The 288,358-nt window shown below is 43.7% G+C and overlaps 5 protein-coding genes and 1 pseudogene across 11 annotated transcripts in view; 3 read left to right on the forward strand and 3 right to left on the reverse strand.

Moving 5' to 3' along the window:
* Positions 1-48,911: 48,911 nt before the first annotated feature.
* LOC130845005 (nascent polypeptide-associated complex subunit alpha-like) lies at positions 48,912-49,653 on the reverse strand (annotated as a pseudogene).
* A 14,665-nt stretch (positions 49,654-64,318) lies between these two features.
* On the forward strand, positions 64,319-129,840 carry TRPM1 (transient receptor potential cation channel subfamily M member 1). Its single transcript, XM_057721487.1, has 25 exons — positions 64,319-64,452; positions 67,613-67,826; positions 68,453-68,577; positions 69,632-69,803; positions 73,703-73,859; positions 74,312-74,435; positions 75,584-75,656; positions 76,327-76,427; positions 79,114-79,287; positions 80,602-80,736; positions 81,482-81,532; positions 84,051-84,191; positions 85,074-85,103; positions 88,199-88,491; positions 91,521-91,749; positions 103,498-103,620; positions 103,833-103,964; positions 106,035-106,163; positions 108,506-108,757; positions 109,818-109,992; positions 111,591-111,611; positions 112,378-112,522; positions 113,708-113,910; positions 114,528-114,660; positions 128,580-129,840. The coding sequence occupies exons 1-25, from the start codon at positions 64,450-64,452 to the stop codon at positions 129,838-129,840; spliced, it is 4,596 nt and encodes a 1,531-aa protein (XP_057577470.1). The 5' UTR covers positions 64,319-64,449.
* Positions 129,841-140,566: 10,726 nt separating this feature from the next.
* Positions 140,567-182,970, forward strand: MTMR10 (myotubularin related protein 10). 3 transcript variants are annotated; one of them, XM_057720336.1, is made up of 16 exons: positions 140,567-140,940; positions 141,478-141,538; positions 151,876-152,012; positions 153,579-153,651; positions 154,131-154,273; positions 160,902-160,992; positions 167,093-167,258; positions 169,207-169,294; positions 169,376-169,464; positions 171,818-171,948; positions 173,143-173,212; positions 174,271-174,341; positions 178,028-178,197; positions 179,339-179,509; positions 181,110-181,292; positions 182,294-182,970. In XM_057720336.1, exons 1-16 carry the CDS (start codon positions 140,881-140,883, stop codon positions 182,888-182,890), a joined length of 2,301 nt encoding a protein of 766 aa, XP_057576319.1. In that variant the 5' UTR covers positions 140,567-140,880; the 3' UTR covers positions 182,891-182,970. The 3 variants fall into 3 exon arrangements, with proteins under 3 accessions (XP_057576319.1, XP_057576320.1, XP_057576322.1); XM_057720337.1 differs by lacking the exon at positions 140,567-140,940 and adding an exon at positions 141,199-141,276; XM_057720339.1 differs by lacking the exon at positions 140,567-140,940 and adding an exon at positions 144,493-144,578 and having other exon boundaries at positions 141,483-141,538.
* Positions 182,971-186,651: 3,681 nt separating this feature from the next.
* On the reverse strand, positions 186,652-216,855 carry FAN1 (FANCD2 and FANCI associated nuclease 1). 4 transcript variants are annotated; one of them, XM_057720332.1, is made up of 14 exons: positions 216,567-216,854; positions 214,880-216,287; positions 212,324-212,464; positions 209,959-210,160; positions 206,651-206,884; positions 201,689-201,820; positions 199,931-200,039; positions 198,743-198,862; positions 195,494-195,658; positions 194,855-195,026; positions 191,243-191,346; positions 190,574-190,768; positions 189,841-189,969; positions 186,652-186,882 (listed from the first exon to the last, which is right to left on the reverse strand). In XM_057720332.1, the coding sequence occupies exons 2-14, from the start codon at positions 216,132-216,134 to the stop codon at positions 186,745-186,747; spliced, it is 3,096 nt and encodes a 1,031-aa protein (XP_057576315.1). In that variant the 5' UTR covers positions 216,135-216,287; positions 216,567-216,854; the 3' UTR covers positions 186,652-186,744. The 4 variants fall into 4 exon arrangements, with proteins under 4 accessions (XP_057576315.1, XP_057576316.1, XP_057576317.1 ...); XM_057720333.1 differs by having other exon boundaries at positions 194,879-195,026; positions 216,567-216,852; XM_057720334.1 differs by lacking the exons at positions 186,652-186,882; positions 189,841-189,969; positions 190,574-190,768; positions 191,243-191,346 and adding an exon at positions 191,380-194,328 and having other exon boundaries at positions 194,879-195,026; positions 216,567-216,855.
* Positions 216,856-230,257: 13,402 nt separating this feature from the next.
* On the reverse strand, positions 230,258-246,353 carry MPHOSPH10 (M-phase phosphoprotein 10). Its single transcript, XM_057724642.1, has 11 exons — positions 246,213-246,353; positions 243,333-244,017; positions 242,658-242,809; positions 241,982-242,153; positions 239,757-239,898; positions 238,841-238,908; positions 238,034-238,171; positions 234,937-235,047; positions 232,134-232,241; positions 230,880-231,110; positions 230,258-230,496 (listed from the first exon to the last, which is right to left on the reverse strand). The coding sequence occupies exons 1-11, from the start codon at positions 246,299-246,301 to the stop codon at positions 230,347-230,349; spliced, it is 2,046 nt and encodes a 681-aa protein (XP_057580625.1). The 5' UTR covers positions 246,302-246,353; the 3' UTR covers positions 230,258-230,346.
* A 363-nt stretch (positions 246,354-246,716) lies between these two features.
* The window catches only part of MCEE (methylmalonyl-CoA epimerase), a 57,419-nt gene continuing 15,777 nt past the window's right edge, over positions 246,717-288,358 (forward strand). The window contains exons 1-3 of one of the 2 annotated variants that reach the window (XM_057725061.1): positions 246,717-246,863; positions 254,642-254,979; positions 273,651-274,080. In XM_057725061.1, the coding sequence (XP_057581044.1) occupies positions 246,824-246,863; positions 254,642-254,979; positions 273,651-273,803 (531 nt within the window). In that variant the 5' untranslated portion in view covers positions 246,717-246,823 and the 3' untranslated portion in view covers positions 273,804-274,080. Of the gene's footprint in view, positions 246,864-254,641; positions 254,980-273,650; positions 274,081-288,358 lie in introns of those variants that run through there. The other variant, XM_057725060.1, reaches the window with a different exon arrangement.

Raw genomic sequence — 288,358 nt, forward strand, 5'->3', positions numbered from 1 at the left:
TTTACCAATTAGCATGACATCTCCCTGTGCTCCCAGGAGATATTTGTCATCAAGTTATGGGAAGTTTCTTGTGTTCTTAGTTTGCTAAGAGTTTTTGTTTGTTTTTTTAAAAACAAAAATAAGGAATGCTTAAAATAAGGAATGATTATTAAAAGTTGTCAAATGTGTTTTTTTGGCCCTATTGTGATGGACCATATGGTTTTGGCAACTATTGAGATGATCATATGGCATTTCTTTGTTAATCTGTCAATATGCTTAATTATACAAATAGACTTTGTATTATTGAGCCATCTTTGTATTCCTGAGAATAAGGGGTACCCATGCTGGTCAGGCGGTGGTATTGGTGTGTGTGTGTTTTGGGGTTTTTTTAATAAATTTATTTATTTATTTATTGGATTTATTATTTTTTTATTGGCTGTGTTGGGTCTTTGTTGCTGCACACGGGCTTTCTCTAGTTGCTGAGGGCGTGGGCTACTCTTCATTGTGGTGCGTGGGCTTCTCTTGTTGCACAGCATGGGCTCTAGGCGCGTGGGCTTCAGTAGTTGCAGCACACGGCCTCAATAGTTGTGGCTCTCGGGCTCTAGAGCACAGGCTCAATAGTTGTGGCGCATGGGCTTAGTTGCTCTGCGGCATGTGGGATCTTCCTGGGGCAGGGCTCGAACCTGTGTCCCCTGCATTGGCAGGCAGATTCTTAAACACTGCGCCACCTAGGAAGTCCCAGTGGTATTGTTTTAGAAAGAACTCCACTAGATTTATTTGCTACCATATTCTTTACAAGTTTTCCAACTATTATCATGAGTGCACTAGCCTAATTTGGCCTCTCCTGGTCTGAATTTGGGGTTAGGATTATGCTGGCTTCATAGAACAAACTGGGAAAATTTTCCGTAGTTTTTCTATCCTCTGAAACTCGAAGAAATAATAAAAGTAGAACACAGTGAGCCAGACAGATCTGGGGCAGGCCCCACAGAGGCCCAGGAGGGAGGCATATGTTAGCCAAGGACATCACACACCCATGCAGTGACCAACGTCTTTCTGCCAAGGACAAGGGTGTGCTCGCTCTGATGACCAAGGGGCATGGCAGGTGGAGAAAAGACCAAAGCTGGGGATAGACACTGTCTCGCCTTAGAGGCAGGTGAGGATTTGGGTCAGTCCTAAGCCCTGAGGGGTTTTAAGCAGAAGCATTACATGACCAGATCTGCATTTTTAAAAGATTACCTTTTTGAGTAGAGGTATAGATAGAAGTGGGGGCAGGAGTGATCTGAGAAACCCAGTAGGGCATTAGCACAGCTGTTCATGGGAGTTTGGACCTGGTGCCAGGGTGAAAGGGAGTGAATAGATATGTGAATTGTCCAAGAGACAGAATATGGGGCCTCAGGGCATGACAGCATCCCAAGCGTCTGGCTTTGGGCTGATGGGGTACCATCACTGAGACAGGAGCCCTGGAGGATGTCCAGGTCTGAGACCCCAGAGCCATGGGGCGATGCTGAGCTGAGCTGCACATCTTGGAGCTATGCAGATGCGGAGTCAGCTCAGGAGCCAGTACAAGGTGCAGAGGCCAGAAGGGTGGTTGGGGTTCAGGATGCCCTTTGGGAATCAAACGGCAATGGAGCTGAGGGCCTGGATGAGCTTACCTGGGGTGGGAGTGAGGAGAGAAGAGGGCTTGGCACAGAGCCTGGAGGAATGTAACAATTTGGGTGCAAGAGGCCAGACTATCCAGGGCCTTGAGGATTTGCCTGGGGATGAGGAAGACCTCTCAGGCAGGGTGGGGAGGCAGCACCCAGTGCTTCTGCAAGACCAGGAAAAATTAGAACTAAAAACGCTATTTGGTTTAGCAACATGATGTACTGGATTCTCTCTCCAAATCCATTTTGTACACAGCCTTCTCTGCCTCACCTGGGGGAACTCCATCCCTCCAATGGCTGTGGCCCAAAACCTGCAGTCCCCTGACTTCCCCCACCCCACCATCACCCCCACGTCCAGCCCTTCACACATCCTCTTGGCTCTGCCGTGACTGTCTCTCCAGGGTCAGACCACAACCCACCATGCAGCTGCCACACCCCTGCCCCAGGCTGCCCTCTGGATGGCTGGGGTCCCCGCTTCTGCCCTGGCCCCTCCAGCTAGACCACCAGGGACCACAGTGGTCTCTTTCAACTGCAAATCAGAGCACATAGTTGAAAAAACCCTAGATCCTTAGGACAGCTTCCAGGGCCTGTGCAATCCCCACCGCACGTCTGACCACCCTTCCAGCCACCTGCGCCCTCTGGCTCTTCCTCCAACTTGCCAGAAACACCTGCACATCAAGGCTAACACCCTGGCTGCTGCACTGGCCTGGAGCCTCCTCCCAAATTCCTGCACAGCTTAGTCCATCACCTCCCCTAGGCCTTGGTCCACCTGGAGGGTGGGGGGTGTCGGGGAGACGCCAGAGGTGGGCCTCGGCAAGCTCATAAGCCCAAGAGGAAGAGGCCGTGTCTCCAAGGTCAAGTGGCCTCCTGCGGTGAGGGGAGTGTGTGTGTGTGTGTGTGTGTGTGTGTGTGTGTGTGTGTCCCCTGGGAGTCTAACTGCATGCTGGTCCTGCTCCTTTCTCCCCCACACCACCCTGTCCCCTTACTCCTACATCCCCCCATGTCTCTCTTCTACCCTCTGGTATTTAGGGTGGTCCTGCTCCAGGCTTCCTTTTCAAGGGGAAGCTGAGAGAGGGTTTGGGATGAGTGAGTCTCAGATTTCAGCAGCGATTGCCACAGTTCACAATTCAATAGACACTGAGGAGGTTAGCAGGAAAAGAAAAAAATAATGCCGTTGCAGAGTCCTGCCCAGACAGCTGTACGGGGCTCTAGCAGCTTATCTGTTATTGTATTGAGGGAGAGCCTGTCTGTCCTTAAAAAGTTCACCTATGACCTTGGGGATATGTCGCTCTCTTCTCTGAATCTCAGTCTTTGGGTGCAAGAGGCCAGACCCTCCATGTCTGCAGGCAGCAGTGATGCCCACACCCACCCACGCCCACGGAGCGGAGAGCAGGGTGGGTGCCTATAATGCTGTGCTTCTGGCCAGCTCAGCACAGACCCAGGAGCACAGCTGCACTGAGCAGCCCTTAGAGAGCACCCACCGTGAGCCCACGCAAAGCCCGGCTCCCAGGCCGACGACCCTGCCTCCCTTAAGGCACTGAACCTTCTGTAGGGGGCCAGGCAGGCACCCCTGAAATAGCAATGACAGAGCTGCACTCACAGAGCACCTGAGTGCCAGCCCAGAACAGACAGGCAATTGACATAGGATGTACCTAAAAGGCCACGTGGCCAGGTGAACAGGGGAGAAAGCGCATGCCCAGGGCTCGGAGGAAGGCGCCGTGACCTGGGCGGCCGGGCCTTGGTGCACATCTTGCTTCCAGATTCGGGACCCTGGGCGCCGCCCTCAGGGGCTCAGCCTGCAGCTGCGGGCTGCCTGGCCCGCTTTGCCCTTTTCTGCTCTGCACCCCCACATCCCTCCCGTGTGACCCCCCCCTTTGCAGCCACCACTTTCTCAAAGTGGATTTACTTTCAGTCGCCATTTGCTAAATCTGCCCCCTCTAAACCTTGAGGGGATGGAGGGATTAAGCCTGATTACAGATGTTATAGAAGGGCCTGCCCGGGAGCACCCGGGTGGGAGTTGGGCAGGAGGGTGGCTGGAATCGGCACCCGCTCCTCCTGGGCGGACCCAGCTGTCCCGAGAGGCCCCAGGCTCTGGACCCCCTTGCCCGGCCCTGCAGGGCCACCTCGGAGGCTGTCGCTCCACGCATCCAGGGACGCGGGAGGCAGGCCCATGGGCTCCTTGAGGAAGATGAGCAGCTCCTTCAAGAGGGGTTCACTCAAGAGCTCCACGTCGGGGTCACAGAAGGTGAGTGCGCTGGCGGGCGGCCTGTGGGCAGGGGCACCGAAGGACGGGAGATGCTGGTCCCCCGCTGCACCACCGCAGAGCGCCTGCAGCGGGTGGGGTTGGGCATCCGCGTCTAGAGCCCCCACATCAGGACCACTTCTCGGGCGGGGGCCTCACACTTCCTGCCCCCGTACCCGACGCCCATCCCCCCCGGGCCGCCCCCACCTCGCTCGTGCCCACCACGGCACGGGGAGGCGCTGGGGGTGTGAGCCGGGCAGACAGCATGGAGTCTCACGCCGCGATGCTGCACCCTTAGCTCTTGGGGTCACGTCTCCAAGTTCACCTTTGTACCTGACCACATGTTTGGGGGACAATCGTGTGGACTTGGGGAATGCTCAGTGACGATCAGAGACACCTCAAAGGCCCCAGGGAGGACCAGGTTGCTCCCAGCACTCAGAGTAGACTGAGGGGAAGGCGCTGCGATGCCTCCGCTTCTGGGCCCTGCACAGGGCTTTGCAAAGAGATGTGCTGATATGAACCCTACAGGTGCTTTTCCCAGGTGACCCAACTGGGGGCACTGGGCCCCCAGGGTTGCCGTCAATGACCTTCTGAATGCAGGGGGCCTGAACAGGCCACCACTTCACCCTGCTGCCCTGACCACCACTCAGAGGGGTGGTGAGATCCAGCCAGGAGCCCAGCCTGGGCCACTCAGGAGGCCTCTGGACACCCCTTTGTCCCCTAGGCTCGGGGGGTGGGGGGGATCTCTGCTTCTCCCAGGGGTGCCGGCTGAGGGCAGAAGGTGGGGGAGGCAGCGGAGATGCTCTCAGTACACAAGCAGGGGCACACCCTGTGTGGGCAGAGAGGACACACCTCTCCCACGAGCCCTCACTAACACCACGTGCAGACAGTGCTCCGGGACCTGGGACCTGAGCTGTAAAAGGTCATTCACCTGGGCTGGACGCAGAGGGGTCACGGCACAGCTCCCCAGGCTTCAGGGTCCCAGCTGCAAACTGGGTGGGCAGGTGTGGGCAAGTCTCTCACATCTTGTGAGCCTGAAAATGCAAACGGAACAAATTAAAGGCTTTCTTTTTTAAATAAAGAGTTAAATTGTTTCAGAAATAGGAAAGGCCCATCCTTTGGGGGCCCCGTGGGGAACTATCTGCTTTTGTGCGTGCATGAGTCAGCGTCCTTTTCAGAGACAGCACACACCCATGTCTTGTGCGAATCAACATCCGCAAATCCGCTGCAGCACTTGGCAGGAACAAGAGACTCAGGTGCAGCCCGGGGCCACGGGACCCCCTCCTCCGCAAACCAAGCTGTCCACACTGTTCTTGCTGATAAAGTCTGAAAAGGAACAGGCTTCTGCTGTTCTTGAACGTGATGTCTCCTGTTGACCTGTGCCAGGCATCCTGCCTGATGCTGGAGATGGGATGGGAGCTGGGGAGCCCCCACGTTGTAACAAGCGGGGTCTGGGAGCAGGGAATTTGACAAGGGGGACGTGGGGGGAAGCACTTAAATTTTGCTCAGGATTGAAAAACAACACCTCATTTATACACACACACTCACAACCTTTGTTGCAGGACGACACGCTGTCAATGACAAGTCTAAGAACAAAGATCCCCACCCCACCCCCTCACTTCTGAGGACACCGTGCCAAAATTCTAGAAAAGCTGCCCGCAGTGAAACATCTTAATGGCATCGTTGCCCTCTTTATAACATCCCTCAAGCTGAGAAGTAACGTTGCTGATAGAAAGATGAATGACATTACCTGTGGCTTTTAAGGAAGCCAGTCTTTAAGGAGGTGCAGGGAAACATCCACAGAATCACACAGGCAGAAAGGCGACTGTGTTCTTTCTGTTCTCTCGCATACTTGGCCCTACTTTGACATCATTAGCTCAGTGCCAGTTCCCTATTTCCTAACCAAAAGCTGCATCCCTCTGCCCAGTGTTCACTGAAACACACCAGCTGTCCACGTGGGAAAAAAACCAATGCAAGGTACAGCATGTACAAGCCTCCCTGGGGTCACCTTGTCCAGATTTCTCATTGTTGAAAAAGGGTCTGGCCCTTAGTCCTCGTCTGGTCGGCTCTTCCCGCCTCTGAGGCTCTTCCTTTGGTCTTAGACAGACAGGGACGGTCAGCATGCAGTCCTGGGGCCATGAGCAAACACCAGTGGACTTTGGGGCCCCTGGAGCTCCATCCTCAGCTGCCTGGCAGAATGGCCCTTCTTCCAGGAAGAGCCCCGAGTATTCGTGCAGAAGGTAGAAAACATGCCTGTGATTCCTTGTCTGTACTTTCATCCCTGTCTACATTTTATTTAATTAAAAGATGCAGATGATGTTTAGAGTCCACAGCCAAGGTCCTAAACACAATTAAATAATAGTACAGCCCAGCAATTATATCCTAGAGTCGACCTCGAAAAATTCTAGCACATGTACTCAAGGAAATGTACACAAGTGCTCATGTCAGCATTGCGTGCTGCAGAAAATCAGAAAGAATCAATCTGTCTAGGAGGGTAAGGATCAGTTTCTGTTTATTCAAACAATGGAATACTCCATAACACTTGAGATGAATAAGCGAGCCACTTGTCTCAACATGGATGCAATGGATTAAAAAAGCAAACCCTGAAAGTGCACTCTTTATAGAAATTCTAGAACATAGGAAAATTCCACATAAATACATACATTTCTTCAGGGTGGAGGTGGTTAGCTGTATCTGTAACATGCTCTCTCTCTCTCTCTCTTCTTCCTTCCCTCCCTCCTTTTAAAGTGGAAAAAAAACTATGAAGCACATATGGAAAGTCAAAGCATCTGTATCAGGACTGTGGGTCCCCACTTATCTATTCTATTAGTCATGTCTCTGATTTTGAAATCAATGGCATGGTTTCATGATTTTTAAAAAATGTTCTAGTGCTTTTAAAGGCAGCCAGGGGGAAAGTAAGGGTAAACCCAAGTGTCCTGACCTGGGGCTGCCCCAGCTGCCCCCACAGAGGATGAATTCTGAGTAAGAACAAAGCACATTACAAAGTCAGGCTGAGAAGGAACTCCTGTAAACTTGCGCTGAGTTGTCTGAGCCTCCTTTTCCTGGGCAGTGTGCTTTGCTGGCCCCGAGCTGCAGGCTGGGGTCACGGCCATCAGTCTCAACTCCTGCAGCTCTGCCACCCCTCCCCTCGGAGCAGCGGTGGCAGCAGGTATGTGTCCAGCTCAGGGACAGGGCTCTTACCTCAATAACGTTTGGCGCTAGGACCAGATCCAGTTCCCCACGGGGTCATGCCACCCCCACTTCTCAGAGGGCGTTGCTGGAACCTAGGGTGTCATGTACACCTGCATAGCCTGCATTTGGAACCTACTTGAACGCAGAATTCCACGTGTAAACCCAAAACAATCCCCACCCTGAAGCCGGAGGGGACCCTGGCTCCCCTCTCCTTGGTAAAGGCCCTGAAGGCACCAGACCATCCCACCCTCACCAGTCTCACGTGGAAAAAAATCTGAAATCTGACAGTGGTGAATGGCCAGTTGTGGTCATGGTAAATTTTCAGTCTGTTATAGACTGATACTTTCACAGAATGCAATAAAAGTGAATTAATAAAAAATGAAAATTTAAAAAGACATACAAAATTCAAGCCTTAAGGTTTTAAAAAATTATTAAATTTAACAGACATGCATTGATTCCTTCAAATTCCTGCACGGACGCTGCCCTCGCTTTCTGCCCTAACGGTCTGCAGCCCCGTGCTGGGAGCACACTTTGAGTACAAGGGCCCAGGAGACCACATGTTCCATTTAATCCCCGCCCCCATCCCAGGGAGCAAAGACTCTGGTCCCCTTTGAGGCTGAGGAAGATTTTTAGCACAGGAACCAAGCCAGAGGAGCCCCAATCCAGGCCCCATCTTTCCCCAGGCACTGTGGTACCTGACCCGCCAGCCTCTGAGCTGGGCAGAGGGGCTTCCAGGCCCAGGAACGGGCCCCAGACCCCATGCCCACACCTGAGCAGAGTTTGTCTCCCACAGCAGCCACTGTGGGAGAAGGGGCACAGGACCTGGGTGATGGGGCCGAGAGCACTTGGGTTGAGGTGGGGGTGCCACAGGGGGCCCCAGCCTGCGGACAAGCCAGCCAGCTGGCAGATGCTCCCTTCACCCAGGTGATGACAGTTGTTCCCCAGGACAGCGTGTCTAACCTGTCTCTGGGGCCTATCAGGTTGCTCTACCTGCCGGCACTTCCCAGCTTCTCGATCACTTGGATTCCCTGCTGTTCTGTAGCCCCCACCCTTAGCCCAGGGGCAGAACGGTCACATGCCTAGTTCTTCCAGTCTGAGGGGCAGAGGCCCAGACCAAGCCTGGGAGGTGGAGGAGGTCAGGGAATGGGCTTGGGTCACTTGCTCAAAGGACACTGCCCCCTGCAGTACCAGAGAAGGAGGGCAAGGGGAGAAATTGCCAGGGAGACAAGGAGACGTGAGGTTAGAGGTGGTGGGCTGGGCTGTGGAGTCTGTATTTGAGGAAGCTGGAGGGGAGGAGGACGGGAGAGGGAGCGGGTCTGAAGCTGCCTGGTAGCACCCAGGGCCACGGGGCTGACGCTGTGTCCAAGCCAACCTGAGAGGCACCCCTGGGCTGGCCAGGGGCAGAGACCCCGTTAGAGCCCCCCATGACTGCTGCATCGTCCATCCAGCCTGCAGCTCTTACTTTGGGCAAATACTCAGGGGAAGCTGAGTGACGCTGGGTAGTACCGCCCCCCACCCCCCGCCCAGGAGAAAGGGGATGCCAGGGGGAGAGACCCTTGGAAGGCGGCCCTGTGAATTCCGGGGAGGATTCTGGGTGGGAGGGTCGGGAAACATATGGTTTCTTTGTTCAGACAGCCTGAGCGTGAAGGAGAGGGATCACCGTCTTGAGTAAAAATCTCTGATGAGTTGGGAGTGGCTATAAGTAACCGAGATGTCCTCTTGCTTCAGGACCCCTAAGGGGACTCTCTAAAACCTAACACCAAGTACACCCTGGAGACAGCAGCCACATGGCCTGCTGACACCCAAACTAGAGGGACCACAGAGTCCCCTGTTAGAGATTCACAGCGCACATCAGCATATTAAAGGTGCTGATAAGTCCTGCAAGAAAGAAACTTCCATTTATCTCATAAAACCCTACAGGAAAAAAAAAAAAAAAACTACAGAATCCCTTTTCATGCCACCATTTCTGGAGCCCAGGCCTGGAACACCATGCTCGACTACAAGAAAGGCAATTGTGGGCTCCTGGGGACAACATAGAGCATCCCCCTCACCCCCGATTCCTGCACAGACTTTGCCCACACAGGCCCCAGGCTGCAGACGTCACAGAATGCTGAAATGCTTGTAAAAGAAAGAAGGGAAAGACAAAGATTTTGCCACGAAAAGTCACTATCAAAACATCGAAGTTCACCAGCAGAATATTTTCAAGTTGTAGTTGGCACACTTGGCAGCATGTCAGAAGGAAAGAGGATTTGAAAGGTGCACACAACCAGCCACAGCAGCTGTTGTACCCTAAGGGTTCCTTGCGGCTCCCAATTCAGTCTCAAAGCCTTGAAAGACAGCATCCGGTTCTTAGGCACGCCCCAGTTACACAAAGTGAATTAATGCCCAATGCCTTGCAAAAACTCAGTTTCTTAAAAACAGCCAGAGACACTCCCTCCTTAATCTGAGCTGGAATGCTGTTTTCTCTGGGATTTACATGATGTCAGTGGGGGATACAGCCAGATGTGGCTCCTCAGAGACCAAGGTAACTCTTGTGGCTGTGGGCACTTCTCAAAGCCACCTTCTCTTACCCTCACCCCACACCCCAAAGCCAGCAGGGTCTCCGGTCTCTCTCTGTCCATTCCTATGTTTCCCAATGTCATCCAGAGCATTTACGAAAGCCACAGTGGCACCCCAGGGCAGCCAGCAACCTGGAAGCTCCTGTGTCCTCCGGTGGGGGCCAGAGCCTGGGGGGAGGTTCTCTCCCAGCTCCTCTCTGGCTCCTCCTTTCTTAGTCCTTCACCCTAGGGTTTGCTTCCTGCCTGGTCTCCTCAACCCTCACCCAGGTCCTGACACCTGCCCCCTCCACCCACAGGTCCCTCCCAGGCCGAATGGTGATACTGCCAGTTAGGCTGATCCGGTGTTTTCCCAGCATCCTGACATGTGCCGTTTTCCTGTAAAGGGTCCAGCCACATCTCAGTCCTCAGGGTGTGCATGTGCGGGTTGTGGGGGCTTGTTCTATTTCTAGGTGTGGGGTACAGGGCATCTGCGTGCTGCCCAGGGCCACAGGAGATCCCTGGTGTTCACCCCAGATACCCTGCTCCTAGCGAGTCCCGGAGATGATCAGGCCACCCAGCCGTTTTATAGCTGATAGAACTGAGACCACCCTGGGCGCTGTCTGTGTGCTGGTAAACCAGACCGCTGCCCCCCTGCTCCTCACAGGCCTCTGGGGGGGGACTAAATACAATTGCTCCCAGAGGCGGCACGATTAGCTTCCTGAAACAGCATCAAGGCAACCAGAGCTCTCCTTCTCTGGCCTGAATGCCGGGCTTCTGAAACTTGCACAAGGACAACACCCACCGGCTGCTCTTTCATGTTTTTGTTCTCCCATGGGCCGGCAGGGGAGTTTCTATGATAGCCTAGTTTTCCCCATTCCCAGTACAGAGCCACTCCTGCACAGCAAGAGGCCCACAGGCACCTGACAGCTCCTCTTGGCTGACTCATTTGTTCCTGGGGACTTCAATTTCCATGATGGGGAAGGAGCCTTCTCCCCCACACCACATGGGGTGCAGCTAAGACAGAGCAGACACCCCAAGGTCCACAGCTGGAGGGTTTGCCAGGGACCTCATTGCTCACCCAGGGGCTTATTAGCATAGTTTCACTCTTTCATCTGCATTTCAAAAGGTCCGGAGGCCAGGGTCCCGCTGTCCTTATGCCTATGGTTCTGACCCATTTCATTTGAGGATCTTTGAATGGGAAAGTCATCTTGTGGCTTTGTCCCTTTGTTAGACCCCTGGGCTTAGCCTGGCCTGCCCTCCTTCCCTTCAAAGACATTTGGGCAGCTCTTGGGGAAGGCTGGGGATGCAGTGGCAGCCCTGGTGACCTCCAACCCTCCCCTTGCTCCGTGGCCCGTGTTGCATTTCCTCCCATTGCACACAGCAGATCAGAAGCCACAAACCAAGCCCTCCACCAGGTCCACCATCCCTAGAAGACAGCTCGGCTGCCCGCCCCCCCTCCCCGGGGCCTCCATCCCTCTCCCCTGGTCCTTTTCACAATTCCCTCCCCAGAAGCTTTTCAGCTGCTAAGAAAAGTCATGGTTTTTTCCACATCTGTCCATCTATGTCCTGGGACACATTTCCTCTTGCAAATGCAGATAAATGTCTGGAGAAGGCTCAAGTGACCCTGAGAGGTATCACACGGTTTAACTGGACCTCGCTGGCATCCTTGATCTTCAGCTCTGGGGCAACACCAGCACCCAATCTGAGAGCAGCCTGGAGTACTAGAAAAGAGCTGGGGAGCAGAGGAGGCCCCAGTCCAAATCCCAGTTCTGCTGTTTGGTCACAGGGAAGCCACTCAACCCCTCTGGGCTTCAGTTTCCTCATCAGTAAGATGAGTTGGTTTTGCATGTACCTTTCCTGGAAAATTTCTTACTTTCTACATGTTTTATGCCATAAAAAAACAAACAAAACAACAACAAAATCCTTGTGACAGGTCACAGTTTTAATTTTTAAAACACTGCCTGAAAGACAAACAAAATCCCATGATGATCAGCTAGGAAGCTGTTGGTGGAAATGGGACATGGTTCTTTGTTATTTTTCTCTGCAAACCCACCATGGTGTTTTAGTAAAGCCAGGTGCCCACCATCATTCCCCAGCAAGCACATCTTAGCCCTGCTGCGTGCTGCAGGGGGGCCTCTTAGAGCTCGGGAGCCAGCGATGGCAAATCAGAAAACAACATCACCGTCAGGGGCAGACATCCAGTAGGGTCAACCTAGCCATGTGCACCGCTAAGGAGAATAACAGAGCAGCAGGAGGGGCCCAAACCTCAGAGCAGGGGCTGCAATTCTACACTGGTCCCAGGGAGGGAGACATTGAGCAAAGGCCTGAAGGAGGGGAGGGAGGGAGCCATCCAGACACCTGTAGGAAGAGCATTGATGCAGAGGGAACAGCCAGTGCAAAGGCCCTGGAGCAGAAGGGTGTCTGGTGAGTTGGAGGAGAGTGGAGAGGGACAGAAGCAGAGTGGGGGGAAGGGTGGGGAGCAGCAGGGACCAGAGAAGGCACTGGAGGCCCTCAGATCTGGAGGTCATCACACAGAACTTTACTGCAGTTGGCTCTGGCCTGTTAAGAAGGGTTTGGATTCCGTGGTAAAAGGGAGATTGTTCAGGGTGACTGAGATTTGGGATTTGGGACGGGGGTGGTGGCGGGGGGAGGTTGAGCTAATTGTCTCTGGGTTAGACTGCATTTCGCTTTCCACAGCCTTGGAAGAAATGCTGGCTTGAACAGTGCAGTCCTTCAGATGCTTTGTAATTTTACATGGTGCCATGATATGTATTTCACCGTGGAAGACAGTCCCTGTGTTCATATGGCAAGCATCACAGGGGCTGGCAGGTGGGGGAAAACACACAGGGAAACAAAGCCAATGTCTCAGTCATGGAGGCCTCCTGCTCCCCCGGAGACCCCAGAGTCCGTGCCTTCCTGGCCCCCTGCTGCCCATCTCCCCTCTTCCCACATCCAGAGGAACTAACACAAGCCCCTGTCCGCCTCCCACCCTCCCTGAGATAAACCCTATAAGCCACACTTTATGATTCTCACATGCTCAGACTGCAAAGTGTACACACGTGGAACAGTTTGCAGGTGGAATCATCTTTACTCAAACAGATTACATAATTCTCATCACTGCAACTTTATCACTCCATTTACTCTTTCAGGGAGCATCCTTATACGCCAGCAGATTTAGAACTAACGCTACCTGGCATTTCTGGGTACTTCATCCATATGTGTGTACCTGTAATGGGGTCTTTCTTTTTCCTCCCCTCCTCATCCCTGCACACGTAGCTAAGCGTGTAGAACATGGCATCACTCTGTGCTCCAATGAGCAGGCAATAGAGTCTGTACACAGAACGTGTACACATATCTCGGGGTTTTGTCAGCGTTTGCTTCTAAAGACGGGATCAAAATTAACACGTTTCTCTGTATTTTGCGACAGAGATGCTTTAAGATTCTTGAAACCTGCCCAATCCCTTCATTTGAGGAAACTGAGGTCCAGAAAGGGGTGAGCAGCTGGACGTGGCTGGGCGTCCCCTGCCCCACCCCGGCCCCCTCATCGCTCCACCCACACGGCTCTCCACCGCTCCGCCCACTCTCCGCTGGTCCTGCCGCCTGAGGGCCTTGCACCCGCTGCTCCCGCCTCTGGGCTGCCCTCCCCAGATGGCGTGCTCATTCACCTCCTCAGGCTACCCCATCTGTAGCAGCCACCCCCGCCCCCCTTAATTTTCCCTCTTTACACGAGGGATCCGATGTTTGTTCACGCTCAGTCCGACTAGAGTAACCGCCCCAGAGAGCAGGGTTCCGTCCACCTTGGTGTCCCAGCTCCGCAAAACTGCAGCCCGAGTGAGTGAGGAGGTTTCCCTGGGCCTGGAGGGCCCTGCGGCTGAGCCCTCCGTGGGGTCAGCCTTTACATTGCACTCCTTGGCGTTCTTTCCCTTCGTTTCCTTTGTGCAGCCAGATTCCCACCATCCGCCTCTCCAGTCCCTCTGTGGTCAGAGAGACTCTCTGGTACCAAAAAAACAGCAAAATACATCTCCCACTTGAATCCCTTGGCCCACTGTGAAGAACTGGAGGTGTCTGAAGTAAAGATGCTGGAGGTCTCCCCTGGGAGGCGATTCTGTAGCCAGCCACGCCTCCTTCCCTAGGGTCTCCTGTCCCCTCAGGCCCTCAGAAGAAAATATGCTTTTTAATACTGGTAGTCGTGGTTAATAGCAAAGCGAGCCTCTGGCTGGAGATGTGTGGGGGAGGGACACTCATTTTGCTGGGTGGCCGGTGGTCATTCTAATACAGAATTAGGGCTCGTTGGGTAGTAACTAAAAGAAATTGACTGTGGGATGGCAGTTTACCGACTGGGACCGGGCAGGTGCCAGATGCCTCGGAATCTTTGTGTCAGCGAGCTGAGCGCGCAGTGTTGTGGCGCGTGGCCTAGGCTGGGCCGAGAAGCCACCGCTGCATCCTCTGCTGGTCCTGCGGATGCGCTAAAGTGCGGCTTTCTGCTCCCGGACCCCTCGGATATGCCTGTGGCCTCCGCAGAACCTGGCGCGCTTTCCCTGGCTTGACTCTGCTTTCCCCGGCGGGTTCCTGGAGTGACTCCGCCCGACCGTGGGAAAGCCTGGGCGTGCGACCTCCTGGGGAGATGGAGGCCCCTCGCTGGGAGGTTGGAGGTAAAGGAGCCGCTCTGGGGCCTCGGAGACCGTGGGAGAAAGGGTGTGTGCGCGGGAGGCCAGGCAGCCGTGGGGGTCGTGGACCCGCCTGCAGCCTCCTTGGACTGCAGGCTCCCCAGCAATCCCGAGACAGGGGGCGAGGGCGCCGTTCAAGGGTAATCCGCGTAATGGTTCAGAAGTGGGATGGCAGCTGGCAGGGCTAATGCTCCTTAATATCTGCTTTCATGTGATTAATGGCTGTGGATAAATCCTTGAACTTGGGAAAGTGGGCCCGACGGTTAAGCCTGGCGGAGAGCATCGCTTTGGGTTATGCTGAGAGCGGGGAGTATTTCAGTGATTTGCATTTTAATGCAACTGTTCGAGGACAGCGGCCAAGCCGTCATTTGAGAAATACTAAAAGCCAAATAATAAAAGAGGTAGGGACCAATTCATGGAGAGGGCATAAAGAAGGACAGGAGGGAGCCTGGTATTGGGGCATGAAAACAGCTGGGGGGCCCCAAGTGCCCTCTCACTGCTCTTTCTGGGGGCTCATGTGTCTCTCGTCCCACCTGGACCACTCCAGGCTGCACCAGTGATAACACCATGAGTATTCTGCCACTATATCATCTACACATCTTTTTTCTGCATGTGGTCCCATTCGCTTCTCACCAGAACCCTGCAAACAGCAGGATCAGTGCAGACAAGTCAGATACCAGGTGGGGCATTAGGCAGGTCCTGGAGCCCCCAGATGCACCAGGCATTAATCCTCCAGGTGCCGGGTCATGGAGCTGTGCCCAGGGTTTCAGGGGAGGCACTAGGGCACCTGGGAAGCTCTGGGCAATGGCTCCTTCCTGACCTATATGGAGGCATCCTGATATTTTCCCACCTGGAAGTGCATCCCTGCTGAAGACCAGCCCTGCCTGTGACATGGAGGAGGCGGGTGCTTGGTTTCCAAGTCACAGGTGAGAAAATGGAAGCTCACAGGGCTCTGGAACCTGCAAGTGTCCCCACCAGAGCCAGGCACTGGTTGAATTTGACATCTTCTTTCCTCTCTGCCAAGGCGGCCTTCTGGAACCAAGGGTCATTGCCCCAAGGCGATTCTCACTCATTCTCCAATGTTCCGTGACCTCTGGGCCAGGAGAGGCTCCACACACAGGTGTCAGATGTCCCTGCTCACCTGTCCTTGGGAGGAGCCGCTGTTTCTCTCCCAAGAACAGGGGGCTGCACGGAGATACCTGTCTCTGCCCAGGGGCACCCAGTGGCTGTCCTCCCTCTGTCCTCATCCTTCCTGGTCCTTGGTGGGGGGCAGGGGCATTCCTGCTGCACCTGTTCACTCCCCACAGGCAGCTGATTTCTGTGCCAATATCTAGGGCCACCTCCAAAGTGACAACAGACAGCTGACAAACACCCAGGCTCTCCTGAGCATGCGTAAGTCAGAATTGTTCTATTTTGGGGGGGGGAGAATTTTTTTAAAATTTTGATTGGAGTGTAGTTGATTTACAATGTCGTGTTAGTTTCAGGTGTACAGCAAAATGAATCAGTTATACATATACCCACTCTTTTTTTTTAGATTCATTTCCCATATAGGCCACTCCAGAGCACTGAGTAGAGTTCCCTGTGCTGTACAGTAGGTTCTTGTTAGTTACCTATATATGAACATATATGTCAGCCCCAGTCTCCCAGTTTATCCCTCCTCCCCTTATCTCCTGTAGGATTGTTCTTTGTACCCATGTCTTTTACCCTATAAGTCCCTCCATTCCCGTTTATAAGACCCTGCTAATCAGTGGTATGAGGTTGAGCCACTGACCAATTGCCATTTGTATGGGTCAAAAACAGTCAACCAGCAGCAATTTCCTGTTGTTTCAGGGAGTTGGCAAATTAGAGCCAGCTAGAGCTCTGACTACAGAGATCAGATGGGCTCTGGAGGCAGCCAGGTGGGGGCAGCAGAGAGCTGAGCCGGCCCAGCCCAGGTCCACGGGCACAGCTGGGGCCAGAACCCCCACCAGAGAATGGGCAGTCAGGGGCCTGCCAGATGACCCAAAGTGAGAGGGCCACACTGCCCGGAAGCCCCTGGCTGGACAGAGCTGGAGGGTGAGCACAAGGGTGACACTGTTGCTGGGGTCTTGCACCAGCAGCTCTTGGGATGGGACCTCTTGCCCAGTCTAGGCCAGCTCACCTGCAAAGGCCCCATCCCCACCCCACCCCCACGCCCCGACCCCAGTCCACAGTGGAGAGATGACCCGGCCAAGAGCAGCCGCACATGAGGCTGGGGAAACTGACCCACACACAGTTCCCGGGGTCTGAGACCCTGATCCCAGGTTGGGCTTGTGTATCTCCTACAGGGTTCCTCTCTGCTCCTGCTGGCACCCAGGGAGGCTCCACACGAGTGACATGGGGGTCTCTGGACTGGACGCAGACTCCTTTGATTTGAAGCCAGAGGGACTTCCATCAGGATTGGTTACAAGATTTGCTGCGTCCCCAGTGCAAAAGAAAAACACTTGCTCTTTGTTCAAAAATGATTAGAATTTCAAGACATCAAGAGCAGCACATAGACCAAGGGCAGAGCCCTTCTGTGGGCAGGACCCCCCGTGAGTCATGGGTTGGGGTCCATGAAGCCAGCTCTGGTTTCATCTTGAGCCTGCATCCTGTCTGGAGTGGGGTTTGAGGAAGGGGCGGCTGCCTTCTGCACATCCATCTCTGCCCATCAGAGATGCCAGTGGCTCCAAGGCTCTATTAGCGGGGAACCCCTGGCCTGGGAAGAGAGTGTGGTCCACACTGCCCTCCCCACCCCCCAATTGTGAGCAGGAAGGGAGGCTTGGCACTTGACATAAGAATAGCGCCAAAGTCTTGAGGCTCAGAGGCAGCATGGGCAGCTTCCAGGTGAAATGGGGAGTGTGCCCAGGCACGCACACACCTGTGTGACCCGGCCTGCTGACAGCAACCGGCATCCTTTACAGTTCATGGCTTCTGAGGACTAGGGCTCAGACAAGACAATTAGAAACAAAGATAAAACAAGGCAGTTCTGGAAGAGAAGGAGGAGAAGGGCAGAGGAAGAGAGGAGCCAGACTCTACGGCAGCTGGCTGGGGCAGCCCAGGACCACGAGATGGGGATGCTGTTAGCTGTTTCCTTCCCACCGTTCCATATTGATTCATGTTGCTGTGGATTGTTGAATATTGTGAATGTCACTCCTGGGCGGCAGCAGGCTTGGTCCCTCCCAAGGTGGGATGGTCACTATTCCTAATGAGCCCATTCTGGAGCTCGTGGGGAAGAGGGAAGACCTCCTTCCTATCTGCTCTGGTTGAGAGATCTTGGGTCACGGTCCACAGTCAAAGGCCTGGCTGATGAGATGCAGTTTCCGTCCTGGCTCTGCCGTGAACCAGCTGTGTGATGTACCCTGTCACTGGTCCCTGGGCTCCTCATCTGTAAGACAAAGGAAAGAGTGCCGCCTTCCTTCCTCACCAGGTATGGACCCGCTGGCTATGGGAGCTCCAACCTCCAGCCCCCAGGCATTACTTTCTTTCTAACACTTAGACCAAATTGATTCAGTTCATATCCTGGGAGGCCAGTGTCTGCCCCAAGATGTCTGAAGATCCTTGGTCCTTCCATTCCATGGTCACTGATGGCTCCTGTAAATTCTTTGATGCCCACCCCCGCCCCTCCCCCGCCGTCAGAGCCTCCGAAGCTTCTGCAGCTCTCATGACCACTACCCTATCCCAAGTGTGGAACTGCACCCTTTGTGACCCACCCCCCAAACAACCCCTTAGCCAAGGCACTTATATGAGGCCAAGGTGTAGTGAGGATTTGGGAGCAACTGTGAGATCAAAATGGGATGTTAGCATTGCTGTCTCCCTGTGCTGAGCTGCCCCAGCTGGCTGCCGTGGAGCTCTGGTCCCTCTCCCATCTTCCCCTGCCCTCCCAGTTCACCTCACTTCTCCTGTGGAACTGTATTGTTTGTCTTTGCTCCGAATTCTCCTGTATGAACTCTGCTCCTCGAGATCCTGCCTCCCACAGAAAATGAGCCATTTCAATGTTTTTCTGCTAAACTAAAGGCCACCTGTCCCTGGGGACTGAGAGGCCTTTGGCAGCTCTGAGTTGCATCCAGAGGGCAGCTGCCTATAGACGGCCCAGAGTGGCAGAGACAGGGGATTCTGTGAGATATGCTTTGAAATGGTCCCCCTCTACTCTGTGGGTCAGTAATCACCCAGAAACCCAGCAGGGATTCCCAGGAGTGGGAAACTCAAGGATTCAAGCCTCGCACCCTCACATACCTGCTCCATGGGCAAATTGCTTCACACCTCAATTTCCCCAACTGAGAAATGGCGATACAGCACCCTTTCCACTAACTTCTGTGATTGTAGGATCATAAGGCTGATGCATTTGTAAAGTGCTTTGGAAATCAAATAATTTTTCCTTTGCTTAACACTTGATTAAAAATCTTCCATCAACTCATCCTGCTCACACTGCCAACATTAGCTCCCTCCTTTCAGCTCCTGGCCCCCACCTCCAAGTGTCTGAACTCACAGTAAGGGACCTTAGGTATTCCTAACCCTGCTGAGGTTGGGAGGGTTCTGAAAGGAAGATGAGTGGGGAGGGGAATAAGTGAACATCTACTGAAACCCTGGGTCCTGTGTGCACATGCATTGATCACAGGAGGTAAGAGAGAACAACACACCCCTACGTCCATTTTGCAACAGGCTCCTGCAATTATTACATGAAGTCTTCTATGACTGTCTCTTCAATCAGTTTTTAAAATTGTGTTGTTCAAATCTGTACCACTCAGCCTTTGGTTGTTTTATTACCGGTTTCTAAGAAAAATGTGTTTAAATCTCTCACTATGATTTTCTCTGGTGATTCTGCCAATTTTTGCTTTGTGTATTTTGAAGCTATGTTACTGGTTGCATACACACTTTAGAATTCTTATAACTCTCCTATGAACTGAATCTTTTCTTGTTATATTTTCTCTTTATCTTAACCATTCTTTTTAACTTGAAGTCTGTTTTGCCTGAGATTAGTTATGTCTTTTTCTAGCCTTTTGGTTTCAAGCTTGCTATATCCTTATATTTTAGGTGAGTATCCTGCAAATACAAAATGATAGGTTTTTTTTTAATATAAAGCATGAAAAGTTTGATCTTTCCTCTAGAGTATTTGTTCCATGTATATATAATATAAATTCTGACATGGTTATTTAATTCTAACATCTTACTGTGCGCTTTCTGTTTCTGTTTCTTATCTGTTCTATGTCCCCTTTTCTCTCCCTTTCTGTCTTCTTTTTAAAAAAAGTAATTAATTTATTTATTGGCTGTGCTGGGTCTTTGTTGTTGCACATGGGCTTTGTCTAGTTGTGGTGAGCGGGGGCTACTCTTTGCTGCAGTTTGTGGGTTCTCATTGAGGTAGCTTCTCTTGTTATGGAGCGTGGGCTCTAGGCACGTGGGCTTCAGTCGTTGCGGTACACGTGTTCAGTAGTTGTGGCACATAGGCTTAGTTGCTCCAAGACATGTGGGATCTTCCTGGTCCAGGGATCAAATCTACGTTCCCTGCATTGGCAGGCAGATTCTTTTTTTTTTTTTTCATTTTAAAGAATTCATTTACTTCACAAAATCAATTAAATCCAACAGGTTGCTTTTGTCTTTCCCATTTTGTGCTAGGCACAGATAAATAACATCATCCCACAACAGAATGAGCCTAGTGTTTGAATGGGTTCTTTGAATTAGGAACTTAATAAACGCCTAATCCTTACTTTGAGATGTACTATATGTAGTCGTCTAAATAACTAAATTAAGCCTAGGGACATACAAAGTAAATTGCAACTTAAGTAGAAGTAAGATCCCAAAGGGGTTCTGACATTTGCATCTAGGAACTGGTTTCTCACCAAGGGTTGGTCTTGTGATCCTGTTGATCAGGAAGCAGATGAGGCAGGCAGATTCTTAACCACTGCGCCACCAGGGAAGTCCCACTGCATTCTTTTAAACTGATTGATTACTTTCATTATTATGTTTTTCCTCTTATTGTATTAAAAATTACACTCTTTTCTACATTTTTATTGTCTGCCTGAGATTACAGCAGGCATTCTTGACTTAACAAAATGTAGTGTTAATTAGTTCTTTTACTTCTTTCTAGTCAATACCAATACTTTAGGATTCTAATTCCATTTAATGCCCTCAACTTACATGCTATTGTTGTCATATCTTTTTCTTAATTACTAGAATTTATTATTTAGAGTAGTTTTAGGTTTACAGAAAATTGAGCGTATAGTACAGGGTATGTCCGTATACTTCCTCTGTCCCTCTTCACAATTTTCCCAATTACTATTATCTTGCATTGTATGTATACATTTGTTACAATTGATGAACCAATATTGAGACACTATTATTAACCAAAGTGCACAGATTACATTAGAGTTCACTCTGTGTTGTACATCCTTTGAGTTTTGACAAATACATGATGTCATATATCCACCATTACAATATCTTAACAGAATGGTTTTTCTGCCCTAAAAATCCTCTGTGCTCCACCTTTACATCTCTCTCATGCCCCCAAACCTCTGATGTCCACGGATCTTTTTAATGTCTCCATAGTTTTGCCTTTTCCAGAATGCCATATATTTGGAATCATACAGAGTATAGACTTTTCAGACTGACTTCTTTCACTTGGCAATATGCATTTAAGTTTCCTGCATGTCTTTTTGTGGATCAATAGCTCATTTATTTTTAGCGTTGAATAATATTCCATTGTCTGAATGGGCCACAGTGTGTTTATTCATTTGCCTATTGAAGGATATCTTGCTTGCTTCAAGTTTTAGCAGTTATGAGTAAATCTGCTATAAAAATTTATGTGCAGGTTTTGGTGTGGATATAAGTTTTGAATTCCTTTGGGTAAATATCTAGAAGCTTGATTGCCGGATCACGTGATAAGACTGTTTAGCTTTGTAAGAAACTACCAAACTGTCTTCCAAAGTGTCATTCTAATCAACAATAAATAAAAGCTTCTGTTGTTCAGCATCTTTACTAGCATTTGATATGGTCAGGGTTTTTTTTTTGGATTTCAACCATTCTTTTTTTTTTTATTATGATAGATTTATTTTATTATTTAGGTGGTTATTTTTGGCTACATTGGGTCTCCGTTGCTGCTCACAGGCTTTCTCTGGTTGTGGTGAGCGGGGGCTACTCTTCATTGTGGTGCACGGCCTTCTCATTGCAGTGGCTTCTCTTGTGGAGCACTGGCTCTAGGTACGCAGGCTTCAGTAATTGTGGCTGGAGGGCGCTAGGGCGCAGGCTCAGTAGTTGTGGTGCACAGGCTTAGCTGCTCCGAAGCATGTGGAATTTTCCCGGACCAGGGATTGAACCCGTGTCCCCTGCATTGGCAGGCGGCTTCATAACCACTAGGGAAGTCCCTTCAACCAGTCTAATAGGTGTGTAGTGGTATCTCACTGGTGTTTCAATTTGCAATTCCTGCTATCCCTGATAGCAAAAGATGTTGAGCATCTGTTCATATGTTTATTTGCTATGTGTTTATCTTCTTTGATGAGGTCTCCAGATCTTTTGTTCATTTTTAAATTGGGTTGTTTTCTTATTGTCGAATTTTAAGAATTTTATGTACATTTGGGATATAAACGCTTTATCAGATATGTCTTTTGCAAATATTTTCTCCCAGTCTCTGTTTGTTTTTTCATTCTCTTAACAGTTTGTAGTTTTCCTCATATTGGTCTTGTACCTATTTTGTTAGATTTATTACTAAGTACTTCATTTTTGGGGTGCTAACATAAATGGTATTGTGTTTTTAACTTCAAACTCCGATTGTTCATTGCTGGATATAGGAAAGCAGTGGACTTTTATCTATTAATCTTGTATTTTTCAGCCTTACTGTTACTGCTTATTAATTCCAGATTTTTTTGTTTTGTTTTGTTTTGTTTTGGGGGGAGGTCAACACTTTGGGATTTTCTATGTAGACCATCATGTCACATGTGAGCAAAGACAGTTTTATTTCTTTCTTTCCAATCTGTACACAGTTTATTTCGTTTTATTGTCTATTGTATTAGCCATGATTTCCAACATAAGGTGGAAAATGAGTTGTGAGAGGGGGCACCCTGGTCTTGTTCCTGGTTTTAGCAGGGACGCTTCTAATTTCTCACCATTAGGTATGATGCTAAATGTAGAGAAAATTTCCTCTATTCCTAGTTTGTTAAGAGTTTTTATGATTTACAGATATTGGATTTTGTCAAATGTATTTTCTGCGTCTATTGATACGATCATGTGATTTTTCCTTCTTAGCTTGTTGATGAGATGGGTGACATTACTTAATTTTTGAATGCTGAACATAAATCAAGGTATCCTTGAATACCTGGAATAAATCCCACTTGGTCATGATATATAACTCTTTTTATACATTTTTGGATTCAATGTGCTGATATTTTGTTGAGGAATTTTTGCATCGATTTTCATGAGAGAAATACCTCTGTAATTTTCTTGTAATGTCTTTATCTAGTTTGGGGATGAGGATAATGCTGGCCTTGTAGAATAAGTTAGTGTTCCCCTTTGCTTCTATTTTCTGGAAGAGGTTGTAGAGAATTGATACAGTTTCTTCCTTAAATGTATTGTATAATTCCCTAGTGAACTCTTCTAGTTTCCTGGTGCTTTCTCTATTGGTAGCTTATTAACTGCTGACCTGGTTTTTTAGTAGATATGAATCTATTCATGTTATCTATTTCTCCTTTGTGAGTTTTGATAGATGGTGTCATTCAATGAATTGGTTCTTTTCATCTAGGTTATCAAATTTGTGTATAGAAAGTTCATAATATTCCTTTATTACCCTTTGAATGTCCATGAGGTCAGTAGTGATAGCGTCTCTTTGATAATGATATTAATAACCATATCTTCTCTCTTTTTTCTTGGTTAGCCTGGCTAGAGGTTTATCAATATTATTCATCTTTTCAAAAAGCCAGCTTTTAGTTTCATTTATTTTCTCTATTGATTCTCTGGTTTTCATTGATTTCTGCTCACATTTTTATTATTTGTTTTCTTGTTCTTGTGTTAGATTTAATTTGTTCTTTCTCTAGTTTCCCAAGATGGAAGCTTAGACTATTTTATTTTATTTTATTTTTATTAATTTATTTTATTTTTTGGCTGCATTGGGTCTTCATTGTTGCATATGGGCTTCCTCTAGTTGTGGTGAGCAGGGGTTAGTCTTCGTTGTGGAGTATGGGCTCTAGGCAAGCGGGCTTCAATAGTTGCGGCACGCAGACTCAGTAGTTGTGGCACATGGGCTTAGTTGCTCCATGACATGTGGGATCTTCCCAGACCAGGGCTCAAACCCATATCCCCTGCATTGGCAGGCAGATTCTTAACCACTGTTCCACCAGGGAAGTCCCTAGGCTATTAATTTTAGATATTACTTCTTTTTAATAAATGCATCAATGCTATATATTTCCACTTAAGCACTGCTTTTGCTGCATCCCACAAATTTTGGTTAGATATATTTACATTTTTATTTAGCTCAAAATATTTTTAAATTTCTTTTGAGATTTCTTCTTTGACCCATGTGTTATTTAGAAGTGTGCTGTTGAATCTGAGTGTTTGGGGATTTTCCAGCTATGTTTCTATTATTGATCTCTAGTTTAATTCCACTGTGGTCTGAGAACATATTTTGTCTGATTTCTATTTCTTTAAATCTGTTGAGGTGTGTTTTATGTCCCCAGGTGTGGTCTATCTTGGTGAATGTTCCATGTGCGTTTGAGAAGAATGTCTGATCTGCTGTTGTTGAGGGAAGTGTTCTGTAAATGACAATTAGGTCCAGCTTATTGATGGTGCTGTTCAGCTCAGCTATATCCTTATTGATTTTCTGCCTGTTGGATCTGTAAATTATTTACAGAGGTCTGCTGAAGTGGATTAGTCTATTTTATCTTGCAGTTCTATCCATTTTGCCTCACATATTTTGACTCTCTGTTGTCAGGTGCTTAGTTATTAGGAATTGTTATGTCTTCCCTGGAGAATTTTCCCCTTTACACTATGTAATGACCTTTTTATCTCTGATAAATTTCCTTTTCCTGAAGTCAGCTTTGTCTGGAATTAATATAGTCACCCCAGCTTCCTTCTGATCAGTGCTAGCTAGTCTTTCCTTATATTTTTGCTTTTTAACTTTTGATATTTAAGGTGTGTTTCTTGTAGACATAATATAGCTGTGTCTTGTTTTTATTGTATATTCTGACATCTCTGTCTTTTGGTGTGTTTAGACCAACCACATTTAAAGTGATTATTGATATAGTCAGATTAATATCTGCCATATTAGTAACTCTTTTCTATTCATTGTATTTGTCCTTTGTTATTTTTTTAAAACTTTCCCTCTTTTTTTTCCTTCTCTGGTTTTAATTGATCATTTTATATGATTCAATTTTCTCTCTTCTCATCAATTATACTTCTTTACAAAATTTTTAAGCATTTGCCCTAAAGTTTGCAATATACATTTACAATTAAGCCCACTTTAATAACACCGTGTCCCTTCATGGGTAGTAAGTAATATCTTATAACAGAGTATTCCCACTTCCTCTCTCCCATTCCCTATAACATTCAGTCATGCATTTCATTTACCAATAAGCTATAATCATCCAATGCATTGTTACTATTATTTTAAAATAATTATCTATTAGATCAATTGATAATAAAAATAAAAAGGTTTATTTTACTTTCATGTACACCTTCTCTAACTTTCTTCCTTTCTTTATATAGATCTGAGCTTCCAACCCATATCTTTTTCTTCTCTTGAGGAATTTCTTTTGGCATTTTTCTACTGGTGACAAATTCCCTCAATTTTTTTGTCTGAGAGAGTATTTATTTCTCTACTTTTTTTTTTTAAGAGAACTTTATATATTATTTTTTGGTTGTGTTGGGTCTTCGTTGCTGCACATGGGCTTTCTCTAGTTGTGGTGAGCAGGGGCTACTCTTCGTTGCAGTGCGCAGGCTTCTCACTGTAGTGGCTTCTCTTGTTGCAGAGCCCGGGCTCTAGGCGCAAGGGCTTTGGTAGGTGTGGCATGTGGGCTCAATAGTTAAGGCTTGCAGGCTCTAGAGTGCAGGCTCAGTAGTTGTGGAGCACAGGCTTAGTTGCTTAGAGGCACATGGGATCTTCCTGAACCAGATATCGAACACTTGTCCCCTGCATTGGCAGGTGGATTCTTAACCACAGTGCTACCAGAAGTCCCTATTTCTCTACTTCTATAGGATAATCTCTCTGGATACAGAATTCTAGGTTATCGGGGTTGGTTTTTTCTTTTCCAGCACTTTATTTCACTCCATACTCCTCTTGCTTACATGGTTTCTGACATGATTCTGATTTAATTTTTATCTTTGTTCCTCTATAGATGAGGTATTTTTTAATTCTCTTGCTGCTCTCAAGATTTTCTCTTTGGTTTTCTGCTGTTTGAATGATATGGCTAGGTATTGATCTTTTGGTACTTATCATGCTTGGTGTTCTCCAAGCTTCCTGGATCTGTGGTTTGAGGTCTGTCATTAGTTTTAGAAAACGCTCAGCCATTATTACCTCAAATATTTCTTCTGCTCCTTTCTTTCTTCTCCTTCTGGTATTCCATTTCATATCTGTTATTCCTTTTGTAGTTTTTCTAAAGTTCTTAGATAGTATATTCTTTATTTTCATTTTTTGCTCTTTGCATTTCAGTTTTGGAAGTTTCTATTGCTATCTTCAAACTCACTGATTCTTTTCTCAGCCACGTTCAGTCTCCAGGTGAGCCCATCAAAGGCATTGTTCCTTGCTGTTACAGTGTTTTTTTTATTTGATTTGATTTCCTTCTGATTCTTTTTTAGAGTTTCCATCTCTCGGCTTACATTACCCCTCTATTTTGCGTGTTGTCCTTTTTTCCCATTAGAGCCCTTAGTATATAATCATAATTATTTTAAATTCCCAGTCTGATGATTCTGAAATCTCTGCTGTCTCTGAGTCTGGCTCTGTTGTTTTTTTGTCTCTTCAGACTGTTTTCCCTTGTCTTTTCGCATGCTGTGTAATTGTTTGCTGAAAGCCAGACGTTATATTGGATAATAAGAACTGAGGTGGATATGACTTTAGTTTGAGGGTTTATATTTATCTGGCTGGGAGTTCCACTGTGTTTACTGTTGACTATAGTTGTAGGTGTCTGAGGCTTTACTTTCCTCTGGTGTATTTCTTTTTTTGGTCTCCCTGTCGTCTTTGAGTTCCCTTGAAACTCCCTAAAGTCTGAGTCTTGCAGGTCACTCTGCTCTAACCCTGTTATTATATAGGAACCATGTTGTGGTGGTGGTAAGGTGGGGGTGGGGTGGGTAGAGAAGCATTCTATCATCCTAAGATCAGGTCTCAGTCTTTTAGCGAGCCTGTGCCCCAGGGCTCTGACCTTCACAGGTGCTTCTCAGCTTTCTTCTCCCAAGACAGGAAGACAGAGGGGGCTGGCATTGGGTATTTCCCTTTCCCCACATTGGTTAGGTTCTGATAAAGTAGTTCCCCTTGAGGGCAGTTGGGGAACAGAAGGCCCTGGGCATGTTTCAAAATAGATACACATTTCCTCTCCCCGCTGCCAGAAGCATAAGGGGATTTTTCTCCGATCTTCACCATGAGAACCTAGTGGAGCTTCTGGAGGTAATACTCACAAAATTGGGGGGGGCCTCCTAAGACTGGGCCCTCTGGAGTTTTTAACCCTCAAGCTGGTCCAGTCAGCTTCCAGCAATTTGTCAATTACAGTTTAAGTTTTCCTAGTCATTCCTGGGTGGTGGAGGGGGCAAGCTGGGGGACTTGGCGGGGTGGGGGGGGGTGGCGTCTGAAGTTGCATGTGTCGAATAAACTTGAACCAGGTCATCTCTGAGAGTGCACTTTGGATCAGTGACCCGACCTGCATGGATTTCATATTGGATGAACCTATGGGTAAATAATTTCCCCCAGCCAGCCATCCAAACTCAGCCTCAGAGCTTTCACCCTCAGAGATGAGATTATTTAGCTAAATTCATCTCAGGTCATATTCGTGCCTTTAGAAGGCTGTGATTCTCTGTACTTTCCTCTCTCTCCAGTTTTCTGTGTGTCAGTTCCTATGACTTCAATTCTCTTATGGATTTAAGAAGGTTTTTCTTGTTGTAAGAATGGGAGTGATGATTTTCAACATCTTTACATGTCCAAGCAGAGAACAGAAGTAATTTTCAAGCATTTAAATTCTGTATCTATTTTAAATCCTACAAGATACTATTACTATCATTTTATATAGTTGTGTGTGTACATGTAAGTGTACACACACATTTACTCTTTTCATTGTTCTTTATTCCTTTCTGCTCCATACTTCCATCTGGGATATTTTTAGTTCTATCTGAAGAAAGCCCTTTGTTATTCTTTAAATATGTGCCTGTTATCAATAAGCCCTCCATTATTCTTTGCCTTAAAGTGAGTCTATTTTCCTTTTGTTGCTGAAGGATATTTTTTACTAAGCACAAAATTCTAGGTTGGCAATTGTTTCCTCTCAGCACTCTGAATACATCATTTCATTATCCTCTGACTTTCATTATTTTTGTGGAAAAATCAGCTGACATTTTAGTAGCTATCTGCTCTGTTGAAGCTAATCTGATTTTCTTCTTGGCAAACTCTTTAAAAATTTTTTTTAATTGAAGTATAGTTGATTTACAATGTTGTGTAAGTAGTTCCCTGTGCTATACAGTAGGACCTTGTTGTTTATCTATTTTATACAAAATGGTTTTTATCTGCTAATCCCAAACTCCTGATTTATCCCTCCTCTACCTCCTTTTCCACTTGGTAACCATAAATTTGTTTTCTATGTCTGTAAGTCTATTTTGTAAATAAGTTCATTTGTATCATATTTTAGATTCCACATATAAGTGATATCATATGATATTTGTCTTTCTCTGCCTGACTTCCTTCACTTAGTATGATGACTTCTATGTCCATCCATGTTGCTGCAAATGGCATTATTTCATTCTTTTTTATGGCTGAGTAATATTCAACCACATCTTCTTTATCCATTCATCTGTTGATGGACATTTAGGTTGCTTCCATGTCTTGGCTATTGTAAATACTGCTGCAACTAACATTGGGGTGCATGTGTCTTTTCAGATTAGAGTTTTCTATGGATATATGTCCAGGGGTGGGATTGCTGGATCCTATGGTAGTTCTATTTTTAGTTTTTTGAGGAACCGCCACACTGTTTTCCCTAGTGGCTGCACCAATTTACATTCCCACCAACAGTGTAGGAGGGTTCCCTTTTCTTCACACCCTCTCCAGCATTTACTGATGATGACTTTTTGATGATGGCCATTCTGACCAGTATGAGGTGATAACCTCATTGTAGTTTTGACTTGCATTTCTCTAACAATTAGCAATGGCAAGCATCTTTTTGTGAGCGTTTTTGCCATAGTATGGCTATTACTTTAAAAAACAAACAAGAAAACCCCATAAAACAACAAATTATTATTGGTGTAGATGTGGAGAAATTAAAATTCTTGTGCATTGCTGGTGGGAAAATAAAACAGTGCAGCTTCTGTAGAAAACAGTACGGCAGAGCCTCAAAAAATTGAACAGAATCACCATTTGATCCATCAATTCTACTTGTGGGTATATACACAAAAGAGTAGAAAGCAGGGACACAAACAGATATTTGTACACCAGTGTTCACAGCAGCATTATTTACAGTAAAACAAAAGGGGAAAACAACCCAAATGTTCATCAACAAATGAATGGACTCACAAAAATGCAGTCTATATAAACAATGGACTATTATTCAGCCTTAAAAAGGAAGGAAATTCTGACACATGCTACAATACTGATGTGCCTTGAGAATATTATGATGTGTGAAATAAGCCAGATACAAAAAGAAAAATATTGTATGATTCCACCTAAATGAGGTACCCAGAGCAATCAAAGTCATAGAGACAGAAGGAAATTGCCAGGGGTTGTGGGGGAGGGGAGAATGAATACAGTGTTTCAGATGGAGAGGATGAAAAAATTCTGGGCATGGATTTTGGTGATGGTTATGCAACAAGTGAATGTACTTAATGCCACAGAACTGTATACTCTAAAATGGTTAAAGGGATTTCCCTGGTGGCACAGTGGTTAAGAATCCACCTGCCAATGCAGGGGACACGGGTTCAAGCCCTGTTCCAGGAAGACCCCACATGCCACAGAGCAACTAAGCTCGTGCACCACAACTACTGAAGCCCGAGCGGCTAGAGCCGGTTCTCCACAGAGAAGCCACCGCAATGAGGAGCCCGAGCACTGCAGGGAAGAGTAGCCCCTGCTCGCCACAACTAGAGAAAGCCTGCGTGCGGCAACAAAGACCCAACGCAACCAAAAATAAATAAGTAAATAAATAAATAAATTTTTTAAAATATAAATAAACTTCTTTTAAAAAATAAAAAATAAAATGGTTAAAATTACAAATTTTATGTTGTATATAGTTTACCACAATAAAAAACTTTAAGTTAATTAATTTAGAGTGTTTTACAGGCACATAAAAAATGTTGGCTGTTATTAGCTACAGGAGGAGCAGGTGACAGCTCATCAAACAGGAGCCTCAGGGCTATTTAGACACATCATGGAGAAGCCACCTGTGTCTCCTCTGTTTCCAGGTGAGAGTCTAGCCCATCCCCCACAGTTTCCCAAAACACTAGGTCAGGCAGCTCCCCACTTCCCCATGCCACACGATGACCTGACACTAGGAGCCTGGTTTCCAGTGTGGCACAGCAGACCCCTCAGAAATATTTCCATTTCTGAACCGATACTCGTATTTACCTGCACATACACAAAAATCTTTAGATGTTAACAAAATAAACCAAAGCAGGTGCTGTCAACTTTGGAGGTGTGGAAGCTGTGGGAGCTGCCAGGGGCAAGAGGGAGACTCCACCGTAAACCTGCTTAGGCTTTTAAAATATTTGCACCATATGGACATGTGAACTATTGAAAAATTTAATTACGAATAAAAATGGTTTTTTGTGCGTTCTTTAAAAACAACAAAAGACCTTAATTTGATACCATTGAATCTGCAGCTGGGGCTGGTGTCCTCATTCGGCCTGAGTGTCTTAGGGTCACAGGTGAAGGGGTGAATGGGAAACACCCCAAACGTCCCACGGCTCCCAGGAGGTGCAGAGATGGGGACCGGGAGGCAGGCGAGGGTGGCCAAGAAGGCCAGGTGGCCCCCAGTGGAGCAGAGGCAATGGCACGAGGCAGGGGCCTTGGAGGAGCTTTGGCAGCAAGGCAGTCAGGTGTGGACAGAGACCCCAAAAGCAGAGCCAGAGCAGAGCCTGGCACAGGGCGCCCAAAGAGTGGTTGCAGCAGTGCATGGGGCACAGTGAAATAGGAAGCTCAGAGCCCAGCCACGGTGCAGAGCAGGCAGCCCTTGCCCGGGCCCAGCAGGGCATTTAAAACTCAGGGGAACACCTACCAGGCCTATGGGGACTCCTGGGCTATGACGATGCGCCGGGCTGGGGGGTGGGGTGGTCATGTCTAACAGGGATGGAAGGTTCTAGTGAGCCAAGGACAGTACGGTCCCCAGGCTGGACCATTCAGGAAGGAGTGTGTCCTTCTGGAGATGCTGCCCTGGCATGGAGCCTGGCACAGAAAGTGGGGCCCATGCCTCACAACATGCTGGATAAAACATCAAAGGCCAGGAAAGAGAAGGAGGGAAGAAGGGCAGTCTGTAGACCCCTGCAGGGAAAGGGCAGAGAGCAGGACCACAGAGCTGGGTTTGCATAGAATGCTGAGCACAACCAGTGGCCCTGCAGAGAGCCCTCCAGTGGCCACAGGACGGTCACCAGAGCACCCTCTGTCTCTGGCTCTCTCCAGGTCCTGTCTGGCGGGGGGAGGGGGTGGTCAAGAGGCAGATGCTCTCCCTGGAGTCTGAGAGGGCAGGGGGTCCCCTCCTCTTCCCACTGATTTAGCTGGGACACTTCTGTCAGGTACCATTCCCCAACTGGAGGTGGGTGACAGTGTGTCACAGTGGGCATGATTCGGACAGAACCCACATCGGGAGATGATCCCACCTCAACAAAGCCAAGGGAGGTGTCAATAGGGATCATCAACATCCCACCTCCAGACCTTCAAATAGACCTCAGGGAGGCAGTTTGCTTCAATACAGAACAGACTTCAGCCCCTCAGATGGTTAAGCTCCTGGTACCTGAGGGTGGGGCTTCCCAAATTCTTTCTTGTGACACTTTGGATCTAAGACACCTTCGGTGGAACTTCAGAAGAAAAGGGGGGATCAGGGTCAAATGAGTTTGGGAAATGCTGGGTTACCTAAAAGTAAAGAGGTTTCTTCGTTGTAGGACTTCTCAGAGGCTTTCACATCCTAACATGTGAATCTCTAAGAGGAAAATACAATACGCAGAGTGGTCCCAATTAGTTCATGTGGGATCATTTTTTGAGACTGTCCAAGCTCTGAGGCGCCCAGTTTAGAAGTTTAGAGAATGTCGTTCCTGAGAAGACTTGATTCTCTAAAAGGAGCAGCATCTCTGAGTTAGGAGCCCCTCAAAGCAGACGTTCCTCTTCATCCCAGGGACTTAAAAAAAAGTCTAATTGGTACCGTGGGAGGAGGGAACTGGGCGTCAGGGGAAGGAGAAGCCTCAGCTCACAAAGTTTCCCGGCACCAGGGGAAATTTGGGACTCCCTGCTAACAATCTCTTTCGCCAGCGTGTTTGTCGTTTGCTCGCTTTCTGAATCAACTGGGAAAGAAATGATGGCCTAAAAAAGGTAGAATGATTCAGCCCTGAGAAAGAAGGAAATCCTGCACAGCCACCTTTTTTTGACAACTCCGATGGACCTTGAGGGCATTATGCTAAGTGAAATAAGTCAGACAAGAAAGACAAATACTGTATGATATCACTTATATGTGGACTCTTTAAAAGTTAAGCTCTTTTAGACCCTCAGAGAAACAGAGTGATGATTATTACTAGGGGCTGGGTGGAGGGCGGGGAATGGGGAGAAGCTGGCCGAAGGGTACAGAGTTAACAAATTAACAAATTTGAGTATCTAATGTACAGCATGGTGATTATAGTGATAATGTTGTGTCATATGCCTGCATGTTAGGAAGAGAGTAAATCTTAAATGTTCTCACCACAAAAAAAAAAGAAATGGTGAAGGGATGGAGATGCTAGCTAATACTACGGTGGTAATCATTTTGCAGTTTATAAATGTATCGGATCAACACTCGTATACCTTAAATTTACACAATGTTATGTGTCAATTATATCTCAGTTAAGCTGGAAAAAAATAAATGTAATATGAGATCTTGGAACAAGAAAAGGACATTAGATAGAAATCTGAATAAAGCATAATCTTTGGTTAGTGATAATATGTCAATGTTGGCATATATACCAGAGTACATATGCTACCATAGTAGTGTATACCACATATATATATTTATATCATGGTATAAATGGACCATAATAATATGTTAATGTTATTAGAAGAGTACAGGGGAGATGGAAACTCTCTATACTGTCTTCTCAATTTTTCTGTAAATCTAAAACTGTTTTTAAAAATAAAGTCTATTAAAATTTTTTTTTAAAGTAGAATACCAGAATCTTTTCTGCTGTTTCTAGAACTGGCCCTTACCTGCCGTAAGCTCTACGCTCTCACACTGGCCACCTTCCTCCAGAGCAGTCCTGCCTGGGCCTTTTTTTCAGAGACTTTTCAGGAGATTTTTATCAAAAGATTAAAAATCAAAGACTTGCCACTAATTAAAACAAGATTCAAGCGACGAGTACTTGATTCCCAGAACATTTTGTTTAAAGCTTTACTGAGGTTTAGAGGATGTGCTTAAATTTTTGTTCTGGTGCAATTTTTTTTTTTTTTTTTTGCTTCATTGGTTATTGCAGCCAAATCGGGTAAAATCCAAATTTTAGTAGCTGTGAAGCATTACTAGAAGGGATGAGGCTGGTAGAAGATGATCTTGAAGACCATTAGGAAATCTCCCTTTCCAACAAGGCATGAGGCGTGAAACAGAAATAACTTATATGCCAGGTGACAAAAGGGAGCCCCGTGTGTAGGATGTGTTCGTGTTCTGCGGCATCTTTCAGGGCCCCTCTGTGAGAAGGCACAGCTGGCTTCCTGAAGCTCAAGGTCCTCCTTTTATCTCCCAGTGATTCTGTGCTGATGCAATCAGCTGCTGTAAAGTCAGATGGAGGCAAAATAACTTCTTGCGTGCTTCCTGCCCAAACCTCTCCTCAGAAACACAGGCATCTCAAAGGAAGACAAGGTCGCACTGACTTCCAGATCACTGGACCCACATTTTAGGAGATTCGCCATCGCTCCAGAGTGAAGGTTGAAGAAGCATTAGCCACGGCGTTTGGGGTTTGGAATAAGTGCCTTCCTCGATCCCACCAGAGGGCAGAAGATTACATTCAGACATGTAGCGATTCCAACACTGTGATGCGGCGGGGCTTCTTACACGTGGTTGGTGGCCTTGCAGATGAACCAGATGTCAGGAATTTGGTGAGAAGGAAAATCAGCTCAGAAAGTGCTCTCTCCTCGGCACTTCCAGAAGCTCCAGCCGTGACCAGGCCAGCCCGCAGCAGCCCAAGGCACGCACCCTCCTTTGCCCAGACTGGCCACCCCGGTTCCTGACCTTCACGCCATTGTGAGACTCCTACAAAGCTTTGAGACGGTTGGTCATTTCCACCACAAAATCACCGGCTTTCTTTTCACTGTAGAGATTATTCTGAAAACTAAAACATAGTCAATGTTTGGCAGATTTTTTTTTTTTTTTACCCATATGCTTGTGATCCCAGGACACATTATCTGCCAACATTGCAACATAACCCACTGAGAAACCAAAAATAAATAAATAAAAGAGAAGAGGAGGGGAAAAGAAAAAATGAAAACAAAGCTCCCATGATCAGACAGGAAGCCGTTGTCCAGTTGGGGTCTTCCCATTTGTCCCGCCACAGGAGGCTTCTCCGGGCCTGTGTCCTCCGCTGGAGAGTGGCCGGAACTCCAGCTCCCACCAGCTTGAAATCACATGGAGAGGAGTAGGGTGACGTGACAAAGGCTGCTGCCAATATTCAATTATCGACCAGCTGGGCATCCTTTGGAGAGTGACCGACACTTTTTGGCCAGGTTGAGGAAGACTCTCGGCCTTTCAGACAGAGAGAGGGGCGCTTCCCAGGACTGCGTCCCAAATGTTTGAGAATCTTCTTTCTACCTCGTCCATTTGTCAGTCGGTGGAGGATTTCCAGGGCAATGTAGGCAGCGTTTATGGTGATCAAAGGCATTGATGGACCTGTGAGTCTCTGCCTGGTCTAGCTATCCATTTATTTATTTTTATGATTATCCTTAATCACAACACCAAAGCTTTTCAGTTCCACTCTAGCCTTCCTCATGCATTGAGGTATTGTTCAATGAAATGTGAGTTTAATTTACAAAGCAAATATATTTGTTTAATATATCTACCACTTTAGCTTTATTTCAGAGATTCTGCCAATGGAGTCACTCATAGGGCAACACTATCTGGTTTGAAAATGTATGTAAAAAAATTCAGAAATATGAACAGTGGATGCTCACCCCTGCGGCCAATCCCGGGAGGAGTATAGTTTGTCTTGCAGATGTAAGTCCTACCTCAAATGATACTTTGAGAAGAAAGGTATTTGGAACAGGACCTCCAGGTCAGGATTCACAAACCTCTTGCCTGGCCAGTGCTGGCCCTAGCCCTCAGCACTCTCCAGGGCTCTCCCACCCTGCCCTCATGTCCCAGCCTGATCTGCCCTTTCCCCGCCCATCACCTGCCCCAGCCTGGGACCCATGCTCCAGTCCACGAAGTCTGCTGACCTGCCTGCACACCTCCTGTATCCCACTTCCAGCTTTTTGCCTCAAGCGCCTCCTTTCAAATCTGCCACCTGGACTTGCACCCAAACTACATGCCCAGTTGAAGCAACCCCTCTGCCTTCTTTTAACAAGCCCCCTCTCTCTTCATACGTTCCTGTCACTTGGCAAGTGTGATTAGAAAGAATCCCATGGCCTGCCTTGTATTCCAATGTGTTGGTGTTGGCACCATCTCCCCCATATTAGCCCGCAAACCTTGGGAGTCATCTCTAAGCCATCCCCACATCTCTGCACAGCATAGAAGAGGTGATGTCAGTGGTAAACTGAGTTGAGTGGACAGAGAAGAGCAAGGAAGCAAGAGGCTGAGGCTAGTAAGTAAATTTAAAAGACATATATATCAAACTGGGGGGAAATATTTGCCACTTTATCACAGTCACGAGTTTGCCATCTTTAATATATATGAACAAGGCTTAAACATAAAGAAAAGAACCCTATAAAAATGATCAGGGGACGTGGAAAGTTCACAGAAACAGAATGCAGGTGGCCCTTAAACATGGAAAGATGCCCAAACTTAGTAACACTAAGATAAATGCACATTTAAAAGACACTGACCTATAGACATCTAATAGAACACCCCACCCAACAGCAAGAGAATACATATACTTCTCAAGATTACGTGGAACATTCACCAGGATAGACTATATGCTAAGCCTATGTAAGTTTAAAAGGATTGAAATCATACAAACTATGTTCTCAACCACAGTGGAATTAAATTAGAAATCATTGACAGAAAGAAATGTGAGAGGGCTTCCTTGGTGGCGCAGTGGTTAAGAATCTGCCTGCCAATGCAGAGGACACGGGTTCAAGTCCTGGGCCGGGAAGATCCCACATGCCTTGGAGCAACTAAGCCTGTGTGCCACAACTACTGAGCCTATACTCTAGAGCCTATGAGCCAGAACTATTGAGCCCACATGCCACAAACTACTGAAGGCTGTGCGCCTAGAGCTTGTGCTCCGCAACAAGAGAAGCTACTGCAATGAGAAGCCCGTGCACCACAATGAAGAGTAGCTCCCGCCCGTCACAACTAGAGAAAGCCTGCACTCAGCAACAAAGACCCAATGCAGGCAATCAATCAATCAATCAGTTAATTAATTTTAAAAAATACATTAAAAAAAGAAAGAAATATGAGAAATTCACAAACATGTGGACATTAAACCATACACTCCTAAATAACCAGTGGACTAAAGAATTCACATGAAAAATTAGAAACTACTTTAAGATGAACAAAAGTGAGAACACAACATGCTAAAACTTATGGGATGCAACTAAAGCAGTGCTCAGAGGGAAACTGATAGCTGTGGACACCTATATTAATAATGAAAAACCTCAAATCAATAATCCAACCTTCAGCTTTGGAAAACTAGAAAAAGAAGAGCAAACTAAACCTGAATCAAGCAGAAGAAAGGAAATAAGACCAGAGTAGAAAGAAATAAAATAAACAGAAAAAACAATAGAAGATATCAGTGAAACCAAAAGTTGGTTTTTTGAAAAGATCAACAAAATTGATAAATCAGCTGGACTAATCAAGAAAAAAAGAGAAGACAAGTTAATAAAATCAAGAATGAAAGACAGGATAACACTACTGATCTTCTAAAAATAAAAATGATTTTAAGGGAATACTATGAATAACTACATGCCAACAAATAAAAAATCCAGATGTAATGAACAAATTCCCGAAAAGACACAAATTATTGGAACAGGCTCAAGAAGAGATAAAAAAAATCTGAATAGATCTATAAAAAGTAAAGAGACTGAACTATTAATTTTAAAATTTCCCACAAAGAAAACCCCAGGCTCAGATGGTTTCACTTGTAAATTCCAACAAACTTGTAAAGAAGAATTATTATCAATCTTTCACCAACTCTTACAGAAAGTAGAAGAGGGAGAACATTTCCCAAGTCATTCTCTGCAGTCAGCATTATCCTGATACAAAAACCAGAAAAGAGCATCACAAGAAAAAAATACTATAGACCAAAACTATATCAAGATACCATTTCTTAATAAAATTGGCAAAAACCCCCAAATTTTAACAACACATTCTGTAGACAAGTCTGCAGGGAAACAGAACTCTCCTAACATGCTGGTGGAAGTGCAAGATGTTACAAACTCTATGGATGGGAATTTTGCAATATTAGCAAAATTATGTGTCCATTTACCTTGTAATCTCACTTCTAGGAAACTAGCCTAGATATGACTGGCAAAATGCAAAAGGACATGTGGCAAGTCTTTTCATTGCTGTGTGGTTTCTAAAGACCAAAACTTACTCAAGTGTCCATCTGGTTGAATCGACTTTCATGCATTCACTCAAGGATTTGGGCTACACAGCTACAAAAAAGCAATGAGATACGGCTAAGCAATCCCCAAGAAATACAAAAAGCAAGGTGGGAAAAAGTGTGTAAAGTCCTCTACCATTTCTGCGAAAAAGATACATGTATCTATATAAATACAGAATTAATATTATATACTAATACTCAAAAGCAGAAAGGTTAAAATAAAAAAGATGTTTTAAAGTTTACTCTGGGGAGATGCTAAAGTTACTGGCGGGGGGAGATAGAAATAGTAGCTTGTTTGCAGTTTTGACTTGGCAATAATGTAAATGTTTTATATAATTATAAAACAAAATTAAATTGAAAAGCCAGTTTCTAAAAATCCAAGGTAAAATTCCACAACTGAGCCCAACTGTGTATTGTATTTTCAGAGCAACCACACAGGGCAGAATCTTTTTAAGTAATTTAAAAACCCTAACGGGATATACCTCAGACCAAAAAGAACAACAAAACAATGTTTTAAACTGTTTTCAGTAATTGTATGGTTCATAGTAATATTGGTATTGTTGCTCTGAAACTATACCTCGGATAAAGCCAAAGAGAAATTGTGTTAATGTGATTAGGATAAGCATAAATTAAAACAAACAGAAATATAAAATCAAAGACATTAAGTAAAATCACTGTGTTTCTAAATTTGAATTGGAAATTATCAGTGTGATCATGATGCATTTTCTTTTATATATTACATAGATTAATATAAATTATATATTAAAATGTATACAAATTATATATTATGTAAATTATTTATATTGCATAAATTATATTTTATATTATATAAATTATATTTATATAATATAAATTATGTTATATAAATTATGTGTTTATATTATATAAATTATATTTTATATTATATAAATTATGTGTTTATATTATATAAATTATATTTTATATTATATAAATTATGTGTTTATATTATATAAATTATATAATTTATATACACATAAACTTCATAGTTCTGCCCACTGAAAAGACCTAGAAACAATTCAATTCAGAAGCAGATACTGGTTTCTAAACACCACTTCCCACTAAAAAGAACCAGCACTCCTTGGAGGAATAGCTAAGTCCAGGTCTAGGGGAAGAAATGTCCAAAATGAGCTGGATAGCAAGGAACTTCTCAGATGTTCCTGGTGTAAGGCAGAAGGATTCCAGAGCCCATGTGAAACTGGGACAATTCACAACAGTAAGGAAAAGTAAGGGAAATTACTGCTGTGAATTGAAACACATCAAGTGTGTTTCAATCCATGAATTCACACTGACACTCCAGAAAAAGAAACATATTAGTCACCTTGGGAGGGTGCCAGGGAACCAGCTCATTACTGTGGAGATGAAAGCCTTTTCCCTGCCTTTCCTGTGTGAGCCTTGCTAACCAATGTGGCCAGCGAAGCATCTCACAGATGAATTCCAGCTAATAAACGAAGCAGGGATGGTGGAATGAGAAGGTCACCATCTTGCAAATCCTAGTCGTGTCCAGGCTGTAGGCCATTGCCAGCAAGGTCCACTGACCCCAAAGAAGGGAGAAAAGCGACATTATGTGGAAGGACAGACACCACCCGTGAGTCTTGCCAAGAAGTCCTCCCTGGATCTGAACAGGCTTCGAGATCTTACTGTTGGTCGGGACATGCAGGGCACAGAGGAGCAGGAGAAAAGCATCATGGGCTTGTCTCCAAGTCTCCTTGGAGGGAACCCAAACCAAGACCCTATAGACACAGTGGTGCTGCCTCTACCCGGGGCACCCCTGCTGGGTTCTCGGGGGTCCACACTATGGGGGCGCAGGGTCACCGTCTCCACTCCTCTCACCAACTGGGACCCTGTGACTGCAGGCAAGCTGCTCACTCCCTCGGAGCCTCTGCGTCCTCATTCCTCACACAGAAGTACACCCACCTCCCAGGCTGGGTAACTACTGAGTGGATTAATTCACAGACGGCAGACCCGGCACCACTGAACTACCTGCCCAGTGCATCTTCCCCGTTGCTGGTCTTGGTGCCGTTGTCGTTAGCTCAGACATGTAATAACCCTCACACACTAACAGCCCATCCACAACTCTTGGACGTGGTTCCTAAGCATCGGGTCATTGCAGGTGCCGTGCACGCAGGAGGGCTCCAAGATTGGGGATTCTGCCCAGGACCCCCTGTTCCCTGCAGCCCTAGCTCAGTGCTGGCCAACAAGAATATAATATAAGCCACAAGCCACGAGCCCCGGAGGTCCTTTCAAACCTTCTCATAGTCACTTTTTAAAAACGTATATAGAAGCAGGTGAAAAAAATGAATAATACCTTTTGTTCAGGAAAAATATATACCAGATTGTAAATTTTTTAACAGAGAAAAAAAATCACATATATTTTATTTGTATTTATTTTTTTAACTTTTTTAAAAGAACTTTTATTGAGATACAGTTAACATACAATATACTGCATATATTTAGAGTGTACAATTTGGTATCCCAGTCTCCTATTTCATTCCCCCCCAAGCCTCCCTGCTTTCCCCTATATTTTATTAACAGAACCTGTTAGTATATTATAGTCCTTTCTGGTCCTTTTTTCCCTAATTATATTTTTACAGTTGGGATCAAACTGTACATAAAATTTATTCCTACTTTCCTCCTAGGATTAATCATATTGAAAATTAATATATTGAAATAAATATATTAAAATACTAATAATACTTTAAAAAATAATACATTTTTTTCAATCCCAAACATCCAAAATATCATTTTAACATGCAATCAGGAAAAACTATTATTACCAGACTTGGCCATCTGGTGTTTTTTACACTTAGAGCACATCTCAGTGTGTACCGGCTGCATTTCAAGTGCTCGGTCACCAGGCAGATGGGGCTCAGGCCATCAGGTTGCACCTGGCAGTCCCAGGGTGCTGGCCACACTGTGCTGGCCCCAGGAAAGTGGGATGTTGGCTTGCAGAGGTCCGGGGATCCCATTCTCTCTGTGTTATCTGACACTGAGAAGGAGCCTATGTGACAAGTGACAGTTGTGTTTACTGGCTGGAGAGGCACTTACTCACTGGCTGGCATGGGCTGGTTCTTGGCACTGACCACCTGGCTTCATGCTTTACAGCCATGGTGGGGCCCGCCCTGTGTTGCCCCCCCGGCCACTCCCAGTCTGATTCCTGATGCTCCAGGAACACCCTGCACCCAGAATTCTGCCTTGGCCCATGCCATCAGACCTACAGCCATTTATAGCATCCCCTCTGCCCCTAAGGGACTCCTGCTAAAAGCCATGAGTCTATTGGGCCTGTAGAACCATCACCAGTTTACAAAGCAAACAGCCCTGCTGCTGGGCTAGAGCTGCTGCTAGGCCACTTCGCACCCAGGCTGTGTCCACGTACAAAACACGGCGGAAGTCACACTTCAGCCCCCGCAACCCCCGTGCACCCACTCTACTGGGACAAGGTTGTCAACCTTTGGTGGGCACACACCTGAGAGAAGCTGGTGAAAGCAAAGGATGGACCTCCTCTGCAGAAAATGCTCCCCCCACCCCAACCGCCGCCCAATCCTGCATCCACCTCCAGAGTCTGGGGGCTTCCTGAGCTCCTGGGCACCCCCTAGGTATGGGTACAACCTCCTGCGGCTTGCCATGGGGCTGGTCCCAGGTTCAGGTTGCAGCCCCAGGGCTCTATGGGGTGAACACGGCAGCTTGGGTCAGTCAGGCCCCAGCCCACCTCACAGGCTCTCTGGGCAAGCAGCCACTAGACTCACAGGAGCCTCAGTCTTCTCATCTGTAAAATGGAAACTGCCTTAAAGATCCTTGGGTTCAGCTTGTCTGCATCTCTATCCGTTCCTCTGTGATAAGAGAGGCAGCCCAGGCCGAGGGGACCGGCAGGTGAGGGGAGAGGGCAAGTTCTCTGCGTGGAGGGTCGCGTAGGAGAGAATTTCAAGATTGGTGTTTCTTCTTTTCTTGCCAGACTCAGAAAGCTTACTGAACACTGGCCTAACCATGTGTATGGTGACAGCAAACCCCAAAAGCTCTCATCAGGGCGGTTTTGGGGTGACTGCGGATATAGGTCCCTTGGGCTGCTGGTGGAGCGGGGACCACGGGGCTTAGGGGCACCTAGACAAGGATGACAGTCACGTGGGACTCACGCTGCCCTTGCGCTGGAGTTCACCTCGACCTCTGGCCCAGCCTCAGATGATCTGAAAAGGATTAGGGATGATTAGTGCCATGTGCTGCCTTCCCCCAGCTCCCCGGGGCCCGGGCACCGCCCGCATGACGAGGGACTTCTGAAAGAACCATTATGTCCAATTGTCTCAATTATGCAAACCATGCTGACGTTCCTAGCCAGGGAGGGCTGGATGGGGGGAGGGTCACATCAAAGGGAACGTTCTCGCTCCCTCCCCTCTCCCCCCAGATCCCAAGCCTGCTTTTGTGGGATCTCCCATTGAGCAACCTGGCAGTTCGGCCACAGTTTCCTTTGCAGGCCTGGGAGCGAGGTCACGAGACCATGGCCTCATTGGAATCATGAGGGCTCAGCACAGGGGCTCACATGCTCCTCACGTGGACGTCCCCTCTTAAAGGGTGGGTCCTCCTCAGCCAGCCTCCTGCCTGGCCACAGGAGGAGGCCGGGGGAGGCCGGCTGCACCCTCTTCGCCCCGCCGCTGCGGCAGGTAAGCTCAGATGTGGGTAAGCTCAGGTGCGGGGCTCTGCTTCTTGGGGCCTCCAGCTCCTCTTGTGCTGAGGCTGCCTGGACAAGGTCATGTGGGAATGGCCAATGAATCCATGCTCCCTGAGGGGACAAGCTCTGTATAGCTGAGGCCCAGCCTGCTAGCCTCTCAGTCCCTAGCATCTTACCTCCACCCCTGGCTTCCTGGGGAATGTGCGTCTTCCCAAGAGCCTCCAAGAACGCTGAAGTTCCTGGCAGGGTTGTCCCTGTAAGCCTTTATCAGCTGATATTTTAGCTGTGAGTTAAAACCTCAGGGGAAAGGTTGGTTGGCTGTGAAGGGAGGTGGAGGTTCCTTCTTACTGCCAGGAGGAGTGGGAGCTGGTTTCTGGGAGGCAGTTCAGCAGCAGGTGCCCAAGTCCAACAATTGCACAATGAGGGATCCATGCTAAGGACACAATCCTGAAGGATTAATGTAAATAGAAGCCAACGTTACCAAGTGTCATTCACTACAGTCAGACACGGGCAACAACCCAAATGCCCCCAACAGAGGACTGGGCACGTAAATCATGGTCTATCCACAGGCCGAAATGTAACGGAGTCACTTTTTAAATGACAGAGAAGAATGCATAACGACAATACAGGATGATCATATTTTCCATCAAACACACACACACACACACACACATCTAATCTATTCACAGGAAAAAGCTGAGGAGTACATTGAAATGCTAGCCGTTATTTTAGGTGAAGGCCATGTGTGTGATGTTTATTCATTCCTTTGTACATTTCTTCTTTTACTTTAGCAATATTCTATAACCAGTACATTTTCCTTCTGTTACCCGAAATTATATCTTTTTTTAAACCTCAGCAAATATTAGCAGAAATAGTGGGGATGTGGGGGAGGATGAAAATATTCGCGGAATTGTTCCTGGTTCACCAGGGATAGGAGGCGGGAATAAAACAGGGGAGGGGGTGGGGAGAAAAAAAGACGAGACAGGTTTGCTCTGTCTGAATTAAGCATTTAGGGAGGAATTAAGAAGGGAGTTGGGCCTCTCTGGGAGCGGACCTGGATAGTATGGGTTTGATTTGGGGGAAGGGTTGTCTTTGGGAGTGTTCACCAAATTACATTTCGCAAACTATCGAGCAGCAGTTTTAACTCGTGGCATTTGCAGTGATATTTGTAGCATACAGTGGTTGTTCTCTGCCGTGTATTTTAGGCCCCAGAAAATGTAATTGGAAACATCAACGAATGTTGAGGGTGTTTGCTGTCATTGTTGATGTTTTATTGGTTATTTTCCAGGAGAAGTCTGGGATTTTGTTTGCTTTGGCTCTTTGCAGCCTCATTTATTTGCTTCGCAAAGTTGATAAGCACAAGACAGAGAATGACGCTCAGGCATCTTAAGTGGTTAGTCTTCATTCTGAACTCAGTGAAAACAAAACAGACTTTCTATTAACTTACAATCCTAACTTGGAGCATTAGGTATTTTTAGAAAATTCTCTTTTGCTTCGTTTGAAAATGTTTTCAAGATGTCCTATAATTCTGCATGAGTGTGTGTGTGTGTGTCTGTGTGTGTGTGTGTGTGTCTGTGTGTGTGTGTAAGTTTTGGACCTGGGAAAATAAAAGCCCTCTTCCAGGGAACTAATGGGACCTAGTCCCTGACCTAGAGATGAATGGGGTTCAATATCTTAACACCTCCATTAAAAAGACAGTTGCCAGGGATATGTTGATACACAGAGGGATCTTACCTGCCTCTCTTTTTCTAGCTTTAATATTAGACTCAGCAATCACTGAATTTGACAGCATCCACTGGGAGCAGCCAGGGTCCAGGAAACGGCTGACGCATTGCCCCAGACGCCCATCACACACAGGAGCGAGCATCCCAGGCTCCCATAGAAAGCTCCTACTAGAATTTATCCATTTTCCAGAAATTGTGTCTTCCATTACTATCCAAGGAGTGGGAAAGAATGCATTTATGATACTAGGGATGCTTTAGGGAAACTAGCTGATGTCAGCATACAGAACCCCTGGCCGCAGCTGCTGGGGCCTTCTTGTTGCTGGGTGCGGGCTTTCTCTAGTTGTGGTGAAGGAGCGGGGGCTGCCCTTCTCTGCGATGTGCAGTCTTCTCATTGTGGTGACTTCTCTTGTTGTGAAGCACAGGCTCTAGGCGTGTGGGCTTCAGCAGTTGTGGCACATGGGCTTAGTTGCTCCTCGGCATCTGGGATCTTCTCAGACCAGGTATTGAACCCATGTCCCCTGCATAGGCAAGCAGACTCTCAACCACTGCGCCACCAGGGAAGTCCCTGTTGTTCTTTTTTCAAGATTATTTTGGCTTTTGGAGCCCCTTGCAATTCCTTATGAATTTGAGGATCAGTTTTTCCATTTCTGAAAAAAAAGGCTAATGAAAGGATTGTTGATTGCGGTTTATTATAACACAACTGATTTTTGTGTGTTGGTCTTGGACCCTGCAATTTTGCTGAATTTGTTTATTAGCTCTAGTAGCTTTTATGTGCCCTCTTCGGGAGCTTTGCTATTTTTTATTTTGGACTTCATCTATATTCCTACACAATACATTGTTTTGTTTCATCTGATTTTGAACTTTGTATACATAGAATGTGTGTGGCTTTGGTGACCTGTTTCTTTTGCTTTGTGTTGTTTTGGGAGTCATATGGTAGTTGTAGTTTGTCCATTTTCATTGTCATATAATATTCCCTTGCGTGACTATATGGTGATATACTTGTTGATCCCATTGCAGCTGAGCATCTGGGTTGCTGTCCCTTGGGGGGTCTCAATATGGTGCTGCTATAAACACGTGTGTGTCCCGGTGCACGTGTGCATGCGCGTATTTCAGGCAAACCTCCGTGCAGAACAGCTGGACCGTGAACCATGAACCTCCTCCACTTCCCTACTCGACGGTGAGCTATTTTCTATTCTCCTTTAAAGGAGGACCTCAAAAGCAGCTTCCCATTTTGGAGAAAATATTTTGAATCTGCCAGAGGAGATAGATGTGTGATGAGGGACAGAGCCATGCAAGGGGGTCAGGTCAGCCACCTGCCTTGAGACTGGCTGAGCTGGTGGCTCCACCTCATCACCGTGTCTCCTCTCTGATGCCCCCTCACCTCCCAGAGCCCCTCCCAAAGCCCTAACTCCTCCCCTGCCTGTTTCCTCATCTGTAAAACCTCAGGGAGGGAGCCTGTGGTCTCTGCATGGCCCCCGCCCCCACTGCATCTCAGTTCTGAGAGGCTATCACTCTGACTATCATAGCAGAGAAAGGGCGTCTGGTGGTCCCCTCTGTCCTTGCTGTCCCCTCTTCCAAGAGCACTTTGCCCATCACTCCTGCCCCCAGCCAAGTTCTCCCCATGCCCCCCTCTGCCTGCTGCATGCTGCAAGGCCACTCCCTGTCTTCCAGAAAGAAGTCCTTGCTCCCTCCCTGCCCCATCCCAGCGCACCGCACACACCTTCACGATGCACACTGCAAACGTGCCCACCTGAGCGCCACCCCCACCCTGGGGGGTGTGGGGGGCTGGGTCAACACAGCGCATCTGGAGCCTGCAGAGCCCACAACATCAGGGGCTCCACAAGCGGCTAGTGTGAAGTCCCTGAGTGCTGGCCTCCTCCCCCGACTCCCACGAGGCCCGAGCAGCGAAGGCCCCCTGGACCTTTGAAGAACCCTTTTCTCTGACATAACTCTCCCAAGTTCTAAATGCCGGGTGGGGTGCGGCACACTCGCTGTTAATCCCCAAGCAGCCCAGACACTGGCCGTGAGTCACTACGGGCCACACAGGTCAAGACCATGCAGGACGACACAGCAGTTGAACCTAATTTAGGTCCTGGGCCATGCCCCCCTCCTCCATGCCCAGCCTCCCACCCAGCCCCCCTTCAGGGGCATCCACCATTGCCCACTCCTGGGGTCCTTCCTCCCATCTGCCCCAGCCCGGCTCGCAGTCCCGTGGGGCTGACTCTTGCAAACCAGCCAGTCTGCTGCATGGAAGGTGATCACGGGCTGATGCATGCACACTGGTCCCCACAACCCCAGGAGACCCTCTTGGCAGGGACAGTGCTGTCACCACACTGAGGACAGAGTGGAAGGACACTGGAGAAGGAAAGCCCGGGAGAAACACAAACCAAATTTATGTCCAACATCATTAGGGCCGATGACTCGGCCGTGGGTTCTGGAGGGAAGGTTCTGTCTCATTGCAGTGTCCCCAGTCCTGGGACAGCTGGCCAGGTCCCGGCTGGACCCTCGGTCCTGCCATCCTGGCCTCCTGCTTCCTCTGCCGTGGACCAGGGAATTAGGAACAGTGTGTTCTCACACCTGCGCCCCTCATTGACAGATGTTGGGCCTTCACAGGTTTGCTGAGATCTCAGCCTTGTTTTCTTCATTCAGTTAATGCTGACTTAAGAAACTGGAAAATTGTTTACTGAATACCAACCTCTACTCCTCCCAGCCACCCCACCTTACAGACAAGGTAATCAAGGCTCAGGGAAGTTAAATAACTTGGCCAAGGTCATAAAGATAAGACACAGTAACTCAGTAATATCCAAGTCCAAGGTCCTTTTCTTTCCACCCCACTGTATATTGTATTCAGGCTTTAAGGGCCACCTTCAAAGCCTCAACCCAAAGAAAGGGCTTTAATAGTAAAATGTTCAGGCATGAGTCCAGGCCAGTTGAGAAGATTCTTTCCAGGACAGTTCACTGTGGAGAACACCCAAGAAGCAATGGAATACCATTGCTCCAAAAGACACCTGAAAACATTGCCCTCCTTTTCTGTTTCGGTTTGGATTTTTCTCTCAGTTCACTAGTGCCACTTGCTCGGGGTGAACTATCAACCGCCTGCCTTCTACCCAGAGGGCAGCATGCCCTAGACTAGGGGGCTCATAAGGCACAGAAAGTTATTCCTCGTAGTTCTGGAGGCTGGAAGTCTGAGATCAAGGTGCCAGCAGAATTGGTGTGTGGTGAAAGCCAGCTTCCTGCTTCACAGACAGGCTTCTTCTCCCTGGGTCCTCACACGGCAGAAGGGGTGAGGGAGCTCTCTGTGGTCTCTTTGATAAGGGCACCAATCCCATTCATGAGGACTCCACCCTCATGACCCAACTGCATTGCAAAGACCCCACGCCCTAATTAATACTCTCACGGTGGGGTTAGGACTTCAACATATGAATTTGGGAGGGACACAAGCTTTCAGTGGATGGCAGCTGTCGCTCTACAAGTGCAGAAAAAGAACATGACCTTTTTGTAGCTGTGAATGAAGATATGTCTCAGTCAAGACGTGGCCCATGACTTTGATATTTGCAATAGCAGCTTAAAACCTACATAAATTTGAGATGATGGAGCAGCAACCAGAAGGTTGTTACTGGAAGGTTAAAATGCTTCAGAAACCCCAAGGGTGTGATCAGGAGCTGCCCCCCACTAACCCCCCACCCCCACCCCCAGCCAAGCAAGCTGAGGTCTGGAGATCCTTGCCTCAGAGATGCTGCGAGTTGGTTGGCTAGGTACCCCAGCCACAATCTAGTTTTATTTGTTAAAATATTTATTTTTTCACTTTTTTTTTTTTTTTTTTTTTTTGGCTGTGTTGGGTCTTAGTGGTGGCACGTGGGATCTTTCCTTGAAGTGTGCATGCTCTTCGTTGTGATGTGCGGGCTTCTCTCTAGTTATGGCATGAGGATTTTCTCTAGTTGTAGCATGTGGGTTCCAGGGCTCATGGGCTCTGTGGTTGTGGCACATGGGCTACAGAGCACGTGGGCTCTGTAGTTTGCGGCACGTAAGCTCTCTACTTGGGGTGTGCAAGCTTAGTAGTTGTGGCACGCAGGCTTAGTTGCCCCGTGGCCTGTGGGATCCTAGTTCCCTGACCAGGGATCGAACCCGAGTCCCCTGCATTGTAGGACAGATTCTTTACCACTGGGCCACTAGGGAAATCCCTTATTTTATGTTTAAAATCAGTTATATTTTTCCTCAGAAAATTAAAAACAGTATAGACAATGAATAAATTAAAGAAAAAAAATTCTGCAGCCTCTATCACAAACACAACATTGACAAGCTTATGAATTTCCTTCCTTTTTTCCTAGCCTTATTCAGTATTACCTTTAAAAAGAGAAATGTCTTCTTTTTTGTTCAGATTCTTTTCCTTTATAGGTTATTATAAGATACTGACTTTAGTTCCCTGTGCTATACAATAGGTCCTTGTGGTTTACCTATTATATGTAGTAGTGCATATCCACTAATCCCAAACTCCTAATTTAAAAAAAAAAAAAAAGAGGGACTTCCCTGGTGGCCCAGTGGTTAAGACTCCGAGCTTCCACTGCAGGGGGCGCAGGTTTGATCCCTGGTCGGGGAACTAAGATCCTGCATACCATACAGTGAGGCCAAACAAAACAAAATAAAACCAATAAAAATAAAAATTAAATAAATTAAGAGTGTACGAGAGAGAGAGATGCCAAACAGTGGCAACAACCCAGCGGGCCATCAGCTGATAAATTTATGGAATGGAATATTACTGAGGCATGAAAAGGAATGAAGTACTGACATGTGCCACAGCATGTATAAACCTTGAAAACATGACGCTCAGTGAAAGAAGCCAGACATAAAAGACCATGTAGTATATGATTCCATTTATGTAAAATGTGCAAAATAGGCAAATCCATAGAGGGAAAAAGCAGATTCGCCATTGCTGGAGACCACGTGAGGGTGGGGTGGGAAAAGGGAAGTGACCACTTTGGGTGCAGGTCGTTTTTTAGAGATGATGGAAATGCTCTGGCGGTAGATGCTGGTGGTGGTTGCAAGATGTTGCAGACATAGTGAAAACCACTGACACTTTAAAAGGTGAATTTTAGTATATGTGGATTATATCTCAATTTTTTTTTCATCCAAGAAGCCATAACTTTATTAATGATAGAAACAGTACAAATTTCAAACCCAGCTGCAATTAATTACTCTTTTGAAACACCAAAAAAAGGGTCCTCTTTTCAGATGGTTACATTGCTAATTCCATAATAGCATTTATAATATCATTACTGTTGCTCTTCAGGGCTCGGACTGCCTTTGCTCTCGACACATTTGCTTGTGACATGACCAATTCTATGTCCTTAACTTCCACACCTGTTTCATCAACCTCTTCCTCTTCACTCTCCTCTTGTACAGCTAGAGTCTGTGTTTTCTCGAATGTTTGAGACAGCTTCACCTTGAACTTTGAATTTCTCAGCAGCTGCTAACTGTGCTTGCTGAGATAAATCCTCAATCTTGGCTTCCCCAAAAACTAGGTAGGTATCTGAAGCCGGGCTCTTATATACATCTGGTTTTGTGATGACAAAAAGGATATTCTTAGATTTCCGGATAGTGACTCTAGTAACCCCTGTAACCTGTCGAAGACCCAGTTTGGACACAGCCTTCCATGCTTTCTTTTCACTCCGGCTCTGTTTTGCTTTACTGACTGGTTCTTCATCAATTTCAGCTGCTGCTGCCAGCTGGGCTTGTTGTGTAGTTGCCTGCGTAGAATCCTGCTCCTCGAGCTCTGGTACTGATTCATCACTATCGGATTCTGTTCCAGACCCTGTCTCAGCCTGGGGCTGTGGCAACTCCTGCTCTGTAGCAGGGACGGTTTCTGTGGCTTCACCGGGCATTTTGTGCGGGGAACACGGAACCAAGATGGCGGCAGAAAGAGCTATCTCAATTTTTTAAAAGAAAGAAAGTAAAAAGAAGAAGGTCGTTTCCTTTGGCCTGAAGATGCAGCTCTATTTCCGGGACTCCAGGCTGGAGGACTGTGTAATGGTGTCTCAGGGAGGGGGGTCCCTGGGAGAGAAGGAGATGGCCCAGGGCAGGGGTCCCAGGGGACGGTGGCCCCGGGGGCTGTGATGGCCCCCAACATTCCCTGTGGGCCAGCCTGTCACCTCCTGGGGACGGGAACGATCAAGAACGGGAACTTAGGTGTCAACGCTCTTCCGAGCGCTAGTCCGTCATTGGAGTCTGTTATCGTCTTCCTTGTACAGACATGAGAACTGAGGCCCTGCCAGGGGAGGGGCAGCCGCTCAGGGGGGCCGTTACCCTGGGGCCCCTGCCTGTTTCCTTTGCTGTGGGGCAGTGACGGGGTGGGGGCGGGGGGGCTGTTTGACCCAAGAGTCTCCCTGAAGGGCCATAGCGGGGAGTCTCAGTCAAACCACCTAGAAACAGCCTGGCGGACCCCGGGCCAGAACCTCCTACAGTGGTGGGGCTGAGCCGATAGAGGATGCGGCGGGAAGGGAGGATGGGGGGGAGGATGGGCGGTTTGTGCCAGCCCTTTGGAGAGTTCCCAGGCACGCAGCTGCTACCCGGCTGGGGCCTGCAGGGGCCCCCGGTGGCCCGGGCAAGGGCAGGGCGGGCTGTGCGGCGACAGCCAGCCCCCTGGAGCTGTGCAAGACATCAGCCAGAGTCCCCACATCCCCAGGGAGGTCCAGAGCAGCCAGAAGTCAAGGTTTTCACATAAGACTCTTCCTGTCGGTTAATAATAGCAGCTAATTCTTCTCTTGATACAAGGGTCAAACCAAGTCCACGTGTGGGCCCCAGTGCGGCTGTGGGATGAGAGCCTGAGGCGTCTGCTCTAAAGAGACACATGAGACCAGCGGTTTCTTTCAGCTAAATTGGTCCACAAGTCAGTCATTTCACTGTGGTGTTTGCTGTTCATTTTGGCCCTCGAAACAGGGTCACTGAGTAAACAGAGACTCACCCAGCAGTAAAACAGCTCTTAGGTTCCGAAGCCACTTCCTGAGGCCGAGGCCAGGCTGCCCTGTTGCCCTGGCCCCACCCTGCCCTCCCGCCTCCCCTGGCACCCTTCCCAGCCCTGCCTTCTCCAGGGTGTCCCCCTGCAGCCTGCCCTGCCTTCTGCACCCTCCCCAGAGGCTCCTCCCCGTCCACATGGGCCTGTTCCAGAAAGTCCTGGTATCCCCCCTGAGGAATGCTTCCTGGGGAACCTCTCTGAGGGAGTGAGGCTGGCTGTCTGCACTTCCTCAGGCCCTCGCTCTAAATCCACACAAAAGCCCAGAGGCTAATCCAGTCATGAGCATCTGGCGACCACCCCCCCAGATCGTACAGAGTTTACCTCGGTCATGTTTGTAGAAAGTATTTCTTTTTTTCTTTTCTTTAAAGAAACAAACAAAAATGAGCTGGCAGGGTCGGTTCCCACGCCCATCCACCCCCCCCACCCCCGACCTTCCTCCCACAACCTGGCTGGCCCATTGAGAACACACGGTGCTTGGCAAGAGGGGCCCCCAACGTCCCCGAGACACTGTGTCTGTCCTCCACCTTCCCGGCCTTGGGTCCCCAGCTCCCTCCCCCACTCCTGGGGGCTCAGTGCCACCACCTTTCTCTCTTCTTCCTGCAGCCTCTCCATCAGCAAGTGATCCCAGTGACTCTCATTATCTAGAATTATCTAGATATCAACTGTGTGCTGAGTCCCATTCATGCAACACGACACCTCTGCCCTCCCTGTAGGTCCAGTGGAGCCTAAGGCATCCACGGCAGGGGGCTGGGCTCTCCTCCCCAAGCCTGGGCTGGAGTGGCCCCACCTCCATAAATCGCACCACCAGCCACCCACCCCGCCAGCCAGAAACCCAGGGCCTTGATTGGGCTCCCCGCCTCCCTCCATCCTCATCAGCATCAGGTCGGTTCCCAGCCCCGCCAGCCCCACCAGATATCTCCCATCCGCCCCCCTGCTCCCAGGCTAGTCCAGGCCTCCAACCTCTCAGGCCTGGACCACACTCCAGTCTTCCCACTGGTGCCCTGCCTCCCTTTGCCTGTCTCTAATCCGGTCTCACAAGCTGATGTCACTCCCTGCTTACCAGTCACTGTGGCCTAAAGGCCCTGCAAAGTGAGCTCCCCCTACCTCCCAGTCACCAGTTATTCCACATTCCCACCCCAAGCCCCTCGGCCACACCCCTCTCCCAGCTCTTCCTGAGCAGGCCCTTTGCACACACTCTTCCCTCACCCTAGAATCCTCTTCTGGCGGAAATGTGGAACATGTTTGGCAAAGGCTTCCCAATCTAACAAGGCCCCTGGACCCACGTGCACACCCTGTACTCTTTCATACCCTCTTCTCCCGTCCTTTACCACCCTTCACCAAATCTTCTGTGCTCTGGTTTATTTGCTGCCTTGTGTGTTGGCCGTGAGTTGTTACCTGATGGCAGTGGAAGCCTCTCTCACCCCCACCCCAGCCCAGAGCCCTGCATGCGGCTGCACGCTGGCTGTACAGTGGGCTCTCACAAAGCACCTGGAACGTGATGCTACGGCAGCCTGGTTTGTGCCTGTTTTCCCTTACCCAGAGAAGCCCCCGTCCAAACACTCCTTTCGTTCTGGGTCCTCTCCTGCGCCTCCAAAGCCCAGCCCCCTCCTACTCAGGTGAGAATGGCACAAGGCACCTGCCCTCCCCCTCCTTCCTTCGCCTTCCGGCTCCTTGGTCCCACCCCTCCCCCTCTGTTCTCCAGACTCCTCTTCGCCCCACTGCTTTCCACCTGCTGCTCCACCCGCCCCACTGCTCCAGCCCCAAATGTCTTCCAGTCACCTCTCCAAGTCCTGCCCATCCTTTGAGACTTAACTCCAGCCCCTTCCTCCCTGCACTTATCCACCCCCCACCCCGGAAATCCCAGCCCCTGGTGGTTTCTGAACCACCCGTTGAAGCCTTGCTGACACACCACGTCTATTTCTGCTGTGCATCTTACGATCCTGTGATAGAAATGCAGTCGTCCCCTCTTATCCATGCTTTTGCTTCCTATGGTTTCAGTTCCCCATGGTCAACCGTGGTCTGAAAATATTAAATGGAAAATTCTAGAAATAAACAATTCATAAGTCTTAAATTGCTGCGATGTTCTGAGTAGCGGGATGAAATCTCACGCCGTCCTGATCCATCCCATCCAAGATCTCCAACCGTGGACGTGGTCTGCTGCTGACATCCAGCCACGGTCACTGCCACGGCTGCAGGAGCCAGGGTCACCAAGAGCAGGTGATTCTCCTCCTGACGTGTGGTCAGAAAGCCCATAGCAGCCTAACGCTACGTCACAATGTCTGTGTCGTTCACCTCACTGCATCTCATCACATAGGCAATTTATCATCTCACATCACCACCAGAAGGGTAAGTACAGCACAGGAAGATATTTTGAGAGAGAGAGACCATTCACATAATTTTTATTACAATAGATTGTTATAATTGTTCTGTTTTATTATTAGTTATTGTTATTAATCTCTTACTGTGCCTAATTTGTAAATTAAACTTTATCATAGGTATGTATGCATAGGAAAAAACATAGAACATACAGAATTCGGTTCTATCTGGGTTTCAGGTATCTACAGGGGGGTTTTAGAAGGCATGAGGATTTCTATTTAAATGTAATATTTCACAAATATTGTACAAGTGTTATCCCAGCTGAAGCTCAGAACTGTGCAAGGCAGCGCCCCTTTCAGAGCCGGGAAAGTCACAGCTCAGAGCGGTGGGCAGCGCCCCCGCAGCCCCTCACTCAGCCTCTGCACTCTCCCTGCTGGGATCCCAATCCCCAGGGTGGCTGTTCCTGTTACCTTGCCCCAAGGCATTTCAAATAATCATTTCTGATGGACAACAATATTTCAAAAGAATGGGCGAGACCTAGCCTGATAGGGCGGGGGGACCTGGCAGATTTATGAATAAAACCTCAGAGGCTCTGCTTTCCTTTCATCTCACAAGGAGTCCACGCCCCTTGTTAATGCCTTGGGATGACTCAGCCCTGGGAGTGTGTCCTCAGGAGGGGAGAGAGGACTGTTTACTGAGGGCCTTCCTCCCACGGCTTCTCACCTGCATCCGCCTCTGAGGCTGTGCTCACCCCACGGGAACTGAGGCTTTCCCGGGTGACCTGGGTGACCTCCCTTCTGCTCTGTGTGCACTGCTGGCCCTCGGGGGTCCAGAGACAGGCCGCGGCCTGCAGCTCTGGCCATGCTCCACCTGGGCTATTGAATCACTCCTTTAGTCACCACGGGACACGGAGCACCTCCCATCCGCCTGCAGAGGACTGAGCAAGGGTGTAGTTTCTGTGGCTTTCGTTGGAGGAGGGGGGCCAGAGGACACAGGGAGCGGTTGTAGGAACAGGACTCGGGCTGAGGGATTCGGAGTCAGTGAGCCTCCTCAAAGGGGGTGTTTGAGCAGAGGCTGGACACTGTGAGGCATGATTACAGGCAAAGAGTGAGTGGCTCTTGGACCTTTTGTTCATCCTTGGAAGATTCTAGAACATTTCTGGAGACTAAGCAGTAACTTGGAATTTTGAACTGAGGATATTCTTCTTAACCAAACTTTAAAAAAATCAAGAGTTAATACTAAAGCAAAGCCTTTCTTTCCCCCAGGGAAAGAATGTTAGTCACATGCTAGCTTCTTCAATAGAAAAAAATGGATTTTTGATGACGCGAAGGGATGTGGGTTGAGCCTGGAGCTGTGTGCACGCCAGTTGCGGCCCCCGCCCAGCGTCACGAGCAGGGCCGGTGCTGGGTGCCCTGAAAAGCCCCCTCCAGAGTTGGGGGGCAGATGCAAGGCCAATTTTCCCGGAGGGGCCACAGATGCCCCGCACTTGTGTGAAGGGAGACTGAGGGCCCTCAGGGGTGGAGGCGTTTCCACGGTGCCTGTGACAGAACAGACGTGAATAAATCACAGCTGTGGTACTGCTTTCCAAGCTCCTAACCCACCTCAGCGTATGAAATCCTGCAGGGCAGATGATGGCTCCCCACGCCCACTTTTCTTTCCATCTTTATTGGAGTATAATTGCTTTACAAGAGTGTGTTACTTTCTGCTGTACAACAAAGTGAATCAGCTGTATTTATACATGTATCCGCATATCCCCTCCCTCCCACCCCTCTAAGTCATCACCGAGCATCGAGCATCTCTCCCTGTGCTCTGCAGCAGCTTCCCACTGGCTATCTATTTTCCATGTGGTAGTGTGTATCTGTCAGTGCTACTCTCTCACTTTGTCCCAGCTTCTCCTTCCCGCACTGTGTCCTCAAGTCTGTTCTCTACATCGGTGTCTCTGTTCCTGCCCTGCCACTAGTTTTCATTGGTACCATTTTTCTAGATTCCATATATATGTCTGAGCCTAGTTGTTCAAGGGGCTGGACATTGGTTTTCTGATTTCCTACACCATGTTGTTAAGAGTTTCCTGCGAAGGGCCCACTTCTTGGTTTCTTATGCAGGGGTAGGGTTGGGGGGGATTGGCAGCAACTGGTCTATGGGCCCAGTGGAGGGGGTGGGGCCTAGAGAGGGATCAGAGGGTGGGACCCAGAAAGGGGTGGAGTGGGGCCAAGGGGGCGGGGCCATGGGGTGGGGTGAGAGAATGAAGGGCGTTCCAAGGTCAGGTCTCTAGCCTCTGCAAGATTCCCCAGTCTTTCCTTGTGTTTCAGGGCCTTGAAACTTTTGAAGAGTAAAAGTCAAGTTATTTTTCAGGATGCCCCTCAATGTGGATTGGCTCAGGTTTCCTCTGATTAGATTCAGATTGTGCATTTTTGGCATTTTTTGCTCTTGTCAGTGCCCTTCATGTGGAGGCTCATGGTGAATATATTTCATTGCTGGTGACGCCCACTTTGTGTTCGGTGGTGTTCAGATTTCTCCACTGTCAGGTTACTCATTTCCCCTTTGTAATTAATGACTATGTATGGGAGATACTTTGAGCTTATGTAAGTGTTCTGTTACTCTTCAAACTTTTACCCACTACTTGTAGCTTTCATCAAAGATTCTTGATGGTGGCCAAATGGTGATTTTTCTAATTCCATCATTCCTTCTGCATTTGTTAGATGACTAATAAATGGAAGAAACAGGTTTCCCATCTCCCCTATGTATTTATTTATGTATGGATTTATACTGGTGTGGATGTGTGGGTCCTTATTTCAGCCAAAGTGTTAGCATTCTTCACTGTGATTATTTAGTTTCGTGCTCAAATCATCCCCGATAAAGCCAATGAGAGCCCCTTCAAAGAGGCTTCTGTGTTCTTCTGACAAGTTCCCATGTCAAAATTAAACATTTCCTTACTTTCTGGCATGAGATGTTCCAAGCTCATCTTGTACTCATCTCTGCCCCAGATCTGGATTCAGTCATTTGTCCGAGAAGCCCTGGCTTCTTTTAGTGGAGAATGCTATTTAGAAACAAATACGTGAGCACTAAGTATACTCACTGCTATCACAGTGTTTTTAGGCCCTTTCAGTGGACAGAACCAGGAAGTAAATATGCATACGTGTAGATGTGTGGTAAGCCTATAACTGCAGTGATCCTAGCCTCCTGAGAGCTGTGCCTTGTGTGACTGTTGTTGGTTCCAGCCTATTGACAGGGCAGCTCCCAGCTGGGAATGCCCGGGGCACTCGCCCAGGCCTGTATCACTTGCAGGGAGCCCCACAGACGTTTCCCCCACTGGGACTAATGCTGTGGCTGGACCAGCCCTTGTGGTTCTTGTTATGATTGCAAGACATACTTCAGCAGAAACCAAGGGAACTTTGAGAAACAAGATTTATTACTCATAGGCCCTGGAGGGTCTATGTCACACCCGAGGGAGGGCCACATAGCAAGGTCATGGGGAGAGAGGGTGGGCCTGGATCTCCCTTTATTAGGGTCTAAGGGTGGGGTGTCTAGAGTCGTCACCGGCTAATTTAAAGCTTGAGGTCGGGAATCAGGGGGCAGGAAGGGAGGGTCATCAATGGCTTTCAGGGGTGGGGCTGGCCCAGCTCCTTATCTGGTTGTTTTGCTAGTAACTGTGTCTTACAGCCTGTTCATTCGAGATGGGTGTCTTTTGAAATGAATGTGTAAGCCATTGGAAGCTTAACACCAGGCACCGACACTACAGTAACCCTGTCCCCTGAATGTGGGCTGGACCAAGTGACTCCTTTCTAATGAATAGGATATAGCAAAAGTGGGACTTCCCTGGTGGTTCAGTGGTTAGGATTTTGTGCTTCTGCTGCAGGGGGCGCGGGTTCCATCCTTGGTTGGGAAACTGAGATCCTGCAAGCTGCATGGTGAGGCCAAAAGAAGAAGAAAAAAAAAAAAGACTTGGCATTGAGAGGAAACGTTAAGTTGAAAGGCATATACATAAACACATTATCTTTAAAAAAAAATGGGAAAAAAAAGAATACAGCAAAAGTGATGAGGTGTTACTTCAGATGTTAGGTTATAAAGAGACGCTGGCTTCTGTCTTCTGTGTGTCTTGGGCTCCTCGCTCTGACGGGGCACCTGCCAGGCTGTGAACCGCCCTAGGAGAGCTCACACGGAAGGAACTGAGGGAGGAGCTGGGCCAACAGCCCTCGAGAGCAGGTGGTTCTCACCGACAGGAACCACAGGAGGGGGCTTGGAGATGGATGCGCCCCAGTTGCCCTCCTCCAAATGAGACCACAGCCCCCACCCATTGCTTGATTGAATCCTTGTGAGAGATGAGTCAGGAGCACCCGGCTAAGCCCCATCCAATCCCTGGTCCACGGTGACATAATAAATGTTTGTTGGTGGTGGGTTTTTTTTTTTTAAACAGTTCTAGGGTTTTAATGGTTAAACTTAAGCTGAATGAATAATTCTTTTTTAATTCAATTTCTTATTTTAAATTGAAGTATAGTTGATTTACAATGTTGTGATAGTTTCAGGTGTACGGCAAAGTGATTCAGTTATACGTATACATATATCTATTCTTTTTCAGATTCTTTTCTCGTGTAGGTTATTACAAAGTAGAGTTCCCTGTGCTATACAGTAGGTCCTTGTTGATTATCTATTTTATATATAATAAATGTTTGTTGTTTTAAGCCACTAAATTTTGGGGCAGTTTTTTATGTTAGACATAGCATAGACAACTAATACACTCTGTCACATGTACTTGGTGTGTGTGTGTGAAGGGAGGGAGGACCCCATACATACCTACATCCATTCTCGTAACTATCTATCTCCGCTTATTAAAAATCCTAGGTTAATGGTGATAATTTCAATTTCAGGCCAACGCTACAAGGATTCATTCTAACATTACCCTCTTCCCATGTGTGTAATTCCCTTCTCCAATAGGGAGAAACACAGCTCCATGACCCACAAGATATTAACTTTCAGTCCTAGAAAACACAGAAAGTTGTCTCAGAATAGCACACACACCACGTGCATAACACACAAACACACACTACACACACATCCAACACACATGTACACATATCACACCACACACGAACACATCACAGAGGTGTAACACATCACACATCACGCGTCAAGAACATACAGGGAATGATACTGGCTCCCCAGTAAGAGGGGTGGGTTTCTCCAGCCTCTCTCTGCTCCAGGAAACCATCCCTGCTGCCTGCCCCCCTCAGCACATGCTGTGTCCACCCCTAACCCTACACTTTCAGGAGATGGACCAAGCTTGCCCTGAAGTGTTTCTCTGAGAAGTCCACATGGCACCCAGCACCTCACACAAGAGACATCTTCAGCAAACAGTTACAGATGAATTGGAGTTCAGCAAATGAAAAATGACACCAGTTTATGATGAGAGCTGCAGGACGGCGGAGCATTTTTTTCTTTAAAAAATTGTTTTATTTTACTTTTTTCATTTCAGGCAAACTTTTTCCATTTTGAAATAGATGGTACATTTACATCATTCAAATTTTTAAAGGGGAAAACTTAGGTCCACACTGAAAACTGCACACAGATGTTTATGGCATCTTTATTCATAATTGCCAAAACTTAGACGTAACCAGCTTCAGAGAGTGCATGAGTAAATAAACTGTGACACATCCAGACAATGGAATATTATCCAACACTTAAAAAAAATGTTACTGCCCGTAGAAAGGCATGGAGGAAGCTTCAATGCATAAAAGCAGGTGAAAGAAGCCAATCTGAAAAGGTTTCATACTGGATTATTCTAATTATATGACATTCTGGAAAAAGTGAAACTAGTGGTTGCCAGGGGTTAGGAGGGAGGGAGGGATGAACAGCTAGAACACAGAGGCATTTTAGGGCAGTGAGAATACTTTGTACGACATTATAAAGGTGGATACAAGTCATTATAATTTGTCAAACCCACAGAATGTACAATGCAGAGTGAAGTAATGTATGCTATGGACTTCGGGTGATGAAAATGTGTCAGTGTAGGTTTGACCTTGGTAAAAAATGCACCACCCCGGTGGAAAATGTTTATAAGGAGAGAGGGGCAGGGAGCATGTGGGAATTCATTATAAACCTAAAACTGCTCTAAAAAAGTTAGGTATTCTTTTCTTTGTTTTTTTAACTGAAGTATAGTTGATTTACAATGTCATGTTAGTTTCAGATGTACAGCAAAGTGATTCTGTTATCCATATATATATGTGTGTGTGTATTTCCGGGGTGGGGTAGGGTGGGGTGGGATGGGACTGTACCACACAGCTTTCGGAATTTTAGTTCCCTGACCAGGGGTTGAACCTGGGCCCAGGGAGTGAAAGCACCGAGTCCTAACCACTGGACTAACCAGGGAATTCCCATATATTCTTTTTCAGATTCTTTTCCTTTATAGATTATGACAAGATATTGAGTATAGTTCCCTGTGCTGTACAGTAGTAGGTCCTTGTTGTTTATCTATTTTATATATAGTAGTGTGTATCTGTTAATCCCATACTCCTGATTTATCCCTGCCCCGCTTTCCCCTTTGGTAACCATAAATTTGTTTTCTATGTCTATGAGTCTGTTTCTGTTTGTATCATTTTTTTAGATTCCACATATAAGCGATATCGTATGATATTTGTCTTTCTCGGCTTGGTTTCCTTCACTTGGTATGATTTAAAAAATAGAGTCTTTAAAAAATTGAGAAGGGCACCCAGGCTATGGGCGCCTCCTTCCCACCCGGGTCCCCGGGGCCCCCAGATCTCCCTCTGGGGGATCCAGTGCCAGCCGCTCCTGGGGACCCCCTCCCAGGAGGTGGTGCCTGTTTTCCAGCAAGTGTGCTTGCATATTTACATTTCTCCCCTCCAACAGAATGATGATTCTCTAGAAATTACCCCATGACTTGCTTTTTCACTTACTATAGCTCTGTGATTGTTCCCTATTGATGGAGAGAGAACGTCTTGTTCTTTTTTTTGTAGTCTCGGAGAATTGCATTGACAACTATTCTATGATTTAGGTGACAATCCCCTACTGATAAACAGCAGGTGACTCCCAGACATTTGATATCATAAACAGTGATGCAGTAAATAACCCTGGGCGTGTGTGGTTTGCTCAGGCATATCTGTAGAATAGAATCCTAAAAATGGCAGGTCAAAAGGTGTAAGCTTTGTAATTGTAACAAGTGGTTGCCAAATTACTCTTGATGGAGAGGGTACCAATTTCCAACCCCAGCAGCGCTGTTATGTAAGTACCCATTTCTTCACAACCTTCAATAGTTTTGATTATAAAAATAACATTTGGTGAATCTGAGCAGCAGTTAGAAAAATTACTTGTAAAATGATTATGGTGTGTGGGGGCCTGGGAGTCTGGAGAAGACGGGGTTCTTGAGATCAAATCAAAGACCTAACCAGAGACTGGCCGACCTTGTCAGCTTCTCCAGTAACTCGTGTCCACACCAAGCTCCATGGGGCACTGGCTGACTGTGGGGTATCATCATTCCCCTTTTGCAAACTCTGACTAGCGTGCAAAGCCCGGTTTTTGCAGCCCTAAGGAAACCACGCATGCATACTTCTGAGCCATCTCTCTTAAAAAGAACCAGAGCTGAGCTTCTGAAAGGCTTGCATCCACCATTCGTGGAGGTGTCTATTCAGATGCTTTGGACAGACTTCCTGTTACTATTCATTTTATAAAAGTAAAAGAATGAACTCTGAGGATGGCTCAGAGATATCTGTCGAATTTCCAATTTTTTTCTCTTCCAGGGACAGAAAGCTTGGATAGAAAGAACCTTTTGCAAACGAGAATGTATCTTCATAATTCCCAGCACTAAAGACCCTAACAGGTAAATTGGAAGCCATAATTAAGACATTATTGAAACTTGTCCACCAGTTGCCAGCAACTATTCTGGTGTTTGGGGGAGGGGGAGGAGGCGTCAAGGACCCCCAGAACCTATGCCCCACGTGAGTCATTAACCAGGGAGTCACCTGGGCTATAAGCTCCTCTGTCAAGATGCAGACATCCTCGGGGGAGAGATGCTGGCCTCCACTCACTCTGATGTCAGTTTTCGCAAACAGATGGGCCCACACTTTCCTCTTAGTCTTAGTGAGATCAAGGAGCTAGGGCTTTAGACAGATTTCCAGGCTATCTTCTGGACTCTTCATTAGAGTTTCCTAATGTTATAACACCCTGGGAAGAGAAGGGCAAACTAAACCTAAAGGAAGGAGAAGGGAGGAAATAAAAGAGAACACAAATGGAAGTTAATGAAATAGAAAATCTTAAAATGATAGAGAAAAATCAATGAAATCAAAAGAACCAGCTTGGAAAAGATCCACAAGTTGACAAACTTTTAGCTAGATTGATAAAGAAAGAGAGAGAGAGAGAAGACTTAAAATACTAGGATCAGGGACTTCAATGGTGATCCAGTGGTAAAGAATGCACCTTCCAATCCAGGGGACTCAGGTTCAGTCCCTGGTTGGGGAACTAAGATCCCACATTCTGTGGGGCAGCTAAGCCAGTGCGTCCCAACTACTGAGGTCACGCACCTCAACTAGAGAGCCTGTGTGCTGCAACTACAGAGCCCACATGCTCTGAAGGCCGCACACTGCAACTAGAGAAGAGAAAACCCACACGCCACAACTAGAGAGACGCCCGTGCACCACAACTAATAGCCCGCATACCTCAACAAATATCCCACATGCCACAACTAAAACCTGATGCAGCCAAAAATAAATACATAAATAAAATAAATCAATCTTAAAAAATACTAGAATTAAAAATGAAGAGACATTACTACCAATCTTACAGAAATAGAAATGAGTATAAAGGAATACTATGATTAGTACACCAATGATAATAAACTAGATAACAGATGAAATTGGACAAATTCCTAGAAAGACACAATCTGAATAGACCTATAAGAAATGAAGAGGCAGAATTAGTCATCAAAAATTACCTACATAGAAGAGCTTAGGTCCAGAGGGCTTCACTGCTGAATTTTACCAAATATTTAAAGAAGAATTGATACCAATCCTTCACAAGCTCTTTCAAAACATAGGTGATGAGAGAACACTTCCCAACTCATTTTATGAGGCCAGTACTATCTTTTTTTTTTTTTTTTTTGGCACATGGGCTTAGTTGCTCCGTGGCATGTGGGATCTTCCTGGAGCAGGGATCGAACCCATGTCCTCTGCATTGGCAGGCGGATTCTTAACCACTGCACCACCTAGGAAGCCCCTGAGGCCAGTACTATCTTGATACTAAAACCAAAGACAGCACAAGAAAGGAAAACTATGGATTAATAGTTCTTGTGAATATGGATACAGAAATTCTGAACAAATGCTATCAAACCAAATCTAGCAACATGTAAAAAGAATTACACACCATAACCAACTGGAATTTATTCCAGGATTGCAAGGCTGTTTTCACATCAGAAAATCAATTAATGCAATACATCACATTCATAGAATAAAAAACAAAATCACGTGATCATCTCAACTGACACCACAAAAGCGTTTGACAAAATCCAACACCCTTTTATGATTAAAAAAAACGTACACACAAAACTAGGACTAGAAGATAACTTCCTCAACCTAATAAAGGGCTTCTATGAAAAATTCACAGCTAACATCATACTTAAAGGTGAAAGATTGGATGCTTGCCCCTGACATCAGAGACAAGACAAGGATGTTCATTCTTACCACTTCTATTAAAATTTTACTAGAGGTTCTAACCAAGACAATTAGGTAAGAGAAAGAAATAAAAGGCACCCTATTGGAAAGGAAGAAGTAAAACTATCTTTATTGGCAGATGACATAACCTTGTATATAGAAAATCCCAAGGAATCACTAAAAACCTATTATAACAATTCCAGCAAGTTTGCAGCATACAAAATCAATATCCAAAAATCATATGTATTTCTATATGCTTGCAATGAACAATATGAAAATTAAGCTAGTAAAAAATTCCATATATAATAGCATCCAAAAGAATTAGATACTTAGGGATAAACTTAACAAAATAATTACAAACTTATATCTGAGGGATTCCCCTGGAGGTCCAGTGGTTAGGACTTGGAGCTTTCACTGCCATGGCTCTGGGTTCAATCCCTGGTCAGAGAACTAAGATCCCACACACTGCGTGGTATGGCCAAAAAAACAAATATATCTGAAAAGTATAAAACGTTGTTAAAAGAAATTAATGAAGATCTAAATAATTGGGAAAACAGTTATTGGAAGACTTAATATTGTTAAGATGGCAATGTTCCCAAAATGACCTACAGATTCAATGCAATCCCTATCAGAATTCTAGCTGACTTCTTTATAGAAATTGACAAGCTGATGGATGTGGAATTGCAAGGGACCCAGAATAGCCAAGATAATCTTATAAAAAAAGAACAAAGTAGGAGGACTCACTTTACCTGATTTCAAAACTTCCTACAGACCTACACTAATCAAAGTAGTATGGTACTGGAATAAGTCTAGACATACAAACCAATGGAATAGATTTGAGAGTCCAGAAAGAAACCCATTCATCTATGACCAATTGACTTTTCAGCAACATTGCCTAAACCAATGGGGGAAAGATTAGTCTCTCCATCAAATGGTGCTGAAACACCTGGATATCAAGGTGCAAAGAACTGAATTTAAATCCCTACCTGATTCCATATATAAAAATTAACTCAAAATCTATCAAATGTCAGATGTAACGGCTGAAACTATAAAACTCTTAGACAAAAACATAGGAGTAAATCTTCATGACCTTGGATTTGGCAAATGACATTTTGAAATGACACCAAAAGTATGAGTAGCAAAACAAATATACCGCCAACGTTACTTGTGTAGAGAAATGTTTTACTAAAGCAACGGAAGAATTCAACAATCCTTGCAGGTCAACTCTGTATCGGGGAAGGGGGGGGGCACTTGATTGTCATTTGTCACAGAATGTTCAGTGATTTATGGCCATAGTCATGTTGTCAAGGCACCAAAATGAGTAAGAATGTGTTCAATACAGAAGGGCAACCATCCAATGTGTTTAGAATAATCTGGTATGGAGATAGCTATGCATTGATTATCTGGAAAAGGATATCAAAGGGGCATTTCTGTCCCCAGTAAAGCTAGATAAGGAAGGTGTTAGCCTGCTCCTGTTCAGGTTAACCCATCTTAAGGACGGAAATGTTATAGAAACACAGAGCTTTGCCTTTGTTTTAAGGTGTTGCTGTGGCCAGCTCATCAACCAGCATATCCCCCCTCTGCCAAGTGTAACAGCCAGCAAAAATGGAGAGGAGAACAAGCAGGTGGAGATTCAGTCTGAAAAATGGTCTGTCGGCAAACACACCCAGAGCTACCCAACAGATTCCTATGGGATTCTCGAATTCCAAGGTGGCGGATACTCCAATAAAGCCATGGTAAGAGAGGCCTCGGGAAGGGATGCCACTGAGCCACAGCCTCCATTAGAGGCCCAGCCTTCCAACCTCCCAGACTTCAAACACGTGGGTCTTCTTTCAGGGGTGTGGCTCAAACGTCCTAGAGTTTTCATTGCAAAGACAAGAAGTATACATGCGCACTTGACCTTTTTGCCATGAGATTTGGAAACTGGGCACTATGATAAAAGAACACATGGTATCCTTTAAATCCATACCAAGACTGTGAATCCACACACCACAGTCCAGCCCCACTCTACAAAGATACCGCTCCATCTCCAGCGATGAGATGAGTTACGTTGTTTTTTAGGGTTGTTTGGGGCTTCTTTTTGTTTTTCTCACCTTGGACATTTACCCCCCTTTACATGGGTTAGGAGTGTCTGGAAATATTTCCCTCTGAAGTCCACACACAGCTTCCCTGGGCTTGCATTCAGCTGGCCCAAGAAGACAGAGGCCTTTCACATTTGCATGTAAACAGGGAGTGCTCTCTGCCTTTCTGACCAGCCTGCCAGAGAGACGAGGCGTCAGTACTGTGATCCCTTTCAGCTCATTCTGAATAATGCTCCCACGTGCCCAGTCAGACCATTTTTGCAAGTTCATTCTGTTTCACCGGCCCAACATCTTTGTTCAAATAAAATTCAGTTGTGTTCCAAATACCACAACATAGGGTCTTCCGGAAGGGCACCCTGACTGATGGCCTGGACACAAAGAGGCAGTTTACAGGGGTCAAGGCATCTGAACATTAACCTCTTCTTCGCCTTGAGGGGAAGGTCCAGCCCCGAGGTTGGCTTGTGATCCCAATTCCCAGCATCCACTTCCTCCACAACGTCCTGTCCAGCCTCTGGAGCCACGTTCTAGCTGAGCCAGCTATGGAAATTTTTCTTAATTAAAAAAAAAATGTTACTGGAGTATAGTTGATTTACAATGTTGTGTTAGTTTCCGCTGTACAGCGAAGTGAATCAGTTATAGATAGACATATACCCACTCTTCTTTAGATTCTTTTTCCATACAGGTCATTACGGAGTATTGAGTAGAGTTCCCTGTACTGCACAGTAGGTCCTTATTGTTGATAGTTATCTATTTTATATACAGTAGTGTGTGTATGTCAATCTCAATCTTCCAACTTATCCCTCCCCTGCCTCTACCCCGCTGGTAACCATAAGTTTGTTTTCTATATCTGTGACTATTTCTGTTTTGTAAGTAAGTTCATTTGTACCATTTTTTCCCATTTATCTCTGCCCTCTCTAATTTCCTTCATCAATTTTTTTTTACATCTTTATTGGATTATAATTGCTTTAGAATGTTGTGTTAGTTTCTGCTGTACAACAAAGTGAATCAGCTATACACATACGCATATCCCCTCCGTACTGAGCCTCCCTCCCACCCTCCCCATCCCACCCCTCTAGGTGGTCACAAAGCACAGAGCTTCTCTCCCTGTGCTATGCAGCAGCTTCCCACTAGCTCTCTATTTTACACAAGTATAAATTTTTTTTTTAAGATTCCACATATAAGTGATGTCATGATATTTGTCTTTGTCTGACTTACTTTACTCAGTATGACAATCTCTAGGTCCATTCATATTGCTGCAAGTGGCATTATTTCATTCTTTTTTATTGCTAATATTCCAGTGTGTGTGTGTGTGTGTGTGTGTGTGTGTGTGTGTATCTCACATCTTCTTTATCCATTTGTCTGTTCATAGCAGACAAGTTGTTTCCATGTCTTGGCTTTTGTAAATAGTGCTGCAATGAACATTGGGATGCATGTATCTTTCCAGCTTTGGAACTGATGCCTTCAAGATTAAGGTTGCCATTCGATAAGTGAACACGTATTTATTTTATTTGGGGACATGTTTGACTTTTTTTTTTTTTTTTTTTGGGGGGGGTACACCAGGTTCAATCAACTGTTTTTATACACATATCCCCATATTCCCTCCCTTCCTTGACGCCCCCCCCTCGAGTCCCCCCCACCCTTCCTGCCCCAGTCCTCTAAGGCATCTTCCATCCTTGAGTTGGACTCCCTTTGTTATACAACAACTTCCCACTGACTATTTTACAGTTGGTAGTATATATATGTCTGTGCTACTCTCTCGCTTCTTCTCAGTTTCCCCTTCACCCCCTGCCCCCTCCCATACCTCGAGTTCTCCAGTCCATTCTCTGTATCTGCTTCCTTGTTCTTGTCATGTTTGACTTTTGATTGCATCTATGTATATGTAGATAATTCTGACCATGATTTACCTGTGGATTGGGATATAGCCCAACAATGACATTGTTAAGAAGCTTCACCTAAAAGTACATAAATTCATGAGTTGCTCTAAAATTTTTGTAAACCTGGTGGGCATATTTCCTAGAAGTTTCAAAAGAGCAAAAAGTATCCAGAGATAAAATTAATTAGGAATAATTTCTGTGTTCCCAAGAATGCTAGATGCATTGACGAAGTATTTCAAATTTTGTTTAGAACTGTGAAAGGTCTTTGCTTTCAAATTTTAAAATGTGTTTCCTTTAAACTCCGGTTTAATTTTCTACGTTTGTTTCTACAAATTTCCTACAAATTTGCTAATTTACAGGCATTTGCACACATGTGCACGTGTGTGATTGCACATAGTTTTTAATGTACTTAATTAAAATAAATCTTTGCTAATATTAATACAGTTCATTATTGGAAAATTTCAGGATTCCTTTCACACTCAGTATTAACTATTGTCATCATAGAAGTTCTGATACTATCAAAATTAGCTGGGGAATCTGACAAAATTAATCATCCTAAGGCAATGAAAAAAAAAAAGATTAGGTTTGCCAAGTAAAATACAAGACCCCCAGTTATATTTGAATTTCAGATAAACAATGGAAAAATTTTTTAGTGTAAGTATGTCCCAAATATTGCAGAAAGGATGCTTATACTAAAACATTTTTCATTGTTCATATAAAACTCAAGTTTAGCTGGGCATTCTGTATTTTTATTTGCTAAGTCTGGCAACCCTCCAGAGTTCCCTTCCATCATTTGGCCACGGACTCACACAGAGAGCCCCAGAACCCCGTGGGAGAGAAAGCCAGGCAGCTGTTGCTTGGACAGGAGCAGCAGCTCTGTTCCCCTTGGCATGAGAGTCAAAACCAAGAACGTGTGCTGAGGGCCACACCCTCTTTTGCAGTATATCAGGGTCTCCTATGACACCAAGCCAGATTCACTGCTTCATCTCATGGTGAGAGACTGGCAGCTGGAACTCCCCAAGCTCCTCATATCCGTGCATGGAGGCCTCCAGAACTTTGAGATGCAGCCCAAGCTGAAGCAGGTCTTCGGGAAAGGTCTGATCAAGGCTGCTGTGACCACGGGGGCCTGGATCTTCACTGGGGGCGTCAGCACTGGTAAGTGCAGGCCCTCTCCCTTGCTGTAAATGTACAAACCCAGAGCTCAGCGTGGTTCCCAAAGAGCTTTTGGATAATTAAGATCAAAAATCAAAAGATACTGCATCCTGATAATATTTATGACAGAAGTGAAATCTTGATACGGTAGCTCGTTTTTTATTTTGGATGATCATGATAAAGGTTAACATTTCTGGCACCTATTATGTCCCATTCCTTGAAGTGAGCCCTGTACAAGCTTCATCTTCACTGATGCTCCTGACATTCCGTTCCCCATCACATGGGGAAGGACACTGAAGCCCAGAGAGGCTGAGGAACACGCCAAGGCGTCTGACTCAACTTTTAGCTGAATGCAGTCAAGTCCTGTCAAAGAGGGCCCTGGTACTTCCATCCTTAGGTCTTGGAAGCTTGTAAAGACAATTCCTGCACAGGTGCTTTGGTTTTGGTTTTGGTTTTCCCTTTTCTAGGAGCTAATGCAGGATGACTAGCTATTATGATCTCAGACTTTTCGTGACTCAACCCTGTTCTGTAGGAAACAGGGTGGCTCAGAGCAAGAGTCCCTGAAGTTCATGAATAGTGATTTGATGGGAGGTAAAGGGCCTACAAATATGACTTATGGCCTCTCACAGGTGTCATCAGCCACGTGGGGGATGCCTTGAAAGACCACTCCTCCAAGTCCAGAGGCCGGGTTTGTGCTATAGGAATTGCTCCCTGGGGCATCGTGGAGAATAAGGAAGACCTGATTGGAAGGGATGTAAGTATTTTCTCCCCAGAAATGGGCAATTTTCAAAAATCAAAGTCTTTATTTTGATGTCATTGTAGGTTTCACCTGCAGCTGTAGGAAATAATAAAGAGAGGTCCCAAATAACCTTCACCCTTTCCCCAAAAGTAACACCTTGCAAAATTGTGATACGAGATTGCAACCAGGACATTGACATCAATCTAGTCAAGATGCAGAGCATTTCCATCACCACTAGGAGCCCTTGTGTTGCCCTTTTTAATTATTTGTTTGTTTGTTTATTGAAGTATAGTTGCTTTATAATGTGTTAATTTCTGCTGTACAGCAGTGATTCAGTTGTGTGTGCGTATATATATATACACATACACTCTTTTTTAAATATTCTTTTCCATTATGTTATATCATAGGATATTGAGTATAGTTCCCTTGCTATACAGTAGCACCTTGTTATTTCATGCTGCCCTTTAATAACCATACCTAATTTCCTCCTGCCTCTACTCTCTCCTTAACCCCAGGCAACAACTCATCTGCCCTCCTTCCTACAGTTGTATCATTTCAAGGATGTCATATAAATGGGATCATACAGTATGTAAGGATTGGCTTTTTACTCCATTTCATTCTCTGGAGCTCTGTCCAGATGGATGTGTGTATCTATAGTTTACTCCTTTTTATTGTTGAGTGGGGTCCCACCATATAGATATACCATTTATCTGCTGAAGGATATCTGGGTTGTTTCCAGCTTGGCTACTACAAATAAAGCTGCCATAAACATTTGTGCACAGGATTTTGTATTAATGTAAGTTTTCATTTCTCTGTGATAAATGCCTGGGAGTACACTAAGTCATCATGATCTAAAATGTTGGGTTGTCATGACCTAAAATATTTTTTTCTAATTTAATAGAAAAATTGCAAAAAAAAAAATCCATCAGTAGAGAGGCTAGGGAAGTGAGAGTAGGTTGAAGTGCACAGTTAGATGAAGCCATCCCTCCACGTTCATGTATTCTTGCTTCCCCTGTTAGTCTTACTGTCCAAGTCCTGCAGCTCTGACTTGTGCTGTGCGTTTCTTCAGGTGACACGGGTGTACCAGACCATGTCCAATCCCCTGAGTAAGCTCTCTGTGCTCAACAACTCGCACACGCACTTCATCCTGGCGGACAATGGCACCCTGGGCAAGTACGGTGCCGAGGTGATGCTGAGAAGGCAGCTAGAGAAGCACATCTCCCTGCAGAAGATCAATACAAGTAAGTTCTGGCCACGGCCACAGACACTGGGCCGCTACTGCCCTGAAAACCAGGCTAGACAGGAGACTGTCCAAGGGTATTTAGAGCTTGAATCTTCTTAGACCATCAGGAGATGACTTTAGCAAGACCCTTTCCCTTAGCCACCTACTAAATCACACTCACTAAGCTGTGCTGTGTTGCTTTGCCCCAAGTTCACAAGGAGAGTGGACTCAAGAAACAGCACTGCAGCTGTTTTCACAGTGATGGCATCGCCCACCATGTCATCAGTGATTCTCATTCCTTGTAATGACTGTAGTTACTTTTTAAAAATTTTTATTGGAGTGTAGTTGATTTATAATGCTGTGTTAATTTCTTCTGTACAGCCAAGTGACTCGGTTATACATATACATGTATTCTTTTTCATATTCTTTTCCATTATGGTTTATCACAGGATATTGAATATAGTTCCCTGTGCTATACAGTAGGGCCTTGTTGTTTACTCATTGTATGTATAATAGTTTGCCTCTGCTAATCCCAAACTTTTAAAATGTCTGAACAGGAAACACATTTGTCACTCAAAGACTTGTATGATTACTTCTATCCACTACGTGCTCTGTGATCATGGAATGAAATATCTCAGCAGCTCTGGGCTCTCACCAGAGATGGGCCAGGTGGAGAAGCCTCTGGAGAGGCTGGTCCAGGGGGCACACCCTGCAGGGGAGATGCTGCTGTCAGGAGGATGCTGAGGTCAAGCTGGAGAGAAAGGAATGGACCTCAGTTGGATGAAACGATCATAACAACTGGTTAGAATTAAAATAACTGGTGTCATCTCTTGGGGCACGTTCATACCCCAGTGATTTTCATTGTCAAACAATTGCCGAACGATCTTAAAGAGTGTTTTGTTGCAACCATTACTGGTAAGATTGCGAAAGACAGTCTAGGCCTGGGCAATGGTCGTTATAAAGCCTAACTGAAGGGTCTGTGAGGCTGCCACATGGTTAGAATGACAGCCTGCTACGAGAAGGGGTGGATTTCCGAGGATCAGCTCCCTGGCTGATGGCGCTCACATTTTTGCTGTCCTGGCCGTGTGCACGTTCACGGCGCCCAGGCTCTCCTGGCTGTGTGACCTGTGGGCTTCCCTTTGTCATCCTTTGCTCAGCGTTCTGAGTGGGGCAGGGGCAGCAAAGGGGTGCTCAGTCGTCACCTCCCACAGCACGGGGTCCAGGGGTCCGGCCTAGACCACCGAGAACCGGCTCTCCTCTGTTTCTGGAAAAGAAGGTGCTGTGGCCACTGGAGTCCTGAAGACGTCGAGTGTCCAGCCTTGCTGGGGCTTGAAATCTCAAGAACAGGGTCCACATCATCAAGAACAGGGTCCACATCATCACGAACAGGGTCCACATCATCACAAACAGGGTCCACATCATCACGAACAGGGTCCACATCATCACGAACAGGGTCCACATCATCACGAACACGGTCCACACCATTTCTCCCGCATCTCTTGGCCAGGGTCTGCCTGGCACAAAGCAGACCCTCAACACGTAGCTGCTAAAATGAACCTAACTGAGATTACTCTGGTAGGAGAGGGCAAGGTTGTTGAAAATATTTAAGAGCTCCTGACTGGAGAAACACATCATGGAAGCAAACCAGAAACTCTGAACTCCCCCTCCGGACATTCTTAGACCTTCTCCCAACTGTGCTAGCAGATTTTATCCTCAGGCCTTCAGAACTGTGAGACCAAGGACATGTCTCCTATTCGCTCTCTGTTAGTGTTGATCAGATAACTCCCATCACAACTAATGGACAGCTGGTAAAACATGCTCAGAATATAGTCTGTCGTGGCCAGGTTGGGGTAAAATTGTGACGCAGGCAAATTTGTCTTGATGCTGAAATACTGGCTCTCTGTACACCAATACTGAAATGAGATACAGAGACACAGTTCTGGAGGAGAATTGAAAGAGCAGCTTTGTTCTTTGCCAGGCAAAGAGGGAACAGAGCAGGCTAGTGCCTCAAGAACGATGCCCCCTTCCCTGGGGAGTAAGGAAGGGTTCTTATAGCCCAGGGCTCGTGGTCTAGGATAAGTGATAAGGTTCAAAGTAATGAAGGTCTTGCACTTCTTTTCTTCTGCAAATTTTCGGCCAAAGCTGGCGTCAGGTGGTTCAGCATCCGGGTCTGGTGTCCCTGAAGTTATTGGTCCTTGATCTTCTTTCTGAAATGAAGAGTTCCTACAGGGGAGTATGGGGGAAGAAGAATGCCAGGTGCAGAGTCTAATTCATATGGAGTTGGAGAGTAATCAGCTTTATGAAGGACAAGTCTAGCTACAAATGTTTGTTAGGAGTAAACAGCTAAAAAATAACCAAGATTGCTTAACTCTTTGAGGCCTGTTTATGCTGTTTCCCCAGCCTGTTCATTGTTTTCTTATTTTCCTTGTCAATCAGAAAAGTCTCATTTCTATTTTTGCCACAACATTCTCTGCTGCTCCTTTACTCCCGCTATCTCCCGCCTGCCACCTGGAATCCTGGGTTCACGGGATGCTCCTGCCACCTCCTGCTTCCCAGAGCCCACCCTTCTGGTTCTGCCACCAAGAGTCAGCTTGCCCTACCTTGTTCCCAAAGGGTCCTATCATCCCATAGAGATGGAGAGAGGACTCTGGGAACAAGGTATTAACAGGTGGACTAATGACAGTCCATGGATTCGCCCTCTTGGATAACTCACTGCCTATTCCAGGCCCTGGAAGCCAAATCAACATCTACTACAACATTGCACATTTACACACCACTTGAGGTTGACAACAACCTTGAGAGCCGAACGTTTTTTTATATATTTTATCAATGTTCCTTTAGGAAGTAGAGTCATCCCTGTGATGATTCACCTTTTACAGTTGGTCCCCCTGCAGATCAGGGTGGCCTGGTGATTGGCCCCATGTCGTAAGGCTAATACGTGTGAGGCCAGGCGTTGAACAGAGCCCTTCTATCGCTTGTCGAGACACCTTTCGCTATGTCACTCTTGAAGGGACAGCCATCCAGGGTGGGAACTTCACCTGGGGCAGGGCAGCAGGGAGGTATTCTTTTAGCAAAAAAATCTCCCACGTTTCTCACGTCTCACCTTGAAGTAGCCCATAAGCCAGGTAAGTAATATATGGAGTTGAACCTCATATGTTTTGGAAAGTTTTTAATTTAAAGGCTCTGGTTTTTCCAGTAAGGTTATAATATGGGGTTTGAATAAAAGAATGTGAGCAATCATCATATACTGAGTTCCTTCAAGTCTCCTGGTGAACCCTAACTCCATATAAACCTCCTTCCAGGCTTAAAGGTTTTCCTCTTCACCATGTTTCAGGAATTAGAGTGAGTGCTTGAGACAGGCTGGGACCTGGGACACTTTGCTAGGACCTGGGACCCTTTGCTGCAATGCCTGCACCTGGACACACCTCTCCTCGAGCAACAAAATACAAAGAAACTGTATGGGACTAAAAATAACTGTGTTCATGAGCAGTTGGGGCAAATTCTGGACCCAAAAGTTACAGGTAGACCAAAAAACCCAACTGCCACTTTTGAAGAGCCGGGAGAAAAACAGGGTGCCGGGAGCAAAAGCAGGGTCCTGAACATGCCCCCTGCACACAGCACCACCTAAGGGGCGGGCAGACCACCTAAGCCACCCCTTCGGCCCGACCCCTGGGCACACGTCAACCCTCACCCCATATAAGGAACCAGTGCACTCCTCCTTGGGGAGTGAGTGAGCAAGGGACCTTGTTTGTTCTCACTCCCCTCTGCTGTAGCAGGGGCTCCAATAAAGCCTGGCCTGAATTTCCTGTCTGGCTTCTGATCAATTTCTATTGATTGCGGAAGGCCAAGAACCCTGGTTAGTATCACTTAGCCTGGGCCATGACCCTGGTCTGAAGGTGGATGTGGTATGTGTTGCAGGACTGGGGCAGGGTGTGCCCGTTGTGGGCCTCGTGGTGGAAGGAGGCCCAAACGTGATCTCCATCGTCTTGGAGTATCTCCGAGAAGAGCCTCCGGTCCCCGTGGTGGTCTGCGACGGCAGCGGCCGGGCCTCAGACATCCTGTCTTTTGCGCACAAGTACTCTGAAGAAGGAGGGTAGGATTTCTGATGTGTTACAAAGGGTGGGGTTTTAACTGCCTTCTTGTTAGGACCGGATGAAATAGTGATCTGTTTAGCTATGCCAAAAATGTAAAAGAAGGAAGGTTTACTAGCTCTCCTCTCCTACTTCCCAGGGTCAATTAGTGAGGGAGCTCTCAGGAGCGTGATGTTTCTTACGGATTCTTTCTCGGGGGGAAGATGCTCTCCCCCAACTTCATTTTCCTCTCTAAGGATTTCAACAAGCCTTGAATTTAGGACAAGTGTGAACACAGTTTTTGACAATGGTCCCTTTTGGTCTCCTATCCTGGGATGTCCTCCAATGGTAAAGTTTCGAATCAAAGATACCAGATGTGCATAGAGATGTCTGATTTATTCACGTACAGATTTCACCGGTGGTGTTTTTTCTTCTCTTTCCCGTTTCCTTCCAACAGGGTGATCAATGACTCCCTCAGGGACCAGCTTCTAGTTACTATTCAGAAAACATTTAATTACAACAAGACACAGTCACATCAGCTGTTTGCGATGGTCATGGAGTGCATGAAGAAGAAAGAACTCGTGAGTGTCTTGGGTTGATTTCCCAAGCAGCTCCACAGAGAGAATTGTGTTTCCTTTCTGATTCTGCCCCTGTGTGCAGGATGGGGTTGTTCCTATTTCCACTCACCCTTTTCCAAGAGGCAGGTTACAGATCCTGACCCAATCTGTGGTCCTGTCCGTGGGAGGGAAGCGGACTAAGCACAGACAGATTTTCTTCGGAAGAGGGACACGGGTGCTTCGGATCCTGTAAAGGTCAGGGGACCTCAGGCCACATTCCACCAATTCTGAGGCTCATGATATCAATCAGATTTAAAGCATCGAGGAGTGACATATACCATGCTTTCAAGTGTGCTTAAAAATTCTACCAAGTACACTCATTTTCTCCCATTCTTTGCCTTGTTAATTATGCTTATAAGGAAGAGGCACTCGTTGCACAGAAGACAGCCTCTTTGAGATTCTAAATCTACAAGTTTCCTACAAATTTGTCAAGTCTGAGTAGAGATGACTTTGTCACCTTCAATAGCCATTTAGATATTGGCGTGTACATCCTGTATGGGCTCCCTCAGCTCCAGATGGGGTAAAGAATAAAATAGGATCCAGGTGAGGATTCAAAATCAGGACAAGCAGTGCTGTCCCTTCTGGAAATCAGAAGCATCTGTTGTAGAATCATCTCACTCTCGGGATCGTTGCATTTAGTGCCGGCCTCTGTGATCCTTTTTCTTTTCTTTTTAATAAATTTATTTGTTTGTTTATTTATTTATTTATTGGCTGAGTTGGGTCTTCGTTGCTGCACGCAGGCTTTCTCTAGTTGTGGCGAGTGTGGGCTACTTATCGTTGCGGTGCACAGGCTTCTGATTGCGGTTGCTTCTCTTGTTGTGGAGCACGGGCTCTACGCACGTGGGTTTCAGTAGTTGTGGCTCACAGGCTCAATAGCTGTGGCTCACAAGCTCTAGAGCGCAGGCTCAGTAGTTGTGGCACAGGGGCTTAGTTGCTCTGTGGCATGGGGGTTCTTCCCGGACCAGAGCTCGAACCCATGTCTCCTGCATTGGCAGGTGGATTCTTAACCACTGCGCCACCAGGGAAGTCCAGTCCTTTCTCTTAACACCCCAATTCTCCCTCTTGTTTTCCACTTTGTTTACTCAGTCTTTTCACAATTAACCTGTTTTCAGGTCACTGTGTTTAGAATGGGTTCTGAGGGTCAGCAAGACATCGAGATGGCAATTTTAACCGCCCTGCTGAAAGGTGAGCATTCAGAGAATGGCCATTCCTGTCCTTTCCATACTGGCCTCCCCAGGGCTCCGCTCGTGGCCAGGAAACGCTTCCCCCTCCTCCTCCCGCTAGGAGCTGTGTCTGCTGGGGATGGTACCCTGAGCTGCCTAGAAATTATCTCAGGATAAAGCCATGGTAAAATGATAGGGCTCTAAATGGGTTTCTCAGGAGGGGGACTTTTCGGGGTGGGGGGAGGCAATGGACTGTGATGGGCTGAAGTCAAGAACAAGTTTCCCTTTGTACTTAGCTCATTACAGGTTTGAACTCACAGAGGGTAAGCGTGAAACAATTTTTTACTTGCGATCCCTGCATCCGAAGTGCTCTGTCAATTCCCCCAGCCGGCTTCTAATGACAGGGTACCACCTGGCTCCCCATGGTATCACCTCTCTGCTCCACTGGGAAGGGGTGGGAGCTGGAGGAGAGAGGGGCAGGAGTCACCATCAGGCTGGCTGCCTGGTGGTGCTGAGCTGATCCTTGGTTTTGGGGCTTGAGTGATCACTCAGGGGCCAGAGAAAAGGCAATTGTGCTTATTTCCAGGCGGATGCTAAGCCAGCCTGGGGAAACCCATGCTCCCCATCCAGCCCATGCTAACCCCCGAGGTCCAGGCACAGAGTGAGAAATGCCCCCATCTCTTGCCTTCCAGGAACAAACGCATCAGCTCCGGACCAGCTGAGCTTGGCGCTGGCTTGGAACCGCGTGGACATAGCTCGGAGCCAGATCTTTGTCTTTGGGCCTCGCTGGCCGGTGAAACTAAGTGTTTTTCAATTCATACCAATTGTCATGACTTTGTACAGAGGATACGTTAGTATGTTCTCCCTTGTGTCGTGGATCTCAGGGAGTTATCTGGGGTTTCTGATGACCCAATGTCTAATGGTTAGGATTATTAGATGTTGCTATTTCATTTCTAAGAACCAGCAAGGAATAAGAGCTTCTAGCACTAACTTCAGACTCAACCCAATGCTCTTAAAGAAGCAGTCACTAAATATTTTATCATTGCTGGCAAACATCAGTTTTTAGCCTTTTATAGAAAAAGAAGAAAGAAAATAACTCATTAAAATGAAAGACAATGATTGCATTGAAAGTATTGATTTTTCAAATTATGTGCCATGAAACCCCAGAGGCCTAGGGGACTCTGTGTGTGTGACCTTTGTGTGTGGTCTTTGGGATGTGGTGTGTATGTGTGCGGTTTGCTGTATGGTGTGTGTGTACCTGTGTGTAGCATGTGTGTAGGGTGTGAAATGTGTGTGTGAATGCGTGGTGTGTGATTGTGCTATAGTTTAGCATGCATGTGGTGTATGTGGGATCTGTGTGTGTGTGTGTATGGTTGTATGTGGGTGTGGTGTGGGGTGTGTGTGTGCATAACAGGCATGTGTGATGAGCAGCTCTTGGCCTCCCACTCCTTCAATCAAAACAGCTTCTTTATAGACTGGTGGTTGCCAAGGGGAGTTGGGGAGGGGAGGTATGGATTGGGAGTTTGGGATTAGCAGAAGCAAACTATTACATATAGGATGGATGAACAACAAGGTCCTACTTTGGAGCACAGGGAACTATAGTCAATGTCCTGGAATAAACCATAATGGAAAAGAATATGAAAAAGAATGTATACGTGTGTATAACTGAATCACTTTGCTGTGCAGCAGAAATTAACGTAGTTAATTATAAACTACTTTACAACATTGTAAAGTAACTATACTTCAATTTTTAAAAATTAATTTTTAAAAAAAGCGGCTTCTTTGATGGGTTCTGTAGATTGGGACTTGGTAAATTTTTGTTTGCAAAACGGGCTCTGCTGCTTCAAAAGGGGGTTGGAATATCTAGAGGGTTCATGTCGAACTTTAAAAACCATATTTCTCAAAACAGGCCTGGCATATCCCTGCAAAATGCATTTCATTTTTCACAGTTATCCTTTGTCCAATTAGTGTGAAGAATTTAAGGAATTAGATGAATGTATTAAAGGAATAAGATACAGAGCTGGGGGAGGGTGGATTGTTCATGTTGTTTATTGAACTATGCAAATTAAGAATTCAGGTGAGAGGTGTCCCCTTGAACCAGAGCAAAGGCAGAAGAGAAGTCAAGAATTGGGCAGAATTCAACAATATTTAACATTAAACTTGACCACACTTAGGAATGGATTTGTCATGGAGGAGGGCCGTGGGGGAGCAAGGTGTTGGCCATCCCCCTGGTCCTCTGGGTTGCCACCTCCCTGAGATAAGGAGTACTGGAAGAGGAATGAGTTGGAGGCAAGGTCCTGAGTGTGGATTTGGACTCACGAGCTGAAAGAGCATTTAAGACGTTCGAGTGGAGGTGCCAGGGAGGCAGCAGGAACTCTGGGGAGAGAGGTGCACTGAAGCTAGGAAGGAGAGGTCACATGCCGATAAATGCGGGCTGGCAGTGTGAGGCTGCTGGGGGAGAGGAGAGTGGAAGGAAGGGGGCCCCGGACAGAGCCCTGAGGAGTCTTGACTTGCAAGCCTGTGCTGAGAATCAGTGCTCAGCCAGGAAAACCGGGGTGCCCAAGACGCCAAGATGAGGCTTAAGGGCGAAAAGTTAGCAGAGTCAAACACACTGGGAACCCAAGAGGTCTGGGGGTAGGAGGTGGCACCAGCACAGCCTCGGTGACAGATGGGCAGCAGCGGGGCACGTGGAAGAGAGGGTGAGAACAGAGGGAACGGAGACCCCGAGCTCAGACAACTCGCCAGAAGAGTTCAGCTGGGGCGGAGGGCAAGCCTGGCAAGATAGAAGAGCCAGAGGGGTCAAGGTCGTTTCTATGTTGGTATCTCCATGTTTTCAGCAGCACCGCGTCCCCCTGATCCCCACGTGACCACGTCCCACTCCTGGCTGCTCCATTCTCTGAGGATAGCATGGTCTCCCCTGACCATCCAGCTGTCACCACACTGGGTGCCCGTCAGGTACACCAGGAGATCTCAGTCCAGCCTTCTCTCTACACCGGCATCTGGGGCTACACCCATCATATCTGATCCCTTCACGGTCGCCTTCTCCCGTCTCCATCGGCTGCCACAGGCACTTCTCTTTGGCGCCTTTCAACTTACCTCTAGCACCCTTTCCTTTGGGCAAAAACACACATCAATCAAAGCATCAGCCACTTTAAGTACATGATGCACTTCATCAAGCATACAAGTAACAGAGGGTCACGAGATCAGGGCCCTCTTCATCAGACAGCCTGGCCTGCGACAGCTGAGTGTGTGTGCACGCGTGTGTGCGTGTGTGCAGTCACGAGGAGGTGTGCCTGCGTGAGTGTCTGTGTGTGTGCCCACGTGTGTGCCCGCATGTGCGCCTGTATACCTGCACGGCATGCACGTGTACCTGTGTGTGCGCGTATGTGCGCTCAGAGGGGACGGGCGGTCCGTGAATTTGTCCTGGGACGCGGGGCGTCTTCAATCCCTTTCCCAACTCTGCCTGCTATGGACTGCAGCCCCTGGGAAGCCTGGCCCCCCCGACGGATAGCAAGGCCACAGAGAAGGAGAAGAAGCCGCCCACAGCGACCACCAAGGGGGGCAGAGGAAAAGGAAAAGGCAAGAAGAAAGGGAAGGTGAAAGAGGAGGTGGAGGAAGAAACGGACCCCCGGAAGCTTGAGCTGCTGAACTGGGTACGTGGGGCGTCTCTGCTCCCGTTTCCTGGGCTCATGGTGACCTCGGAGCCAGTCACCCTCCACCGGGGGAGGGGGGAGTTCTTACTGCCTCTGCCGCAGCCCTACCTGGGGCCCCAAGCCCAGGAGGCAGTGGTTGCAGTATTGATGGGACAGTGGCAATATTTCAAGCGGCTGTCAGGGTGTCACAAATGCCAAACAGTCCTGCTTTGGAGGAGAATGACGTCACTCAGAGGGGAGGCCAGGGCCACCTTCCCTCCAGTGGCTCTCTCTGCCTGCAGACATGCAGATGTTTTATGCACGGAAACAAGGGAAACGAATCGATCGTGACCAAATAAATGCAGTTTGGAAACAAAAGATGGAATCCAACTCGAGGATGGAAGATGCCTTAGAGGACTGGGACGGGGAGGGTGGGGGGGACTCGAGGGAGGGTGGGGGGGAGTTGAGGGAGGGAGGGAATATGGGGATATGTGTATAAAAACAGATGATTGAACTCGGTGTACCCCCCAAAAAAAATTTAAAAAATAAATAAATAAATAAAAATTAAAAAAAAAAAAAAAAGATGGAACCCGTGACGGGGATGCAGGGTAACTGCAATCGGCTGGGCTGGGAGCCTAAGATACACAGCACCTGTGGTTCCAGCCTTGCCGATGTCAGGACACAGCAAGACAAGGTGCTGGGCCTCTGCAGTGCCTTGTGACTGGCATCATCCGCAGTCACTCACCCTGGTGCCCACAAGGGGTAGTTCTCAGTCAAGGAAACAAACTCTCTCCAGCAAAACCTCACGTTACATGGAGTGCTGCAGGTTCCACCATCATTGAAGGGCAGAGACACAAATGGCAAATAAGAGTATATAAAATGTTACAGTCTACCACCTCAAAAAACATTGTATATGGAGATCCGAGCTTGGAGACTCAAGCACTGATTGCAGTTTTATTCTGAATTTTCTTTCCCATGTTCATATTACAAGAAAAATTAATTGACTCTATTTTAATTTTTTTTAATTACATGGAAACTAGAGAGCAACACCAGTTTGGCTGTCATTATGAACCCTTTTCACTTTGTTTTTTTTTTTTTTTCACTTTGTTTTAAATGTATCCATCTGTGATGCTTTGATAGGACACCTAGGGACAAAGGAAGAAGGAAGAAAAGGGAGATGAGGCATGTTTACTTAGGACAGAAAGCAAAGAGAGGCTTGTTCAGGATGCTCTGGGTCTAGGGTCCAGAAGAGGCCTTCTGAGAGCTTCTAGGGTCCCCTGCCAGGAGTCCCTGTCCCTCCTGAGGCACTCACGCCCCTCTCCTGGGCTTGCACAGGTGAACGCGCTGGAGCAGGCCATGCTGGATGCACTGGTCTTAGACCGCGTGGACTTTGTGAAGCTCCTGATTGAAAATGGAGTCAACATGCAACATTTTCTCACCATCCCGAGGCTGGAAGAGCTCTATAACACAGTGAGTGGTCCAGAAGAGGGGAGAGCGGAGGGGAGCTGGACCTCGGGATGCAGGAATGAGCTCTGAGGAGCATCCCCATCAGAACACAGCTTCAGCGGGAGGCCTACCATTTAAGGGCTGCTGTTCTCACCTGACCTGTGGGCTTGGCGGAGGGTCCCATCCTCAGGCACCTCCACCAGGCTAGCCAGCCGCCCCCATCTGTAGTATTAACTCAGGGGTGGTACACAAGGGCAAGTTTATATGAAGAAAGAATCCAGCTCCCGGAGTCATTAGCAGAGTGAAAAATTCCCAGGGTGAGCAGTCATTTGTTTCTGGGTACTCCCACTTTTTATGAGGCTTTGGTGAAAAAATGGAAAACTGAGTTTGCACAGCAAGGAGCTCCTGATATTAGAATGAAAATATTTGGTAATATTACAAGTCTCTTGGCTTGTATTATTACCATGTGAATTTTGAGAATGTACGCTTCCTTCCCCACTCTAAAATTTTAAGCAGCAGAAGTGGTCCTCGGTGGTTGCTTGCTAAAGCTTGGTGAACTTTTAAGACAATCTGGTACATCGTAAGATGCTCTTTAAAATAATTCAATAAAAGGTATTGAACGTATTTTTGAACATGTGGGATACTTCTTACCCACGACCAGTCCTGTCTCATAAAAGACACAGGACTTCATTAATTCTATAGAGTCAGATTTTGCTCCAAGAGTTGAAGAGAAAAACATATTTAATATGGCTGAATGCTTCTCTTTCAGAGACTGGGTCCACCAAACACACTTCATTTGCTGGTGAGGGATGTAAAAAAGGTCAGTCTGCTGTTTTTTTTATAGTCCTTTACCTGTTGACCTCTTTTAATAAGACACTTTTACAGCAATTCTTAAAATTTCCAAATGTGTTGTTATCTTATTGGAGGCGTAAGAAGTCCTCTCTCCATATAAAGAATTCATTTTCAAAAAGTGTCATCTTCTTTAAATGTAATGTTCATCCCACACACGATGGGTTCACACTGAAGGACTGTCTAATGGTGGGTTGGCACCGTCAGCAAGCCGGGGGCACCACCCAGGGGGTGGGCTCCTCACTGCTGCCAGGAGCCCCCATGCTCTGCGTGTTTAAGATCTGCACCCCCCCACATACACACACATACCGTGCCTCTTTCAGAAGTCCTAGCAGGACGGACCTCATGTCATTCTGCGTGTCCTGTGCCGCAGTTCTTCTTGGCCCTTTCTGTTTCCTCATTAGTAAGTGATAGATGCTTTCCCCATCTCCAAGCACTGTTACTGCTGTGCTCTTGTAGGAGTCCGTTCACTCCCTGTTCTGTCCTAGCGTTTCTTGGGTCCTGTCCCTACAGGCAAGAGGATCAGCCTGGGTTCACACAGAGTGATTAATTCTGCCAGAATGCAGTCCCTGGTGTGCAGAGTGCACGACGCGTATTCGTGTTCTGAGCAGGAGGAAATAACTCAAAAGAGAGAGCAGGACTCTGAAGTCCAAGTCCCAGATAGACTGGGCAGGCTTTATACACATAGCTAATTCTGCTAATGGGAGAATTTGGCTTTTGCTACACACACTCTTTGGATCAGAGCAGAACCCGTGGATCTGGGAACCAAGAAGGGCCAGAGTCCTTGTTTCCCACTTTCCCATATTCCTTAGATTTGGAAGCACTGACGGTCACAGCCATAGCTACTCAAGTGTAGACACAACCATGTCTCACCTAAGAGGCTTCGATCATCCTCCTCTCAGCCTCCCCAGACACAGGAAGCTCCCACTTAAAATCCTCCCACAACTCATGAAGTTCAAGTTCCTTCTAAGAAACTTAATTCACTGGGCCCATCACATCCCCACCATGTGGGACACCAGCCAGAAGCTCACGTGTTCTGTCCCGGGGCCACGCCCGGCTCACGTCAGCAGTGCTCTCCCCCCTCGTCCCCGACAGCCCCTCCTCCGCCTAGGATCACCCTCCCCAAGAAGCCCTTTCTCACCCTCCCGTCCGCCCACCCAGGCAGAGTGGGGGTCTGAACATGCTGCTGCATGGGGGCTGTGGGTGGCTTGGCCCTTCTCCCCCAAAAAAGCAAGCTCCCCAAGGCAGGGCTGTATCTCCTTTGCCCCTTGTATGGAATTCCTGACTTCGTCAAGAATCACGATAGGGGCTGAACAAACCTGCAATGGCTTAGTAAAGGATTTAGTCCTCATGTACAGGGAGGACATTTGGAAGGTGCAGTCTCCATGGAACGGACCCCAGGTTTCTACCATCATTTCAGGCATAGGAAATTGACCAAGCGGGAAATGGCACATAGCAAAACATCCTTATAATGCACTGGTCAGCTCTGCCTCCTGGATAAGCCAGCTGCCCAGTGGCATGAATGACCGACTTACAGATGCACGATGCCCTTCGGTCCTCCTCCCCTCCACCCATACGCAGCCTCTTCTGTTCTGCTGCAGGACTCTGCCCCTTCACCGACTCTCAGGCACATCTCATAGTTGTCAGTGTTTGTGTTCCTACTGAAATCTGAGGGGTCCCCAAGAAAGTCACAGGGCACCATGTAAAGCTTTCCCTAGAAAGGTCCCAGCCGGGGGGGTATTCTGTCCACCCACTGCCTCCCACGGAGTCCTCCTGCCTGTCACGCTGCTAACTCCCTCTTTCTGCAGAAAATCTGGACGCCAGCCCCCTGAAGCTCCCCTACAAGCAGCTGTCAGAGCACCTTCTTATCAAAGTGAATCTGCTCTTTGCACCAGCTACGCCATCTTTCCTTTATGTTTTTTTCTTAATCAATATTTTTATTGAAGTATAGTTTATTTACAATGTTCTATTAATTTCAGCTGTACAACAAAGTGATTCAGTTATACATATATATATACATTTTAATATTCTTTTTTTATAAATTAAACTATTAGTTTGTTATATTAGTATACTTTATTATATTAGTATATTTTTATAAATAGTTTATTTATAATGTTGGGTTAATTTCTGCTGTATAGCAAAGTGATCCAGTTCTTTTCTTTCCCTTCTGTTTAAATACACATTACAGGTCATTCTGTCTGAGCCCACGGACAAGCCCAGGCCCCTCCCCTACAGACTCATGGGTTTCTAACTCTTCTCATTGGGAGGTTAACCCATTTTTCTGGAACATGGTTTACCCCCTTATGTCCCTCAATCCTGTGGTAACAGACTGAAGATTGTTTAAGGCAATCTTCAGGCAACGGGCACCCCATTGGTGCCCTTAACTCCCACGTCTCAGGCAGGAATGACCGTGATGCCACAATGTGTGATGCAGTCCACGCTGCAGGTGCGCTCTCGCAGGGCCTGAGACACAGCTTCTTTTCTTACAGGGCAACCTTCCGCCCGATTACCACATCAGCCTCATAGACATCGGGCTCGTGCTGGAGTACCTCATGGGGGGTGCCTACCGCTGCAACTACACGCGGAAGAGCTTTCGGACCCTTTACAACAACCTGTTTGGACCCAAGAGGGTAGAACTCAGCAAACATGTGGTGTTCTGTGGTTCCTGAAGTCCCATGTGGTTCCTTGCTAGCCCTTCCGATAACTCAGCCTGTTCAAAGCCGAGCTCATCACTCCATCCTCTAACACACCTGCCCGTCCTCATGCAGGGGCTCTCAGGGAGAGCTCTCAGCATTCCCATGGACGCCCAGGCTTCACCACACACCTTCCTCCCTCAGCTTGTGGGGCCACACAGCCCAGCACTTACCTCTGCCCCATCCTTTCTCCACAGTAGTCCTCCTCCTGGACTCCCTTGTCTCCGTTCTCTCCCATCCATCCTACCACTGGACCCACCCCAATCATCCAAAATGGGGGACCTGACAGTGCGCTCCCTGCTCAAAACTCCCAAGGCTCGCCAGCACCTGAAAGGTCACTGTCAAGCGCATTATCACAGCATCTAAGGCCCTCCCCAGCTGTCCCTGCTGTGGGCGACCACGTACCACTGCCAGAATCACACTCTACTACTGTGTCTGCCGCATCTTCCCCCATCAAAACCCCACGAGTGTCGCAAGCCCAACTCACTTGCGAGGTCTTCCATGAAGCCTTCCCCTTGCCCCCACTGTGACCCCCGTGGCTCTGTGTCTGCATTTCTGTGGGTGAAACTCGCTGGTTCTCCCTGGGATGGGGGTCACGTGTCTGCACGTCTCTCTCCTCACCTGACCTGGGCTGACAGAAGCAGAGATTCTGTATTAAAGCGTTTCCTTTCCTTGGGTTTCTCCTTAATTGTTAATGATACAAAGTACTTTTTAATCTAATAGTATTGCTATTAACGATATTACTAATGTCCAATTCATAGTATTATACCATCCGTTATCTGATTCCATTCAATTTTTCTCTCCCCTTTCATTATGCAGCCTAAAGCTCTCAAACTTCTGGGAATGGAAGTAAGTAGGACTTGTTTCCAATGGTTCCATGGTATTGTGGTCAAATATACGGAGCCCCCTTTGCTTTGTATTTATTTAACATAAAATTGAGTGGGTTTGTTTTCCATGAATAAATCCACTACACCACACACCAAAATTTACTTGGATGATGTAGTCAAATTACATAAAAAGGTCACAGACATTTTTTTAAAAGGTAAAAGCCACCCAGTTCATTTTTATTCAAATCAAGAACAAGTTCAAGCACACCCACTGTTGCTGGCATCATTATCCCCACTGGTTTTTAAAATGTTCTGGAAATTTTACCACATGAAGAAATAAATAAAAGAAGAATGCCTAAAAGGGAGAGAAAATTATTATTGGCAAAAAAAATTTTGTATCTAGAAAGCCCAGGAAAATCAACAAAGTGTCCTCATAATAGGACAAAAGTATCCAGAAATAACCCTAACAAGGAAACTTAAGAACAAAGCACTAGGCATGAAAATATATTGAGTAGAAGAAATACCATAACACAGACTATTAAGACTGACTATTGTAAAGACTGTCCTCAAATAAATTCATGAGTCAAAAAGCATCCCAATCTCTGCATGGATTCAGGGTAGAAGATTTTGATTCTGTATTCACAGTTGACGCCAACCTTCAGCATAACTAGAAGGGTTATGATATGCACCTTTCCATAAGTCCATGCTCTCTTAGGTTCGTTGCATCAAGTCGGGTTTATCTGTTGGGTGAAGGTTTGGTGGAACTCTCCTGTAAAATAGCCTGGTCCCAGTCCTGTTTTTCAGGGGCATATTTTCACTGCCTTTATAATAACTTTTGTAATAGTTCATTGAGGTTTTCTATCTTCTCAAGTCAACTTTTGTCAACTAGATATTCCTAGCAAAAAATTTACTTCTAGACTTTCAAGTTTTTTGGTATAAACCTTTACATAGTATTCCAATTTTTTTCAGTCTCCTGAATATCTTTAGTTATGTGCCACTTCTTGTTCCAATTTTTTAATATTTGTATATTCTCCCTTATTTTCATTAACCGTACTTTACCTTCAGATTTCATTAGTATTTTTGCTTTATTAAGCAACTTTCTTTTTTCTGTTTCCTATTTTATTAACTTTTTTACTTTTATTCATTCCTTCCACATACTTCGTATGGAGTTACTGTATTATTTTTATTGACTCAGTTTGAAAGTGAAATCTGCCCGTTTTCAATCTTCCCTGTATTCCAGTAAATGCATGAAAAGTATAAATTTTTCTCTGAGAATTGTTTTCATGGTATCCCACAGGTTTGGGTAAGTAGACCTTTCATTGCAATTAATTTCTAAACAGTTTATAATTTCCTCTTTAATCCAAGATTGTTTACAAGTGTATTTTAAAGTTTCCAGATACAGACTTTTGTTATTGTTGTCTTACGCTCATTGATTTCTAATTTTATTCCTTGAGTGTATACCACATGATTTCTGATATCTGGAATTTGTCGATGTAGAAAATCTCAAAAGAATTGTGGAATAATGCCAGGTGGATTTTTGTTGATGATTCATGTCTGTTGGAAACAAATATGTATTCTCTTTGTTGGGTACGATTCACATACTTCTCTGTCAGATCAAACTTGGTAATTTTATTACTCAGTTTGCTTCTATATGTATTAATTTTTTTCAAGTTGATTTCTAAGTGAGATGTGTTTAGAAGCTCTTACTGTGATTGTGGATGGGTCAATTTCTTTTTAACTTCCAGTTCATATCTTTTGCTATTTTATTGGATTGTTTCTTTTTCTTGCTGACTCGTGGCAGTTCTTGCATTTTAGGGAAATTAATCCCTTGTTGGTTATATTCTTTCTCTAGCAGTCTTAAACTATTTTAAGAGAATTGCATACAACTAATATTTTAATAAATAATATATTATTGGCTTAAAAGGGTTTCTGTTTTACACCATTTCATTAGTCCTTAGCAGATTTTTATTTGACTTCATACATTCTTGAAAATAAAGCTATGTTTGATTTTTAAATTTCCATAATGTCGATTTTTAACCTATGTAGACCAACCTTCCCTAAATGACTGAAACTGTAGTTTTACTGCGACCAATTAGAAAATCAGAACAAAAACATTTAAATCCAAGGCAAAATATGATCGTTTCAGTAAAAATGTCAGAGCAACTCATTATGAAGTTATAAAACTTGGGTTAATCATGAAGATAGGAGTTGGACAGCCAGTCTCCCCCTCTACCCCCACCATGCCCAGCCACTCCAGCTGTGTGAATGTGGGCCAGTTATTCAGACTTTGGGTCACAACTTCCTCATCTGATGGAATGGAAGACATTCACAACCTCTCAGAGTCAGTGTAAGGATAAAAGTAGATCATCGATGAGAAAGCTGTTTGCAAAAGAGCAAATATCCATTTCTGTTACTCTACTGAAGTCTTAGCCTGGAACAAATTTGAGTCCCATATATTTCCATGCTACTCTCGCGTTTCACCCCCAATTCTCCCCGTTGTGACACACCTTCCTTTAGGAACCTACTCTGTTTTCAGAATGGTCCCTCATAATCCCTTTAGGAAATGAGAAATGTTGACCCTCCATGTATAGCACATCCATGAAAAGACAAAGCTCATTCAAAATAGAACACTTACTTCCTTAAACCATTGGTAGGGAAATAAGACATTTGTCTCCATCCTCTTTTACATTTTTCCTATTCATCTCTGGTTCAGCTATGTCTGGCAAACGGGTGTTGGTACTTGAAGGCTTCCCTTAGAAAATCAGCTTCAGGCTTTGTCTCTCCCATGGGGTGATTTGGATTGAAGTGTTTTCTTTGTTTTAGTTTTGCAGCATCTCTTCAATTTTTAGAGGCTTCTGGAGAAAAAAACCCCAGCCAACCCAGGGGTATAAATTCTTCAAACACCTTTTCAGCTCATTGGGTTTTTGACAGTTTACTTCTCATAATAAACGTGTGCATCTTTCCAAAAGAATTAGTACACTGGGTGGAAACCATAGGTGTACTTAAGCAGTCTCTTTATTCCTTTGGACAGAAAGGTTTCCCTTTTCCCGGCTGCCTTGAAGCGCTGTGTTGCACATGTATGGCAGACCCAGGGCAAAGGTGCCTCTCTCCTCTCAGGATGATGAGCCTCCAGCCAAAGGGAAGAAAAAGAAGAAGAAGAAAAAGGAGGAGGAGCTGGACATCGACGTGGATGACCCGGCCGTGAGCCGATTCCAGTACCCCTTCCACGAGCTGATGGTGTGGGCCGTGCTGATGAAACGCCAAAAGATGGCGGTCTTCCTCTGGCAGCGGGGGGAGGAGAGCATGGCGAAGGCCCTGGTGGCCTGCAAGCTCTACAAGTCGATGGCCCACGAGTCCTCCGAGAGCGAGCTGGTGGACGACATCTCCCAGGACCTGGATAACAACTCGAAGTGAGTGTCTGGAGGGAATTTAAAGACCAGGAGACACTATTGTCCTGAGCACTGTCCCTTTGCCAGGAAGGGTGGCACATGTATTTCTCACTTAAGTACAATCATGTTTAAAGCTTGTTCATCAATGTCTTTGTCCATTGTGTCAGTATTTTTCCTTCTGTCTCTCTGAGGCTTTTCTGGACTGTCATTTTTGTTGACTGCCTTCTTGTGCAAACTATGGGAACACAATTTTAATCAATATGTATATTTTTATTGAAGTGTAGTTGATTCACAGTGTTGTGTTAATTACTGCTATACAGCAAAGTGATTCAGTTATACATATTTATGCTTTCTTTTTAAAATATTTTTTTCAATTATGATTTGTCATAGTATATTGAATACAGTTCTCTGTGCTATACAGTAGGACCTTGTTATTTATCCATTCTATGTATAAAAGCTTACATTGGCTAACCCCAACCTCCCACCCCATCCTTCTCCCAATCTCCCTCCCCCTTGGCAACCACCAGTCTGTTCTCTATGTCCACAGTTCTTTTTCTGGGAAACACAATTCTAATGCAAAGACAAGAAACCGATTTTCATAAGGAAACATACACTCAGAGGAGTACAAGCCTTAGTGAACCAGTGCCCTTGAACTTGACCTTCACCAGTACCTCTGGTTTTCTCCCCCTTAGATGGGACAGGACAGCTACAGGAGGCTGGAGTTGGGCATTTCCCTTTCCCCAGTTCAGTTAGGCTCTGCTAAAACACCAATAGGTTAGGCTCCGGTTAACTAGTTTCCCCTGAGGGCTGGCCTTGTTGAGAACAGAGTGCTACGGGCATAGTTCAGAATGGACGCTTTTCCCTCCTACAGCTGGCAGCAGGAGGGATTCTTCCCCCATCTTCTCTGTGAGAACTTGACGGGGGTCCTGGAGGTAAAATTCACAAAAGTGTGGACACACTTCTCTGAGACTGAGAGCCCCAGAGCTATTAACTTTCAGACTTGTCCTCGCGGGGCTCCAGAAATTCATCAGTTACAGTCTGGGTTTTCCTACCTGGCGCTGGTTCCCAGGGTTTGTGCTCCATTAAGCTGTGATTCTCAGTAGCTGCCTTCTGTCTCTCCAGTTTGGGGGATAGCAATTTGCCCTGTGACTTCAATTCTCTGATGACTCTAAAAAAAGTCGTGGATTTTGAGTTTGTTGAGCTTTTTGCTTGTTCTTAGGACGGAATGACAATTTCCAAGTCCCTTAGGTATGGAACCAGAAACCAGAAGTCCCCATGCAGCTATAAAGACACATGGACTTGAGTCATACGCAGGCCTTTCTGCCAACACGGAACATCTTTGTTTTGTGAGGCAAAAAGCAATGCTTTTCTTTTGGACTGGATTTCTGAAATCACGAGCTGATTTCTAAACATCAGGGGTTCAAGCCTCTCTATAAATAAGAAGGCCTTCCCCTGCCTCCATGGGTCAGCAAACCCCACCGCTCTGCTTCCTGGCGGACCCTCGTGGTGGCCCCCTGCAGCCTGGGGGACCCTCGTGGTGACCCCCTGCAGCCTGGCGGACCCTCGTGGTGACCCCCTGCAGCCTGGGGGACCCTCGTGATGACCCCCTGCAGCCTGGCGGACCCTCGTGGTGACCCCCTGCAGCCTGGCGGACCCTCGTGGTGACCCCCTGCAGCCTGGGGGACCCTCGTGGTGGCCCCCTGCAGCCTGGGGGACCCTCGTGGTGACCCCCTGCAGCCTGGGGGACCCTCGTGGTGACCCCCTGCAGCCTGGCGGACCCTCGTGGTGACCCCCTGCAGCCTGGCGGACCCTCGTGGTGACCCCCTGCAGCCTGGGGGACCCTCGTGGTGGCCCCCTGCAGCCTGGGGGACCCTCGTGGTGACCCCCTGCAGCCTGGGGGACCCTCGTGGTGACCCCCTGCAGCCTGGCGGACCCTCGTGGTGACCCCCTGCAGCCTGGCGGACCCTCGTGGTGACCCCCTGCAGCCTGGGGGACCCTCGTGGTGGCCCCCTGCAGCCTGGGGGACCCTCGTGGTGACCCCCTGCAGCCTGGGGGACCCTCGTGGTGACCCCCTGCAGCCTGGGGGCCCTGAGGCCAGAAGGTACTGCTGAGTATGAGTTTCCAGCCCCCACAAGTAATGCCTCCCTTTTTCATTCATGCTTCCACTCAGAACTGGCATCAAATCTTCTATAAAATGGAGAAACAAAAGCAAAGAAGGGTGATCACTATGGGGCTGTATCTTAACCCCATTCCACACAAAAAGTTGAAGAAACAGGGAATGTTCGTGACTATCATTAAATCCTTGAATCGGGGTCCTGTGGAAAGGGAATACATCTTAGGTTCACAAATCACCCGTGTCACCTTCTCCACCCACCACTTGGCTCCCATCACTCCCCTTCCCCCACCTCCAGCAACTGGTCCTCCCTGCTCTGGGTGTCCATGGCAACTAGAGCTTGTCTCCTTCACAGCACTGAGACCACTCGTGTAATGTAATCCATGCATTATTGAAGTATTACACACACACCGGAGAAGGCGTGTGTGCAAAATGTGCAGCTTGATGACTGTTCACAAACACAACACACCAGTGTGACCAGCACCCTCAAGAAGCAGGACACTACCTGCACCACCAGCCCTCCTGGGGGCCCTTTCAATGTCCACCTCTCCCCTCCACCAAGCATAACCACTGTTCCGACTCCCAGTCCCACAGGTGCTGTTTTCAAACTCTCCTTTGCGGTCTTTCCTATGTACACCCCTGTTCCGTGAATGCGTGAGGGAAGGGACATTGTCTGTGCTCTGTCCCTGAGGTCTGAGGGGCAGACCTGGTATCCACCTAAAGCTCCATCTGCAGCAAGAGCAGTCAGCCCCCAACACAGCTGAGCACAGACCCTCGCCCCTGGCTGCCCCCACTGGGCACATCCCCAGGAGCTCCCAGAGGACAGGGAGTCAAGGACTCTGGGTCCTGTGGTTCCATGACATCCTTGTGGACATGGCTCTCTAACAGAGTGTGTGGCCACTGTAGCCTCACCCTGCTCCCATCTCTGTCTCTGCAGAGACTTTGGCCAGCTCGCCGTGGAGCTCTTGGACCAGTCCTATAAGCATGACGAGCAGATCGCCATGAAACTGCTCACCTATGAGCTGAAAAACTGGAGCAACTCGACCTGCCTCAAACTGGCTGTCGCAGCCAAACACCGGGACTTCATTGCCCACACCTGCAGCCAGATGCTGCTGACCGACATGTGGATGGGAAGGCTGCGGATGAGGAAAAACCCCGGCCTGAAGGTATGTGTGACGTGGCTGTCAGACTGGTATGGATGGTACAGTGGCAAGTGACACGTGTGAGCTCTGACTCCCTGCCTGGCTGAGCTAAGCACCTCCTGTGGGTTCCTTCATCCCTGACTGAACAACCCCGGGAGGGAGACGCCGTGGCAATCCTTGTCTTACAGATGGAGAACCTGAAGCTTTGAGTTTGAGGGATAAGCTCTGAGCTGTAAGGCTACGGTCTAGCACCTGAATCCAGGTGGTCTAACTCCAGAGCCTGACCTGCAACGTGACTGGCTTGCAGGCTTGGAGTCCATTCTAATCAGTCATGCACCCCTGGACCAGCCGCCCTCCAAGGGAATCCATAGATGCCCTTACAACTCTGAAATTGTCTATCATGTTATTTTATTTTTATTGAAATATAGTTGACTTATAATGTTGTGTTAGTTTCGTGTGTACAGCAAAGTGATTCCATTTACATATATATATAAATATATCTATCCTTTTTTTTTACATTCTCTTCCATTATAGATTATTACAAGATATTGAGTATAGTTCCCTGTGCTATACAGGATGTCCTTGTTGGTCATCTATTTTGTATATAGTAGTGTGTATATGTTAATACCAAACTCCTAATTTATCCCCCCCTTTCCCCTTTGGTGGCCATAAATTTGTTTTCTATGTCTGTGAGTCTATTTCTGTTTTGTAAATAAGTTAATTTGTATCCATTTTTTAGATTCCACATATAAGCAATATCATATGATATTTGTCTTTCTCTGTCTGACTTACTTCACTTAGTATGATCATCTCTAGGTCCATCCATGTTGCTGTAAATGGCATTATTCCTTCTTTTTTTATGGCTGAGTAATATTCCACTGTGTATATGTACCACATCTTCTTTATCCATTCGTCTGTCAATGAACACTTTGATTGCTGTCTGATATCATTTTAATTGGCAACGTTTTCATTCTGCGGAGCTTATGAGAGAATATGAAGCTACGAAGGGGGTTGAAAAGGATTTAGGAGAGAGAAAATTGTTCTGTGACCAAATCCCAGCTCTGCTGTTTACTACTGTTAACTACTAGATTATCAAGGAGAGATTCTAATTTTTAGATAACCTGCTCTGTAATGGCAATATTATACTGAGCTCATGGGATTGCTATGAGGATAAAAAAAAAAGATCTTCTATGTTATACTGGGCAGCAGGGTTCTGACAGACAGAAGGCACTTCGTTTCTTAAAAAAATATGAATGTTGGGAACAGCTCTCAGAGCTTTCTGAGATGCTCTTCCCACGTTATAATCCTCAAATTTGGCTCAAAAAATTTTTCCATTTCTTTCTTTAAGAAAAATGAATGTCATGCCTAACTGCCCAATTACACACAATGCACTAAGCTGATATTATACATGTTTGGATATTAATAAATATTTTTCAGAATATAAGATTAATGAGAAGATCCTGAAGGTTTTAAAGAAAATAAAACAGGTTACCTACAAAGGGATGAACATCAGGTTGGCATCAGACTTTCCATCAATAATACTGAAACCTAGGGCTTCCCTGGTGGCACAGTGGTTAAGAATCCACCTGCTAATGCAGGGGACACAGGTTCGATCCCTGGTCTGGGAAGATCCCACATGTCTCAGAGCAACTAAGCCTGTGTGCCACCACTACTGAGCTTATGCTCTAGAGCCCTCGAGCTACAGCTACTGAAGCCCGCATGCTAGAGCCTGTTCTTCACAAGAGAAGCCATCGCACTTCAAAGAAGAGTAGCCCCCACTCACCACAACTAGAGAAAGCCTGCGCGTAGCAACAAAGACCCAACACAGCCAAAAAAATAAATTAAAAATTTTTAAATTAAAAGAAAAAACAAGCCTGAAACCTAGAAGTACTGAAACAGGGCCTTCACAATTCTGAGAGGATATGGAACATGGATTTTTTTTTTTACCCAGTCCAGCTATTTTAAACATGACGATAGAATATTTAAGTTAGGCAAAGATTCAAGTTATATACTTTCTACCTACTTCTTCAGAAAAACTACTTCAGTAGGTATTCCATTGAAAGAAGATTTCAAAATTACAAAAATACAGGTGAGGGACTTCCCTGGTGGCACAGTGGTTAAGAATCCGCCTGCCAATGCAGGGGACATGGGGTTGATCCCTGATCTGGGAAGATCCCACTTGTGGCAGAGCAACTAAACCTGTGAGCCGCAACTACTAAAGCCCCCGAAACCTAAGAGCCCTCACACTGCAAGTACTGAGCCTGTGTGCTGCAATTACTGAAGCCTGCATGCATACAGCCCATGATCTGCAACAAGAGAAGTCACCACAATGAGAAGCCAGTGCTCTGCATTGAAGAGCCCACACACCACAAGGAAAGATCCCGAGTACTGCAGCTAAAACCCTACACAGCCAAATAAATAAATTAATAAATATAAAAAAAAAATAAAAATAGCCAGTTTAAAAAAAAAAAGAAAAGAATACATGATGTAGAATGCAAGAAACAAGCCCCAGTTCTTAAAAATCCCCATATGAAGCCTGGGCAGCAGGATGAAAAAGCAGTTGGATGAAATGAGTGCAAGGCATCAGTGAGATGCAAGAAGTACACAGAAGAATAGAAATGATTCCAACAAATAGATGCAGTGATTAAGATGCCAAAAGTATCAGGCATATGAGTTAGGGAAACAAAAACAGTTTATAATCCTTAATGAGAAAATAGAAGTCAAATCAAATTCCAGGGAAAACAAACAAAAAAAACTGCACACAAAAGTTAAGGTTCGATTATGATTTAAACTAAAATTTAGAATGATTTTTGAGCAACTGCTAGAATGTAAAAAAGACCATTTGACCTTTGATACCATGAAGAGGTTTCTCTAGTGGCACCAGAGTTCTACATTAAAATTGCAATCACAGCATGCCATGTGGCTGTACAACAGACAATATTTTATATGGTAATAAAAATGTAAATGCTTTTTATTGGTCTTCAGTTTTTTAGAATAATTCCAGAGACAGAGCATTGAAGACTTAAATACAAATCCTAAATAGAATACAATGGATATCAAGTATGAAACTACAAAGGTAAAGGTACAGCTAAGAAAAGTTGGCTGATGGGAAGTAGAGGAGAGCGTGGTAAACATGATAATATCCCCACATTGTAAAGTGAGGAGTCAGAACATCAAAAGTTGTTGAAACAAGTGGTAGCTGGAAATGTAAATTGGTACAGCCACTATGGAGAACAGTATGGAGGTTGCTTAAAAAACTAAAAATAGAACTACCATATGACCTGGCAATCCCAGTACTGGGCACATACCCTGAAAAAAACGTAATTCGAAAAGATACATACACACCCCAATGTTCATTGCAGCACTATTTACAATAGCCAGGACATGGAAGCAACCTAAATGTCCGTCAACAGAGGAATGGATAAAGAAGATGTGGCACATATATACAATAGAATATCACTCAGCCATAAAAAGGAACTAAATTGAGTTATTTGTAGTGAGGTGGATGGACCTAGAATCTGTCATTAAGAGTGAAGTAAGTCAGAAAGAGAAAAACAAATACCGTATGCTACAGATGGAATCTAGAAAAATGATACTGCGAACCTAGCGGCAGGGCAGGAAGAGACGTAGAGAATAGACTTGAGGACACGGGGGCGGTGGCGGGGGAAGGGCAGTGGTGGGGGAAGGTGGCAGGGGAAGGGGAGGCTGGGACAAAGTGAGAGAGTAGTATTGACATAAACACACTACCAAATGTAAAATAGATAGCTAGTGGGAAGCTGCTGCATAGCACAGGGAGATCAGCTCAGTGCTTTGTGACGACCTAGAGGGGTGAGATAGGAAGGGTGGGAGGATGCTTAAGAGGGAGGGGATGTGGGGATATATGTATACATATAGCTGATTCACTTTGTTGTACAGCAGAAATTAACACAACATTGTAAAGCAATTATACTCCAATAAAGATGAAAAAAAGAAAAAAGAAACAAGAGGTAAAGATTCCAGTTTATTGTGTAAAGTTACAAAGGTAACTTCATAGGACCTGGAAATACTGATGTGGTTGTTAAAAATGGGAGCAGAGGGGAAAGGAGATAAAATAAGATAAAGTCCCATCTAAAATAATAGGATAGATTGTACTTAAATTAGCAAAGAAATAGCAAGATATCATCAATGTTGTTAAAAATATGAAAGTATCCATAATAGCTAAAACCAGAAACAGAAGTATTGATAATTGTCTCAAACTAGAAATCAAAAATCTCTCTTGAAAACAAATGATATGAAGCTACATATTAAAAAACACACCGTGAACCTGAGTATATCAACCTGGAATAACCAACATCAAGACACACTTTAATGAAGTTAATGGATTTCAATGAAAAAGAAAAAACTCTTTGGGCATCTAGGCAAAAAAAAAAAAAAAATCAAGTGACTTCTAAGGGGAAAAAAATTCAATTATCATCAGACTTCCAATAGCAACCATTTATGTCAGAAAATAATGGTACGTGTATCATATAAAAATACTGCCAGAAAGAAAATTGAGGCAAGGATTTTATATTCAGCAAAAGTGATGGTCAGATATAAAGGGTACACATGAGATGCTGCCAACAGGTAAGAACTCAGGGAAATATTGTTCTTATGAGCCCTTTCTGAAGAATCTGTGAGAGAAAGGATGTAAACAACGAAAATAACCAGAGAGGCATCAGCATCAGCCTCAGGGCTGCTAGTCAGCATCAGATACATATTCACTTGTGGTGCTAAGACTAAGTGAGGGTCCAGTGGGAGAGAAGATAACACAAAACAGCTATATGTTCTGATAATGTAGATATAATAGAACTGTTTAAAAATGAGAGGAGAATGGGGAGCATCTATGCAAAAAAAAAGTGTAACTTTTCGGTAATCATAATTGATAGTGGTAGATTAACATCATTATTCTGAAACTAAGTTAAAGCAACTGAGTAACCGTGGGATATTTTAATTCTGTCATCCCCTCTGTTCTTGAGAAGAAAAGGAAACACAGATGTAATCTAGAAGAGGATAAGCAGAAAGCCTACGGTACTTAATTGGAAGCATCAACATGAACTCATTCCAGCTCTAGCCAGTGAAAAGCCTAGAAACAAAGACCTACCCAAAAGCATTCCTAGTGCCCAGATGGTGGTCTTGAAATACCATTTCCCATTCACTGAAGCCAGAAATTCTTGGAGAAATGGTTGATTCCAGGTCTGTAGCAGGATATGTACAAGTTGAGTCTGGAACATGTTAACACACCAGATGTTAAAGAAGCCATCGAGGACCCCTAGGGTCAGATCAGGGGCACCCAGAAGCAAATATGAAGAGGCCTCCACTGGCCAAACGAACAGGACATTTGACTTTCAATACTATTACTGTTAGCAATGAATTGAAACATATCAAATATGTTTAAATCCATGAGTTCATAACAATATTTTTAAGTAATCATATACACTAATAGAAAACTGTCAGAAAGAAAAATTAAGAAAACAGTCATCCCATGTACAAGTGTATCAAAAAGAACAAAATACCTAGGAATAAATTAACCAAGAAGGTGAAAACCTGTATAGTGAAAACTATGAGACATTAATGAAAGAAACAGAAGAAGGCACAAATAAATGGAAAGATATTCCATGCTCATGGATTAGAAGAAGTATCAATAAAATTGTTAAAATGTCCATACTACCCAAAGCAATACATAGATTTAATGCAATCCCTATGAAAATTCCAATAACATTTTTCACAGAAATAGAACAATCCTAAATTTTATGTGGAACCAAAAAGACCCCCAATAGCCAAAGCAGACTTAAGAAAGAAGAACAAAGCTGGAGGCATCGTGCTTCGTGATTTCAAACCATATTACAAATCTATAGTAATTAAAATAATGGAAACAGACATATAGATCAATTGAACAGAATAGAAAGTCCAGAAATCAATCCACGCATATATGGTCAATTAATTTATGACAAAGAAGCCAAGAATGTACAATAGGGAAAGGACAGTCTCTTCAATAAATGGTGTTGGGAAAATTGGACAGCCACATGCAATGAAAGTGGACCACTAATTTACACCATATCCAAAAATTAACACAAAATGGTTTAAAGACTTGACCATAAGACCTGAAACCATAAAACTCCTTGAAGAAAACATAGCCAGTAAGCCCTTGACACAGTGATGATTTTTTTAATCTAACACCAAAAGCAAAAGCAACAAAAGCAAAAATAAACAAGTGGGACTATATCAAACTAAAAATCTTCTGCACAGCAAAGGAAGCCATCAACAAAATGAAAAAGAAATCTACTGAATGAGAGAAAATATTTGCAATTACATGTCTGATAATGGGCTAATATCCAAGATATATAAAGAACTCATGCAATTTAAAAGCAAAAAAAAAAAAAATCCAAGTAAATAATGGGCAGAATATCTGAATAGATATCTTTCCAAAGAAGATGTAAAGATGGCCAACAGGCACATGAGAAGATGCTCAACATCACTAATCATCAGGGAAATGCAAATCAAAACCACAATGAGCTATGACTTCACACCTGTCAGAATGGCTATCTTCAAAAAGAGAGGAAATAACAAGTGTTGGAGAAGATGTGGAGGAAAGGGAACACTGGTGCATTGTTGGTGGGAGTATAAATTAGTGCAGCCACTATGGAGAACAGTATGGAGGTTCCTCAAAAAATTAAAAATAGAACTACCATATGACCCAACAACTCTACTTCTGGGTATTTACCCAAAGAAGACAAAAACACTAAGTCGAAAAGATACCTGCACCCGAGGTTCATTGTGGCGTTATTTACAATGGTCAAGACATGGAAACAACATAGGTCTGTTGGATGAATGGATAAAGAAATTGTGAAATTGTGGTGTATAGGGACTTCCCTGGTTCCTCAGTGGTTAAGAATCTGCCTGCCATGAAGGGGACATGGGTTCAACCCCTGGTCAGGGAAGATCCCACATGCCACAGAACATCTAAGTCCACAAGCCACAGCTACTGAACCCACCTGCCACAACTACTGAAGCCCGTACACCTAGAGCCCATTCTCCACAATAAGAGAAGCCACTGGATTGAGAAGCCTGCACACCACAAGGAAGAGTAGCCCCTACTTACCCCAACTAGAGAAAGCCCATGTGCAGCAACGAAGACCCAATGCAGCCAAAATTAAATTAATTAACTTAAAAAAAAAGAAATTGTGGTGTGTATATATGTATATACACAATTGAATTTTATTCAGCCATTAGAAGAGAATGAAATCTTGCCATTTACAACAATGTGGATGGACCTTCGAGGCATTGTGCTGAGCAAAATAAGTCAGACAGAGAAAGACAAATACATTATGGTCTCTTTTATACGTGAAAACTAAAAAAACGAACAAAAAAACAAGTTCATGGATACAGAGAACAGACTGGTTGTTGACAGAGGTGGGGATGGGGGTGAGGTGGGAGAAATGGATGAACTGGTTTTTATTTTTTTACTTTAAATTGGATACTTTATAATAAAAAAAAAAACCCACAATGAGATAGCACTACATACCCACTAGAAAAGCTAAAATTAAAAGATTGACCATACCAAGTGTTGACAAGCATGTGGAACAACTGCAACTCTTCTACACTGCTGGTGGGAATACGAAATAGTTAAAAAAAGAAAAATTAGTCACCTGCAGTGAATGATAGGAAACCAATTTATTTTCTTGAAAATAGGTACATAAAGGGAAAAGAATCAAGCATTTATCCTGCATTTCCCATATGAACTGAACCACTGAGTAACAACTGAGTAGATGAGGGAAACATCTCTTTGTAAAATTATTCCAGCCAAGAAATGGAAAACAAATGATAACATTAGAACATCACCAATTTGGGGGACTTCCCTGGCAGTCCAGTGGTTAGGACTCCGAGCTTCCACTTCAGGGGGCACAGGTTCGATCCCTGGTCAGAGAACTAAGATCCCGCATGCCGTGTGGTGTAGCCAAAAAGAAAAAAAGAATTTCTTTACAACATTATAAACTATTGGAGTATAGTTGTATACTCCAATAAAAATTAACTAAAAAATGACAAAGAAACTTCTAAAAAAATTTTTTTTACAAAAGAACATCACCAATTTTCAGCCCTCTGTGAGTTAATGAATTGACATCAACAGCTGCTAATGTCGCCAATAGGCTTTTTGATGAAAGAACACACCACCTATAGTCTTACCATAGGACTCAAACCTGGGTCTGATTTTTTCCTAGATATATTCATTTGTGTCATATTTTAGATTCCATATGTAAGTGGTGTCATATGTACTTGTCCTTCTTTGTCTGGCTTACTTCACTTAGTATGATAATCTCTGGGTCCATCCATGTTGTCACAAATGGCATTATTTCATCCTTTTTATGGATTAGTAATAGTCCACTGTACATATGTACCACATCTTCTTTATCCATTCTTCTGTTGATGAACATTTAGGTTGTTGCCATGTCTTGGCTATTGTAAATAGTGCTGCTATGAACATAGGGGTGCATGTATCTTTTCAAATTATAGTCTTGTCTGAGTATATGCCCAGGAGTGGGATTGCTGCATCATATGGCAACTCTATTTTTAATTTTTTGAGGAACCTCCATACTGAACATATCTACAAAACAGAAACAGACTCACAGACATAGAGAACAGACTTGTGGTTGCCAAGTGGGAGAGAGGGTTGGGGAGGGAAGCATTAGGAGTTTGGGATCAGCAGGTGCAAACAAGTATATATAGGATGGATAAACTTCAAGGTCCTACTGTATAGCACAGGGGATTATATTCAATATCCTGTGGTAAACCATCATGGAAAAGAATATGAAAAAGAATATATATGTATAACTGAATCACTTTGCTATACAGAAATTAAACACAACATTGTAAATCAACTATACTTCAATAAAATTTACAAAACGACCTGGCTCTGGTCAAGCCTCTGCCTCCAGCTGCCAAGTGGCAGGAGGTAACAAGGGCAGGAGAGCACCCCCAAATCCACTCTGTGATCAAGTCTACAGGTCCAAATGCTCTAGCTCTTCAACCCATAAACAACCAGGAGCATATATATTAAAAAGCAATTTTTAAATATGCCAGAATTTTAAAGAGCAAGATTAAACTATAGTGTATACAGCAGCGCTATCCAACAGAAATAAAATGCAAGCCACACGTCACTTTAAATTTTTTAGTTACAAAAATAAAATTTTTAATAGTTATAAAAAGTTTTAAAGTTTATTGTAAAAAGTAAAAAAGAAACAATTGAAATTAATTTTAATAATGTTTATTTAACCAATAGATACAAAATATTATCATTTCAACATGTTTTCAAAAGGAAAAAACATCACTAATGATATAGTCTGTATTCTTTTTTGTACTAATTCTTTGAAATCTGGTGGGTATTTTGCTATCACTTCCTTCTTTTTTAACCTAATGCTTCTTTTAGATATAATGTCTACCCAACATAAATATTTGTAAGCAACAGATTTCCTGCCAAGCATTTTGAATTTGCAACATAAATATATAATTATTTTAAAGCAGGGATGGTTTGGTTTGTTCTTTTTAAAATTTAATTCTTTGAATAGGTCACAGGATATGCACATATTAAAATATTAAAACTATTTTAAAGTGTAAATGACAAGACTCCTTCCCAACTCCTTTCCCCCTTATGGCTTGCTCTACCCAGTGGCAACACTGATATTGGTTTCTGGTATATATTTTCATATATAAAGCTACTATGAATAAATATTTTTTTCTTTTTTTTTCATGATGAATTAAATATTCTTATTGTTTTTTCTTTTTCACAAGGGTTGGCATAATCACCATTTTGTACCTTCCTTTTTCACTTCCTCTGGGAGCTTTCTCCATATTACGACAGACTAGTCCTTCACCCTTACTGGCATCCCTAGTTCTCCTTTATGGCAGAGGGCCACAATTAACAACCAGTCCCCAGTGAGGCCGTGGAGGTCACTCCAGCCGGGGCAGCGACATTCACTGCCACCATGACTGCTCTTGGACACATATTGTGTCTCACATACCTGCTGTACAGTGCCCAGAAGGGGAGCTGGTGACCCTGTGGGATACGCACTTGCAGTCTTGATAGCTGTTGCTCTGTGGAGGTGTGCACCCACAGTGAAGGGGAATGTCTTGTTTTCCCACAATTCCACCAATACAGTGTGCGAGTGAACACTGCAGTGTTTCCAATCTAATGGTAAAAAGTGAGATCTCTGTGTAGTTTCTTTGAATGTCTCTTATTACGAGTGAGGATGAACCCATTTTCCTGTCAGTACAAATGTCCCTAAGTTCACTGCCTTTGCCCATTTTTCTGCTGGATTGTTAGAAGTTTTCTTCTCAGTTTCTAGGAGATCCTTTCTAACTAGAAAGATTAGCCCTTTTCCTGTCACATGAGCTGCGAGTATGTTTTCCCATGAGTTGTTTTTTAGGTTGGTTATGGCATGTTTTCACTATGCAGAAGTTTGTGGGGTTTTTTTAATTGCTCTTTGCTTTGATGGCTTTTTGATTTGGGAGTATAATCAGAAAGGCCTTCTACTACTCTCCACTTAGGAAAGAATTCTAATGTGATGATTGTTCGTTGTTTTATCTTCTCTCTGTGCCTCCCCTCCCCCCCCTTTTTTTCTTTTATGAAATATTGGAGCTAGACGGAATTTATTCTGGTGTATGTGTGAGATACAGATCCAACTTAATTATTTTCTAGATGATCACCCAGTTTCTCAGTACCGTTTATTAAAGAGTCATCTTCACTCCTCCTACTGGAGGTGGTGTTTGTATCACAAACTAATTACCTATGTGTATATGAATCTTTTTCTTGACCTTCTATTCTGCTCTATTGTTTGGTCTCTTCATATACCTATACCATTTTGTTTTAATCATTGGTGCTTTATAATATAATTTTTAGTATACAATAGAAATAACCCTTTCGTGTTAATTTTTTTTTATTTTTTAAGATTTTTTTGATGTTGACCATTTTTAAAGTCTTCATAAAATTTGTTATAATATTGCTTCTCTTTTATGTTTTGTTTTTTTGGCCTCGAGGTATCTGGGATCATAGCTCCCTGATTAGGGATCAAACCCTCACTCCTGCAGTGGAAGGTGAAGTCTTAACCACTGGACCACCAGGGAAGTCCCCCTTTTGTGTGATTCTTAATAATGGATTGCTGAGGGGAAATTTTTAAAAATTAGCATTGAACATTGAGAACAGAGTTCAGTATTGGAGACAGCACTGATAAAAATGACAAGGGTTTCTGTCTGCAGACTAGGCCATCCTTTTGCTGTCTAGGCTGAGCCCAAGTCCTATTTTCATGAGTCACTTTTGTCTTCCAACTTGTGGTCCATATATTCACATTTACATCTAAGTTATTCCTACATAAAATATTTTTGGTCTACTTCACTGGAGGTATCATTTTATTTATTATTTATTTACTTATTTATTTATTTTTACTTACTATATTTTACTTTTTAAAAATGTCTGCTTTGAAACTCAATGCAAGATCTTTGCTTTTTAAGTCAGGATGCCACGCAATACTCTTGCTGCTTATCTGGAACAATTTGGTAGATGTTGTTAAATTTCTCAGTGTCTGTAATTCCACCAATACACCAAACGGAATTAGCCACAAACCATCAGAGCAGAGACAGACCCGTCCCAGGGCTGCTAAATTACTGAATAATGCTGAAGGTCATCATTTAAAATTTTTTACCTATACTAGGAAAACTTTCGAGAGCTTCCATAGCTTAAAAATCCACTTTTCTCATCATACCTAGGTTATCATGGGGATTCTTCTTCCCCCGACCATCTTGTTTTTGGAATTTCGCACCTGTGATGACTTCTCATACCAAACATCCAAGGAAAACGAAGACAGCAAAGAAAAAGAAGAGGAGAATATGGTCAGTGACACCCTTGATTCCAAAAGTATCCATCGACGCTCATTTCCAAAATGGTTGCAATTTCTCTTGCCGTGGATTTAGAAACTGCAAGAATTGGGGACGTTTTTATAATCCTTGATTTTGGAAGGCGCCTGTCTGTCAAATATGGTGCTGGGGTCTGAGGCGTTCCCCATCTGGCAGCCTACTTGCCACGTGCTCTGCTCTGTTTCCAGGATGCAAATGCAGACGCTGGCTCGAGAAAGGGGGACGAGGAGAACGAACAAAGAAAGCAAAGAAGTGTTCCCATAGGGACCAAGATCTGCGAATTCTACAACGCTCCCATTGTCAAGTTCTGGTTTTACACAGTAAGGTCCCCCACGCCACCCCCACCCCCCACCACTCAGCCTTCGCCACTTAGCATGTTTTAGACAATCAACAAAAATATCAAGGGCTTAAAAAAATGTGTTTTTTAAAAAAATCAATGGATTAAAATGAATTACGAAAACAGAAGTGGGACTAACTCCAAATCTTCAACTAAAGTTGGATCTATATAGATAGATACCTTGGCATATGTTTATACATAGGAATGTGGCCATCCTAGCCCCAAATACACCATTTGATAAAGGAAAATAGTCATATTCTATTTGCTTAAGATGAAGGATTTTTCAAACGTCTTTAGTAATGCAAACTTAGGGAAGTAGAGTTTTATTCCAATAATGAACAAAGATGACTAGTATTTAGAGAGCAAGCTCACAGATGCCATTTTTCAGGAAACTGATGGGGTTACTCTAAGAGTAGTGTTGAACCCAGAACATGAAGTCCTGGGATAGAGGAGCAAATCGATGTGTCTCCTCTCTCAAGTGCAGGCCACACTGACCACTTGGCCACACACTCTCCACCAGCCCCATCTGTGCATGGCCTCTGTCTGGATGGCTCCAGGAGAGCGGTGCTCCTAGAACAAGAGTGGTCCAGCCTTACTCAGGGAGATGGGCAGGAAAAGTGGAGCAAGGAGACTGGAGCAGCTTAGAAGGCCTTGGAGGAAATCAGCCCAGCTGCAGGCAGTCCCAGCAGGGGTGGCAGGCACGCTGTGGCTCCCACAACCACTGGGGTCTGGGAGAGGGACAAGACTACTCGTGAAGTCCCAAGCGCCAAGCCACAGCCCACACCAGACATGTGCTGGCACTGCAGATCCATTAGTGACTGGGCATGAGCAGGTGATGGGAGGTGAGGAGCCAGGTCCAAGGCCAAGGCCCCAGAGCATGGGCAGAAAGCAGAGGCAGAGCTCTGGGGCACGGCACCCAGGGGGTTGCATGGGGACCCAGGCCAGCTATAGCCTGGCTTCCAACCTTTCGGCAGCCACACCTGGCGATACAGCCAAAGCCACAGCTGCCCACCTGTTCTGGTCAGAACCAGATGAGGACCAGGAAGGTACCTGGCCTCCAAAGATGTGGATGAAGAAGGTGGGGCCAGGAGGATGATGAGCCTTGGGCGTCTCCCCAGGGCTTCTAAATACTGCCTCTGGATGTGGGGATGGGTGGGTTATAGCTTGCCAGGGGTTCCCGATGCAGCCCAACTTTGAGAACTCTCCCTCTAATCCTCCTGCAAAGACTAGATAGTTGATATATGGGATGCTACCTGTATCCTGGTAAGACTTAAACAATCAGGAGGGGGGTATCTTTAAAAAAAAAAAAACGGCTACAAATCACAAATATACAGGTGCTAGCACAGACCCTCCCCCACCCCACCCCCAGGATTTCAGAAGGGGCCTGTACCCGTGCGGGTCCCTGTACTGAAGATTCTTCATCTTCAGAGTGAATCAACATCAATCATCTTCAGACCACCTCTCCACCTCCTACCTCACTCCCATATCCCTCCCAACTTTACATGCCACGAGGATAGGGACCGTATTGTGGGCACAGCACATCACAAACATGTCAGTGCTAACCAAGGGGCCTCAGGACAGGTGTGTGTACCTGGGCAGACACCTCATCATCCTCCTCCTCCCTTCGAACAACCCACATCCATCAGCAGTGGAAAGATCCAAGAAAGAAACTTGCAAGGCAGGGAGGAGTCCGTAACATCTCCCAATCTCCAGGAAAGTAGAAAGTACACCAGCAAACTAGTAAAAGTTTCCCTAGTTATCATAATTCCATGCAACTTCCTAATTTCCCCCTTGAGGCTTACAGTAGAAACAAACACATCTTCATTTAGAGAATGGACTGTCAGCGCCCGTATTGTACAAAATGCCTCCTGAGCTGCCTCAAGATTCTCTGCCTGCGCCAGGGATGTGAGTGGAAGGTTTCCTCTAAAGGGGTCAGGGCACCTGGGAATGAAAATTTCTTTTAGAAGACGTTTCCACCTGTAAATAGGGTTTTGAAACTCTTTTTGGGCACATGTGACCTCCCCAGACACTGCTCATGGTTTCTGCCTTTCAGATATCCTACCTGGGTTACCTACTGCTGTTCAACTACGTCATCTTGGTACGGATGGAGCGCTGGCCCTGCCTCCAGGAGTGGATCGTTATCTCCTACATTTTGAGCCTGGCCTTGGAGAAAATTCGGGAGGTGATGCACCAAAGGCCTGTCCCAGCCCCACCCACCAGAGACTTCAATTCAGATGTAGCTTATTTTTAAAAAATAAATAAATAAAGGTTTTTTTGACTGTGAGGCATGCAAGATCTTAGTTCCCCGACTAAGGATCGAACCTGTGCCCCCTGCAATGGAAGCACAGAGTCCTAACCACTGGACCGCCAGCAATTCCCCAGATGTAGCTTCTTATTGCAAAAATGTATCGTGCAAATCCCATGTGCCATGGAACTTTTCTTTCAAGCTGTCACAATCTCAAGTTGATTCTATTCCCTTGCTTGAGATTTATACTCCTGCTTCCAACTGAATTTGAACTTGGAAATCAAAACTCAAGGCAGAATAAAAGGTGTTTAGTAATAAAAACAAGTCTGAGTGCCTATAAAAGCAGCAGGAAATGTTGCCAGGTACCTGAGATAAACCCATGACTCCAATGGGGTACAAATTTGGGCTCCGTTTTCTGGGAGCTGGAAGTAAAAAGAGAGATGTAGGAGATGACATTTTTCCTGTAACTCAGGACTTTGTACCACACTGTCCTAGCTGTTCCTCCGCCCACCCCAGATGGGGATTCTTGTGCAAGGGGTTTATTAAAGGAGAGCTCCCAAGAGAGCAGAGAGAGGGATCAGGATGGCCAGGCCAGGAGAGGAGACGGGGTTGAGCAAGGTATGGCTTCAGTGGAATCTGTCCCTGGCCTAATCCTGCAGAGGACTCTGAGTATTTTTACTACTGTAGAGTCTGTCCCACTTTGACCAAACGGAGCAGCGTTTTGTACTCACATCAGCCAGCCATCAGCACCTCTGGGAAAGCGGCTGCAATTGCCCAGAGGAACAGGTGGGAGCTGAACAGTGGCACCTGCAGCAGATGGGGGCTGGGTGCACCCACCTGGTGGAAGCCTCCAGCGCCTCTGGGCAGGCCGCCAGCACATCTGTGGCAAACACAGGGAACAGGATTTTCAACTAAGTTTTGAAAAAAGGACAGACACCATCTCATGCATGACTCATATCACAAGGGACTTGAAACTAACATGTAACTCCAAGCCGGCAGCCTCTGCAGGCGGCAGAGGAATTATGGGACAGGTCCTTTTCTTTCTAATATCATCCGCAAGTTTTAATTCTTTATATCAGCTTATAAAGAGAAAGCTTACGTTCAAGAAAAAGTGAACTTGAGGAAGCACACAGCAGAATTTCATGTTCTTTCTCCCACTGATGGAGAACAATAATTTTATTTTGCATTCAGTAGTGACGCTTTTACCGAACTGAAAAATTATCACTGGCAACTTCTTCCAGGAGAGCTAATTTGATACTGACAGTCTGATGACAGCCCAAGAAACCAAGAATGCCAAATCTAAAATGTTACAACCCGTCTCCTACTACTCCTCTTTCTTTTCTAGCTGGGCTTCATTCAAACTCTGCCCATGTTACAACTGGGATTTCCCAGGCAGCCTGCCGTGCCATCTGTAACACCACTCTGAGCTCACTGACGGTCAGCCAGCCATGTGCTAAGACAGAGTCCTTTACTGCAAAGGCCATCCCTCGCCCCCGGCCAAGTTATAGGAAAGAGAGCAGAGTGCACAGGTGAATGCCTTCTGGGTTGGCCCATAAATAGCCATCCCGCCCAGGGGTCCCCAGGACCTACACGGAGTAGAGTCTCGGTAACTAAAGGGGTACCAACTTTAAAGGCCCCCACCCTGTTGCACACCATAGCTGTGTCCATGGGGCTTGCTCTGTGTGTGCTCATGCATGATGCTTGTTAAATATTTTCAGTTTTACTCTGAGGAAGTGCCCTTTTAATCAGTGGTGATTTTGAAAGGGTAAGATCTCAGGCAGGAGAAAATCAAGTTCAGCTTTCCCCTGACTTCTCGCCTCTGAGTTACAAAGGAATTTTTGCCTGGTAAACATTTCCTATCCCAGTTCTGCCGTCTCCCCTGGGTGGACTGCCCCCTCTGTGGGACCACACAGGTTTATCTCTGCTCTAGAGTTTTCCTCCTGGGCTAACCCTGTAACGCGGTCTCACAAGCCCATGTCCAGAGAATCAGAAAAGGAGTCAAAAGGCAGCTGCTTTAATGACAGCTAGAAGAACATAATTTAGAAGGCATTTCCTGAGTTTGTGAAACCCTGACTCTAGGAATACAGAGGATTCTGTGGAATTTCCCTTTCTAGATATGTTTTTCTGCCTGAGAAGATTAGTACTTAGAAGTCTTGAGCAGGGAAGGGGACCAGATGCCCTGGAATGCTGCTCCAGTCCTAATGTCCCAAGATTCTAAGATGAAGTGAAGCTTCCAATACCACACTCCCTTGTTTTTGTTCTTTGGCATTTCTTTTCAGATCCTCATGTCAGAACCGGGTAAACTTAGCCAGAAAATAAAAGTTTGGCTTCAGGAATACTGGAACATCACAGACCTGGTGGCCATTTCTACATTCATGATTGGAGCCATCCTTCGCCTACAGAAGCAGCCCTACATGGGCTATGGCCGCGTGATCTACTGCGTGGATATCATCTTCTGGTACATCCGTGTCCTGGACATCTTTGGTGTCAACAAGTATCTGGGACCCTACGTGATGATGATTGGAAAGATGGTTAGTGCTGATGTCCTGTGAGTCACTACAGACACCAAGGCTGTGGTTAGGACCTGAGGCCAGGCTCTGTTGCATTTCATTTGATCTTTCCCTTGCAGAAAATGTTCTTTGCTTTAAGATACATAGTTCTTCTACATATTGATAACAATTAAATCCAATTGACGAACGTGAGTTGAGGGCCTACTGTAGGTACATGTATTTCTGGCAGTAACCTGATGGATAACCTCATAACATGCAGTAGAAGCCAGAGACAAAGGGGAACCAGGGTCACCCTCCCACTCCCACTCCAGACAGTCTTCAGCTCATCTGCTTTGGCCTGGAGTGGCACAGGAAATTCATGTGCTGATGTCAAGACAAATCCATGACAACACTTAATCCAGAAAGGGCCATAGACTATGAAATTAAAAATGAACCACCAGATCATCCTCGCATCACCTCAAATAGCCTCAGTGTTGGGATTGGTCCCAGAAGAAAGGAAGTCTTCTAAGATTAGGGTTAACTCTTTATAGGGCAAGCGGTTTTGAGGGAAGGGACATACAGTTTCGCTGATCCCAGCCAGGGTGGTCATCTTCAGGGATGTTCAAAATTAAGAGTTATACAAGGTCAGTATCCACAGTAAGCAGAGCATTGCTCACTGTAACTACTCACCAGTTGTATAATGAATGAATATCCGTACGTACTCTCAACTCACGATCTTGTTACCTCCTTAGATATTTCCTCCTCTTGCTCTTTAGTTTCCCTTACAAATTCCTATATTTTCCCATAATTGTTCCCTTTCTCCATTTGCAGTTGCAGTTACTAGAGGAATTTGTTTATGAGTAACAATAGAGGAGAAGAAAGGTTGAGAGCAGGAGATGAGAATGGCAATGTTCTAGAATAAGGTGTATGCATTGCATGAAGTACAAGAACTGATAGCCCACGGATGGGATGGAGGCGGGGAACGAAGCTTCCACCATCTTAATTACGCGTTCATGAGGTCTTTGAGGAGCACAGTGTAATGAACCAGGTGAACCTGGCCCTTGAGTCAAGTCAGTAAGAGACCCATTTCCTCTCTTCTCAGATGATTGACATGCTGTATTTTGTGGTCATCATGCTGGTGGTGCTGATGAGTTTCGGAGTAGCCCGTCAAGCCATCTTGCATCCAGATGAGGAGCCTTCTTGGAAACTGGCTCGAAACATCTTCTACATGCCCTACTGGATGATCTATGGAGAGGTGTTTGCAGACCAGATAGACCGTAAGAATAGAATTCATAGTAAGATTCTCTTCCCTGCTTCCCAAGGCAGATGATCAGTTCCAAATTCATAAAAGAGCCTGTGTTAATTTGGGAATAAAATATTTTTTATTCTGCCATAGGCATCAAATTATTTTATGAAGAAATCAGCGCAGATTATGAAATACAGGTTTTTGAGACATCAGTCCCATTTTCTACTCTGAGAACCACTAACTGGAATTCTGAGTCTCACATTCCTCAAGCATGTCCTATACACAAATGTAGTCCCAATGCCAACATCCTAACTTTTCTCCAACCTGAATCTCTTTCTGTCCCGAGATAGAGCAGGTAGTGATATTTCAGCTGAACAAGATATTGAGAATGAGGGTGACTAGTGACTTGTGTCACCCTTTTCTTCAAGCTTCAGAACCCATTTTCCACATAGCTATCCATTTCCTCTTCACTCCTGGAGTGCTATTTTTATATTATCAATAGTAATCTGGATATTAGCAGAGGATATGAGCTGCAATCCTACACTGATTTCTGGGAAATGCAGGCCCCAGCTTTGCCCAGGATGAGCTGATAGGTCACAGTGTCTCTTGTGTTGTAGGAAAGTGAAGTTCAAATGCTCTTATGCTATTCCACCCAGCCAGTTATGGCATCACCAATGAACAAGCATCTTCAGACCTATTTTCTTGTCAGCACCAATATTTTAATTTGCATAGCTGTGCTCTGTCAAAAAGCACCAGGTACAATAGCATGGCTGCTACTTCCAGTAGAAGCAGAAACTTCTTGAGAATAGAAAGTTCTGAACATCTTAGCCTTGTAGGAAATGTAGGATTGTTCAGTATATCTCCACTAAGTGAGACAGATAACCAGTCACATAATGCCTTCCACCTACTGGCTTTCATCACATGATTCAGAACACATCCTTATCATGAGTATCTCAGAGTCAAAAAGTGAACGTGTTTGTAGCTTGGTAAGCCAGAACATAAAAACTTAATTTGGTTTCAAAGGAATATTAGCCTTGGTAAACATACATAAATGCTAAAAGTCCCTGGATCCAGACATAAGTTGTAATATTTTTATTTCTTTTTTTTATTATTAAATTGGGTAATAAGAGAAGTTACGGAGGCAAACTTGAGGCTATTTTCAGTAACACCAGGAAATGTAGATTTTCAGTTCTTGATCTGATTACCCCATAATAATTTTGTATTTATTTGTGCTTATGAGGTGTTTGTGTTGGGATACAGGGAATGCTTGATTGGTCAACCTACACATTAAAATGATCATCTGTCAGTAGCCTCATGTCTTTTTCACAGTCTTTTTCACTAGTGAGCTTGTGCTATTGCTTATGACATATGGTAAAATAAATATTCTCAAAATATATACATATATATTTCCTAGAATTAATAATGTGTATAATTCTCCTAAGTAGATCACTGTTTCCAAGCGTGAATCTGTAATTCCCAAGCTTGAACACTTGGCATTTCTTGACAACAAAACAGTTCTTGTGTTGTTCATCATTTGTTTGAGTTTTCTCTCAACTGTCCTATTTTCTTTTCTTCCTTCCTGTCGAAACTGAAAAAAAAATGAAATGCTGCTTTCCAATCATTCTATAGTCTACGCCATGGAAATCAATCGTAAGTTTATGCATAACTGATGACTCTATCTATGAAATGTGTGTATTAATTAGTCTCTTCCTCAGCTGATTACTGATAGCCTTACACTGGTTTCAAATATTTCTCTTGTTTTCTGGCGTCAATACTTTTTTAAATGGTAAGGAAGTGAAAAGTAAGTACACTATAAATTCATGGATTCACTAATTACTTCACTCATTACTGTTGGGATTACCCTATCTTTTTCTTCAGAAAATAAATCCCATATAATCAAAGTGGCATTTCAAATGAGCAGAGAGAGAAAAGGTTCTTTTTGAAACATAGTGCAGAACAGTCAATTAATGGATTTGAGACGAGAGGGGGTCCTTACCTCCTACTTCATAATAAAATTATTTTCAAAGTTAATGTACAAATGACCAAGGAGACAACACAAGTTAATGTTAAATAATTAAGAGACACAACCACCTTCTAATGCATAGCAATAAGGAAACCATAAAGATAGATGCATCTGCTTAAAAATGAAGAACTTCTGTATATGAAAAACACAACACAGAAATGAGAACATATTTACAAATATGCCCATTTACGAATGACTACCTCTGAGCGCAGAAGTGAGTTCCTTATCTCCTTTGTAAGAGCTGATAGTTTTCACATGGAAAATTATTGCTTATGAAATCAGAAAAAAATTCACAGTAAAAAAGAAATAGGTCCTTTAACAGCATAGGTCAGTTTATTTATTCTTTTCCTTCTATGTCAAAGTCAAGCACAAAAAGACAGACTTTTGTTTCAGCTCCCTGTGGTGACAACCAGTACGATGAGGATGGCAAACGGCTCCCTCCCTGCATCCCAGGTGCCTGGCTCACGCCCGCCATCATGGCATGCTACCTGCTGGTGGCCAACATCCTGCTCGTGAACTTGCTCATCGCTGTTTTCAAGTGCGTGTCTTGGCTGATGACCATGTGCTTGTTATTTATTACTTTCCAGATTTTCAGTTTAATTTCAGGAATCTCCCAGGCTGTCCAGGATTTACATAGAATTCCACGAGGGCTTTCAAATGCATAGAATTTTTCAGTCTTTTTTGTTCAACCGTAATCATCCTTCATGTATTCCTAAATCAAGGATTGACACTTAAATACGTTTAAATTCAATCTTGGTTAGTATTTTAATGCTTTTGGTATGCATTTTAATCTAATGAAAAGATTTATCAAATTGAGCCTTGAATTCACTATCAGAGGCACAGAAAGCAAAGTTAATTTCATAGGCTGTGACAGTTACTATACTATTATATGAAATATTTTTCTTATTACTTACCAAATAGAAGATTAAATGGCCTAAGAAAGAAATGGCTTAAAATCCAAAATCAAGTTTCTTGTAAAACTTGCCCCTCTTGGTATGATGTGTTGAGGATGTGACCATGCTTAATAAATATTGAAAAAAAAATATTTTAGCTTCTAAGATGATAAATATGAGGGGATAATCCTTCATAGACACATAGAATCTTAGAGCTGACCAGGGCATTGGAGAGAATCTGGTAACACTCCTGACTTGACAGATGAGAAAATGAAGGTTGACAGAGGTTGACTGGCTTTTCTAAGTTCTCCGTGGAGACAACACGCTTGATCAGGATTCAAACAATTCTAGGCTGACGGCCTCCCACTGGAAACTGAAAGAAGACAAAGATTGTACCTACCCAACCTCCAAAATAACACATCTTTGATCAAAATGTTCAATAATTAATCAACTCATTTCCAAAAAACTGTAGTAAACTAGTGTTTTGACTGAATTTAAAGTTTAAATACTTCAAAAATGCTTAGTTGAATGGCTCATATCTTTAAATACATGAAATAAAACTTCCTGAGCAGTCAGTAGACTGTGGTGGTTTCTCAAGAAAGCAGTAGGTAGCAATCTCAATACACTTAATTCTTAATTATTTATATGAGTAAAACGTTCTTGAATGTTGATAAGCCAAGTTAATAGTTCATCTAGGAGTCAGTACTAACGCCTAGAATGGCACCAAAAGTCCATTTCATTGTATCTTTGCAATTCAATGTAATTCCAGTTGCTCTTGGAAATCACAATTAAAAGTAATACAACTAACTAAACACGTATTCTCTTTACAGCAATACCTTCTTTGAAGTAAAGTCAATATCCAACCAAGTGTGGAAATTCCAGCGATATCAACTGATTATGACATTTCATGACCGGCCAGTCCTGCCTCCACCAATGATCATTTTAAGCCACATCTATATAATCATCATGCGTCTCAGCCGCCGCTGCAGGAAGAAACAAGAAGGGGACCAAGACGAACAGGATCGTGGACTGAGTACGTGCAGGACGCTTTCATTCTTATCTTGGGCTAATTTCTAAAGACTGTTCCAATGGGATACCTGTGTGGAAATCTCCTTAAACTACTTAAATGTGTGAAAACACAGCACTCTTGTCCAAACGCTGTTCTTTGCAGAATGCATCTCATTTTGTGTTGATTTTATTCTAGCTTTATTTATTTATTAGTAATTAATATTACTGAAAGTCTGCTCATGAAGAGATGAGAAATTGAGAGTTCTGGAAAATAACTTTTCTCTACAAATCCAGTGTTCCTTTCAAAATGTTTTAATGTGTTGCATCCAAAGAGAATGAGAAAACAGTCATGTGCATTTGACTCCACCCATAAAATATATGCAAAAGGTTTTCCAGAAAATCATACTTGGTTTCGCTTTCTGAATAGCTGTAATTTGGGTTTTTGTGTCATAAAGTGAGCCATTTAGCTCCAGTGGAAATATGATCGCCATACATTACAAGGAGTCTTTATGTGATAACCAGTCACAGGAGGCAGGGTGCTGCCTGTAAGGGATGGAGAAGGGAGCTGGGTTTGGACTGTGAAATTCGCAAGGACGCACCTGGCTGGTTTCTGACGGGGCAACCGCTTCTGCCTTTGCACAGAGCTGTTTCTCAGCGATGAGGAGCTAAAGAGGCTGCACGAGTTTGAGGAGCAGTGTGTCCGGGAGCACTTCCAGGAGAAGGAGGATGAGCAGCAGTCATCCAGTGAGGAGCGCATCCGAGTCACCTGTGAGAGGTGCGCCCGGGGCGTGGCCACCAGGGGGCATGGGGCACAGGGCTGTGGGTACTGTGTCCTCCGCCCTGTCTAAGGGGGATGCCAAGTTCATTTAAACACTCACTCTCAGTTCTCCTGTTGACTCAACTTTGGCTTTTTAACACGTTTCCTCCCAAAATAGTATGAGAGTTCCAGATGATGCTTATATATTGTATATAGAAGTGAATGATGATATTTATTGCAAATATTCCAGGCCAAAACCAAAACAAAACAAACAAAAGCCTGACAATTCTTGCCCACTCTCAAAGTGGGTGCTTTTACAATACAATACAATACAATACAATACAATACAATACAATACAATACAATGCAATGCAATACAATGCAATACAGTACATGGAGAGAACCATCAGCCGCAGGGCTGTGTAATTGCTGGGGATGTTTCTCCCCGCCTTGACATATGGTGTTGCCTTCACCAAGGGTAGTCTCTGCCAGGACCTCCTGATCCTGACTTGTACTCTCCTTGCTCCTTCCCAACACCTTTCCAACCTCACGGAGCAGAGGTGCAGGAGGGGCAAAGGGGTCTGTCCTGGGTACCCATTGAGAACAGTGTGTACCCATTGAGAACAGCATCATCCAGATGTCAGTGCTTACTACGTGCGGAATGAACTGATTGCCTGCGTGCAGGAGTCAGTGAATGAGCAGACGGAGGCAGGTCATGGAGGAACAGAAAGGGTGACGTGTTCCACACTTTGTAGTATTGCTTTTCTTGCAGCTGCCAACTGCAGAGTAAGCAGCAAACGTAGACGCGAACCATCAACTCACACTAGAGACATTTTTTGAATCATATAATTTTTGAGAACCTTGATCCCTTCATAAAAGCAACTGAAGTTTGTTAAAGAGTATGAGAATTGATAAACATTGTTGCAAAGAGTTTAACCAACAATGCTTGTGGAAGGATGAGCATGATAAAGGAGACATGCCCATGGCAACTCTGCAGTCTTCAGTATTAAAGTTTTCTGATACCGCGTATATCATGTTTGATGTACATGTGTATATTGAGAAACATAAAAACGTGGAAGGACTGCCAAAGAATATTTCAGCACATAATTCCCAGGCAGGGGCCTCAGCAATTACAGCGGAATTCACGATGCACCGTGAAGTCTTTGTGGTGCGTGTTCAGGCCAGTGCCTCCGCCTCAGCCCACAAGAGGGATGATGCCCCAGGCGGGTGGCTGCAGAGCTCTGCCCCCCACCGCCCCCCAGCCTAATCACCTTGCAATCCTACCAGCCACACACAAAGGTTATCTGCACCAAACTTCGGCCTTAATAAGGGACATTTTCAGTAAAATTTGAAACACTTCTTTGCTATCTTACCGGTAATTACTAATCTTTCAAGATATAAAAATGATTTCTTTATGAGAAAGATAAGGTGCCCCCCATCTTGATAACCTAATTTCCACTTTTTCGTTAGACATTAACTGGGATGGAATCACAGGCAGTAATTTACCATGGATGGAAATGGTGTTCTGTTTCACCCTGCCTCCCCGCCTCCTCCCTTCCCCAAGCATTGTTTGGATTTTTACCATTCTTGGACCAAGTCTCCAGGAATGTGGTTATCAGGTCACTACCAAATTGCATTTTCCCCTTGGGGCTCCGAGCACACGTAAGAGGAATGAAAGTGTGCGGGCCGTGAAAACACGCCACTTCCTGTTTGCCTTGGCTGAGCTCCCCGGGGTGAAGGGAGCACATTCCTGCCCCTCTGGTTCCCTTTGTTGATGCTTTCTTGGCTGAATCACAGGTGAAAGCCAGAGACAGAAAGAGGAGGAGGGCCCGGAGAAGGTAGCTTTCCTTCACTCAACCAGGACCGCTGGGGAGAAAGAGATGGTGGGAGAATGGAAAAAATTAGTTATTTCTACCTAATTGTTGGCACCAGTGATTGCTTTTTTTTCTTTTTTTAATTGAAGTACAGCTGATTTACAATGTTGTGTTAGTTTCAAGCATACAGCAAAGTGATTCAGTTATACATATACATATATATATTCTTTTTCAGATTCTTCTCCCTTATAGGTTATTACAAAATATTGAGTACAGTTCCCTATGCTATACAGCAGGTCCTTGTTGGTTATCTATGTTATATACAGTAGTGTGTCTATGTTAATCCCAAACTCCTAATTTATCTACCTTTTTTGTAGTCACTTTTTAAAAAATTATAGTTGATTTACAATGTTTCGGGTATACAGCAAAGTGGTTCCATTTTATACACACACACACACACGCACACACACACACATACACACACACACAATAGTGTATATGTCTTAATCCCAAATCCCTAACTTATCCCTCCCATCAGTGATTTCTTTTAAAACCAGATTTTCGAGTACTGAGAATTTCTGCCACGTTTTAAAATCTTCTTTATAGACTTGGTTGCTTTCAATTTCTGCATCACCATTTGTCATTTGATGATTTTCCTGTTCTTCTAACGGTGAGACCAGCCCCAGCACCATGGGGACGGCAGGGTCTGGTTAGGGGTGAGTGTCTGTGAATGACACCATTGGTGTCTGTCCTTTCCTGACCTCCCTGTGGTCCAGGCACCTTGCAAATCCTGGGCCAATGATTTGCAAACGTGTTCACACTGGAAGTTTACACACTTGTCTTCCTCCTCAATGCAGGAGGGCTTAGGTTCAGGAACCAAATTTATGGCTTTCCCCTACTGCTTGGAAAGGTATATACAAAATTCTACCAAATTAACCATTCATTTTTCATATAATTTCAACATTTTGTAAATTTGAACATTTAGTCCCTCAAGCAGAGATGCACAAAGTGACTCAGTTTTTAGGTAACACAGTGCTGGTTGCAGCCAGGCATTTAACCCAAAGCCCCAGCCACTGGCCCACTCAGCTGTCTAAAGGCACTGCACTCAGGCTTTTCCTCCCAAATGTAAATGCCCCCCTGTGCTCTGGGCTCCATGAATAGCACCACTGCCATCTCGTTCAGCAAGACAGACACCGGCAAAGCATTTGGACTCCTCCGTCTTCTCCACTAACAATCCCCAAGTTCTGATCACTTCCCCTCAAGAATAAATAATGGTCCACCCACATCTTTCCTTCTCTACTCTCAACACTCGAGTACAAGCCAGCATCATTTTTCACCTGGGTTCCTGCAGCTGTCCCCTGAGAGGTCAGTCCTCAGCCTTCAGTCTGCTCTTTCAATCCATTCTGCACTGAAGAGACTAACCAGCTCCCATAGTCCCTGCCACCAGCTTGCCTAAAAAGCCCGCCAGTGTCTCCCACTGCTTCCGGGCCCGAGAGGCCCTGCCACCTGTTCAGCTGCACCCTGGACTGTCTGCCCCCCATGCTCAGTCCTCTGTCCTTGCTGGCCCTCTTCCACCTCCTCAATGCCACTGCTTTCTTCCTGCCACAGGGACTTTGCACATCCTCTTCCCTCCACATGCTCATCCTTTGGCTCTCCGCCCAAATGACAACTCCTCTGGGAAACTTCCTTGACGACTTCACACCTTAGACTAGGTCAGGGCCCTCAGAGTCTAAGCCCCACGAAGGCAGGGACCAGGTTCAAGTTCGGTTCACCATGGTGTTCCCAGAGCCTGCATATCGCCATATAGCAGGAGCTCAATCTTCTGGAATGAATGGATGACTCCAAAGTTTGTCTCCTGATTTGAATGCAAATTTCTGTCCTGTCCTCCACAAATTCCCTCCTGGAATATCAAATAGGAAACCAATGATGCTCCCTCTGGATTCGAAACTGTGGTTTTACTCTTAGGAACGAGGAACAATCTCAATATGCAAATGATTCTGGTCCCTGTAATTGTCAGGAAGGATCCTTGGGATCAGTAAGACCTGGACTTCCCTGATGGTGCAGTGGATAAGACTCCACACTCCCAATGCGGGGGGCCCAGTTTCGATCCCTGGTCAGGGAACTAGATCCCACATGCATGCTGCAACTAACAATATGCATACCACAACTAAGGAGCCCACATGCCACAACTAAGATCCGGTGCAATCAAATAAATAAATGAATAAATATTAAAAAAAAAAAAAAGATCAGTAAGAGCAAAACAAGCATTGGTGTTGGCGTTACTACATGTTGTCTCTTTACCCCAAGGGATAACATCAGATAAGCAAGAGGGCTGGTGCGGGGAGAACATTTTATAAATAACTTCCACCAGCACAACCAGGGTAGAACTGGTCAACCTAAATATTATATTCTCATCATACCAGGTTAATACCGGTAACAAGTACCCCTATCAGTTGGAGCTTGAAGCCCACCTCTGTGTCTCTCGCAAACCCCCTGTTGATCACACTGTTCTTTTTGTGGTTTGGCAGCCTCATCACTGGTCCACAGCTTCCAGTGCCACTGAGTTGGAAAGAATCTTTTCCGACAAAACTTTGTCAGAGATTCAACTTCCTTTTCTCGAACAATGAGAATTGTGTAATCCAGTGTGTTTACCTTTTTTCATGGCTTCAAGGAAGCTTAGCACCAAACTTAATATTTAATTATAAGTGTATTACTGTAGGGTTTGGGAATATGTGGTGTACATTGCCTCCTTATTTCCTGTACTCTTTCATACCTTCTATTCCATTTACATAAGTTTATTTTCTATGTCTGATATTTCTAAGTATGCAGGATATAACTCACAAATCACACATTTTAAATGCAGTTGGTTCTATACTTAAGGAGCTACACGTTTTAGAGTAACCAAACCAATAATAACAAGTTCTGATTCCCCCAAAACTTTCTAAGTTAAGTGATTTCTTGTCATATTTGTGTATCTGGGTTAAGGTCTTGGGTTTCCTGTTGGCTTGATGGGAAAGCGGCAATTGATCTTGAGATCTTCTTTGGCATCCTCTTCCCAAGTGACTGGGAACAGAAGATGCTGGTAAGAAAGACCCTAACAAGAAAGACAAGCAGAGAAACAAGATAGTAACTAGGAAAAGACCTGAAAGAAAGAAAGACCTGTCTTAGAAAGGAGGTGGTGATTCCTCTGATGAAGAAAAGGCCATTTAAAGACACACACACAGGGATGGGGAAGGTTGGGGGAATTCAGCTCACCTGAATGCCTTAAACTTATAAATTAATAAGAGTCAAGGGTGCTTGGATGATGGGAGTGGGGGGTGGGATGAAGTGTTGGAGTTTTGACATGCCTAGTAGATGCCAATCTTATTCCTTACCTGACTCTGAGAGCCAATTCAGAGACAGACATAGACATCAGAGATAAAAACAACAGCTTTATTTGTAATAAATGTTATGCTAGAGGGTGTGGTTCAGTTCTTGCCAAATACACACCCCAGAAGTAGATGTCCCTACCCAGGCACAGGCAGCACCAGTGGCCTGCAGGCCTCCCTTCTTCCCTGCTAAGCTTACTGTACGACCTAGACAAAGTGAGAACCCACACTCCCTGTAGGCGGCTGGCTCCCAAAGAGAAAGAGAAGCATACTCATGTCCTGGTCACCAAATTCCAGCCAGAAAATTAATTCTCCTCAAGAGTAAATGAAAGGTTGAATCACTCAATTAGAACAGCAGACAGAAACCCAAATGAAAAAAAAAATGAAACAATATAAGAGACCTATAGGATAATGTAAAATGTTCCAATCTACACATAATAGGGACCTTGGAAGGAGAATAAAGAGAAAAGGGGATTGAAAATGTATTTGAAGAAATTATGGCTGAAAACTTCCCAACCCTAAAGAAGGAAACAGATAATCAGATACAGGAAGCACAGAAGGTCCTGAACAAGATAAACCCAAACAGATCTACACCAAGATGTATTAAAATAAAAATGGCAAAAGTCAAAGATAAAGAGAGAATTTTAAAGGCAGCAGGAGAAAAACAAAGTGTTAATTACAAGGGAACCCCATAAGGCTATCAGCTGATTTCTCTACAGAAATGTTGCAGGCCAGAAGGGAGTGGCAAGATATATTCAAAGTCCTGAAAGGGAAAAATCTGCAATCTAGGATACTCTACCCAGAAAGATTGTCATTTAGAATAGAAGGGAGAGCAAAAAAATTTCTCAGGCAAGCAAAAACTAGAAGAATACAGCAATATTAAACCTATCCTAAAGGAAATATTAAAAGATCTTCTCTAAATAGAAAAGAAGTAAGAATCTATAGGAAAGAGAAAATCACAACTGGAAAGTAAATCACTTAAATAAGCCAGTACACAGATTAAATGAAAGGCTGGAGAGAGGCCAGGAGTTTTACAATCATAGAAAATTCAGACACATAAGAAGCAGCAATAGGAATGGTGGAAAATAACCCTCAGCAACAGGACAGACTTGAAGCCAGTAGGGAGGGTTTGAGTTCACCTCGAAGGGAAATGTGGTAGGAAAGTTGCTAGCCTAGAGATTGCCTGGAGGAATAATGGTGACCCAACTGTGACTATGTATTGGGCCAAGTCAGTACGGCTCCATGGCTCTCATAGGTGATGGTGATACTCTACAGCCCGAAGGCAAGGATGCAGAAAGTGAATGATGCATGAGGCACAGCAAAAGGGAGGCTGACGGGAACCTGTGGGTATCACAGTGATATCAGGGTTCTCAAATGGCAACATAAACATATTATATTGCCTCCAGCCACCATTTATCCCTGCCCAGCCCTGGAGTCCTAGTCTTGATAGATGAAGGCTTAGGGATTATCACTGTTATGTTGGAAGTGAGGGAGAGACAACCTAGGATATCAATAAAAAAGAGCTTCACTGAATGGCTGACTGGAGTCTGGCCAGAGCAGAGAACATAGTAGAAAAGGCTAATGATTTAGATGATCTGAATTCTAGAAACCAAGAAGGTTTGAGGTGTGGCCATGTTGGTGTGTATAAATGATGCAACAGAGATAGAATTCTAGAAAGCTTAATATTCTTTCAGTAACTACTCAGTCTTTTGCTTACTAAAAAGAATGAGGACAGAAGATTTAAGACTTGAGTCTTGTTCTTTGTTTAGTCCTTCACATATTAAAACTCCATAAGTAAGCACAACTAGGTTCTACCCTGGCTGTTCTCCCTGCAATTACAAAACTTAAAAGGCAGCCCCATATGAAGAAGCAGATGGAAATTAAAATAGCTGAATGTAGAATTTGGACTGGATGAGACAACTTTATTATCTATAGACCTGGAATAAAATGGCAGGGTAGAAATAGTCTTAGAACTCAAAATAGACGACCATGGGATCTTGAAACATGGGTTTCGTCAAGCATGAACTCGACCTCATTGCTCCACTAACATTATGTTTTTGTGTTAACATTTAACTCTATCATTAAGGAAATGTTCCCATGTAATTTATGGGATGCCTTGCAGGTAAAGGGTGATCATTGCACATGAAAAGATGACTGTACATAAAACAAGTTTTAATAACGGGCTTACTTTAGAGCTCCCAATGTCTATGTCCTTGGGAAAGACACAGAGGACTCTCACCATGATAACATGAATTTGGACCTTATATTTAATAAATATGAGTCTATGAAAGTCGAATAAAGTTATGCCCTACATAGGCATATATTCTCTTGGAAGTTAGTACAAAAGTTCCACACATTTATAGATTCTTGTGCCTATTATTTGAATGGAATGGAAAACATTATTCACAGTGCCTTAACAAAAGTGCATTTTAGTTAAACTACTTTCAAGTTTAGTGGTATAAATCAAAACCTCTAGGTACTAGATATACAGAGATACAGATAAAAGTATATGAAGATTTGTAACCACCCCTACCCATACGGTCATGTCATTCTACACCTCTTCAGCACCTAGAGTTCAGGGAGTACTTTCACTGAAAAGGTTTTGAAACTAAACTGAAACTGAAATCACAGCCCACAGAAAGAATCCATAAAATTAAAAAATGATAAATTGGATTTCATCAAAATAAATTTTTGCTCTACAATGAAAAACAAGGAACAGACTGGGAGAAAACATACACAAATCATATATTTGCTATAAGACTTGGATACAGAATATCTAAACTATCAAAACTCCATAATAAGGGGGAAAATGACCCAATGAAAAATGGACCAAAGATTAGAAGAGACACACCAGAGAAAACATAAATTTGGCAAATAAGTACATGAATCAATGCTCAACATTATTAATTATTAGTAAAATGCAAGTTAAAGCCATGATGAGATACTTCTACACACATATTACAGTAGCTAAAATTTTAAAATATCAGTAATACCAAGTGCCAAAAAGGATACTGAGTACCTGCTGGTACACATACACTGCTGATGGGAATATAAAATTGTCAGCCACTCTGAAAAATGGTTTGGCAGTTTCTTTTTTGTTTTTAATTGAAGTATAGTTGATTTACAATGTTGTGCTAATTTCTGCTGTACAGCAAAGAGACTCAGTTATACATATATATATTTACATTCTTTTTTTATATTCTTTTCCATTACAGTTTATCTCAGGGTATTGAATATAGTTTCCTGCACTATACAGTAGGACCTTGTTGTTTATCCATCCTATATATAACAGTTTGCATCTACTAATCCCAAACTCCCAATCCATCCCTCCCTGTCATCCCCCCACCCCCCCATGCCCCCCATCCCCCAGCAGCCACAAGTCTGTTCTCTATATCTGTGAGTATGTTTCTGTTTCATCGATAGTTTCATTTGTGTCATATTTTAGGTTACACATATAAGTGATATAAACTATTTGTCTTGCTCTGTCTGATTTACTTCACTTAGCATCATAATGTCTAGGTCCACCCATGTTGCTGCAAATGGCATGATTTCATTCTTTTTTATGGCTGAGTAATATTCCATTGTATATGTGTACCACACCTTCTTTATGCATTCATCTGTCGATGGACATTTAGGTTGCTTCCACGTTTTGGCTATTGTGAATAGTGCTACTATGAACATTGGGGTGTATGTATCTTTTTGAATTATATTTTCCTTCAGATATACGTTCAGGAGTGGGATTGCTGTATCATATGGTAACTCTATTTTTAGTTTATTGAGGAACCTCCATGCTGTTCTTCATTGTGGCAGCACCAACTTACATTCCCACCAACAGTATAGGAGGGTTCCCTTTTCTCCATACTCACTCCAGTATTTGTTTGGCAGTTTCTTATAAACTCACCATATGAACCATTCCAGGGATATTTATCCCAGGGAACTGAAAACTCATTGGTTCAGTCACTATAGGAATCAGTATGGAATTTCCTCAAAAAATTAAGAGTAGAACCACCCTACAATCTAGCAATCCCACTGCTGGCTATGTATCCAAAGAAAATGAAAACAAGTTACCAAAGAGACATACACACTCTCATTTTATTGCAGCATTATTCACAAGAGCCAAGACATGGAAACAACGTAAGTGTTCGTCCACACCATGTAACAGTACTCAGAGATGAAAAGGAATAAACAACACATGCAACAGCTTGCATGAATGTCAAAGACATTATGCAGAATGATACCAGTCTTGAAAAGTTACTTACTGTATGATTCTATTTATTTGATGCTTTGAAAAATATAAAACTGTTAGGGATGAAGAACTGATCAATGGTTGCTAGGATTAAGGGTGAGGGAGGGTGTGACAACAAAGATTTAGCACGAGGGAGTTGTGAGAAGCGGTAGAATTACTCTAGGTCCTGATCATGACGTCAATTATAGAAATTTATACCTGTTAATATCCATAGAACTGTACACCAAAGGAAAAAATACTCAATCTATGGTATGATAGTTTTAAAAAGAAAATATGACCTTAGAAATACGACATATGGGACACCCTGGTGGCACAGTCGTTAAGAATCTGCTGTCAATGCAGGGGGCATGGGTTCAGTCCCTAGTGTGGGAAGATCCCACCTGGTGCAGAGCAACTAAGCCCGTGCACCACAGCTACTGAGCCTGTGTGCCACAACTACTGAAGCCTGTGCTCCGCAACAAGAGAAGCCACTGCAATGAGAAGCCCGAGCACCACAACAAAGAGTAGCCCCTGCTCGCCAACAACTAGAGAAAGCTGGTGCGCAGCAACAAAGACCCAACACAGCCAATAAATAAATTTATATAAAAAATGGTACAGGGAAAACTAAATACTTTCAATGTAAAAAAAAAGAAATATGACATATTAGAAACATGTCCTTTAGAGGAAATCAACTGTATTTAATGGGAAAGCCAAGCAAATCACTTTTTGTTTGACCTAGAACAGCTTTTTGTTCTGTGCTGTGCTGCAAAAATATTTCATTCTGTGCCAAAAGGAAAGCAGAATTAAGATGTCAAAATTTAGGAAAGCTCATATCTCACTATGAGCTCTGTCATAAATGATAGATTTCTCTTATATATTTTCCTGCCTTTCAGTGTATAAATAGATATGGGGCTCTTGTCAAATTGTTTCCTACAGAGCCTCTCTTTCCCCATCTGAAATAGAACCCCCCGCCCAGATTTCCATCAATGGATGTCAAGTTTTGCAAAATATGTCTAAGTCATAGTGGGTAGTCACAAAACAAGGCGGGCGTGGGAGATAGTTCCTCATGTGCCCTTTCTGTTAATCATTCCAGATAGAAGTGAACTTCACCTCTTTTTTTTTTCTTTCTTCTTTCACACATACTCTAAAAATTCAATACAACTTCCCTTGATTTGGTGTAGCCGTCTAAAATGTGCTGTCTCCACGTGGTTGCTGTATACCACGAGCTTGAAAGAGCAGCTGACAATTTTTCTTAACCTAAACCACATCGTGAAGCTTTGTTTCTTCCACAGCTTCAACTAAGGGAGTGACAGTAGGGATGGGACATTTACGGGACACCTAAAGAGGGGTCCTACACGGAGCTTGGTGACCTATTCAATGCAGAGGGGAGGGAGGTTAGGGAGGTGTAAGGGAGACAGAATCAGATGAGTCTGAGGTTGCTTTTTTCTGTGTGAGTGGCCAGCAATGCTGTTACCTGGATTAGGTTAAACAGGGGGGAAAAAAATAGGCAGAGAATTATAAAAGATTTGAGAGGAAAGATACATATCTATATTTTACTAGCTTATTTGTTTTCAAAAGTTTGCACAGCTGCTTTATCTCCAAACATTGTGCTTGTTAAAGGATCTCAAGTTTGTTCAGAGACAATGTGGTTTTCAATACAAAAGGAATGAATCCTTGGGGCAGTAGATTTGAAGTGAGCAAGGAGACCTGACATTTAACAGAGAAAACCAAGTTGGAGTTGAAGTCATGGAAAATTAAGAGTGAAAAGTTCTTCTGTTGGTCCCTGAAATACAGTAGGACAGAGAACCTTAGAACCTGTACTTGGATTTCCTATGGTAGGGAAGCTTTTTTTTTTAATTTATTGAAGCATAGTTGATTTACAATGTTGTGTTAGTTTTGGGTGTACAGCAAAGTGATTCAGTTATACATACATATTTTTTTAAGATTCCTTTCTCTTATAGGTTATTACAAAATATTAAGTAGAGTCCCCTGTGCTATACAGTAGGTCCTTGTTGGTTATCTGTTTTCTATATGGTAGTGCGTATCTGTTAATCCCAGTAGGAAAGCTTTTAAAGAAGGAAGTCACATCTCCTCATATATGGTGAATTTGGTGAAGTTGGTCGTCCCAGTGGCAAACTTCCAGGAAGCCAGACCCTTCCTGCTCAAATGATGTGGTTTCCTAAGGGGCATAAAAATAGTCCTCTCCCCATGAAAAGAATTAAGAATAGAAGCCAAGGACCCTCCCACACATCAGAGTGCGGCTGTCAATGTGGCCAACAGAAGTAGAACATGAGCAAAAGCGATTCTGGGAGACTGTAGGGCAAGGTAGCTGCAGAAGCAGCGGAGTGGGGACAGCACAGGAGATGCTGTCAGGCAGAGGGCGGAACCGGTGCAAGAAGAGCAGCCGGTGGTCAAGAAGTGGAGGAGAGGAAAGCCAGAGCAGGGGAGGGAGTCCAGGAGGATGTGCAGAGAGGGTAGCAGAGTTATGCTAGACACACAATCAGAGCAAACTGGGTGACCCTAAAGACTGCCTATACATTTCCCCAAAAAGGTAGAAAGGTGAACGAAAATAAATGCATAACAAAACCAGACTGAAGTGTCTGTCTTCACACATGGATGAACTTGTGAACAGACCACCACACGCGCGGGTGCAAAGGGCCCAGCAACTCCTGAGGGGGAGCCAGGACTCCCTCTGCCTGGCCACAGGGGAAAAATTCAACTTATAGAAGGTAATCATAGGTCCTGGGCATAACTTGCTACCTTTTAGAGTTAAATTTCACAAGCTGATGAAAAGAATTCATACTGTATGTATTCCTGAAATATGAAATATAGTCTACACCAGCAGGTTTTAGTTTGGGCAACATTATGGTCACAAAGGCTGTTGCCTGATCTTCCAGGAGTTAAAAAAACCTAACAGCAGATATTTATAATCTGCCATGATCTTTCTTACAAGCCCAGAAGGGAATACCAATTATTAAATATAGTGAACAATTTAACGTTATTGGTATTCTTCAGACAATTAAATGACCTCTCGTCCCTAAAGTAAACTATCTGATAATCTGAACTTAATTTTTCTTGTCTTTTTAAAAATGTATTTCATTAAAGTATAGTTGGTTTACAATGTTGTGTTAACTACTACTTACAGCACAGTGATTTAGTTATACATATACATATTCTTTTCCATTATGGTTTATCCAGATTTTGGATATAGTTCCCTGTGCTATACAGTAGGACCTTGTTGTGTATCCCTTCTATATATAATAGTTTGCACCTGCTAACCCCAAACGCCCAATCCATCCCTCCCCCACCCTTCCTCCCCCTTGGCAACCACAAGTCTGCTCTCTATGTCTGTGAGTCTGCTTTTGTTTCATAGATAAGTTAATCTGGGTAATCATAGATTCCACATATAAGTGATATCATGTGGTATTTGTCTTTCTCTGTCTGGCTTACTTCACTTAGTATAATCATCTCTAGGTCCATCTATGTTGCTGCAATTGGCAATGTTTCATTCTTTTTATGTCTGAGTAATATTCTATTGTATATATGTACCACATCTTCTTTATCCATTCCTCTGTCGATGGGCATTTAGGTTGCTTCATGTCTTGGCTATTGTAAACAGTGCTACTATGAACATTGGGGTGCACATGTCTGTTTGAATTATAGCTTCCTCTGGATATATGCCCAGGAGTGGGATTGCTGGATCATAGGGCAACTCTTTCAATTTTTTAAGGAATCTCCATACTGTTCTCCATAGTGGCTGCGCCAATTTACATTCCCACCAACAGTGTAGGAGGGTTCCCTTTCTTCCACACCCTCTTCAACATTTTATTTGTAGACTTTTTAATAATAGACATTCTGACCAGCATGAGATGGTATCTCATTGTAGTTTTGATTTGCATTTCTCTAATAATTAACGATGGATGTGAACTTTATTAATTCATTTTCCAAATTCCCTAAACTTCAAATAAGGATGTTATTGTATTTATTTAGTCATGATAACCACTCATTGCTGACAGCTATACTCAAAATTCAAAAACCTAAGTGCTAGTGTCTTCCTTTATCAGAGGCAATGTGATGAACCAGATAAGAGACCAGAGCTGGCACACATGTGGAGCCACACTGTTTGCCAGCTGTGCGTCCTTGGGCAAATTACTTACCCTCTCCATGACTTGATTTCCTCATCTGTAAGATGGGGATGATGATAATAGTGCCTATGTCATAGGGCTGTTGTGAGGGTTAAACAAGCCTAGACTAGGACCTCTGTGAGTACGTGTTAATGAACACCTAGGCACCTAGAGCAATGAACGGTAAAATAGCACCATATGTATTAACCGTATTTCTATTATTTTCTGATGTGCCTCATGGTAATTTTCAGTAGTTATATTAGGAGTGTGTGAAGTTTAAAAATATGCCCCAACCAGCTCCATGATTCCCAAAAGCCTGCAAAATTATACAACAGTAATATTACATTTTTGGTTTTAATCTTTAGTTCATCTCAGTATAATCAACCTATCCCTTTGTAACCATCAGAGTTGAAAATATGTCCATGAGGTTGGAAGAAATCAACGAAAGAGAAAACTTTATGAAAACTTCCCTACAGACGGTAGACCTTCGCCTTTCCCAACTGGAAGAACTATCTAGCAGAATGGTGAATGCGCTGGAAAACCTCGCGGGAATCGACAGGACCGACCTGATACAGACCCGGTCCCGGGCTTCTTCTGAATGTGACACAACGTTCCTTCTAAGGCAAAGTAGCATCAACAGCGCCGATGGCTACAGCATGTACAGGTATCATTTCAACGGGGAGGAGTTGTTGTATGAGGACACTTCCCTCTGCATGCCACCGGGGACGGGGTTCAGGAAAAAAGCCGGTTCCTTCCGTGTGAAGGAAGAGAAGGACCAAAGAATGCACCTGATCCCAGAGCGTCAGGGCAGCCTTCGCCTTCCAGCCAGCACGAGCACGCCAGCATCCCCAGACCGCGGTCAGCTTGCATTAGACAACGTGAAGAGCACCTCAGAGCCGAAATTAGGTCCAGATATTGGGATTTCAGCTGAAGATGATGAAAGGCAGGCAGACTCTAAAAAAGAAGAAACAATTTCCCCAAGTTTCAGTCAAACAGATGTTATGCATAGACAGAACAAGTCGGACTTTCAAGGCACTCAGCTAACAGTGGAAACGACCAAGATAGAAGGTACCGTTTCTTACCCCTTGGAAGAAACAAAAGTGACCCGCTATTACCCTGATGAGACGTTCAGTGCTCGTAAAACGATGAAGTCCAGAAGCTTTGTATATTCCCGGGGTAGAAAGCTGGTCCGTGGGGCGAGCAACTGGAGTATAGTGGGGGACCAAACGCGCCCCTCGACAGTTCAGCAATGGACCACAGAATGGAAGTATCAAGTTCAGAAGATTACGCGTTCTCGGAGCACGGATATTCCTTCCTTTGGGTCTGAAGCTGCAGTGCAGGCCGAGCACCAAGGGCATTTCACAGACACTGAAGATGAAAACTGTGTTTCTAAAAGGGTCCCTCAGATCTCTCGTTTGCCACTAGCGGTTACCGACAGAACTGACAAGGAAAACTTACTGTCTGTGAAAACACACCAAACTCTGGGATTCCCATCTTTAAGGTCAAAAAGTTTACATGGCCATCCTAGGAATGCAAAAGCCATTCAGGGCACCTTAGACAGATCTGGACATGCCAGCAGTGTAAGTAACTTAGTAGTTGTGTCTGGAATTACAACGGAAGACCCGAAGGTTAAGCAAGAGAAAACGTCCTCAGAAACTGAGTGCTAACATGTTTTGTTTCTTTGATTTTTAAATCAGAACTACTGATGAGTCCCATCTTGGTCATCTAAACATTATCAATTTCTGAAAACATTTTCATTACAAATGTTTGACAATTTGGACTTACTAATTTAAAATGGAATGCACTAAAGTAATGTTTTGTTAGCATATGTTAGTAAGCTTAGTTTTTTTTTAGTTGGAGTAGGATCAATGAAAGTGATAATACTCCAATCATGATAAATTGCTTAAACAATATACAGGATCCTACGATCTTTTTATTTCTGGGAGCAACCAAATTGCCGAAGAAATGCCTTTGGGTGCCACCAATAGGTTACTTAAAGGAGTAAGAAATTATGTGAGAAAGGGAAATGAAAGAGAAAGCAAACATGAAAAAAAAGGAGGGGTGGGAGAGAAGAACAATAAAATTATGAGCTGCAAGAAGTGAGACTTGGAAAGGGGACATAAACATCATACGTTCTTTATGGGGTTTTGTTTATTTTATGTTTTAATGTTTTATGTTTTTTTTTTTTTTTTATATTTTTATTTTATTTTGGCACACGGGCTTAGTTGCTCCGTGGCATGTGGGATCTTCCTGGAGCTGGGATCGAACCCGTGACCTCTGCATTGTTAGGCGGATTCTAAACCACTGCGCCACCTAGGAAGCCCATGTTTTATGTTTTTAAATTACATGATGAAAAAAAAAGGCCACGATTATATCAAAGGTCACACTGTAGTAGGGTAGGGTGACCAAGAGTTTTGTTAATGTGTAAAAATAAAGTACCCCACATGAATTTTCCTGTTGTCATCTAGTCCTTGATGGCAAACACAAATTTAATTGTACTTCTGTCTACGTGATGGTTTGTGACAGCTGTGGCTAAAACCTAAAGGATACATGTTAAGGTGGGAATTCTCAAGAACTACAAAGATGATTCATGGCTGAAAACACAAGGTGTGCTTCAGCTTGTAAGTTCAAAGACAAGGATCGCCATAAACTGGCAAGGCGTGGGGGGAGAGAGAGAGTGAGAGAGAGAGGGATTCACTGCAGTTGTGCCAAAGGTACTGATCAGAGACCTCAGGAGACTTGAGAGTTTAATAGATTAGAATCCCTGAACTGGGCTGGTATCAGAAAGCACTGGTATACCATTGTATGGATGATGGGGCTTTGAAATTTAACAAATGATAACATTTATTTAATAAAGAACATGATTGCTTATTTGTCTATTGCTGCATCGAGACTATTTAGTCAATCCTGCTACCTGTTATTTGCTCCAAGGAAAAATCCATTCCATTTGACCTCATTCCTAAATCTCTGCTTTGGGTACTAAGGAAACTTTCAGCCCTTTGCCACAACCTAAAAAAAAAAAAGGAGGGGGTGTTTCTTAGAATAAGCTGGAGAACCTCTGACAGCACAAGAGAGCAACTCTGAAGAAGGCAAAGCTTCTCTTGGAAATTCTCCACCTGTCCGTTCATTACAAAGCCCCCTTTTCGAGGTCGCTCCCACCTTGCCTCAGGTGTGGGGCCTGAGTCTATTTCCCGAAGTCTCACTGAGTCTCCTAAGTGTTGGCTGAAAGGGATGTGATTTTTTTCTTAATATATTTGTCTTACAGACCCAGATATGTACATTCTAATGGTGGAATTTCGGAGCCTATGGCAGGAACCTTTCTTGCACACCTTGAATCATACGATATAGGTATTTATGTGCTCTACCAACTCCATTCAACTAAAATATTAGCGGCCTATGATGCAGGGCACTAAGCCAGACTGCTTGTTATTATATTGCTATTATTTCAATGTCATTCCAATTTTGCTAAATATGGGAAACTAAATATTAAGAAATAATATCCAATCTGATCAAATCTAGCAGTATCTAATACATTAAAATAGAAACATTGCATATGTGCAAAGCATTTAGCGTAGACTGCTGATGGGAATGTAAATTGGTGCAGCCACTATGGAGAACAATATGGAGGTTCCTTAAAAAAAAAACTAAAAATGGAGTTATCATATGATCCAACAATCCCACTCCTGGGCATATATCCAGAGAAAAGCATAATTTGAAAAGATACATGCACCCAATGTTCATAGCAGCACTATTTACAAAAGCCAAGACATGGAAGCAACCTAAATGTCCATCAACAGATGAATGGATAAAGAAGATGTGGAATATTTATACAATGGAATATTACTCAGCCATAAAAAAGAATGAAATGATGCCATTTTTAGCAACATAGATAGACCTAGAGATTATCATACTAACTGAAGTAAGTCAGACAGAGAAATATCATATGATATCACTTATATGTGGAATCTAAAAAAATGATACAAATGAACTTATTTACAAAACAGAAATAGACTCATGGACATAGAAAACAAACTTATGGTTCCCAAAGGGGAAAGGGGCTAGAGGGATAAATTTGGAATTTGGGATTAAGATGTACACACTGCTATATATAAAATAGATAAACAACAAGGACTTACTGTACAGCACAGGGAACTCTACTTAATATCTTATAATAACCTATAAAAGAATCTGAAAAAAAAGATGTATATAAATACATATAACTGAATCATTTTGCTGTTCACCTAAAACATTATAAACTAACTATACTTCAATGAAAAAATAAAAATTATTAAAAAAGTCATTTAGTATAGAACTTAGTAAATTAGAATTATATTTCTGTTCTATATAAAACCTAATAAGAAACATAATAAGTGGGATTTTATTCTTATAACCCATAAACTCTGGCACACTCATAAATGAGCTGTAATGTGATAGTGGATATACACTTAAAAAGTTTTTTTAAATTTTGATCAAGGGGAATTAAGAATTGAACTATCAAAAGACCTCATTATAAGTGACTCTCTCCTTTGAGATTGTATGATTGCCTACTTTCTGTACATATATTGCATCACCATGAGATGTCTATAGATTTCCATAATTTAGTTTTCAAAATTTAAAAATTAAACTGTTAATGTCAAAATATAGTTATTCCATACCAAAAATGCATTTTACTGGAAATAAATTGGAAATAAAGAGAAATGAAATTGTCTATTTCCATTGAAAAAGCAGACAGTTTTAAAGAAATTTTTTATTATAAAATAAAAGATACAGAAAATCACACAAAACAAATGTGTCTTAATTATTGCAAGACTGGACATCCTTATAACCACTACCCATTTATAGAGAATTTGCCAGCCACCCCAGACGTTCCAAAAGTTCCTGTCTCAACCACCTTCCTCCACACAAAAGGAACTGCTATCCTTTCATAGTAACCACTTCCTTGCTGTAAAACAATGACCCCTCAACACTTATTTTATCATGCTCATGGATCCTGCAGGTCAGGATTCAGGTAAGGCATAGCAGGAATGCCCCCAATTTGTAGTGTTTGCTGATTTCCATGGTGTGACTATTCCTACCCTGGCCAACCTCAAGCTACTTGTATGACGTCACTGAATGTGGAGTTGGTGAAAGATGCTAACAGTTGGCTGCTGTGAGCCAGTACACACTGGCTACAGCACATCGGTGTCTGGTCCGTGATGTCTGAGCTTGGGAAGACTCAGTGTCTGGAGGCTGGAACCATCCAGAAGCACCTTCCCTCGCATATCTGGGAGCTGATCCTGGTTGTCATCGGGGATCTGAATCTCAGCTAGAGCCCCTCCACCAGAGCACCTGTGTGTCACCTCACCTTTTCCCCAGGGCTTCCTCACAGTATGGCAGCCTCATAGGAATCAGTTTGGGGGTTCCAAAAGTGAGTGTCCCAGTGAGCAAGAAGGAGATGTCGTTGTCTTATGACTTCACTTCCACTGCATTCTCTTGGTCATGGGTGAGTCAGTTAGGCTAGCCCAGACTCGAAGAAAGGGGTCATATTTTGGACATATGTTTAAAATTTTGCAGACATGCTTTAAAATCTGCAGCTTGCATTTCATTATAGCTTTATCACCTGAATGTTCCTTAGCACTATAGTTTAGCATCCCCCCCCCTTTTTTTTTTAATTTGCTGATTCTCCCTCTATTCCTTTCTCTTTCTTACAGGCTTTTATCATCCTCCAAAGGTGACTGATAGATTTTTAAAATACATACCCACACACACCATTATAGTTTCAGGATCTCATGAATTGAAACATATGTGATACATGAAACATGTGTTTCAATCCACTGCAATTATTATCCTTTTACATTTTCTTTCCTTGAGTACCTTAAATATGTTACTCCATATATACATATATATATATATATATTTTTTTTTTTTTTTTTTCTTTGCCATGGTGCGGTTTGCAGGATCTTAGTTCCCTGACCAGGGATCAAACCTGGGCCCCTGGCAGTGAGAGCACCAAGTCCTAGCCACTGGGCTGCCAGGGAATTTCTGTTATTCCATTTTCTTCTGGCATAAAGCATTGTTTCCAAAAGGTCTGATGATAATCTAATTTTTTTCACCCGAAAGTCATTTGTTCTGTCTAGACACCCAAAAAAACTTTCATTATTTTCCTTTAAACCCCAATAGTTTTACAAGAATATGTCTTAGTGCTGGTAATTTTGGATCAGTGATCTTAAGTCCAATGTGTTTTCTCAATGCATAGTTTCGAATCTTTTTTTTTTTTCAATTTCAGGGGAGTTCTCTTCAATATAGTTTGCAGTATCTGTTCTATCTCCTTATCCCCTGCCCTGCTTTTTCCACAAAGGCTCTTATTATTTCTTCGAGGGCTGGATCGCCTTTGTCTATCCTCAATATTTGCCACTTTCCCACTAATATTTTTTAATCTCTCTTCAGTGATTTTTAAAAATTTTTCTCCTTTTTATCTTCTGCTCTTAAGGCATAACCAATTGTGTTTATTCTCCCTTGGGTTTCTTTTGGTTTAGTCTTCATTTCTGAAATAATTATTTATCTTATTTTTAATTCTCTTCTGAATTTGTTCGTTTTATTCCGAGTATTCCTAATTCCAATTTACATAATTCATTCATATCTCCCATCACTTTCTTGTGACTTTTAGCTCTTTGAAATACTGGGTGTTGGTTTTGATCTGCATTGAGGCATATCTTTCTGATGTGCTTTTACTGTCTACAGGAGTGCTATTCTGTTCTCTTTTTCATTACAATAGTTTTCTATGGAATTTGGCTTCCCATACTTTCCCTGGATTATTTTTACATGAAAATATTATTATTATTATTGTGGCTGCATGGGACCTTCGTTGCTGCACACAGGCTTTCTCTAGCTGCGGCAAGCAGGGGCTACCCTTCGTTGCGGTGCACAGACTTCTCCATATGGTGGCTTCCCTTTTAGGAGAGCATGGGCTTTAGACGTGTGGGCTTCAGTAGTTGTGGCAGGCAGGCTCAGTAGTTGTGGTGCATGGGCTTAGTTGCTCCATGACATGTGGGATCTTCCCCGACCAGGGATTGGACCCATGTCCCCTGCATTGGCAGGCAGATTCTTTTTTTTTTTTTTTTTTTTTTCATGTGCCTATTGGCCATTTGTATGTCTTCTTTTTTTTTATTTTATTTTATTTTATTTTTTTGGGGGTACACCAGGTTCAATCAACCATTTCTACACACATATCCCCATATTCCCCCCCTTCCCTGACGCCCCCACCCTCCCTGCCCCAGTCCTCCAAGGCATCCTCCATCCTCGAGTTGGACTCCCCCCGCTATACAACAACTTCCCACTATTTTACAGTTGGTAGTATATATATGTCTGTGCTACTCTCTCGCTTCTTCTCAGTTTCCCCTTCACCCCCCGCCCCCTCCCATACCTCGAGTTCTCCAGTCCATTCTCGGCAGGCAGATTCTTAATCACTGCACAACCAGGGAAGTCTCTTCTCAAACTTTTTGAAGGAGGCAGTTGTCAGGATAGCTTTTCGCAGAGAACCTTGGTTTTTTTTTCTTTTTGGCTGCACCATGTGACATGCAGGATCTTAGTTTCCCAACTAGGGATTGAACCCATGCCCCCTGCATTGGGAGTGCAGAGTCTTAACCACTGGACCGCCAGGGAAGTCCCAAGAGAACCTTTTTTATTTTTACAGTCTAGCATTAAAATTTTGTAAAGTCAGCTTACTTCCAGAGATTTCCTGGTCCTCCATCTTTACCTGGACCCTCTTTTTCCTTTGTCTCTCCTTGGCTCAATGTTGTTCCTAGGCCCAGCAGTTCGTCCTCAGTGTGGGTCCCTCTCCTTGAAGGAAGCCATGGAAAGTCAGTTCAAGAGTTCCTACAGCAATACTGTCACCCCTCAGACCTCGCCAGGAGCCCTTGAGCTCTCAAACACCACTTTCTACTTCACCTGCCCTTCTCAACTTGACTGGCTGGGCCAGTAAATACCTTCTGGCTATTTGGGGATTCTCCAGATGTCTCATTGATTCCCTTTGCTCATACCACAAAGGTCTTGTGAGTGCTACGGTTTGCTCCTATTTGCCTGTATTTTGGAAATCTTGGGGATACTAGTTCACTTAGATTTGTGGTCGATGTTGTCCATGAGTCTTTCGTTTTACTTTATAGTTCCTTTGTCTGTTTTCATGGGGAGACAGAACAATTATCCTGCTGTTGTCAGCCTCCCAGAATTCTCCCTCAAGAAAAAGATTTTTTAAATGACTTAATAGTCATCTTCAAGGACCACATACTCAGGCAACGGCATGGTTTTGTAGACATGATACATAACCACTCTACACTACCTCTTCCATTGCTACCACAATCACCTTCTCTTATCTGGACTCTTCTAATAGCCCCCAGATATTCTCGTTACCGCAAGTGGGGTCTGGCTCTCAGCGCTCTAAAGCCAAAAAAGGGGCAGGGTTGGTGGAAAGTTTGCTTTACTTCAGAGGCCAGTAACCAGGGGGTGGGGAGAGGGCAGACTCCTCTTCAAAGGCCAACCCTCCCGCTGACAATCAGTGGGTGAGAGCCATAAAAGCGGAAGGAGGGGGCTACACGCAGAAACAGCACCAGCAGCTCTGACAGTCATCTTGAAATTGGTCCTGCGGTGGTCTGATCAGTGTCATCTTGATGGTTTTCAGTACAGTTAACCTTCAGTTCCAGGGTCAGTTTGTTCCCATTTCTTTGAGGGCAGTTCTCAGAATTGTGGCAGCTTATGTCATGGCTACAGTCTGGTCATCATATTGTTAACTTCTTCCACCTGGTGGAGGTTTCAGTACCTATAAGACAGCTCACAGGACATGGCTCAGAATTGATGCATAGTCCTTGAGGAGGAACTAAAGGTCCTCGACTTTGCTTAATGACTAATTATTATTATTTTCTCCTGTTTGTTTTCCTTTGCTTCTCTGCATTTTCTCACTTCTCTGACCACATTTATTCTTTGACTTAAGTTTTTCTATAGACAAAAGGCAGGCTGAGGGCATGGGAGGGTTAGGACCATAGGGTCCTGCTCTGTTTCAGTCTCATAGCTTCCAGCATGCTCTACAGAGGAGGGCGGTATTTTTAAATGCCAGATCACCTCATTCTCAGCTCAGAACGTTGCAAAAGTGTCTCAATCTTCAGGCCCTATGTGATCTGGCTTGTTCTTTTTCTCTGACCTCTTCTCCCACTGGATTAGGCTGCTTTTAACACACCAGGCAGGCTCTCGCCTCAGGGCATTTATACCTAACCCCTCTTCCTCCTGATCTCCACCTGGCTTGCTCCCTCACTCCCTTCAGTTTCTATTCAAATGTCATCTTATTAGAAAGGCCTTCCCTGGGGCTTCCCTTGTGGTCCAGTGGTAAAGAATCTGTCCTGCAATGCAGGGGACTCGGGTTCAATCTGGTGCGCCTCAACTAGAGAGCTCACGTGCCACAAACTACAGAGCCCATGCACCCTGGAGCCCACGCCTATAATTAAAGAGAAGCCCACATGCCTCAACTAAGATCTGACACAGCCAAAGATTTAAAATTAAATAAATAAACAAAAATAATGAATAAATAAAATAAAATAAAAAGTTTAAAAAAAAAGAAAAAAGAAAGGCCTTCCCTGACCACATCCCATCTCCCATAGAAAAACAAAACCCTCATCCTGCTCCCATTTTTTTGTCCTCATGGCACTTGTTAAATATTAATTTTTCATATCTTTCCACCCATAATGAAAGTGCCAGGAAAGTAGAAAATTTGTCTTCTTAGTGACCCAACTAGTTTTTAGCACAGAGTTGGCAATCAACACAAATTTGGTAACTGAGTGAATGAATATATAAATTACCCAGCACCTAATACGTATTCAAGAAATGTTAGCTCTTTTTTCCTCTTCACAGGAAAAAGGAAATGATCTGTACAGAATGCCACTCTCCCTTATAATAGAAGAACCAATACCAGAAACAGAAAAATAGGACAAAATAGTGACATTAGAGCCAAAGGAGACAGTCAGCTCTTCCATACATACAGAATATCAAGGACAGGACTAGTGCTAGGAACTGCATTTATTCTCCCCAAATTCACACGTTGAAGCCCTGACCCCCATTGTGACTGTATTTGGAGCCAGGGCTTTTAGGAGGTAATTAATGTTAAATGAGGTCATAAAGGCTGGGGTCCTAATCCAACAGGATTAATGCCCCTAGAAAAAGAGACACCAGAGTGAGTTCTAACACCCTGCACCCAGCCACAACCAACCCCCCACCCCTCAGCTCTCTCCACTGTCTGCAAGCCAGGCAGAGAGCTCTCACCAGAATTTCATCTTGCCTATACCTTGATCTTGGACGTCCCAGCCTCCAGAACTGTGAGAAATAAATTTTCATTGTTTAAGCCATCCAGTTTGTGATATTTTCTTATGTCAACCCAACCAGATTAATACAATTAGATATCTGAAAAGGTCCTAAAATTTAGGGTAAGTCAGGACAAATCTGGAAATCAGATTTCCATTTACTAGTAAATGGTCATTTACTAGAGTTGTAGATCCTAAGAAAACCTGTATAGCAAAAGCCAAATCATAGTAAATCATTTCAGTATAAAGACCCACATATTTCTTGAAGGGTATTTTTGGGAAAAAAATCCATTTTGTCCAGTTTTATTGAGGTATAATAGACAAACATCACTGTATAAGCTTAAGGTAGGTATAGTCTAATGGTTTGATTTGCATATATTGTGGGATAATTACCACAATAAACTTAGTTGGCATGCATCATCTCATGCAAACACAATAAAAAGAGAAAGAAAAAAATCTTTTTCCTTGTGATGAGAACTCAAGATTTACTCTTAACAATTTTTGAGTTAATTAAATTTAATCAAATTTATCATGTTGTACATTGCAATGTTACTCAAATTTATCATGTTGTATATTACATCCCTAGTACTTACTTATCTTGTAACTGGAAGTTTGTGCCTTTTGACTACCTTTCTCCAATTCCCCCTCCTCCCACCCCCTGCCTCTGGTAACCACAAACCTGATCTCTTTTTCTATAAGTTCTGTTTTTTAAAAAAACCCATTTAACATAGACAAATCACAGAGTATTCATAAAAAGGTGTTAATTGTATGTGCACAACGCTGTCTTTAATACCTATACTCAATGTACTTAAAGCACAATTGTGGTTCTGGAGCAAAATGGAATCACATGTCACTCAAGTTAACCAGAAAGATGAGTGGGGTTCTGGATCCAGAATAAAGTATTTTCAAAAAAAAAAAGTAACTTTTGAATCCTTGTTTAAATTTTTTAGTGTTTCCATTAGGAACACTTGTCAGTATGACTGTGATTCTTATGGTCACATTGGAGCTCCCCTGTGACATTAATTATAAAATGTTGGATTAGGGGTTTATTCTTCAAAGCATAAGAAATCTAGTCTCAACTAATAGATTTACCAATATGAAACATCACTAGCCCCCTTACCAAAGGCTGCTCCAGTTCGGAAACACGCTAAGGAGTTCAGAAATGCCCTATGCTTGATATGCTGAAATTCGCCGGTTCTTTGCAATTAACGAGCAAATTATTCACTCCATAGCCTATTCGGTCCACACCGCTAAGCCCTGACTCTTGCTGGGCTTTTTGATCATCTATCTGCTCAGTGGTATTTTTACACGTGAGGATAGGCACGAAAAGGGAAGGTAACTTGCTTAATATCTTTATCTGCATAGACGTTTAATAAAGAGAGCAGAAGTTAAAGTAAATGGAGGAGTCCGGATTGCCTGGCAACGTCTTCTGTCAATGGCCTCAGCACCCCACGGAATTCAGCAGCAGGACACCCCAGTCTCACAGCTTCACTCACAGACCAACAGACCGTGTGATGGAAGAACATCTCCCCCAGTGTGGATCTTGAAGGCACCGCGCTGACCGCCTGATCCCGGTCGCTGCCGGCCTTCCCGGAGCCCGTCCCTCACACGCTGGCCGCAAAGCGTGACCGGCTGAGCCCGGGCCTCCAGGGTCCCCTCCCCCCCTCCCCGGGCTCCTCTCGACGACGGAAAACAAAACCGGTCGCACGAGCTGGAGGACTAGGTAGCAGCGTCAAGGGAGCTGTCCTGGGGAGAGGGTGGCCGCGGGGCCGTCGGCAGTGACCCCCGTGGGCCGCCGTGGCCCCGGTGCGCCTCCCTCTACCGCCCCCGTGACCCCCGTGACCCCCGCGAGCCGCCTCGCACAGCCCCCGTGACCCCCGCCGGCCGCCGTAGGTTCCTGCACTGTGACTCCCCCCCCCCCACCCTCGGTGCGCCTCCCGCCACCCCCGTGACCCCCGCGGGCCATCGTGGACCTTGCCGGCCGCCGTAGGAGAGCCCCCAGCCCCGCCCGGGCCGGGGCTGTCAAGATGGCTCCCGGGCCTCTCTACCCACTGCACCGTCGCTGAGGGCCGGGCAGCGGCGCACAACGCCAGCTTCGCGTTCCGGCGCCCGCGCGGCCTAGAGGCCGGGAGCGGCCGGCCGCCGGCCCTGCGCGCGCCGTCTCTCGGGGCGGGGCGGGGCGGGGCGCCGGGCCCCTTCCGGGGATGGGCCCGAGCTCCTCCCCGCTCGGGCGGGCGCTCCACCGTGTCCCCGCCCGTCAGCCAGCCCGGCCCGGCTGGCCGCACTCCGAGCCCGGGCGGCAGCACGGGGAGCTCTCAGCCTGCAGGAGTCAGGAGGCGGGTCCCGGGCCGCGACCGGACCGGGCCGGGCCGAGCCGGCGGCGGCACCATGTTCTCGCTCAAGCCGCCCAGACCCACCTTCAGGTCCTACCTCCTGCCGCCGCCCCAGGTAAACAGCCGTCTCCCCGCGGCGCCCTCTCCTTGCGCTTCCGGGGAGCCTCGCGCGGGCCGGCCCGGGAGGCTGCGTCCTCCGGACCCTGGACCCCGGCGCGGGGAAACCGCCTTCCCGGGAGTCCCGCCGCCTCGGTGGAAGCTTGCAAAATTCCGTCGCAGCCGTTCTTGATTCCGAGACGGGACTCCAGGGAGCGATCGGAGTTGGGATTTATTTAGCTCTTCTCCTGGCGATGGTCCCCGTCTTGACCGCCGGCAGGATCGCATCGCCTGTGGGCACCTAGTGGAAGGGGTCACCTACCTCTCGTAAATATAACACCTGGAAGCCGCACAGGTGGTTGTAGTATTTTTATGGCCAGACTCCCAATTCTATCACGAGCAGATCTTTACACGAGAGCTCGGTAAAAATGTGAAAGAATTTAAGTGGGGGGATACGCGTCTGCGAGAGTGTCATCACTTAGAAAATAAAATTTGCTTTCATCTCTCACGCGGGAAAAAAGTTTTGATTTTGATTTGTTTTGCTAATGTATTTCAGACTGACGATAAGATTAATTCAGAACCGAAGATTAAAAAACTGGAGCCCGTTCTTTTGCCAGGTAAACATGAGAGTTCTAACAGATACTTTAGTAATGTGTTTTGGTCTAAGATTATTCTGCCAGCTAGTACCATGTGGTTAATTTTCCTCATTTACTTTAAAGTTTAGTTAGTTAAAAATCTAACCACTGAGGATGGAAAAAAAAAATTGGTTAGAACTAAATGACAACATCAAAAAGTAATGATTAATTAGTGTTTGTCCTTGGAAATAGAAGCATCATAGAAAACTGTCAAGAATACCACTGCATTATTTCCTTTTTGTCTCCTGAAATGTTCTTTTTTAAAGCGATCAGGAATTGCTTAGGTAGCGAAAGGACTCTGCCCTTCATGTCTGTCTGCAGCTTCATGCATTCATGGTTAATAGTCAAATCATCATTTCAGTAGTGTAAAAAGCAACTTTTATTATGTCTGGGTCTCTATACCAATAACAAAGCTTAGTGAACTTTGAATTACTTACTTAGCAATTGTTTTTTGAAGGTGTCAGCTGTGTTTGCAAATCGCCTTTCAATTTAGAATGGGGTTTCCCAACAGAGACACTATAATTGGGCCTGATAATTCTTTGTTGTAGGACTGTCCTGTGTATTTCAGAATGTTTAGCAGCATCCCTGGCCTTTACCCTAGATGCCAGGAGCACCCCCTCCTCTGCCTCCTACTTGTGACAACCAGAATGTCTCCAGACATTGCCAAACCCTTTTGTTAGAGGGTGGGGGGAACCCTAGGGGCAAAATTTTCTCCCTGTGGAGAAACACTGGTTTAGAACAAAACTGACCTTAGAAGACCTTAGAGGTTGAGGTAGGAAATGATGGTAAATCGGAAGTTAGTTTTATAGCATATAAGGTATTTATTTGATTGGTGTTTTGAATTGTATAATAGTTATTTAATAGTTAGGAAGTAAGTTGTTTAATCTGATTATTGGGGAAAATAGCCAGCAAAGCCAGTTTTAAATGTGAAATATAATCAAATACCAGTTTGTGTGGCTACTATCAACATTTTAAAATCTCGATCATTACTTAATGCTAAATCTGGTAAAATGATTAGAACTCTATAGGTAGTTTCCATATTGAACAAATATGGAAACCTAAAATTTTGTGCTTTAAAATTTTAAATATTGAGTAGGAACAAACAAATTTAAAAACATCAACCTATGGTTCCATATTATAGATGTTAAGTCTTAAAATTGTTTTAAACTTTATTATGGGAGTTAGTTATAAATATTTTCCCTTTATTTGGTTAATGCTTTTTAGCCAAACAGTGTGTAGCAAATAATCCTTTGTACTTGTCCTCGAAGTGAACAATAGAATTAATAAGTAACCTTTGCTCCCTGTGTGTGCTCTGTTTTGGTCTTAGTCACTCTAGGCATTTAAACATCCCTGTGGCAAACAGTGCTCATCCTGAATACGTGCCTGTGGGCTACTGAACTTTGGCTCCTTTTAGTCCCACTAAACAGGCCCTGTTCTTTGATTCCCCCCTTCTGATATTTGATTTTACTTGACACTTATAAACCACATGGTCTTAGCTACAAATGATAGTGCTTGATTTCCTTTAATTCTATATTTAAGCTATGCTTGTGAAAAGTGTTACTAAATATCAGTAAACTAGAAGAACTTTACATTGAAGGATTATCTGTTCTATAGAATTAACTAAAAACTTACCTTTCTGTGAAAAAGCCAGAATTTTCTGGGGAAGATGTAAACCCATTTCCTGACTGTGGTTTACTTGTCTTAGAGATCACAGTTAAGTCTGTATCCTCTGACCCGCAGTAGTTTTTCTTCATTGGCTTTGGCACCAGCATTCTGTTTGTGCCTAACCTATTCCTCACAGAACATTTAGTCAGTCGTAAATTAGTGTGTCTTTTGCTCTCCTTCCCCACCCCTTCTGTTTTTACCTTCCCATCCTGGGCTTCCCACACTACCTGTTCTGTCTGTCTGGCCACCTGTCATGGTCTCTGTGCCCCACTTCACCTCTCATGTCTTATATCTGACTCCCTCTAGAACCTCAGTTGCTCCCTTTTTGGCATGCAGCCCTCTGCTCTCTGCCTGTGAAATCTGGAAGACAAGTGGAGAGTAACTGAAGCACTGGTGATCTAAAGACCTGGGCTGGGTTAGGGCTTTTACTAAAGAGAGCTTAGTAATAGAGTTCTGGCCTTCATTATAATCAGAAACCAAGAGAAAACTTGGCCAAGTCACCTGTGGCTTTGCAAAGGCTCACAAAACAAGGAAGTAATTGTTCAGAGATATAGTGTTGGATGTTATGCTTTGGCATAATGCCTTGGGTTCAAGGATATCCTACTTCAGTTGCCCAAAGTTTGAACTTTTAATTCAATAAGCAGATGAAAATTGAAACACAGAATAAATTGTTCATTTGTAGTTACCAAGTGCTCTGTTGAGTTTAACGAGGCTAAATTTAAAATGATCATCAGCTTTTATTAAACAAAGAAAACAGAAGAAACCGACTAGTTTAATTTAGATTGTGGTTTATGTTAGTAATTTTCAACTTACCCGGTTCATGAAACTCCTTGAGGTAGAGATTGTGTCTAATTCAGTGTTGTGGCCCCAGTGTCCAGCATAGTGCATTGAGACATTGATTGAGTGAATGACAAGGAAAGATCCCCTCAGACTGCCTGTTGAAATTGTCCCCATGGCCACGCATGTGTGCACACATACACAGATACACAGGCTAAGTCTCAGATTTAGGAGGCAGGGAAGACTCTTATTTTATGCCATGTGTCTCTTCTCTCTCCAAGAGCCACACTTCTCAAGAAAACTGTTCCTGAGCCTGGAATTGAACTAGAGCTCTCTGTCAAAGCACCCGGCCTTTGCCTAAGCTCTCTCTTCATCTTCCCATCATTACCTGAATCTCATTCTTTAACAGTTGTGTTGTGTGTGTAAGATCACCCCAATCCTTTTGAAAATGGGGAGAGTATGAATTTTAAACTCTGTCTGTGTGTGTGTTCCAGCATATGTTTGTGAGAGCAAGTACTACCAGACTAAGCTTGTGTCTGTTCGGCTAGCTGCTGGGCTGCTGGATCCGTTCATTGAGCCTGTGAGTACCCCCTGGGTGCCTGGCTCCATGCTGGCTGGGAAGGTGCTGGAGGAGGAGTGGGCTCAAATCGCAGCAGGGCCGGGGTAAGCTCAACACTGCCCACGGACAAGGCAGAAAACTGTGACCTGGACCAGTGGTTCCCAGATTCTAGTCAGGGCCTGGCTGACATCAGATCTGGAGGACGTTTTTATCAGCCCTTGGTCAAATTGAGAAAGTTAAGAAAAATGCAGCTTTTTTCCGTAAAGCTAAATTAATTTGATGTAAAGGAATGTCCTTTATTCTGCGATTATGTCCTTCCGGCTTCTTTGATGTAGATGTGTCCTTCTGTTAGTAGCTGTGACTTTAAAAAAGTTTTTAAGTTAGCTCTTGTGTCAGTTCCCTGAATCATTTTTGTAGTATACCTGTTTTGTGGAATCTGAACTGGAAATCACTTGATGAAATTATTGTAATATAGGTACAGTTTAATGAGCACTCACACAGAGAATGTCAGGTATTTTGTCTGCCTGGAGTCTTTCTACCATCTTCTGAAAAACATACCCTCTCTCTTTTGACAAATCCTCCTTCCCCATCTCCACCCACCCAGGCTTCTCATGTGGCCAGCAAGGATGATAACCCACCCCCAGACTGCTAGCGTGAGCACAGGTTTGCCTCTGGACGTTTTCAGATTGGTACTGAGGGAAGAAATCCTTCTCCATAGTACTGTCCGTGGCCGAAGCACCAGAAAACCTGTCGAAAAGAATGACGTCACCTGTTGAGAGCCACAGGGGTAGAACAGTGAGGGAGAGTTCTGATGGTCCTGTTTTCCTTGAAGTCCAGCTAACACCAGAACCACAGAATTCTTCTTTTTGCCAGGCTACTTCCGGGCATGTTTCTGACACTTTCAACTAAGATCCTTAACTAATATATGATACAGCTTACAGGTTGCTCCTCAGGAGAGCCCTGTCAGGAAGGTACCAATGTATCTTCCTTTGACAGTTGAGAAAACTATACACGTCGTAGAGGTTAAGTAACTTGCCCAGTGTCGCCCAGCCAGCAAGGGCAGAGCCAGGATTAGGAGCCTGACTCCTAGGCTATGCATGTAACCACTGAGCAGCAGGGGCTGCCTGACGGTGCTGGTGACACCAGGGTCCAGATTTATGCTTTGGGATTGGATAGCGGGTAGCTTGGATGTTGTCCTAGAGGGAGTGCTCTAGGTGAGGTAAAAAGAGCTCTGTCCTCGGCTCTGCCCTTTCCACAGCAGTGACAGGTTTTGACCCAGCTTGACAAGCAACTTTCAAACAATTTCAGCTGCCAGAAAGTGGAATGTCTCCGGAGTCAGTGGACTTCCTGTCTCTGGCTGAGCGGAGCAGAGGCTGGTGGAATGCCAGCAGCTTTGTCATGAGAGGGTGAGTGAGATTTTCAGTGAGTGGGGCTTGGTGGGCTTTCTCTCCTCTCTGGGACATGTTTTTTTTTTTTTTAATATTTATTTATTTAGGCTACACCGAGTCTTAGTTGCAGCACACGGGATCTTCGTTGCAGTATGTATGTGGGATCTAGTTTCCCAACCGGGGAACCTGGGCCCCTTGCATTGGGAGCGTGGAGTCTTACCCACCAGACCAACAGGGAAGTCCCTAGGATGTGATCTTTTTAAGGATCTGTGGGGAGGGAGGGAGGGAGGACGGCCTGAAATGCTGTGGCCCGTGACATAAGTTGATTGTTGAGCCGGTACTGAGTGCATATTCCGTACTGCTTGGCAGAGGAGGAGCAGCCGAAGAAGAGGGGTCCTGTCTGGAGTCTCAGTTCACCGGGGAAGTGCTTCAGTGGTGGAGAGCTGAGGTTGTGCAGGCTCGGAGGAAGGGCACCTGAGCCAGATTTGGCGAGGGCCTAGTGATCTGGAGAGGACTTGTTCTCTGCCTGGTGGTGCCCCCTAAGCCTCAGCCTCTGTGCATAGGAGGGGGTCAGCTCATCCCCATCTCTTCCACCCGCAACACCAGCAGCACTTCCATTAGGAGATTAACTAGTAGATCGATAATGAATGCACTGATTGTCAGTCTGTAATCAGATCAGAAAAGGATACGACCTTGGGCCATCTGGAAAACGAAAACAGCCATTGTTGGGTAGCTGTCTCATTTACTTGCATTTTTTTTTTTCACATGTTCACTGTTTGAACCATTTATGTACTACTGTTCTCTGCCTCACTATACATCTTATTTCCTCAGCTGCATTGTGAATCCAAGCAGACTGTCTCTTTCAGGTGTTTTTTGTTTTGGTTTGTTTGGTTTTTTTGTAGATAGGCTTTAGAGATCATTGTAGATTGAATTTCATAGTATTTTAATTCTTAGATAGCCTAGTTTTGAAAGAGGGAAGGCTTTGTAACTTCTCCTTGGAACAGTGAACAGTGTAACCAACTGCAGTGTCTTAGCACTGGGCTGTGCCTCACCTGGACAACCTTTCAAGGGTTTGGAGCTGTCCGCTTCTCCCGTGCCTGCTGCAGGGCCTCAGCCCGCCTCCTTACTCCTGACCTTACAGCTCCTGCTCGAAAACTCTTCATGAACCTCCTTAAGGAAAATCCTGCTTAGACAGAATGAAAGCCAAAGTCTGTAACCTCTGTACTTTGCTGACACTCACTTTACTGACCTCTGCAATGTTTTCCATTGTTGATATCTGCTTCGCTCAGACCCAGATGCCTTATTCCTTATTCAGGCCTTTGTTATTGTTATCAGTGTTCTCTCTGTCTTAACCCTCATCTGCCTTCAAGATTTTTCTCTAGTCTCTTCCTGAGGTCTGCACTGCTGACCTTCTCCAGCCTCCATCCTGGGCAGCACTTACTGGACATGGTACTTGATTCTGTGCTTTTGTGTTTCGTGCATGACCCTGTGAGTACCAGGGGCGGCCTCAGATGTCTTGTGCTCATCTTCTACAGAGTTTCAGCTTCTCTTAGTAACTGTTAGGCCACTTTAATTATTGAATTTCTTTGCAGCTCAGTGACGCTTGGACTGTCCTGGCTTTAATGTTGGAAGTCCCGCACACCAGGAGTCCCCAGTCTCAGGCTGTATGGGACAGTCACTCACTGAATGTAAAGCCACAGACTGAGCTATGCCTTGGGCCTCTGCACGTTCCATAGGTTAATTAGCTACCATGTACAGTGAGGCTTTGTCTTAAGCTATTTTTCAAGCTAAAATTTATGGGAAAAATTATTTTAATTCATCAAACATGAATTGACTTTCTAAATGTGTATGGTATTATGAAAGATACTGTGACATGATTTTTTGGTTCTCAGGAGTTAAAAACTTCCCTAGCTATAGCATTTGGAGGCTTATTAATTTTAATTATAGTTCCTTTCTTATTTATCTTTATAGATGAAAAGATCTTGAGAAAACAAACTTTGATGATTTCTTGATTCCTTCCCACGTTATGGTAGAATCTCTTGGCCCATCCTCTTCTAGTTCAGTTTTTTTCTCTGGTGCTTTTTGCTAACCCCACACTGAAGCCCACTTCATGCTTTTTCTTCTGTGCAGCCCTGTAGCTTCCTGCCCGTGCTTTGCTGGCGAGTGCCCGGTGCCGAGGATCCTCCCACGTGGCTGGCAGCACACCTCCCTCCTGCCTGAAAAGCCCAGGAGGACAGTCTCTGGGAGCTTTGAAGCTTTAGTTTTAAGTTTCCTTTTCAAGGTCACTAATTTAAAATGTAGCAAGAACAGTCTAGCTGCTCTTCTGTTTCTGTATCTGTCCCCTCTGGGAAAAGGCACTTTTTATCGCCTGTTTCTCTCCCTATGAGCTGGTCTCCTGGCCCACAGGACTGCAGTACGTGGCTGGCAGTAGCTGAGGACAGTTACTACCCAGGGTTCCCTCTTTTTTTATGAAGTATAAGCAGAAAATTGTTCCGTGAGCAGAGAGCCTTGCTGCATGGTCCATGTATTTTACAGACTGGTTCCATGTGAACAAAATTTGGTGTCATCAACTAAAACTCAAGCCAGGTTAACTTGGCACTTATTTAGTTACATGCTTATGATAATAAGACGTCCCAGTTCAACATCTCGCTGGAAGTGCCCTCCGTTTCTTCTTTCCCTCCGTCCTGCCCTACTTCTCTCTCTCCCGCAGGCTCATTTCCACTCTCCACTCTCAAAGCTGTGCGACAGTTTTCCTCCAAAGCCCATAGCCCAGCAGGTCCCTATTTTACTGTTATTGTGATTTCGTATATTTCTTGTCCATTTTCTTTTCTATAGTAGTTTTATTTTTAAATAAACTTGGAATTGTAAAAGAGTACAGATAGTTAACACATACCCTTCACCCAGCTTCCCCTAATGTTAATATCTTACAACCTCGATAAATTTAGTTGAACTAAGAAACTAACAGTACTGTTAACTAAGCTGCAAGTTGTATTCACATTTCCCTAGTTTTTTCACTAATGGCCATCATCTGTTTTAGGGCCTGACCCAGGACACCATGGTGCACATAGGTATCATGTCTCTCTAGTCTCCAGCCTGGGACAGTTTCTCCATCTTTACTGATGGATGATGAACTCTCACATCTTGGCTCCTGTATCCTTTTGAAATGTCCCCCCCCCCCACCACCACCTCTTTCCCACCCACATTCCCCCCCTCTCTTTTCCCTTCCTTACTTTCTGCCATTCTGGAACTATCAGGAGCTCCAGATTCATTGTCTCTGCACCGGCCCTGGAATCACATATTTCTCTAGTGAGCCCTGGTTCCTTTTATTGGAGAATGGTATTTAAATACTAAGATCTGAGTGCTGAATGTGCTTTGTTACTGGCGACAGAGTAGAAAATGAACATGTGTACACCAAGGCATGTATACACACACCTCCCTTTGTTTCTTTACCTCTACACCTTTGTATATATTAAGATATACCTGAGTTCATACCAATGTCTCAGACTCTAATCTGGCCTCACAGGTTTGTGCTTAATTTTGCTTCTTTTTGATGGAGAATGGGGAGCTGAGCAGTTAGAAGCAGATTTCCAGCTTCACTTCTGCTGAGTGCTGTGGCTCATTGGTGAGAAAGGAATCGTTTGAGCTGACTGTGGCAGACATGCTCTGGGGGAAGGTTGTCCTCAGCGCTGCTGAGCTGGCCTCCCGAGCTCTCTGAGGGCACCGCCCCATTGTAGGTGGAAAGTGCCTGTCCTCTGATAGGACGAGCCTAAGTGCTTCTTCCAGGCCTTGTTTCACGTAATGTTAAGAGTTGCCACTTAAGTGACCATCTCTAGCACAGAGCTCGGCAAGCTTTTTGTGAACTCCTGGACAGTAACTGTTTGAGACTTTGCAGACCATGAGGTCTCTGGTTGCATGCACTTAGCTCTGCCTTTGTCCCGTGGAAGCAGTGATAGACGGTACACAAATGAATGAGCATGGCTAGGTTTCAGTAAAACTTTATTTACAAAAAACGGGGCTGCATCTGGGTTGGCCAACCCTGGACCCATTACATGCCTTCTCCTCCTTTGATCTTTGTCTCATTCTCACTGCCTTTGTGGACTGGATATGCTGCACTCCTGCCCTTGGTAAGAGAGTCAGGTTGGTGGAGAAGCACTGCCGGAGCACATGCATCATAAACACGGTTGGCTGACAGCATTAGTGTGGTTATGTGTCCTGTCCCACAAGCCCTCCATCTCTTCCTTTCCACTGGTAGATTTTGCAGCTCTCTGTGCATTTGGTAGGCGAGCGGGGCAGCTCTGGGATGGTTTTATAACTTCATGTACGATTTACCCACCAGCACTTATCTCCTGACCCTCTTGGCGCATGGCCATGTTACATCACTGGTTTCTGTCTGTCTGGAACCGCTCCTGCTCTGGTGCTGGTGCTGGTGCTGGTGAACCCGGAGCAGTGAAGTGGTTCATTGACCAGGCCCCTGCCCTGTGCTGAGCCTTCACCTCACAACTAAAATGTCAGCATTGGAGAAAAACCAGTCCTTCATCTACCCTCATGGAGCATGTGATCCTGAGGGTGCGATAAGCATTGATTTAAAAATATGAAGAGTATGCATAATTGTAGCTGTGGTCAATGCTGGGAATTGCAGGTAAATGATGCTGTGATTGAGGGAGTTAATCTAGGCACAGAGAGTTTTTTAAGGCATTCCTAAGAAAGTGATTGGGCTGAGGGAGAAGGAAAGAATATTCCAGGAAATGGGCACAGCATGTGCAACGACCCCATGGATGGAAGCAGTCTGGCCCCTGAGAGGAACTAAAAGGCCACTGTGGCTGGAGAGGGAGGGAGGGTGAAGGCAGTGGTGGGGGCTCAGGGCATGGGGGGGCGGGGGCAGGAGGCCACGTGGAGGAGGCTTGCCTGTAGAAGGCACAATTACTCCATTGGTCTGAGCTGAGAATTTGACATGAGCACATTTGCATTTAATCCTCAAGTAAATGTTAGGGTTCTGTTCTTAAAACTCCTCTTGTACACTTTAATAACTTTGAATAAATGTTTTGCATATTATAAAGTTTTAAGAGAGCGGATTGTTTTGAGACTCTAGTTGCACTTTCTGTATTGGTGGATGTTTGGGGCTAGTTCTGTCTATCACTGTTAGAGGTTTTTATACTGACAGAAATAGGCAAAGTAGCTCAGTAACCTAATTCTTCTACCATGGACCCTGGAGACTGTTTAGTTAAAAGTGTCCCTGGGTCTGGTTGCATTTTAGAACTTGAAATTAAGGATTAATGATGACCAAGCTTTAAATCAATTCTAGAAAATTATTCTTTTCAAAGAACATTGAAACTTTTGTTTTGGTTTCTTATATTTCTGTAATCTTCCCTTTTAACTCTAAAAGTATATTTTAAAGTTTTATTGCCAACTGAGTTATAATGTGAGTGCAGAGGGAAATTCAGTTTGGCTTTATGGAATGTATTTTAAAATAGATTGCATTATTAATTTTGAGGTTAATACTAAACTGTTTCTCATACTGAACTGTCTTATGAAAAGAATCGAAGATATTGGTGTGGGAGATCAAGTCATGTGTTAATAAAATACAAATATCCCATCAAGTAATACTCTGAAGAAGACGGTGCAGGTTATTTCTTCTCCAGGATGCCTTTCAGTAAATAAATAATGAGAGGCAGTATGGCACGTTAAAGAGTGCAGACACCAGTTCAGCCCTTCTGGTTGCACTATCTCAGACCTTTAAGCTCTTTGTGCCTCAGTTTCCATATCTTACAAATGGAGCACAATGCCCCCTTGTGACTGTTACTTTTGTAAGGTCCTGCTTCAGTGTTTCTTCTTATCATCATCATGAAGTCTTCCTTCTAGGTCACACAGTGACTGTTGACATTTTACCGTGTGGTTGTAGCTCACACAGTGATATGTTTCTTTTTATAAAGGAGAAATTGTCGTAAATGAAGTCAATTTTGTGAGAAAATGCATCGCGTCGGACACAAGTCAATACGATTTGTGGGGGAAACTGATATGCAGTAACTTCAAAATTTCCTTTGTTACGGATGATCCAATGCCATTACAGGTGTGTTTGTGTGCTGTTTAATTGCATGAAGGTTTTTGACTCTAAGCAGTACATATTATCAATATTATATAAAGCACAGATATGGAAAAATTATAATAAAATTTTTAAATGATTAATATGAAGTTGGGAATGTGTTATATTAAAATTCAAAATAAAGTTTAAGGAGAATGTTGAGACTTGAGTACAATTAGTGAGATGGTTTTAAGTCACATTGTTGTGTTTATCATCTGTAATCTTTGCTTATATATCCTTTTCAATAAGGGAGTTATTATTTCCTTCCACATCTTTTAACCCGTCTATAAAAACAAAGATATTTTTTATACTAGTCACAAAGAGAAAAAATTATATAGCAAATAATCTCATAAATGCTGCACATTTTACATATTTTATAGTATCTTTAGTATTTTTCTAAAGTTATGTTCTCATTTCAAATTTCTAGTACAGTTAGAATGAAGGAAAATATTGATAAAGTTTTTCTTTAATAAACCTCTTGCTATGTTATATTCTTATTGGAAAACAACAGTTCCATATAATTTGAGTTTTCAAAAGGTCAGTCATTTGTTTAACTTAAAAATCCTGGATTTTTCCTCAACTCTTATTTTCTATTTTGATTTGTAAAGTGTTATACACTTTTACCCCCTAGACCTTTATTTGTAATAGTAATATTTGGATGTTAACTCTAAACTTTTGACTGACGTGTGTAACTATGGATAAGTGTATTTCAATCTATTGCAATCTGTAGCTGTATTTAGACTAAATTTAAGGCATTTACAGATACCTAGTATGTAGAGACACTAGCTTATTTGGCTATAAAATTGGGTTTTTCCTTTTGTTTTTAGCTGTATTTTGATCTTTGGCCCCAGATTTCACTGTAAATGAGACACATATACCTGGAATAACTTAAATCCAGTACCACTAATAGAAAAAATAAGCCAGTGCCCTATCAACAGAAGGTTAATAGCATCAACTATGTCCTTAGTCTGAAAGTGTGTATAAAAAATGGGTTTGAAAAATAAGCTGTAAAAAAAAAAAAAATAAGCTATAGTTTGACTAAAGATTTTTATTTCTAGTAGACTTTCTGCTCTAAAAAGTTATTTTCTGCTCTAAAATCTCCATTGTGAAAATCAAGCCATGATTTTACCCATTAAGTCTGATGACTTTGGAGCCCCCCCTTTTTTTTATTATTTTAGTGATAGTTTAACCAGAAATAGACGTGCAAGTCTTTGCCTGTGAAGTGATTGACAGTATAATGCTACATATCCTGTATGTTATAATGACATTGTAGCATATAATTTGACCTAATTTTATTGTTCAAAGTGTGGGGAGAAAGGTAGAGAGAATGTGAACACAGCATGCTTTTTTCTCTTCCTCCCCTTACTTTCCTACTGATGTGTGTTCTGTAATAACTACAGTCTTAGAATTGTCATAGCTGCACAGGCAAAAAAGCTTTTCGTTCCTTTTAGAGATTGTCGTCGCAGTTTCTCATCACACCTAAAAGTAAGGCTTATATTACCATTGTGAAGCTATTGGGAAAAGAATTAACATGAACATACTTTTTTATTTCAGAAATTCCATTATAGAAACCTTCTTCTTGGTGAACATGATGTACCTTTAACATGTATTGAGCAGATAGTCACAGGTATGTATTATTCCTCACTCAGTTCCTAAAAGCTGGTTCTACTCTGGAAGTTTTGCTTGAAGAGTTATACCTCTCAAATACTTGGGTTGGAATTTTTTTTCTGTAGATTTTTTCCTTTTCCTTTTCCTTTTTTTTTTTTTTTGAATCCCAGGAAAATTAATGAAAAAGAAATCAATAAATTATTTTTAAGTGGAGATATAAAATATATGGCTTTTTATATTTTCTAGTATTTGTCCTCTTTTTAATTAAAATTTTAATCATTAAATATAGACGGTGGTGATTTTGTGCAAAGAAATATTTTTAATATCAAAAGCAAAGTTAAAACTGATCTCCCAAAGTTCTAGGAATTATACACAAATATGAAAGATTCCAGAGAAGCAGTACTAAAGTGGTGGGTGACCTTCCAATTGTTTCCAGTAAGAATTTGGTAAAGGGTACTAAAGAGTGAGTATCAAGAAAGAAATTTTTTTATTTTTTAGTAAATGACCACAAGAGGAAGCAGAAAGTCCTGGGCCCAAACCAGAAGCTGAAATTTAATCCAACAGAGTTAATTATTTACTGTAAAGATTTCAGAATTGTCAGATTTCGCTTTGATGAATCAGGTCCGGAAAGTGCCAAAAAGGTAATCCTATTAAGTTTTATCATGGGTTTTGCACTGTATTTACCAGTTGCAGTTTTTTGTGAAAGTTCTCATTTCTCAGTTGTACACTTTTTTGTTTTTTTGGGTTTTTTTTAGGGGAAGTTATTTCATATCTCCTTATGTAAAGTCAAAGCCAGGAATGTTAATAGAACTGTCTCTTTGGACTAATTTATGGCTGCTTGAAAGTATTCTACATAATTTTTTTATCAGCTTCTAAAGTATGAAAAACTGTCGTGTATATCTTTTACATTATGACCATTACCAGCCAGGTTTTTTCTTGGCTAAAAAGATTGAAAAGATGGTGATGTATTACAATTGAGGTTTGGTAAGACTTTTAATTCAGTACCTCAGAGCTTTATCAACAAACTAAAAGCTAGACTTAGGTTACATAGGGTTAGGTAAATGTGGAGTTACAGGAGGGGCCTAATAAGTATTTTTTAAAGAAATTTTAATGAATTAATTTGAGTGATATTCCACACGGGCAGCTAAAAGCTAGGGACTTTTTTAATTGGCTTGTTTTTCCCCTGCCTTCCGGGGAATGTTTATTGAAAACTCATGGAGTAAGATTCAAGGGCAGGGCTTCCTAGGTGGCGCAGTGGTTGAGAATCCGCCTGCCAAGGCAGGGGACACGGGTTTGATCCCTGTTCCAGGAAGATCCCACATGCCACGGAGCAACTAAGCCCATGCGCCACAACTACTGAGCCTGCGCTTTGGAACCCCTGAGCCACAACTGTTGAGCCCATGTGCTGCAACAACTGAAGCCCACGCGCCTAGAGCCCATGCTCTGCAACAAGAGAAGCCACGGCAATGAGGAGCCCGCGCACCACAACGAAGAGTAGCCCCCACTCACCGCAACTAAAAAGAAAGGCCGTGTGCAGCAACAAAGACCCAACACAGCCAATAAAATAAATAAATAAATAAAGATTCAAGGGCAGAAATTTCTCCTTCTTCGAGTCCACATTTTGGGTTTAGCAGAGGAGCAAAGCTGGTGATCCTAAAGCCCCCTGAGCCAGTCTCGGGTGCAACAAATGCAGGGAGTAGTGACAGAATGTCCAGGAGAAGGCTCCTCTCGTGTATTGGGAATAGAAGAATGATGAGGGAGCTTTTGTGCCACCAAAAATGGTTGCATGTGTTTTCCATGGTCAGTAGACTTACTGCAGTAAACTTTATCAAAATGTGGCTGTCAGGAAGATCTTAAGGCAGCTGTCTTCATATATTTGGGTGAGGAGGTGATAGATTTATTTTTAGAACCAGAGTCAACAGTTTCTTTACAGGAGGGCAAACATGAAATGAATATCTGAAAATGCCTGACCCCTGCAGCTAGGTTATGTGGCAGAATAGTGGTGGGATCTGTGGCTAAAAGTTTTCAGAAAGAGTGTGTATAGCCATCTCTCTGCATGCTGCAGAATGGGAAATGCAGCTAGAGGACTTTTAAGGCTGATTTTAGCCATTCAGTTCTGCGGTTTGTGATTTTGGCATTTTACTAATTTGAGATGCCTATTTTTATGTAGAAAGACTTTCGAATTAATTAGGTAGTAGACTGCATATAAAATAATTTAGCCAAGTTACTTTCTTGAACTCAGATATAGTTGTAAATTAATCAAAGCATCAAGCATCTGCTTATGAAAATATTACCTTCAGGATGTGTATCATCTCAAGAATAGGGACACCATGGAACTTAGGAGGTGGAGTTAGGACAGGGTATTTTTAAAATAAGACATTGATACAGAGGCCCAATAGTCTTTCAGGAAATTGACATCTCTCCCATTCTCGACTCTGTGTTTCAAATGACACTATTTCAGTCATTGGAAATCAGAGTTATCTGGCTCCTTCTCCCGCCATCTAGAATACTTGTTGGTCATCTTTGATGTGTGAGGCCGTGTGTTAAGTTTAGTTGAGGGGATAAAGCATGAACAAATGAAAATTAAGTAACAGTACACAGTAACAGCATAAAAGATGTTTACACATAAATGATTAGTTTCCAAATGAATGAAGCAGGTACAAGGTGCTGTGGAAATCAGAATGTCCTTTCCCTGTTGTTGCTGGTAAGTGCTATAGGGGCCTCATTGAACTGGCTACACAAAACAGGCTAGGCTGGTGCAATTTTTTATGCCCTTTCACAAGACCAAGTTTCTGGCAAAAATCCTTTCCCCACTCGTAAAATATAGAAAGCAGTTACCTCAGACCTGAAAGAAATGCTCTTTTTGTCTTTGTACAGTCATAAGCGGAAAAATACAGGAAAGAAACATTGGCATTAAGAATATAAATGGAGACATTTTCCCCTGATTTACATGTTTTCAAACACAGGGTTAAGTCATGTATGGCTTACAAAGCTTAATGGCTTCATGGGTTAAAAACAAAAATTCTAGCATACTGTGTTTTTTCAAGTGAAAGTTTTCATCTAAAATTAGGTACCTAACAATTGGGAAGGTAGAGCTTGATTTTTTTACCTCCTAGAAACTTTGAATGCTAAGTTTTCTCTGGAAATGCTTTGATTTTTGTGGATTGTTTTACAATGACCAGATGCGTGCTCAGAGTTCTCTGGTGGGTAAACCATTGATTAGTTTTGGAAATACTGGGAGCATTTGTATTCCTATTTGAATGGAAATCTCGGAATGCTAAATTGGTTCACATTACGTTAAATGTTGCTCTAAAGCCTTATGGTAGTCTAGCTGGTATTGCCTAAGTAGTGTTACGACAAAATTAGATGAATTCATCCTTATTATTCTTAGGCTATAAATAAGGATTTTTGGGAAAGGTCTGTATAAAGAAAAAAGGAATTTGGATATCTAGAATTGGACATCTGGCCTTAAATCAACTTCGAGCCACCATTTCCTTTTGAAGAAGTTTTGCATGAAACTGAGGGGCAAAAGATTGTTTTTAATGATTTATCATATATATATATATAAATATATATGTATAAAGATGGTAAGTGAATTCTATGCCATTTGTCTCCATTTAATCCTCAGATTAGTTGGCTCTGAACCACTTGTTCAGGCATACTTTCTAGAAATGAAAATTTAACTCATCTATTTAAAGAACAAGTTGCCCTTTCCTGAATTGTCATTTTTGCCTTGAATCTGAGACTTAGTCCTCAGTGGCTTTCAGACCACAGAAATACAGAAAATTAGTTTTGTTTGCCCATGTGCCAGCACTGGCTGTGTGTTGAGCTTCTCCTGTGCTGTGCCCCCAGCTGGAGAAACCACTAACCGTGGGTACTTCTGGCTTCTGTCCAGACAAGAATGTCAGCCTTGGTCCAAAAATCACCTCAAAAGTAGTTTACTTTTTTCCCTCCAATTAAATATTTACCATAATTTAATGTCTTTAATCAAGATTTTCTTCATTTTCTATGATAGCCAGGGCAAATGAACTATTTCAGAGGCAGTTTTTAAAGATGTAGAGAGAGTTTTTCTAAAATTTTTTATCACTTAGGGAGTACATTACAAAATGAGCATAATTTTACGTGAAAATGAGACCTACTTTTTTAAGTCTCTTAAACTCTTAGTAATGGAATCTAGGAACGTGGGTGTAGGCTTTTTAAATAGTGTGTACGAAAAAGCTCAAGGAAGAGGACTGCTGGTTTTCTCACTCCAGTAACCCAGAGGACACAAGTTGTGTGTGCCTTTGTCTGGGTTCCCAAAGGTACCCTGTACTGAGGTTACCTGAGCTAAGTCCTACACGCTGTGGTTACACTGCTGAAGCAACAGCTATAGTTCAGGCTGTGTCCCCTTCCACCCCAAATCAACTATTGTGCAACGATTGAACAGAGTTGGTTTCACAGTATTTTTATAGTCTTCTTTAAATGTGGATGCCATTAGATAAACTCATTTCTTTCCTCACCTTTATAAATGTGATGTTGTGTATTCTTACGGGCTTTTTAGAAATGGGCTATGTTGGGTTTTGCCTAGCAGATAGACTTTGTGGCCATAAAAAACATATTCCATCATCAATGATCTGTGGATTTCTTTTGTGTAAACAAGGCCCATGACTGCTTTCTGACTGTCTCAGAGAAAGTGATATCTAGTATTTTTGGCTTGGAGCATTTTCCTGACTATATTAGTGACTCCTCTTGTGAACTAGTGTTTTTAGTGCAGCAGCTATTAAGCACAAAGCACCTCCAGAAAGCTGCTGACGAGATGGCAGAAATGCAGGGGTCTTCAAGGCCTCCTCAGATCTGTACAGAGGCCTCTCCTGGTCTCCTTCTCTACATTATTAACCTGCTCTCCTCTTCCCTCACTGTAACGCTTCACATCCTCTTCCCTGCTGGATTTATTCTCCCTTTAGCACTTTTGATTGTCTGATTCACTGTAGTCTTTCCTGTGTATCTGCTTTAGTGTCTGTCTTCCCCACTAGAATGTAAGCTTAATGAGGCAGGGTTTGTGTCTGTTTTGTTCACTCCCACATCCCCAGGGCTTAGGACATGGTGGCGGCTCCGTAAATACCTGTTGAAGGAAGGAGACGTGGTGTCTGCCCTTGAGGAATTGAATGTTGTGGTGGAAGTAAAACAAAGAACCCCTATGTCCTCCTTTTTATCCACACTCATGACTATTATGTGAAGACCTGGAAAGTACCGCTCCATAAGCATAGTTAACTGAAGAGACGCTCTATGTTAGAACTGTTGTTATTCAGAGAGAACAGGAGGGTTTCCTCAATCAATACTGTGAAATTGGTTCAGTCTAGGAAGGCTGGTGAGGAGACTAGAGTTGAGCTGAGCTGACAGTTTCAGAGAAAGCGTGGTTGGCTGAGCACTGGGAAGGGTTTCTCAAGCAGAGTGTGGCCGAGGAGATGGCTAGGACTGAGTCAGACAGAATATGTGCAGACTTGTGCTTCTGGACAAGAGACGGCTGAGGGGTGGTGGGGAGGGTACAGGATGGCTGGTAGAGGAGAACCGGTTTGGTGAAGAATCGAAAATAAGAAGGTTTCATTTATTATGCAAGTATCTGGGAACCACAGCAGATAATCTAAAGAACAAGGTTGTTGGTCAAAATTTCATCTTTTGAAGAGAATCCTCAAGTGTTGTTTTGTTTTGTTTTGTTTTAAAACTGTAGGGAAGCCCACAGAAAAGTCGTAAGGCAAGTTTGGCTTAAGGTTTTGCTATGATAGTGAGGAAAAATGGGACAAAAATGAAAAAATCTTGAGAAAAGTGCAACAAAGGTTTATAAACTAAATATGGTGCCCAGAGGAACAGGAAGTGACGAGGACTTTTTCAAGGTATAGATTTCAGTAGTTTGCTGCTGGAAGAAGTGCTGTAAAGACTGTTGAGCAGGTAGGGGATGAGAATGTAGGTCACTATCTCCTAAATTTCCTAAGTGGGACTCTCATAGAAAGCTCTCCCATAGACATTAAGAAAAGCAAGGTGTTGCATAAGCTTCAAGGAGCTTTCGTTGTTGTTTTTAGTCAAAACTGAAACTAACGATGACTCTGTTCTCTTAGTTGTGTTTTAATTTAGTAAGACAGTAAATGGTTATCTATAGAAGACTTTTAAAGTATATTTTAAACAAGCAACTGACACATACTGACCGGTCAGTAGACTGCATCAGCCCCGCCAGATACCACTACTTTGACGTGGACTAACAATCAACTACGCTTCTTGCTTGCTCACCGTCAAAAGTATATCATTCTGGCTTAATGCTTTTTCTTCTAAATGATACTTAATCGTTGAAGTGAGATTGACTGTTATTCTCTCCTTGCATATGTCTTCAGTTTCTTCTGTCTTCTTTGCTCATTTAAGAGTGTTTGTGCCCATGGTCTAGTCCAGGGCTTTATGGGCACAGAGCACCATCCTTCATTCTTTCCAATAGCAGTAGAGGGTAACCGCAGCCGTATTTCCACGCATGGAGCTCCCCCCGAGGCCAGGTGTGTGCTAAGGTGATTCATCCTCACCGCAGCCTAGGTATTATCGTTATTGAACAGGTATGCAAACCAAAGCTCTGAGAGATGAGTTGACTTCACACAGGTTACATGGCAGGTGCTTGGTAGAGCTGGAATTCAAGCCCTGATCTGTTGGATTCCAAAGCCCATGCTTTTTCCACCACAGGCATAGTCTCAAAGCATTTTACCTCTTTGAGCCACCCATGTACGTTTATTTATTTTTTTTTTTTGTAAGAAAAAAATTGTAGCTTTTCTTTTAAGTGTAGATTTTTAATGCATGAGGTATGAACACTAAAAATTCATACCTAAAATTAAGTCTTCCAAATTGCTGGTATTAAATCATTATAGTCCATAAAAAATGAAACTTCTCTTTTTCTTTTTTTTAGGAGTGGATATGTCACTGCCTTTTTGGAGAATGCTTCATTAGTTTTCAAGTTTTGTTTATCTGGATAAAATTACTTTCCTGTTAAAATTCAACTCAGCAAACACTTACTGAATACTTACCATGTAGTCACTAAAGATTAAACAGTATCTTGGCACACAACAGTGAATGAGATCCCTGGCCTTAAGGAGCTCTTTTACACCCTAGGTCAACAGGAAAACATGGAAATAAGTCTATAATCCCTGCCCTAGAGGACGCTCCCTGCCCTAGAGGACGCTCCCTGCCCTCAAGGCCTTGTTGTACATTTCATTTAACTAAGTGTGTTGAAATCAATTCTAAATGTAGAATTTTTCCTAGGTATGCCTTGCAATAGCTCATTATTCCCAGCCAACAGACCTCCAGCTACTCTTTGCATTTGAATATGTTGGGAAAAAATACCACAATTCAGGTAAATATGAAACTATTAACTATTGTGACTAACTTTCCATTGTCTAAATTTTATTCTTATGTTTTATGAGAAGCCTCCAAGTACATGAGCTTTAATGATTGTAGAATTATCAGCTTCAAACTGTTAGAGAAGTAAGCACTATATACTAAAAGAGATAACATTTGTCAGATTATTTCTTTAAAAAGTGACCAGGAAGAACCTATAAGCAACTATAAATATAGGCTTATGAGAACCATGTCAAATATTTTACCTACAGTCACTGGCTTGTATTTTATGATGAAGGAAGATACCTCTCCCTCCCCACTTATTAATTCATAACTTGAGTTAAAGTAATCTTCTTTTAAGAAAACTGGTAGAAAATTAAAAGATATTTGAAACTCATGATCTTTTTTTGGCAAGGTGTGATTTCATGCAAAAGCTGAACTTTTTAGTGGACTACATTAAGATTGTCAGAATATTGACTTTATATTTTTGAATAAGATTCATGAAAGGAAGATGAGCATTCGTCCAAAGGACAAGTGTATTTTAAAGTTTTTATAAATATATATGAATAGTTCTGTTCACTTATATGTTGGCAATGACATCACCAAGAAAAACTCGAAGGGATTGTGTAATTCTGTGCATTCTTTTTATATACAAATGTAATTTTGATCAACCAGTTTTTTTTAACCTTATAAAAGGCTAGAGGAAAAACAATGAGGTCCAGTCTCACTTTAGCCCCTCGTAGGTTATTGACCACACGTCTGTTTGCCTGCTGGGTCACGTGCTCTCCCAGTCTTTAAGGGAGAGAGATGGCTTAGCTACACACTTATAGTGAAAGGTCCATTCACTCCAGCCAGCATGGTCTGGACGGGGAGCCTATAAATTACTAATTTTACTGGTCTTTTACATTTTTTTACCTCAGAACTTATAGAGTAATTTAAATAATCTGTATAATAAAAGTATATTCCAGTATCACTGCACTGTGAATGCATTAAAATGTAGGAACAATACACAGTATCTGCAGATGCATGTGGTAGAAGCACTTTCACCACTTTAAAAGATACTTGTAAACACCATAGAGATGATATGTGAAGTGATAGCTTTTATCTTATGGTACTATACTTACAGAAATTGGATACAAAATATTTGTAACTTAACTTTTCTTACCAAAATGTAACTAATTGTTACTTAGGCTTGAATAATACAACTAATTTTTAAAGTTTATTTCTTAATATAAGGAAAGTTCACTTACTGTCTGAAAACAAAGTATTGTAGATCCACACTGGTAGCTAGGCAAGTGTTCCTCTGGCTGCTCATCAGGCTGCAGACTGTGATCATCAGGAGTATCCTCAACAGGACTCTTACCCAAAGTTGCGAGAGAGTGACTGAGATGAAAGCTTCAAGGGGCACAAGAGTCACAGGAGAGCCTTTGATTCCCACTTGCATTTGTTGATGATACAGACCAGTTCTGGATGCTACCTTTTTCCTGGTAGAAACGATTCAGTCCAGGGTACAGACCCATGTGTTCTGCACAATGTTCAGCAAGCACAGTGAACCTCATTGTGCGTTTGGTGATGATGCCTGCTTCAGTTACTTCTCACGGTGGTCTTCATCCATTCCTCGTGGGCATCTCTGGGGTGATGATGCTTAAATAGTTTATTCAGTCCGTAGCTCTTCTCTTACTGGTTTCCTTATTCCCAGCAATCACTTCTCTGTATCTTCCCATATGTAGCTTGTTGAGAAAATAACAATTGATAATTAACACTAAAAATATTCAGGAACACTTTTTATATTGCATCCTTCAGACCCCTCCTCCTTGACAGGCATTTCATAAACATAACACTTGGCCAAAGTTTTGTTAAGATTCCTCATAGGGTAACATCCTTTCATATCCTTCCATGCTGTTGCAGAAGCATAAACTGCACCTTTAAGATCAAAAGAAGCCTGAAATTTCCACACACTGCAGTCAGAATTCATTAATTTGTGAGTGAAAGATGCCCAATAATCCACTCTTGAACTTCTGGATGACACCTTGATTCATTGGCTGGATTAAAGAAGTCCTTTTTGCAGGCAGGTAGGTGACAAAGCTGTTTCCACAAATAAGATGTGAAGCTAGAGGATGTCCCCTGCAATTGTCTAAGACTCTTTTAGCTGGCCTTAGGCCTTCTGAGGTTTTCTTTCATGTTCACCATCACTTGAGTGAAAAGCCAGTCATCTAGGTACTTCTGTGAGGATCGTGAAGTGTGGGAGATGCCCAGCACCCGCAGGCTTCAGGACACGCCACACGCTGACACTGCAGGAGGCACTGGCACAGCTGGAACAATGGTTCTAGTTTTTCTCTTTTAACTTGAAAGAAGCCACGAGGATGCTGTTTTCACCAGTCAGCTTATTATTGGACAAGTAATGTCCAAAAAGTACAGATCCATTTTTGTTATGAAATTGATAAGATGTCAGATTATGCTTCTGGACTAAAGAATTGAAAACCTCAGGTTACCTGCAGCCTTAGTGTGGGCAGCTCCACTGCGTGACAGGCACCTGTTCGCAGATGCGGTGACATAATCTCAAGGTGCAGTGCAGACTCAGTAGAAAACAGACATTTTCAGCGGCTTTTTCTTTTTTTTGTAATTTTATCCTTTTTAAACATGTCTTGTATTAGATTTTCCTTTAGATGCTTATTTAAAAACCACTTACAGAGAACAAAATCCATTCAAAACAAATTTTTAAAGTTTGTTGCTTATCAGTTCTTTTAATATTCTCAGTGTAGATGTAAATGGTTGTGTTTGGTCCTCGTGTCTCTGGAATAGGAGTGCATCTGCCTTGTGCACCAGAATCCCTAAAGACAGCCATGCCAGCCCCACCCCAGGCCCGCAAAGTCCAAATCTCCCTCCCGAACCACTTCGTTGACTCAGCTCTCTTGAACTTCTTAATGATCACAGTTCTATTTTTCCATTCTTCACCCTTCTTTATGACTTCTCATTTCTGCAGTGTCATCAAAGTGATAGGCTTTCTTTTCATTTGTTGACCACTTTTTTGTCTTTCCTGTTGCTTGAGGCCATTCTCAATATGGAGGGGGCCTAGTTAAGTGGAAACTCAGATCATTTCAGCGTGGTCTGGGATTAGACTTGTGCACTGTGTCACAGAAAATAGTGACAGTCAGGAGCGCTCAGTACCTTGTTTCATGTGGCTGAGGAGAGGTGTCCTAGCACCTCAGTCAGGTAACCGTCAGGGGAGCCAGATCTTCCTAAGACTACTGGCTCAGCCAGTCTGTTGCTGTAGCGCCTGTTAGTAATCCCCTTATAGAGCAGGCCACAGGCATTAAAATTTCCCAGCTCTCTAATGGCAGGTTGAGTACCTGCTACACATTCCATAATAAGCTCTCACTGAAGAGGTCGAGTGTATCAGAGACCTGGTCCTGGTTGCTGAGAGATGGACAGGTTCTGAACAAGCAAAACCTGTGAAATAGCAAACAGTGCAATATCCTGTAGATGCTCTCACTTTATGTTCAGAAAAATTCATCTATTCTTAGATCTTGAGACTTTACATGTTTTGCCAAAGGAACAATCTCGTAAGCAGTGAGCATGTTCTCAGCCTAGCTTCCTAAGTCTGTAACCTCAGAACACTGAAAAGGATGCAGTTCTGGATTCACAGCTAGGGCTAAGCAGCCAAAGTATTTACACAGCTTCCAGTTGTGTTCTTTCAACTTCCCTTTTGGTGGTGGTGGTCTCATTGTGTGGCGGGGACCTCTGTGTAGTGTTGAGTAGTAATGATGGTAACAGGTAGCGTTTCTGTTCCTGGTTCTAATGAGGATGATGTTTGCTGCTTGTTTCTGATAAATACCCTTTATCAAATTAAGGAAATTCCCTTTTATTCCTAATCTGCTAAAATGTTCTGTATTTTGTATCGTGAGCATGTGTTGAACTCTGTCAAATATTTTTCTGCACGTTTGAGGGTTTTTCCCCTTTAACTTGGTCATATGATGAATTACTTAGGTTTTCTAATATTGGCTAGCTTGCTGTGGTTTTGGTGCTCTGCTACACAGTGTGTGAAGTGGGAATTGCCTGGAAGTTCCACGCAGCTTCCGTGTTCTGGACAAATCACAAGTCCCAGGTTCCCCAGCACACTTCTGGTGGTGGTTACTCCCGAGCAGGCGGTGAGACGGTGGCGTGCCAGGATACGGGCTTAGAAGTAGCATTTTAATTTTTAACAAGCTCTGTTAAAAGCAGAATCATAATAATCATAATTCTGATGCCACTTAAAGGATAAAATTCAAAATTCCTAGCCCGGCACCTGAGACCCTTCATAATCTAGAGTAGTGCTGTTCAGTGGTGGGACTCTTCTGTCACCTGCATCATCCAGTATAGAAGCCACTGGCCACATGTGGCTGTTGAGCACTTGTATGTGCCTGGTGCAGCTGAGGACCTGAATTTAAAATCTTTATTTAATTTCAATTTCAGCTGAAATGTAAACAGCACCTGTGGCTGGTGGTTCCTGTTTGGGGCAGCACGGGTTGAGAGTCTAGGCCTCATCGCATTTCCCAGCCTCCCTTCCACCACCTCTGGCACCCTCACTGCTCTCTCTGTAGTTCATTACTCAGCACTACAATTCTGCCACGTTTCTTATGTCCTGTTCTGCCCAGCACGCCCATCTTCTTCTCACCAGCCACTTGGCAACGGTTGGTTTGGCTGGTTCCTCAGGACTCTGCTCAGAGCTGCTCGGGTCCGAGGCCTTCCCGCCCCAGCCTGCGGCCCCAGGGAGAGCAAGTTCCCCTTCCATGTCCATGTTGCTCTCATCCACCTGGTGCGCTGTCACCAGCGCCTCAAAATACGGGTGAAATCTTAATTTTCAGGCCTTAGCATGTAGTAGGTTCTCAGAAAATACCTATTTTGCACCAGGTTTAGTACATAGTCCACAGGAACGGGCATGGCATGTTCACAGGACACAAGGGTTTTCACGGCTACAGGGGGATGGGAGTTTGGGAATAACAAGCAGTAATGGTCAAGGCAGGTCTGCGAGGGCTCTTTAATAAAAGCCAGTTAGGTTTGCTGGATTCAGTTGGAAATGAGTATGATTGAACAGTTGGAGGCGAGGGTAGCATCCTGAAAGCCTGATTTCAGCAAGTGTGTCCTGTGGCAGCTGCAGGCTGGTCTGAGTGCAGCGGAATGTCGGTCAGGCTGTCAGCTGAGAGACTGGCCATGGTCGCAGCCTGTGCGGGGAGACCCTGGGCCAGGAGAGGGGTGCCATCTGTCACCCAATCAGGCTGCTGGTTGGGACACCTTCTTTCTCCCTGATCACCCTGAGGCTCTCCTGAGGCCGTGCGCATGCGTCCAGCAGGTCGCAGCGCCTCTCAAGTGGAGAAGGCTCCATGCTAAGGAAAGTCAAGTCTGGGCCCTCTGCTGAGTCTCCAGTGGACTGGCACTATGGTAGAGTCTAAGGAATCCATGTGAACTTACCAAAGAAAAATCGTGTAGAAATAGGAGACCAAGAAAGTCATAGCGAGTCCTACATAGAAAAGGTTAAGAAGTCAGTATTGGAAAAATGAGCGATTCAGACAGTTTGAGAACGGTGGCTACATTCATTTTTCCAGGCAAAACGTGGGGAGAAAACTAGCAATGACCTGGATTTATGCCACAGCTTGGGGAAGGGGGGTAAGAGAGGCTTGTGAATGGTTTCCCTGGACCAGTGGGGATAGAAGACAATTGACAGTTGAGGAGGCAGTAAATGGAGAGGAAACATGGGCAGCAGGCGTCAGTCACCCTTTCAGAAGGGGAAATGCGTAGTGTAGTAGCGAGGGGTCCAGTGTGGTCACGTGAAAGCCCTTTCAAAGCCAAGTCTGCCTATTTGTGAGTGAAGGCGTTGGAGGCAGAGCCAGTGGAAGAACGGGGTATTGAAGGTGCTGCAGGGATGGGGACAAGCTGGATGAGGACAGGACACGGTGGGCTGTTCTGAGAGAGGAGAGGGGCTGTCTCTTCCCCAGGACAGCTGGAACAGATGAGGCAGCCTTGGAGAGACTTGGGACAAACAGGGAAGAGGTGCCACATCGCAGTGCATTTGTGACAGGAGGCACGGAGAGAGGAGAGGGACTCTGAAGCAGAATTAACGCTCTTGCGTTTTCTTATAGCCAACAAAGCTAATGGAATACCCTCAGGAGGTGGAGTTGGGGGTGGAAGCAGCCAAAAAACTCCGCTGTTTGAAACTTACTCAGACTGGGACAGAGAAATGAAGAGGACCGGTGCATCCGGATGGAGAGTTTGTTCCATTAACGAGGGTTACATGATTTCCACCTGGTAAGTCCAGCTTCAACAGTGTTGTTCATGGCTGGGAGTGACTTCTTAGGAATAATCATCAAACTCTGCTGTCACTGCTAACTTTCAAGTTATGGCTCATGGAATATTTATTTTTAATAATGCTTTAGTGAATATTTGGTTTTAAAGATAAGACATTTTAATCACAATGTCAATATCCATTGGAAGAAATGATAATAATTCTAGTAGTATCGTCAGTAATCTGGTCAGTGTTTATTTGCACTCGTATCTTGTCTTTTACAGTTGGTTTGTTCAGATCAGGGTCACACTGAACTTGCATGATCTGTCTCAGGCTTTTAATCTATGATAGTCTCCTTCCATCCCTTGTTTTACTTGCCATTTTTTCTTTTTGTTGACAGAACCAGCCATTTGTTTTGTGGACTTTTTCCCTTTCTAGATATTGCTGGGTTTACCCTGTAGTGTCCTTTAATATGTTCCTCTGTCTACTGTATTTGAAATGTTAGCTAGCTCTAGAGGCTTATAAGTAATTACAGCTGACCCTTGAACAACACGGATTTGAACTGTGTGGGTCCACTTCCATGCAGATTTTTTAAATAGTAAATACTACAGTACTGCACGATTGCCATTGGTTGAATCTGCACATGGGGAACCATGGGTGTGCAGGAATCACGTATATGTAGGGAGGGCCAACTGTAAGTTATACCCAGGTTTCAGCTGCACAGAGGGTCTGCACCCCTAACCCTGGCGTTGTTCAAGGGTCAGCTGTAATTAGATTCAATTCCAAGTCTGGGGCAAGAACGCTTCCTTGGGTGGGCTGGGCACACCCTGTGGCATCACCTGGGCTCCAGGCATCATTGTGACACTGACTGCCTGGCAGGTCCTGCAGCGGTCAGCCTGCTCCACCCAGTGCTGAGTTCCCCTTTTATATAATGGGTTTAGCTCTCAAAAATGGTATTCATTAGGAGTGAGGATCATTGCCCAGATCCATTATTTATTGAGGATAGCTATTGGTCCTATTCCAATTCTATCGAACTTTTCTCTCAGCAGCTCTTTAGAACCTGAAATACAGTTTGTATGAGGAAAGCAGGATCAATGTTTACTTTTTCCCCTTTACTTAACCAGTTTTCAGAAGGAGCTGGTTCCCTAGAATCCTCCAGAAGTGACCAGAAAATTGTTTTTTCAATTTTTGTTTGTTTAATATTATTTAGTAGTCTCAGATTTGGGGTATGTTTTACTTTAATGACATTCAAGTCCTCCTTAGTTTTTTCAGAGAAGCAGTGTTGTGAACAAAGTACAAGGACCGTCTAGGAGTGCGTTATTGGGGAAGGGGCTTGGGAGCATGCGGCTTGGGTCTTCCTCTGCCTCGCCTTGAATTTGAACTTTGTGGCCAGCGTGCATTATGTGTTGAGAAGCCTGTGACAGGGCCTGCCTTTGTCCCCTACCTGGCCATGTGAGCAGAGGAAAGGAAAAGAGATGCCTTCAGGTGTAGTGAGCTTGCCCAGTAGTAACTGCTCTCTAATCCGGTCCTGGAGTCTGCCTGCCTTCGGGGGATGGGAAACAGAGAAGGGGGAGATGAGAAGGGGGGCTGAAGCTTCACAGGAGATTTGTGGACTTGGTTTGGTTTGGTCTAGTCTGGTCTGGTGTGTCTGGTATCTCCTACCCATAGCCTGTCGAGAGAACGAAGGTGGACATGTTTTTCAGAAACTGCGTATGTGTTTGATTAATAGTCATTCTGGAAAATAGTTCAGTGCTCCCTTTGGATTGTTCCCCTGCTGTAAGTGCACTGATTGGGGTAACTGAGTACCTGGCACACGTTTTAGACTGAGATGTCTAGGCTCGTCCGTGTCCCCCATGGTGCCCGCCGCACAGCCTGAGTAGGGCGCACGTTAATTAATGTGGGGTCTGCAGAGCATGCTTATCTTGCCTGAGGCACAGGCTCTTACGTTACGACTTGTGTTTTCCTCTTCAGCCTTCCAGAGTACTTTGTAGTGCCAAGTTCTTTAGCGGACCAAGATCTGAAGATCTTTTCCCATTCGTTTGTTGGAAGAAGGATGCCAGTAAGTGATACCTGGTGGATTTCATTAATACTGTTGTCCTTTTTTCCACCCAGTTAAGTAAAGGCTCTGCTTCTTTCCTAGTTCTGGTGCTGGAGCCACTCAAATGGCAGTGCTCTTGTGCGCACAGCCCTCATAAAAGATGTGCTACAACAGAGGAAGATCGACCAGAGGTAAGCAGGAGATGGTCCTTGGTACTTGGGCATCTTTCATTGTCATAGGGAAGAAAAGTAACCTCTTGACTAGCTAAAGATAGTTGGGAAGCACTGTATGTATATTCCATACAACAGTTACCAGTGTGGAAAGAATTGAATATATTAAAATTAACATTTAAGTTATACTGAATGTAATTTAATTCTTTGGCTTATAAGACACTTGAGGATCTTACGTTGCTGACGCCTTCCTGTAATGTTGCCTCTAAGGAACTTTCAAAGTGCAGTGATTTCCAGTTGAGACACTTCAGGATAAATCAGATTTTTCTTGTAGTTTGATGTGTCCTAGGTCTGCCAAGTCACAGTAACTAGAACAGTGGTGTAATTAGCTACTGCGAACAAGCTTGGCGTTATCTGCCCAAGTCCCCAGTGACCTCCGTGTTGGTGAAGCAGGAGGCCTTTCTCAGGCTTCCTCATACAAGTGGGCAGCACCGTTGGCCAGGCTGTCCCGGAAGCCCCCTGGGCCCCGGCTCCTGCTCCCCTCCGCTTCCTGAAGCTCCTTGTCCCCACTGCACTCTGTGACCCTGCCAGCCCGTCCTCCTGTCTCCAGACACAACTTAGAGCTTGTCTCAGGCCACCCCCTCTTCCCATTCTATATTCCCTTCACCCATGACTGTGGCTTTAGTGACTATCAAATTTATATCTCCAGTCTGAGTTGACATTTTCCACGTGGAGGTCTCAAAGGCCCTTTAAAATCATGTTCAAAACCGAACTCAAGTATATGGGCACCAAGTGGCCAACACCACCCCCCATCTCCCAGCCTGCTCCCAGGAACCAAGGAGTCATCCTGATGCCTGTCTTTCACTGCCCTTTATGTCCAGTCCATCATCAGATTCTGTCCTTCACTTTTCAGAAACCTTACCCCTCTCCTCCCACCCCAGCTCCACCTTTGTCAGTGTGTTGGAGGGACCTTGTTCCTTCCTCTCAGGTCTCTTCCAGGACCACGCCCTGTCCCTTCTGGACTCTGGCTGCCCTGGGGTTTTGCTGGTCTTTAGTATCTCCTGACTTTTGGCTGTGCTGCCCCCTCCTACTGGGCCAACTTCTTCACTGGTCCGCAAGTGCCCTGCCCAGCCCCCATCACGCCCCGCCCAGCCCCCATCACTTGGTACTAACCTGTTCTCTGCATCTGCATTCAAACATAACTTCCTTAAGATAAGCCTTCCCCTGTCTCTCAAGTTAGATCTGACCTTAAGTTATACATTTGCTATATTGCTTTTAAGTTTCTTAACACTTATTTCGGTTTCTCATTGTACATGTATGTTACAGTTTGATTACTGCCTGCCCTTCTTACAAGACCATGAGGTGACAGAACTGTGTTTGTTTTTCACACCACTGTTCAGCTATATTCAGCACCCAAGAAATGCCTGCAATTGAATATTTATTTAATACTTGTCTGATAAATGAGGAACAAAGGAAGAGATCTTAGAAAACCAGCTCAGAGAGACTCAGAAATTGTGTATCACAGTGTGTTATTGGGACAGCCAGGTCGTCCGTTTTTCCCACAGTGCCATAACTAAGCCACATTTACTGTAGCAAATAACTATCAAGTGACCCTCAAATGACCCTTCAGTTTTCTGGAAAGGAGGGTGACTGCAGTCCCACAAGTCCATATTCTCATGGATTTAAATTTCACTTTAAGCACGTTAGTGATTATCGTCTGTTCTGTCCTACCTTGTCCTGCCTTGTTTTTACTGACACATCGCTGATGAAGTGCTCTGTCAGGAGTGTTGCTGTGAAAGACAAGGCTGCAACACTGTTAACTAGAAAACCTTAGAACCAGTGGCAGTTTTAATTACTTAACTTATTAAGCTAAGAATTACTTTAATTCCCTTCGTTTTTTCAGCTATTCTGTTCTTTGTAACTAGGACAGATTCTCTTTGTGGTCCAACCTCATCTCCACCCTTTTTCCCTCAGACATGTTGTCATCACCCCACTGGCCTTCACTAGGTTTCTCCAATAGCCAGGCTTCTGTTCTACCACAGGACCTCTGCACAAGCAGCTCCTCTGACTAGAACACTTTGCCCTGTCTTTGCACAGCTCCTGGCCATTTGGGCTTCAACTCCAGTGTCACTGTCACAGAGGGGCGTTTTCTGTCCACATGACCCGAGCTAGCCTGCATCCACTCTGTTCCATCACCCTTGGCGTTCACCATGGCCTGTCATTTCTCCTCTACCCCCACCCCCAAGAGCGCAGACTCCATGTCCCTCTCTCTGTCCCCAGCCCTCAGAGCAGTGCCTGGGCCCATAGCAGGTGCTCAGAAAACATGTGCTAAATAAATGAATGAGTAGTGACTCAAAGGTTTTGTCTTTATTAGGATTTGTAATGCAATAACTAAAAGTCATCCACAGAGAAGTGATGTCTACAAGTCAGATTTGGATAAGACCTTGCCCAGTATCCAAGAAATTCAGGCGGCTTTTGTAAAACTTAAGCAACTGTGTGTTAATGGTAACTTCATTTTTATTTTATATATAGTGTGCTATATATATGTATTTTATATATGTAGTATGTGTAAATAATAGAGAGATTATACGAGGCATTGTATGAAGCATGTCAGGAAAAGTGACATTACTTGAAAATTGAGAAATTGGTATATTTAAGTAGAGGCTCGTTGAAATATTTGTACAGATTATTATATGAGGATGTCAGAAGCTCTTAGAAAATGAAATTTAAACTGCTTTTAGTTTTGGAGGAAAAGTGAACCAATTAAATCACTTTCAGATCATGAAAGGTATGGTAGGATACTTCTGTAAAAGTGTCTGCTCATTAGAACAGCTTGCTACCTCACAGACAAACTTACTAAGACCTTAATAAAGTATTCAGTTATATTTTGAGTGTACGTGACTTGACATGAATTTCAAACAGAGCCATGTTATAATCTGTGCAGTCTCAGAGTTCCCGTGTGTCTGTTGGAGCAAATGTTTATGGGGTGCTTTTGATGTGCCCTGGAGGGATGACTCACATGAAAGCATCTCTGGTGTGAAGTGTGCGCAGAGAACCCCTGGTCACTGGGTGGTGGGAGAGGCAGCCACGGCAGCAGCACTGGCACATGGGTGGGCCCCAGCCTGGAAGGAGAGCTGGGGAGGGGTGTATTTGAGAAACACAGTGACTGTGTCTTCCAGCCGTCCTGTAAGCAGCATGTGCCTGAGGCGTGAGGCTAGGGGCACCTCAGGACAGGCCAGGGCAGGCCCCGCCAGGAAGCTGCCCCCTTTCCTGCAGGGGGCAGCCACTGAGGCCACAAAAACCAGGCGCTGGGAGGTGGTGCTGTCAGCAGGGAGGGGAGGGAGGGCCAGGCCTGCGGTGAGGAAGATGAGGAGGGAGGGCCAGGATCAGTAGCACTCAGGAGGCAGAGGTGGTTGGACTCTCCAAGATTTCCCTGAAAAAACCAGAGAGGAGATGGAGGCCTGGGGAATGCTTTGTGTTGTTTTTTATAGAATTGTAACATGCCGTCTTAAATGTTTATATTATTAAATGCAAATGCATAACTTTCTTCAGGCCAACTTTTAAATATTAAAAACTGTGATATATCACCTAACTCTCAATTTGATCATGAAAAGTAAGCTTAAGAAGCCTAAAAGTGTTATATGTATATATGTATGTGTGTGTATAATTCTGTATGTATAATTATCATATTAATTACAGAACCATTTGAAGAAACTGAAGAGAAATGGCTATCTTCACTGGAAAATACACGGTGGTTAGAATATCTTAGGTTTGTACAACTGCTTTCCTTTTTTCTTAACTTTTTATTTTTAAATAATTATAGATTCATAGGAGATGCAAAAATATTACAGATACACACACCAGCTCCCCCAGTGGTAACAGCTCACATGACTATGGTTATCAAACCAAGAAAACGACAGTAGTACAAGCTACAGGCCTTATTCTAATCTCCCCAGTTTATACGTGCTCTCGTGTGTGTTTCTGTGCAGTTTCATCATGTGTGTAGGTTTACGTGACCACCAGCATAGTCAGGATGCAGAGCTGCTCCATCACCAAGGTTCCCACCTGCTGCCCCTTGAGGGTTGCACCCCCAGCCCCGACATCTCCCTCCCTGTTCCCTGGTAACCACTGATCTCTTCCCCATCTCTATAGTTTAGTGATTTCACGAATGTCATGTAAGGGACTTCCCTGGTGGTCCAGTGGCTAAGACTCTGTGCTCCCAGTGCAGGGGGCCTGGGTTCAGTCCCTGGTCAGTGATCCTGCATGCTGCAACTAAAAGATCCTGAGTGCCACAATTAAGGCCTGGAGCAGCCAAATTTATAAGTAAATAAATATTAAAAAAAAAAAAAAGTCATGTAAATCAGCAAAGGTTAATGAATTTCCGTGATATAAAAATCAAACTGAAGCTGAGACGAAGTGAGAGAGTAGCACAGACATATATATACTACCAACTGTAAAATAGAGAGCCAGTGGGAAGTTGTTGTATAACAAAGGGAGATCAACTCAAGGATGGAAGATGCCTTAGAGGACTGGGACGGGGAGGGTGGGGGGGACTCGAGGGAGGGTGGGAATACGGGGATGTGTGTATAAAAACAGATGATTGAACTTGGTGTACCCCCCCAAAAATAAAAAAAAAAATAAAAATAAAAAAAAAAATCAAACTGTACTCTATTGATGAATCTTATAAATACTGAAGAAATTTCAAAAGGTTATAGAGACAAACACATTTTGTGAAAAATTAGATTTGCTTGATATCATGTACTTTAAAAAATATATTTGTAGAGGAAATTTGTTTTTTAACAGTTATTTTTCCCTTTGTTTTTCCAGGGCATTCCTTAAACATTCAGCAGAACTCGTGTACATGCTGGAAAGCAAGCGTCTGTCTGTAGTCCTGCAAGGTAATTCATTACTGACAACTGTGGTCCCCGGGCCAGCCAGCTTGATAGGGATCCACACCCAAGTAATTACATGCATCTTAGCCATCTCCTCCTTACTGCCTGCCACCAGATAGATACACCACAGTTCCCGCACATCATGAAACGGTGGCATGAAGACCTCAGACAGAAGAACAGAAGGGAGTTGGACTTTCTGCCCCATGTTAAACCTTCCTGTATCATGGCAAGGATGGATCACAGCCCTCATTGGATTCAGACGAGTATTGATCTCAGCAGAGCATCCTTTCTCTCTAATATTGCTGTCTTTCTGATTCATACAAATTTTAGTTTAAATGCCTCTGGCTCATGCTAGATTGTGACTCTGAAGAAAGTTTGGTATCAAGAAATTAACTGAACTGAGTAGCCAGCAAGGTGAATTTTGTCCAGTGTTTGGTAGGAATAAATGGCAATTTAAAAAAATTTTTACAATTAAGCAAAGGATAGTTGTATATTACATAACTTCACAGCCAATAGCATTTTTAAGCTTACAGATAAAGTTTAATAAACCACAAGCTACCTGATTTTATAATATATTCACATTGCATAGTTTATGAATATGTTGTGCTACTTACAGAAGTGTTTTTACCAGCTGTCAAATTCAACTGACTTTAACAAAGTAAAGTGACAAGACAAGCCTTAGGGGGAAGACAAGAAGAGTCACCGTTTCCAGTAACCCTTAGCTGCTGCAGGCAGCATGTATGTAATTCACAGAGGCATGCAGAGCCCAGCGGTTGAGAAACCTCTCCTCTCTCAGCCTGTGGTGTTCTCATCCTGTTCCAGAACCGTACTTAGCACACTTCTTCATGCATTTGTTGTCACGTAAAATGCCTTGGAAGAGATACAAGCCTGTATTTGACTATCACTTTATTTTAGAATGTGCTTTTTAAACAGCTTATTGAGGTATAGTGTACATACTATAAAACGCACCTGTTCTGAATGTTCAGTTCAATAATTTTTAGTAAACAGAGTCCAGTTTTAGAAACTTTCCATCACCCCGAAAAGATTCCTTGTGTCCCAACCCCAGGCAACCACTAATCTGCTTTCTGTCTGTGGATTTGCTTTTTCTGGATGTTTCATATAAATAGAATCGTGTAGTATGTGGTCTTTTGCCTCGGGTTTCTTTCATTTCACATACGTGTTTTTGAAGTCCGTTCATGGAGCGTGTCTCTGCAGTTTGCTTCTTTTTATTTCTGAATAGTGTCCTGTTGTTGTAAATACCACATTTTATTCATCCATTTACTTGCTGGTGGACATTTGGATTGCTTCCACTTCTGGCCGTTATGAATTATGCTGCTTTTAACATTCACATAAAAGTCTTTGTGGGGACATATGTTTTCCTTTATTTTGGGTAGATACCCAGAAGTAGAGTTGTTGAGTTATATATAAGGTAAATTTATATTCAGCTTTGCAAGAAACTGCCAAACTGTGTTCTAAAGTGACTGTACCCGATTCCCCTTCCCCTGAGTAGCAAGTGAGGGCTTGTTTCTGCACTTTGTCATCTGCTGTTAGGAGTGTAGTCATTCTAGTAGGTGTGAAGTGGGAGTTCACTGCAGTTTTTGTGTGCACTTCCCTAATGCATCTCATGTGCTGACTGGCCATTAATGTACTGACTTTGGTGAAATACCAATCTTTTGCCTGTTCTTCAGTTAGGTTGTTTTATCATTGAGTTCTAAGAATTCTTTACAATTCTAGATACAGAGTCTTTGTATCTTTATAAAATTTGCAGATACTTTCTCTAGTCTGTGTTTTGTCTTTTCACTTTCTTGATGACTTCTGAAGCACAGATTTTGAAATTTTGATGAAGTCCAACTTATCCATTTTTTTCTTTTACAAATCATGTCTTTGCGTTTATATCTGAGAACTGTTTGCCTAATTCAAGGTTATGAAGACTTTCTCCCATGTTTTATTCTGTAAACATTTTATAGTTTTAGCTGTTACATTTAGGCCTATGATTCACTTTGAGTTTTTGTGTATGATGTGAGGTAAAGGTCTATATTCATTTTTTTTTTTTTTGCATGTGTGTTTATTGAATTGTCCCAGCTCCATTTATTGAAAAGACTGTTCTTTCTCTATTGACATGCGTTGGCAAAGCTCTGCTGACTGGCTCTTTATTTTTGGACTCTCAGTTTTATTCCACTGATCTTTATGTCTGTCCTTATGCCAGTACCACATTATCTTGATTGTTGTGGCTTTAGAATACGTTTTGAAATTAAGACATGTAAGTCCTCCAACTTTGTTTTCAAATTGTTTTAGTTATTGTAGGTCCTTCGCATTTCTGTATAATTTTTAGGATCAGCAAAAAAATGCCTATTGGGATTTTGATAGGAATATTTTTAACCCGTAGATTGGGGAGAATGCTGTCTTAACAATATTGAATCTGCCAGTCCATGAAACGAATGTCTCTTCGTTTATCTGGGTTTTCTTTCATGTCATGTCAGCAACTTTTTATAGTTTTTAGTGTACAACTCTGGCACTTACTTTGTTAAATCTAAGTATTTTATTTTCGATGCTATTATGAATACAATTGTTTTCTTAATTTCATTTTCAGGTTTGTTGTGTATTCATTGTGTATAGAATTCCTGTAACCTTACTGATCTCATTCATTAGTTCTAGTAGTTGTTTGTGGATTCCTTAGAGTTTTTTTACATACAGACACATGTTCTCTGCAAATACGGTTATTGCCTTTTCCTTTCCAATCTGGATGCCTTTGATTTCTTTTTCCTGCCTCACTTCCCTGTGTGGAGCTTCCAGGACAATGCGCAGCAGAAGTGAAAAGAGCAGACCCCCTTGTCTTGTGGTCCATCTTAGGAGAAAAGCATCTAGGCTTTCACTAAAAGGAATGATGTTAGTTGTAGATTTTTGTAAATTCCTCTTATCGGCTTGATATTCCCTTCTATTCCTACTTTGCTAAGAGTTTTTATCCAGAATGATTGTTGGATTTTCATCACACAGATGCTTTTGATGCATCTAATGATGATTGTGTTATTTTTGAACTTTATTTTATTACTGTGATGTGTTACTTTAATTGATTGTCAGATATTAAACCAACCTTGCATTCCTAGGGTAAATTCTTAACATTCCTGTGATAATTTGGTTTGCTCATACTCTGTTGACTTACATCTAATTATAAGGGATATTGTTTGATAGTTTTCTTCTGATTTCTTTAACTGGCTTTGATATCAGAGTCTTACTGGCCTTGTTAAAAAGGATACCAGCTACAAAAGATGGGAGGGAAATGTTCACCACCTTTTTGGATGATGGTGGACAATCCCATTTCTCTCATTCACCTCTGAGTCACCATGTGGAGCTGTCAGTAGAAAGACTGACTCATATTTAATATCACTGACAAAACAGAAATAGAATGGACTCTTGAAAGATTTCTACCACAGATCATTGAAATCTGGAAATTTAAATCATGTTATGTGGAAAACATTCATATATAAAAGGCCATCTCTCCATTAAACATTACTTTAGTTGATCTAACAGTCTATAATATTTTAGAGTTGCTGGGCCTGAATGAACTTTCCTAATATGGATGATTTTGAAGGCCATCCAGGCACAGAACACTGAAGTATATACTTCGCCTTTCTTTCCTTTCTCTCTTAGCATTTTTCTGCATACCAATCATTTTCTTTCCATTTTATTGACAGAGGAGGAGGGAAGAGACCTGAGCTGTATTGTAGCTTCTCTTGTTCAAGTGATGCTGGACCCCTATTTTAGGACAATCACTGGATTTCAGAGTCTGATACAGAAAGAGTGGGTCATGGCAGGATATCCGTTCCTGGACAGATGCAACCACTTAAAGAGATCGGAGAAAGAGGTAACACCAAAACCTTCATGCATATTATCAGTCCTTTGGTGTGCACAGGATAAAACGTTTCGTTACGTGAAGAGTTGTTCCAACCGTAAAGAGATGAGGGGCTTTTTAAATATTGCCTTCAGGACATCTTAGCTTCTTAGTCCAAGACTGATTCGTGGATTAGAGTCCAAGTTGAGGTACTTATGAAGATTATCATAACTATATAGATAAAACTCTTAAAAAGTTGTCTATTGAATTTCTTTAAGTCGAAAACTGCTTGAAGAAATGCTGCATTAACTCTTCTGCAAGCAGACAACGAGCACGTTAGATATTTTGAAAAATCAGCTTTGGAATATCATAGTTTCTTAAAATGGGGCGTGTGTGTCAAGAATGGCAAGTTGGGGGGGCATCTTTGTAAGAGCTGTGGGGTTGGTGGCTGCCTTGGGTCCCAGTGGAGCTGTGACAGGCCCTGCAGGTGTCTTGTGGTTAGAGCAGCTCCTGAGAGCACACCCTGACTCATGCTATCTCACGTGTGAAACAGTCTCCATCATCTGAGGAAACCTCACCAGTGAATGAATGCTTCACTTCTGAAACGCTAGGACTCGGGGGGAAGCACTGGGCAGGATGCAGCAGCTGTCACAGTAGCTGTCGTCAGCTGCTGTATTTGGGGGTGCACCACGTGACCCAGAGGCCCACGCCAGCTGTTTTCTGAAACTCTGGGAAGGTTTCCGGATGCTGAGTCTGCAGGGTCCACCAAAGGCTATTACAGAAGTTGTTTTTTGGTTTGGAGGTTTGTTTTGTTTTGTTTTGTTTTGTTTTGTTTAAACGCCCTAAAGAATTGTTTCCAGGATGGGTTGGAACATGTATTTCACTGTCCCCCACTCACATGGCCACACCCGGCCTGTCTGTTTACTTTGCCACTTCAGCTTGGTGGACCTGCTGGGCAAAGGAGGGCTGTGATGCGCCTTAGGCCAGCCCAGTTCCTAGGTGAGACATGGCTGTCTCATCTGCTCTCGTACCCTTAGCTCAGCGTCAGAGCCAAGTGCTCAGGCCTCGCTGTTTTCTTAGTAATCTCTTCCTTCATATAAGAAAGAAGTTTGGAAACAGATGTAGACACTGAAGGGCAGCATTGAGTAATCCCATTTCAACGTGTGTCTGCCAGGCTCCCGTGTTCCTGCTGTTCCTGGACGCCACGTGGCAGCTGCTGGAGCAGTGCCCAGCGGCTTTTGAGTTCTCCGAGACCTACCTGGCGGTGCTGCACGATAGCACCCGCGTGGCCCTGTTCGGCACCTTTCTCTTCAACTCCCCGCATCAGCGTGTACAGCAGAGCACGGTGAGGGCCCGTTGGGGTGTGGGGTGAACTGCTTTATTTAGATAGCATTGAAGTACAGTTAGCTGTGTGTTTAAACTGTCTTAGCTACCATTTTAAGCTGCAGTTTCTAAAGGAATTACTTAAAGATGGATAAAAATCCAGGAACTTGCAATTGTTTTTTTTCTTTTTTATTAATTAATTAATTTATGTATTTTATTGGCTGTGTTGGGTCTCCCCTGCTGCACACAGGTCCTCTTTAGTTGCGGTGAGTGGGGGCCACTCTTCGTTGCAGTGCGTGGACTCCTCACTGCCGTGGCTTCTCTTGTTGTGGAGCGTGGGCTCTAGGCACGTGGGCTTCAGTAGTTGTGGCTCATGGGCTCAATAGTTGTGGCTCATGGCTCTAAAGCGCCAGCTCCGTAGCTGTGGCGCATGGGCCCAGTTGCTCTGTGGCATGTGGGATCTTCCCAGAGCAGGGATTGAACCCATGTCCCCTGCATTGGCAGGCAGATTCTCAACCACCACGCCACCTAGGAAGCCCTTGTTTCATTTTTATCGGTGAGCATTTTATGTATTTCTCTCTGATGTTTATTGTTCATAATAAGCCAATTGAAAGATGTAAATTATTTTAACCTCCGTAAATGTTGTACTTTTCTATTTGTATTTTCACATTTGGGCTGTCTGAATGGGTAATTGATAAGATCCTGTTTGAGGACATTTATTTCCTAGGTCAGTAGTATAAAAGTTGTACAAAGCAAATTATTTTTCTTCGAGAGTCCTATGGAGAAGGGTTTGAGAGAGGAAATGTAGACATAACGCAAGACTGGAATTCTCTGGGCGCTGCTTACTGAATTTGCTCAGACTCTCATGCCGCGTGGCAGTCACTTTTACGTAGGACCATCAGTTTCTAGTCCCAATTCCTTGACTGAGAGGAAGAACCATGACTAAGGATGGTCTCAAGGCAAACTTGAAACTATCTATAGCTTCTGGTTGCCCCTGGTGGAACCTCCTGGAACCACAAGTTCTGTCTCATCCACATCTGGAACAATGGGTATAGCCAACAATGCTGCAGTGACCACTGAGAGAGACAGAAAGGACAGCTCTCATGGGCCTTCAGGAAGACTCTGTAGGAAGGGGGATACCTTCACAGTGAGCTGTGGGATCCTCAGGCCCGGGTCTGGGAAGGTGCTGAGCCTGGATTCCTCATCTGTGAAGCTGCTCCATCAGACCAGTGGAGCAGACACTGTGTGAGCTGCAGCGTCTGGCACAGCATCCTGAAGGAACGTGTCATTCAGGATTGGGATGTGGACTTGTACAGAGATAGATGTATTCGGGCCGTGGCGCCAGGGAGAACTCCATTCACGAGTCCATACTCACCAACACGCTTACTGCCCAGGGGCCCAGCTCTCCTCGTGCTGGGTTCCACGCACTCCTCCGTGGGAGGCGCCAGGAATGTCTGTTCTCAGGAAGCAGAGCGTGCTGTTCCGGTGGGATCAGAGTTGCTCTTGTTCAGAAAAGTTAATTTGTATAATGATGAGTGAGTGACTCATCAGAAAGGAATTTATTATGAGAAAATTTTTAGTTTGGTATCTTTTCACAAATGTTCAAATATTTTATTTTGCAGGAATTTGCTATAAGCAAAAATATCCAGTTGGGTGATGAAAAGGGTTTAAAATTCCCCTCAGTTTGGGACTGGTCTCTGCAGTTTACAGCAAAGGATCGCACCCTTTTCCACAACCCCTTTTACGTTGGAAAGAGCACGCCTTGTGTACAAAATGGTTCTGTGAAGTCTTTTAAACGGACAAAGGTAAATTACAGAAATGCACTAACAGTAAAAAGCTGGTATTTGTTCACACATAACCAAAAACATCTTTTTCAGAACAGACTATCAGAAGTCCAGTCACATCCCATGACAGCACTGCCAGTGCAAGTTTGAGGGGTCACTCACTTTCTCACTCATGTGACTGCACCCTGACTTTTCATCTTGCACCCCACACAGCACTGGTCGTTGTTTCGAGAGTCAGCAGTTGCAGCTCTGCGCCCAGCGCCCTGCTCCTGAAGCCCATCCACTCAGCCTCTTCTAGACTAGAATCAGCAGGTCTAGCTTTTTTCTGAGCAGAAATCTTAGAAATTCACACTTAAGCGAATTATAGGCAGACCTTGTTTTACTGCAGTTGCTTTATTGCACTTTGCAGATGCTGCATTTTTTTACAAATGGAAGGTTTGTGCAAACTCTGCGTCGAGTTCGTTTGTTGGCACCATTTTTCCAGCAGTTTGCTCTCTTAGTGTCTCTGTGCCACGTTTTGGTGATTCTCACAATGCGTCAAGTTTTTTCATTGTTATTATAGTTGTGATGTGATCTGTGATCAGTGATCTTTGATGTTACTATCGCAAAAATATTACAGCTCGCGGAGGGCTCAGATGATGGTGAGCATTTTTTAGCAATAAAGTGCTTAAATTAAGGTATGTGCATTGTTTTTTAGACATAATGCTATTGCACCCTTAATAGATTACAGTGTATTGGAAACGTAACTTATATAGCCACTGGGAAACCAAAAAATTCCAGTGATTTGCTTTATTTCGATACCCACTTTATTGCAGTGTCTGGAACCGAGCCCACTGTATCTCCAGGGTCTGCCTACAATGGACAGGATATAAGTATTACCAGGGAAGGAGCAAATTGTTCTTTAAGGTTGCAGTTCTTCCAGTTTTTCCTGATCCCAAGTTTATATTTACCATTATACTTCTACTGTCTTTCTAAAAAGGGAAGCTCCAGAAAAATAATGCTAAAATCTCTCTTCTGTACAGAAAAGCTACAGCTCCACACTAAGAGGAATGCCAGCTTCCTTGAGGAATGGAATCATCACTGACCAAGAGTTACTTCCAAGGAGAAATTCATTAATATTAAAAGTAAAGCCAGACCCTCCCGAGCAGGGCGACAGCCAGGACAGGGGTGCGGAGCAGTACTTCCGAGAATGGTTCTCCAAGCCGGCCGACCTGCACGGGGTGATTCTGCCCCATCCCTCCGGCACGCACGTCAAACTGTGGAAACTCTGCTACTTCCGCTGGGTCCCCGAGGCCCAGATCCAGCGCGGGGGCTTCATCACAGCCTTCCACAAGCTCTCCCTGCTGGCGGATGAGGTGGACATGCTGAGCAAGGCGCTGCGGCAGCCCCGGGGAGGCCCCTTGGAAGCCCCCTGCCCCGAGCTGGCCCAGAGCAGGCTGTATTTCTGCACCGGTAGCCCGCATGACGCCCCGGGGACGCCAGACTTCCTTTCCTCCTCGTTCCCCTTTTCCCCGGTGGGCAATCTCTGCAGACGGAGCATTTCAGGGACACCACTAAGCAAGTTTTTAAGTGGGGCCAAGATATGGTTATCTACTGAGACACTAGCAAATGAAGACTGAAACAGAATGTCTTTCTGAACATTCTGAGGGAGCGAGAAACCTTTTCCTCTGAAGTAAAACTGCTGACCTAGGCATTTGAAGCTCTAATCGTTTTATACGTAAGAATAACAGTTGAAATTTGCACTAATGCTTAAAAGCCTATTGAATTATGCTTCCTCCACAATATTTTTAAAAGATAGGCGTAACTTTTGTTATTTATGTCCTCTTTCTATCATTCTAGGTCTGGCTCATTTCTAGGTCATTTGCAGGCAGACATTCCCATGATCTTATTACTGTGATCAAACTAATCAGGTTTTGTCTGCAACATTTATTTTGTCTACATCCATTTTTCCAACCATCTGCTAAAGATTCCCTGATCCTCAGTCAGATTTAGCAGCCCAGAGAAGCAGACATCGGGAGAGTTAAGAAATTAGTTGTTTAGTATATTTTCAAGAAGCATCCAGTAAACCCCTAATGGGTGTTAGTAGTTACTTGTGTATTTTTCTGGTCACTTTCTATTATCTCTAGTTGAACTCACCTGAGAGTTGTGCGTTCTCACATTGTAATTTATTTTAGATTGCTTTGTCTGGGACCGTAGATCACTGTGTTTTAAAATCATGAGTTTGCTTAGGACTAACTTTAAAATGATATGCACTGTTGACTTTAAAAGCATTTGCTGTAGATAATATAAATTTAGAAGTGCCTTGACATTAATATTAAGGTATGAATAACACAGTAAATCAGAATTTGTTTTTTAAGTTAGGGAGTCAAAGTCCCACTGCACATTGGAAGGAGGCTGGTCACACTCAGCTTTGTACCGACAGCCAGGAGTCCCCAAAGGCACACATCCCTCTGAAGGTCACTGGGACACAGTGGGCCTGCAGGGTGGTCGGGTTCAGTGTGGCAGCATCACTGACAACCACCCTCAAAGTAGAGGCCCCATCAGAGTCCCGTGGGCACTCTTAGGGGCACTTTCCCTTGGAAATAAGGGATGAGGTCGCGAGTCAGGTCCTTTGTACTTAGGAAGGGAGGACAGGAAAGTAACAAGGACTTCTCAAAATACTGCCACTGTGACAGACAGCGACAGCACCCCGCCCCGCCCCACCCGTGACAAGTGTTCACCGGACGAGACAGAGGTGTTTTCAGGTTGTGTCACAGGAGCCGAGCCAAAGCTGGGGGCCGGAGCTTGAGCTTACTGTGCCATGCCGGTCACAACCTCCCCTCGACACCCCTCACTTCTGTGTAAAAGATGGATGTTTTCAGTGTGGCTGTTATTTAGAGTTTCTTAAACTGCCATCTTAAGCTTTTTAAAAAATGTTTATAGTAAAGTGTCTAGTTAGCATATGTCCTTTTCGAAAACAAGTTTTCCAAAACAGTACATTTTACCTTTACATGTAACAAATAGGTGTTTCTATTTGAATTATTTGCCTTTTAAAAATGGTTGGATAATGTCTCTGAACTTAGAGACAGAAGTTCCTACGCAGTGTCTTAGGAAATCCATCTTGTGGATAAACCCAGTGTTTTTGCCAATTTGCCTAGAAAATAAGGGCTTTTTTAGTTCATATAAATAGCACCGTTGCCATTAAATATTTTATAGTCCTTGATTGGAAACCAGCTCCGGTCCCCTTAAAACCCCACAGTGTATCCTGCCACTGGAAGTATAATAATTCTCCCTTTCTCATAAGGCTGCTTTTTTATTACAAATTGTTCTAAATTTGTTTTTGTTTTTTGGGGGGATTGAGCATTTATTTCTTTATAGCTTTCTTCCCTCTCACATTTATTTCAACCCTTTTAGTAATTTTTTTTTGGTTAACTTGCAAGTTTAAAAATGATTAGGTACTATTAATACTGTTTTAAAATTGAAAATGTGCATATTTTTGTACGATAATCAAACGTAGTAAAATAGATTTTGTTTTATTTTTGCTGAACAGTTGTTATATAATGATTATTGTGCCACAATTTATCGTGCATAATATGAAAAACAACTATTATAGCCTTAAGTCCTGCCCCTGCAGAGCTGCCTGGCACCACTGCTGGCACAGAGGACGTGTGGGGACAGAGTCCGAGTGTGGTTCCAGACATGGACGCAGAACCTGTGCTGATGGAGGGCCATGCAGGCCTCAGACAGCCTCGGATTCTAGGATCGGACCTAAAGATGTACCATGTCTTACTGTTGTTTTGTGATGGAAACCAATTTTAAAACCAAAAATGTCTAACTATTTAAGAAAGTATATTAATCTGTGCTAACAGAGGGTGAAAACTATTCAATGCGTCCTTCAACAAAATCTGCTTGCTGTAGCAGTAACCTCAAGTAGTTAAAACTTGATCCTGAGAGAAAATGAAAACCTTTGTGCCTAAAACTGACTGTGACTTGAGTTAAAATAGGATGTGCAGGAAGGTGAGAGACCCTGATTTCAGCAGTGATGAATGTGAAGGAAGTGTTGACTGCTAATAAAATTTCCACAGGAACCATGGCCCTTGTCATCCGTACAAATCCCCTGCGAGAACAGAGCATTGGGAAGCAAGAGTGTTACTTCCAGCCGTGCACCTGCTCTAAAGCAAGGCAGTGGTCGGTGATGTTTGTGACTTCAGTTCACAACTGCCTCTCGTCAGCCATGTAGGTTCACAGGTCAGGCCCTAATCTGTCCTTCCATTTAACAAACTGAAAAGCCACGGAGTACCGTTTCTCAAGAAGGTCTCAGAACTAGTCGGGGAGTGAGCAGGTGCCTGGCTGGCCGCGCCTGGGCCTGCCATCCTGATAAAGCCCTTCCTGCATCCACCTTCCCCAGCCCCAGGCTCTTCCAACACTGACAGGCAGTCCTGTACCTGCACACCTTGCAGATACTGCACGTGGGCTCCAGACCCCCATAATAAAGCGAGTATCTCGATAAGGCAAGTCACGTGAATTTCCTGGTCTCCCAGTGCATATAAAAGTTTTATTTTCAGTATACTGTAGTCTATTAAGTGTGCAGTAGCATGTCTAAAAAACAATGTACATATCTTAAAGTATTTTAAGATACTCTCCTGCTAAAATATACTAAGCATCATCTGAGCCTACAGCAAATCATACCATGACAGGTAATAATAATGAAGAAGTGTGAAATACTATGAGAATTACCAAAACGTGACCCACAGAACCGAAGTGAGCATTGCTGGAAAAACGGTGCCAGTACACTCACTCAGCACAGGGCTGCCACAGACCTTCGGTTTATACAAAATGCAGTATCTGCAAAGCACAATAAAACGCGATCTGCCTGTATACTGGAAATTGCCTCTGGTCATTGGGGAGGTTCCCAAGAAGGACGAAAAGGGACCACTGCCTTTGATAAGGATGATCCCTCCCTTTGGTGACACGGGCCCGATGAAAGCAAGTGCTGACAGAAACAATAAGAAACTTGATGAGAATCTGTTTTGTAATTCCTAAAGAAATCAGAGTTTCAACTCTTTATGCCCTTCTTGGATAATCATAAAACAATTTTAGCAGCCAAATGTGTAAGGGCAGCATAGAAAAACAGAGAGGAATTCAGGAATCTCTGTTTCCAATATACTTTTTACAAAGAAACACTGTGTATGCTCCTTTTATAAAAGACCCAAAGCTGTGAATCATCTCGTTTTGGGGGCTGGGGGGGGGGGGGGGCGGTTTTAGCTTTCCTGTAACTCTAATAACATAGATGCATCCAGCTCCTAAAATGGCCACCAAAGTTTTGACCTTTTTAAAAGTTCATTACCTGCTGTGTGGAATCAGTGTGTGTACAGAGGTTTGTGACACAGACACTGTACAGTGATGAGTCCTTACACTGCCAGGTTTATTACAACAATAACAAAATTAAATAAGATGTAGTGACGATCTGAGATGCTCCCAAGCCAAACAGCTCTCAGTCGGGGCCCCTGCTCTTGGCTCCGACGGCAGCCACGTGGCAGACCTCCACGTCCGCCCCCAGCCGGCGCAGCTCGTCCAGCCAGAGCATCTGCTTCTGCGAAAGACGGTCGTTGGGGCCCTTCACTTCCACCAGCTGAGAGACAGAAGGCCATTCAGGTAAGCTACAGGAGTTTCCACTGACAACTATTTACACAGTTTATCCTACTACACTGCTGTACTTACGTATAGCAAGTATATGAAATTCAATGAGCAAGTTTCCTGTTCTGTAGAAACCAGACAGTTCACAGAGAATTAGGAAACTGATGCACAACACAGAAGCTGAAAATAGTTTTAAAGCACGCACTGCACTGTTACTCTCCTGCTTAACAGCCCTCAGTCACTTTTTGTCAGGTCTGCAATTAAACCCAAACGTCTTGCCACGACCCAACCAAACCGTGTGATCTGGAGCCTGCCAACCACACCAAAGGCTTCCTCTCAGGTCCTGAGACACACAACGTCTGCCCACCCGAAGGGCCCTTCCTCAGGTTCTTGTTCCCGCTGCCTGGGCTATGTCTCCCTGTTCTTCATGTTCTGACGTCTTCTGCCTCCATGCTCAGCTTAAGTTCACCTCTGAGACGGTCCTGCCTGTGCACTTCCTCATGGTGTTTATCCCAAGGTAAAACTGCTCACTCCATGTAACCTCCGTGAAAGCAGAGCTGTGTCAGTTTTGTCCACTGCAGATCACCAAAATTCAAAACACAGCAATGGAGAACTACCCAAAATGAACTATAGAAAAAAACTTTTTAATAAACAGAGCATTTCAGCAGCCTAGTACGAGTTCAATTATAGTCCCCAAAGGGAAGAAGAGAGAGAAAAATATTTGAAGAAATAATGGCCAAAATTTTTTCAAATTTGATGGAAACTATACACACAAAGATCCAAGAAGCTCACTGAGCCCTAAGCACAGACCCATAAAGATCACAGCACTAAGAAACATCATAACTAAATGGCATAATCAGTGAAAAACTGAATCTCTTAAAAGCAGCCAGAATTTTTAAAAGCCAGAGGGGAAAGGTTACAAACTTCTTGTTGAAAACAAGACAAGCTAGACAACAGTGGACCAATATTTTAAGGTATTGAAAAAAAAAACTCAGAATTCTTTGCCCAGAAAAAAAAATCTTTCAAAAACAAAGACTTAAAGTCTTAAAATATCAATATATAAAACCTGAATAATTCATTCCTATCAGACCTCCATTTTAAGAACTGTTAAAGGAAGTTTTTCAATTTAGAGAATGATAGTACATGGAAATCTGAATCTATATAAAGGAATAACAAACATTAGAATTTGTATCTATGTGAGTAAATATAAAGACTCAGTCAACTGTAGAAAGCAAAAATAATGTGTCACAGGGTTTATAACATGTTGAGGTATAATGTGTGAATACAGCACAAAGGCTGGAAGAGGATATATAAAAATATACTGTTGTTATGGGCATGATAAATGAAAATGACTTAATTACAAATATATATATATACACACTGTTGTAAGGTTCTTTATATTATACATGGACTAGTACAACATCACTTAAAGGCAGATAATAAGTTTAAGATACACCCTGTAAACACCAATGCAACTACGTAAAACACAATGAAGAGTTACAGCTAACAAGCCAACAAAGGATAAAATGCAATCTTGAAAAAAAGCTGGGACTTCCCAGGTGGCACAGTGGTTAAGAATCCACCTGCCAGTGCAGGGTACATGGGTTTGATCCCTGCTCCAGGAAGATCCCACATGCCATGGAGCAACTAAGCCCGTGTGCCACAACTACTGAGCCTGCGCTCTACAGCCTGCAAGCCACAACTACTGAGCCCGTGTGCCACAACTACTGAAGCCGGCGTGCCTAGAGCCCATGCTCCGCAACAAGAGGAGCCACCGCAATGAGGAGCCTGCACACTACAATGAAGAGTAGCCCCCCACTCACCACAACTAGAGAAAGCCCGTGTGCAGCAACGAAGATACAACACAGCCAATAAATAAATAAATTTAAAAAAGAAAAAAAAGGAAAAAGGCAGAAAAAATAAGAGCTGAGACAAATAAAAAACAAGAATCAAGATGACAGGTTTAAAGCCAAACATGAATAATAACATTAAATGCAAATGTTCCAAATAGCCAATTAAAAGGCAGAGGTTGTCAAATTAGATTAAGAAAACCCAGATATATGTTGCCTACAAGAATATAATAAATTCAAATATAAAGATAAAATAAGTTAAATGTAAGAGAATAAAAAAAGTATCATATCAACACCAACCAAAAAAGGCCAGAGTAGCTACACATCAGTCAATTTCAGAGCAAAGAACCCAGGAATAAAGGGAGGTTGTTTCATAATAATAAAGAGTTCAATTCATCAAGAAGACATGACAATCCTACGTTTATACATCGAATAATAGAGCTTCACGATATAAGAAGCAAACACTGACAGAACTGCAAGGAGAAAGACCCAAATCCACAATTATAGTTGACGTCACATGACACCAGAAGTATGATTCATTAAAGAACAGATTAGTTTGTGACTTTGTCAAAAAAGGACTTGTACCAGAATTTTTTTTCATCTCAAAACTCAATAAGGAAGCCGCCAGCCTGTGATGGGCAACAGGGTGAGACCAGGATGAGGCACCCAGCCTACAGCATGCAAGGAAGTGATCACTCTTGGGGAGCTTAGAAAATCGCTCCCAAGCACCCTGGCCTCCTAGTGTTCATACCTGCAGAGTCCCTGCCCTTGAGTGTGGACTTGCTTCCAACAGAGGACACAGCAAAAGCAATGGAAGATCAGCTCATAGGAGACTGACTTCCATCTTGCTCACACCCTGGTCCCTCTCACTCATCAGCTCAAATGAAACACGCTGCCATGAGGGCAACTGCCCGTGAAGAGGCCCACGTACTAGCATCAAGGGTGCCTCCACCAACAGCCACCGAACAACCCTGGTCCTCAGTCCAGCAGCTCTCAAGGAATTCAATCTTGTCAACCACCATGGAAGGAATGCCTAGACTGTGGCCTCTGATTAAGTTGATCATAAAATTACGAACACAATTTTCCATTCTGGTTCAACTGACCTTAATGCAATGACTCTGGGAGCGCCACACCACCAGGTCAGGGAGGCCCCCTCGGCAGTGTCGGAAGTCCATGGCCAGGCGCCGGCACACGCCACTGAGGATGGGACCCCCAAGGCAGGACACAAGATCCTGGACACGAAACACAGGGGCAGTCAGCCCTCCCCTGGGATGGAGACCCTGAAGCCCCCCCAGTGACTGTAAGATGGGGGAGACTCAGTGTATCGTTCAGCAGAGATGGGTCCAGGGACACCAAGTGCCCTTCTGCCTCTTGTGCTGGGGCTCTAGAGCCGGTGGCTAAAATGCCCCTGGCAAGCTCCAGGGATCAGTTCTCCTTGGGTCAGTTACCAAGCTTCTGCCCAGTTGAGAACATCCAGGGAGCAGCTAAGGAAGAGGGAATTTGGGGTAAGCACTCAGGAGTGTGACAGTGATGACTGGCAAAGGCCAGTGGTCACGGGACAGGGATGGCATCGTCCCTCCAGGGACCATGGGCCAGCCCAAGGGAAGCGGACCATCAAATGGGCAGAAGGCGTAACTGGGCTTGTTCACGCCTGTGACTGTTTCCTCAGTAACAGAGGCCTAAGGGCTGGGGTACCCGCCCCCCGCCTTGAAAACACACACACGTACACATGTGCACACATGCCTGTGTGCATATGTGTGTTCTGTTACAGTTGCCAAAAGGACACCCCGCATCAGGGAGGCACTTTCTGACTGAATCTTGCCTGTGAATATTCACCTGGGCTTGCTGAAGAGAAGTGAAGCGATCCCAGCTGACAAGGGAGGCCACCCTGCCTTCCTGGGCCTGCCACGCGGCTGCCACCCAGGCCTGCAGGCTCTCCGCAGAGGCACCGTGAATCTGCTGCAGCCGGGCCTCGATGGCCAGAGCCCTGCTTGCAAAGAAGCTGTCCGTGCAGAGGTCCAGTGGGGCTGCCTGTGTGCAAGGAAAATAAGTTCACGCTGTGCCTGGGGAGGCCAGAGTCATCGGAAGAGTCAACACCCATCAAAGCTGGAAACTGGCCAACCTAATGAAGTTGACACATCCTTCTTCTCAAAAGATATGTCAAAATTACCTAAGTAATCTGATATAAAAGCAGCTTATTACACGAGTTTTTTTAAAGTAATAACTAGCAAAAGGAGCTTTTAGGTTAAACTGGTAGAACTCAGTAGGCAAATGTGAGAGCACCTGGGATTCCAGTAAAGTAGGCTTAAAGTTTAAAACTTAACCTACTTAAAATTTAAATTCTATGAATCAGATTTTAAAATTAAAAGCTATTCTTATGGTGGAATTAGCACCAGGATCCAAAAGAGGGGCAGGTTTCTGATGGCTGCAGGTGCGGGGCACCTGGGTGGGAGTGACTCATGTGTGTGCAAAATTCTCTGCGGCCTGAAAATGTGCCATGATTACCTGGTAGGCGTTTCTGAAGGCGTCTGGTATCCCGTCCATGAAGATGACATCCCACAGGAGGAGGCCGTACAGTGTGCTGAAGGTGGACCCTTCCCCGTGAATCCCTGAGACACGGTCACACATACAAGAAAAATCCATTTCTTCTGCTTTTTAAAAACCACCACCATATCCTACTGCCTACTCAATTTGAAGAAAATAAATTCTTTACATTCAAAAGCAAATGCTGTTTTGGTTCCATTCCTAGCTCATTTTTTTTTACATTATATTGCTTATATACAGAAGCCTTGCTTAAGGGCAAAAATCTTAATAATAATGAGAAAATTCAAATGCCCATTTCAGAGCCACAGAGCAGAAAAACGTAAGGAACCTGTTTAAAAATAAATAAAAGCAGATTCCCTGCTAGGGCTCTGCAGGTTCAATTCAGTGGGCCCAGAGGCGGGGGCACCCCTTGGAGGGCTCTAGGGCAGGGGTCCTTCGGCCTCACTTGAAAAAGGCTTCTGGTAAGGAGTCTGAGGCGGGAGGCTAAGCTCCCTGGGAGCCTGTGCCCTCTGACCCCATTCACCTCCTCCACCCAGCACTCCTCTGCCTCGGCCTGGACACTACCCGGGGTTTCTAAGACTCTGGGCTTTAAAGAAACCTTCTGCGTCAGAGACCACCCAGTCCAGGCACCACCCCCCCCCCGCCCCCAACCCACATCCAGATCAAATGATGGGGCAGTGACCTCAGAGTAGCCAGCCCCAGCCCCAGGCCATGTGAACGGTTGAGCAGGGAGTGAGCCCTTCCCGGCCCCTCGGCACACCTGACACCTGCACCCCCTGAACAGGCTGTAGCATCTCTCTGGCTGGCAGGCCAGGGGCTTTGCACACAAGGTCAGGGGCAGCACAGGTCCGTATCAAGGCCCCCTGGAGGCAACTCTGCCCCCTCTCCCCACCCATGCTGTGCTGTGCACCCCTTCGGCTCTGGACCCTGCCCCACAGCCCGTCCCTGCGATCCGCTCAGGCTGCCCTGGAGCCTTGCCCTGGAGCCCTGCAGGCCTGCCTGGCTCAGGGAGGCAGGCCTGGCTCTCCACCCTGGATGGCAGCATCCCTGAACCCTGAACCCTGAGCTGTCCGCATGCATTGGTGCTGTAAGTCCAATCATTTGGGGAGATCATTCTGAGGAACTCAGAAATAAACTTCCCCGGAGGGTCTGAGGTTGCCCTCCCACCAAACCTCCCCCAGAGGAAAGGCCCACGGCAGGGTTCTGTTCAGGTTCACTGCATCGATTTTAATAAAGGAAAAAATATTTTATATAAAAATTGACATTCCAGAATTGGAACTGTCTTTCAAGCTCACAGCTAAACTGAAAGCCTTCACTGCGTGTGGCTCACAGCCCCGACGCTGGGTTACAGGACTCCCACCACCGCCGTGGGGACCAGGACCTGCATTCTGTTCTTTTATTTCTAACCCTCCGGGTCTGCTGTATCTCTGTCATCACTGGCATGTGCACTTCATCCTCAATAGCATCGCCTTCCAGGTAAGTGATACAGATGTCATGCAGATTTAACCATCATCTTGAACATGCAACAGAAAGAGGCCTGTGTGTTATGAGGTCCCCTCCTGCAGGGTCGTTTTGTGTCCTCACTGATCCGAACACTCACATCACACGCCAGTGAAACGATGTCCTAATTTTCACATATGTGAAGACACCTGAGTGTTCTTTAACCTAGTGACCCTTCAGCACAGACCTCCTGGGGGGCGGGGGCAGTTTAAACCCCTCCCACCAGTCCCTCCAGGGTAACTGCCCCGCCCTCATCCTTGCCACAACAGGCAGCTGGGGCTTCCTCTGCAGTTCCCTCACAGTATTTATGATACTTTTTTCTTCAGTACATTCACTAAGGACAGAGATTGACCAGTTCCTTTTAACAGTTATAAGGCAAATACAATCTTTTCTTTAGCCCCAGCCTTAGACAAAGTGCTGAATTTGCAGCTCTTTCTCTGAGGCCAAAATCAAAGACAGAATGGAAAAGGGGAAGAGAGCTGATAGGGACACACACAAGCCGAGCCACCTCCAGTGGACAGGAGGGATAAGCAGATCTTAATAATCTTAACACACAGCTCTGTGCTGCTTTTATGTGAGTAGACCTGCAGGTGACAACCCGCGACCTGGCGCAGGCCCTGCGGCACAGGGTGGCCCCGCACGCATGTGCAGATGGGTGCAGCCCCTCTACTGTGTCTGGACCGCAGTCCCTGGGCTGCTGACAGCACACAGGCCATCACACACGGGTCACCACGTGTCTTACTCGGGTGTTTCTCAAATGGCCAGTCCCAACTCCCAAACGTGGACCCCTTGCCCTCGGCATCTCCTGGCTGAGACCCGCATACCGGGTGATGGCCCAGGCGCTAGGAGGGGGACTGGGGGCTGCTCCCACCACTCAGAGGGGACACAGGGACACAGGCTCGGGAGGAAGTGGGGCGACAAGATCCAGGTCTGGTCCATCCTGGCGGGCCTGCCGCATCCCCTCGCCGGCCAGGGACGTTTATCACCTCCCTGAGGTTCCAGTGCATCTGCCGGCCGAGGGGTCTCTCCCTCTGGTGCCTTTACCCCGAGCAGCAGAGACTCTAGGTGCCCTCACCAGGCCTCCTCCCCTCCCCACAAGGGCCGATGGGAGTCCTCGGCCCCCAGTTCCTGGAACCAGGCAGAATTAATTCCCACTTAGGCTCTATGGGGTTCAGAAAGCAGCCTCTGAACAAAACCTACAAAATCTGAACGAAGAGGATGCTAAGCAGCCCAGAAAGAAGAGAACCGGGGGCACCTGGTCCTGGTCGCTCTGCATCCCTGGCCTGAGACACAGAGAGCATCCCATCAGCAGCTCAAGAAGCAAAGTCCCCCTCATCCCCGAGGGGCCACAGACCACCTGCCCTGCAGCCACACACACCTATGTACACACTCATACACACACAGCAGCCCGGTTCTGCAGGAACAAGTGGTGTTTCTCTCTCAAGAGGTCACATCTCTCATTTCACTGTGAGGCCTCCGTTCCCAGGAGATGCATGAAAGCAGGTGCCGCTGGAGGGGTGGGTGATCACGCACATTCGTGCACGTTTCTTGGGAAGGAAGATGGGAAAAGCTCCGATTCTTGCTGACGTTTGTTCTCCTCCCTCACACAGGCTCGAGGGAGCTCATTTTACAAGGAATGTGAACCACAGCTCTTTCGACTAGGTCTCTGGTTCCAGGTGGGACATCCTGCCAGGGCTCGGCCCTCGACCCCCTTAACATCACCCCCGAGGCTGCCCACCCCTCTTGGAAGCAGCCTGGCCCCAGGTCCCCCTCCTCTGACCAGCTGGCTATCGGCAGCATCTCCTTGTCCTCCACCCTGTCCTGTCCCCCTGCCTGATATGAGCTCTCCAAGGGCAACCTGGCCTCCCTTGCTCCCTTGCTCCCTTGCTCCCAAGAAGGTGCCGCCTTCACAGGGGGCAGGTGTACACACTGGCTGCAGGGAAGGACATGGCCCTAATGAACTGGGGCAGTAAGATTCTCTCCCACACCCTCCAGCGCCTCCCACTGGGGACAGGACAGAGCAATGACACCGCCTACTGTGGCCACACCACCCACTGCGGCCACAACACCTACTGCAGCCACGTGCCCCAGCGTTACCCTGGTCGAAGCCACAGCGTCTGTAATGGGCCAGTGCCAGCTCCTCCACAGAGCACAGGATGGTGGCAGGGGCGGCCCCTCCAGCCTCCAGCACGAAGACAGACTTGCCCATCCCACGCTGCGGGCACAGCCGGCCTGTGACGGTCACCTGGGGTGGGGGCGCGGGGGGACAGCCGTTAGCCTCCCTCCTGCTCCAGCCCTTCACCCCCGGCTCTGCTGCCCCAAGGATATACTGTCCTCCACCCCCGAAAGGCCACCCATCTTTAGCACAGCTCCGGGCTGTGTGACCCACACCCTGGCAACCGTGACGATGCGGGCAGGTCACCACCTGGCCCCAGGGAGCACAGGGCCCCCAAGCTGCTCTCCGGGGCCCTGACCGGGCAGGGGGGCCTGGCAAGGCTACGAGCTGCTGTCTCAGGAGTTTACAGGGTCACAGCCCCCACCAGCCTGGCCTCCCGACACCTAGGTGAGGACAGGGCAAGGCTGGGTCACTGCCCACAGGCGGCCAGAGGGTTTTCTGAGTTGACCAGAAATGTGTGCTGAAAACTGCTCTAAGGCTGCATTTAGGAAAAAATCCAAAAATGCATCCAAAGTGCCCCAAGAATATTTGCTTACATGTTTGACATCATCCACGGTGACTTCTGGGAGCTGGCGCAAGAGGTGCCCGTACTTCTGGCAGCTGGGAGACGCCCGCAGGCGCACGGCCCTCTGATAGAGCGAGAGGCGGTGGCCCGTCCGCACATCCGGATCCGCCAGCCCTGCTGCGATGCACTTGATGGCCTAGCAAAGAGCACGATGTCCGTCAGGGTCTGGAAGGCCCCGTGCAGCATCCCCTTGTTTCATGGGATGGGAAACCCCACCATTAATTAATCATTCATTTTGCTAACTAGCAGCGGGCAAAGCAGCCCTTCCAGAGACAAGGACATTCCCTTAAGTCTCACGCCGACACTCTCAATGTACAGATGAAGCACAGACCCCGATGCAAATGTGTGGGGCACAAGCGGCTGTTCTCCCAACACTACGTCCTGGGGACACGTGTGGACACGGCCGATCTCAGCTGCCACACCCTCAGGAGACAGAGGAGGCTGGAGAGAGGAACCTGGCATGGGGGCACCTGGGCACCACCCAGGGACTCAGAACGCAGAACAGGCACCTCCAGGGCAGGGGCCTGGGTATCTGACCGCCTCCCAGTCCCTGGGTATCTGACTGCCTCCCTCATTTATAGGGAGAAGAATCTTAGGTTTGAAGGAGTTACGCATTTTCTAAAGTTATTCAGAGCTGGACAAATAAACAAGAACACTGAAAACTACAAGCAGATATCGCTTCACACCTACTAAGATGACTGTACCCAGAAAAACAGACAATAAAAAGTGTTGGCAGGGATGTGGGAGAAATTGGAACCCTCCTGTGTTGCTGGCAACAAGGTAAAAATGATCCAAATTCTGTGAAAAAGGGTTTGGCAGTTCCTTACAAAGTCAGACATGGAATTACCATGTGACCCAGCAACCCCACGTCTAGGTACACGCCCACCACAACTGAAAGCAGAGTTTCAAACACACACTTGTACACAGTAGCGCTATTCACAACAGCCAAAAGGTGGGAGCAACCCACGTGTCCATCTACAGATGGACGGATAAACCCAATGCTATCCCTCCACACAATGGAGGGAAGGACACGCTCACACAACTGCAACATGGATGAACCTGGAGGACGTCATGCTGAGTGGAATAAGCCAGTCATAAAAGGATAAAGATTACGTGATTCTACATATATGAAATACCCAGAACAGGCAGATTCCTAGAGACAGAAGTAGGTTAGAGGTAACCAGCAACCCGGGGAGGAGGGAAGAGGAGTAACTGCTTCACAGGAGCAGGGTTTCTGTTCAGAGGATGAAGAAGTCTGCAAACAGACAGTGGTGACGCTTGAACAACATGGATATGAACTGCTCAGATCCACTTATACACAGATTTCTTCCAATAAGGACTATAGCAACTGCTGGGTCCACGGTTGGTTGAATCCACAGACGCAAGACCTCAGAAAAGGAGGGCCAACTACATAGTTATACATGGATTTTTGACTGTGTTGGGGGAGGCAGGGTCAGCGTCCCAACCCCCGAGTTGTTCAAGGCTCAGCTATATAATTAATGCCACTGAACTGTGTACCTAGAAATGGTTAAAATGGCAAGTTTTATTTGTTATATATATTTACCACAATAAAGGAACAAAAAGTAAAAAAAAAAAAAAAAAAAAAGCCCTGAAAATCAGTAAAGCTCAGGCCATCAAGTGGGGTGCTCCAGAGGGATCAGGCAGAGAGAACAAGGCCCCACCACCTACTCTGCAGCCCCGCAGGAGCAGGGCTGGCCGCAGGGCGGGGCGGCTTCAGGCTCGGCCTGGCCTGGCTGCTGGGCACCTATGGGTGCCCCCCTGGAGACTGACATACAGAAGGGAAGGAATGGTGATAAAACAACAGGGGTCATGAGCGTGGCCGGGAAGACCTTTGGGAAAAGGCTAAAAGGAACCAGGATTTTGCATCAATTTCAAAGATAACCTCTGAGTATGAGTGAATGCTCCCATCCGCAGAGCCGAGCGAGGGGAAAATCTATAAACTCATTTGAACCTTTATTTCAACGAAAAAGGGAGGCAGTGTGTACACACCCTCTGTCCACACTTGGTGAGGGGCCAACAGGGGCCTCTCCTGCCCTGTGAGCCCATGTCAACGCCAGGCAGGGAAGCACCACGCCCGCCTCCAGGAGAGGAAACAGCTCTCCTGGCTGGAAGCACTTGAGGTAATAAAGCACCTTTTCAGTTTAAGGCAGTAAAAATAGTAGGTCATCGTCCACGCCCATGGTCAATTTTTCCAGCCCTCCATCACCCCGATTCACTTGACCTGCCCCTGGAAAAACAAAAGCTCCCAGAGCCATGGTGCCCTCCGCTCAACACAAACACGAGGCCAGAGGGGACAAGGGACCGCAGGCAGCCACACAGTGGGCCACGGTCACTGCCTCTGAAGGCCCCACCCTGCTGGCCACAGCAGCTGGCAGCCAACAGTGTCCTTGGACTTGCAAGGTCCCACCGCAGAGAAGGCAAGCGCCCAGGAGGTGGGGCACCCACCCTGCTGAGTCAGACACCACGTCTCCCAGTGGAAGGAATGCCTTTCTTCCATCTTTCTACCAGGAGGCCCTGGGCACTGAGTGCATAAAACCACAAGCCACCGTTTCCAAAACAAAAAGCACCTGCGTGAAGGCAGAGACATCTAACCTTCCAGCTCCCTCCACCCCTAGAACTTCACCCCTGAATCCCAATAGGACCCCACGGTCACCCCCATGTTCTCACCCCTGCTACTTCTTCTGGAGTCGGAAGAACACAGACAAAGAAGGATGTTTAAGAAATCAATGTTCTGGGACTTCCCTGGTGGTCCAGTGGTAAAGAATCCACCTCCCAATGCAGGGGATGGGGATTTGATCCCCTATTGGGGAACTAAGAGCCCACGTGCTGCAGGGCAACAAAGCCCGCACAATGCAACTACTAAGCTCACGAGCCTCAACGAGAGAGCCTGCGTGCTTCAACCACAGAGCCCAGACACCCTGGAACCCACAACTAGAGAGAGAAAAACCCACACGCCACAACTAGAGAGAAGCCCGTGTACTGCACCTAAGACCCGAGGCAGTCAAAAAAAGATTAATTAAATATTTTTTTAAGAAAAGAAATCAACGTTCTAAATCAACTGTAGTCCAAAATAAAATTAAAATTAAAAAGAAATCAACTTTCTAATTACATTTAGATTCTTAAGGTATTAACAGTTTGCTATATCTGTTAAATGTATGCAACACTGAACAAAGGCTGGGTGGCCCCTGCGGCTGAGTACCGGCTCCAGGCGCTTCAGGTGCTGGTGCAAGTTGAGAGCCAGCCGGTCCCACCACCGGCCTCTGCTGTCAGGACAGTACACTTCCTGGGACAAAAGGTTTTCAAGCTCCTTGACGGCCTCCTGTGGCAACAACAAGGGACATGCATTAGCTGCTACACACCAAGAGACCGTCATTCTGCTGAGTAGTCAGGAAAATTGGCCAAGTATATCTATACAGCACCCCTCTCCACGCTAAAGTAAGGCCCAGGCCCAGGGACTGCCAGCAGGGGCCCTGGGGAGGCACCCCTTCTCAGAAGGCCCCCACCACCTGGCGCGGCTCTAAGACACCACACAGCACTCTCTGCACAAGGTCGGCAGCACAGACCACACGCGGTCAGGCTCTGGGCAGGAGCGGCAGCGGGGCTGCGGGCTCACGTGCTTCTGGGAACCCAGCTGGTCACAGGGCTGAGGCTGTGAGGAATCGGGGAGGGGGCAGGACAAGATGAGACGCTCTTCACCCACACCCCACCTCAGCAGGGAACTTTCTGGTCTAGGTTTACTGGCCATGCTTCATGTTCCTCTCCGGTGGTTCCTGGATCGCTCTGAAGGATCTCATGTGACTCCTGAGAGATGCACAAACCCCACAGACACACGTGCAGGCCCACAGATTCCCCGAAGCCAACCCCACGGGGCCTCTTGGGGGACCCACTGGCCCAGCTCTAGCACATCCTCTTTGTAAAACACCACGTTTCAATACACAATAGAAGCTAACTCCAGCAATCTCACAATGTTTAGTACCAGGAGGGATATGACCAAACTTCTCATTCGTGATTATACATTATTTCTAGACCATCCACGACTGCTGCCAGGGAAACAAGAGCAGAGGTGAGGTTTCCACCTCCTGGGTTTGGGTTGACCCTCCCCATCACACAGGGGGTTCTGACAGCCGCTCTGCTCTGGCTGCAGAGACTGTCCGGGGCTCCCTGCTGGGCGCTGACCGTCACCCCAGCCATCCTGGCGCACACGCGTCAGCTCACAGCAGGTGGAACAGCAGGTCGCCCTCGGCTGTCTTCCCACTGACCCAGGAGACGGCAGGCGCCCACAGGAAGCAGGTCCTTGGCACGTCACCGTGCGCTGACCGCGCACTCAGGACAAGGCCAGGCAGGCCCCTCCTCAGTAACAGCCAGGGGCGGGGCCTCGTGCACTCACCTCGTACATGTGAAGTCTCTGCAGTATTTCAACGTTTCGGGACAAAATCCTCGTATAAACCCACCCAACGGTAAAACACCGGAGAAAGAGTGGTAAATTCTTGTGGTATCTAAAACAAAGACGTACACCAGCGGTTTAGTGCTTTGGTTTATGAATTGTAAGACAATCATAAGAAGTGACAATGCAGACTGAATTCCTACTTTTTAAGAAGATATATTCTGAGCACTGCCTGTCATGTGCAATTTTCTACACCACAAATCTACGTTCTCACAGCCACCCTTCCGAGGTCACCTAGACAGCAGCATGAAATGCATCCTGGAGGTCAGCAAACGCCAGCCCTCAGGCCAGACTTGGGGTCCCCATCTGATTTTATACAAACCAAGCATGATTTCCTCATTTATAAATGGTTAAAATAAGTCAAAATGAGAAAAACAGTCTGTCGCATGTGAAAATTACATGAAACTCACATTTGGCTGTCTGCAAACACACCTGCATTGGGACAGCCCTGCCCACTCGCCCCGGCGGGGCCTGGGCTGCCTTCACACCAGGAAGGCAGAGGCCGGCGAGCATGTGGCCAGCAGAGCCTGACCACTGCCCAGCTGGCCCTCCACAGAAGAGGCTACCAACCTCTGCCCTACAGGAACCCAACTTCCTGGACAAGAGATCTTGTCTTTTCTTTAACGAAGAAAATCATCTGTTAACTTGTTTTAACCATTTGTTTTGCCGTTTGGTCTGAGAAATGTTAAGAAATTTACCTAAATTATCTTAAGAAAACTCTCCAATGTACGTGCACATCACGGGTAACAAGTTGACTGGCTGTCTCCTTTCCCAAAAGGCCTTTAAGTAAATGGCTCACTTTTGTCTGAATTACTCCCAAACAAAATAGGGAGAAAATATTCAGTTATTTTTTTCTTAACAGTGAACACCAGTTTCCTGGCTACGGTTTTTCAGTCCATATCATTTCTGTATGGAGTTCTGCCCCAAGTGTTTTTTTTTATTATTATTATTTTTTGGGGGGTACACCAAGTTCAATCATCTGTCCAAGTGTTTTTTTGAAAGAGACATTTAATAATATTAATTTTTCTCGTCACTATGCTAACAAGAAAGGAAAAACTTTTTTTTTTTTTTTATTTATTTTTTTTGGCACACGGGCTTAGTTGCTCCATGGCATATGGGATCTTCCTGGAGCAGGGATCGAACCCATGTCCTCTGCATTGGCAGGTGGATTCTTAATCACTGCGCCACCTAGGAAGCCCAGGAAAAACTTTCTTAACCATACAGAATGTGTTTAACATTTATTAAGCCAAAAAAAAAAAAAAAAAGAAGGATCACACACTGTGTACTTGAACTTTTGAAGTAAATGTTCGACTTCATTTTCTTTTTCAGAATAACAGCTGCTGGAATTTTCAGCAGGAAGAAGACACCTGGCACAGTCCCCATTGCTTCTGTCCTGAGACCAGGCTTCCCCCACAGTTACATTCAGCTGACCAACGCCCAGAGGCCAGCCCACCTGAAGGCGGCAGGCCACTGTCGGCCACACAGGGACCAAGTGTATAAATTCACCCCAAACTTTCAGACACGTCCTTCTAGTCCCCCGGCACTCTGACTCCACGCAAAGTTAAGAAGGAAATTCATCTTCACACGTTGGTTTCACCATAGAACAAAAGGAGTGTGTTCTTCACGAAGAAAATGACCTTAAAGGGTTAGAACAACTTGGTCCGTCAGTAAATTTTGACAGGGACCTGAGAACCACCTCACCTCAGGGACGGGTGGTCTTTCAGTCTGTCCCAATCCTGCTTCGCAGACCGAGCGAGCTCCCTGGCTTCCTCCCAGGCCCCGCTGGCCATCGCCGTGGAGATGTCATTCAGCATGTGCGCGGCCGCTGCGTACCTGCGGGGGAACCACGCCATCCAAGCTTCAGGGGTGAACAAGCAAAGCACTGACACACACAGTTCCACATCCTGCCCCCCACACCTAACTCTGCTTTTGAAAATACGAGGGTTACATTTTATCTCAGTAATAATTTGATGTATTATCCCACGGGAGTAGCCTAGAAGAAGTCAGACAGGCTACCCAACCAGAAAGATGAAAACATTCACACCCTTCTCTTACATAACACATCCATTATATGATCAGCTCTTCATTTCTGGCCTTTGGTGCCCATTCATTCATTCAGTCATTCATTCGACAATCTGGCAGCAACCATGTAAACAGGTAATGGACTTCAGAATTACACACGAGTGTAGATTTGGTAACTTAATCATTAAGCCAGGGGGATGCTACCCAAGCTAAGAGAATTATTTGGGATTTTCAAAGATAACTTCAGGGACAGTCTTTGGGAGAAGGCAACGCTGAAATGTTATGAACTCACTTAACTGAAGAAAGACAACTTCCCAGTGCATCTTTAGATACCACAACAAAGACGTTTGCCCAATCAGTTCTATAATACTGAGTACACAGTCACTGTGTTCTGGACTCACACTTAAAAGCATGCACCAGCAATATGTGCAAATACAATCAAATAAGAGTAAAAGATATGTGTAAAACTGAATTACTTTGCTGTACAGCAGAAATTAACACTGTAAATCAACTACACTTGAATAAATTATTTTTTTTAAAAAGTAAAAGAAATTGCCTCTAAATGTAAAAATTTGCTCATGAACTCTTCGATCTAACTCTCTTATAATATGCAACTGGACAATTCTAAGGTTGATAAGGAAAGAGAAACAGGGAGAGGGTGCCCGGAGGCTGGCCCACCCAGCAGGAGCACCCTCCTGCCAGCCTGAACCAAGCCCCCTTCACGAGCCCACGGAGCTCAACGCCATCCCCACGGTGCCTCCATTGCCACCTGCACAGTCACCAGCCCTCCCTCTCATCTCCCAAACCTTCCCCCATGCTGCCAAGAACAGCATCCCTTCCGCACCCTGACCTCTGCCCTCCGCCCCATCTCCCGCCCTCCCTGAGTCTGGCTGAGAGCATGGCTTCCCTGCCGCCCTCTCATGTGGGGCCGGCTCTTCTCACTCAGGGCCAAGATGGATGGAGGCACCCTCCTTCCTTCCCACCACCGCCTCCAAATCCTCCTTCCCTCCAGGAAAGCCCCCATCCTCCGAAGCCCACGCCTCCTCCTTGCGATCCCTCTGCCTTGCTCTCCCCGTGTCTCCCGCTGCAATGGCCACAACTTCAGAATTCTCACCTCTTTTCAGACACCCATGAGCCCGCAGCCACTGAGACCTTCTGTCCCTAATGGGCCGAGTCACCCTCAAGATGCTAACTTCAAGTAACTTTCTCATCCACTGACCCCCGCCCCCTAGTCCTTCCAGCTCGTTCACTGCTGACAGGAACTCCCACTGCCACCAAGACCCTGACCTGAGGCATGGCTCCCACCATGACCAGCCACAGCCACAGTGCCTCCCTTCCTGCAAGCCCACAGACCCCGCCTGGGGCAAGCGGCCCCCCACTCAGTGATGAACACACGCTGGCCACAGGCCCACCGTGGTCATGGTGCCCGGGCTGCCCACTCCTCTGGGCCTGGACCAGTTCCCTAAATCATGCTGAAGATGATCGCAAGGCCAGGCCAGCTGGCTTCACAAACGAGCCCCACCTTGGCCCAGCCCTGCTCTAGGGACCCTGGCCTCCACCATGGTAGCCTCAGCCCTGCCCACATCCCAGCCCTGCTGCAGGTGCCCTGGGTCCCAGGGGGGTCTCCTCTTCCTCCTCCACTGCCTGCCTCTACTTTTCTATGGGTTTAGATTCCACTCACACACACCCGAGTATCCACCACCCTTAAGACACGAGGGAAGCAGACCGCCCTGCCTTCTCAGGCTGCCACAGCAGGGCTGCTTCTCTGATGCCTGCTGGAACCGACCTCCCCCTCCCTGTGCATGGCTCCTGCCATCCACTGCCCACCCCGATGGGCCATCCCTCTCAACCTCACAGCCTTTCCTCCGGCCATTCACTCGAGCTCCAAGCCGACTGCAGATATGAGACACCCTGTCCTGATATACCTTCTTCTCTGGTCCGCCCGCTACACACATCCCTGGTTCCCTCCTGCCTTCCCGGCGGCTCCTCCACACTGCCCGACTCCTCAGCGCTGGCTACCAAGCTCCCTCCTCCTCTTCTCCCTTGGGACCTCATCCCCTCAGGCCGCTTCATTGCCACAGGGCCAGGGACATCCCCACCCAGAATCCCAGCCTCCCCCCAGTCCCCCACTTCATCTGATGGCACCACAACCCACCGCAAAACTCCAGAGCCATGCCTGACTCCTTTCCACCCCCCAAGTGTAATCACAATCACACTCATAATCTAATCATAATCTAATCATAATCATAATCACGTCTCGTCTTTTCTGCCCCAAAACATCTCACACTTTCACTTCTCTCCAGTGCTCTCCCCAGCCCAGCCAAGACCTTCACCTGGACCACCGAGTCTCAATTAGTCTCCTGCCGCCCCCCACTCCGCCACTCCACAGGATGCTTTTGTAAAATGTGCACCAGGTCCCTCGCCTGCCTAAACGCCTTCCCCAGCTCCCATCCTCAGCAGATACGACCCAGTCGGTTTACCAGGGCTCCGAGGCCCAGGATCCCCTGGCCTGCAGTCCTGTCCAACTTCCCCTTCACATGGCCCCTGGGGCTCCAGCCAGAGGTCAGCAAGCTCTCTCCTGCCCACAGAGCCTGGACGCAGGCACCCAGACTCTTGCAGGGCCAGCTTCTTCTTATTCTCAAGCCTCAAGCCAATGGCACCTTTCAGGGACACACTCTGTCTCACACTCCAACTACACAGTAGGACTTCTTCAGCCTGCCCCACATATTATTCTGTTTTCTTTCCTATCCGCCCCAGTAAAACATCACCCCACACTGCAACTCTACCACCTGGCACGTAATAGGTACTCAACAGTCAACCCACAGGCACTGAATAAATGAGAGAAAAGAAACAAAAGGATCAATTACTTCAAGCACCAAGGTGGTGGGAAAGGTTCCTCAGGCCAGGTGTCATGTTATAGGTGTTGTATAATCACCCTTCCAGAAGTCACTTCAACCCAATTTCATCTACACATGTTACGGCCCTTTGCATAACAAGAGAGTTTGAGTTATTTTTAACATTTACAGGATACCTACTTTCTAAAAAGAAGATGTGATGGTTTATTTTTTTCTCCCTAGCCTCCCCACTTCTGAACTTGTCAACCACGGTTTTGTCAATCACAGAACTGAAAAGTGACCTCCCTTAGAGACACAGTAACTATGACAACTCTAACAGCAGGATGCACTAAGAGACTCCCACAGGCCGGGCTCTAAGCACGTTACACGTCTCAGCACAGATCTGTGGGAGTCTACTATCAGCTCCCCGTTTTGCAGATAGGGAAACAGAGGCACAGAGAGGATTCACGGTTCATTAGAGAGACTGGAGCTTGGCTTCAGAGTTCTCACCAAAGAGAACAGCACAAAGTCACTAAAAACGAAGAGGTAAAAGGACATGAGACAACTGAAAACACAATCAGAGGAAATATTCTTATTAGAAGATTTGACTAAAATATTTATTCCAGTTGAACACAAATAGGATATTGAACTTCCTGATAACTAAGGCAAAATGGGCTAAAAGCAGTTCATACTGACTCTGTTTTGATTCAATAATCTCAATAGCTTATTTTTTAAAGCACATACTAGACAACAGTTAAATGACTTCCTTAAAATCAAATATCAGAATCAATTTCTGCTAAATTTGAGTCATAAACCTTAAATCAAGAATCAAAAGTGACATTTTAGGAAATTCAAATTAATTTCTCTTATTACAGATTTTTTTTTTAGGAAATCCAAGTATTTTTTTTCCTGTAAGACCTATTCAGTATTTTATCAAAATCTACTTTTGCCAAAGTAACCACTTGCTAAACCCATGCACCAAAATAGATTCGTGAAAATGTCTATCTACTATCTATCGTGTACATGATTCTGGTATACAGTCCACGAGTTCGTATTAGCTTTATTTGAAGTGTTATCACTAGGAAAATATTCAGCCTTGCTCGTGCCAACAACACACTCACAAGGCAGGTTTATTCAAATGTCTATATTTAAAAAATGCTGGACTTCCTAGGTGGCGCAGTGGTTAAGAATCCACCTGCCAATGCAGGGGACACAGGTTCAAGCCCTGCTCTGGGAAGATTCTATATGCCATGGAGCAACTAAGCCCATGGGCCACAACTATTGAGCCTATGCTCTAGAGCCTGGGAGCCACAGCTATTGAGCCCATGTGCTGCAACTATTGAAGCCCACACGCTTACAGCCCGTGCTCTGCAACAAAAGAAGGCACTACGATGAGGAGCCCGCGCACCACAATGAAGAGTAGCCTCCACTCGCATCAACTAGAGAAAGCCCGTGTGCAGCAAGGAAGACCCAACGCAGCTGATAAATAAAATAAATAAATTAATTAATTTTTTAAAAAATGCTCTCTGCCAAAGCTATTTGGAAACATAAACCAGGGGAAAATTTTGTAGCTCTAACCCATAACTCACTGGTTTTGGCAACCTTAATCTAAGCACATTTCTGCATTCTCCCTATAGTCTTGGAAATGTAAACAAGTGAGGCAGGAAGATGGCAAGAAACAAAAACTTCAAAAATGATTTTGGCTATGAATTCATGTTGTGGATGGCAGAAAACAAAACAAAACAATAAAGCCTTCTACGTAAATTTAAAAATACACAGATTTCATAGTGAGCAAATACGCTCTTACCTGATGAGATCCTCTCTATCCTGGAAGATTTGGGTTTTCCGATTGACGGTGTACCTGGGAAACTCCATGCGGCCGAGGTTGACCAGCAGCACCGTAGAAAGCTGGCCCTGCCCACCGCAGGCTGCCTCTTCATCTTCCACTGAGTCAGTCAGTGAAAACAGCAGCAGGACCCGGGAAAACACAGCCCGAGGGCCTCTACAGACTCTCAGAGACTGTCCCGCCAGGTCTTTAGCTCTGAAAAATACACAATATGGAAATAATTTTCTGGTTTTTAAGCGTTTGGATATCAGATTTCACAACGTATTTCAAGCTAAACGGCATTCATTATTGTAAGCCCGAAGCAAATCTCCCACCTCCAGCTGTGTGTCGTTAAAGCATTTCTTAACCTCTCTGGGCTCAGAACCCCACCTAGGAACATGGTGAGGATTAGATGAAATTATAACTGCAAACAATTTCACGCATTGTTTGCCTCAATAAAAGAGCGCAATAGGGTTTATGCTGGTCCTGAACATGTGAAATACCAGGAAAACTCATAAAAGTGTTATCTGACATTAGCAATTCTCAAATCTTGACTCCAGTAACAATTTAGATTAAATAATAGGTATTTATTTAGAATGTCATTATCAAAGGTTGTTGGTAAGGCAGCATGTTAAGTCCAGGGCCCTCTGGGTCTAAAAATCTGAACACCACTTACGGCAGGGTTTCTCTACTGACATCCGAGCCATGCAACTCTTTCCTGGGGGCTGCGGGTGGGGATGGGGTGCTCAACCTGTGCATTAGAGGATGCTCAGCTGCATCCCTGGCCTCTGCACACTAAATACCAGCAGCACCCACTACCCACCTTAGTTATAACAATAAAAACGCCTCCAGACGATGCGAGGTGTCCCCTGGAGGGCAAAGCTGCCCCCAGTTGAGAGCCACTGGTCCAGTGGAGGACCTCACACTTTCCTATCAGCCCAGAAGCTATTAAACCAAAAGCAGCGCTGCATCCCTAAGGCGTTCAGAGACCAGTGCCACCGTCAGAGCCTCAAGGACACAGGGGTGGGATTCCCACCACACTACCATTTACTTGAGGACCACTTATCTACAGAGACCGACAGAAAGTACCCTCCTCCTCCATTTCCATGCAAAGCCCCAAGCATGTCCAAGAGACTGAGATTCCAAGCTGCAGAAGGAAGCATTAAATATGACAAAATGAATAGCCACTATCCACAAGGATTGAGAAAGTGTGAATAATGAGCCTTTTTCCATTTCCTCGTGATAACAACAGAGGCGGGTAACCAGGTATTACCTTCATCTGGAGCTGTCAGAGACTCAGATTCCACTACTGGGCTCCACAGTTTAATGAAGAAATAAAGTACAGTTTTAAAGGACACTGTCCATCAACAGACAAATGGACAAAGACAATGTTGTATATAATGGAATATTAGCCATAAAAAAGAAATTCTTCCATTCACAACGAGGATGGATCTAGAGAGTATCATGCTTAGTGAATAAGTCAGACAGAGAAAGACAAACACTGTATGTTATCACTTATTTGTGGAATCTAAAAAATAAAACAAATCAATGTATATAACAAAACAGAAACAGACTCATAGATACAAAGAACAAACTAATGGTTACCAGCAGGGAGAAGGAAGCAAGGAGGGGCAAGATAGGGGTTGGGGAGTAAGAGATACAAACTACTACATATGAAACAGATAAGCAGGGCTTCCCTGCTGGCACAGTGGTTAAAAATCTGCCTGCCAGTGCAAGAGACACGGGTTTGATCCCTGCTCCAGGAGGACCCCACATGCCATAGAGCAACTAGGCCTGTCCACCACAACTATTGAGCCCGTGCGCCACAACAAGAGAAGCCTCAATGAAGAGTAGCCCCAGCTCTCCACAACTAGAGAAAGCCTGTGTGCAGCAACAATGACCCAATACAGCAAATAAATAAATTAAGTAATTAGTTCTAAAAAACATATAAGCAAGAAGGATATATTATATAGCACAGTACAGAGCCATCATTTTGTAATAAATTTAAATGGAGAATCATCTGTGAAAATACTGAATCACTGTGCTGTACACCTGAAACTACTGGGTTAGGCCAAAAGTTCGTTTGGGTTTTTCGTAAGATGATATGAAAAACTCGAACGGACTTTTGGGCAAACCCAATAATATAATATTGTAAAATCAACTATACTTTAATTTAAAAAAACTTTAAAGGACAGTGATTTTGGCACAACTAAAATAGTCTTAAGATTCTCACTTCTCTACAATTCCAATGTCAGTGATAAAAAAATGTTCATCTTAATTCTTTTATTTCTGTTCATATGCTAAGTGCTTACACTAAGGGCTAATTTAATGTTCACTTACTTACAGAGTGTTATACATAAGATTACCATGAAATACTTAAGAAATACAATTAAAGAAAGGACTTAGAAGACATTTAACACACCACAGAGATGAGGATTTTATACTTCTAAATCAATTAACTATAAATATATAATCCATTAAAAAGTTTTTAAAAATCTACAGCATAAACTTGGTGTTGGCAATGACATTTTTCTTAATAATGTATGCCTTATTTATACCTATATTTTACTAAGATTAGTATTTGTAGTATCTTCCCAACAAGGATGGGCTCTTGACACGTAACAGCTCAGTTACACACACATATTATACAAAATAAATAACAATGACATTGTTTTAAACTGTTTGCAAAAGCATTATCTTAGCTCATCCTTAACTCCAGAAAGTGGATTCCTAGCCTAAAGCTGATATAGTTGTACTTTATACATAATATGGGCAGAAGAAATAAATTCTAAAAGTTTTTTCAATATTCCCCAATCTAAAAAAAGTTCAACAGTCTTATAAGGACACAAGAAACCACCCACAGATTTTGGTAAACTTTTATGTTTCAACTAAAGAGAAACTGCATATTAATACTGACAGATTACATTTCAATAAAAAGCTTGTTAAAATAAAACTTTGACTGAGTAGCTTATACTTAACTCCTACAAGGATAGTAGTTAAAACTGCATTTTTCCTGAATAATAAAACATTAGAATTCGCCAAGGGACTAGTGCCTGTAATCTCCTGCCTCCTCCTTTTTCTTGGTCCTGGAAATCAGTATGGTATCATAAGAATTAGGGATAGTAAACCAAGAAAGAATCCAGACTCGATAATTACAGTTTTCCACTTTCTCAATCTAACTGCAACTGAAAAAAACAACTGTAATTTGAAAACATGTACCACCCATTATAAGAAGTTAATATGTGCTATCAATAATTCAAATGTTTCTATTGTAACAACAGCCACAAAACCTTTTCAAAATCACTGCACCGATGCCAGGCTGATTCTTGCCCCAAGTGCAGACTGAAGGCTGTTTGGCCAACTTGAGGAACGCGTCCACCAGGTGCTGCTTCTGTCCATTGGGATTCACCAAGTGGAAGGTCTTTGCCAGGGTCTTCAGTTCTGGAGCAGAAAGGAGCTCGAGCACCTCAGAGAGTTCTTGCAACTCAGATTCTGAAATATTTTTTTAAAAAAGAAAAGTTTAAAGCAGTTTTAAATAAGTTTACTATTTTCTAGGTTTATTTACTTTAAGAAGAAGGTTCACCTACATGCAAATAAAATGAAATGCTGCTGTAGAAAGTAGCATTTCATTTTAGTTTGCCAAACTGATTGTTAAAAAATATGGAGGGCTTCCCTGGTAGCGCAGTGGTTAGGAATCCGCCTGCCAATGCAGGGGACACGGGTTCGAGCCCTGGGCTGGGAAGATCCCATATGCCGCGGAGCAACTAAGCCCGTGCGCTGCAACTACTGGGCCTGCGCACTAGAGCCTGCGAGCCACAACTACTGAGCCCATGTGCCACAACTGCCAAAGCCCACGCGCCTAGAGGCCATGCTCTGCAATAAGAGAAGCCCACGTACCACAATGAAGAGTAGCCCCCGCTCACTACAACTACAGAAAGCCCGTGTGCAGCAACAAAGACCCAACACAGCCAAAATAAATAAATAGATAATAAAAAAAAAAAAAAAATGGAAAACAGATAATTCACTAAAGTTATAAAATGACAGAACTTCTAAGAAGTAAAGGAAAATCTGAATAAAATAAACACCCACATGGATAGCCAATGATACATTCACTCACTGCAAAACCTCCAGCTGGGCCTCTCCAGAGCAGGTCAGAGTCCACTGCTCATCAGCAGGCCTGTGGCAGGGAATCCTTTCATGGGGTCACTCACTCAGCACACATGTGTATGTCATCCTACCAGGGGACCCAGACAGCAAGCCTGACCCAAGATGCAGCTGAGTAACAGCTGCTTGTCTCTGCCTTCAGTGTTCAAGCTTAGGGCAGGGCCTTCTTCCTCCAGTCAGCAAGTCCTCCCTGGCTGTACACGCCTGCCAGGTAGCACCTGCCCAGAGCACACTACAGTGAGCAAACCGTGCTCCCAGGGAGCTCACCTCCTAGCATAACAAATATGTTGGGAGTAACAATTGCTACAAAGAAAAATAAAGCTGGCAGCATCATGGATGGAACTAGAGATGATCTTACTAAGCAAAGTAAGTCAGAAAGAGAAAGACAAACACCGTATGATAACACTTATGTGTGGAATCTAAAATATGGCACAACTGAACTTATCTATGAAACAGAAATAGACTCACAAACAGAGAACTGACTTGTGGTCTCCAAGGGGTGGGGTAGGGGAGGGAAGGACTGGGAGTTGGGATTAGCAGATGCAAACTATTATGTATGGAATAGATAAACAATAGGCCCTACTGTATAGCACAGGGAACTATATTCAATATCCTATAAGCCATATGGAAAAGAATATGAAAAAGAATATACGGGTGTGTAACTGAATTCCTTTGCTGTACAGAAGAAATTAACACATCGTAAATCAACCACACTTCAATAAATTTTTTTTAAATAAATAAATAAAAGGAGGAAGAATGAACTAGGAAAAAAAGAAAAAAGCAAAGCAAAGCTGGGTAGGGCAAACTGCACTGGTGGGAGGTGGCCATATTTGACACTAGGTGGCCAGGCAAGTCCCTGACGAGGTGACACGGAGCAGAGCTGGATGACATGAGGGCTGAGCTGAGAGGAAGCAGGCACAGGCTCTGAAAGAGAGGTGCACTCAGCCAGAACACCCAGGGAGCAGAGTGAGGGGACAGCCAGGGCCACTCACCACCGTGCTATGCAGTCCACAGGCGGGACCTGGGCAGGACTGAGGGCAGCGGTGGGCCACTGGGGTTCGGCTTTTGTTGGTTACCAGTCATTTAAAAGTAAGTCAAGGCTCATTTGGCATGCCTATTACACCTGTAGATTTCTGGAACCTGTACCCAATCTTCCGGGTCAGGTAGGGACACAAGCTCCCCAGTGTCCCTGATGGCCTAATGTGAGGAAACCTAGGGGTCCTGCCACCTCATCCCTCACAAGGCTTCACATCCACAGAGCCTCCAGGCCTCTCCCCCAAGGCTCCCCACGCCCCCCAGCCAGGCCCACCACGTCACCCTCACTGCACTTACTTACTTTTCTCCATTACAAGCTCAATTTAAAAAAGACATACACAATTACTATTTATCAGGCACCAGTCAGGTGACACCAAACCAAGACCACCCTCATTTTGCAGAAACTCGATCTCCTACGTCGGATTTTCACTTTTGGCTCCCCTGGATGAACCGTACCCGTCTGCAGGAAGCCTGCGTGTGTCAGCTCTCCCACCACTGGGGTTAAGTCCGCAGAGATCTCCTCATACTCCAGCTTGTTCATCTTAATCCAGCCGAATTTACGTTGAAAAAGTCTGACATATAACTTTTGACCGCTAGCTGCAACAAAGTTAAGAAAAATAGTGAAAAACATTCTATTTCTTCTCAAAAACAACATATACTACCATTTACTTTTGTAAACCAAGGTGAGTAAAATATGCTCTGTTAGAAGTACACAGAGGCTGACTCAACCAATCTCCCAAGAAAATCATTTTCTTCCTTAGGAAGACATAATTCATTTCAAATACAGAATCCCATGGGGATGTCTCCTTGGTCCGTGTGCCTATCACGGAAGGACGGGAGGGGCCCGAGGGTGCAAAGCCAGCCCTGCACCCCTAATTGTGTAGGCCTTTGGAACTGAGACTCCCTTTTCTCTTCTGTTATAAAAGCGGGGATGGAGGAGGGCAGTAACCATCTTCCCATAGCTGGGGAAAAGATTAAACACGAGGCGTTCAACTGGTGTATAAACAATAAAAAAGTTCCAAAGTTGGTAATGAGTACTGGCCACCTGAAAACCTAAGACCCGGATTCCCCACTTTATAGCATTTCTACTCCCTCAAGAGAAACCCTGCAGAGTTCCAGTTATTTTGTTCTCTGCTCTTGGTTTAATAGGCATTATTCCATTTTGGGTTGAAAATCATCTGAAAAGGATTTTCAAAAAAAGTCTAGCTTTGGTAGGGTGGCCATCTATAACACAGGGATCTCTGCCAGGCTTTTGAATTAACTCGGTCTCAAGTTTTCCTATCACCCAAATTATCTTTAAATTTCTAATTCTAAAATGGTATGGGACTTCCCTGTTGGTTCTGTGGTTGACTCCAGGCTTCCACTGCAGGGGGTGCAGATGCGATCCCTGGTCGAGGAACTAAGATCCCAAGTGCTACATGCCGCAGGGTATGGGAAGGTAAGCTAAGGTGTAGCACAGTATGGTAAAGTACAGTACAGTGAAGTAGGGTGAAGTAAAGTACAGTAAAGAACAGTAAAGTAAAAAAATGGTATGACTGTAACAAATACATACTGTATTTGTCACTTCAACATTTATTTCCCTTTTTTCTTTAAAGCAGCAAAATCGATTCGCAGTAGCTATTTTCACACAGAGACACTGTAGATGGTTCTCCATGGAGAGCAAGCCACAAGAATCTGCAGAACTTACACTAGGAAACTGTTCCTACTTCTCAATCATACTGAAGCCCCAGGGCCACCAACTACTCAAACAAATGATCACATGAACACAAGCAGCACCCAGTCAAAGATGGGTGACCACCCTGGATACGAGAGTCAATAAGCTGTCAATCACACCTACATCCAGAGGAGGCCAGTACAAATAGAGACGGACGCTGTCCACATGGACACTTTACAAAACTGTGCACAGAAGTATCACCCACTTGTCAAGAGGTTACACAAGAATACATACATGTATATGTATAACTGAACCACTTTGCTGTACACCTGAAACTAACACAACATTGTTAATCAACTATACTCCAATATAAAATAAAAAGTTAAAAAATAAAAAATTAAACCTTCAAAAAAAAAAGTAACATAAATGGAGCCATAGTGTCCTTGTGTGAATGTAAAACAGAAGCCTTTCCCTTAAACATTACTGGTAATGTTCAGGGTTTGTTTGGTTTTTTTTTTTACTCTACTGGGACTCAGACCTACTATTACTAGGGGTCAGCATGGCCCCCAAGGAAGCTTTTCCTACTCGGGAGGGACTCAGTTGCACAGAGCCGTCAAAACCCTTTGGATGAGCAGCCAATAAGGTGAGGCTTTTGCTCCAATCCTGTGCTACTGGGTTAGAGCCACCACCAGCTGCCACAGAATTGAGGCATGTTTTTAAATGTACCAACTTACAAAAAAAGAACAAAAAACAAACAAAAAAGACCAAAAGAAATTTAAATGTACCAATTTAGCTTCCCATTTCCTACACACCCTGACTTAAAAGGGAGAGTCCAGGCAACTAAAATATTGTTGGAAGAAAAGAATATGACTGAGTATACCTTGGTTTGTTTTTTCCTGCATTTTATTTTATTTTCATTTTTGAGGAAAGGGCCTGCGAAAACAACAAAACCACCTAACAGTAACTTTGATTACATGCCGGAAATGCAAAGTACACTTTTCTAAGTCATATTGCATTTTTTTTCCCCTAATCTGGGAAAGGCTGTTTTACAACCATCAAATATACAAAAAAAAAAAAAAAAAAGACAAACAGCTGCTTCCATTACAACCAAAGTACAGCTTGTTAGAATGATACTGCAGGAGCAGACATCACCAGCCCCCAAATCTTGTCTCTTTTACAGGCATATCCTTCTCTAGCTGAACTCCGTCGTTGGCTCTGATTTCCATGCGTACTCCCAGGGGACTCCCCAAAACCACAATGACTACTTGTGGTCACGAGATTTCTGCCCATCACATCTCAGACCAAATCGGGGCAGCAAATGGGAAACAAAGCCTCGAAAGCAAACAGGTTCAAGATACCTGATAACTGATGAAATTTAGTTACAATGCCCTTCTCGTGTTCATCAAAGAGCATCCTGTCTTCTTCACTCTCAAACACAGCTTTCAGCACTACGAGAAAACTCCGAAGGTAGTAAGGATGGTCCAGTGGCACCGGACTTGTTACACAGGAAACATCACAGCTTGACCCCTGCTCCAAAGGAATTTGGTGAGTGATTTCATTTTTTAAGTTACTGTCACCTTCCAGACAAAGTGCTTGGCTGTTATTCCATGTAGAAGCATCGTGTGTAGAACTATGAGATTTCACCTCCCAATGTGACTGGGTTGCAGCTTCTGAAACAACAGTCACTTTTACCTCTTCACAATGACCTGCCTCACATTTTTCAACACCTTTACCATCTGCTCCTTTGATACTCTCCTGCTTTGCACGATGGTCCTCTGAAGCAGACTTTAATTTATGCCCAAGAGTTAAATCTGGTGAAAGTAACACGGGAGCATTATCTGAGAAGGCGGGGGTGAGAGTTGATTTCCCACACTCCTGCGCAGCAGTTTGGCCTCCTGCTTCCATTATTTTAGTGCCTTCCACAGTCTGTTCGGGACTGCGTGCTTCCTCCAGAGAATCACACGCAAACATGTTTTCCTTTTGAGAACTGTTCTCCAAAAGCTGATCCTGGCCATCCATCTCTGAACACTGATCAACCAGGCTCTTAACCCCTGTGGACAAGGAACTCTGTGGACTCTGAGTGGTGAATCCTTCATTCTTATCTATTGATCTTTTAGCCTTTATATATCTTCTGGACAATTTAGATGACAGGCTTCCCAGAGGGATGACTTTTACATTATGATGTGTCAGCCCATCTTGACTTCTGCACACTGAGTCACCATTACTCTTAAAATAGGGGCTGGTCTGCTGTTTTGTACCCATTTTTGCTGAACCACTTTGGCCAGGGGTTAAACTGACCTTTGACAGTGATGACTTCTCTGGCGTTATATCTTCTAAGCCAATATTGCTCAAATCTACTGTGGGCACATTTGAACTTAAGCCAACATGCCCGGGGTCACCTGCAGTGACATCACCATTGTCAGCACACATTTCATCAAGGTGCCGGTTTAGCTCGTATCTTGGCACCATTTTACTACAAATGGGGCAGGCAAGTTTAACAGGAGGTGCGTTGTTAAAAAAGGCAATAATAGAGTTGGATTCATTTTTCTTAGTTTTGCCTCTTGATAAACTTCTACAAGGTCTTTTTTTCAACGATTTCCCTACAGACATCATGAGTATTAGAAAAGCTGCGCGTTTCCAGTAGTAAAACACAGGATATCACCAGGCAAAGATAGCAGTGGTTTACTTTTACTTCCCTGAACTGAAATAATAAAAACTGGGGTTCTGCTGGACTTCATGTTATTCATTTAAGTCAATTTCTTCTTCCTACAAAATAAAACACGTGAATTAAGAACACTTTTATGAATTCAACAACAGAGCGGGTAAGTAACTCTAAAACGTGCCACGGCAGTATCTCATCGGATGAGGAAAAACGCTAGGCTTGGGACGGAAGACCAAGGCCCCACTCTCAGCTGTCCACGCGACCTCAGTATGTCCCTTAGCCGCGAAATGACACGCGGGTAAGTTCTAAGACTTCTCTTTAAGATCTAAAATCAGCCGTTCTAAAAAGGGAGAACATCTGACTATGTCCTTTTCTAAACTCACCGCATCAGTAACTTTCTCCAGGAGAGGGCATGCCTATCCCGCCCTCACAGGCCTGCACAGAGAATCGCCCCAAGTCGCGGGCATCTGTCCACACGCCTGGAAACCTTACTCCCCACCCCCGCCCCGTCCCCGATCACGCAGCTCCGGCCGCAGAACCTGCGGCTCCGGCTCGGGCTCAGCCCTGCCCTCCCCTCTTCCGTTTCCCCAGCTCGCCCACTCTCCCCCCAGGCCCGGCAGCCCCGAGCAGCCCGCGCTCCTCCCTCGGGCCGGGCGCCCAGCACCCGGACCCTGCCGCTCCGCACCTCCTACCGCCTCCTCGCGCCAGGCATTCTCAGCCGATCCCCGCGGCTCGGCCGCCACAGGCTCGGCCAGAGGAGGCTCGAGCGATCGATCGCCCCTCCCTCCCTCCTTAAAGGCTTCCCGGAAGGTCCAGGCAGGCAGAGCCGGCGAAGCTCCAAAGAAACTCTGCGGCTGCTGCCTTTCGCACCTGGGGGTTGCGGGCCTCCGGGAATCTGGGCAGGTTGCTGGTCGGGGAGCATTCGGTGGCCAGGCCTCCTGGGAGGAGACACAGGCGTGGACTCGGTTTAGCCAGCAAGAGGATGGCTCAGTGCGTGCTGGGCTTCCCCGAAGACATGCTGTTCGCTGCCCGATGCAATAGATGCCAGTAACCTCAAGAGCAAAGCATTAGATCAACAACAAGATCCTACTGTGTAGCACAGGGAACTATATTCAATATCTTGAAATAACCTATAATGAAAAGGAATATGAAAAGTATATATATGTACATATATACACTTTGCTGTACACCTGAAACGTAAATCAACTATACTTCAATTAAAAAATAAAAATAAAAGAATAATAAAATGTAGTCAGTTAATTAGGGAGTGGTGAGTTTGGGTATTTCTTACTCTTATTTTTAATGTAGTTTAATTTAGTTGGTTTTAATATAGTTTGTTTTCTTGGTGTTGATATATTTTAATATGGCGAGGTTACATAATTTAAAATAAGGGCTATGTTTAACAGCAGCAAAATTACTGAAAGTTTATCACTCAGCCCTTGAGCACTGATGTCAGCTGTTTCCAGCAGCCCCTGACTGTGACTCAGATGGAAGCTTTCTGAGCACGGGACACCTGTCTGTGGTCCTTTACCACTGCCTACGGCAGTGGCCAGCGCTGTGTGATTACTCCATAAACACGTGTCGAGTGAGTGCATGAATAAGTAAACAAACCAAAGAGAAAAGGGATGTGAACTGGGAATTATATGTATTGAGTGCCTCCCTTGTGTCAGGTAATGTCCTTGGCCCTGAGGATGTGGGTTTGGGCCTCTGCGTTAGTATTGTGTATTCTGCATCTGCATTAATCAGATCTCCTTAGGAGAGAACATTCCATTTTAATCTTATCAAGGGTCACAACTCCTTAGGAGATAATCTTCCTTCTTAATCTTGTGAGGGGCCACGATGACCCATGACCCACTGCTCACTTGGTATGCATAGATCCGGATTGTGTAAACTGTCAATACTGTGTCATTTAATGTAGAGCCTTGTGTCTCAAAAACTTACATACCTGGGCCTTGACCTCTAACAGAACAGTTCTTGGAGGTTTCTGAGAGGCCTCAATTTGGTTCGAATAAAATTTTCTTTTTCTTTCTTAGATCGACTGATTAAGTTTTTCGTCGACAGTACTTTGAAAAGAAATCAAGCAGAAACATCATGGTGGGGGCAGGGAGGGGCATTCCAATTTGAAAGACTGGTAAGGAAAGGCCTCACTGAGAAGGTACCATTCCAGCAGGCTTGAAGGCAGTGGGTATTCCAGATTAGAGAACTGTAGGCAGAAGAAACTGCCTCAGGGAGTATACCAGCAGCATGTCCGAGGTAGAGGCTTGCTTAGCAAGTCTAAGGACACCCAGGAGGCCAGGAAGACTGGAGCAGAAGTGAAGGGAGAGAGGGCAGCTCTTGTAGGACAATGGTAGGGAACTTCTTTCTGTGGAGGGCCAGGTAGTCAATATTTTAGGCTCTGCCAACTGGTCCCTTGTCCCAGTAGGGTCTCTGGTTCCAGTCTGCAGTGTGTAATGTGAAAGCAGCCATAGACAATATGTAACAAAGGAGTGTGGCTGTGTGTCAATAAAACTTTATTCACAAATAGAGTCAGCTGACCAGATTTGGTCTCTGGCTATAGTTTGCTGACACCTGAAATAATGCCTTCTGTGTCATTATTATAAATTTAGTATCTGCTTTGAGTGTGTTAAGCAAGATATGGTGGGAGTAGGGAAGGCACGGAAAACAGAAGCCAAATGAAGAAATCCAAGGATGCTGGTGCCTGGGGTCAGAGTACTAGCATCACAGCTGATAAGAAGTAGTCAGGAATATTACTCAGCCATGAAAAAGAACAAATTCATGCCATTTGCAGCAACCTAGATGGACCTAGAGATGATCATACTAAGTGAAGTAAGTCAGACAAAGTCAAATATATGAAATCACTTGTATGTGGAATCTAAAAAAAAATGATACAAATGAACTTATATACAAAACAGAAACAGACTCACAGACAGAAAACAAACTTATGGTTACCAAAGGGGAAAGGGGGAGAGGGATAAATTAGGAGTTTGGGATACAGACTACCTTACACAAAATAGATAACCAACAAGGACCTACTGTATAGCATAGGGAACTATATTCAATATTTTGTAATAATCTATAAGGGAAAAGAGTCTGAAAAAAATATATATGTATAACTGAATCACTTTGCTGTTCAGTTGAAACTAACACAACGTTATATATTAACTATACTTCAATAAAAAATAAAAAATGTAAAAAAAGTAGTCAGATTCTGGATACATTTAGAAGGTATAACCAACAGAATTTGCTCATGGTAGAGAATGTAAGTTATGAGAAAAGGAGCAAATTCAAGGACTGCTCTTATGTCTTTGGCTTATCACCAAAGGAGGATGGAGGGGAGAGGTTTACAGTTCAGTTTTAGATGTGTGTCTTAGTTCATTCAGGCTGCTATGACAAATTACCATAGACTGAGTGGCTTATAAACAATGGAATTTTATGTCTCACAGTTCTGGAGGCTAGAAGTCTGAGATCAGGGTACCAGCATGATTGGATAAAGGACCTCTTCTGGATCCCAGACTTCTCACCATGTCCTAACATGGTGTAGTGAAGCAGTCCCCAACCTTTTTGGCACCAGGGAGCAGTTTCATGGAAGATAATTTTTCCATGGATGGGGGTGGGGATGGTTCAGGTGGTAATACAAACGATGGGGAGTGGCAGATGAAGCTTTGCTCACTTGCCTGCCTGCCGCTCACCTCCTGCTTTGTGGTCCAGTTCCTAACAGGCCACAGACAGGTACTGGCCCAGGGGTTGGGGATCCCTGGTGTAATGGAAGGAGCTAGGGAGCTCTGGGGGGTCTTTTATAAGGACTCTGATCCCATTCATTAGGGCCCCACCCTCATGGCCTAAGCAGCTCCCCAAGGCTCCCCCTCCTGACACCATCCCAATGGGCATTAGAATTTCAACATATGAATCTGGGGAGGGTAGAACTCAAACATTCAGATCACAGACACGTGTAAGTTTGAAATGCCAGTTAGACATTCTTGTGGCTAAAAAGACACTTAAATTTATTAATTGAATCAGGTGAGGAAATATAAACTTGGGAGTCATCAGGGTCTATTGGTATTAATATATGGCACCACGGAGTGACTGTAGATAGAGAATTAAAAGGCCAGAAAGCTGAACTCTCCAATAAGAAAAGGATGGGAGGTGCGGATGAGGCAGCAAAGGGGTCTGAGCTGCATCCAGAAAACAGGTGCGCAGTATGTGCTGAGGATGGGGAGTGTCGGATGCAGCTAGAAGGAAAGTAAGATGAGGGCTGAGAGCAGCATTGACCCAGCAGTGTGGAAGGCACTGTTACCTGACAGAAGACAAAGCTGTGGAATGGTGATCACAGAGGATTCAGGAAAGAATGGGGAGGTAGGAATCAGAGACAGTGTGGGGACCCATTCAGAACCCTGGAGTTGGTGTGAGGATTATTTTAAGTTGAAGACATTGGGATTCAACAGAGGCAGCAAGAAGCCTTCTCAGAGCTTATCTTGCCTGACAGAAAGCAGAGACTTCGGGGAATGAGGCTGCCGTGAATTCCCTCTTCAGGGTGGCTTCTATTACCAGGAAGGAGACCAAGAGTAAACCTCCCATAAATTCTCTCTCTGGGGGAGTTTTATGGCCTCAAAGAAGATGCAAAGACCCCTGCACCTGAATTTGCCAGCATTATCACAAACTTTCTTATCTCCCATTTGTACTTCTAGAATCCCATTTGCTTTCTCCTACAGCCTTTTCTATCACCTTTCTTTTCCCTGCTAAATTAGGTGTATAAATCTCTAACGTTAACTATTTACGCAGCTGCTTCTTTTGTAAACTACAATAGGTATATGAATAATTTCTCCTGTTAATCTGTTGTCTTCTGTCAGTTTAATTCACAGGCCCCCAGGGACTAAACCTAAGAGGGTAGAGGAAGAGTTTTTCCTCTCCAACACAGAAAGTATTAGATAACTCTTTCAAGAGTTTTAGTAGTGAAGGAGAGCAAGGAGGTAGAACAGAACTAAAGGGGGAAGTGGGGTAAAGAATGTTGTTACTTAACAAATGCTGGAGAGTGTGGAGAAAAAGGAACCCTTCTACACTGTTAGTGGGAATGTAAATTGGTGCAGCCACTATGGAGAACAGTATGGAGGCTCCTCAAAAAACTAAAAATAGAGCTACCATATGATCCAGCAATCCCACTCCTGCACATATATCTGGACAAAACCATAATTTAAAAAGATACATGCACCCTAATGTTCATTGCAGCACTATTTTTTTAATTAATTAATTTTATTTTTACTTAGCTGTGTTGGGTCTTCATTATTGCGTGCAGGCTTTCTCTAGTCATGGCGAGAGGGGGCTACTCTTCGTTGTGGTGTGCAGGCTTCTCATTGCGGAGCACGGGCTCTAGGCAGGTGGGCTTCAGTAGTTGCAGCATGTGGGCTCATTAGTTGTGGCTCACAGGCTCTAGAGTATAGGCTCAGTAGTTGTGGTGCATAGGCCTAGTTGCTCCATGGCATGTGGGATCTTCCTGGACCAGGGATCGAACCCATGTCCCCACATTGGCAGGCAGATTCTTAACCACTGTGCTACCAGGGAAGCCCGCAGCACTATTTGCAATAGACAAGACAAACAATCTAAATGTCCATTGACAGATGAATGGATAAAGAAGATGTGGTACATATATAAAATGAAATATTACTCAGCCATGAAAAGAATGAAATCATGCAATTTGCAACAACACGGATGGACCTAGAGATTATCATACCAAGTGAAGTAAGTCAGAAAGAGAAAGACAAATACCATATGATATCACTTACATATGGAACCTAAAATATGACACAAATGAACATAGCTACAAAACAGAAACAGACTCACAGACATAGAGAAAAGACTTGTGGTTGCCAAGGGGGAGGGTGTTAGGGGAGGAAAGGAATAGGAGTTTGGGATTAACAGATGCAAACTATTATATATAGAATGGATAAACAACAAGGACCTCCTATATAGCACACGGAACTATATCCAATCTCCCAGGATAAACCATAATGGCAAAGAATATGAAAAAGAATGTATATATACATATAACTGAGTCACTTTGCTGTACAGCAGAAATTAACACAACATTGTAAATCAACTACACGTCAACTAAAAAAAAAGTGTTACTTAAGAGGGAAAAATTAAAATATGTTTATATGCTGATAGGAATGATCAATTAGAGTGAAAACTTGAAGAAGCAGGAGACAATGTTCTTAGGTGGGTGAGGTGATGGGATGACATTCACAGGTGAAAGGGTTGGCCTGAAGACCTCATCCATCTTAATAGGAGGCAAGGTGGAGTTCAGGCACCAGTTGGGGGAGATGTGCAGATTCAGAGGAGGGGACATGAGGAAGTGCTCTGATTGCTTCTATTTTCTCAATGAACAGGAAACAAAGTCATCTGCTCTGCTGAGAGTCAAAATGAGGCAGAGTTTTTACAGATTCTTAGGAAAAGGGAAATACTATCAAGTGGTCACCCAGGAGAGTGGGAGAGTGAATGAGCAAAGAGAGAATGACTGTCACCAGCATTTAGGACGTACCTGAAGTCAGTGACCATGAAGAAATGAGGTCCAGCAACAGAGCTGCGTGTTGTTCTCAAAACTACATTTAGTCACGTGGGTGCAGACAGGGAGAAGGTACAGAGGTAGGTTTGATCAAAGTTGGGTTTTTTGCCAAGAATGTAGGAAGAAGCAAGAGAAAAGCAAGGGAGCTGAGTGTTTATGCTGTCGACTGAAAAATAACGCACAACCTAAAAGAAATAGACTCATAGACATAGAGAACAGACTTGCAGCTGCCAAGGGGAAGGGGGGTGGGGGAGGGATGGAGTGGGAGGTTGGGATTAGCACATGCAAACTATTATATACAGAATGGATAAACAACAAGGTTATACCGCATAACACAGGGAACTATTTTCAACATCCTGGGAAAACCATAATGGAAAAGAATATTAAAAAAAAAGAATGTCTATATATGTGTATCACTTGGCTGTACAGCAGAGATTGGCACAACATTGTATATCAACTATACTTCAATTAGAAATAAAATGAAATAAAATAAAAACCAAAGACAGGAGTGGAGTGGTGTAGGGAGGCAGTGGGAGAGAGTGGTCTGGAAGTGGCAATGAGAAGCAAAGGCATCTAATCCATCCACCTCCAGGCCAAGTGAAGACTGGCGGGAAAATAAAACAGAAAACAGCCACCATTTGAAAAAGCTGCTGAAGAAGCCATGTCCTCAGGGGAGATTCTGGTTTTTCTTAGTTGTAGGGATTAGTAGATTTTTGGAGCCATAGAATCACTTTCTGGGATGGTGACTCTTATGTTTCCGGTTTCAAAATAATGTTCAGAAATTCATAAGACAGGCAGACTTCTGCTTCCAGCTAAGACAGAATAAAAGGAACTAGAGGTGCACTCGGCTTTAAACAACTAGACAACCAGATAAAATGTATGAAACGATGATTTTGGTCAGACTGCGGTCCCTGAGAGGGGTAATAAGCAAAATCAACGATCAGACAAGCTTGCTGTTTGGAGGCAGTTTCCAGGCCAAAGCACACACAGTCTTGCTGAGTTTAGACAGAAATCGGAATCAGGGCCAAGGTGGCTAGAGCTTCCGAGGGGAGGAAGCTGAACCTCTCAAGTGCTCCAGAGATGTACAGATGGGACCCCTTGAGACTTTGGCTGAATAATGATCTATGCATTCTTAAAGCTAAAGAAAGAACCACCAGAGAAACAATAGGCAGACCAATTCCCAGAGCCCTAGACTGAATGCTGCCCTACACTCACCCTAAGTTTAAAAGAAAGCCTCAAAAGGATACAAATGATGATACAAGAAATGAAACTGCCCAGCAAAACAAAATTCAAAGCTATTCATGGGAATGCAATAAATCCAGTACCCAACACAGTAAATGTTGCAGTGCCCTGAGGAAACTCTGGCTGAACTGTTCAGTGAATGGTTTTTGAGCACTGGTTACCTATGTGGGATAATGAAATTGGATCCCTCCCTCACACCAAATACAAAGATCAAGGCTAGGTGGATTAAAGTAACAACTGTGAAAAGCAAAACTTCAAAGCTTTTAGAAGAAACAATAAGAGAATAACCTTATTATCCTCAAGGGTATTACAGGATTCCTTAAATAAGACAAAAAGTGCTACCCATGAAAATTGATAAATATGATTATGGTTAAGAACTTTCTAGTAATGGCCATTTCCATTTCCGGTAATGGCCATGCAGCTTGCATTTTGTTGGGCTATCACTCTTGCAGATAACAAGGATAAACAATGTAAAAATTATTAAAAAATATAAAAATTATATTTTAAAATGTTTGGTTATAATTTTAAACAAATTATAAGGAATTATAAACAAACTGTTAAAAAAAAATGTCTATTTGAAAACACTGGAGAATGGGGACTTCCTAGGTGGTGCAGTGGTTAAGAATCCGCCTGCCAATGCAGGGGACACAGGTTCGATCCCTGCTCCAGGAAGATCCCACATGCCGTGGATCAACTAAGCCCATGTGCCACAACTATTGAGCCCATGTGCTGCAACTACTGAAGCCCACGTGCCTAGAGCCCATGTTCCACAGCAAGAGAAGCCACCAAAATGAGGCGCCCAGTGCACCACAATGAAAGTAGCCCCCGCTCGCCACAGCTAGAGAAAGCCCATGTGCAGCAACAAAGACCCAAAACGGCCAATACATAAATCAATTTATAAAAAAAACAAACAAAACTAGAGAATGACCAAAGTAGGCAGAAACTGCAGAGCAGTAGCAAAAATAATAACAATGTATTGTTGGGTTTGTAACACGTAGGTGAATTATATAAGACAGTAGCAAAAAGGATGAGAGAATAAATGTAACTATACTGCTGTGAGGGTCTTACATTTTATATAAAGTGGTAAAATATTAATTCTAAGTAAACTTGATAAGTTAAGGAGTCATATTGTAATTCCAAAACAACTACAAATTTATACAGAGGTAGAGCTAATATATTAATAGAGAAATTCAAATAGAATATTCATAAATTTGATTAATTTTGTTTGATTAAAAAGCAGGGAAAGAGGAACAGAGGAATGAAATCAGAAAGGACAGAGAAAATAAAGAGCAAATGGTAAAGCCAAAATCAACCAAACCAATAATTACATTAAATGTATACAAAGTACTCCTATTTAAAAGATAGAACTTGTCAGATTAGGCTTAAGAAGCAATTCCTAATTACATAACATATAAGAGACCCAGGCAATATGAAAGTGGGAGAATGGAAAAAATATATTATTCGAACATTAATCAAGAGTTGTGGCACTATATTGAAAGTAGACTTCAAGACAGGGAGTACTACCAGAGAAAGAGGTCATTTTATAAAGCTAAAAGGGTCAATTCATGAGAAAGACATAAAAATCATAAATCGTTATGTGCCTAATATTTAACAGGGCTTCAAAATACACGAAGCAAAAACTGACACAATTAGAGGGATAGACCAACGCACTGTCATAGAGATGTTAACGTCTTTCTGTAATTGACAGAATTAGACCGCCCTCCCCCCTGAAAAAAAATTCGATAAGGATATAGAATAACTGAACAGAACTGTCAAAGCACTGGACTAATTGAAACACAACACTACATATAACTGTAGCACACATATTTTTTCCTTTTCTCAGTGGTATAAGTTTAATAATTCTGAAACTGCTTTTTTTTTTTTTAATTTGTTTTTGGTTGTGTTGACTCTTCATTGCTGTGCACTGGCTTTCTCTCTCGTTGCAGCAAGTGGGGGCTACCCTTCGTTGTGGTGTGCAGGCTTCTCATTGCAGTGCCTTCTCTTGTGGATCAAGGGCTCTAGGCACATGGGCTTCAGCAATTGCAGCACACACGCCCAGTAGTTGTGGCATGCCAGCCCTAGAATGCGTGGGCTCCAGTAGTTGTGGTGTGCAGGCTCAGTAGTTGTGACGCATGGGCTTAGTTGCTCAGTGGCATGTGGGATCTTCCTGGACTAAGGCTCGAACCCGTGCCCTCTGCATTGGCAGGCAGAATTTTTTTTTTTTCAGATCTTTATTGGAATATAATTGCTTTACACTGTTGTGCCAGTTTCTGCTGTACAACAAAGTGAATTAGCTGTATTTATACATATATCCCCATATGCCCTCCCTCTGGAGCCTCCCTCCCACCCTCCCTATCCCACTCCTCTAAGTCATCACCAATCACTGAGTTGATCTCCCTGTTATGCAGCAGCTTCCCACTAGCTATTTTACATTTGGTGGTGTATATATCTTAATGCTACTCTTTCACCCAGCTTCCACCCCCCCCCCCCACCCCGCCCCGCCATGTCCTCAAGTCTGTTCTCTACATCTGCATCTTTATTCTTTGGCAGGCAGATTGTTAACCACTGCACCTCCAGGGTAGTCCTTGAAACTGCTTCTTTTATTGTCTGGGCTTGAGCAAATTAATAAATATACTGAAGACAATGGGAGCAAGGCTTCTTACTGTTGGAAAAGGTGTTACAAGTACGGAAAGAATGAAAACTATTATAATATAAACTATTCGAATTCTAATCTAACCCATGGTATTGGATTAGAATTGGAGGCATTAGTATGAACCTATGCATGAAATACATCACACACGTGTGTACACACACACACACAGTTTCCCAGCTCTGTCTTGTTGAGTGGGCCTAGTAGCAACAGTAGCAGTAAGCACACCCGGCACCTAGATTTTTGTTTCATAATACCATTCTCCACTAACAGGAGCCAAATTCAGGTGAAGTACAGGATAAAGCCTAGGACGTTTTGTAGTACCACAAAGTAAGGAAGTGTTCAAATAATGATGGGGACCTATCAGGATCCAGGAATCAGCTTGAAGGGCCTTCCACCGTACAAGTCAGGGACAACTGGGGCATCAAAGAGGCGAGACAGGATTATAAGGCATTAAATAATAGAGAAGTCTGAGTCTATACTGATATAAATAAATGAGAAGGGAAAGTTCTTCCCTGCAGTGAAATGAAAATAGATACAGAAGAAATGATGGGAGTTAGAAAATCATCAGTGGCCACTAAAATTTGTAAGTGAAAGTTTGGTGAGGAACAGGGTATTTACAGTATCAAAGTATCTCTGTCATAAATTACTAATTATTAAAAAGGAAAGATAACTTTATAGTGGGAAAACTTGACATGACTTTAACAAACTCATCATTTTCCTGGGACAAATGGGTATCTTGAACCTCTGTTGAGATACTAAAGACACATCACTGCTATGGTTTTCCTGCCAAAAATGCATAACCTGAATCTAATCATGAAAAAACAGACAAATCCAATTTTGAGGGACATTCTGTAAGATAACTGGCCTGTTATAGTTGAAAAATGTTACAATTAACAAAAGCGCTCAGAAACTGTTCCAGATTACTAGAAGCTAGAGATGTGACAACCAAATACACTGAGTGAAGTCAGAATGACCCCACACCAGGGAAAAAAGCTATAAAGGATGTTATTGGGACAACTGACAAATTTGAATATGGGCTATGGATTGGATAATCGCATTGTGTCAATGTTAAATTTCCTGATTTTAGTGATTATACTGTGCTTATATATAAGTGACTATTCTTATTCTTAGGAAATACATAATGATGTATTTAGGGGTAAAGGGCCACGATGTCTTCAACTTCCTCTCAAATTGCTCAGAAAAAAAGAGAAAGAATAATAAAACCAATGGGGCTAAATTGATAGGAATTTTCCTGGAACTTTAAAATATTAAAATAAAAGCTAATTAAAATACAGAAAATAAACACATAACAAAATGCTCAATCCCATTAGTAGAGAAATATAAATTAAAACCACAGAGGTTCATCATATTATGTCTACCAGAATGGCAAAAAAAAAAATTTTTTTTTAATTCCCCCCAAGTGCTAACAAAGACATGATTAACTGCAAATCTGTATGACTTTGAAAAACAATGCTAGGGACTTCCCTGGTGTCACAGTGGTTAAGAATCTGCCTGCCAATCCCTGGTCTGGGAAGATCTCACATGCTGAGGGGCACCTAAGCCCATGTGCCACAACTATTGAGCCTGTGCTCTAGGGCCTGTGAGCCACAACTACTGAGCCCATGTGCTGCAACTACTGAGGACCGTGCTCCTAGAGCCCGTGCTCCGCAACAACAGAAGCCACCACACTAAGAAGCCTGTGCACCACAACAAAGAGTAGCCCCTGCTTGCTGCAACTAGAGAGAAAAGCAACGCAACCAATAAATAAATAAATAATAAATACTTAAAAAAGAAAAAACAATGCTGCGTTATCTTTTGGACTTTCTACCCAGCAATTCTAAAGTACATTAGAGGCTACAGCCTATATTACCACTGTGATGTTCAAATGGGATTATTCATAATAGGGTAAAACTGGAAACAAATGTCTTCAAGAGAATGGTTAAAAATAAAACTGTAGTATATTCATACAATATGTGCAGCAGTGAAAATGAATAATGGGTAAATCTGAGGGATGTTAACAGTGAAAAAGCAACCCATCGATAAAAACGTTCTATTTTCATAAAATCCAAGTATTAGCAAAATTAAACAATGGATATGTGAATATATGGTTAAATATAACCAATGCAAAGGAATGATAAACGTAAAATTCAGAACCATGGTAACCCTTTACCTCTTTACACAGATGAGTGAAACAGAGCACAGAGTATTATTTTTAGATAAAAGGTGATTCACAGATGTTCTATGCTTCTAATTTAGAGAGAAAATGAAATGTACCAGAATGCACACTTCATAAGGTTAGGAAATGTTATCTGTTTCGTTCAGTTACAACCCTGGTACCTACAACAGTGCCTGGCACATATCAATTATTTAGAATGAATATAATCTTTATATCAAATGTGACATTAAAGAAGTAAATGGATTGCTATCTCTCACCCAGATGTAGGGGGAAAACATGAAGGTAATTGACTATCACTCTTCAAGCACCTAACGTGGACAGATAAAAATGAATCATTGCTCTGGGATCCAATACCCTGATTCTGACAAATTATTATGAAACAATCATTAGGAATTGGGATTAAAATACACACACTACTATATAAAATAGACAACCAACAAGGACCTACTCTACAGGACAGTGAACTACACTCAATATCTTGTATTAACCTATAATGGAAGAGAATGTAAAAAAAGTATACATATATACATTCACACACATATATATAACTAAATCACTTTGCTGCACACCTGAAACTAACACAGCATTGTAAATCACCTATATTTCAATAAAAATTTTAAAAAATAATAAAGAGAACTCAGCTAGCCATGAGTGGGGACTGGCAAATTGTCTGCTTTTAGGAAGAAAACAGCAACTCCTAGGGCCAATCCAATCACCACTAAAACCCTGACACTTTCACTAAAGCTGGAGACAGACCAGGCAATTATTCCGTTTAGAAGACAAAGGGAAGAGAACTGTATCCTGAATAAAATCTGAAATAAATCACAGTGACTGGAGGCTCTTGACCACTGTTACTGTCCAGCTGATGATGAAACAGAAGGGCTTTTGCTGCTGCTTCAGCTCCAGCTGCGTTCTCATCCTCTACCTACATAAGGTTTAAGGCACTTCCACCAAAAGCATAATATGAGACCCTATCAGACAAAAGGCAGTCTTCCCTGGGTCGGAGGTTGAGACAGGGAGCACCTGGTCGTCGTGCAAGGCTCCAAGGACCGCCAGTTTTTCCTCCCAGCGCGCTCACCTCCTCTCACGGCCACATCACCCCCGTCCTCCTGCATTTGACAGGAAAGGGACTCCCCAGCCTCCACAAGCCTCTGCTCACATGACATGAGATCACTTTCCAAGAGAAAGAATGTAAGGCGCACACGTGGAAATCCCACCTTCTGTGAAAGGATGACAGGGCAATGGGAGAAGAAAATCAAGGCCCCTTGAAGACACGTGAGGACCTTCGCTGTCAACAGCTGGCTGTGACGGGGCTGCCAGTCTGCAGGCCAGCCCCCCTCTCTGGCTGGGCCTGGGGTGGGCATACTGTGGGGAGGGTCTAGGAAGAGAGGTCCTGCCACACACCCAGAGGAAGGCTTGCTATTCTCAAATACCTGCCATTTGTACAAAGAAATGTTCTCAAAAATTTTATTATAAAACAGAACAATGACAGAATATAAGCTTACATATTACTATTTACATTATATGCAAAATATATTACAGCTTTAATTTATGAACAGAAACATCCTGTTTTTTCTTCTTTTTCTTGTCTGTTTTCTTTGCATCGTTGATTTGCATTTTTACTTGATCTTGTAATTTAGAAAAGAATGCTTGAGATGATTTTAAGGCTTTGTCTTTACCTTCATCCTGCAATTAAAAATAACACAAGTTCATGGTATAAGATGTGCTTAAAGATGAAAAAAAAAAGATTACAACAGCGTATCAAAGTATATATAAGAAAAAGAACTAGACAAAACTATAAAACTTACACCAGTTAGTACAGAGGTTTTATATACATTTAATGCTGCTACAATGGTCTCACAATGTCAGGTGACCTTGAGGACCCTGCACTAGAAACCCAAGAGTTTAGCCTGTGACCTGGCCAGTCCGCACGGCCTCTCCCCTCGCCTCTGCGGGTGGGTGGCGGCGGCTGGCTCGGTCACTCCAGCACCCAGGTCACCTAAAGCTTGCCATCCGCTCCCCCTTCAACCCCCTCCCCCCTCCCGGCAGCTTTCCTACCCCACCCTCACCTTCAACAGCGAAGCTTTGCCCGTCTTGGTCAGCTGTTTTAACTTCTCAGAAGCTACTGCTTTGGTGTATTTCCCTGCTTGGTCTGGGTTATTCTTTTCAAGAAGTCTTCTCCGCTTTTCTTTCTCCTTTATTTTCAAACGCTTTTGAAATTTCTTTTTCCTCCTTTCTCGTTTCTTATCTGTAGCTGTTTTCTCAGGAGCTGTTTTTATATCTCCAGCTTTATTTTTCTCCTATTGAAAAACAACCACCAACACACTTGTTAATCTAACCTAACAGGAAATTAGAAGAGAAGCAACTCCATGGAATGTGGGTGGTGGGCTGTACACCAGCGGCCAAATGTGAGAACCAGAGCATCTCCGCCTACACTCTGAAGGGCCCTGGTCTCTCAGCTCTGTAAGACCCGGGATGCGTTCTCGGACGGTGACAGTTCAGTCCCCACACTCCTTCATATAGGCGGCCTGGAGAGTAGGGGTGTCAGGCTGTCCCTCCTAAAGAAGCACGTAGACCCCAGCCTGGGTTGCAGGGACCTGCCCGCAGCAGCCCAGTTCTGAACCGCGGCCACAGCAGAAAACCTAGCCAATGATGGTCCATTTCCTCCCCTTTCTCCTCCACTGCCAGCCCAGCCTAGCAGAGGTGGCAGACGCTCTGAAGGGGTGGATGTTGGTGGAGCAAAGCAAATGAGCACAAAAAAGGAGGCCCATGCTGCCAGGCCACTGGGAGGCCAAGGCCCCGACAGAAACCACCACCACTGTGCAAGGAGAGAGCTCCCAAGCTCACAAGGCAGGGGCAGCCTGCACTGGTTCATCCAACGCCTTCCAAGATTCAAATGTTCTATTCTAGATCATGTTTCCATTATTGATAAGCATTACATGGATACAATAAAAGCGAGGAAATGCTGATATCAAAGGATTGCTAAGTATACACAGCTTGTTTTAAACCTAACACCTAACCTAACATCTAATGAACCTCAAACTTCTAATATTCAAATTGAACTATAACAAGATACTGATGTTGGATATTTACAATTAGCTTTTATAAAATATTTCTCAAATCTGCATCTCATAACAATACCTGGTTATAGAAGACTTGTATTTGAATATTATATAATATTATTAATTTCATTATACTTGGAAACTGCTGAGATATGTTAGAATGAAAACTACAAGCTCAAGCAAAACGATGTGAAATGGAGATTTGACTATAAACAACCAATTTATAAACAGATATTTAATGCTTCGACATTAGCTTCTCACCTTGACTTCCTCAGGGGCCAGGAGGGCTGCGTCGCTGACACTCACTGGGGCGACCTCCTCCATGGTGATGGCTGGCAGATTCGACACAACTTTAATCTCTGGAACAGGCTAGAAAAGAGATAACACATTTACCAGGAAGTCGCAAGTGGTCCTCCATAAAATACTTAAATTGTGAACCTACTGAAGTATAATACATACGATACTTCATGGAGATTATTTAAAATGTGAGATGTTTTGACACTGAAAGTCTCAAGCTAACGGGAACGACGGCGGTGCTGGTGGCCAGCACAGGCTGTCTGAGGAAGGTGAAGATACCTGAGGCTTTTTGGGTCTTCCTGGCCTCAGCACTATACCAGCAGCACTTATCTCTACACTGTTGCAGGACATGTCTACCATATTCAAACACAAGCTCTTTCATCTGTTAGTAAATTATTTCCACCTGCCATGTATGTGTATATTCTCCAACAATCCTATTCACTGTTTAACAGAATCTACTGGCATCTGTAAATGTTATTTTGCCTTTGGTTATAGGAAAAAAGCTCACTATGAGAAACATACAGGAAAAGCTGCAAGAAAAAGCGCTTACTGGAATAAGCATGTTACAGCAACTAACAGATTTATGAAACGATACTGAGTTGTTCTGCAAAATAAAAACAATAATGAAATAAATGAAACCTACAGGTTATAAAGATAGGAGGAAAGAACGCAACACTAACTGAAGGGCCATTTGCTTTCATTTTTTGTTTTTTCCTTGAAAGAACTGCCCAAGATATTCAGAAGTTACAATGGTTGCATCCTGCTTGTGGTAATAAAGGACAATAGTGATGGAACACTTGCACTAGTGCTCTGTACACCCGTCCTGCTCATCTCTGCAGGGGCACCGGGGGCTGCAGTGGAGTAAAGCATGAAGTGGGAAACAGCAGGTGTCCTGAGCGAACACAAGACTGAGCCGCAGGAGACAGGGCTCTGTCCCAAAGCACAGTGCTGCCCACCTCACACGCTCACTTTCCTATCATAGTCCTGCCCACGTTCCAGTTAACTAGGCAGATACATGCCCTGGGAGCCTTCATAGGGAACAAACAAGCCCTGAGCATGACAGTGTCCTGGATTCTAAATGAGAGTAGAATGTCAGAATGTGAAAGCTCATCTCTTCCCCGGGAATGCTGTTTCAATTATTTATTAAGAACACTGTGTTCCAGTCTACAATTTAAGGAGAAATATGGAGAAAATGGAGGCAGCCCAAAAGATAACAGAACATGATGACTGGTTAATGGTCATGGAGATGGCTTGTGAAATACCAACCTGAATATGAAACAAGCAGTATCAAGAGGAAGCTAGACCAGAAAGGACGTTTCTGACAAAGAAAAAAGTAAGGAACGCTTTTACACTGTAGACAGTGTGTGTAGATACACACACACTCACTCCTTATTCAATCCCTAAGATTCCAAGGGATGCCTGAGGACTTCCCCATGGCAGGCTCCTGGCTGGTGTGATGAACACAGCTGTGAAAAACAAAACTGTGGGGCTTGAAAACGAGTAGCGAGCAATGAACCACCCACCAATGAGCGCACTCGTGCCACAGAGCTAGGAGAGGGCAGAGACGGACTCGGGGGAGGGGGCACTGAACCAGAGACCCTGCAGAAAGGAGGGAGACCAGCCTGGCCGGGGAGCAAACCACGGGGACCAAACCACGGGGACCACAGGGATAGCAACGAGTCAGGTCCCAGGGGCCTTGTGAGGAGAGAAGGGGTCGCATTCTCCAAGTGGGTAAGACTTTTCCACAGCAGGACCTGCTGGCCAAGAAGGTGGAGACATTCCTCTCGTCTCTTCACCTGCTCACTATGTGTGGCCAGACCAGGCACTCAGACTCTCAAGATGGGCCCCGCCACCAAAAACTTACCATCATGTAGAGGACACCGAGATTAAACAAAAACCAAAAAGCAGGTGATGCCCAAATACTCACACAGGAAAAGCCACCTGACCGTCAAAGGACCAGAAAGGACCTTGGAGGCTACTACCTCCTCTGTACAGACAGGAGGTGAGGCGATTTGCCCGCATCACAAAACCACTGAGGGGCAGACAGTCTCGGGTCTCTGCCTCTGGACTAGATGGTGATGCGCACATTCCATTTCCAGACAACACAGGTGACACCAAAAGGCAAGAGGCAAGCAAGGACCAGAAGGCTGGCGCAGCATGTTTCACGGCTCACAGTGGGTGGTGAGCAGGGGGGAGCTGCAGAGCAGACGAGCACTGAGCTGTCTGGGCAGGAGTCAAGGAGGCAGAGGGAGAACAGCTCAGTGGGGAGAGCAGGGCCCCAGGAGTTAGGGCTAACCACCCCCCGCCCCGCCCCAAGGCCTTGGTATCATCTGCAAAGCGGAAGGAGTAACATCTGCTTCAGATTGTTCTGTGGGTCAAGAGTTAGTGGACATGACGGACTTATGCTGACAGGTAGCAGGCGCTCAACAGATGCCAGGTACAGACACCACACACAGTAAACACCCATCACACAGTAAATGCAACCAGTGACTGGACAAGAGGAAAGGGTGTGAAATGAGGACACCCCGTGGCTGAAGCCGAGGGTCTGGCAGGGATCCCCAGAGATCAGGCTGGACCAATAGGGCTGAGCCAGAACCCTTGTGGGACCAGACATGAGCCTTCCTCACAGGGGCCCTGCCTGTAATTTATGGAGAATTCCTGCGGGTTTGTATCCTGAAACCAAGTACAGTGCAAATCTCACAAAAGCTCAAAGAGGAATTATGATCACACCTGCTCTGTCTGTTCACTGAGATGTTAACACACTCACCGGCTTAGGAATGAAGTGGAAGTTTGAGAGGGCGTCCAACTTTAAGAAGAGGGAATCCATCATCTTCTGAATTTCTACATGCTCTGGATTTTCTTCCTCTGCTGTTTTTTGCTTAGGAAATAAGTTTAACATCATCAGACTAAGCAGCGTCATAGGCATCACAGGACAAAACACTCAAGGCCGATGAAGGTATCACCAGTTTCTCGTCATCAGGCTTCAGCTCCAAAGAAACATTCCAAGGTAAGATCAAAGTCAGCAACACCAGGCCAGTGCTAGCACCCACCCAAGAAGAAACATGACATGTACTTGAGAATCTGTCACAACCATGACACTAACATTTAGAACTTATATTTTAGTTCCCTTGATATTTGTCTATTAAGAACGAAACTACTCCCACTAAGATGGCCATTAAAAAACAACAAGAGAAAATAACAACTACTGGCCAGTCTGTGGAAGAACCAGATCCCTTAGGTATTGCTGGTGGGAACATAAAATGGTGCAGTCACAGTGGAAACGAGCCTGGCAGTGCCTCCAAAAGTGAAACAGAAGATTACCATAGACCCAGCAGTTCCACTTTTAGATATATACCCAAAAGAATTAAAGCAGGTACTCAAACAAGTACATGTAGTACACATATGTCCACAGCTTGCACTATTCATGAAAGGCAGAAACAGCCCAAATGTTCATCAACCGGTGACTGGATCAGTAAATTGTGGTACACATACAACAGAATACTATTCAGCTATAAAAAAGGAGATAAATTAGTGACGCGTCAAAATCTTGAAACATCAAGCTAAATGAGAGGCATCAGACACAGAAGGTCACATGTTATATGGCTCCATTCACATAAAACATCTACAGTAAGTAAAGCCACAGACACTGAATGTAGGTTAGCGGTTGTCAGGGGTGGCGCGACTGAGGAACTGGGAGTAACTGCTTAGTGGGCGTGGGGTTTCATTTTGGGGCAACAAAAATGCTTTAGAATTAGACACAGGTAGCACTTGCATGACACCGTGAACCCCTGAACTGCTCTCTTTAAAATGCTTAATTTGTTATGTGAATTTCAACTCAATTAAAAACAAAAAACAGGGACTTCCCAGGTGGCACAGTGGTTAAGAATCCACCTGCCAATGCAGGGGACACAGGTTCGATCCCTGGGCTGAGAAGATCCCACATGCCACAGAGCAACTAAGCCCATGTGCTACAACTATGGAGCCCACGTACCACAACCACTGAAGGCCAAGCACCTAGAGCCCATGCTCCGCAACAAGAAAAGCCACTGCAATGAGAAGCCCGCGTGCTGCTACAGAGTAGCCCTCACTCTGCAACCAGAAAAAGCCTGCGCACAGCAACGAAGACCCAATGAAGCAAAAAAAATTAATTAAAAAAAAAGGGCAAAAAACTAAGGAGTTACTGTAGATTTTGTAAAATTATCCAAATACCTATTTGGATTGCAGGAACAAATGTATTCGTCATTTGTTAAAGATTTTTCTGATTAAATCACATTGAAAAAAATCGACAGTTTTCATTCCACTAAGAAAAGGTAAATTTCACACTTCTCTAACCCCATGCCCAAAATGCTATTCTAAGAGGTTAACACTTTTTGTTTGCTTGCTTTTTTATGAACCCATGAAAATAACCACCACCCCACCCACAACTGGGAAGCAAGTGGCTATTTACCCTGGGGACCCGAATGCCAGAGACACACCCAGGTCTGTGTCCAGTGTCTGGATCAGTGCCCACCTTCCAGCACACACTACTGCTTTTTACTACTTAAACTTTACACATTTTAAAATCCTAAACTAGTCCTCTGGCCTCATCCCAAGTTACATCTGTGAAACCACGCATGTGATATCCAGCATCTTCCTGACACACATCACACACGTACATCTAAGGGTGAAGGTTCATGCATGTGCTGTTTACCTTCACTCTTACTCCCTCCAGGACAGATGCCAAACTTTAAGAAATACTGGCCATCACTGCCACTAACTCCTAATGGAATGAATGAGCCTAGGATTAGCATAAGTTGAGTCTACGCTCAAACACTTGTCAACTGGCTGTTGGCGTCCGAGACAGAAATAAAACCAGCATTTAAAGATCTGGTACGAGCTACATAATTTCATTTTTACCTCTCATGGTTACCAAACACTTTCTGTATTTACTGAATCTCCTCAAAGAAGCCAGATTTTCACTAAGCACTGACTGAGGCTGTACACATCTCCCTTCAGCTACCACCTTGGTGGCAAGGCAGCGGGAAGAATTTTTTTTTTTAAGAACTTTTATTGAGATACAGTTAACATACAATAAACTGCATATATTTAGAGTGTACAATTTGGTATCCCAATCTCCCAATTCATCCCCCCCCAACCCTCACCACTTTCCCCACTTGGTGTCCATATGTTTGTTCTCTACATCTAAGGCAGCGGGAAGACTTTTAATTGAAATCTTTCCAGTCCTTCAGCTTCAAGGTGGCATTACGGCCCTGTTTGCTGGTGCTGCTTAAGCGGCATTAAGTAACAAAATCTGGTAGGAACCTTAAATGCTTTTGCAGAATAAAAATGCTGCCTCATCCCCAAGCACATACTGACCACATCCCCAACAAATCAAATATGAAGGAATAATTCAATCTGTTACATTGGTAACATAACACTTTTGGAAATGACTTTGTCCTATTTAACCAGAAGTATTTTTTTAAGACTAACTAAAAAGAAACAAAAACCAAAAGCTCACCAGACCTAAATACATGAAAGAATTCACAAATAATCTTATAAAAATACATCAGTAACTTCTAAAGTATGAATGAGAAATGATTTTTAAATTTTAGCACCACTATAATAATTGCTGGAAAGTTAATAATTAGCTGTGAAAGTATCAGGTGACCATGGTGTAACTACAAAACAAACCCTCAGCCTCTAATGTTCAGTGGGAACTCTGCACACTCTATTCCTAGCACGCTCTGTCTCACACTATACAAGGTTATCCCAAAGCTCCAGACGTCTGTATTTCATACACTTCGACCAGCAGGTAGAATCCACAGAGGTGGTTCTTCACCTCTCCTCCTTTAAAAACAATGGCTCTGCCTTAGGGGCTTTCTTACCTGGTTGAGTTTGACGTACTCCTGCTCATAAATTTCAGCAAGGCTCAATTTACTCTTCTCATGATCCAATGTTAAACGCTTCTTATACTCATATGCATCCTCTTTAGGTTTTTCTTTACGTACGACATCATCCCAAGCCTGAAGTATGAAAGGCACACAGAATATAAATTGTCAGACAAAATCTGTAACTTCTAGGCTCCCTTAAGAATCTTCCTCTGGAATATCATCATTCCACAGTAAGCAAACTGCAGCAAAAAGGAAGACATTTCCATCATTTGAAATGACTACTCAAGTCATGGTAAGTATTATGCAAAGAGGGCATCACTCAAGTACGCTTTTTTGTTTTAAACGTGTCTTTCTCCTGGTTACCAACCTGAACTCCACAATTCCTCATCGCAGTTTGCACGACCAGTCAAGATTAGAGTATGCTTCATTTCAAATGTAAAGATTCTCTGCATATAGTACCCATCTTTCAAAACTTTCCTATTTTAAGCAAACATGTTATAAAGCCATCTCTTGGTGTATGTGTCATATACTCAAGTTTTACTCTTAGTTCACAAAATAAAAACTCTTTGGCCACCCCATTCTCCTCAGGCACGACACCCATCTTCCCAGTGCGCTGGTAAGGACAATGCCTCACACAACAAAGGCTGAGGAGAGCTCTGGTGTAGACTTAGGGCTTTTAAATGAAAAACTGATAGGAACAAATATTCTATGAAAACAGTGTTATTCCTACTCCCAGAACATTCTCACATACTTCTAAACATTTCAGTGAATTAGAACTAAGTTAAATTCATTCTCACTGACCTGATCCTTTATCCTCTGTTTAATGATATCCTCTAGTTGAAGAGTGGTTTCCTCTGTGATCACAGGTGCTAAAGGAAACAGAACATGTACTCATTAGGGAGATAGAAACTAACCAGTGGTTCAAAAAGGGTGGTCCTTGAACCAGCAGCATCACCACCACCTGGGAACGGGTTAGAAATGCGAATTCTTGGGCCCACCCCACCGCTTCTACATCAGAAAGTGAGGGTAAAGGGACACTTATGTGTATTTTAACTAGCCTTTCTGATGCGCCCTGCAGTTTGAGAACCACAAAACTACAAAATACATACAGCAGTAAATGCTAACACTTTTAACCTGTGTACCTGGGGATTTGCCCCCTCTTCTCCATTCTCTAGCACTAAACAAAATGAAAATTCATTTTGACTTAATGGGTACAAGAAAGAATTCAATGAGATGATCAGGGTTCTGGCTGGAATCACCATTTAATCACTGGACAAGTTACAGCAGGCAATGTAAACAAATCACTAGCAGAACTCTGATCATGGACGACACATTAGACATCACAAGCACATAAGTAATTCTTGGATGGATTAATGTTATCGTGGCTGTACAAGAGAATGTCCTAGTTCTTAGAAAACAGTGAAAGTACTTAGGACTAACGTGTCATATTGGCTACTTACTTTCAAATGACTCAGGGGAAAACAAGCACACATACACATAAATGGGGGGAGAAAGCAGACATAGCCAAAGCTTAACAACTGGTGAATCCAGCTGAATGGCACACACATGTCCACTGCACTACTGTTTCAACTTTTCTGAATGTTTACAAGTTTTTAAAATAAAAAGTTTGGGGAAAAGAACTATTACTGGAAATCTATGAAAACCATAGAAAAGGCACAGATGCAAACATTTGCAGGAGCCTGGTGGGCACACGCACCCATGCGGACAGCGTGGTCGAAGTGCAGGGTCTCTTCCAGGAGGCTGTTTTCAGGCCGCTTCTGTGCTGTGACTTCCCCTTGAAGCTGCCAAGGTTTCTTTTCCAACAATTCTTTTTCCAAAGATGCAATTTTTTCATTCATCTAAGAGAGAAACAAGAGTTACTACACATTTAGGGAATAAAACTAGATTTATAGTTGAGTAAAAGCAACCAATCTTTTTAATAGTGGGAGAGCAAGAAGTGTACTGTTTTGGAATACAATTGTTTTGTCCTTGCCATCTTTAATGTTGCCAGTAGTGACCTCCTATTCCTGTCCCCGAGGTGGGGTGAGGAGCTGTGGATGACCTCTTTCCCCCACTGATTGAGAATTTACTCACTTCTTCCAGCAGTATTTGGGTATATTTCTGGGCTCTGTTCTAGTCAAACAACCTATTTATTCATTTGACTAGAATAAATTAAAATATCAATTTTAATTATTAAAGCATTCCAAGACTTAAGTAATTTTTTATTAGAACATTAGCATTTAATGGAGCCTGACTCCACACCCACAATCCAAATTATCTCTCACTTCGAAAAAGGTGACATCTATAATGACTCCACAGTGCATAAAATGCCTGCTTTTTCAGCTACCTTACTGAATTATTTTTCCTAATAGCTTTTAAGTTCATATGCTTGGTTTTTCTATTAGTCTCTGCAAATATTAATACTTTCTTTCATTTCAGTTTTTCTTATCTCTTTTATCATTTTCTTTTGTAGTTGCCCTGGCTAAATAACACTTCTACAAGAATCTTAAGTAACAGTGGAAATAGTAATAGCGGTAATAGGAATAGTCTTATTCTTGACTCTAAAGGGATGTTTCTAGAATTCTACCATTAAGCATGATGGCACCTATTGGCTAGATGTGTATTTCACTAAAAGTGAAAAAACAAAGCTAGGAATGATATTGAATTTTATTATATGTCTTTTGGGACATATATGGAGGTGATCATATGGTTTTTCTCCTTAACCTATTATAAAGTATTATATTAATATGTTTCCTAATCCTGAATCAAGAGGATGAGGCCCACTTGGTTGTGGTAGCATTATGCTCCCATTGTGCTATTCTGGATATTTCCATCACTTCTTAAGTGAGACTCTGTGTGTTTTAATGTTACATTTGTCAGGTTTGGGGACTTATGTTACAATAGTTTCATAGGAAAAAAGTTTGGAAGCTTTACTCTTTATATGTAGGAACTGATCAAATAGCATTAAATTATCTACTTCTTAAAGGTTTAATACAATTCCTCAGTAAAATTAAACCTGCTTCTCTCTTTTTTTTTCTTCTGGGGTGTGGAGAGGGAAGGACACAAACTCAAGGACAAATTTCATATTTTCTTTCAATTTTTTTTTTTAAGATCTTATCTTCTGGGAACAATCCGACAATCATGAATTTAACTCAGATTCTCTCTTTTTTTTTGTGGAGCCATGCAGCATGTGAGATCTTAGCTCCCCGACCAGGGATAGAACCTACATCCCCTGCAGTGGAAGCTTGGAGTCCTAACCACTGGACTGCCAGGGAAGTTCCCCCAGATTCTCTTTTTAAAAATAATTCTTTTGATATCTTTTTTATCTTTGGTTATTTGCCTAGTCTCACTTTGAACTGTGTGATCTAATTTTAAGATGGTTAAGTGATAAAGCCAACTGTTTGGATCTAGGCTATATCTATTATTTTCAAATAGTATTTTGTTTGTCTGAAATTACATCACAAGGAAATAATTTTTATCGACTTTGGAAGATGTGTTTGAGATGGTATTAATTAAAATTCTGGCTACGTGGCAACCTGCAGAAGCCACCTGCAGAGGACCTTACAGAGATAGGCAGTATCCTGAAGAGCAGGTGAAACAGTTACTAGGAGAGGCTCACAGGACAGCTAGTTAGGAAAAACACACCTCAGGTATAAAGACAGCAGGGACAAAGAAATAAGTTTTATACATGGGCCCCAGACTGAAAGCCACAGGTTGGGAAATGCAGCACTGATTTCTGCAAAAAACTTCCCGCATGGTAATCCCTGTACGGTATGCTAGAGAAAGCGGCAGCAAGATTTTTGTTTTGTTTTGTCTTTTTAAGGGTAGGTAAGTGTTCCACAAAAAAACCACAAAAAACAAAACAAGGTAGATTAGTTAGTCTGTGATTTCCACAGTCATGTTAAGCACGTGAAAATATCCCTTAAAGTCCCTAATTATTACCTTTTCCTGTCTTATTTCAAAAGAGGATTTGACTTCATCAGAGTCTTTCTGTACACTTAAGACATTTATATCTTCAGTTTCCTCATCGTCTGGCAGAGCAAAGGTCACTCTTTTCAAGGTTTCTTTATGTTGCTCACTGTCTCCACTTTCCTCAAGGTCAGTATCCTCATCCCTGTAAGCACAAAACACTTATGAAAGGAAACACAACACTTCCCGTTAGAAAAACAAAGAAACAAACAACCTTAGTAAATGAAGTTCTTCTTTTGTAGACTTCATGCAATTAAATATTCAGCACTTCTGAAGTCATTCAGTTGTTAAGAAACAGAAGGAATTATTTAGGTGAAATAGAACAAAGTTCCTGATATATAAAAAACAAATTATTCATCAACCTATAATACAAACTTATTTCACCAAAGTAACAACAGGGTATTTTTGTTGGTACAAAAAACAAATCAGGGCTGCTGGTGAGAAAGGTCTGCCTGTTACTGCCAGTGACGCTTTTCTGCACCAGATCATCTCTGACATTCCTTCAAATTTGGAGACTTTTCCTCTGGCTATCACGACTCTCTGATCTTAGAGAATCTCACTTCTTAGGACAATCATATCTGACAGCTAGGAGTACACACATAGGATTGGGCAGCTCTGGCTTACAGTGTAAAGGATTCAAAACACTCACGTCTCAGAAATGCTTTCTTCTCCTTCAGCAATTTCTTCCTCTTCATTTGAAGCCAGTTCACCATCATCATCATGGACACTTGCTATGTCTCCATCACTTTCAACTGGGTCAAAGAAATCTTTGTATTTCAGGTTTCTGGAACTTTTACCTGACTAAAACAAAAACACCTTTAAAACCTTTAATCAAGGATAGGGAAATACATTAAATCATGCATAAATGTATATGCACATTGTATAGGGGAAATCGGCAACTAATTACCATAAAACCCTAAGAACTATTAGACCACAACAAACTGAATGGCAGTATAGATTGACTTATGACTGATAAGATAGGGCATGATATTCTTCTCTCTAAATCTTCTAACTACAAGTATTTCTAAAATATTCCTGCCTAAATAAAGTATACAAGTGCCTTACTTTCACTCTTATTTTTAGTGCTTGGTGAAAAGCCACGTTTAAGGGAAAATTCTGAATCTCTCTAACATGTGTGACTGTGGTTTTGAAGCTACAAAACAAGAGTTGTGTGATAAGCGATGATGCCTCTGGTTTAACTCTTCCAGTCTTTTTCACTTATGCCCTGGTGAGTTTGGAAGTATTTAAACCTCTTCTGGAGAAACAGAACCCCATCTAATTTGAGGAGACAGAAAGAACACTCTGTCCTCTCCCAAAACTTTACCTTAAGATCCTGATTTCCAAACAGTCCTCCATCTTCATCAGAATCGATATCTTCAAAAAAATCAATGCCATCCTCCTCGTCATCATCTATTTGTTCCTCTTCCTTTTCTATGTTTTCTAAAAAGGTCTCCATTTCAGAGAGTTTGAAGAATCTATCATCTACTATGGACTTCTCTGTTGGTTTCCTAGGTACTTTGTTTTGCACTTTGCTCTTCTGTTCCAATTTGCTGATATCAAAGTCAAGATCAGAGTCCTCATCACTGAAATCTGGGCTTTTCCTCTGATTCAATTTGCTTGAGTTTTTAGCTCTCTCATCCTCTTCAGGGTCATCACCACTCACATCTGACACTTTCTCTTCCTCCTCCACCTCCTCCAAATCTTGTTCTAGGTCCTCCTGGCCGCTGGCCTCCATCTCCAATGCATCCACTTCACACTCCTGCTCCTCATTCTCTGGGAGAAGACTAATGTCTTCATCTTTAATGGTTTCACTAACTGCATCCTGGAAGTACTGCAAAATTGGTTCATTCTGCAATTCCAGTTGTTGCCAAATCTGCTCATCATCAAAGTTATGTATCATCAGTCTCTGCAAAGGACTTCCATGTTTCCTGTCAGCTTCTAGTACTTTATGAAAGTCATAAAGTACTTTTGTTAAGGAAGTAAACTTTGATGCCAGTTCATCTTGAATGCTATTAAGGGGGCAGGAAGAAGGCGTTAAATTAGATTTACAATCATAGGTAGCAATTTCACAGCACTCGGAACTAAAAGAATGAAAAAAGCCCAACTCTTGTGCAAAATCAAATTTAAAAAAAAAACTGAAGTACGGTTTACAATATTATATTAGTTTAAGTGATTCAGTATTTTTATTGATTACACACCATTAAAAGTTATTACAAGATAATTCCATTGCTATACAATATATCCTTGTTGCTTATCCATCTTATACACAGTAGTTGGTATTTCTTAATCCCATAGCCCTAACTTGCTACCCCTGCCAACTGGTAACCAATATTTTGTTTTCTATATCTGTGAGTGTTTCTGTTCTGCTATATACACTCATTTGTGTTACTTTTTAGATTCCACACGTAAGTGATAACACGCAGTATTTGTCTTCTTCTGTTTGACTGATTTCACCAAGCATAATATTCTCTAGGTCCATCCAGGCTGCTGCACATGAAATGTTAATTTTAAATACATATAGATTCTGGCCCCCAACAGTGTATTATCTTGCCAAAGAACCACATTCGTATAGAAAAGATGTCAACCAAGTATCTGTGAATCTGCTATCTGGATTTTAGGCAGGGAAACCATTACAGATCTATTTGCCTAGAGATAGAGTGCATCTTGGCCTTAAATTCTCAACTCTGCTATATTACAGGCCACTCCATTCAGTCAGCCCATGGTCAACACTTGCTTTGGCAAGAGTGGTCAGAAAATACCTCTCTGAGGACCTGACAGCTGAGATGATACTTATTTATAAGGAGACAGTCTTACAAAGATTTGGAAACATGTATTCCAGGCAGAAGAAATAGCAAGAACGAAGTGGGTGGGAGCCAGATCTTGAAGGCCTCAGAGGGAAGAGTTTGTCATTATAAAAGTGAAGGTTTAGGGACTTCTCTGGTGGCAGAGTGGTTAAGAATCTGCCCTAAATGCAGGGAACATGGGTTCGAACCCTGGTCTGGGAAGATTCCACATGCTGTGGAGCAACTAAGCCCACAACAGTAGTGCGGCACAACTACTGAGCTTGCACTCTAGAGCCCAAGAGCCACAACTACTGAAACCCATGCCCCTAGAGCCTTCGCTCCACAAGAGAAGCCACTGCAATGAGAACTCCGCATACCACAACAAAGAGTAGCCCCTGCTCACCGCAACTAGAGAAAGCCTGTGCGCATCAATGAAGACCCAAAGCAGCCAATGAATAAATAAATTTGTTTTAAATAAATAAATAAAAGGGAAGGTTTTTAAACAGAGAAACAAAATGATTTGACCTATGCTTTGGAAAGATGGCCTGTGGAGGAAAAGGAATGAAGCTAGGGTGATCAGGAGGCTGATGCAGGCATCTGGGCAAAGGATGCAGAACTGCAGTGGGATTAAAGCTGCAAATACGGTGAGAATAGTCAAACTCAGAATAGTATAGTTCGGAAACGTTAAGTGACAGGATTTGCTAACAACTGGATGTAGAATTGAGAAAAAGGAAGACATCGAGGAAGTAGCTTAGTTTCACGTCTGAAGGACTGGAAAGAGATAGAGGTGCTATTCACTGTGATATGGAAGGCAGGCAGTGAGCATGGGGCAAGATCTCAGGGAGGGCAGAGGACAGGGAGCAAACAGAACCAACGGTTCATTTTGGATATACTAAGTTTGAGACGCTGAGTGTATGGCTGTAGTTGCTGTGAGCCTGGAGCTCAAGGAAGAGGTCGGATTTGTAATATAACTCTGAGAGCCGTAATTTCCTAGATCTTTTCACAGTCTTTGAACAAAACAGCAAGAGTTCGTGCTCAGAACGGAGATGAAAGTCCTAACTCTCGAGAAGCTCAGTTCTGGGGCAGACAGTTAAGCGACAAGTTAATACTTTCAATAAAGTCTGATGATGGGTAAGTAAGCACTGGGTGCTCTAGGAGCACAAGGGAGAAAGAACAACCCACCCGGTGCGTATGTGTGGAAGGTGCGGCAACGGAGCCCTCGAAACGGTAATAACCCAGGTTCGTTTGAGTCCAACAGCACACGAATGGGAGATCCACACTCACACAGCTCCTAACCATCTAAAAAAAAAGAGCTCTCCACTTCTCTTTGCCTTGCCCCTACTCCGGAACTTGCCGGAGGCCCGCAGCCCGCGCCCACGCGAGTCCTGGGCCGCACCAGAGCCCGGGCTCCGAGCACTTACGTGAGGAAGCAGTCCGGGCGGCAGGTGGCTTTACCGACCTCTCTCAGGCACCGCTCCAGGGTCCGCCGACGCCAGACCCGCGGGGCCATGGCGGAGGGCCTCCCGGAACACAGCGCCGCGTGCAAAGGAAGAGAGCCGCCCGGAAACCGCGCCACAAAGACGCGCACTGCGCAACTACAGCCGGGAGGCAAAGGTTCCGCGGCCCTCAGGTTCCGGATCCGGGCACCAGCCCCAGCCAATGGCAGCCCGAGAACTTTCACCAGGCTTGCGCGGCGGCCGGAGGGGGCGGGGCGGGAAACCGAAAATCGCCATTGGTCGGCTCGATGAACTGTTTCCAAACTTTTTGTTTTATACTCCTGAGGGGCCCACGGGAGGTGATGCGTCCTCTTTTTAAGTGTCTGCTTTAGATGCACTAGGTGACTTGTGTTGTGAAAGAGAGGGCCCGCTCCCAACACCCATGGGAAAGCAGCAACACTCATCACTTTCTCTAGCCGGTTCGGCCCCGCTCCCCCGGCTATAGCTCCGCCCCCTAGCCAGGTGGTCCCGCCCCCCTTCGCGCCTTAGCCCCTCGGACGCACGGGCCTGTCGGGAATAAGAGGACGCATCCCAAGATGCCGCGAGTGCTGAAGGCGGCGGTGGCGTGCGCTGCAGGTGGCTAGTCCGAGCTCGGGGCTGTCCGGGGGGTGGGGCGCGCGGGACGGGAGGCCGGGGCCCGGAGGGGGCCGCGTGTGACCAGCGCCCCTGGGTCTGCTGCACTGGGCCCCCGAGGCGCGTTCCCTGGCCGCCGTCAGCACCTTTAGAGAGAGCCAGCTTTCCAGGGACGCCTGGGTTAGCGTGGGGATCACCTTCTGTGTTTGCGTCTCACAGCCACCACTTCTCCGAGTGGCCCTGGAGGCCAGGGCACCCGGCTAAGGGGCAGCAAGGCTGGGCCAGAAGCAAACGCAGTAAATGGCAGAGGGACAGTGAGCTTCTGTGTACCGCGCCCGGTGAGAGATTGAGGAGAAACCAGAGCAAGGACAAGTCCTGTGAAAACGCAGGCTGAACTCCGGGCTGGCCAGCATCCTGCTGAGAACGCTGGAAGGTCAATTGTGGGAAGAATATGGAAGGAGTGTTTTTTCCCTACATGCCCTGAGGTGTTCCTTATCTTGTAGAAAATCAAGGAAGAAAGCAGTAGACTGATTGGAAGGTTTCTTGAGTTCTCTACACCACCATTAAAAAAAAAAGTTTTCTGACACCCCAGTCCATGTGCTTTCTCCTCTTTCTCTCTTTTTCTTTTCTTCATCCTTCATCCTGGGGCAACTGTTTCCCTTAATCTGAAATTCCCTGTCAGGAAAGAAGTGCCGAGTGGTGATGTCTGAGTTACTCCTGAACATTCGTGACAAATCCTTCAGCTGAGCACCTTCAGAGAGTGTTTAGGGCAATGAACCTTTAAGTTTCTCTCTTAGAAAGTGCTGTCTCTTCCACCTATTGAAACTTACAATTCTAGCCGTCCTCTGAAGACCCGTCTCAAACTGAACAAGTTCTTATTTATTGATCTCTATAGTCTTCCTTACCAGTCACAAAATGTCTTATGCATCTGTTATTTCAGGTTATGGAGGCTAAATGTTGAGCCCCACGCAAAGTGCACCATAATAGTTGTAGCTGTCTCAGCCTTGGATCTGTTTAAAGAGGTGACATGTATACGTGAAAAAATATTATAACAACAGGCAGAGCACAACTTGTTAAAAATGAATCTCTAATTAATAGGTGATACTCAAGGTTTGATAATAACATGCCCTCCCAGCTCCTCTTTCCTCTCCTTGGTAAAATACAGGTCAGCATCTGAGCTCACAATAATCCTTTGCAAAAAAACTCATAAAACAGACAGTCATCTCATCTCTTAGAAAACCATCTCTTAGAAAATAGATATTGCCTATAGAACATACATTGAAGATATTAAAAACTGAGAATCAAAGAATGGTAAAGAATGTTAGAAGGATGAGAAAATTAAATATCATGGTTGAACAACATCAATGTTGTTGTCAGACAGACCTGGGCTCGAGGCCCAGCTTTGCCACTCAGTGTGACCTGGAAGAAAAGTAATCGGGGCTGTTTTTTTTTCTCTAAGTGGGAAAAATCTGAAGTACTCACTTAAGTATTACTATTCTAATTTATGGCCATCGAGACGAGTAGGCAGAGCTGGGCCACCCCATGATACACACCTGCTTCAGAATTTATGATCACCGTTTGCTTAGGCAAGATTGTGTGGTAGCATTGTTGTGTAACTCTAATGACAGAATAAACCTGTGGGTGTTTATTGGGAGAGAGGTCAAGTCAGAGAGATGTTACGCCATAGGCTCTGTCCTCTGCCAGTGGAAGATCCCAGCAGAATGGAGAATGCCTAGAGACTAGGCCATATTTTCATTGGTAGTAGTAGTTTATAGGTTCTTGAAAGGCAGAGTTGTTGTAAATGTAGTTTCCACTTTTATAAGGTATTAAAAAAAAGTTCCCATGTTAAACCAACAGTCATGAGCAGTGTGGGTGAATTAGAGAGTTGCTATAAGCAACTGCTTTCAACTTGGAAAAATTGTAAATCAGTATTCCTTTATCAAAAAGTGAAAAGAATACTATGCTTATAATAGGTTCCAGCGGCATTATTCCATGAGGATGCCAGTAGTCACTAAATACTGAAATACTGTCAACGATGTTCTGAAATCAGCCCACACAAGTAAATTCCCAAGAGTGAAGGAAGAGTAATCTTGTCATGAGAAGTAGTAGGGTGTGGATTGATGAAATGAAACAGTGAGTACTAGAACACTATGTGTGCCAAAACATCTGCCAAATGCAATCTTTAGCTATTGAGTAAGAGTTTTCATGTAAGCACAGTACTGTGTATAGGGTAGGTGCACAGTCAGCTTTTTTCTTTAAAAACATAAAATGGGTCAGAAGTCAGAGATGCTTACATTTATAAGCCAGTTATTAATGTAACCATTCTAAAAGTGCTAATAATGATAACCCTTGGAATTTATAATGAACTTGGTGCCAGGCACTTTTCTAAACCTTTTGTATGTAGTATTCATTTTAGTCTCATGACAATAATATGAGGTAGGTATTATCTTCCTGTATGAGAAACAAAGGCACAGAGAGGGTAACTAACCCAAGGTACACACCAGTGGTAGGGTCAAGATTTGAACCAGAGCAGATTTGAACTAGCACCAGAGCCCACATTCTTAACCATAAGGCGTACTACCTCTTATATGACACTCACATACAAAATCTGAACGTGAATATGTAAATAATAATTTGAATATTAGAGAAGAGGCATTTTTATATGTGTATTTTTAGAAAGACCTTTATTCAGTATTTGATGGAAAATTAGGAGGAATGGAATATAACTTCCAAGTCATATATTTATTGCAAGAACTGAATAATAATAAAGATACATTTTTTCTTGTAACGTATATGCACATCTTTGCATAAAGAAAAAGTAAAATGAAAACAGTGTATTCCAAAGGCTGGCTTTAATCTGTTCTATTTTAGAGGCTTGAACCTTAGATGATCACCCCACTTTTCTTTCATTGTGGTTGAATATACCTGATATAAAATTTACTATTTTAACCATATTTAGGTGTACATTTCAGTGGCATTAAGTACATTCATATTGTGCAGCCATCACCATCATCGTCATAACTTTCATCGTTCCAAGTTGAACTTCTCTGTACCCCTTCAACGTTAAGTCTCCCATCATCCCCAACCCCTAACCCCTCATAACCACTATTCTACTTTTTTCTCAATGAATTTGACTACCCTAGGTGCCTCTTATGGGTGGAATTATACAGTGTGTATCCTTTTGTGACTGGCTTGTTTCCCTTAGTAATGTTTTCAAGGTTCATCCACGTTGTACCATGTGTCAGAACTTCATTCCTTTTTAAGGTTGGCTAGTATTCCATTGAATGTGTAGAACACAATTATCTTTTCGTCTGTTGATGGACATGGGTTTCTTCCACCTTTTGGCTTTTGTGAATATACACTTAGGAAGTGGGTATATAAATATCTCTTCAAATTCTTGCTTTCATTTCTTTTGGATATATATCCAGAGGTGGGATTGCTGGGTCAAATGGTAATTTTGTTATGACCCCACTTTTAAGGAACATGAAACTAACAGAAAAACAGGAGAAGCCCAGAAAAACAAATAAGGTTAAACACACACAATACTTCCAATTTGGCTCGCAAAGGATTGGCTTCGTGAAAAAAGTTAGTTTTGAAAATGGAAATTGAACCTGTTAAGAGTGACCAAGTTACATGCCTGTGAGGAGAGATTTACTTTTACTGTGGAGTCATATGTAAGTGGGGTAACAGAAATGTTGTGTATTTACTAACTGCAATGAGTAAAAAATTATTCCTAATCATAATTTTAAACAGGATGAAAATATATTTATGGTGCCTCTGTTGAATGCTGAAAATGAATGGGCTTCTTACCAAACTAACTTGAAGGCACTTGTGAGGAATGACTTTCTAAGTATGTCTCCTCAAACCAGATGTGCAAAAATTCAAACTTAAAAACTTATTACATGTTCTAAAATTAGATTATGTGAAGTCTGCACAACTCTGCAAATACACAAAAAACAGCAGAATTGGACACTTCAAATGGGTAAACTTTATAGTATATAAATTATATCTCAATAAAGCTAAGAAAACCTCATTACCCATGATTATTCACATTCTATGACGCTTTATGTACAAATTTAACATACAATTTCTTTAAACAGTAAGTGCCCTTTATGTGTTTGATTATAGACCCTTGCAGCTAAACCTTTTCTTATTTGGAGTCGATGTTTAGAAAGCCTGGTCTGAAATAAAAACAATGTGAATGGAAAGGAATGCAATGTTATTTTTTTTAAATAAATTTATTTATTTATTATTTTTATTTATTAGCTGTATTGGGTCTTCGTTGCTGTGCACGGGCTTTCTGTAGTTGTGGCGAGCAGGGGCTTCATTGTAGTGCACGGGCTTCTCATTGCAGTAGCTTCTCTTGTTGCAGAGCACGGGCTCTAGGCGCGCAAGCTTCAGTAGTTGCGGAGTGTGGGCTCATTAGTTGTGGCTTGCAGGCTCTAGAGCACAGGCTCAGTAGTTGTGGTGCCCAGGCTTAGTTGCTCTGAGGCATGTGGAATCTTCCCAGACCAGGGATTGAACCTGTGTGCCCTGCATTGGCCGGCAGATTCTTAACCACTGTGCCACCAGGGAAGTCCTAACATATCCATTTCTTGTGCATCAGATTCCTGATGTGAGTGAAAGTCAGTTGTTCCTGCTTACAATCCTGTTGGGTTTTTTTTTTAACACTCTTAAGTATCTCATGCCTTTATTCACACATATGTATACATTGTAGTTTATTCATGGGACCTAATCCTTTTTGGAATAGTCACGAATTACACATGGAGTTCAAAGTAATGTAGTTCTATTGTACTTTCTGAGAGAAACCTAAAACTAAGGAGCTGTGAATTTCTAGAGTTGGGGGGCAATCTTAAATAAAAATATCTTTTAAAAGTTGGCAAAAGTTGAAAGAGAAACTAATGTTTTTAAAGTTCAGTTCACGACAAACTCTCCAGCAGCACAGTTTTTTAAAAATATCTATAAGGATCTATATCACTATAACCCCCTTATTCTGTTTCTTACCCCAGTTTGCTTGGTCTGTAAGATTTCACATTTCACTCATAGGCTCCTCATTAACACTTTTTTTTTGTGGGGGTAAAGTCGTATCTCGGGGTTTTGATTTGCTTTTCCCTAATGGCTAATGATGCTGAATATCTTATGTGCTTTTTGGCCATTTTTATGTCCTTCACCCTTCCTTTTAAAGAAGTAGAATTATTGGCCTTCCTAGGTGGCATAGTGGTTAAGAATCCGCCTGCCAATGCGGAGGTCACGGGTTCGATCCCAGCTCCAGGAAAATCCCACATGCCGCGGAGCAACTAAGCCCGTGTGCCAAAAAAAAAAAAAAAATGCATAGAAGAAGTAGAGTTATTGAATTCTCACCAGTATCACTGCATTTATTTTTGTCCTATTCCTAGAATATATGCTATAGGGACCAAATAAAACTAATGTAATGTTATTAGTTTACACAAACTAGTTTACACTTCTAGAAGTAAGTTCAACTAAAATATGGCCATAAAAATCTTGATTTTTATATTATGTAAAGATTAAAGATGTTATTATCCTTCTGTTTTCCTAACATACAAAGAAGATTTTGTGTTCTGTTAAAAGGGAAAAGAATCAGTCATTCTTGTAAACTGTTTCCTCCTCTCATTTCCAAACAATAAGGAAGTTATGGAGGAAGATCGACTGTAGTGAGGCTTCTAATAACATGAGTTGCTTGGGCTTCCTTTTCAGTGCCAGAGTTTTTGAAATGTCCCGAAAGCAAACTGGCATAGGAGATGAAGCTTCACCTTCACTTGGACATCTAATTTACTTCTTTGACATGGCCATATGTTCCACTGCTGGCACTAGAATGCCTACCAGAGAGCCTCCCGCTCCCCCATCTCTTGTAAAACTAACACTGGTAAGGAGAATTCATACTTGGTGTTGGACAGGTGTCACAGAGCAAACAACACTGGTGTATGCATTACTCTGAAGCTCACTGACCACATCTCCAGTTTTTTTAAAAGTGCAAATGCATACTATATTGAACTTTCATTACAAATTGCACACATAGTAGAGATGCAGGGAAGGGAGGGACGAGCAGTGTGATCCACGGTTTTGTTGGTTGTTAGCATTTTTAAAAGTCACTGCCATCATGCCGTTCAGATGGTACCTTGGTCTCTGCAGAACCCTGCGTGCCACTCACCCAGCAAACATTCATTGTGTGTCATCAACAATAAGAATGACTGAATGTACTGTATACCTGTTATATACATCTTGCACTGTAGTAGTATATTTTTTTACATCAGATGTCTAATTTTCACACCAAACCAGCAAGGTAGATATTTAGTGGGTAGTACCAGTATTTTTTTTTAAAAACTAAAAGTACAGTAGAGTAGAAAATATTAGAGCACATCACATTGAGTGAGCATTAGGTATTCTTTTTATGAAATTTGCTTTTAATGGTACCTTTATATATGTGTGTACTGGTTTGGAGTACACTTGAATTTCACGATGACACAGTGAGTCCCAGGGAGAACACAAGCACCAGGTGGGACAATGCATAGTTTATGTAGAGAAGAGACAGAGCAAGCTGACTTCAGTAGTGGGTGTCAGTCCCCGATGGCCACAGGTCTCTCGCAGTGGCCAGGGCAGGACAATTTGCCTGTACATGCTCCCCTTTGCCACAGTGCAAGGAACACTGTCCCCTCCCTGTGGAGGACAGATGTGACAGTGGGGTTGGCCGTGTGACCATCAGGCTTATCATCTGTCCCCATCAGATGATAAGAGAGACTCAGGTTGTGGGCTCTTTGTCTCTTGGTGAGGAAGCATTCCAGGACCAAGGCTCATCCTCCTCCTGAGGCTGAGGAGACTGGCTTGCTGACAGGGTATATGGTCTTGAAACAAATAGTGCCACTTTAAGTTCCCTATTATCAAAAATTTTAGTAAAGGGGAATTAATTTTATGTTAGCTTAAAATATGTGTTCTTCAATTTGCTGTTTCATACTTTTTTATTAAGTGATGTAGTTTTGCAAGGTTATATTTAGACCTCGTACATGTATGTAACTTTCATTCTGGGGAGAATCTGGCTCTTAAAGTCCAGTGTTTTGGGCACTGAAGAAATAGTAGCACATGGGGAGAACACACGGCAGGCTGCTTCAGTTTCCAAATGAAATGTTTCTTCACAAAAGCAGTTCTGCTTCTAATCCTTCAAAATTATAAAAATAACACTCTTTTAAAAATCACTCAGAGGACATTCTCGTAAGTTTCAGTACCCTCTTGATCTTTGCTTGTTTTTTCCCTCAATAGTGAGATATTTTCCTTAGTTGGTAATCATCCAAATAAAGTACACATTAAAAGGGGCTTATAATTTTACTGAACTTACTACAGAACGTAAGACAAAAACATTGGTTGTAGGTAGAGAAGAAAATTGCTTGTTCTCATCATTAAATATATGTTGTTTCACTATCACATTCAAACTTACCCTTTATGAAATGCAGAGGACAGCGAGTAATTCTTAACGATGTGCAGCTATCCTTTAATTGTTACTGGTAAATATAAATTATTATGAAAAATGTCATCCTTTGTCCTGAATCTAAAAAGCTCAGAATTAGCTTTTTAATTCCAGTTATTTCAGAGCAGAGTAATTTTACCATAAGTCTTTTCATTTACCTTGTTTGATTTAATTTCACTAATTAAAAAGAATAGGTATGTAAATAATTGTTACATGTATGATTATATTTTGTTTTTTTAAAAATTAATTTAAGAAGGGCATCAGTTCTCAGAAGAAGGATATCAATGGCTGCTTGATTTTTCAGGGCTTTTTCCCAGACTTCAGACTCCAGTTCCAACAGCGAGAATGTTTTCCATGTCACTGTCCTCACATCAAGTGGCTGGTCCTGTATGGAACCTGGGTCGACTCAATCATGTCGCAGTAGCAGTGCCAGACTTGGAAAAGGCCAAGGCATTTTATAAGAATGTTCTGGGGGCCCAGGTAGGTGAGACGGTCCCTCTTCCTGAGCATGGAGTCTCCGTTGTTTTCGTCACCCTGGCAAATACCAAGATGGAGCTGCTTCATCCCCTGGGAAATGACAGTCCAGTTGCAGGTTTTCTGCAGAAAAACAAGGCTGGAGGAATGCATCACATCTGCATTGAGGTATTTTAATTATTTTAATCCTTGGTATTGTAAATTTATCTTTTAAAATGTCTTTTACTTTTGAAGGCTACATATTGTCATTGTCACCAGAAACTTCCATTAAGTTTTTCAGGCGAATGGTAATATTGATCCTCTTCAAAGATGGATCTATAGATATAATCTCTTTCCCGCTAGAAAACTGCAAATAATAATGAAAATATGTTTTATTGAAGTCTGGATTCAACAGTCACTATATAAAGGCCACTAAAGTTGGTCAAAACAGATTGGCATCTTTGCTGTAGTGTTTATGGATCATGTATGCCCTTCCATGCAGTAGGAACACACTGCTTTCGCTGTCACAAGGCAATTAGAAGAAACAAGTGACAAGACTTTATAAAGTAAGAATTTCCACATACATGCTAAGTATTATAATTATTTTCTATCTTTAGAATTCTAATAACTGTTTCTTATTACAAAGGCGATACATTTTCAATTACTGACTGTGATTTCTCAGATCTTCTCAATTGCATCTGCTAACAATTCCTGAAAAAAAACATGAAATGTTAGACAAGAACATTCTCATTAGAGAGACTTTATCTGTAGATGTTCGTGTTCAGATAACTGCTTTTGGAATATCAGCATTACCAATTATGCTTCAATTTGAATTATTTTTGGTAGGACAATTTTCTTGATAGAAGGAATGACATAATTAATAGTTAGGCCTCTTTCCCAATCCAGGAGAGAGGGGGGTTTGATTCCAGCCTGAACTCAAGGATTTATTCAGTTCACATTGCAAACATATTTGAGAACCTACCGCGTATACTCTGCTGAGTGCTTGAATTCAGCAACTAGTAAGAAAGGCATGGCCGTGCCTGTGGTCAGGAGGGGCAGCTCCTTACGGTGCACTGGCATAAGCAGAATTAATGTGTCTTCTTAGTTGTGCAGTGAAGGAAAGATTGATTGCTCCTGGCAGGCCGAGGAGGTGGGACGGTATCACAGAGCATGAGTTACAATGAATGTGAAGGAATCCTCAGGTGGGCAGGGGGAGGAAGGTATTCCAGGTAGAAGGAAAGCACCTAGAAAGTCATTGGCTTATCTAACTACCAACACTGAGTCCTCTGGCAGGATACGAAATACTCAACGTGCGTTGTTTTCTTTAATTCTTGTAGCTACCCTTGAGGGCCATATTAACCCCTTTTGACAGGTGAGGAAACTGAGACCTAGAATAGCTAACTTGCCTGCAGTCACACGCGTAAGACTTGGCAGAGCTGGATTCAAACCCAGGTTTGTTCTGATTCCAGGATCTGCGCTGTTAGCCCTGGTACCAGGTTGCCCTCCTTTGATTAGCTGAGTTTAAAATTTCAGGTGGGGAAGCCATAAGATGATAGACAAAGGAGCTCAACAAGGCCTAATATTTAACCTTTATCCCTTTTTTAGAAGGTTAATTTTGGCTGCCAGTCTTTATTTCAGTGGACTTGAGGGCTTGTCTAAGACTCCCCTCCCCGCAGGATGAGAAACAGGATCACCAGCCTTTGAACCCACTCTTCTGTCTCCTCCGCTACATCACAGAACCCAGGCCTTCAAAGGAAGCTGCTATGAGTTAGAAGTTCACTTAAGTAAAAAATAGTAGAAGTTGAGTAATGTGACAGTGAATTCAAAAGTCCAAAATAAAGGGGGGAAGTGAAAATGTTTGTCAGCATAAAATGAAGGTAGGTGATAGGAGAAGGTGTGAAGAGTGGTTAGTTAGCTGCTACATTAGTATGCCACGCATCTCATTATTAGTCTCTGTTCTCAGTAAAAAGTGAAGTGTCTTGACTAGACAGATGTTATTTTCCTGGTCTCAGTCTAACATGAGCGGTCCCGGGCTGATGGCACAGCGCCGCCATCAGTAACATATGCCTTACAGGGTAGCTCCAGGCCTCACCATTTACCAGCCTGAGAGGAGGGCAGGCAGAGAGAGAATACAGGGCAGGTACCTTAAGGGGGTGATCTGGAAACTCCACACATCACTCCTGTTCCTGCCGTTGGTTTAGTCACACGGCACACTCGACCCTAATTGTAGTCTCTAGTCAGGCACTGACATGCCCTGCTGAAACCTGGAGGTTGCTGTAATCAGAAGGAGGAAATGCAAAATGGGTACCAGAGGCCACCAGTTTATGCCACAGTTGGTAATTTTTAAAAAGTAGTATTGCAGGTATAGCATGACACTTTTTCTAAATGAAGATATGCTGTAAGGTGGAGTTATTTGAGAATTATTGTCACCTGCTGTGGCAACCTGTGAAATGAAGTTGTCACCAGAGGCAGGGGCTTGGTTCCCTGACTCACCAGAGAGAGTGGAATTCCTCACTGATCCTTAAACAGGAAGTACATTTTGTTGAATGAACCTGTGGAGATTTCAGGGGTAATTATTATACCATAGTGTAACCTAGTCTCTCCTGCTAATACAACTTAGGTCTGAAATTGTCTTCCACTGGAAATACAAAGGTGAGAGAATGTGTCAGAAAATATTTCTTTGGTCATCGTAGTTTCTGTTGCCACGTGATACATTATCCCTACACTTCAGGGTGTGACAACAACTACTTTATCTTGCTTGGGATTTTGTGGGTTGGGAGTTTGGGCGAGGGTTCGGCTGGGCAGTTCTTGCTTGGGATCTCCCCTGTGGCTGCGGTTAAATATGGAAGTGAGGCTCCCCCGGGCCGGGTGTCCCTGCATGCTGGCGGCGGCTGCTGGATGGGCACTGGGTGCCGGGTGCGCGGCTGGGCCTCCCAGCAGGAGCACATGTGTGAGCTCTGCAGTTCTGCGAGCTGAGGGCACATCTCCGGACACTCAGACTTCTTACCGGGCAGTGGACTTGCGGACTTCTTACCAGCCAGAGTGAGTGTCCAAGAAGGCTAGGTAGGACCTCTTGGCGTTTCCTTCCTGGCCTCAGAAGTCCCACAGCAGCACTTCTGCTGTCTGTTGGTCATAAGCAAGTCCTTGAGGCTGATCAGATGCAAGGGGAGAGGAGCAGCCAAGAATCTATGGCCATGTCTTACAAGTGCTACAGCCATCCATGTGGTGATGTGTTCTAAACAGAAGGAATGTGTGTGAAACTTCTAAAAGCTCTAGAACGATTTTATTTTCAAATAGCCAGAAGTGAGAACCAGCAGCATTCCTCTGTGTAAGAGGAGGCAACCTGTCTAGCCTTTGTGAATATAAGGAGACTCTAGAGATGGGTACTTGAAAGGTAGGAGGTGGTAAATACACATTCACAAAAACTGGTTACTTCAGCTTTTTCCAGCTTTTTTGGGAACAGGCAGCACTCAGAAATGTGTCTTCTGAAAATGCTTACAGTCAGTCGTCTACAACTTTATGGTTCACAGCCATTTTGTTTTTCATTGCCATTCCTTTTAAAATGTTAAATCCACCTATCAGAGAATGGACTTTCTGTGCTTATCACCAGGGGACTTTATGTTCAGTAGGACCTTATACAAAGCCTCTGGTTCAGGAGTGTGTCTGTTACGGGCATGCCCAGTAGCTTTTTGTTGACTCAACAGACTTCAGACAAAATGTCCTTTTTATCAGACGTCGTTTAGTATTGAACCAATTATCAATATTTTTCTGTCAAAGCTGAGTTTGAGTTTCCATTTTCTCTTGTGAGGTTTGCCCAAATTTCTTATCCCTGTGTGTTTGGCTCCCCCTAAAGTAAGTTTGGAGGTCGTCTTGTTTCATCTTTTTCTTGCTGGCGTGTGGACCGAGCAGCCTCAATTGTCTGGCACAGCTGTGCTGACACCCATGTGTGCTTCTGACCTATCGCAGGCCTCTCCCTGAGGAGAAGGTTCTGGTATCGAATAGAAAACCCCTGCTTTCGCTAAATAACTTAGACGGCAAGGTATGTCACCGTGAACACCTTAAAGGCCACTGAAAATATTTACTTATTCAACAAATTTGTACTGTTGTAAAAATATTTAAGTGCGTAAAAATATTGAAAAATATTAAGGGCCTGAGCAGACATGCACATGGCACGGGAGCAGGGGTAGGGAGTCAGGGCCTACACCCACTGGGGCCGTTCTGTGCAGGAGGTGGGGACCCAAGCAAGGGGAGGAGGGCTCGAGTACCAGCAGTGGGGTGGGAGGCCTCGGTGCAGGGGGTCAGGTCGCCTGGCCCAGCGAATGGGAGCTTAGGTGGGGTGAGGAGGCAGCCAGATGGGATGAGGCGGTTGAAGAGTGCGTTGCTGAGGGAAGGGCAGCAGCAGGATAAGGACTGGTTACAGGGGGAGGTGTATCAGGTGAGCGAGTATAGCTCCCCAGCACCAGAGATGGTGGTACAAATTCACAAAGGATGTTAGATTGTGGGGAGGAAAAAAACTTTAAGGTGAAAGACTAGCAAGATAACTTATTTCCTGCACGCTGGGGAATGTCTGTTCTTCAACAAAGAAGAGAGAAAATTCTACTTTTTGAAAAACTCCATTCTCATTCTGGCTTTACAGGAAACCCTAGGGAACTGCTAAGCTCTACAAGTGATCTGCGTTATCACTGGTTCCCGGATGTGGGGCTTTCGTAGAATAACATTTCCAGAAAACAAAGGAAGTGGACAGTTTGATGATGTCTTTAACTTTCTATGTTATTATTGCTATTGTTTTTTGTTGTTGTTTTATTTTTTTTAAGAACTTTTATTCAGATACAGTTGACATACAGTAAACTGCATAAAGTATACAATTTGATTTTTTTTTCTTATTAGTAATGTATATATGGCAATCCCAATCTCCCAGTTCTTCCCACCCCAACTCCCCCCACTTTCCCCACTTGGTGTCCATATGTTTGTTCTCTACATCTGTGTGTTTATTTCTGCCTTGCAAACCGGCTGATCTGTACCATTTTTCTATATTCCGCATATATGTGTTAATATACAATATTTGTTTTTCTCTTTCTGACTCACTTCACTCTGTATGACAGTCTCTACGTCCATCCATGTCTCTACAAATTTCCCAATTTCGTTCCTTTTTAGGGCTGATATTCCATTGTATATAAGTACCACATCTTCTTTATCCATTCATCTGTTGATGGACATTTAGGTTGCTTCCATGACCTGGCTATTGTAAACAGTGCTGCAGTGAATATTGGGGTGCATGTTCCATTGAATTATGGTTTTCTCTGGGTATATGCTCAGGAGTGGGATTGCTGGGTCATATGGTAACTCTATTTTTAGTTTTTCAGGGACCCTCCATACTGTTCTCCATAGTGGCTGTATCAATTTACATTCCCACCAACAGTGCAAGAGGGTTCCCTTTTCTCCACACCCTCTCCATCATTTACTGTTTGTAGATTTTCTGATGATACCCATTCTGACCGGTGTGAGGTGATACCTCGTAGTTTTGATTTGCATTTCTCTAATAGTTAGTGATGTGAGCAGCTTTTCATGTGCCTCTTGGCCATCCGTATGTCTTCTTTGGAGAAATGCCTATTTAGGTCTTCTGTATGTTATTAAATAAAGAAAAATTTTTTAAATTCTGTCTCTTGCTAACATCATGTTTTAAAAGAAAGGGCATTTTATTACTAAGAAAAAGCAAAGAAGAAGAAAAAGGAGAAATCCTCTTGGAATAAAAGAGTTCTGTCAATTTAAGAAATTTAGTTTTTAATGTTTTACTATCAACTGGTGAAAATATCAGAGCAGCATTTGGGAAACTTTCTATAGAGCCACCACCAGACTATATAGCAAGTATGGAAGCTTAAGTAATGTGTGCCCTTCGGAAATAATCCCCAGGAATACACAGGAACCTTCTGAACACCATGCAAGGAGAGAACAATGTTAGGTTTGCATAATTGACTTAGTTTTTAGTTCTGGGGGAAAAGACAAAACAAATATTTTATCCAGACTTTTAATTTTAACTCTCATGGATTTATATCAGTTTGAAGATTAAATTCATTCATTATTGATATCAATTAGCACTATTATAATTTTATATAAAATAAAAATCTTATATTTTAAAAATTAGTCAAAATATGCCAAATTGATACTTTATTATTAACTGAAATGTATACTTCTTTTAGATTTTCTTAGTTTTTACCCAGTGTCCTTTTTCTGTTTCAGGATCCCATGCAGGTACCACATTACATTTAGTTATGTCTTCTTAGGCTTCTCTCACCCTGTGACAGTTTCTCAGACAGTACTTGTTTTGGATGGCCTTGATATGTTTGAGGATTACTGGTTGGTTTTTTTGTAGAATGTCCCTCAGTTGAGATTTGTCTGATGTTTTTCTCATGATTTGACGAGGGTTATTGATTTGGGGGAGGAAGACCATAAAGGTGAAGTGCCATTCTCTTTGCATCGTATCAGGGGTACATGCTATCCACACGACCTACCACTGCTGATGGCCTCGCGCTCCCAGCTGAGGAAGTGTCATCATGTTTCTCCACTGTAAAGATACTATTTTTTTTCTTTTTCTCTATGTTTATAATCTTTGGAAGGAAGTCACTGTGTGAAGCCAACACTGAAGGAATAGAGAGTTATGCTCCTTGAAAATTCTATAAATTATTTGGAATATTTCTGCATGGAAGACTTCTCTGTTTTCCCCTGTTTATTTAATCATTTTTTTGTTTTTTTGTTTTTTGGTTTTTGAATTCTTGCTGAATTTTTATTTCAAGAATACTCAGAAAAACATAGAAATCATGTAAATAAATCAAGGGTACTTTGCATGAAAATGACAATACAGTACTCAGCTAAATTGGCAGGACTTAGTATTACACTAACAATAATAATAACTTGCCCTTAATTAAACATAAATAATGTGCAAATTAACTTCATGTACATTATTTCAGTCTTGCCACAAACCCCATGACATAAAATTTAATATTGCTATTTTAATACATGTGATTCTAAGCTTAAAGAATGATTGGATGATTTACTCAGTTTCACACAGTCTGGAAATGTGGAGTCAGAGTCTCTCCCTCTTAAACCTATGCCATTTATTTATTTATTTATTTTTACTCTTTATTGGAGTATAATTGCTTCACAGTATTGTGTCAGTTTCTGCTGTACAACAAAGTGAATCAACCACATGTATTCATATATCCCCATATCCCCTCCCTTTTGACCCTCCCTCCCAGCCTCCCTATCCCATCCCTTTAGGTCTTCACAAAGCATCAAGCTGATCTCCCTGTGCTCTGTTGTTGCTTCCCACTAGCCATCTATTTTACATTTGATAGTGTGTATATGTCAATGCTACTCTCTCACTACATACGTCTCAGCTTCCCCTCCCCTGGTGTCCTCAAGTCCATTCTCTATGTCTGCATTTCTATTTCTATCCTGCCACTAGGTTCATCAGTACTATTTTTCTAGATTCCGTATATATATGTTAGCATACGGTATTTGTTTTTCTGACTTACTTCACTCTGTATGACAGACTCTAGGTCCATCCACCTCACTACAAATAGCTCAATTTCATTCCTTTCTGTGGCTGAGTAACATTCCATTGTATATATGTGCCACATCTTCTTTATCCATTCATCTGTCGATGGACATTTAGGTTGCTTCCATGTCCTGGCTATTGTAAATAATGTTGCAATGAACATTGTGGTACATGTATCTTTTTGAATTATGGTTTTCTCTGGGTATATGCCTAATAGTGGGATTGCTGGGTCATATGGTAGTTCTATTTTTAGTTTTTTAAGGAACCTCCGAACTGTTTTCCATAGTGGCTGTGTCAATTTACATTCCCACCAACAGTGCAGGAGGGTTCCCTTTTCTCCACACCCTCTCCAGCATTTATTGTTTCTAGATTTTTTGATGATGGCCATTCTGACTGGTGTGAGGTTATACCTCATTGTGGTTTTGATCTGCATTTCTCTGATGATTAGTGATGTTGAGCATCTCTTCATGTGTCTGTTGGCCATCTGTACGTCTTCCTTGGAGAAGTGTCTATTTAGGTCTTCCGCCCATTTTTACATTGGGTTGTTTGTTTTTTTGATACTGAGCTGCATGAGCTGCTTGTGTATTTTGGAGATTAATCGTTTGTCAGTTGCTTCATATACAAATATTTTCTCCCATTCTGAGGGTTGTCTTTTTGTCTTGTTTATGGTTTCCTTTGCTGTGCAAAAGCTTTTAAGTTTCATTAGGTCCCATCATTTATTCTTTAATCACTTATTTATTTGGTCATTTATATTATTAATGACTTATAGACATATATTTTATACTTCGGACTGTAACCCAATACTACTTTATTTTGTTGCTCAAATTGTTCCAGCTTTGCCAGTAGGGCATTTTTGGTTGACTCCTGTGTCCCTTTGACATGCACTGTCTTTTTTATTTTTCCTCATTTTCTGGCACTGCAAGATGCTCCAGACACATCATCTGTGTTCCCTCTGCTAACCTTGAACTGGCTGTTTCCCCAAGAAGCCCTGGTTCCTTTCACTAGAGAATGGTATTAGGAACCAAGATCTGGGCTCAAGATGTGCTTATTGCTACTGGGGTGTGATTGCTTTTAGGCCTTCTCAGCTAACAGAGCAAGGACATATATGTGTGTGTACTGTATGTATACATATATCTGTACGCCTGTCTATATTTAACATAACTCATGAGATGTCTTTTTGACATACACATGAACTCTGACTCTAATCCATTACCACAGGGACCACTCTAGCCTTCTCCCTTGTCTATAACTCCTCATTCCAACAGGGAGAAACTTGGCTCCTACCATCTGCCATCCCTTTACTTAATTGTTCAATTTCCATATGGATATATAATGATTGTATTAGTTTCCTAGGGCTGCCATATTAAATTACCGCAAATTTGGTGGCTTAAAACAATAGAAATTTGTCCTCAAGTTCCAGACAGAGCCTAGAATCAAGGGGAAGGATTATGGAAGGAAAAATAAAAAACAGAATAGAGCATAAGAGAAATGTAGAACGTGATCAAAGTTTTAGCAGATTATACTTGGAGTCCCAGAAAGAGAGAAGAGAGAAAATAGAACAGAAGCAATAATTGAAGAAATAGTCGACAAGGACATTACCAATCAAAAATAAGACATCAGGGCTTCCCTGGTGGCGCAGTGGTTAAGAATCCGCCTGCCAATGCAGGGGACATGGGTTCGATCCTTGGTCTGGGAAGATCCTACATGCTGCGGAGCAACTAAGCCAATGTGCCACAACTACTGAAACCTGAGCACCTAGAGCCCACCCTCTGCAACAAGAGAAGCCACTGCAATGAGAAGCCCACACACCGCAACAAAGAGTAGCACCCACTCGCCACAACTAGAGAAAGCCTGTGTGCAGCAATGAAACAATGAAGACCCAATGTAGCCAATAAATAAATTTATATTAAAAAAAAAGAAAGAAGACCTCAACTGACAGATTCAACCTCAGTAACCTAAAGCAGGGCAAATTCAAATGACACCACCTGAGCATACCACAATCAAGCTGAAAACCAAAGGTAACAAGAAAATTAGAAGCAATCAGAGAAAAAAAAGACAACAGAAATTATGAAATGACACAATATGTACAACATTTTTTTTAGGTACTGAAAAAAACTTCCAATTTAGAATTCTAATTCCAGCCAAGATGGTATAACAGAGACCAGGTTTATCCTTTTGCCCCAAACAAACAAAAAATTTAGACAAAATATATGAAACAATGATTGGAATCGCACATCAGGCAGCACAACACATTGATTCCTCAGAGAAAGAAAGCAACCAAGATAACCCTAGAATTTTCCAGCTCAGTGGCTGGAGAGAGTGTTTCCAGGCTGCAGTGCAGGAAGGAAGAATCCAAGTGAAGTTCAGCAGTCTCCCTGCGTTGAGGAGGTGGGAGCAGGAAGGATGGGGAGGCTGTGGTGATCTGAGTTTGCAATATTAAGGACTGGAAAGGAGAGAGCTTCATGGAGAGTGTTCTCCAGAGGTCAGCAATGCCTTTCAGGTCTTCATGTGAATAGTGAACAGTGTCTGCATGTGAGGACACTGCCTGAAGCTGGGATTAGAACTCATTGAAAGGATTAGAGGGAACAGCCCTTACACAGAGATTGGAAAAGTCTTGTTCTTACCATAGTGAAAAGACCTTGTAATTCTCGGGACATTGGGTAGAGTATTCAGAAGAGCATGCATTAGTAGTAAGGAAAATTAGTCCTAGACTAAAGGTTGCTCTGATCCATCAGTAGGTGAGTGGATAAATAAGCTGGCACATCCAGACAGTGGAATATTTTTAGCACTGAAAAGAAATGAGCTATCAAGCCATGAAAGGACATGGAGGAATTTTAAATGCTTATTACTGAGTGAAAAAAGCCATCTGTGAAGACTATATGACATTCTGGAAAAGGCAAAACTGTGGAGACAGTGTATAGATAAGTGGTTGTGGGGGTGAGGAGAAATGATGACCAGGCAGAGCAGAGAGAATTTTTAGGGCAGCGAAAGTACTCTGCAAGATATCAAAATAATGGATACATATCATTATACATTTGTCCAAACCCATAGAATGTACAGCACCAAGGGTGATCCCTGTGGTAAACCGTGCACTTTGGGTTATGATGCTGTGTCAGTGTAGCGTCATCAGTTGTAGCAAATGTACCATCTGGTGGGGGGTGCTGGTAACGATGGAAGCTGTGTGTACTGTTGGGGCAGGGGTTGTGTGGGAACTCTCAGTACTTCTCAGTTCTTCTGTGAACCTAAAACTGCTCTAAAAAAATAGTCTTTAGGGGCTGCCTAGGTGGTGCAGTGGTTAAGAATCTGCCTGCCAAAGCAGGGGACATGGGTTCGATCCCTGCTCCAGGAAGATCCCATATGCCGCAGAGCAACTACAAGCCCATGCGCCACAACTATTGAGCCTGCACTTTAGAGCCCATGAGCCACAACTATTGAGCCCATGTGCTGCAACTACTGAAGCCCATGTGCCTAGAGCCTGTGCTCCACAACAAGAGAAGCCACGGCAGTGAGGAGCCCGCGCACCATAATGAAGAGTAGCCCCCACTTACTACAACTAAAAGAAAGCCCACACACAGCAAAAAAGACCCAGCACAGCCAATTAAATAAATGAATGAATGAATTTATATTAAAAAATATAGTCTTTGGGAATTCCCTGGCAGTCCAGTGGTAAGGTCTCCACGCTTTCATTGCCAAGGGCATGGGTTCGGTCCCTGGTCAGGGAAGTGAGATCCCACATACCATGCTGTGTGACCAGAAATAAATAGTCTTTAAAAAAATAACACAAACCCCTGTCATCCTAGAATTCTAAGCTTGATGAAAATATCCTTCAAAAATGAAAGTGAATTGAAAACATTTTTAATTAAACAAAAATGAGAAGATTCATGCCCAGCAGACCTGTGCTACAAGAAATACCAAAGAAGTTCTTCAGGATGAAGGGAAATGTTACCAGGTGAAAACTCAGATCTTTAGAAGGAATGAGGAGCACCAGAAATGGTAAATATGTAGGTTAAAATAATAACATTTTATTACCTTAAATTATGTATGAGACAACTGACTGTTGAAGTTTTTAAAATGCATTGTAGGGTTTATAACATAGAAGTAAAATTTATGACTAGTATAAAGGATGGGAGTTGGGCAAGTGGAAGTATACTATTGCAAGTTTCTTACATTATACGTGAAGTGGTAGATTCTGATAAGATCAAATACACATTGTAAACTCTAGAACAATCAATAAGAAAGTTAAGAGATTAATTAATTAAGGAGATAAAATCAAACACTACAAAAATTCATGTTTAAACAAGAGGTCAGGATAGGAGGAACAAAGTATTAATGAGACAGAAAAAAAGTAGGATGATAGACTTAAATTTAACTATATGAGTATTACATTAAGTTTAATTGGATTAAACTAATTAAAATGCAAATATTATGTATGTGGATTAAAAAAACAAGACATCTAAAAATGAAATTAAAGCAATTTCATTTACAATAGCATCAAAAAGAACAAAATACTAAGGAATACATTTAATAAGAGAACTGTCACAATTGTACTCTGAAGACTACAAAACACTGTTGAAAGAAATTAAAGAAGGCCTGAATAAATGGAAAGATAGTCTGTGTTCATGGATCAGATGACTGAGTATTGTTAAGATGGCAGTATTCCCTAAATTGATCTATAGATTCAGTGCAATTGCTGTCAGATTCTCAGCTGGCATCTTTGCAGAAATGGACAAACTAATTGTAAAATTCACATGGAAATGCAAGTGTCCCAAATAGCCAAAGTAGTCTTGAAAGAGAAAAACAAAGTTGGAGGATTCATACTTTTTGACTTTAAAACTTACTACAATCAAAGGTAATCAAAATGGTGTGGTACTAGCTAGCATAAGGATAGAAATAGAGATCAATATATTGCTCTAGAATTAACAGTCAGACATAAACCCTTATACTTGATTTGCAATGAAGGAACCAACACCATCCAATGGGAGAAAAATAGTCTTTTCAACAAATGGCATTGGAACAACTGGATATCCACATGCAAAAGAATGTGTTGGAACCCTTACCTCACACCATATGAAGATTCTTCTTATAACTGGACACAACACAGTGACACTGGGATAGGTAAAATGCAGAACTCTTTGTTACAGCTCCAAATGAGAGAAGGCTGCCATGTAGGGTACATGGGGTTGTACTGGGGACAGGAACAGCAACTGGTGCTGTAGTAGGTAGCTAAGTGGCACAAGTGGAGGAGGGTTAGCTAGGTTTCTTGGGCTCCCTCTAGATTGGCTAATTTGAGTAATTCTGTGGGCTCTGGGGCATAGGGACTGTACCCAGTTGTCTAGTACCTGTCTCTGTGGCAATTAAGGTGGGCACATACTGGCCCCAGGATATGAGAGCCTGATAAGGGAGGTGATTGGGGTGTGGTCTTAATCAGTTGCTCAAGAAGAATTGAACAGTCTCTACCAGGGCATCAAAACTGGGTTAAGACAGCATTTCAAAACAAAAAACCCAAAGTTGCATAATACCATATAAAAATTAACTGAAAATGGATCAAAGACCTAACAATTTAAGAGCTAAAAGTATAAAACTCTTAGGAAAAAAATAGGTGTACATTTTCTTTTCTTCTTTTCTTTTTTTTTTTTTAAGGATTTTATTTACTTACTTATTTACTTATTTATTGGCCACGTTGGGTCTTCATTGCTATGCAAGGGCTTCTTATTGCAGTGACTTCTCTTGTTGCAGAGCCTGGGCTCTAGGCGCACAGGCTTCAGTAGTTGCAGCGTGTGGGCTCAGCAGTTGCAGCACTTGGGCCCTAGAGTGCAGGCTCAGCAGTTGTGATCCAGGGGCTTAGGTGCTGCGTGGCATGTGGGATCTTCCGGACCCAGAGATCGAACCCATGTCCTCTGCATTGGCAGGCAGATTCTTAACCACTGCGCCACCAGGGAAGTCCAGGTGTACATTTTCATGATTGGCAGTGGTTTAGACAGTGGTTTCTTAGGTATGACACCTCATGATAAACAAGAAGGTTGATAAGTTGGGCTTCATCAAAATTAAAAACTTTTGTGTGAAGACAGAGAATGGGGGAGAATATTTGCAAATTGTATATCTGATAAAGGGTTTATATCCAGAATATTCAAAGAACTATTACAACTTATCTTTATCCTTAATAATCTTTTGTTTGATGTGTCAGATACTGAGAGCTATGCATGTTTAGTTTGTTTTTTATTTTTCAAGGCAATACTGTTAGGTACACACAGATTCAAGATTGTTTTATCATCTTGGTCGACTTTTATTTTTAGGTTGTATCTGTTTTTATTTCTGTTATATATTTCATTTTAAGTTTTGTTTTATCTGATACTAATATTGCTATATCAACTTTCTTTTGGTTAATATTTACCCAGTATATCTTTTATCCACCCTTTTACTCTCTTTTTGTGTGTGGTTTTGTTTAGGTCTCTTCCTAGGAGACATTTATATTCTAAAAAGGGGCATATAGCTAAATTTTTTTATTGTTTAAGTATATCTCAATCAACAAATATACTTTCAAGTTTTTATATTCATATAATCTCATTTTAGAATACATAAATTTAACCTGTCTCCACTTATAATAACTACTAATGTACTTGAACTTTTCTTTTTACCTGTTTCTGGTTTTTAGGTTTTTTCCCCTCTTTTTGACTTCTATTGGATTGAGAAACTTTTTTTTTAACATTCTTTCTTCCTCTGCTATTTTAGAGATTACAAATTCTACTTCAGTTTGTTCAGTAGTTGGCCTTAATTCTTTTAACTTACAGAAAACTTCAAACACAAAAAAAGACAATAATATAATGAACTCTCATGTACCTAAACCCAATTTCAACGGTTATCAATTCATGGATAATCTTATTCTATATGTACTCCCTCCATCACATTATCACATTTCCCTCTTATGTTAATGTGAAGCTGTTTCTAGACATTATATGATTTCATCCATAAATATTTTAGCTGTGTGTATGTGTTTATTGCATTTTTTAATGTATTTATACAAAATCATAATGGCACCTAAAACAAAATTAATGGTAATCCTCCAATATCATGAAATATCTAGTAGGTATTCAAATTTGTTCTTCTGTAACTTTTTATAGTGTGTTTGAATTAAAATCCCAATAGTGGGGTGGGGGGGGCTTCCTAGGTGGCACAGTGGTTAAGAATCCACCTGCCAGTGCAAGGGACATGGGTTTGATCCCTGCCCCAGGAAGGTCCCACATGCCGTGGAGCAACTAAGCCCGTGTGCCACAACTATTGAGCCTGTGCTCTAGAGCCCGTGAACCACAACTGTTGAGCCCGTGTGCTGCAACTACTGAAGCCCATGCACCTAGAGCCTGTGCTCCACCACAATGAGGAGCCCAGGTACCACAATGAAGAGCAGCCCCTGCTCTCCGCAACTAGAGAAAGCCCGTGTGCAGCAACAAAGACCCAACACAGCCGATAGATAGATAGATAGATAGATAGATAGATAGATAGATAGATAGATAGATAGATAAAATAAATAAATAAAATCCCAGTAGTGGGCACACATTGCCGTTGGTTGGTATATTTCCTTTGAGCCTTTTTGTTGTTGTTTGGGGGGGTGTGTGTGTGTGTGTATGTGTGTGTAAGCAGGAGTCTTGAATAATAATTTAGCTAGTTTAAAATTCTAGATTGACATAATTTTACCTCAGTACTTTGATATTACTCCCGTATATTCTGGTCTCTGTTCCTACTAGTAAGGATTTGTTTAGTTCAATTGTAGGTAGTTGTTTTACCCTGAGAACTCTTAAGATATTCTCTGTATCATTGATGTTATTCAGTTTCTCTATTATATGTATAGGTATTGGTTTATCTTTTTTTATCCTGCTTCATTCTCAGGTGCACTTTTTTTAAAAATTTTTTTAAATAAATTTATTTATTTATTATTTTATTGTCTGTGTTGGGTCTTTTTTTGCTGTGCGCGGGCTTTCTTTTTAGTTGCAGTGAGTGGGGGCTACTCTTCGTTGTGGTGCATGGGCTCCTCATTGCCATGGCTTCTCTTGTTGTGGAGCTCGGGCTCTAGGCGCGTGGGCTTCAGTAGTTGCAGCACATGGGCTCAATAGTTGTGGCTCACGGGCTCTAAAGCGCAGGCTCAATAGTTGTGCACAGGCTTAGTTGCCCTGCGGCATGTGGGAATCTTCCTGGAGCAGGGATCGAACCCGTGTCCCCTGCATTGGCAGGTGGATTCTCAACCACTGCGCCACCTAGGAAGCCCTCAGTTGCACTTTTGAGGACTCAAGTCTTTCTTCAATTATGGAAACTTATCAGTTCTCCAAATATTGTTGCTGTCACTCCATCGAGTCTCTTTTTCTTTAGCTCAGTTTTGTTAGAATATCTGAATCTGTCTTCCACATCTTTTAATTTTGCTTTAATATATTTTTATCTATCTTCACCAGTCCCTGCTATGTTCATATGCCCTCAAATTCCAGTGCAATCTTGTCCACGAACTCTCACCAAACTCTTTTGTTCAATAGGAAGCACTAGGGAAGGACAATTTATCATCCAACCACTGAGAAAAGTCCAGATTTCCCTTCTTGTAATCTAAAATGTTTATTAGTAGGGGAATGATTAGATCACCTTTTGTATTTCTATAAAGTAATTACTTAGGACACAAGGTAGTAGGTTAAAATTTGTTGACCTGGAGACATGGAGAAATTGCTAAGATATATTACATAAAAAAGCAAATACAAATAATGCATACAGAAAACATCATGTACACCTATACACGCATGCACACACAGTGTATGTGTATATATAAAGTTTATATATATATAAACTTTAATTAATATACGTATTAGACTGCAAATTTTAGAGCCAACTATCAAGTTTAGGAGACGTACAGTCCTCCAGAAGACCACCCTTACTTGATACCGTTTGCAAATTTAGGATTTTTGAAAACCACCCTCATGCTCAGTAACTCCCTAGAAATGCTCACAGAGCTCCCTGAAAGCTATTATTCTCATTCTTATGGTTTATTACAGAGAAATGATACAGACCAAAACAGCCAAAGGAAGAAACACAGAGAGCAGCATCAGGGAGGGCTCTGAACGCAAAGCTCCGATGTTCTTCAGGACACATTACTGTTTGTTCTGGTAGTGAAGTATGACAAAGTGCATTCAGTATTGCCTACCAGGGACGCTCACACAAACTGAGCTTCTTGGAGCTATACTACTTAGGTATGGTTGATTGATTGATTGCCCACATGGTTCAACTCAGTCTCCAGATCTACTCATGCCATGTGACCAAAAGCTCCCACCTTAAATCACATGGTTTCTGGCATGGCCAGCCCCTACTCTAGAACTCTGGTGGCCAGCTCTACTTTAAGATCCAGATTGGTCTGCTTCTACCCTAAACAGAGACACTCCTATCAGGTTACATAGGTTATCTCCCAGAAGTCAAGGGCAAAACACACTCCTATCAGGTTACATAAATAATCTCCCAGAAGTCAAGGTCAGATCCCTCGTAGACAAAACCAGATTCTTTACTACATACATATGTGAGAATTATAAATATATTTTTAAGATTTAGGGACTTCCCTCGTGGTGCAGTGGTTAAGAATCCACCTGCCAATGCAGGGGACATGGGTTCAGTCCTTGGGCCGGGAAGATCCCGCGTGCTAAGGAACAACTAAGCCCGTGGGCCACAACTACTGAGCCTGTGCTCTAGAGCCCATGTGCTGCAAATACTGAGCCTGTGTGCTGCAACTACTGAAGCCCGGGCACCTACAGCTCGTGCTTCGCAACAAGAGAGGCCACCACAAGGAGAAGCCCTCGAACCGCAACAAAGAGTAGCCCCGCCTCTCCACAACTAGAAAAAAGCCCATGCTCAGTAATGAAGACCCAACACAGCCAAAAAAAAAAAAAAAAAAAAAAGATTAGGAAGAGCATATGTCAAACTGAGGACAGTAGTTATCTCTGGATCAGAAAGTGGTATTAGTGGTAGTCAAGGGGTACTTAGGTCTACCTATATGTTTAAATTTTCATGTACTATATAATTTTTAAATTATCTTTAAATGGAAAGACTGAATTTAGGCTAACTTTGGGAAAATGGAAAAAGCAGTCAAATTCAATAGAGTGAAATTCATTGTATCCAGATACAAAATGGCAAAGTATCAGGAATCCTACTGTTCTGAAAAATATGAGACTAGACCAGCTATTTCAAGATAGCATGAAATGACCATGGCTGTAGTCTGCATATGACTTTGAAATGGCTATCAGGTTTAAAAAGAAACATTGTCGGGAATGTACAAGGAGAATGTACTCTGTTTGAAGAAATTATAGTTTATTTATAGTAACATTTAGTATCCTTATCAGTTGTTTGACCAGTTTTAGAATCCAGTATGTAATCCTTGGCTCTTTGAAAGTAAGATTGTATGAATATGAACATATGTTATCTATATTTGGGTACTTGGGTGTTCTTCTCCCTGTATTTTTTTTTAATTTATTATTGTTTGTAATGCTTTTAGATCATTAAACTCCAGGGTGATATATGACTGCCTAGGAATGCAAGGATTCTTACTGTCCCTTTCTATCCCCTTAACTGGGTTCCCAGTCTAAGAGCATGATTTCCCAAGATAGAGGAGAATTATTCTTCCATAAGTATTTAGAAACACATTTGCTCCTTCCTAGACAGCTAATAAGTATGAAGAAAATAGAAATGGTTTAGAAGAGAGTTGCAAAATTCTAAATGTTTGGATTTTTTTTAGAATGGAGAAAAACATTTTGGTGACAGTTTAATAGTGATTTTCACGTATATGAAGTTCTAATCTCAAAAGTAATAACCAGAATGTTTGGCAGGTGGGAGGTTTGGAGATCAGGGAAGCACTCATGTTTGTTGAGTACCTTCTATAAACTGTGCTAAGAGCTTCTTATCTGTTATCTCATTTTAATCTCTTGGCCACTTATATGGCAGACCTCTTCTCCCTCTTATAAATGAGGAACCTAGGCTCTTAGGAAAAACAATTTGTACAGTATCATCAATAGTACTGCTAGATGAATATGCTGTGAAGTGTAACATATATTATTTAGGTTGTAAGGAGAAATGTTTACTAATCGTGAAAATTCTTAAGCATTGCAGTTGCTCACCTAGGAAAATTCAGCAACTTCTTTTCCTTCTCTAGAAGTATTAAACGTATTTTTGTGATGGTTTAAGAATGGTTCTGCCCGAAGGCGGAGGAGAACTCACAGTTTCTTCTGTCTTAGGATACTATAATTTGGTATTTTTATGATCTCAAATGTGTTCTTATTTATTTCCTTTTCTCAAGGTGGATAATATAAATGCAGCTGTGATGGATTTGAAAGAAAAGAAGATTCGTATTCTAAGTGAAGAGCCCAAAATAGGAGCACATGGAAAACCAGTGATTTTTATCCATCCTAAAGACTGTGGTGGAGTCCTTGTGGAATTGGAGGAAGTGTGATTTATATTCTCAAGAAACTAAGTTAATTGCCCTGAAGAAGGTTTATCAAAATGTGCTTTGGCATTGAGTTCTTCACTGCTTCCATCACTTAAAAGTTAAATCAAAATTACAGAAAGAGATTTTTTAAATTATATGTGTGTATATGTACACACACACACACATAAAATATTTGCTAATTACTTTGGATTTTTTTCCTGATTTGAAGAACACTTTGATTACTAAATACTTATGGAATATTATTAAAATCATATTCATAGAAATAAATTATTCCTGTTCTAAAATGGTGTGTGGTGGGGGGAGTGCACAGAGGACACCTGACAGCTGTGCATGGCTGTATATCTGGGAGAAAGTGATTCCTAAGGATGCTGTAGAGAGTTTTTTAGAGCAAACTGTTTAAGGTTAAGAAGTTTTGACCTCAGAATTTTTGCTCTTCTGGAACAGCTCATGTTCACAAGTTCCTTATGGGCCAGTATTTTGGGTGCTAGTACTAGATGTGTGAACAAGAAGTTTTGTGGAAAATTTGGAGTCTGATCTAGTGGGTGCATAGATAGATGAATTTTTTTTTAATCAGTAGGCATGGAAAGGGCAGTGAATGTGTAGAGTTATCTATCAGGTGCTAGAACACCACAACAGGTCCTGGAGGAATATACAAAATGAAAAGAAACCCACTGCCAAGAAATCTATGGTCCAGTTGGGAAAAAGAAACCCACTGCCAAGAAATTTATGGCCCAATTGGGAAAACTACTTCATGAACTAAATGTACTTAAAAAACAACATGAATGAGTTGAAAAGAAAAGGAAAGGGAAATCTCAGAGAAGGGACATCTCAGAGAATGTGCTCAGAGGTGTATCAGGTTTTGGGGCAGACTCCCAAAGAGAAACAAGTATCAGATGAATTTCAGGGATCACAGATGGATGCATGTATGGGATGCACAGTGTATGGGAAAGTGGTTGGTCTTCAATTCATGGATGATTGGATGTTGAATAAATGAGTAGGTGTGTACACATTGAGTTATCATGGAAGACAGGTATAACATCTAATTATACTTGTCATTTAAAAGTTACAATAAAAAATTATAGCATTAACTGTATATACAGTTGTATTTCTTCCTTCCCAGTCTGTATACCCGTTATTTCCTTTTCTTGTATAATTGCATAATTGGAACCTCCAATACAATGTTGAAAAGAAGTGGTGAGAGGGGGCATCCTAGTCTCATTCCTGATCTTAGAAGAAAGCTTTGAGTTTCTAACCATTAAGTATGATGTTCATGGTAGGTTTTTGGGGGGGGGGGGTTGTTTGTTTTGTTTTTTATCAAATTGAGGAACTCATGCTCTATTCCTTGTTTGCCAAGATTTTTTTTTTTTAAATCATGGATGGGTGAATCAATTAGTCAGGGTTTTTCAGAGAAACAGAACCAATAGGATATATATATGTCTATCCATTTTGATTATACCCAGTTGATTGATGGTGCTATTGAGTTCATCTATGTACTTACTAATACGTAAGTACATAGATGCTGCTGGATCTGCCCATTCCTGACAGAGGGCTACTGAAGTCTCCAAGTATAATAGTGGATTCATCTATCTCTCCTTGCAGTGCTATAAGTTTTTGCCTCATGTATTTTGATGCTTTGTTGTTAGGCACTTACACATTAGGGCTTGTTACATCTTTTTGGAGAATTGACCTCTTTATCATTATGTAATGCTCCTCTTACCCCTGGTAATTTTCCTTGCTCTGAGCTCTGCTCTGTCTGAAATTGATATAGCTACTCTAGCTTTCTTTCGACTGGTGTTAGCATGGTTTCTTCATCACTTTACTTTTCATCTATATGTGTCTTTATATTTAAAGTGGATTTCTTATAGACAATGTATAGTTAGGCCTTGTTTTTTGATTCATTGTGACTTTTTTTTTTTTGCTGTGTCATGTCTTCCTCACAGTGCGCAGGCTTCTCAGTGTGGTGGCTTCTCTTGTTGCATGGCATAGGCTCTAGGCACACAGGCTTCAGTAGTTGCAGCACGTGAGTTCAGTAGTTGTGGCACTTGGGTTCAGTAGTTGTGGCTCACAGGCTTAGTTGCTCCGCAGCATGTGGGATCTTCCTGGACCAGGGATTGAACCCATGTCTCCTGCAGTGGCAGGTGGATTCTTAACCACTGCACCACCAGGGAAGTCCCCATTGTGATGTTTAAAATCTGTATTTAGACCACTCACTTTTTTTTTTTTTTTTTTTGCTGTATTGGGTCTTCGTTGCTGTGCACGGGCTTTCTCTAGTTGTGGCAAGCGGGGGCTACTCTTCGTTGCAGTGCATGGGCTTCTCAGTGTAGTGGTTTCTCTTGTGGAGCACGGGCTCTAGGCATGCGGGCTTCAGTAGTTGCAGCACGTGGGCTCAGTAGTTGTGGCATGCAGGATCTAGGGTGTGAGGGCTTCAGTAGTTGTGGCTCATCAGCTCTAGAGCGCAGGCTCAGTACTCCTGGCACACAGGCTTGGTTGCTCCTTGGCATGTGGGATCTTCCCTGACCAGGGATTGAACCTGTTTCCCCAGCATTGGCAGGTGGATTCCTAACCACTGTGCCACCAGGTAAGTCCCACATTTGTGGTTTGCATTGAACATTTTATATGATTCCATTTTCTCTTCTCTTAGTACACATTAATTTCCTTCCTTCCCTCTCTCCCTCCATTACACATTTACAACTAATCCAAGTCCACTTTCAAGGAACACTATTTCACATAGCAGGTAGTGCAAGTACCTTATAATAAAATGTTTCTAGTTCCTCCCTCCTTTGGAACATTGCTGTCATTCATTTCATTAATCACCAAATACATTGTTACTATTATTATAAACAAACTGTTACGTGTTAGATCAATTAAGAATAAGAAAAATCAGTTTTATATTTACTTCTCTCATTCCATCTCTAATACTTTTTTTCTTTATATAGCTCTTAGTTTCTGATCTATACTATTTTCTTTCCCTTTAAAGAATTCCTTTATGTTTCTTGCAAGCAGGTCTACTGGCTACAAATTCCTTCATTTTTTGTTTGTCTGAGAAAGTCTATTTTTCCCTTCACGCTTGCAAGATAATTTTGCAGGATATAGAATTCTAAGTTGGTAGGTTTTTGTTTTTGTTTTTGTTTTCTCTCTCAATACTTTATATATTTCACTCTGCTGTCTCCTTGCTTTCATTGTTTCTGAGGAAAAGTCAGATGTATTTCTTATCTTTGCTCCTCTATAGGTAAGGTACTTTTCCCCCTGGCTGCTTTCAAGATTTTTTTTTTCTCAATTTCTGAGTATCTGTAGTTTGAATATGATATGCTTTCATGCAGTTATTATAAATTTTTTTTGTATTTAATTTACCTGTTTTTCTCTGAGCTTCTTAGGTCTGTGATTTGGTGTCTGAGATTAATTTGGCTGGAAGATTTTTAATCACAGTTTCAGTTTCATTACTTATGATTGGTCTGTTCATATTTTCTATTTCTTCCTGATTTAGTCTTGGAAGGTTATACCTTTTTAAGAATCTGTCCATTTCTTCCAGGTTGTCCATTTTATTGGCATATAGTTGCCAATAGTAGTAGTAGTCTCATAGTAGTCTCTTTTGGTGCTTTTTATTTCTTCAGTGTCTGTTGTAACTTCTCCTGTTTCATTTCTAATTTTATTGATTTGAGTCCTCTCCCTCTTTCTTGATGAGTCTTGCTAGAGGTTTATCAATTTTATTTATCTTCTCAAAGAACCAGCTTTTTGTTTCATTGATTTTTGCTATTGTTTTCTTTGTTTCTATTTCACTTATTTTTTTTTTCTTATACTGCTTCTATTTTATTGTTAACTTTTATTTTTATTTATTTATTTATTTTTTACAATAAACTGCATATATTTAGAGTGTACAATTTGGTATCCCAGTCTCCCAATTCGTTCCCCCCCCAACCCTCCCCGCTTTCCCCTCTAGTGTCCATATGTTTGTTCTCTACATCTGTGTCTCTATTTCTGCCTTGCAAACCGGTTGATTTGTACCATTTTTCTATAGTCCACATATATGTGTTAATATACAATATTTGTTTTTCTGACTCACTTCACTCTGTATGACAGTCTCTAGGTCCATCCATGTCTCTACAAATGTCCCAGTTTCATTGCTTTTTACAGCTGAGTAATATTCCATTGTATGTATGTACCACATCTTCTTTATCCATTCATCTGTTGGTGGACATTTAGGTTGCTTCCATGTCCTGGCTATTGTAAGTAGTGCTGCAAGGAACATTGGAGGGCATGTGTCTTTTTGAATTATGGTGTTCTCTGGGTATATGCCCAGCAGTGGGATTTCTGGGTCATATGGTAGTTCTGTTTTTAGTTTTGCAAGGAACCTCCATACTGTTCTCCATAGTGGCTGTATCAATTTACATTCCCACCAGCAATGCAAGAGCATTCCTTTTTCTCCACACCCTCTCCAGCATTTACTGTTTGTAGATTTTCTGATGATGCCCATTCTAACTGGTGTGAGGTGATACCTCATTGTAGTTTTGATTTGCATTTCACTAATAATTAGTGATGTTGAGCAGCTTTTCATGTGATTCTTGGCCATCCGTATGTCTTCTTTGGAGAAATGCCTATTTAGGTCTTCTGCCTATTTTTTTATTGGGTTGTTTATTTTTTTGATATCGAGCTGGATGAACTGTTTATATATTTTGGAGATTAATCATTTGTCTGTTGATTCATTTGCAAATATTTTTTCCCATTCTGAGGGTTGTCTTTTCGTCTTGCTTATAGTTTCCTTTGCTGTGCAGAAGCTTTGAAGTTTCATTAGGTCCCACTTATTTATTTTTGTTTTTATTTCCATTATTCTATGGGGTGGATCAAAAAAGATCTTGCTGTTATTTACATCGAAGAGTGTTCTTCCTATGTTTTCCTCCAGGAGTTTTATAGTGTCTGGCCTTACATTTAGGTCTTTTATCCATTTTGAGTTTATTTTTGTGTATGGTGTTAGGAAGTGTTCTAATTTCATTCTTTTATATGTAGCTGTCCAGTTTTTCCAGCATCACTTATTGAAGAGGATGCCTTTTCTCCATTGTATATCCTTGCCTCCTTTGTCATAGATTAGTTGAACATAGTTTATCTCTGGGCTTTCTGTCCTGTTCCATTGATCTATATTTCTGTGTTTGTGCCAGTACCATACTGTCTTGATCACTGTAGCCTTATAGTATAGCCTGAAGTCATCTATTTCATTTATTTCTGCTCTGATCTTTGTGATTTCTCTCTGTCTACTAACTTTGGGTTTTGTTCGCTCTTCTTTCTCTAGTTTCTTTAGGTGTAAGGTTAGATTGTTTATTGGGGATTTTTTCTTGTTTCTTGAGGTAGGAGTGTATTGCTATAAACTTCCTTCTTAGAACTGCCTTTGCTGCATCCCATAGGTTTTGGATTGTTGTGTTTTTATTGTCACTTGTCTCTAGATATTTTTTGATTTCCTCTTTGATTTCTTCAGTGATCTGTTGGTTATTTAGTAGCATATTGTTTAGCCTCCAATGTGTTTGTGTTTTTTACAGTTTTTTTTTCCTGTAATTGATTTCTAATCTCATAGCATTGTGGTCGGAAAAGATGCTTGATACGTTTTCAATTTTCTTAAATTTACTAAGGCTTGATTTATGACCCAAAATTTGATCTATCCTGGATAACATTCCATGTGCACTTGAGAAGATGGATGTAATGTCCTATAGATATCTATTAAATCTAGCTGGTTTATTGTGTCATTTAAAGCTTGTGTTTCCTTATTAATTTTCTGTCTTGGTGATGTGTCCATTGGTGTAAGTGGGGTGTTAAAGTCCCCCACTATGATTGTGTTACTGTCAGTTTCCTCTATTATAGTTGTTGGTATTTGCCTTATGTATTGAGATGCTCCTATATTGGGTGTATATATAGTTATAATTGTTATCTCCTCTTCTTGGATGGATCCCTTGATCATTATGTAGTGTCCTTTCTTGTCTCTTGCAACATTTTTTATTTTAAAGTCTATTTTATCTGATATGAGTATTGCTACTCCGCCTTTCTTTTGATTTCCATTTGCATGGAATATTTTTTCCATCCCCTCACTTTCCATCTGTATGTGTCCCTAGGTCTGAAGTGGGTCTCTTGTAGATAGCATATATATGGGTCTTGTTGTTGTATCCATTCAGCCAGTCTGTGTCTTTTGGTTGGGGCATTTAGTCCATTTACATTCAAGGTGATTATTGACATGTTTGTTCCTATTACCATTTTCTTAATTGTTTTGGGTTTGTTTTTGTAGGTCTTTCATTCTCTTTTGTTTCCTGCTTAGAAAAGTTCCTTTAGCAATTGTCATAAGGCTGGTTTGGTGGTGCTGAATTCTCTTAACTTTTGCTTTTCTGTAAAGCTTTTGATTTCTCTGTCGAATCTGAATGAGATTCTTGCTGGGTAGAGTATTCTTGGCTGTAGGTTTTTCTCTCTCAGGACTTTCAGTACATCCTGCCACTCCCTTCTGGCCTGCAGAGTTTCTGTAGAAAGATCAGCTGTTATTCTTATGGGTTTTCCCTTATGTTATTTGCTGTTTTTCTCTTGCTTCTTTTAATATTTTTTCTTTTTGTTTAGTTTTTGTTAGTTTGATTAATATGTGCCTTGGTGTATTTCTCCTTGGGTTTATTCTGTATGGGACTCTCTGCACTTGTTGGACTTGATTAATTATTTCCTTTCCCATGCTGGGGAAGTTTTCCACTATAACCTCTTCAAATATTTTCTCAGACCCTTTCTTTTTTTCTTCTTCTTCTGGGATACCTATGATTCGAATGTTGGCATGCTTAATGTTGTCACCAAGGTCTCTGAGACTGTCTTCCATTCTTTTTATTTTTTTTTTCCTTTTCATGCTCTGTGGCAGTTATTTCCCCCATTCTATCTTCTAACTCACTTATTCATTCTTCTGCCTCAGTTATTCTGCTGTTTATACCACCTAGAGTATTTTTAATTTCGGTTATTTTGTTATCTAGTACCGTTTGTTTGCTCTTTAGTTCTTCTGATTCCTTTTTAACTGTTTCTTGTATTTTCTCTATTTTGTTATCGAGATTTTGGATCATCTTTACTAGCATAACTCTGAGTTCTTTTTCAGGCAATTTCCCTATTTCCTCTTCATTTATTTGTTCTTGTGTATTTTTACCTTGTTCCTTCATCTGTGGCATATTTTTTTGTCATCTCATTTTCCCCCCACTTTGGATGGGGCGTGGGAAGATGCGGAGATCGCGTCTCCCCACAAATAGAACAGTTACCAGAGGCCAGCGGGGGACCTGAGGCCCAAACAGACTGCAGGAACCCCGCAGCAACCAGGTAGGACCTGGGGGAAGTCGAGGGGGTGGGGAAGGGGAAGCCTGACCGGACTGCCACCCCTGTGGGGTGGCTGGGGGAGGGGAGAGGTTCCTGCCTGGAGGGACTGCTGGGGGCTGGGGTGATTGGGGAAAACACGATTGGGTTTCTTCCGCCCAGGAGGCCGGGGGGCCTGCTGAGCTCCCCGGATTGGGGGCCTGCTGGGCTCCCCAGCTGGGTCCTCTACCCTCCAAGGCCCCCTCCAGGCTGCCTGGGTCCTGGGGGTGTGGAAGGAGGGAGGAGGGGCAAGGAGGTGGAGAGGAGGCAGGAGGGGATGGGAGCTTTGAGATTGGGGGATGGGGGGGGCTGGAGGGCGTTTCGCCTGCTCTCTTGGCCATGGAGGCCAACTGGGCTCCCGGACCTGGTCCTTCATTCTCCAGGCCCCCTCCAGCTGCTTAGAACCTAGGACAGTGGGGGCGGGGGAGAGGAAGAGAGGCAGACAGGGACACTAGCAGACTGGGAGATCTGGGGAAGTGCGGCAGGTGTTACCCTAGCCCAGTTGGCCCTGGGAAGCCTGTTGGGCATCAGAGTCTGGTCTCCTGCCTTTCAGTGCCCCCTGCAGCTGTAAGGGCTCTAGGGGAATAGGAGAGAGGGGGTGGGAAAGAAGAGAACCCAAGGGGGAGGGACCCTCCAAGACTGGAGGACTAGGGGAGGTGCTTGCATCTCTCCCACCAACTTGGGCCCAGGGAGCCCGCTGGGTACCTTGACCTGGTCCTTTGCTCCCAGGACCAGAGGCATTTCTGGGCCCCTCTACCTCACTGGACCTAAGCCCCATTCCCCACCACCCCCAGGGCCTTCTCTAAGGGGAGGCTCGGCCCATTGCCTAACATCCCCCCCAACCCCTGCCCTTGTCTAAGCCCCATCCCCACAGCCAAGGCCTTTTCTGGCTTTTTTTTTCCTTTCTTTTTTCTTTTTCTTTTTTCTTCTTCCCACCCCCTCACTTAGGATATTGCAGTTGTTTATGATCCAGTTGTTGCTCCATCATTTTTTTTTAATTTTTTCTAACACATCTGTTAGTTTCCTACTATTGTATTTTTTAGCTTGCTATTGTCTCTTTTTTTTAATATTTATTTTAAATATTTTTTAAAGTATTTATTTATTTATTTATTTGGCTGTGCTGGGTCTTAGTTGTAGCACTCGGGATCTTCGTTGCTGCATGTGGGATCTTTTAGTTGCAGCATGCGAAATCTCTAGTTCCCTGACCAGGGATTGAGCCCAGGTCCCCTGCATTGGGAGCGCAAAGTCTTAACCACTGGGCCACCAGGGAAGTCCCCACTGTAACTTTTTCTAAACCTGTGGTTAATCAGGGAGGGGTCCCAGGGGTTTACACTGTGCATTAGACAATTCATCAGCATGCAGAAAAAAACATATTACAGAGGCCATTTATGTTTTTTTGTCTTTTGAAAATTTCTGTTTCTGTTTGTAGTCCTTAATGTACATAATATAATGTTTGCATATATGTTATCATAATTAAATATACCTGTATGGGGAGGCGTACTTAAGGTGGTTTACTGAAAAGATGTGTCATTAAGGAAGTCTGAAGACCATTCCACTTGCCCCGTCTCTGTTGAGAAGGGAAAGATAAAGGAAGAGGGGCTGCCCGGGTTGGCAAAGGAAGCCTCTGGGACGGTTCCATGCCGCTGGGCAGATGTGCAGACAAATGGAGAAGCTCTGAGGAGAGCACTGTCCTGGAACGTACTCTTTCCTGCTGGCCTGAGCATTTGTTTTCTCCACTTGGTTTAGTGTAGGCAGTGTGACAGGTGAGAGCTTGAGCGGTCAGTCGCAGCTGTCAGACCCTCCGCTCTGGGAGGGGATCTTGTCCCCCATCTGTGCCCTGGGGAGGCCCCACCCACCCTCTCTTGTCTCTGGGTCCCCTGCCTTGGTAGATGATTCTCACCTCACTCTAAAGATCGTTTTGATGTGGGCACAATCTCCATCCCCTAATGTGTGCTAAACATTTTTAACTCACAACAGCTCTGTCAGATCAGGCACTAACAGTAACCTGGTTTTACAAAGGAGAAAATAGCTGTGGTAAAAACCCACTTCTGCCTGACCTCCCCAAACCAGGCTACTTCCACTCTTTCCACCAGCAAGGAAGAAACAATTACATGTCTTAGGGGAATCTACACCTGTTTGGGGACCAGAATTTCTAGACGCTCCATCTAAATCCACAATTCCCTTCTGTTTATATTGGCGGTAGGCACAGGGTGGATGCGCGTTCTCACGCAACAAGCGCATTCTAGAAGAGAGCAGGACAGAGGGAAGGTTCTAGTGAAAGGGAAGAACTAGTCTTGAAAACTATTCTTGGAGTCTGGGGTAGGAGAGTAATTTTTTTTTTTTTTTTTTGGTATCTATGCCAAAATTTTTTCTAAGTTACCTTTTCCCAGAGCTGTTGAAGCAGTACAGAAATCAAGATGAACTGACAGCTTTATGGGCTTGTGTGTCCTCTATGTCACATAAGCACGTTTGGCTAGCAGCTACAGAAACAACAGGGTTTTGGTTTTTTTTTTTGTCTCAGGGTGACCTACCAGTGTGACCTGGGCTCCCTGGCATAGTCAGGCTGTGAGTATGGGTGGGGCCACCCTACTGAGTTCAAAGCCAGAAGAGCTGTGAGTTCTGTGCCTTTCACCAGTTGGACACGTCTTTTATTTTTACATGCTTATTGTATACAGAAAACCCCTCTGGGTTTTAATTCAAATCTTAGTTATTTAAAAGCCAGAATACATTATTCATTTTATAAATTGAAAGAAGTGTGTTTTGTAAGGGCAGAAGGCTACCACATTTTCACTGAGAGAAGTGCTAAGAGCAGCACCTCCTGAGAACTTAGGAGGTCAGGAAACTGGGTTGACCTTCTCCAGGTGGGAAGGGGAGAGCCACAGGTCGTGGGTGTGACTGGCAATCTTCTTCAGAGACTAAGCCAGGAGATTGCTTTCAGATGTAGGACTAAATAGTTTTGCCTAGACTGCTTGTGAGGGTGTCAGAGTAGAAAACAGGAATGTGAATATAATTCACAAACTAAAAATTTAAGTGTTTGCAACAAGGCTGTGGACATAAGAAGGGTGTTTGACTGGAAACAGAGAAAGGGGATGCCCAGAGAGCTGAAGGTCAGCAGAGCCTCTCTAATCACCATCCCTGAGCACGCTGGTCCAGCTGTGTATGCCAGGCCCTGGGGTTTGCTTATTCCTGTTGCTGAGTGTGAAGTTAACTCCTACGTTATCATCCCATGTTCATCAAACACATCAATGCCAGCATTCAAGGTCTACCTGATAGATATATTTTTCAGCCTAAATCAGTAATATAAAATTCTGGCTTGTGTATCAGTCTTTGCAGATTTGGTTAATGTGAATCTGCACCCGTAAACCAGGATCACTTGGGTTGTGCCCAGATTGGTCTTTTGAGCCAGCAGGCTAGAAACAGACCTGAGTAAATGTCCCTTTTGAGCTGCTCGGCAGAAGGCTGGTCTTCTTAGTCGGTGCCTGTTGTTGCAAGACAGCTTGACATGAACAGTAGCAAAACACCGTGGAAAGTGAAATCCAGCATTTCATTTGCTTTCAGCTTTGAATGCATTTTCTGCATCATTGCCTCATTTGAGGACAACACTACTCATGTGTGTGTATGTATGTTACAGATACATATACAGCAACAGAATCAAATAGATCTAAAGAGTCACGGTAAATGGAAATTGAGGGTGTGACAGTAAAGTAATGCACTTCACCAGGACCTGTGCAGTTTCCGAAGGTTGGTCACATCTTTGTCTTTGATCTTCTTCATAGTCAAACAACACAGAACACAATCAGTCACAAATTTCATGAGTCCCAGAAGGTAAAACCTTGCCTAGAGTCTGAGACAATTGGGTTTTCCTAGTAGTGAGACCTGATAGAAAATTTTCCTTAGATTCTAATAAAGATACTTTGAGCTTATGAAGAATGTTCTCAACAGCATCCCCATGAAAAAGAAAGAGCACATTTCAAAGTTATTTCCTGTAAAGTCTCTCTCTGCAGACCAATGGCATTGTGCCAGAATGCAGTCAAGTAAAAAAGCAATTAGATGAGGCATGAAGCATCTCGATCCACATAAAGTAAAATGATAAATGTGCTCCGGAATTTCAGGAGCTGCTCCCAGTGAGACGGAGTCGGGGAGAAGTGGGGGGGAGGGGCGGGCGGGGGTGGGGCTCTGCTTCCCTGGGGCACATGGCCAGAGAGGCAGAAGTCAGAAGCAGAGGGCAGGGGCCCAAGAGTGTGGAGAATGGGGAAAGAGACACTGCGGGGAGAGGGACACAGAGAGATGCTGGGGTCAGTGCTGGGCACACTTTGGGGAGCAGGAAGGCCAAGAAGTATTTTGAGAAGTTAAGATACTAATTGTAAAAACAACCCCCCACCCCACCCCCCCACCAGCTATACCTTCAAGAAAACCTACAGCAAAGTGACTGAAGCAGTGGCTTCAAACTCATGTGCTTGCCTACCTCATAAAAGAATGAAGATGGACCTTCCCTGGCAGTCGAATGGTTAGGACTCCACACTTCCACTTCAGGGTGCAAGGGTTTGATCCCTGGTCAGGAAACTAAGATCCTGCATGCTGCACAGAGCAGCAAAAAAAAAAAAAAAAAAAGAATGAGGAAAAATCGTGTAGCTCCTTGCTCATTTTAAGTTGACATCCTAAATATTTATCCCAAGTTCAGATAATTGCAAAGAATATAATTTCTGGGGTACTGTAAATATTTGACATTTTAAAACAAAACTGGTACATCAATATATTTAAATGTATCAATGGATTATTAATACTATAGTGACTTGAAACCCTCCCATCATTATTTATTTATTATTTTTTAAATGCATTTTTTGGTTTAATTTTTTATATACATGTTTATTTATTTATTTATTTATTTATTTATTTATTTGGCTGTGTTGAGTCTTTGTTGCTGGGTGCAGGCTTTCTCTAGTTGCAGTGGTGCACGGGCATCTCATTGCAGTGGCTTCTCTTGTTGCAGAGCACAGGCTCTAGGCACACGGGCTTCAGTAGTTGCAGTGCGTGGGCTCAGTAGTTGTGGCTTGAGGGCTCTAGAGTGCAGGCTCAGTAGTAGTGGCGCACAGGCTTAGTTGCTCTGCGGCATGTGGAATCTTCCTGGAGCAGGGATTGAACCCGTGTCCCCTGCATTGGCAGGTGGAATCTTAACCACTGCGCCACCTAGGAAGCCCCCTATTTATTTTTAAAATACCATAAATAAGCTCTTCATGAAGAGCCAGGAAATTTACCTTGTGGCTTTTACGTCTTCAAATTTAATTTCTATTCTGACTCTCCCACACAATTTTACTAATTTTTGTTTATGTTCGAGAGTTTTATTTTGATCATCTGATTAATAGAATATGGCAAAGGTGTTGAGATGTTAACTCTGAGATTCAGTTACACAGAGACTCTGATTCCATCTGTGGGCGCTCTCTCTCTCTCTCTCTCTCTCTCTCCCCCCACCAGCTGGCATGTCATGTCTCCCTGTAGAGAGGCCCATGTGGCGAAGGATTCAGGGAGGCCTCCAGCCAACAGTGAGGAACTGAGGTCTTCAGCACAGTTGCTTGTATCTCGAAAAGATATATGCACTCCCCTGTTCACTGAAGCACTATTCACAACAGCCAAGACACGGAAACAACCTGCATGTCAGTCAAGGGATGAATGGATAAAGAAGATGTGATACACCCCTCCACCCCAATATTATTCAACCATGAGAATGAAGGAAATCCTACCATTTGTGACATGAGGGTATTATGCTTAGTGACATGTCAGAGAAAGACAAATACTGTATGATATCACTTATATGTGGAATGTAGAAAAACCCAAACCCATAGAAACAGAGTAGAATGGTGGTTACTAGGGGCTGAGGGGTGGGATGGGGGAATTGGGGAGATGTTGGTCAAAGGGTACACACATGCAACTAGAAGATGCATAAGTCCTGGAGAGCTAGGGTACAGCATAGTGGTCAACAATACTTTGCGATGTAATATTTCAAAGCTACTAAGAGACTGATCTTAAATGTTCTCACCACAAAAAACAAAATTATATTATATGATAGAGCTGTTAACTAATGCTGTGGTGATTGCAGTATATAAGTGTATCAATCAGCACATTGTACCTCTTAAAATTACACAATGTTATATGTCAATTATATGGCAATCAAAAAAATCCAGTTGCCTGTGAGGAGCTGAATCCTGCTAGTGATTGCGTGAGTGAGCTTGGAAGCCATCCTCCCTCAGCTGAGCCTTCCGATGAGACCCTCCCTCAGCCAACACCTGGACACAGTCAAGATTCCTGACCCACAGAAAATCTGTAATAACACGTTTGTTGCTTTAAACTGCTCTTTTGGAGTAATCTGCTAGGCAGCCATAGAAAACTAATAGGCAGGTTAATGGAAATTGAGATGTGTCTATTCTTAGGCTGTGACAAGGACTACTAGAAGGAGAATCCTTATATGTATAATTGTGTTCTTGTGCAAGGTGTCTGAGTATCAACTCCAGGCATTGAAATGGCAAGATCAAATAGAATGTGTAATACAAAACAAAACAAAATCAAAACTTGTTAATGATTATGAAGTCGATGTGCTTAAAATTCAATTATGATAAAAATGTATCACATATAAATGAGTTCCTCACCCCATCCCAGAATAACTATTCAACAATTTATTTATAGTATATGTTGCCAACAAATTTTTTAATTTTTTTTAAATTGAAGTATAGTTGATTTACAGTGTTGTGCCAATCTCTGCTGTACAATAAAGTACACATATAGACATTCTTTTTTTTTGTATCCTTTTCCATTACCACCAACAATTTTTTAAAATACACATTTTAAGATATTTTTATGGCATTTTTATTTTTATTTTTTTCTTAGCACTGTGCCTTGTGCAGCTCTTTTAATGTCAGGATATGTAGAACTATTATATTCTTTTTAAAAATAGCTTTATTGGGATGTAATTAAAATATTATAAACAGCACATATTTAATGTGTGCAATTTGAGAAGTTTTTTTTTCATTCTTTCAAGTCCCCCTTTCATATATTTGCCTCTCAGTTCTATGGTGTATCTTTTAATCTTACAGTGTCTTTCACAGAGCATAAGTTTTAAATTTTTATGAAGTCAAATTTATCAGTTCTTTTATGACTCATGCTTTTGTGTCTTATCAAAAGTGTTTGCCTAACCCAAGGTCACAAATATTTTCTCATATGATTTC

This window comes from Hippopotamus amphibius, chromosome 2, assembly GCF_030028045.1.
Source record: "Hippopotamus amphibius kiboko isolate mHipAmp2 chromosome 2, mHipAmp2.hap2, whole genome shotgun sequence".
NCBI classification, from domain to species: Eukaryota; Metazoa; Chordata; class Mammalia; order Artiodactyla; family Hippopotamidae; genus Hippopotamus; species Hippopotamus amphibius.

What these genes read in the sequence shown, in the direction of transcription:
- FAN1 (XM_057720332.1), bottom strand. Translation starts at nt 216,134, where the DNA reads ATGATGTCTGTAGGGAAATCGTTGAAAAAAAGACCTTGTAGAAGTTTA. An exon ending in CGCAGGCTTCCTGCAGACGG is followed by an intron (nt 210,161 to 212,323) that starts GTACGGTTCATC and finishes AAAATATTTCAG; the next exon opens with AATCTGAGTTGCAAGAACTC. An exon ending in AGAGACTTCACATGTACGAG is followed by an intron (nt 198,863 to 199,930) that starts GTGAGTGCACGA and finishes TTGTTGCCACAG; the next exon opens with GAGGCCGTCAAGGAGCTTGA.
- MTMR10 (XM_057720336.1), top strand. Translation starts at nt 140,881, where the DNA reads ATGTTCTCGCTCAAGCCGCCCAGACCCACCTTCAGGTCCTACCTCCTG. An exon ending in TATTGAGCAGATAGTCACAG is followed by an intron (nt 153,652 to 154,130) that starts GTATGTATTATT and finishes TTTATTTTTTAG; the next exon opens with TAAATGACCACAAGAGGAAG. An exon ending in GAAAAAATACCACAATTCAG is followed by an intron (nt 160,993 to 167,092) that starts GTAAATATGAAA and finishes GTTTTCTTATAG; the next exon opens with CCAACAAAGCTAATGGAATA.
- TRPM1 (XM_057721487.1), top strand. An exon ending in GTTTGCAGACCAGATAGACC is followed by an intron (nt 109,993 to 111,590) that starts GTAAGAATAGAA and finishes ATCATTCTATAG; the next exon opens with TCTACGCCATGGAAATCAAT. An exon ending in CGAACAGGATCGTGGACTGA is followed by an intron (nt 113,911 to 114,527) that starts GTACGTGCAGGA and finishes GCCTTTGCACAG; the next exon opens with AGCTGTTTCTCAGCGATGAG.
- MPHOSPH10 (XM_057724642.1), bottom strand. Translation starts at nt 246,301, where the DNA reads ATGGCCCCGCGGGTCTGGCGTCGGCGGACCCTGGAGCGGTGCCTGAGA. An exon ending in AACAGAGGATAAAGGATCAG is followed by an intron (nt 238,172 to 238,840) that starts GTCAGTGAGAAT and finishes TTCATACTTCAG; the next exon opens with GCTTGGGATGATGTCGTACG. An exon ending in GCAAAGCTTCGCTGTTGAAG is followed by an intron (nt 230,497 to 230,879) that starts GTGAGGGTGGGG and finishes TTTTAATTGCAG; the next exon opens with GATGAAGGTAAAGACAAAGC.